General features: G+C 37.6%; 1 protein-coding gene across 1 annotated transcript; it reads right to left on the reverse strand.

Annotated features, from left to right (window-relative positions):
• Nucleotides 1-69,861: 69,861 nt before the first annotated feature.
• On the reverse strand, nt 69,862-228,240 carry CCDC171 (coiled-coil domain containing 171). Its single transcript, XM_065745478.1, is given in 26 exon segments — nt 69,862-70,101; nt 90,200-90,352; nt 113,098-113,229; nt 124,478-124,532; nt 128,150-128,295; nt 152,241-152,426; nt 155,094-155,276; nt 155,872-156,098; nt 160,756-160,872; nt 161,503-162,007; nt 167,999-168,187; nt 170,087-170,254; nt 172,221-172,421; nt 173,946-174,035; nt 176,724-176,827; nt 182,070-182,172; nt 192,244-192,382; nt 198,293-198,453; nt 201,937-202,029; nt 212,329-212,475; nt 218,236-218,417; nt 223,267-223,441; nt 225,123-225,261; nt 226,769-226,875; nt 227,654-228,008; nt 228,113-228,240. Coding segments are annotated over 26 exon segments (4,425 nt in total).
• Between the last annotated feature and the right edge of the window lie 18,104 nt (nt 228,241-246,344).

Raw genomic sequence — 246,344 nt, forward strand, 5'->3', positions numbered from 1 at the left:
TTCCTTAGAGATGGCATAAAAAATAAATTGTTCCATCACCTTCTCAGGGGTAGAGGTGAGGCTCACTGGCCTGCTGTTTACCAGATCCTCCTTCTTGCCTTTTTTTAAGTGACCAGTGGAGTGACATTGGCTTTCCTCCAGTCTTCAAGCAGCTCTCCCATTCCCCATGGCTTTTGAAGGATGATAGAGAATAGAACCATGCTAACATTTTTGCCAGGTCCATCAGCACTTATGGTTGTATCCCATCAGGGCCCAATGGACTTGTAGACATCACATTTCCCTAAATGATCTTCACTGACCAAGGGGAAGTCTTTTCTCTAAATTCTCTCTCTCACCTCCAGGGTCTGCCATTCCTGAATGTCAGTCTTAGCAGTAAACACTGAAACATTCAGTAACATGGCCTCCTCGGTGTCCTCGATTACCAGGGCACCCATCTCATTCAGCAGAGGGCTTGCATTTTCTAGTCTACCTTTTGATATTGATGTACTTAAAAAATAACTTCTTGACCTACACCTCCCTTACTAGATTTAATTTCAAGTGGACCTTAGCCTTCCCTCTTGTATCCCTGCATGTTCTGAGAATGTTCCTACGTTCCCTTCAAGTTATCCTTTTTCCACGTTCCATAAACTTCCTTCTTCCATTTGAGTTTTTCCAGTAGCAAATTGCTCATTAGTACTGTTCTCTTGCCACTTTTACCTGACTTTTCATTCACAGGGTTATACCAGTTTTGAACTTGGAGGAAGTGGTACTTGAATTTTAGCCATATCGCTCAGGCTCCCTTACCTTCCATACCTTTATCTCATGAGATTCCTCCAAGTAGGTCTCCAAGAAGGTCTAAATTAGCTCTCCTAAAGTACAGGCTTGCAATCTCATTTACTGTCCTACTTTCTCGGTGCAAGATCCTGAGCTCTATCATCTCATGGTCCCTGCAACCAAGACTGTCCCCAGCCTTCACATCCCCAATCAGTCCTTTTTGGTTTGTAAGAAGAAGGTCCAGCAGCATAACTCTCCTTGTTGTTGCCTTCAGCTGGGTCAGAAAGTTAATCACTGATGTTCTGCAGAATCCTCTTGAACTGTGTGTGCCCAACTGTTGCTTTTCTATCAAATATCAGGGTGGTTGAAGTCCCACATGAGAGCTGGTGCATATGATCATGAGTTTACTTTCAGTTTTCTTTAGAAGACCTTTAAATCCAATTTAGAGATAAAGATGTGGTGTGGGACAGTGTCTAAGGTCCTCTTGTACTTTCTGTTTATTCCCCATGCTGTGTGCATTAGTATACAAGCACTTCAGAGAATAAACAAGAGAAGAAGCTGCAGGTTTTTCTAGTGGAATGCAGAAGGACCTGCCATAGATATACATACCTCTGATGTGGCCTTTCTGTTCTTGTCCTGAGAGGCAAGTAGGAATATTCGTCACTCTTCTGGCAAGACCCCAACAGGTGAGACACCACCTGGAGTACTGAATCCAGTTCTGTGGCCCCCAGTACAAGAAGGACATCAAACTGTTGGATCAGGTCCAGAGGAGGGCCACAAAGATGGTCAGAGGGCTGGAGCACCTCCCCTATGAAGACAGGCTGAGAAAGTTGGGGCTTGTCAGCTTGGAGAAGAGAAGACTCCAGTGGGACCTTATAGCAGCCTTCCAGTACCCAAAGGGGACCTACTAAAAAGCTGGGGAGGGACTTTTTATATGAGCATTTAGCAGCGGGACAAGGAGAAATGGCTTTAAACTGATAGAAAGATTTAGACTAGATACTAGAAAGAAATTCTTTACTGTAAGGATGGTGAGACAGTGGAACAGTTTGCCAGGTTGTGGACGCCCCTCCCTGAAGGCATTCAAGACCAAGCTAGATGGGGATTTGAGTAACCTAGTCTAGTGGGAGGTGTCCCTGCCTATAGCACGAGGTTGGAACTAGATGATCTTAAAGGTCTCTTCCAACCCAAACCATTCTATGATTCTAAGTTCCAGCTTGCAGCATCATTCATGGCCACATAAAAGAGAAAAAGGGAATATTAATTCATGCTGTTAATGAGCTGTTAGACCCTCACAGCAGTGTTCCAGATCTTGGCTCCTAGTAGGCAGCAAACCTCTCGAGACTCCAGATCAGGCCAGCAGGGATGTGCTTCTATACTATATAACAAGAAGTCATGCACTTCAAGCACATGGCATTTCTTTTCACAGTATCCAAAGCAGGCTGCTGGTATCGTTTCTCCTTGCAGACACTGGTCATGGGTGTCTGTAACTGCTGGAGCTTCATAACTGTTCTTGGTTATTAAGCTGGAGGGTGAGGACTGAAGAAGAGCCCTTTTGAGGGTCACCAGGGACCAATGTGCCTCATTCTCAGTGGTGTCTGATACTGGAGTATGACTACTAAACTGTCTATGCTTCTCTGTCTTGGTCTCTAAAACTATGCAGCCTTTTGATTTCTTCCTGAATATCAGCTTCTTGCTAAGAAAAGATCACCCACCTTTGTCCACCTTGTGCAGGTACTTACCTTATCATCAGAAGAAGGTTCAAGTTGTAATCAACTGCCAGCACCAAAGGTCTACTTTTTCACTAGTTATGCCTGGATGTATCAGACATGTCTGGGGATTTCCCTGAGGGACACCAGTTTGAGCTCTCAGGCATGTACCCCCCACCATTCCAGCTAAGATCAAGAGTGCTTCCACTTCCACCAAGAGTGCTTGTTATAAACCTACAAGCAAGTTACAGCAGTCTGCTTGCACAAACTGGTGCAATAGAGTGTTGCTCCTAGTAGAGTGAGAGAGAGTAAAATGGTTGCTATTGCTAACACAAGAAGTATCTTGGAATCTTTTTTCCATTTCTACATGAACAAATTTCTACTGAAAATGTGAAAAAAAGTGGATGTAAAGTCAATGAAGACTTCCTTCCATCTTCTGGAATACTGTGATTCAAAGAGAAAATACCATACTGAGATTTCAGCAGATGGACTCAGAAAAACAACAGCCTTCTACAACTGTAGAATAAGTAGTGGTAGTTCAATGACTACGGGGAAAATCCATATTTTCTTTGAAATATAACTCCAATATCTGATAAAGATGAAGTTTTGGCAAGATAATAGTGAAAAGGATATGTCTTCATACATGTAACCTTCTATATGATAAGAAATTTATCAAAAGAGTATTCTGGTTGAAGTTACAAACTCCAGACTTAACAATTGTCAGTGTAAAGATTGCTAGTTATCTTAATCTTGTTTTAATCTGTAGTGTTTTTTTCCACTGAGTGTTTGGAGTGGGCTAAGTACTCCGCTGTTTCTTGTCGCTAAGGTTTCCCTCATGAAGACAGGTATCCTGAAACTTCCTAGAGGTGCACAAGGACTATGCAAACACCACATCAGGAGCTCATTAAAGAGCAAATAGAGGCTGGAGTTGCTACACATGAAGGTGGTATGATGTATGACATAAAAAGAAAGCTCAGACAAAATGAGAGAAAGTCTACCAGTGAATACAAAAGAAGAATGCGTAAAGAAGGGTGATATTTAGCTCAAAGAAGAGGGCAATTTTATGAATTGATCACAACACTGGAAATCACATTTTTCTCATGTAAATTTTTCTGTCTTTGTCTTCTAAGAACACTTAACTTTCAGAATCTTTTGTGACTAGTCTTAGTGCAGGCTTCATTCCCATTCCACTTCTGAACACAGTCCATACATGGCTATGGAGTCCAAACAACTCTACAAGTGAATGTGGTTTTGCTCATACTGTAATTAATAGAAAAACTTTTACTTTCTACTTTCCTGATACTGCTTCCTTTCTTTATTCATAAAAAGTTCCTATATTTTTAATTTATCTGGGCTAGAAAAATCAGTTCTGAATCTGAATAGGTTTTCCTAAAGGAGATTCCAGCCACATATAACAGCTTTGTTTTCATTTTCTCTGTGTGTGCAGTGAAGACAGAAACTTAAAGGATGACAGAGAAATATAATCCTATAACATTTGTCATCAGTTATTGAAAGGTTATTGAATGGCTTACAAAATATACAACAAGAACCAGTTTTCATAAGGTAGTAATTTCTGTGATCTCACTAAAACGCATTTTTAAAATAAGCTATGCAACTTGTGTTACCCAGTGCATTCTGGGACAGGTACCTATATTTATCGCTATTACGTTGATTAAATATTGCTTGCAATAAATAATATATTTTCCTCATTGCCCTCCTCAGTTGTCTAAATTGTAGTAAATTTGGTCTAAACCAAGTATAAGGTATACATTTTTAGGTCCTAGAGAACTGATGCAAGACCAAAATCGATCTGGTGAAGGTGTCAACCTACTGCTCCTTTGGAGATTGTGCCAAATCTGCATTTATTCTCACAGACAATACTCTGGAGTATTACTGCAAATTTTCAAACTGGCCAACTGGTGAAAGCATCTGGAGTGTGGACTGTACCACTCAGTGGCAAGTGAGTGAAGAGAATGGCTGTGTCCTAACAGCTTGTCAGAAATAGAAGACCTACAAGGTTGACATGAATGCTTTAATTCCTAGTAGAAATTACTTCAATTTGTGCTTTATGGATTTCAGGATCAAACAACTTTCAATTCAAAGCACCTCAAGCCTATCAACAACCCACATTCTTGCCAGCCAAATCTTTGGAATTTCATGTAGCTCTAGCTTTTATCCCTGATCACACTTGGCTTTCACCTGACTTGTCATGCCTTTCTGCTGTTATCTCACTCAAGTGTTTCTGAGTTGTTGTTTTCATGTTCTTTTCCCTGTGGATCCCAGCTTTTTTCAAACAAATGATACATTTGAATTGCTCAAACAGAATTGTTTCTTTCCTCTTCAGGCTCATTGGCAGAGGCAGAACAGGACATAATGTCTTGCCTCCTGTTTGTGCAGATGTTTTCTCTTGTCCTCTGTGATTTTAATCCTCACTTGTCTCTCTTAAAAAAAATAGATATCTTTTCTTTGAGTCCCCAAAATACTACTTTTTCTCACAACCTTTCAGTCCTTCATTGCTACTAAATCATCGAAACCACTGGATTAATTTAACAGTTGTACTAACAAACAGCATAGGGCAGGGAAATTCCTTCTTCTGCCACTTTGACTGTTACTGCAGTAACCTAAAAGAAGAAAACTTCAGCAACTCTATTTTAAATTGAAGAAAAACCCTCTAGCCAATATTTTCAGTTTACAGATAATTGAATGGGATTTCTATAAGAATTTTTTTTATATTCTCATAAGCAAATTCACTTCTGCATTTGTATGACAGTTAACAACTGTAAGTGTTAACATTTCATTCTTTTCAATTTTTTTTTCCCAGTCCTCAGCAACAGGAAAGGATCTGTGACTGTAGCCATTTTACCTCTTCAGTGAAGGTCTGGCACCTAATGGATACAATGGATACAGCTTCTCTTTTCCCTAGTTAAACTCATTATATGCTTAGTTTTCACATAACCACTGATTTTTTCTGTTTGTTTGTTTTAGTTTTTTGGTTTGGTTGGTTGTTTTTTGTTTGTTTGTTTGTTTGTTTCCATCTTTACTTGTGTTTTCCTGAAGAGATATGAGAGGTAGCAGCAGGCAACACTTTCATGAACATCAAATAGACACTTTCAGATATCAGTGTTTTACCTCTACTATTTCACTTATCTTAGGCTTTTTGTCAGATCTCCAGAGCAAGATCAGTCTGCATCACCATTCTCAATATTATTAACATGATGTTTTCTCAAGTTGTAGTCTGGATACATCACAAGTCAAAGAAGATGAATCTTTGCCCCAAAGATTTTGCAACCAACAGTCACCATACTGCAGGTGTTTAGGTTTAGACGTATGTTATTATTTTCAATTACACTGAGGTGAGTTAAGCAAGTTCCTTGGGAATTAAGGCCCACACATTCGAAAGTAAGAGAGAAGGAGATATAGATATGGAAGGCCTGAAGGAAACCCCTGATTCACGAGCCTTGACCCACTGTATTCACAGAATCACAGAATTATACAGTTTAAAAAGGACCTCTGGAGATCATCTAGTCCAATCCCATGTTAAAGCAGTTTCCTCAGTATGTTGCATTGGAAAGGTCCAGGTGAGTTGACTATCTCCAGAGAAGGAGACTCCTCAACCTCTGGGCAGCCTGTTCCAGTGCTCTGTCATCCTCAATATAAAGACTTTTTTTAATGTTTAGATGGAACTTCCTGTGTTCGAGTTTGCACCCACTGCCCCTTGCCATTCCAGTTTGTACCCACTGCCCCTTGCCCTGTCCCTAGACACCACTGAAAAAAGTCTGGCCCCATCCTCTTAAAAGGCACTCTTTAGATATTAATAAGTGTTCATAAAATTTTTCAGTCTTTTCCAGGCACTCTCAACTTTTCTTCATAAGGAAATGCAATAAGATGTTTGGCCCCAAAAAATCACCAAACACCTGCTCTGTATACCAGCAGCAAAATATGCCCCAGCACATCATAACAAAATTCTGAGGTATCAAATGGACAAAAAGCTAAGTTGTGTCACAGGAAGACAATAGAAGGGGTCAGAGGCACTGCAAAACCTTTACAGTCATGGGCAATTCACTGAACAAAATCAACAACAACAACAACAAAACCAATGTTTTTAGGCTGTGGGCTACATCTACTTTTCACACTGTGAGTAGGGAGAATTCTTCCTGAGGCTGATATAGAAAATAAGCATCTCCTTTGATTCTAAACCTAGAAGGTAATGAACCTGAAAGATGAGGCAAGACACTTCCCTGGAGCGTGATACCCTAATAGAAGCAGTAGTAAAACTCAAAAGTAAAAGTAAAAATAATATATTTACTTTGTCTTTACTTAGTGTCATTATTTACTTTTAATTTGCTTCATGAAAACTATCAAGTATGCAAACTACATTACTTGTTATTTGACATGTTCAAGAGACATTGTAAAATTATTTAAAAGTCTAAATACAAAAATTAATACTATATTTCTGATTTTGTGGTCATGAAATTAATTGTAATTTAAATACTTTTTTAGTAAAATAGTCATTAATATATGTATGAAGGGACACCTTTCTGAGGTCATGTTCACCTTCTAAAAATAATAGCCTCTGTCATGAATGGAGACCTTTTGTGAATTTTAGATAAAAAGAAAGATTTAATCTACCTCTTTATTTCCACTGAGCTTTTTTTCTAAACCCACCCATACAGTAAACTTACATATTTGCATAACTTCTCTGCACATATGCTTAAAATAGTATGAAATTGGCCATGGTTCAAATGAGTCAAAATAAATGATAGCACCAGCAATAAAATGATATTAATATGTCTAAATAGTGCCTTTCCCCAAGCCCTGCAATCTGTGAGATCAAGCCAACAGACCACCACCCATCTCTGCTGCACGATATGCTGAGATCAAACTCTTCACTGCGATGCTTGAAAGGCTCCTGATCCCCAAGGAAAATCATAGAAACTGTGTGCTAAGTTCAGAAACTATTTCAGATGCACTGTACTCTTCTTGAAAAGAAAGAAAACTTATTACTCACAGCTGCATTGCAACAAATTTGGAGATGAAGCCATTGAGAGCCCCTTTGTATTTTCTTTGGCCTCCACACAAATAGTTGACATCATTTCAGTCTTCACCATTCATCTACTGTTGCTCTGAGTTTAAGGCAGCATTTCGAAGTTGGGGAAAATACTGGTCAGTCAGTGGGGGGATTCCTCTGTGAACTCCTGCATCTTTCACTATTGCCTGAAGCAGCTGATCGTGCAAAAAGGATATCCAGTAGGCAAGTATACCTTTAAAATTTTTCAATTGTTGAATTTAGAACTCCAAAAATTCAAATAAATCAACTTTAAAAATAAATAAATAAACCCTTAAGTAGAAACAGAATTACACAATAACTGCAAGTATATTTGTACTCTTTGTGTTGCTTCATAAAATCAGAGAATGGCTGAGGGTGGAAGGGACCTCTGGAGGTCATCTGGACCAAACCCATTGCTCAGGCAGGACCACCCAGAGCCAGTTGTTCAGGACTATGTCCAGACAGCATTTGAAGATCACCAAGGAGGAGACTTCACAATGTCTCTGGACAATTTGTGTCAGTGCTCACTCATCCACACAGGAAAGTGTTCCCTGATGTTCTGATATAACTTTCTATGCTCTACTTTGTGTTCATCATCCTAACTTAATTTCTAAAATTTGCACTATTGAGATTTCATGGGTGAAATTCTAGGTGAACCGAAACACAATTACTCACACTAACATTCATAATACACCAGAGATTAGAGATTTATCTAATGCACCAGCGTTAGATAAAAGGAGAAAAAACATTTGAATTTATGCCTGTGACACTGTTTTTCAGAAACCATTTGCCACAAACTGTTGCGCAAGCTCTGTGAAAAAAACAGGGCTCAGATATAAAAAATGCTATGTCTTGCCCTAGCATAAATTTAACTGCGGGAGTGCAAGTGTTTTGCCCAGGATTACACAAACTGTAGTCAAAAAAAGTAGAAGTTGCTCACCAGTCTACACAAATACAGATTTCAGTCACAGTGAAATGGTAGCAGCATCAGAAATATCTCTCTTATCTCCTGCATTGTCATTTCCAATCTTCTACCCAAAACTCTTTTCCATCTGGACCACACAAATTTTCTGAGGTGCTGCCTTTTGCAAGGTCTCTTTTTCATTCAAATGTAGCCTTTTTCTAATAGGTGTATGGTATGTGTTTGCAGTAATTACAGAAGATGTTGTCCTTTTCATTTATGCCTGTGTGATACAGTTTGACATCATGTCATAAAAGTTTATGTGCTGTGTTCTCTGAGCTCCTTACTAATATCCCTGGCATTCTCCTTGGCTATCCAAAATCAATATCATTGCTCCTCTCTCTGTAAAAAATGGAGTGTTGAACAGAGTCCAAATGTGCACACTGACAATTTGCAGCAATTAGACTCTGCACTAACAAATGGCCATTCTTTGGGTGATAAAGTGGGATGAAAAGGATCACTGACATCTTTCATATGGGCACCTCCGTATAGCTGGGACATTTAATAAGCAGACTCACTCTTTATCCCTGTCTCTCTCATTGGGTAGTCACAGAAACAGTGAAATTAGGACAGTGAGGCATTCAAATTAGGAACCTGACAATCAATTTTTACTTGCAGATGGTAGATTGTAATCAATGTTAATTAACCAGATTCCTTTTCAGACCAGGCTACATCAAGACAGTAACTGCACATATTTTTGACCAAGACAACTGATTTTGCTGGTCTTTAGAAAGGGACAGAGTGATGTCTTTGTGAGCTGCAATGGAATACAAAATTGGTGGAAAAAAAACCTGAATGACTTTGATTCCTTTAAGAATCAAAATGGCAGTGTGATGGTGCAATACTGGCCTTGCTTTTCCTGGTTCACATTTAGCCCTAGCTCTCAAGATGAAAAATTATTTCTGTTTATAAAATAAGCTATGTAAAGTAGATCTTAGTCCTCAGGTCAAGCTTAAAAAAAAAGTGTTGAATAAAAAATGACAACTTCAGTATTAAAGTTTTCTTAGATTTCTCTTGTGGATTTGACATTGTTCATAAAACCTGATTTATTTTAAGGATGTAATTAAGAGAGACTTATCAATTTCAGCATATAAAAAACGTTTAAATTTTTATTTCTTCAGGTAGTGGAAAATGGAACTAAAATGTATTCCATAAGCTTAGAAAGCAGAACCACATAATCAGAATCCTAGGGGTTGGAAGGGACCTCTGGAGATCATCTGATCCAGGCTCCCTACAAATACTAAGCACTCTAGGCAAATTTTTAGTGTGTCCAGAGAAGGAGGATTCACAGTCTCTGTATATATACATTAAGTATATCACAGAATTGTGTAAGCATAAAATGATAGAATTGCTTGAGTTGGAAAGGACTTAAAAATCACCCAGTTCCAAACCCCTGTCACGAGCAGAGGACACTGTGCATTAGACCAGGTTTCCCAAAGCCCCATCCAACTCAACCTTTAACATCTCCATGGAGGGAGCATCCACAGCTTTTCCAGGCAACCTGTTTCAAGTGTCTCTCCAACCTCATAGTGAATAATTTCTTCCTAATGTGTAATCTAAATCTACCCTCTTTTAGCTTAAAACCATTACCCCTGTCCTATCACTACTCTCCCCAACAAAGAGTCCCTTGTCATCTTTCCTGTAGTTCTCCTTTAGGCAAAAGAGAGTCACAATGAAGTCTCCCCAAAGTTTTCTCCTTTCTAGGTAGAACGAGTCCAGATCTCCAATAGCTTCATGTCTGCCCCAGACCTGGATATGATACTCCATATGGAATCCCACAAGGGTGGAGGGGGATGATTACCTCCCTCATCCTGATGGTCATGCTTCTTTTGATGCAGCCCAGGATAATGTTGTGTTTTGTGGCTGCAAGTGCACATATTCCACTATCTAATTGGATGGAGAATGGTAGGAGAAGGGCTGAATCCATGTATTTCAGCCCTGGGTTGGCAACAGTGCACTCGAACAAACAAACAAGCTGAGCTGTCTTCTCTCTTCCTGAAATGCTTGCTGCCAGATGAGTGGGCACAGTCAGAGAAGCTGCCCACTCTGCTCTTTGTAGGCTATCCTTGTCCTCTAGATAAACAAAGGAGTTCATTTTCTAGTGCTGTCAGACTATTGCCTCTTCCTCACACAAGACTCTTTAAAAATTCACAGTGCAGAAGAAGGAAAAATATACTGCAAAGAAGGATTTATATACTTGTCTTTATGTAAATTTTGCTGCATTGATCTGTGAATTTAGAGAATAAAGCTGTCTTTCCATGGATCTTTGACTGGAATAAAAATTGAGGTTTTCAATGAACTCTGAATGGCACAAGAATGAACTCTAGATAGCACCAGAAAATATTGCTATTCCTCAGGCTTAGGAGGGGCTTGATTGCAAACTCACTGTGACAGAGACCTTTTCTATTCTGCTCTGTTCTCTGGAAACAAGCAGAACGTGTTTTCTAATTAATTCTTCTAAGCATGGCAGTGATACATAAGCATTAATACAAAATCAGTATGAATGACTTGGGCAAAGAAAAGGCAAAAATGCTAATAAAATATGCTGTTCTATATGAAAAGTAGTAAAGCTTGATTGTAGGTGAGACGCTTAATGATGGTTACCCAGTTCCCTCTATGTGCAGTTGATATAAAATTAATTCCTTCGTTCAGTCCTTCCTTTTGTCACTTAATACATCATCTTGCAGAAAAAAAAAGTATTATTACATATTTGTACAGCATCACAACTGATGGTTTATAGGGGAGGAGGTGTCTTGCCTCCAGGTGTTTATTTGGATTGTTTAGGTATTAATTGTAGAAAAAATGATGACTCGTATATGAAGTTTTATACAATACAGAACTTCTTACTCAAGATTTAGACATTTGTGGGTAATCTTTTGCTATGGCATATAAAGGAATATGTAGACCACTTGCCAGGACTGTAATCTACTACAGTTTTGATACAGACATGGCCTGCTACTGCCATAAGAAAAGGGTAGTCTTTGTCTAATGTTCCTGTTACAGGAGGTAGCAGAGATAACTCCCTGTGTTTTATGGAACATAGCTAACTAAATTAATTGTGGGGCAAATCATTGCAGAATTCAGAAGTACAAGAGAAACAGTGAGTGCAGATAGCCTTTCAGGGCAAAGTTCTAGAAGCCATTCCTACTTAAATAGAAGGAAAAAAATAATAATCACATATTCCAAGCTTACATATACCGACAATATACGCGCTCCAGCCATTCCTGTATTAGGCAGTATGCAAATCATATAAAAGAAAGAAAGTTCGCTTTTTTCTTTTTTTTTTTTTTTTTTTTTGGAAGAGCTGATTTCCAGCTTTCCCTAAAACAGAAACTTCTGTCCTAAATGACAATTCAGATCATAAACTGTGGTAAAATGTATATAACCATGAGACACACATTTTACTATGGAGAAAATATAAACATCATTTATCTACACTACAGATCATTTAATTTCAATTCTTCAATACACAACAAAACTGGTTATGAAGAATATTTTACTATAAAAGCCTTGCATATTATTGAACATACACTCAGTCCTGGACCTTAAACAGATGGTTTCTAATAGGCCTAAGCTTAGCACGAGGGCAACAGTGAAACTTTCAGGTTAAGAAAAACGTTTCCAGCTTTTCTATCTGGTTTGCTTCTTACTGAGAGATTTTTTAAGCACTTAAAAACCCTAAACAACCGAACTGCATTTCTGGAAGCTTCTCAGTTGAGAATGCCCTCAATGTTCTCTGCATTACAATAGACTTCTCTCAGTCACATTTTTTTTTTTTGTCAAATAGCACCATAGCTGAAAAGCAATATTTGAATCATCTATGTAGAATGGTGCCAAGACAGAATGTCCTAGTCCAAGCAGGAGGTCTTGTGCCTGGTGTAAAGGACTGATATCATGGCTCTTAAGACTCATGGAAAAAAGTCTGCTAACAATAAAATTTGAAAATGCATCTGGTTTGTTTCAAGGTCAACAGTGAACCCATGTTCTTCTGATAAGTTTGAATCTTAATTTATTAAAAAAAAAAATTAAAACAGCTTCTACTTCTAATACTAGGTTCAAGACCAGACATTCAGATCCTCCAGTCAGGATTTGCTTTGAGATTTTGAATACCTTAGAAAAGTGGACAGAGAATGTCAAACTCTCACAATTCTGAATTAAAGGTGGTCTCACAGAGGGACAGTTTCACATCATGTAACCCATCCAACGTCATGTGATTCCAGGAGTCAGATAAGCAGAAAAGAGGACTAGAAACACCATGAACTTCCTTCAGTGCAACAGGGATTTCTCCCATGCTGATCCATGATCTACAACATATTTTCCATTGTTTCTTTTCGTAAAAGGGTAAAAACCAAATATTTCATGTTCAACCAATGTCTAGAGAGAAGAAACAGTCACTAAGGACTTCATTTCTTACAAATTTTGAATTGGTTACCTAGTAATGATGACCTTGAGTTGAATTCATTTATCTTGATCTTATAACACTTCAATTTTTACTAACTTAAGAGTGCTAAAATTTAGAGTTTCAAGCTAGTGAAGATCATGTGCATTCCTATGTATTTCAGACTTATGAGCACTCCAAGTTCTCATCATTTTCTTGTTTCTCCACAGAAACTCAGCAGTGAAGTGGATAAAAACTTTCCTCAATTCTGCAGTCACCTCACCTAAAAGACTTCACTGATGGAACATTTCACTGAAATGAGCTCAGGAAACTACTACCCAGCAGCCACCCTTCTCCTCCCTCCCCCCTCCCCCCTCCCCCACACACACACATACCCTAACACTCCATTAGTGCTCACACAGCTGAAACCTATACTCAAATATTAGCAAAGGATTAAGAAACTCTACCATGAAACATGCATTCAGACCTGTCATGGAATAATATGTCAAGCATTTAGAGACACTTGCGAAAAATCCACTTTTCTTATTCACCAAAGTCAGAACATTCAGGACCTTGTAAGATTGAGACCTTTCAGTGAGTAACATTCTGCTACTTCATAAACACCACTGTATAGCATCCCAACAATTCAGCTTCTACTGAAGACTATGTTGAGCAAGCAACTGATATGTTTCCTTTTCCCTCAAGTGGTTCCTTAAGATATTTGTGTAAAGGGATCATTTTATCCAGCCCTGAAATACAGCCTCCCCTGTGATATAACTTGGCAACTATTAATGGCATAGAGCAATACAGTATGAGAGGTTTAACATGAAAAGTGAAGACCATGAGAAAACAACTCTCCCTTAACAGCAAGTGGCCTAGATACTTTCAGGCTTGTACTAGAAAGCATTCATTTTAAATGGAGTATAGCTGAACATCATGTTGGGTCAGACACCACAGTTTTCCTGATTGAATTAATATTAAAACACAAGGAATACCTGAGGATTGCTTATACACATACAATATTTAGCATTTGTTTTTCCTATTTTCTTGGCATAAAATATTTTTAGACTTTGTCACACACAAGATGTACTCTGCAGTGTAGACCTGGAAGCCAGGAACTGTTTTTTTTTTGAGAGGATACCAACAGGTAGACTAAGCACACATTTATTTATTTATTTTCATGAAAGTGGACTGCCCTATTTTCTTTTCAGCACAGTCTTAATATTCTAGTGCTTTCACTAGAAAAAATCCCATAGGCACAAATGACTTTTACATTTGTTATTGAATGAACTCATTGACAAGCAGTATTCCAGTGATATTTTCAAAAACGTGAAAGAGTGATGGTGAGTTTTTACCTTGCTGACACAGTGTTTGGTATAATCTGCAGGTTCTCTGGAATTGAGATCTTATTTAAACGTCAAAAATACTACTTGCTTGGGTTCACATGAGACTTACACAAAAATTATTTTCTTCTAGCATACTCATTTATCATTGGCTGGAGTAAAATGGGATGTCAGAGATAGACTTTCTCCTCCATTTTCATTCTCTTTATTGTTCCTGTTTCCTGTGTCTCCGTCAGTGAAAGATCCTGATGGTCATTTTGGGATCTATACCCTGTTATCAACCATCTCACTTTCAGGGGAAGTCAGAGAATTCAGATAAGACATGATAATAACTGATAAAATGAATTGGATATTTTCAAGTATAATTGAAATCTGACAATAGCTCAGCTATCCTCCCTGTAAAAACATCAACCTGTGATGAGAAAGCCCCTAAATCAGATGCTTCAAGACAGGTGTCTGAAAGTGGGTAGGATGAACATGGTCCAAGATGTAGATAACCACTTTAGAAAGCACGTTTGACTTCCAGTCACTCAGAAGTTCGCTTTCCAGTATACACCTGAGAAAAAATTTATTATCAACTACTGCAAAGCAGTTTCCCAACACAAACAACAGCTCATTAAAGTACGTATTCATTACAGTATTGCTATTGTATTATGTTGAACATTTAAAAAATGTCAAAGCTGATGGGGAAATATATTCAGATGTAGTTTCATCCATAGCACATAAATGATGGAATAATATTCCGTAGTGACAGAGATAGCTGAACAAAGTACAGAACTGAACATCAGCTCCAATGCATTGAAAATGATTGTGAGAACACTGAAATATTTGAATGTGCACAGATGAGTCCCACAAATGCTCATTCAGTAACAGGAAGTGCACTGTATACAGGTCAGGAACTATTAAGTAATCCAATACAAGGCTGTAGGTGACAGTTCCCTGCATGGCATCATTACTGGCTATGTGATGTGGTATTACCACTATGAACCAGATTCAGTCCATGCAATGCCAGCATGTGAATTTCCCATCTAAGAAAAAGTTCAAGATACAGCCCTTGGTGGGTAAAGTGATGCACAATATTGGCACGTGAAAGTGCTAATCCTTCTGGATTTTCAGACAAACCATCAATTCTGAACACTACATCATGATGCTGATTAAGCTGAAGGTTTGAAGTTCTGGAGTCAGACTAGAGAAGACAAACTTTCTCTTGCAACACAGCTCTAGGTTCCATACCTATTTGAAAACCATGGAATACACTGCCAGTCTTGGCTGTATGGTCCTATCACATCCCTGTATAGCCTTATGACTTTCCATCATTTGGACTGATGAAAGATGAATTGTGTGGGCAACATTTTCCAAGCAACTATACCATCATAGCAACTGTGAAACAGTGTTCACCTCCACTGATGCAAATTTTTAGTGGGTGCAGCTCACAGGTTCATCACTGGTGAAAATGTATAGCTAGTGCTGGTGACTATGTTAACCAACAATGTCTTGTAGCTGCAAATTTAATAATGTTCTGTAGCTGCAAATTTAATGTTTTGGGGCTGCAAATTTATCAGATAGTTTTACTGTGCTCTTTGTAGATGTTGTTTTTCCATGGAAACTAATAGTAGGCCTTATTCTCAGTATGACCTACTTAGTTTACAGTCATTATCCCTTGTCCTACTACTACCCTCCCTGATAAAGAGTCCATTTCCAGCTTTCTTGTAGGTCATCCCTGGGGCCCTCTTTGCTCCATATCGAATGGCACAACCCCCTTAAAAAAAATGAAAAATGAAAAAAATAGAGGAGAGGGAAAGAAGGAAGAAAGGACGAGATAGAGAAAGGGAAAAGAAAGAAACATCTTAACAAAGCCAAGGAAAGTATGAGGCTTTAAAAAAAAATAAGGAAAGAAAAGAAAAGAAAGAAAAGGAAAGGAAAGAAAGAAAAAGAAAGAAAGAAAGAAAGAAAGAAAGAAAGAAAGAAAGAAAGAAAGAAAGAAAGAAAGAAAGAAAGAAAGAAAGAAAGAAAGAAAGAAAGAAAGAAAGAAAGAAAGAAAGAAAGAAAGAAAGAAAGAAAGAAAGAAAGAAAGAAAGAAAGAAAGAAAGAAAGAAAGAAAGAAAGAAAGAGAGAAAGAAAGAGAGAAAGAGAGAAAGAGAGAAAGAAAGAAAGAAAGAAAGAAAGAAAGAAAGAAAGAAAGAAAGAAAGAAAGAAAGAAAGAAAGAAAGAAAGAAAGAAAGAAAGAAAGAAAGAAAGAAAGAAAGAAAGAAAAGTAGAAAGAAAGGAGAAAAACAAACTCAAAACCTAAAGAGGCCATTCAAATAATAATATCACTAATGAAATTGCTTTTTTTTTTTTTTTTTTGTGATCAAAAACAGCTATGTACTTGTGTAATTTAAGTGTTTTGGGAAAACTGAGCTTTGTATAATGTGGCTTATGTTGGAAAAGAGTAAAAATCAGAAGTAAATGCTGAAAGAGGCATTGCAAAATTTGATACAAAAACCTTATTTATTTGCACGTTTATAGAATATTTAGAAAAAAAGAATCCAAAGTGTCTATTAATAGAAAAGATGTTATCAAATTTTCCTGAAAACAGAATAAAAATTCAAAGCCATGTCAACTTTGAACCTCATTTAACAGGAATGAACAATTAAATATTCTTTGTGTCCAAGGAGTTCAGGTCAGACCTCTAAGCTGTTAGTAATATAGATTGCAAATATCACAAGAAAACTCAGATTGGAAACATGTTTAGCCAGCATAACTTGAGAAAAATAACTTGAAAACAATAGGGGGCACTTTGGCACAAAACTGTGTCTACCAATGTGGCTTACCTGTGTTAGCTAAAGGCTTGTTGCTTCTAGCTACTGAACAGAGGTACAAATGCTGCTGTTCACAGTCTGTATTCATCGATTCTTTTCAGGTTAGTGCATCATTTATTTATTTATTTCAAGTTCTAAAGAAAGAAAAAATGAAGTTATTTTCAAACCAGCATGGTTGTTTTGTTTTTTTTTTCAATATGAGATCAATTTCTGGATAAATAATTTGCTGTTTTTAAAAGGAATTCATAGGGGCTTGGAATATTCATGTTTGATAATGTTAGGTATGAGACATGCAGCAGAAAACAGGAAGAAGATATTTTCAGGTTTTGCAAACTCCAACACCAGCTTCTTTGGTTTATTTCTTGTTCACAGAAACTTGTTGCAACCACGGGGTTTCTCCAGACATGCGTTTTGGGAAGCATTTGTCATGGGTTTGCCATTGACTGACCTCACTCCTGGAAATCTGTTTGTAATGGGTAATAATAACAACGAAGATGTCATCAAGCTGTAAAATTCTCTGGAGAACTGGAGTCTGTTCTCAGCTCACACTGTATGTAAACATTACAAGTATATGTAGCGTTGCAATATCCTATGATCCTGCCTGCAAAAATAGAGAAAGATAGGGCTTCTTCCCTACAAAGCCACACTAAATTGTGACGAAAGAGGTATGCTTAAAATTCTGTTACCCTCTGCTATCTTCTGAACTTGAAATATTGGGCTAATATCTAATCGTTCAGATTAGTTCAGTGTCCCTTGCCTATTTCAACACCAGGACATGATCTCTTCAGAAGTGTCTGTGATGGCTGCAAGTCAAAACCACTGATGAAAGCAAAGTTTCCTGTCCGTCGTGTGTTAAGCACTAGTCTTGCTCCCTTTTATCTGTCTTTCTGTAGAATGTACAACCCCTGCAAAGGAACAATTTGTAAATTTTCATTCTTCCTCAGCCTTAATTTCACAGCATGTGTATTTTCTGCATATAGACCTGGCTATAGAAACAAATATAAACAAATTTCCTGAACACCCATATCATCTAACTTTGGAAGGAGCTCTGTGACTAGAACCATGGTGTACTCAGATTAGCTATTGTCTGAAGGATGTTAGTGGGCTGTGATATAACAGGTCAAGGAAGACTTCTGCACACTCTTTTCCATGTAGAAAGTCGATAGAAGTTTGCCAGTTATAAAAAAATTTGAGGTCTTGCATCAGCTGCTGACATAAAGCAGAGATGGCAGCATACAGTTCTGCAGGCTAGTAATCCCCTCTCTACTAGGGAAACAAAGGGTCTGTGAGTGGTGCCAACAAGGTGGAGAGGGTCAGGAAAGTCAGCAGTTGAGACACCTGGGCCTCTAGGAACAAAGTGACTACGCTGATTGTTTACCAACATGTCATGCTAGTTCCCCAACTAGGCAGTCACACACTTGAGGGTCTCATTTCTGAGTCCAAGTCCAGCAGAGTGCAATACCTCACCTTGGGCAAAGTTCACCACCCTCCTTGTGTGGAATCTCTTCCTCCTTTCACTGCTTCCTTGACTCACTAATCTTTGTTTCTTATATGAGCTGATACAGCAAAAGCAGTGACAGTAACTATACTGGCAGTCCAGGAAAGACAAAGAGAAGGACCTGTCAAGGGTTCTAGAAAGGTTTCCTCTTGTTGTGCAATGCAGCCTAAGCCAAGAGACTGCAAATTATGTTTAGATCCTTCCAAGACTGAACACCTGACGTATGGGCAGAGCTACTGATGATAGGCAGTGACAGGCAACAATTATAATATTATTTAATTAAATATTTAATATTTAATCATATGAATTTAATTATCAATATCAATTTAATATTAAATCATATGAAAAAAATCAGACATCCAGCTTCTGCAGCCTATTGTATTTTTCTAAATACTTTATCTAAAACCAGCAGGAAATTCCTCAAAGCCGATGTACATCTACCTATCCCCTTTGCTACCCTTTCCAAGATGTCAGGAAGGATAAACTACCAGACCAAGTCAGGTATGCGACAATATTTTTTAGGAATTTTCTCCGTCACACCTGAATATTCACTGACACTTACTGTGTACAGTTCTAAATTATAGCAAAAATGTTCAGGCCAAGTGTGAAGAAAATGAGAACATCTGACACAGACTGTATTTATCTGTTGGGGTTTTTTTGTATAAGAAAAAGAATTATATTATATATTATATATTATATATTATATTATATAGAATTTCATGTAAGCATTCTTAAAGAAACACTGTTATGAGTGCACAGCACAGTGGGCTTTGAGAAGAACGCAGAAATACCTTCCCTCCATGATTGTGTCAAAAAAACAACAACCAGTGACTACTTCACACAACCTCATTAGTTATTCTTCACAGAAATACTTCAGTGATTTCCAGGTCATCTCTGATGAAGAATATGAAAGAGAAGGGAATTATGAAAGAACCCACACTAAAGAGGGGAGAGAGTTTTCTTGAAATGTAAGACCAGAATTTAATAAAGAAACTGTAGTAGCCCTTGGATTGTTTCAGCGCAGGTACATAAAATGAGAATGTTGATCATAGTGGTGAAAAATCTGCTATCGTACATAAACTTCATGGAGTGCTTATGCTTAAGAGGAAGATGCAAGACATCTAACCTAGGGTAACCTGACCTCCAGTGATGCTTGCTCCTGCTCTCCCTCTTGCCTCCTTAATTAGCGAGTGATTTTTTGCTCAAGAGCATTAGGGTTTATAACATGCATTTGTTTTTGCTTTCCTAATAAAGATGGATCTTCTAATTATCCATGTGCTGTCTGATGCTTTAATAGAGCTCGTTATGCTCTTAATCTCATGTTTTACAGAGTGGAAATAAGAATTCCACCTCCCTGTGCACCCCTGTAAAGGTTATACTAACAGCACAAACCCTGCCATTTTTTTCCAGCACAGTGTTGAAGCTGGCTCTCAGCACTGCTGCTTGCCAGGCCCCAAGGGCTCTCCCATCTTCCCTGTGGGCATGGACTTAACATGTGACAGACCCTAGCGCTCCAAGCAGCCTGTGTGCCTTATAGGCCCCAGGGCCCTGGCTTGCTCCCCAACCAGAAGGTTTCTTTGAAATGGCCAAATAAGTCCCCAGCATGGTCTGGGGGAATGAGGAGAATCTTTTCAAGAACTCCTGCCCTGGAAGAAGAAAGAAAACCAACCTGAACAAATAACAGCAATTGTTAAGCAGAGGCTGACAATATAGGTCTATCTTTCACCAAGTAAAAAGATATTTCCTTTCATAGCTGTCTTGCTTCTCAGCTTCTCTGAAACATCCCTTTTCTTTAAAGGAGAACAATAAGCAGAAACTGACAATTTTCTTTCTCTGCTCCTAATTTTAAGATTTTGCTTTTATTCTTGCACTGTAGAATACTTTGAGGCCCTGCCTTGGCCTTCTGCTGCCTTTCACAAAGCAGATATTTTTATGCAAGTTGGCAAGTGTTATCCACACACTTTGCTGACAACGTGCAGATCACATAGAACTGTTTTAATTCCTTGCTTTCAGCTGTTTGGTTGTGTTAAACAGTAGAAGGTATACTTCTGAATACTCATTGCCCATGTAAGAAAATGCTGTGGTTGCTGCAAGGATCTGCTGCAGCTCAAGAACGGAAAGTAAATACACTATTTAAACTGTGATACATCATATATTTATAGTCATTGGCTCTATTGAATAAAATGAAAATTAAGAGATTTTCTTTTCTGCTTTCATTTAATGTTTCCTAGTTTGTAAATGGCTAAGTTTTTCCCACCTTTATTTTCTAGGAAGATAGAGTGTTTAAAGTAGTTCAGAACCAGCATATCTATTATAGGAAGACTTATGAAACATTCTGAGATCACGTATGCCTGACTGCTACCTCACCAGAAAAGTATCTTCAGCTCATCAAATTCTTAGTAGTGATCACAAATGCTGCTGACAGGACAAAACTTCCTTTTGAAACAAGGGGTGCAGAATCAGGACCTCAAAGAAGACATACATTAACAATCTGACAGCAAGTAAAGTGGCAGGTTGTGGGGAAACTATTTTAACTCCCTTGGCACAATCTCAGAGTTCATTGAGTGTTGCCATAATAATGCAATTGACTTAGGATCAAAAATCTTATCATTGGAGCTGGCACCCTCAACATTCTGTTGACCCATAAGAGGTATCAGCAATACCTCTTTTTCATCAAGCCATGAAAACTTTAAAAATATCTACCAGTCTATAAATGTGTTATGATCTTACAAAGAATTAGGACTGCTTGCAACTCTGTTTTTGAATCCAGACATACCATCATCAGATATAAGGTTAACATTTTCATCCTTCTTCTATTCATTTATTTTGTTGATTTTGGCACCTTTTTTTTTGTTTTGTTTTATTTTGTTTTGCATTAGTTCACACTGCACTGCTCTAAAACAATTTTTAGTTTTAGTCCACACTGTATGTTTTACTGCCATTTCCTGGGAACGATCAATGACCTTTCTTAATAATGTATCTCTTTTCTGAATGTTATATGTAATTAAAAAATGAGCACATGCTATGTTTATATTTGGTAGTAAAAATTCCTTCTCAAATAATGCTGCTATCAACACAATCATATAAACAGACACTGCTATTAATAAACAAGCTTGAACTAAACCACAAATGTAGAGATTTAGAGGAATTAGCCTCTCAGTAGTGCAATCATAACATATCACACATTCAGTTTTCTAGTTGATATGCTCCTCCTTGCAATAGTTTTTACTGCTTTGCAAACAACCCATTCCATTCACCTGGCTCCACTGATTTCAGCTGAATGTTGTCTGTCTGAAAATGGCAAGGATGTTAAGAACAAAGAGCCACTAGTCAGTCAGCTTGTATATTGTTACGGAATTTGGAAAGTGGTGGGGAATCTCTTGTGATCATAACAATACTGTAGACAAAGTAGAAACATCCATTTATGTATGCAGGAATACAGTTTCCTTACCAAGACTGAAGCTGCCCCAAGTTCCTTTCATATTTTTGACACAGCCTATTTTAGCATTTGTGAGGATATTCTGGCTAATATTAGCCCATGATTGATTGTCATCACTCTTTCCTAAAGTTTATTTCCCTATTATGGTCAATTTTCCCTAAAGTTATTTCCAGAAGTAGACTACAGAAGTCCACAATAAATGGTTTTCCTTTACTTCTAGCATGTCTCCAGATCAGTTTGCAGCTGATTATATAATCCATACTGCCCAGCTTCCTTTTGTTTAACAAGACCCCCACACCGAAGCCCGTTTCACATCACTGTGAGTGCACTTGGCTAGTTTACCTGACTTTACTGGGTAAATTGTTTGTGGCTAGACACCTTCTGCTGTAAACTACGGACTTGGAAACTTGTTCTATCTCTCTTTCAACAAAGCCTCACTGTCTTCCATGGTAGAGGATAAGGGACTGTCTGGAAAGGTTTGGTAGCTAACTTTTTTTTTTCCATATTTTATAGATGCATTAGTGTCTTAAAATATTTGGCACTTTAGGTAGACATTGGATATATTGCAGTAAAATGTGAAAGGAAAGGAAGAAAGATTGTCCTTGCCTTTGCAGCTTTGGTTTCTTTTTATGATTCTTTTGAGGGTCATTCCAAAAGTAATGACTTCTATTTAATTATGTTGGCCCACAACATCAGAGGCTGATGATGGCATGGCACCAAAGGTTGGATTTTCCCAACATAATTCCATTACATGTTGTTGCCATGTGACAGAGGGCAGCAGAGTGGCAGCCTAAAAGAATGGAGTCTGACATGAAAATGCATATGAGGCAAAGGTGTGTAATTGAATTTTTCCATGTGGAAAGAATTTCAGTGACATTCATCAATGCTTCCTGAAAGTAAATGGAGACCCAACAGTGGAAGTGAGCACAGTGAGGGCTGGGTGGTGTGTTTCTGCAGTAGAAACAGCAACATGAAAGACAAGCCATGTTCCAGATTGCCATGCACAGCTGTCATATCACAGAATAATGGGTGTCTCGATCAGCTCATCTGCATGAATCAGCTAATGGTGGTGACTATGCTGAAAAATAATATTTTGTAGCTGAGAATCTGTTCTACCAAATAATCTTATTGTGCCTTTTGAAGCTCTTGTAGTTTCCTTGGAAATTAATAGGAGGCATTACTTTCACGGTGACCCTCATATAATGTTTAATGAGAAGAAACTGGATTATATTCTTGTTAATTTAAGGGGTCTTTTATCTTCCATTGTTTATTAGCAATGCATAAATTCTTAAATGGCAGGATAGCCTTTCTAAGTCAGGAATTCACGTAGTCCCTCTTTGCATATAAATATGACTTTAGCCTTCAAACTCCAGCACATGCTAATTCATGCTATAAGTAGTGTTTGTTTCCTTTCTGCAGGCATTCTGTTTTTGACTGTGATGTCCAAGTTTACATTTTAGAAACAGCAAGCTTTATCCCCTGCTTAGTGTAGGAAAGGACTTATGAAAGCAACAAAGCAGACTGAATTAAGAACATAATTAGACCTTTTTGATAGGTAGCCTTCATTTTCTACAATTCCTTTGCAGTGTTGTTTGTTCCAAGTTACAAAGCAAGCTGAAAGCTGTTTCTTGAGCAGAAAGAAGTGTCCAGAGCAGTATGGATGACTGCATGCTACTCGATTCACCCAAGGATCCCTGATGTCTTCTGAATCATCTAGAGATATGGGGGTTGTTACACCTAGCAGTAATCAGCCTTTCTCTGTGACATGTATCTTGCATGCAGAGATGCCATGCACCACTGGAACACTAAATCTGAACAGAGGCTTGAGGTATCCTCAAATTACCAGCTCCTATGACCCTCGTGTCTACATCCTCTTTTTTTTCTTCTCTGGCATAACACTCAACTCTGGTAGGTTGAGAGGGTGCATCTCATTCTAGATACAAACAAACATAATATAATGAAGAGACCATGTAAAATTCTGAAATTGCTTTCATCTTTTCTGGCCGCTGAATGTCTTTAGTTGAAGGTTCATGATACTGAATTGTATTTTCTTAGTGCAATATATAAGTGCATTGATCTAGTCAGGTGAGATGCAGTGCAAAGGAAATCTAAGAGCAGTATGCAGGGGTTGACTGAGTACTCTAATAGGCCGGAACAGCATTTAGAACTTTCTATGTTAGCCTTTGTAAGAATTTCCTATTTTTATTTTTTTTGTTGTTCAGATGGAGGGTTATTTTTTTTGCAAATAGACATCAACTTGCAATGACAGTTAGTACTTTACAATAATATTATTTACCTTCTGTTTGATGCCCTTCCAGGATTCCCCTCTCTTTGGTGCCTCTGCCATTGATTGTGTGCTCTGTAACACCAAGAACTGTGGCAGGGCACAGTTTCTAATACATGATAATAAAAGATATTTTCAGATCATAAGAACACTCTCAAGCTGATATGTGAGAGCATTATTTCTTCTTCCCTTTAACTTTTTGCAGGTTGGAGTGATACATTGTCTCTAAAATCAAACTGCCCTTTGCAGTTGAATTCCTGCTGACATTAGGAGCAGGCAGTGATTTTGCTTCCAGATGAAACTAGAGGAGAACAAACATCTGTGAAGAAGAGAGGATGGTGGCAGCCCAGTGAACTGCCTGAGAGCAAAGTGTTCAACATGCTCACTAATAAGTGTCAGCTTGATTTGAATCACTTGCTTAAGTGCAGCCTAGCTGATGCCAAAAGAACATACCTTTCTTCAATGAAATGGAATCCCAACGCATAAATAAAAGATTTCACCTGAGAAGAGTGATTTATTATCTCCATTCCAAGCAAGATGCCTATGATTTACCACAGCTCCTTGCTTTAAAGCAAAAGCAAAAACAGTCACTCTCCCAGCAAAATAACCTCAAAGCAGAGACCACCATCACTATCTCCATTAGCTGGCAGAGAAGTCTGAGATACTTCTATACCAGTGATTTAGCTGAAGTCAACAAAGTCATATAGATGAGCAAATGAGAGACAAACTGGGTTCCTGGTTCCAAACATCATGTGGAATTCACTGATATTCATTAAAATGAAGAAAAAAATTGTATCATAGTGGGCTTCTATCCAATCTAAAACTCTGATCCCGTATCCCACTGAAGGAGCCAGCTAATTTATTCCTTACCATATGGATGTTGTAAAGCTGTAGAGATCAAAACCTTCCCTGACAGAACCTTGGATCAACCAAAGAAAACATTTCTGTTCCCCCCTGAGCAGCCATTTCGGGATTTATGAAGAGCCTGATCCATGTTGGGACAACACTTTGGACAGCTTAGTCAATGCTAAAGAACATTTACGCAGCAGACACAATCAATAAAGCTTATAATTTATTTACTTCATTCCTGAGTCTATGAGGTTTGATTTAAGGAGCTGACATGGGATGTCAAAGTGAGAAGGGACTTTCAGATGTGAATGGCAGGATTTAAATACTGTCTAGGTCTGAGGTAGATTCTCCAGAATCTCTTGCTCAGAATTACACTGAAAACAAGACAGTATTCATAGACACTCTCAGCAGATTACTACACTACATCTGCTGCTAGCTGTTGCCATAAATTACATACACCATATTCAAAACCACTAGACTGTGATGACTGTCTCTCTCTGACTCTGCTCACTCATGTAGTCTGAACTTCTGCAGGCTGTGGGAAATGCATGAAGGATAGAACATGCAGTCCTAATACTGCTTGAGGTTGGGAAAAGAAAGAATTATAACGAATCTAGAGTGAACTAAAGTCAGGAAAAACTGAGTGCACAAGTCTCTTTTTTGCCTGAGCACCCACTATTTGTCCCATCCAGAAAATTTCAGGCAACATGCTAAGAAAATGGCTGTCAAGGTCAACATACTTCTCTTGCGGAGACAAGTCCACTTCATTTCCCAGTAACTTCTTTCTTTCCATTAAGAAGTAAATAGTCTGAGGTTCCTGCAGTGTTGCTTGAAAAGCAGAGTACTCGCTGAGACAATATAATAATTTCAGGTGAAACAGTCTCTTACTGGAAAAACTTCACCAAGCAATTTACTCAAGCTTTAAGCTGAAAATTGTAAGCTACTGCTGAACTGCTTAGTATATTCTTTCTCTTCAGTTCTCAGCACAGTGTCAGCCAGATTTAGTGCAAAATGTTCACCAGTAGGGACAGCTCTGAAAGCATGACCAGCCTTGAAAATTTTTATGTGGCAGTGAGTAGTTGAAGACACTGCATGAAAAGATCATTGAGTGACTTGCCCCTTCTCTCCTTCCAGGGTTTTACGGTATCTAACAAAGCTGAAAAAAATGATGTGAGCGTGACATGCCTATATGTTTTTATTTACAAGATATAAACTATTGCCTAAATCTTTAGTCCCATTTACATCATGAAATATAAATAAACATAAATCCAGGGAGATAAAGAAATGTGAGCTTTTACAAGCACTGTAATTGTACCAGTTCTGCCTAAACTTAATTTCTTGGGATTTCCTTCTTATGAAAGATCACAGGGCCATAATGTAAAAGGAATGGAAACCTCCTTGGAGGTGGAAACCAGCAGTAGAGTACAAGGTACTGGCACAGACTGTTTCCTTCAGCCCAGTGTCAGCATCCTCTTAGACCAGAGCACACAGCTGGCACTTAGTGGTGGCCTGCACATGGGGAACTACAGTAGAAAGACAAAGATTGAATAGTAAATCAGTCTTTTTGCCCCCTTTATTATTATTATTATTATTATTATTATTTTATTTATTTATTTTAACTTTATTTTTTGTCAAAAGCACAGCAAGAATGTGAACCTTAGCCTTCTCTGGGATCTCGTCTAGGTTTCCTCAGGAACAATATTCATCAGGTTTTTTCCGTGTCTAGAGGGTACCCATTCCCCCACAGTGTTCCTGTCACTCCTTGTGCTGCACAACAGTGTCTGCTAATGGTAGACATGGAGGCACTACCGAATCTGAAGTTTATTATGAGACTTCATTGGCCTCCAAATATAAGCTTTGAAGCTACGTCATTAACACTGCAGAGAGATTTTCCCTCCTCGGTTTGAACAAGTGGAATTTTCATCTTCATATTCTCAGAAAGTACAGTGACCACTCCAAGAACATGGCAAACACTGTACAGTAGAATACAGGTATATAAAAAATGTAAGCAACTTACTCCTTCAGGAAGAAATATTAGCACTAGCTAAAAAGAAACTACAGAAAGACAGAGGAGCAGAGACTACCTATTTCTAGTATTCAGAAATACAAATGGCAGGACTAAGATATGCAAAACATGCATCTACCTCCTCTTTTCATGTTCACAAAACTAAGGATAACAGTTGCATATTTTTTTGTTTCACAGCTCAAGCACACGTCAGCAAAACTCCCAACACTTAGTCATCTCCATATATAATGTGCTGCTTTTCTTTGCCCAAGTGAGAAAAAGAATGATTTTTTGTCATTCAGAGAATGTTCTGGAAAATAAACTTCGCAATTCCAGTTTTTCTCCTTGGGAACTAGGAAAAATATGCCTCTTTCAGCTAAAGTATCGGTGTACCACATGATAACCAACAGTCATTTCCACCTGTTCTTGCATTCAACATCAAAGCTACTGATATTTCTGAAGGAAGCGGAAAACGATAATGAATTTCTAATTTCTGGTACCAATATATAAGAAGAATGATAGTATCAGTCTGCATTCCCTTGTGCTTGTTCTGTCTGTAAGTGTTATTGTTGGTTTTAACAACAAATCTTGTACTTCATAAGAATATCTCTGACTGCTTAAGTGGTCTAAGTAGAAAGAATGTTGTTTTGTTCTTGAGTGAGATTTATTTCACTCGTGGCAAGATGTCACTTGTTTATTTGGAGGGGTTTAAACTTCTGCTTGCTGCAAAGTGAGAAGGGAAAAATCTCTCCTTTGTGCTCAGACTCAGTTTTTAGATCTTTAGTTTTTTACATTGGAGAGAAATTCTAGAAATCTCATCTCCATGTATTCTGATGTACTAGTATAACACATGGCTACTTGCTTTTACTCATCATGTTGCCTGTCAGCTTTATTATTGCTGAATTACTTTCAAAAAATTATAATTAAAATAAAAATAAAATAAAAAATTGTTTGGAAGATATTTATCCAAATATCTAAACCATTTTTTGAGGAACAAATCCATACTAAGCAGAGATATCATTTGCAGCAATAATGTCTGGAAGAAAAGAAAATGAAAATTGCCAGTCAAGGTAAACAGATTCTATATTGCAGCACCCAGGAGGCCGTGCTACTGTATATAATCTATTCAGTTGCTCACACCTAGTCCTATTTTCAAAGTCATAGACTGGGGTGGATTTGTCAGAGTTTCAACAATATAATTGTTTAGCTGTAAATTTTCCTGCTGGCAAGTTCCAGAGTTTTCAGATAATCCCAGGCAGGGATTTAGGCTAGCAGTCACATACGCAATAAATAGTTCACAGGTAGCATGTGGAGCTTGCAAACCATGCTACCACAGAAGTTTTCAGGGGATCATGAGCTCCCTAAAGCACACAATGTAATTTGAATATATCATACACTGGTACTTTCATCACAGTGAACAAAAAGAGTGACGTTGTGGATTGTGTATGATTAATGGTAGATGTGCAGTATAAGTTTAGAAGTGTGTAAATCACTCAAATTTTTTGCATCTTGAGCAATAAGATGCATTCCCACTTGAAGCCATGTGGAGAGGGCTTGGCTCAGGCCTCATTTCAAAACAGTCAAGGGAAACACCTGTGTCTCTGTTAGCACAAGGCATGGCCCACAGCTTCTTACTTTGGCTATTTTTCTCCTGACTGCACAACTTATGTCCTGGCAGCAAAATCTCCGGAGGTTTTTTGTTTTATTTGAATGCTTATTTAGCTTCCATCTAAGTTATACAGCAGGGCTTGAAGTGTTTATAGAAAAAGCTACAAAGATAGCAGTCATACTGAAACCACTTCGCAGGTAAACATGATGAGAAGTGATGCACATAAGCTAATGAAGAGGAAAGGAGAGAGAAGAGCATTTCCATTTCTCAGTGGATTAGTAAGCCAAAGACTATTTCCCTGACTGAGCTGGAGTTTTCTCTCTCGAAGCACCACAAAAAGAGACATTTACTTATCCTTAGATTGAAGCAAAACAATTCTGGAAGACTCCAAAGCACAGTACCATGTCCCATCTCTCACATACCCTTCCTCTTCTGTTTCGTGAAGAGTAACACAGATCTTGTCAACAGAACTCCTCTCCTGAAACTCACTGCAAATAACCTTCACCCCTTAGCTCTTCAAAACAAAACAAAAGCAACACAGAATAATTATTACAATAACTGCTCCTTTCCAAGTCCCTGAAATTGCATGAGAGCAGGAGAGAGACTATTCCATGGTATTCAACCCATCAAAAAGGGCCTCACTCATAGTGCAAATTCTGCAGATACTGTGGTGGGACTAACCTTTGCATCTTGAAGGGTTACCTGCTTCAACAGTTGGCCCCACTGTACTGTAACACATTTCCCAGACCCTCTGTACTCATAACTCTTCTCTTTATCATAACTACAGCTCTCTGGAGCTTAAAAGACATAGCTGGCAGGAGCTCACCTAGGACATCCAGGTGAGCCCTTCTTTCTGAAATCATTAACTGCAAGTCCATCTCTATTTTACTGCAAATAAATAAAAATAAAAATTATTATTTTTTTAATCCCAGTTCATTGAATAGAAAATCTGTGTTGAGATAGTATTCTCAAAAATTTGTGATAGGGCAGTAAGCAGAATTTAGAAAAAAAAACAAAGAAGATTAGGTAGGTCAGAGGGACAAAACAGACCTAGAGTAGGACAAAACAGCAAGCATTTTCCTCAGTGGTCCACAGTTTCCAGAATTTTGTGGTTGTTCTTGTTGGTGACCTCAGTGGTGCATGGAGACACAGAAACACCAGCCACAGACATCCAGAGCCTAGAGTGATCTTTATATTGCCTTTTGCAGTTTCTCTCTTGTTTAGGTGCAGCAAGGCAGTTTTCAAACTCCTTACAGATCGCTGTAGTTCAAACTTCAGAATTTAGTGGGGAGAGTGGGCAAAATATCGACTGTATTCAGGTCTTTTCCTGAAAAGCTATATGCTCTTCAAAGACAATTTGGAGTACAATTTTAGAGCATAAAACTTAGTGCCAGAGGAAAAAAGAAAAGCTCTAAGTACTTTCTGCCTTCTTTTCTTCCTTTATTTTCTTCTTTCTTTTATTGAAAACACACAGAAAGAATTGCCTTATCACCATCTTCCTTGAATACCCCTGAAGATCAAGCAGCTTATAATCAAAGGTATTTTAAATTCCTCTGTAACACAGTTCTCTGGCTGGTATCTGTAACTGTGTCCTCGCCTCAAGCTTTATCCAATAATTAATCAAATTGCCTTGGTCACACATACTTGGACTGTAAAATTCCTCTGCAAGAGACACTCACTCCATACATGTCCTGACTCCATACACACAGGAGTCTGATTTATTCATCAATTTGGCCTGACTAGAAGCAGAGCTATTGTTTTTCACCTGGGGTCTGATCCAGCACTCATTGATGTCAAAGGCAGTGCTCCTATTGACTTCCATGGGACACAGGATCAAGGTTTTCGCCCACCAGCAATAGACAGTAAGTCATGCTGGTAGCAAGGGCAAGAGTCCCAAAGGCAATTTAGAGTGCAACAAATTTACCATTGTTTGCTAGGTTACTGGAGATGCTCCTTATAATCAAACCATCTATCCTCAGTGTTTAGGCACTTATGCTGAGCAGCATTGCCACAGTAGCTAAGCTTCCAAACATCTACTTCAGCCTTTGTCAAATTCAGTATAAATCCCTGAGGCCATTTCCAATTTTTATTTCTCTTTATTTCTGTCACTGTATTTTTCTGTTTTCTCTCTTTTTCTTTCTTTTGCTTTTATAGAACCATAGAATCATAGAGTGGGTTGATTTGGAAGGAACCTCAAGCATTATCAAGCTCCATCCTCCTGTCACAGGCAGGGTTGCCAACCACTAGATCAAGTATTAGATCAGGTTTTTCAGGGCCCCATCCAACCTCTGAACACCTCTAGAGACAAGGAACCCACAAACTCTCTGGGCTACCTGTTCAGCACCTCATCACCCTCTCAGTGAAAAATTTCCCCTGACATCTAATCTAAATCTCTCCTCCTTTAGTTTAAAACCATCCTGCTTTGTCCTATATCTATATACCTGTGTAAAAAGTTGATTTCCCTCCTATTTATAGTCTGCCTATAAATACTGGAAGGCGGCAATGCGGTCTCCCCGCAACCTTCTCTTTTCCAGGCTGAACAAGTCCAGCTCTCTCAGCCTTTCTTCACAGGAGAGATACTCCAGCCCTCTGAATATCCTTCCGGCCCTCCTCTGGACCCACTCCATAAACTCCACCTGGGTCTAGATGAGGGCAGAGTAGAGGGAGACAAGCACCGCCCTTGTACTGCTGGCCACCCCTCTTTTGATGAAACCCAGGATACTGTTAAGTTTTTCATCTATCAGGCCCTCTAAATCCTCATCAGGGCTGCTCTCAGTGAGTTCTCCTCCCACTTTTTACATATTTCTGGGATTATCCCAAACCAAGTGCAACCCATTAGGTTCATATGGGCCTACCTTTCAAATTTATCAAGGTCCCTCTGTATGGTCTCCCTTCCTTCTGCCATATTGACTGCACTACTTTGCCTGATTTCATCAGCAAACTTGAGGAGGGTGCAATCTATGTCATTGATAAAGATGTTAAAGATTACTGGTCCCAGGACAGACCCCTGGGAGACACCACTCATTACTGATCTCCACCTGGACATAAAGCCATTGACCACAATCCTCTGGCTGTGACCTTCCAACCAATTCCTTGCCCACCAAATAGTCCACAACTCTCCAATTTAGATTTAAGAATGCTCATCTCTCATGTGCCTTAGCAGCTTTTCCAGGACTATCTATTACATGATTATCTCAGGCACAGAGTAGAGGTTCACCAGCTTGTAGTACCCCAGGTCTTTTTTCCTCCCTTTCTTATAAATGGGATTGATATTTCCCTTTTTCCAGTAATTGAGCACTTCATCTGCCAACCTTGACTTTTTCAAATATGATGGTAGGTGGCTTGGAAACCACTTTAGACAGCTCCTTCAGGATCTTAGAATACATTTTTTTCAGCCCCATAGACTTGCACATATTCAGTCTCATGAACTGGTTTCAGGCTTGCTCTGCCCTTACAATGGGGTGAGAATTTTCTCCCCCAGCTCCCTTCAAGGGGTTCAGCCTGTCCTAACAGGGGAGATGCTCCAGTCCTCTGATCATTTTGTGGCTCTCCTCTAGACCAGTTCCAATAGCTTGATGTCCTTCTTGTGCTGGGGGCCCCCAAATTGGATACAGTACGCCAGGTGGGGTCTCTTAAGAGGGGTAGAATCACTTTCCTTGACTTGATGATCATGATTCTCTTGATGCAATCTAGTATACAGCTGAAATTCTAGGCTGCAAGCACACACTGATGACTCATGTTAAGTCTTTCATCGACCATCAACTCCAAGTTTTTCTCAGGGCTCTTCCATCCTTTCTTTCACATTCCTTCTTTCCCTTCTTCCTTCCTTCTTTCCTTTTCTCCTTTCTTCTTCTCTTTTTAAATAGATCTTTTTCTCATTTCTTCTGCACAGCTTTTTTTCCTGTCACTCTCACTGCTGTATGTATAATGCCTTCGTTCTGATGCCTGTATCCTGAATTCGTTCTTGGTTTTGCATAAAAATGCAAGCTAGCAATTCAGAAAACATCTGTCCAGGACTTTAAATGGCATCCAGGCTAATCTGACTATGATGTAGTAAAAAAAAATGTGTTTACAAATCAAGACACAGAATAGAGACTGATTCCTTCAGTCTGTTTCCCTTGATATAGTTCCTTGCTTTCCAAAGTCTACAGGTGACTGTAGAGGGAGAGACGGTCTTCCAGTTAGGGAAGCACATTCCTGGCATTACACACTGGTTTACCTTAAAAAGATAAATTTTTATAGTCAACATTGAAGGTTTACAGTGACTAATTGAGAGCAAATTTAGTCCTTACATGTATGAAGATAGCATTTTCTCAACCCCAATTATTTTAAAGTTGTCTCTTCAACTTTCATTATCCATCAAATACCTTTTCTTTAGCCAGAATGTGATATGCTTTCTTCTATGTCTTCATACGCTACTATTACTGTAGTTTATTTCTGCTTTTCCCTACCTTTGCTATGCCCCAAATGTACTAAATTGTCCCATCTCCCACCATTTGAAGGTTAGAGGTGACTGGTTTATCTAGAGTTCACTTCAGTTATATTGACGCACACACACTGAAACTGGCATGCTCAGGCCTCCAGGCTCCAGCTCTGAAAGCCGTTTCCATACTGAAAGAGGAGCGGAGATAGGCTGTGACCCATCAGTAGACTGCCTATACACTAAAATAATGGAGAATGTGATAAACTGTCACCAGAAGACAGTCTCAGTTCCCTGACTCTTAATGGTAGAATAACACAATAGGGTCAGACTAAAAAGGTTTCCTTATGAAAATTTTATCAGCAACTTTGGTAAATTGCTGTGGGAAAGGTGCTTTTCTCTCAGGCAGACCTGGAACCTGTTTTTACAAGGTACAGCTCGCATGCATTGCCTCACCCCCGCAAGATATTAAGGGCACTCAAATTGAATTAACACCAAATCAGGCCGGTGCACTTAACAATACAAATGCACTTAAGGGATGCCTCAGAATGATTTGTGACTAAAGAAAGCAAAGAAGAAATCAGCCTTCAAGACCACAGGGGTGGTGTTGTGTGTCATATACAGGAAAAGCCATAAGCAGAACTTAGAATACCGGAAAACCATGAACTTCAAGGGCTCTCAGATACCTTAGACCCAGCCATAAAGTAGATGGTCTCTTTTGTGGTACATGGAAACAATTGATAAATAAATTACAGACAATTTTCATAGTGGCACAGTCTCCATTACCTCTGACAGCAGCATAACTGCTTAGCTAAAATGATAAGAGATGAATAATGGTGTATCAGGTAGCAGCAAAGGAAATTCTCTTAGTTGCCTGTTCTCTCCATGAAAGCAATGACACAATGCAAAAGTGAATGAGATGGGATTTTGGCAGCTGACAGGAAGTCCCATGTAAACTGCTGTTAAAGCCAAAGCAGACAAACTACAATTTTAATAAGCGAGTGGAAATAGCAGTGTTTTGCTGAAGTGCCATACTCAATTTTTTCAGGATGTCATCTCTGCTTGCCACCTTTTTCATGAAATTATTTGTTTGTGTCTCTGGGATTACAGGCCCTTAAGTTAGGGCACAAGCCCACAAAGTTTAGACTACAACCAAGCATAAAGGAAGGTGAAAGTCTCCAGCTACATTTCTTAGGCCAGAATCTCTGCCTCATGAAGTAAATGTCACCCAGAATGCACTCAACCAAGAAAAGTTTCAGGCTGGAAAACATGTTTGCAAACAAAATATTCTGCCTAAAACAACAGTGCTTCAGAAGGGGAAGGAATCAGGTTAGGCAGGAGTTCAGCCTCCACACTACACCTTTTGTCTTTCCACTCTTCTACCTTATAGGAATTCTACATAAAAAAAACATGATGTGGCTGCTGAATTGGATGACCCACTAGATGTCCTTCTGAACAAATATTTTTATTAAATTTAAAAAAGAGCTGTGAAGCAGCTTCACATTAAATCAGACCTAGTTTCAGCTTGTACTCGAAGTATGCTTATTAACACCTCTTAGAATACTTACCAAATGTCTGCTACATTTTTTTTTTAACACTCAAGAGGTATTCCACTTAACATCTAAAAGAAAAGGATCAAAAAGGGATTTTCACTTGCATTTTTGTTCCTGGAAAGAATTCCTTTCTTGCTTTCTAAAACTGGGGTTTTGAACGATTTCTGAGGGCAGTCTTAGTTGAATGAGTTGACAGACTAAAAGGCCTGAAAAGTACACATAATAAATATCTGCCTGAGTTAAAACTAATCAAACAGTTACAACATAGAAAGCTTAAGGTACAAAAAATAATCATTAATCTCGATGTATTCATATATGTGTCAGATTCCAATGATCTCCCTTTACTTCAGCTTCTTTATTCTCACTTGAGGCACATTTTATATCAAATAAAACCAGTGAATGGAAGGTTACTAAATTATTAATAAAATAAATGATTAATAGGTGTTGTAATAAATAAATGTTTTAAAATCAAGTTAGTCAATAGGTTGCTAACAATTATTAAAAACCACGCATTACACCACCTCCTGACATAACCTTCCTATCACTGATTTCTACAAGACTTACACCTCTTGTTCATCTCTAGTAAACATTTCTTAACTCTAAATGAAACCATGTTGAATGCAACAGGAATGCTTAGTGATTGAGTTTGAAGGCAGTCAATCTAATTTCTCTAGTGGTATAAGAAATAAAAGTACAGAAATCTGGACTGTACACATGTAAAAGAAACACAGAACGGCTGAGGTTGACAGAGACTTCTTGGTCCATTTGGTCCAAACTCTGGAGGAAACAAGTAGAATAGGTTACCCAGGACCACATCCAGATAGCTTTTGGAGATATCTAGAAAGGGAGGCTGCACAATCTCTGGGCAAACTGTGAAAGTGCATGGTCAGCTGCAAACTGTAGAAGTGTTTCCTGATTTTCAGATGGGACCTGCAGTGTCCTAGTTTGTGCCATTCCTCTTGTCCTGGCTCTCAGCAGCGCTGAAAAGAGCCTGGGTCTGTCCCCTTTGCACCTTCCTTTCAGTTACTTATTCAGTTACTCCAGTAGCTGCATCTCTCTCTTGTACTGAGAGTCCAGAACAGGGCATAGTACTGCAGGTGTGGCCTCAGCAGTGCTGAGCAGATGAGAAGGCATACAAAACACAGATCAAGATACCATCCACTTTTCCAGAAAGGGCACACAGGCTTCCCATGTTCGGTTTGCTATCTTTCTGGACCTACAGGTCCTTTTCTGTAAAGCTGATCAACACACAGGTTTATCAAACATCTGACCCAAGTTATATACAATATCACACTTTAGATTAACTCAAATTAACGATGTTAAAGCATCTACCAAATTCAGAATGTTCAAAATTTAATCAAGGGAAAGCTAATGAGAACATCAGGATTCTTCTCAAACCCTTTGGAACATTCTCTTAAATCAGAATTGCTGAAATTTATGACTAAACATGTATTTTTATTATTATACTAAATATTCAGTGGGTTATTAGTAAATGAGAATAGGTCCCAGCAACTTTTTCCTCCAGGACCAATTTAAATAAACTCAACTGAGGTGGAGGATGCTCCTGCTAAGAGTTAAGAAAAGTTAGTAATACTGAAGTTAATAATTGCCAAACAAGGAGACAAAACGTTATTTGGTTTGGAATCAGTCCTTTCACATATCCCCTGACACTTTAAATGAGTTCATTGTATTTTATGAGCATAAAAGCTTCCCTCTCCATCAGTCAATCCCTTCTCTTGGTTTAATTTTAATACATGCTGTGAAGTTATATCCCTTGAAATCATTAGCTTGTCTGAAGGTCCCCAGACACTCGCTCCTCAGTTCTCTCTCACAGTCCCATTTGCTCTTCTCCACACCCCTCTGAAGTTTTTACTCAGCTGCTTCAGCTTCCAGAAAATTATCAGTCACAACAGGAGAGTTTTCTCTCTCACATTCATGCTCTGCAGGATAATATAGTATACATATCCTGCATATGTGCTTGTGTGTTCATGCATTTAACTTGCACACTTCAGTGACTTTAGCAGCCTACCACAGGATTTATAACTGGAGGTGAGATTTGTTTGTTTGTTTGATTGTTTTTATTATTGCTGCAAGTGCTCACTCCAGACAAGAAATGGGGAATACAGCTTTTCTACCATCTCTGATCACAAAGCTGGGCAAGAGTTTCATGCTACATTTATTACATTACATATGGAGTTAGGTTTCACATTACACCCATAATGTGATCAACAACTGGGTAGACTTACATATTCTGCTACAGTCTCATAAAGCCAAATAATATTAAAATATAAATATCTGTGTCACTGAAAATTCTTGTGGTTGCAACAATCACTGTCAAAGGGTTAAATTGTGGTAGTAAGTGTGTCTGTCAAAAATTCTACTGTGCCAAGAAAAAAGACACATTCAGCTTTCTGTCATAAAGTTTCTGATAGCACATGCCAATAGGGAGCTGTGGGTTATGTTTAATTACCTAGTTCTCTTGTCATAAAATCGTATACTCCTTTGAGCTGGAACAAACCCTTAAAGGTCATCTAGTCCAACTCTTCTGAATCAAACAGGAAGTTGTACAGCTAGATCAGGTTGCTCAGAGCCTGGTCCAGTCTGACCTCGAATATCTCCAGGGATGGAGCATCTACAACCTCTCTGGGCAACCTGTTCCAGTACCTCACTACCTTTTATCAAGAAAACTTTTTTTCTCATATTCAGCCTAAATCTCCCATCTATTATTTTGAATCCATTTCTTCTTGTCCTATCTCAACAGACTCTGCTATGGAGTCTCTCCTGCTTTTATATCTTCCCCTTAGATACTGTAAGACTGCTATCAGATGTCCCTAGAGCCTTATTCTTTAAGCTGAACAGCCTCAGCTCTCTCTTTCTGTCTTCACAAGGGATATGTTCCATCCCTCAGATTTTTTGCAGCCCTCCTCTGGATGCACTCTAACAAGTCCATGTTTCTCCTGTCTTGTCCACATCTGGATGCAGTACTCCAGGTAAGGTCTCGTCAGCACAGAGTAGAGGGGTGGGATCACTTCCCTCGACCTGCTGACCACACTTTTGACACAGCCCAGGATACGGTTGGCTTTCTGGGCTGTGAAAGTAAATTACTGGCTTATGTCCAGCTTGCCATCCACCAGCATCCCCAAGTTCTTTTCAGCAGGGCTGTGCTCAATCCTTTTGTCTCTCAGCTTGTACTGATAATGAGAGTTGCCATAGCCCATGTGCAGGACCTCAGACTTGGTTTTGTTGAAGTTCATCTGATTCTTCTTGGCCTACTGCTCAAGCCTGTCTAGATCAATCTGTATATCCCTCATGTGTGGGGATCACACAGTTTGGTGTCATCTGCAAACTTGCTGGGGTTGCGCTCAACCCCACTGGCAATATGATGAAGATGTAAAGGAACACAGGTCCCAGTACAGAACCATGAGGGGTAACTGCTTCTCGCTGATCTCCATTCAAACACTGATCAACTGACCTGCACTCTCTGAGTATGTCCATAAAGAGACCATCCACCAAACCAATAGCCATCCTAGGAGGACGATGTTATGGGGTACTGTTTCAAAGGCCTTACTGAAGTCCAGATAGTTGGCATCACTGACTCTTCCCTTGTACAGTAATGCAGTTACATCATCATAGAAGGCTATTATGTTTGTCAGACAGGATTTGTTCTTGATGAAGCCATGCTGATTGTCTTGCTTCACCTCCCCGTCTCCCATTTGCCCTACCATTGCTTCCAGGAGGATCAGTTCTGTGATATTCCCTGGCACAGAGATGAGGCTGACAGGTCATTAGTTCTCTGGGTTGTCCTTACTAACCCATTTTAAAAATAGGTGCTATATTGCTTTTTTTCCAGGCACCAGGAACTTAATCTGATTGCCACGGCTTTTCAAACATCATTGAGAGTGAATTGGTGTCTACATCAGCCAGTTCCCTGATAAATGTGGGAGGTATCTCATCAGGATGCATAGACTTATGTATGCTCAGGTGGTTGTGAAGCTTTGGAGGAATCTTTGCTTTCAGTCAGAGACTTTCTTCCCTGAGATCCCACCTTTAAAACCACATGCTCAAGTTGTGCGTGAAGATCTTTCTTGCCAGATGGAGATAGCACGTGTGCACAAAACTATTGGAAAGATGTGATTTCCAATTCAATTTCAGAAAATAAAGTATTTGAATATTCTTCTCTTTTCAGGCTGGGGAGGAAAATTAAAGAATAAAAGCCATGGAAAAAAAAAACAACAAAAAAAAACAAGCCATTGGTAGTGCTACATTTTTTTTTTTGTCATTCATTTTGTCATTGTTCCTGAGAAATTCGTGGTTTCCAGAAAATTATTCATGAATGCTAACACTCTGGGGCTTTTTCCATGTGGGTGGGTGGCTGCAATGTTAACTAGTTGAATCAATTTCAGAGAAAACCTTTTGCTGCTGTTAAGTTCCAGTTTGCAATTGAGTATGAGAAAGAGCATGTACGCGGCAACATCAGCTGACAAGGTGTCCTGGAACAGTGAAGTCTCCCTGAAAGTGCCTGGAGCAATGAGCTTTCTTCCTTTCATAAAGAAAACAAAAGGTCTTTTCTTCTTTTTTTTCCTCCCTTTCTTTTCCAGATTTAGAACCATACTTCATTCAAAGGTTAGTTCTGGCATGGTGGCCAATGCAATTTCCATATGGTATTTATTTATTTATTCTTTGTCTAAATTGCTTCTGGCACAACGTATTTGCATTGGTTAGATCTTGTTTGTAGAAAACCTAAGTACTAGAGTTCTTAGAAAAGATCATTGGCTCATTATTTCTCATCTTTTAATTTGAAGTTTTCTCTGTATTTTTTCTGCTTTTTTATTTGTTTTATAGATATTTATTTCTTTTCTGGATCTGTTTTATGAGGAGGTGTTGCTATTTGTTTTGCATTTTATTTTGCATTTGTGTTTGCTTGTTTGATTTTTTTGGTATAACCAGTCCTGAATTCTCTATAAAATATCAGGCAATCTTATCATAAAAAATGAGGAGTGTGGTTTAGCTTATAGACATGTCTCGTGGAGGTAGAGCTCATTCCTTCTCTGGGTACAATATTATTCAGCCTCTGAAACAGGAAATTTGATTCTGCTTGAGTTTTCTCGTGAAACACAACACCACCAGAAGCTGCATATCATACTCACAGTCTTAAACACCCTATTTGCAAACGCTTGCAAACAAAGGTGCTGAAAATATTCTCACTTTGCCTACTTGCAGTGTTTGTGGAAAATCCCAGTTAATATCTTCCAGTTCAACAGGGCTATGGCAAACTTCTAATTCAGAAGGCTCACAGCTTCTTCCCTAATGACATCCTATCTTAAGTACTGTAGGAAGTCTTTCATCGTCATTGTTTCTAAAATATGCCAAATGACACTAAGGTCATTTAGCTCTACAGTTTTATTTTCTATGTCCTCAGAAGAGTTATGAGATGATTTTTACTAGTTTTCTTTTAGTTGGTAAAAGTCTAGCAAAGAAGTTATCTTTCATGTAGGCTTCTTTGCCTGTCTCTGTATATATATGTGTGTGTGTACTTATATAATATTTATATCCTGTTTCATATTCTTGATGGTTAGTCATAGAATGGTTCAAGTTGTAAGAAAACTTAAAAATCATCTAGTTCCAACCTCTTGCTATAGCAAGAGATAGCAATACTTTTTACTAAATAGACCTCTATCAGATTGCCCTGGGTCCCATTCAGCCTGGCTTTGAACACTTTCAGGGATGCAGCATTTACAGCATCTCTGGGCATATTCCAGTGTTCCAGTTTATTCCATATTTCAGTCACTATCCTCACATGGAAGATCTTCTTCCTAATATCTAATGTAAACCTATTCTCTTTTAATTGAAAATTATTATGTGTCAGATGAGAATTTCCCCCAATTACACAATCATTTTTTTTCAGCTGCATTCAGATGCTTCAGAATTATCCTAAGACTGCAAGTACACCATGAAAAGTTCCAAGATAAAGCAGATCTTGATGTTTTAAACCACAGAATTACTTAACCTCTTTAAAATCTGACTTTCTGAATTTTTATTTTTCCTTTGTAGTAACAAAAGGTCGTATGAGACCAATATGGCCACCTTGACTGGATGAAAGAAAAAACGTGTCGTCCTTAATATGAATGCTATACACTGGCAACATAACTACTCATGTCCTTAATTTATCTGACCATAAATTTCAGCAACAATCTTTCAATTTCTAAATTGTTAATTTCAGTGCTAATAATTCACGTCAGAAAGGATGTGTTCTTTCTTAGCATCAGAAATCCCAGATCACTGGCTGTGAAGCATTACTCATAACATGAAAAGTTGTACAAATAAAATGGAAGGACCACTGTATGTAGCTCTTCTTCTTAAATCCTGAGCAAATGCCCTATTTATGGAAAACGAAACTTTTGTAGTATTTTGGGGAATAGATTTGTTGCATCTGTTCTACTGCAATAAAGTACTTAGCCACTCAAATTGCAGTCATTTCTCAACCTGGCTAAATTTTGTCCTACTTTTGGCTAGCACAAAGAATGCTGCCTGTCATGGAGACTTCCAGTACATAACAGTGTACTATATGACTGAAAGAATCTTAATGTTTCTGAACTTGTTTTAAAAGAAATAATAAGTTGGAATCTACCACCAAAGCTTGTATCACTTGCAGAGAGTTTCTCCCATATCTTGCTTTAATATTTGTTTATTTATATCTGTACATACTCATATTCCAGATTTCATTTTTGCTTCCATATTTCTGTTTTCTTCAGCAGTCATTGTTACAATGTTTAGAAATGATCTTTAATTACAAAGACTAGAAAATTAAAAGGTAATAACTGTGCATTGTATGGAAAAATCCTTTAGTGTGATATTCTGTACAAGGAAATGAAAGACATTCTTTATTTTTTGGATATTTTGTCCCATTTTATTCATTTGTTTGTTTGTTTGTTTGTTGTTTAGAATAAAAAAGACAACATGAAAAGAAGCCTGAAATGAAAGCAGAGTTAACCTCTTTGCTTAGAAAATGTAGTGTAGGATTCATGGGAAAAATGAGTAATTCATTGGTTAATAAAAAGTCACTGGGAAGGGACACAGCCTCAGCAGGCCAAATCTTCAGCTGACAGAAAGCAATGTAACACTTCCATTTTCATCTGAGTGAACATTAGAATTGCATTCAAAATACAACTTTATGTTTCCCTTTTGCATACATCAAGCTTGAAAAAAGACATACTTTTCAATCCTATGTTAAAGAATTCTGTATCTTTATGACAAATAATATTTATTTAGTAAACAAAATCACTGATTCCTCCTCTTTTTAAAATATATTTATAAGAAATCAATCAGATTTAATATAACAAACAGAAGTTGAGGTTAACAAAATAAAATGAAGAATTTTGAAAAGTCAAACTACTATTGATACATCTAAATACTGACCTTAGTTTCTACAAAAAGATCATTAGGGTTTAATGTCAGAATAGACTTACCATAGTAGAAGACAATGAACTTCCCTTATGAAATCTACTTCTGATGAATGCATTCTCTGTAATTACAGAACAGTACAGAAAAACTTATAGGAAAAGATGTATATGCTTATTAAAATTATTGACTGTGTAATTCTCACTGTGTTGAAATCATGGATTCTGTTGCTTCAATGACTATCACTTCTAAGAACTGATTTCATCTTAGGTAGAGTCTAACTTCCATTTCCATCTTTAAAACCTGCTAGGTGTTTGGCTAATAGAGAGAATGGTCCTCAGAGTAATTTGCACACTATTACACATTGCAGCTCACCTTCAGAGATCAGCATAACTGTGGTACCTTGCCCTGACCCATCTCCATTCATCAATAGCCTCTTAGACCGAGACACAGTAGTGGGCAGCACTACAGCAGGCTGAGTATAGGACTTGTGAGTGGTGAGCATAGATAGCACACCTCTCTTTGCTCATGACAACAGCAACTCACTATTTTTTTTTCCTTTAATTGTGAGACCAACATTAACTCAAAAAGTCACAGAAATGGATATTTTTTTCCTGCATCCTAACTATAACAAACAACAAACTCTGCTCCTTGTTCCTCCATTTCAGCAGAATAAGCATTTTTCAACAACTGTAATGATCAGTGGTTGGAGAAACAGCATAAAGCCAGGTCAAACATCTGCAGCCTGAGAAAATGATGCATTTACGATTAACATTCTGAGACCTGCCCCTTGTATGTTACCTGAGTTCATTCAGTGTTAGACTTTCAACCAAATAGCATGTTCATACAAAATAAAATGCAGCAGAGACTTCCAAGCTTACAGAATCAACATGTCCTGTTAAGGAAACAGTATTTTTATGTCACATATACTTGCTTCCCCACAGGCACTCCCACAACCCATGGTGACTGCTGTTAACAAAACCACCACACTTTTATTTAGGGCCTATGCTGATTTTCCATTATTTTATGTGGCACTGATATTCAAAACAGTAGGTTTTACCCCTTTGTATTCTGGCCCAGTATTTGTTTTACTCAAGTTTCTTGGAATGGTTATGAGATGTGTTAGAGAAAGACATCTGTTAGTCCCTCAGAGAACATCTCATGCATTTTGTTCAAGATTTTCTAGAATAAGTTCTCTTGGGTGATTAAACAGTTTTATTTTCAAAAGCATTTCTTAATATCATCTTTCATTGCCACTGGAACTAAACAGAATTTAACTTCACATGGTACAAGTTCAGATTTCTATGAGATCTCTAACAAAGGTAATTACTGAACAGTTATGACTTCTTCACTATAAATCCTAACTGTACTAACTGCTAATGTGTCATTGTTGACTCATTTTGTTTCTCCAGAGGGTTTATCTATGAAACTCCCTTTGTAAATTTTTCCTTCTCTCATCAAGTGTCTGCCTTTCCTATATTTTAACTCAGTCACTACTGCCGTTTTCTGTATTTCTCCTAATTTTTATGTCTTTGGAAAAATAAATATTTGTTTTCATCTCAGTGTCTAATGAATAAGAAACAAAGTAATAATTTAAAAAATCTAAAACAAAATGGCTCTTTAACTGCAAGTTTGTTGGGCAGCTAATCAAATGTGTTATAACAAATTCCAATTATCACCAGTTTTTTTGGTTATTTTTTTTTCCAAGATGATTTCACTCAAAATTATTTCAGCTTTATGAAAATGACCCTTTAACATCTTTTTCTTCACGCATTATTGGTTCAGACATTATCACATTTACACCTGACAAATATGATGATGTTAAGACTATTCACACTTTAAAAAATGACTAGTTATAATTCTAAGACCAGATTTTCTTCTCTGAGGTGAATGGTAAAGCTCATAGTGGCTGGATATAGCACGCACCATGTTAGAAAAAAAACTTTCAGAAATTCCAAAGGCAGGACATCGGCAACTTGTGTCACCTGGACTAAAGTCCTGCACAACCATATACTGAAAACTCTGGGGGACTCTGCTGAGGTAAATTTTCAGGTGCTTGTCTAGCTGGTGGTTGTGGTGTGGCATGGTAACTGCAGAACATGGCAAGAATAGGTAAGAAAACTTAAGCTTTAAAAATAAAGGGAAACTGACAAAAAAATTAAAATATGTAATAAGAAAAATATTTTATTACAAATTTCATGAAAGAGTGTTTTTCCATAATGTCTACTGGAGAATAGATACCAAAATATTTTTAAAATTCTACCTAGAAGCATCATTCACCTGAGACTGCATCATTCATCTGCTCTGAGATGCAAATAATATACGTACCACTCTTCAGCCACTCAGAGAACAGAAAAATTTCAGCATATTTTCTGGGGGTTGAAGGGCCAAGGGGGAGGTGGATTTTCAAATGCAGAGCATACTGTATTGGTAACGTACTCAAGAAGAGCTGCCAACTGCTGAGAAAATCTGGTTGGTTTTGTTACTGGGGAAAAAGAAGAGTGTTCATCCTGATTCATGGGACTAGGCACTATGAAAACATTATTTGGAATAATGGAATTGCTGGGAACTGACAGTGATGACACTCATGGTTGGCAGTGAAGTAAGCAAAAATTTAAGCTCCTAATTAAAATACCTTAACTTAGTGTTGGAAATCAAATGAAACATCAGAAGTACATTGTAATCAAGTCTGTCAAGTAAAAGCCTAATGAATCATAGAATCACTGAATCATGGAATTGTAGGGGTTGAAAAAGACCTCTGGAGACTGAGTTCCATCCCCTGATAAAGCAGAGGTCAGTGTAGACCTAGAGAAGAGGGTCAGTGGAGTCTTCTGTTGTTCAGTCTGGTTTATCATTTTTTGTAGCAAAGAAACAGGTATGTTAGCTTTAAGTGTTAGATCATAGAATCATAGAATCACGGAATCATAGGGGTTGGAAGGGACCTCAAGAGATCATTGAGTCCAACCCCCTGCCAAAGCAGGTTCCCTACACCAGGTCGCACAGGTAGACATCCAGGTGGGTCTTGAATATCTCCAGAGAAGGAGACTCCACAACCCCCCTGTGCAGCTCTGCCAGTGCTCCGTCACCCTCACCGTAAAGAAGTTCTTGTGCACATTCGTGCAGAACCTCCTGTGCTGCAGTTTCTGTCCGTTCCCCCTTGTCCTGTCTCCACACACTGCTGAAAAGAGTCTGGCCTCGCCACTTTGTCCCCCACACCTCAGATATTTATAAATATAAACATCCTGGTCCCCTCTCAGTCTTCTTTTCTCAAGGCTACACACACCCAGTTCACTCAGCCTTTCTTCGTAGGGGAGATCCTCCAGGCCCTTCACCATCTTTGTGGACCTGAGCTGGACCCTTTCCAAGAGATCCCTGTCTTTTTTACGCTGGGGAGCCCAGATGTTCCACATTCATGTACATGTGCAAGGCTCTTTCGAAACTGCTCTTTTTCAAAGCAAAAATTATTGTAAAAGGGTTGATTGGAGTGATAAAATTACATGACAGATACGTAAGTTAAAAAAATTAAAAAGTTAATGAGGACAAACTAGGTACAGTTAAATTAAATTACTGCCTCACAGTGACACACAAAGCTGACAATAGGTCAGGATTTTAATGTGGTTCCTTGTAGAATGAATGGCAAGCTTATTGGTGTAATTCATACTGCAGACTGAGTTTGTAATTTTTTAAGTGCATACTTGCGTGCCATGCTTAACCAAAGATCCTTTTTCACATTCAGAATGTGTCATCTAATTTAATTGTAATTAGTACTCTCTTATTAGAAATGTACTTACTTAGTGGTGTTGTTGGAGCCCATGGGATGCACAAAAAGAGAAAGATACATCCTCACATCACTCAAAACAACTATACATGTGTGAGCAATCGAAGAGGTTCTGTTTTCCCCTTGTGACTGAATGCAGTGTACCTGCTAGTTTAGCTCAGCAGCCATGAGTAGCTTAATTTGCAAAGACCCTTTTCAAGTCATCAAGCTGAACAAAACAAGAATTATGAACATACACAATTCGTCCAATTTCCTGAATTCATTGGTGTTTTTCCTAGCTATTGACATGGTGCCAATGGTGAATGGCAGATTCAAGACTTTAGGTAGCCATGCCTCAGACATAGCCCTGCTGCATGAAAATCACTGGAATAATGTACACACAGGCTAGGTAATCACTTTTCCAAGACTCTTTCCATATTTTTTTTAAGTAGAAATGACAAAGAGAATTCTTTATTTATAACATAAAAGTCAGAGCCAGACAAAGAAGGATTTTAGAGAGATGAAATCCATCTTGCGTAAGCTACAGGTATATGAGTAGTAGTGCACTGGTGAGGTTAAAAAGGGCTTTCACTCACCAGGCACTCTGATGTACTTAATTGCTTCTGCTTCAGAAATAGCTTCACGATGATAAGGCATGATGATATTATGGTTTGCTAGCAATGTTGCCAATGTAGGCTTCAAGCTAGTTCTCCTGCCAAATACACTTCCTTTCACTGTGGTTGTTCACAAGAGAATACATGTTTCACAGAACAAATAGAGAAATTACCCTAAAGAGAATATGGGATGACCACATGTCAGTAAGCCACCACCACCACCAAGTCTTTGCTCAGAAGTGGGGAATGCTTCAAAACCAGAAGGCTACAGGGGCCTGCAACAGATACCAGATCAACAAGGAAGAGGTTGAGTACCCACAACTTCACATGAAGAAACTTCACGTTGATGTTTCTAGCATCAGGTGTGGGCCTAGAGCTGCTGAGCTTGCTTGAAGATCCAGTCTATGTGGAGATCCCCATCCTCAAAAACCTTAAGACACCCTGGGTTTAGATCAAGGGAGAGACTTTTCTGAGGTTCTGGCTTAGCTTATTCACTGTTTTAAAATATATTGTATTATATAATAATTATTATGTTAAATAATTATTATAATGAATTTTCTATCAAAGCTATCACTTGCTGCCTGTCTTAAGATAAATATGGAAGAGGTGTTGCTATAGAAAACACCTAACTTATATACCATTTCAAGGCAGGTATTATTTGAGCTATAATATTTAAATCATCCTGCATTGTCCCTCATGAGATAAGAACTTTTAACAAAACAAGTGAACAGCAATTTCTTATCTGCTTAAGTAACTGAGGGTTAAAATTTTGTTATGGCAAAAAGGGGCAGCACAATTTATATGGGAAACTAAGAATTTCTGGTTAGTAACAACAAATAGTTTTGAGTAGTCTAGCTAGATCAGTACTCCCACAGCAGCACCTGTGTAACAGACCTCTACAGTTTGCTACCAGCTTCTTTACTGGCCTGAAACTGTTATGCCCTAATTTGCTCAATAGGCTGTATTTTACACTTGATTGATACTTGTGGCTTATTACCCCTATAGCTAGTTGTGCTCAGGTCTCTGATGAGTGTACTTTAATGTGGCGGTCGTATGGTGCTTAAAGCCCTGTGGTCTCCACTGCCAACCTGCTTCCTATCCCACATAATCCCGGGTCTGTACACATCTGTGCTCCGTACTGTCCCCATTTGCAAGGCTCCTGTTGTCACACTAGGCCTGCATTTCTCTGTATGACATCATCATAATAAAGTCATAAATTTTGCATTCTGCACAGAATTACTATACTGTCTGAATAAAATAATGACTATTCTGTGATTGTGCAATGGCAAGCAAAAATAAAACAAATCAGACAAGAGTCACATGATCGCTGGAAAAATTGCTGTTACCGCTAAATTAACTAAAACAGAGCTACAGGCAGGCCAAGAAGACCCCACACAAAACCTGGCAAGCCTCAGTCCTGAAACCATGCACAGTTATTACTAAGTCTACAGACTTTACTGGGCTTACACATTACTACTGCGAGTACCTTGTAAAGAAAGGAAAAAACATATCCCAGAAGAAGAGGAATTATTCCAACAAAATGTTCCATGTTAGTGTAATGGGAAAAGTAAACACATGAATACATTATCAGGAAAATAAAAGCTGTCCATTCATGCTCTCCATGATGTGAGCAAGCTTATTTGTAATAGACACCCCCCACTCACTCCAAGACACACATTCACACCCCATACTTCAGACTTTACTGCTGTGTTTCCTTTGGAATATTAATGAGCAAAGTCAGAAATGCCTACAAACACATTTCTGAAATAGTGTTTATAGTGTAAGGGCATTGAGTTTCTAATGTACTAACCTATTATGAAATAGATATATCTTGAATGTGCTGCACATCCATCTGGAAGTGATGAAAATATTTAGTGCCTTTACAAAAGCCTCCTTTGGCTTAGAGGAGAAAGCAGCCCTTGTTAACCCCTTGGTCTTATTTTGTAATGGCATTTGTCTTTTTTGGGGTCAAACAGACTGTCATTTGGCTTTAGCAGAATTTGTACAGCTTCACAAATCTCTGGTAGATATGTATTTGCATCACCATATCTTACATATGCATACATTGTTAATTTTCTTTCAATTTTTCATAAAATTACATTTTAGCCCCAAATAAATTACTGTACTCAGGTTTAAAAGCCTAAAGAATTGAAGATTTTAATGAAAACAGTGTAAAAGAACACCCAATAGCAGCACTGCCAGTAGTCCTCTGAGCAGAAAAAGAAGCAGTCAAGAGAGACCACAGTGCTGCAGCAGTACTCCACAACCCCTCGTTCAAGCTTTTAACACCAGTTTTGCAGTGAAAAATGAAAACAGTAAACAGCAGCTCAAAATTTCTACCCACAGTATTAATATCAATGATGCTTATAAAACCAATAGCATAAATCTTGCTCTTAGCACAGTAGCACATGTTTAATTAATCAGGCCTACCATCCTCATTTGCCCTTCACTGGGTTTCATTGATGATTACCCAGTGGAAAATTCAGCCCCTTAATGCAAACAATATCCTCTTTAACACTTTCTTTCCAGGGACCAGCTGTGAGGTGGTAGAGGCATCACTGAGACAGGGCCTGCGCTCAAATCCAACACCAGCCACCCTTCCAACACTTAACCCTTCTTATGGGTTACAAACCAGCTTTCAAGGGCCTAATTTCCTTCCTCTTCTACAACAGTTTTTCTCTGAGACTTCTTTTATTTTCTTTTTAGCTTTGACAAGAGATTTGCAGCCAAATATTTGTGCATTCTGTGAATGTGAGGCAAGAGAGGTATTAAGTGCTAAGTTATTCTAATTTATTCTGCAAAAGAAATTGTATGAAGTAGCACAGAGCTTGCCCTAGCTTTGAATTTTAGGCCAGACACAAGTTTTACTTTTAAAGGCCATCAGAATTTTATTTTCTTGTTGGTAGTCCTACCCAGGAACGAGAGAGAAAAATCGCCTAAGAAATGAAGCCCTTGTAAATAAAATATAATTCACAGACAGGAGCAGAATTTTCCTTTGGGTCATTATTAGTGAAATCCAGTGAGGGGATAACAAGGACACGAGACCTGATTAATTAAACATTTGCACTTATTGTGCGTAATTACAGTTTCGTGAATCATCCCATGGACATCTGCTTGCACGGAGCTGGAGGACCTACCACACTGGGCTTTGCAGGCACCTCAGGCAGAGCTCTACGTCAGACCTCCCCAGCTCCTTCACCATGCCAAGCAGCCTCAGCCTGCCCCAGCATTTGTCCCCACAAGAGACACCAGGTGGGCCTGGGGAAATGCTCCCAGCATTGCCATCATGGGGTGACACCTGTGTTTCCACATCCGGGTTCCCGTGGCACACAGAGGGTATATCCACATATCCGACATGCCAATCTACCTCCCAGCCCTGCACAGCTCACCGGATTTATTAAGCAGGGGCTTTTATATTTGAAACAGTTTTAGAACCATCTCAGACACACTGTATTTGCAATTTAAAGTTGTTGTTTTTTGTTTTTTTTTTAACTGCTTTTGTGTTACTAATTAACTTATCTTGGGTTTTGCAACATTCTGAAATAATAATAATAATAATAATAATAAGCCTTGAATTCCTGAACCATAGTCAAAACCTTGGTGTCAGCACTATCAGCTGTATGATGTGGAGTTGCTAATAGAGACTGTGTCAGCCTGCTTAAAATTTACTGCATTAGAAACATTAAACTGTCATAGCTCACATGCAGCTCTACAAAATTAAGTTGCAACACACTTCCTCCTTGGAAAATGATGGCATAAAACACATTTTGCATGTCTGCTTCTTGAAAAGGGCTGGGACCAACTGTGCTCCAAGCTGCCCTGTCACTAAAACACGATTTCTGCTTCTGAAGAGGCTGAGAAGGGTTTTGCCTCTTGGAGAGGTTGCATCTAGCTCACCTGGGATGAGAAGGAGTACCTATTGCAGAAGGTCATTTCTCAAGCACCTCTGGAGAAATGTGTGCATTCATGAGAGAAAGCTTAAAATTTTGGTTTATGCCTTGGATTCCACTTACTGAGGTGTTTGAGGTATCTGGGAATACTCTGTGTTACTAGCTGCAGCTTGAGGGAGGAGAAGAAACTCTGTAAGTAAAATGGAAAAAGAAAATATAATATGTTTTTATAGTTTGTTTTTTTTTTCCTATTCTGAGTATGCAAGTGTTATTTATCTTTTTAATTTATTACAGCACTTGTAGTTCTCCTTGCTCTCCATGTGTAAGAACAGATACTAAATCAGAAAATTTCTGAAAAGAAAGCAATTTATACATTAAGAATACTCTGGTTAAGCAGGCTACTTCTTACGTGATAATTGAAAGGCACAACAGACATTACAGCAACAGAGGCTTAGATGTACGTGACCAGAAGGGAAACAGAGAGAAAGAACTGTACAGTTGAAAACTTCTGCTGTGTTTTCTGTTGTAAAAGAAATGGGTTTAAAACCCTCTTAGCAAAGCCCTGCCAGGCACTGTGGGAGTCAGCATCTTGTGTATGCAAACAGATAGCTGGGTTGAGTTCAGTGCTGCAGAAATCTAGCTGTCACAAGTCAAAAAGATATGCTGAGTTAGCTCAAAATAATTTTAGAAACTCATTCTTGTTGACTTTCCTCGTAGAAAAATACTTTCTGCCCCAACATCACCTCACTCCAGTGTTAAATTATAATGCTTGTAGCAGGTTAGTAACTGGTTTCCTTTAGGGATATCTTCTTCAGCCCATAATCCACACGGCCAGCTGTGGCATTCTGCCAGAAAAACAACATGCTTTGAATGCCCATCAGGTTTGCCCACCGATATGGTTGGTTTCTGTGTGGGAATAATAGATAGCAAAATGTATCTTTCAACCCTTAGAAACGGAAATATGCTGGACTGACAGTCTAGCACTGAAAAGCAAAAATAGAGCTGGATACCTGAGTCAAGTCTTCAGACAGACAATCAATAAATGTACTGTATATCTGCAGGGACACATAGCATATCTGAGCACACCTGCAGGTCTTCTTTCCTTCCTCCCACTGACAATGGGATCTACTGCTAGGTGTCCAAAAAGAAAATAAGCCAATTGTAAACTTTGTTTTTGTTTGGTTGCTTTATTTCTGTTTCTGTCTCTTTTTAAACCTCTTGTTCGGTTTCAGTGATTTGCTAGATTTCATTCTAAGTACATGCATTATTCATTGGATTAATTTGATGTGCTGCAGGTATATATCTTCAACAAAAGTTATATTTGAATAATATTTGAATACATCTGAACATCTCAAAAGGAACAAGCTAAATGTGTTTTCAGATAGGAGGGGGTGGGAGTGTTGTCAGATACTATCAGCACGGCTATTTCTTAATATGGCAGATTGAGGAAAATAAAAAGGAGAACTGGTGCCAATTCTGTAAGTGAACGTAAAGGGGAAATAAATGCACTTTACTCATTTTCAAAAATATATTTAGTTATCACTTTAAAGCAGTTAATCATAAAAGTCAGATTACACATGTGTAACCCACCCATGCTTCCTAACTGCCTTCATAACTAACTCAACAGATGCACTAGGACAAACACAACACCAATGATCCTAATACTCTTCTTTATAAAACTACTTTTTAAAAAAGGAGGAGAATTAACACATCTTACAAAATCTAACAAGGTTATACCATGAATAGACTTTCTGTACATGGCAGCACTAAAAAAAAGGGACTGTTCTCACAAACAGGCTCTCCAGAACTAAGTTTGGCAATTAATTTAGTTTTCAGGTTGGAATAGGCGTCTCTAAGGGAAGTTGCAACTCATTTTTGATTAAAACAATCTTGGAAGAAAATCTTGAAATTCCTGAGTCTGAAAGTCTCAACCAAATATTATTTCTGAAGTTGGTGTTGTGGTTTTGTTTTTATTTTTAATGGATGGAATGGACAAGGAAAGAAAACACCAAAAAAATTAATTTGGTGTTTTGACAGGCAGGTTAAGAATTTGGGTCCTATAATTTTATCTTAAAATTTGCTCTTGACAAGTATTTGAGGCCAATCTCTCTGATCCTCAGCTTCTTTCTGTAAATTATGAATTTTAATATTTCACTGTTTCTACTGAAATAGTAGGCTCTTCAGATGAAGAGTAGATGGAACAAAAGTCGCTACAATAGAGCAATGCAGTAAACTACCCAGTTGTCTTATCTGATGAGGTTGTTAGTTTGTTAAAAGGTGCCATTGGAAATATATATTTGAACAGTGACCTCCCCCGTCTGATACAACTTGAAATAATACAGAGCAGTGCTAACTACTGAAAACAGAGTGATAATCGACTTCCACACTTTTTGAATGAGGCTGGGCAAGAGAAACAGAAAGAAATCTTCATAGTGATCTTATCATAGTAGCTTTGCTATTGAGATCATTGGGTTTGCTAGAAACTGTGTGGAATCTTGTATGAAAACAAACAGCAGGGAATCCTGAACAACTTATAGGCAAACCATGTAGTAATCACAGCAGCATTTTTTTTCCTTGGATCCTGCACTGCATAGTGTTACAATTGACTGCGTGATGCAGTAGCAGAAATCAATTGAAGGCTCTAATAAGGGCACCAGATAGGAATGAAGCAAAGCAAGTGAAAAAGATTGTAGATGACATAGCAGTGCTGTCTGAATATGTGATAGGAATGTAAAAAAAAGCTAGCAGTCCTCAGTGGTGTCAGTGTGTTTCAGCTTCATCAGTACCAGAGCAATAACATGCTGCATAGGAGAGTCAGCACTTCAGAATAATCAGAGAATCACAGAACAAATTGGGTTGGAAGGGACTTTAAATAACATCTAGCTCCAACACCCCTACACTGGGAAGGACTGTCAGTCAGGCTGCCCAGGATTTATGGTCCATTAAACTTAGCCTTGAACACCTCCAGGGATGGGGTACAACTTCTCTGGGGAACCAGTTCAAGTGCTTCACCAACCCATAAGTTAAAAATTTCCTTCAAACATAAAATCTAAATCTCACCTCTTTTTGTTTAAAAACATGCCTCCTTGACTTATCAAACCATGTGGAAAGTCCACCTTCCTCCTGTTTGTAAGTTCCCTTTAAACACTGAAAAGCAACAATGAAGTCTTCTCTGAGCCTTCTCTTCTCCAGACTGAACAGGCCCAGCTCCCTCAGGCTGTCTTCAAATGAGAGAAGCTCCAACCCTCTGACCATCTTCATGGCCATCCTTTGAACACGTTCCAACAGCTCCACATACTTCCTATGCTGGCTGCCACAGTCCTGGATTTGGTGAGCCACAATCAGCCCTTGATGAAACCACTCTGGATACCTTGAATCACCTTCTCTACTTGAGTATGCCTTGACCTAGTTTTCAGGAGGGTCTGTTCCATGATCTTCCCAGGCACCAAAGTGAGGCTCACAGGTCTGAAGTTTCCTGGGTCTTCCGTTTTTATGTTTCTTAAAAATGGGAGTGATGCTTTCCTTTTTCCAGTCACTGGGGACTTAATCTGACAGCCATGACTTTTCAAATATATAATGGAGAGCAGTTTGCAAACCACATCAGAACGTAACTTCAAGACCTGAGATGTGTGCTATTAGGCTCCATAAACTGAACATATTCAGTTTCATCAGGTAGTCTCAGACTTGCTCTTTGCTTACAGTGGGAGGGAGTTAAATTCCCTGGACTCCTTCTAGATGTTTAGGGATTTGAGAGATATGGGAAACCTGACTGCCAGTAAGGACTGAGACAAAGATCTTGTTGAGTACCTCAGCCTTCTCCGTGTGTGTTTTTGTCAGTAGAAAAGTTTCTGTGCTTTCAGAAGATGTCAAGAATTGACCCACTTTCTCCTACTTTCTTTGTTATTTGTGCTACAGATCTTTTCTGATTGTGCAACCACTTTATGACAGGACAGTCTTTTAATGTCAGTACAAGTTAAGTACATAAAAGACATAAAAAGGAAAATGGGGAAATCTATGTGTTTATCTATCTATAAACTTAATGTAAGCAGGTGACACCATGTGGTCATGAGACAGACACTTTCTTCTAAACTTTAAAATTTACTTAAATATTTGACAGAACAACTGATTATGGAAATGAGACCCATAGAAGTTAAGGAGTCTGAATGTTTGAATCTAGCTCACATTCTTTGGGCAGTGTTTTCAACAATCATAAAATGGGTTTCAAGTACTTACTTTCAACATCTTTGAGACAAGAGAAGGAATAGTGAGTATTACTATTTGTACCAACAAAAAGATCTACAGCACCTACTTAACCCAGAAGAGAAACACTGAAAATCTCATTTCCTCATTAACATTCCTTAAAGCACTGAGCATCTTTGCAGTTTCTTATGTGTCCATCTTGGATGTAATATTGGTATAATCCCAGATATGTATACAAATTGAGAGAGGAAATCCTTGACAGTAGAACACCGAGAAGGACTTAGGGGTCCTGGTAAATGAAAAACTTAACATGAGCCAGCAGTGTGTGCTTGCAGCCTGAAAGGTATCTTGGGTTACATCAGAAGAGGAGTGGTCAGCAGGGAAAGGGAGGTGATTGTCCCCCTCTATTTTGCCCTTGTAAGGCCCCAGCTGGAATACTGCATCTAGGTCTGGGGCCCTCAGTACAGGAAAGATGTGGAGTTTATGGATGTGAGAGGAGGGATGTGAGGATAATCAGAGGGTTGGAGTACCTCCCCTATGAAAAAAGTCTGAGAGAGCTGGACTTTTTCAATCTGGAAAAAAAAGAAGGTTGCAGGGAGACCTCATTTTGGCCTTCCAGTATTTAAAGGCAGACTATAAAGAGGACAGAAATAAATTTTTTTACACAGGTAGACAGAGATATGACAACATAGAATGGTTTTAAACTAAAGGAGCAGAGATTTAGATTAGATGCTGGAGGAAGTTTTTACTGATATAGTGGTGAGGTGCTGAAACAGGTTGCCTAGAGAAGTTGTGGTTGCCCTGTCCCTAGAGGTGCTCTAGACCAGGTTGGATGGGCCCTGAACAACCTGATCTAGTATTTGATTGAGTAGTTGGCAACCCTGCCTGTGGGAAAGCACTGGAATTCGATGATTTGATGAAGTCTTCTAACCTAAGCCATTCTATGATTCTATTGGTGAAATAAAAGGCCAGAATTTCCTCTTGACTTTAGTAGTCAGGATTTCACACAGAAGATATACTACCTTCGTTTCTGTATAGTTTTAGTCCTCCTGACAAAGTACCACTCCTACTTTCCATTCATAATATGACCAGGCTGACTCCATCTATAATAGTTTCACACCTGGTTATTGACAGCTGATTAAATTGATGCACTTCTTTGACTACTTATTAGTGATTGTTTCTGTTTTGGGGCCTGTTTTATCAGTTCATCTATCAAAAGTTGCTTACTAAATCAGTAGGAGAATAGAGTGAAAATTATGCAGCAGAAAACGTTTCTTGCAGAACATCTGCTGCAGGAAAAAAACCTTCTGAAGATGATTTCTAGTTTACAAGACATCAGATCTTTGAAGTGCCCTCAATCTAGAATCAATTCAGGAATTTACAGAATATGGGGTATCAACCTTTGTTTATTCAAAGTGATGAGTTTAATTATATGTATATTATACCAACATATAATGTATATTGGTCAATTCTTTGCTTTTAAACCTTACCATTTGCTCATCAACCAATCAGTAAGAATTTTAATCCCCTCCTGTATTCAGATATGGTTTTAACATCTTACAGAACAGAGTAGCAGACTTCAGAGTCATTAATTGCTATTACCAACCCTTTCATTTTCTGATCATCAGCAATATCTATTTATTCCACTTATATCCATATGTTGTATTATCTATTCTTTACTCACCACCTATTTCTGTATTCATTAAAAAAAATGTATATATCTGCACAGAGGTTCTATTATCCAATTGTAAGAAATAAATGTTTTAAACAATTTCCTTACTATTGTTAGAATTTCTCCCATTTGACATGGAAAGCAATAAGAACAAATTTTATCCGTAGAAATAATTCCATACCTATTTGCAAAACCTGAAGTATGGATGAGGAAAGTATAGCAACTTTCTTTGCTACAAATACCATTAAACAATTTATTTTGAGATACAGACTAACTTTTTAGCCTGGATAGGTCTATGCAATAATTAAGTCCATCAAAATTAAAGTGTTTGAAAGTCTCAAGTTTACAACATGTCAAGATGCAGCTGTATTTCTGTTGATATTTGGCCACGAGGTAATAGCCAATATGTCTTTGTAATTGTGTACTCTACTCCTGCTTATTATCAACTATAGAATTGATAGTTCTAGGTAGGCATGAAAGAACAGCTCCCACCTAAATCTCATTTCCATTTTATTCATGTAAATAGTTTTCAGATGGGCAAGAAGAGTTGGCATGATTACCGGCTGTGTTTTCATCATTTCATTAATTGAAGAGGGAAACAGCTGAAGATCACCACTTCCAAGTTCTATCACAACAAGGAGAAATCCAGCAAGGGTAGAAGGATGCATGCATGGATGAGCAAGGACCACCTAACCAAACTCATACTTAAAAGTGAAGTGTACATAACATTGATACATGGAGCATGTTACCCAGAAATACAGAGTTGTCTTCAATCATGCAGGGATAGTATTAGGAATGCCAAGGTTTTACCTGGGTTGGAATCTAGCAAAGCACATTACGTGTTCTGCATAAGTGTTGAGTGAATTGATTGATTTTGATTATCTTCATTTTGCTATCAGTCTTACACTTCTCTAAGTTTCTATCTTCAAAACTTTTTGTTATCATGAATATTACATAACTTATTTATTTTAAGAAAAGGAGAATTACTAAGGGTAAAATAATGTTTTCCTTCTGGACAGGATACATTTTTTTGGGGGGGGTTAATCTCTCACCATATGAATAACCAAAGCAAATAAAACATGTTAAAATATCTTTTACAATTTATTTATGTTGGTATTCAGAACAAAACTATAGTACAGAGTTTACAACTCAGTTCAGCAAGCTTGTATTTCTGTTAGAATAATTAAGCTCTTCTCTAACACAAGACTGTACTAGAAACATTCGAAGTTTCACTACTTGGAACTACTCTCCTTCTTTCTTCATTCTTAGAGAACTGTTTCACTCCAGAAAAAAAATACTTTTCTTTGTGGGGAAAATATTAGATATACAGTCAAACATAATGAGAGAAATAAAGCAGACAAAGAGGAAAAAAATAAAAAAGTAGAATTTAAAAGGCAGGGAAGAAAAAAATTAAAAAGACCAGTTCTTATTACTATTACAGTGAAGTTTTGGTCACCTTCCTCAGGAATAAAGCTTCACAGATTAACTCAGATAGCTCTAAACCTTTCAACTTCATGTCCCTAAGATTTATATCCTTCTTAGAGCCTCAGATTTACAGTTGCTAAATTGGGTGTGAATTAGACAACAATGAACAAAGATGACTAGCAGCTGTACAAAGGAATAACTTTGTGCTCGACTATCTTACACGGTGAACTGTAACTACACTGTGAACTTTGTAAGAGGTTCTTGCAGACTCGGACAGAGGTAGAAACCATTTCAGTTATTAAAAGAAACCAAGGCTTTTTGTGCTGCACCAAAAAGAGGAAACTCCTCCCTTTCAAATTATAAATCTTTATAGTGCAATTCTTTCTGGCTAGAAGGAGGACTTCAGACACTTTTTCAAATAACCCCAACTGTTTAATCTGTACCCTTCAGGAAGTCAAGCTGTGTGTGTACGTGAGACAGAAACATTTTTGCTGAAATGGGAAATACGCTCCTGCTCAGCTCACTGTTAAACTGCTTGCTTCTGATAGGGAAAGAAACCTTATTTTCTTTTGCAGAGAATGGTATTATTTGCCTTGTGAATGTAACTTTTGCAGTCAGGTCAGGTCCTGTGCCCACAGAAGACTACTACAGGCAGATTTCTCCTCAAAAGTAAATGAATGGAGGATTCTTTAGCATAGAAATTTAATTTTATTTGTGTAGAAAACAGGCTGCATTTGATCTTAGGTTACTGAAAAAGAGATCTCAGACTTTCATAATTGACTCTATTTATCAATTCTTACATTTACTCTTTCCCTGTGCAGTGATCAGCCAATCAACCAAGTATGGAAGTGCAAATACAAACAACATAAGTATTTCACAAATGCTTAGCGAAGACTTAGTAAATGTTACAATTGTAGAAGAATATTTCACATAAGAAAATGTACACTTTCAGTAAAGTAGAATACCTTCACAAACTTCAGGATATTAGTATAGTAGAGATAGCCATGAAACAACTTTGTTGATAGGTAACAGTTCTCATCTGAGGATTTTTTTAATGTACTGCAGCAAAAATGAATAGAAATGTTTATTTAGGAAAATGTACATTCAAGCTCACAGACAAAGGGATTACATGATGAAGGGATATCTGAGGTTATGTTTATTTGTTCCTCTGTCTTCTTTTAAGGAGAAGTTGGCATGAAAGATGATGGGTTTTTGTTCTGACAGAGGGACACTGCCAGCATCTTCTGCCCATATCACAGAATCACAGAATTGATTGGGTTGGAAGTGACCTCAAAGATGACCTAGTTTCAACACCCTTGCCTTGTGCTGGATTGCCAGCCACTAAATCAAGTACTAGATCAAGCTGACCAGGGTCCTAATCCAATCAGATGCTGAATAGCTCCAAGGATGGATCACCTACTCTCTGAGCAACCTTTTCCAGCATATCACCACCCTCTCAGTGAAAAATTCTCCCTGTCATCTAATCCAAATCTCCTCTCTTTTAGTTTAAAACTGTTCCCCCTTGTGCTATCACTATTTACCTGAGTCAAAAGCAGATTTCCCTGCTACACTGAAAGGCCACAATGTCTTCCCCCTCCAGCCTTCTCTTCTCTAAGCTGAACACTCCCAGCTCCCTTAGTCTGTCTTCATAAGGGAAGTGCTCCAACCATCTGAAATATTAATTAATTAGTAAAATCACACAAACCCCTTCTTTGCTGCAGTACAAGACTACAAGTTACTTCATGTCCTCCAAAGACTCAGAGATGCAAAAATCCTTTCTGTCTGGTCTTTCGCAGTTTAAGCTTTGTATAGCTGGTCTCCATTTTTAACTTATTTTCCTAAAGTAGAAAAATATTGGGAAAATATTATTACAGTATTCTTAATTGGTCATTTTTACATGCCTTCCTCTTCGGAGCATTTTGACCAACTGACTAGAATTAAAGCTATTCATGAACAAAAACACTTCATGAACAATTTTACTTCAGCTACACTAGGTTCCCACAAGTCTACATACAGCTTCATCACTCTGTATTGGTCAGTGCAATCTGCAGAAAAGTTTTGAGTTTCTAGAAGCTGGAAGGGTTCTTTTTTTATTATGATTATGATTTATTTATTTTTTTACTCCTCTTGAACCAGTGGCAAGATACAAGAATTGGGTCCTAAGGATCAAATTCCTACAGGCCCTGCTCACTAAACCATACAGCTCTCCACCATATACCAAGGGGCTCAGGGCAGAGCTTGGAAGAAGCCAATTATTTGTACTGTGAAGTTGTTGATCTGGTTCCAAAAACTTTCATAGTGTCTTCAACACCATAAGAAAGCTGAATATATTTATTTAAATCCATAAAAACAGACACTTAAATGAGTTGCTGTTCCTAAGAAACACTATTACAGCTGTCTATGGAAAATCTGTGAGTAATTTAACACTCACAAAAGATTCAAGCACTTAATTACACTTTTTCCTCTCACATAATACTAAAATTCTTAGTTGAACTTCTAAGAACCAAAGTGTGCTATCCTAATGTCACCAAATAAGGTAGAATCAGAAGTTCAGACAATATATCAAAAGATCCATACAAACTGAGCCCATTTTCAGTTGCAGACTTCAACCAGGCTGCCTGACATTAAGTTAAAAAATTACATTGACTTGCAAAAAATAAAAAATTTGTGAGTCATGAGCAAACTCATTTCCAGGACACAGAATTCTAATGACTTCCAGAAAATATCCTGCAGTCATGAGAAAAATTCTCAAAAGCACAGAGACCAAATACATGACAAAACCCTATGGGACTAGAAAAGTTTGCTGGCTACATCAGACAAAATAAAGAAACTTCTAGCAGCTGTCCATAAGAGGAGGTTATTTTGGAACAGTTATTCTACCTCACAGAAGCACAGTATGAAATAAACCCTACCTATTGTGCACTCAAGGTTTTGTAGGAAAACCAATGTACACTATTTCTCACATTTCACTTCAAGAGCTCTTGTTTGTTTCTGAGTACACAATTTACAGTTTTCTGTATCTTACATGCTATGTCTGTGCCTATTTCCCCTTGATGTTTTTAGATCAGCGTGGAGATTTAACATTAAGAAATATATGGAGAAAGAACATAATGTTATTTTTTCTAACCTTAGACAAAGACACGAGGAAAAGCTTCTCATATCCTATGGAAGCTTACAAGCTATCAGAAAGTACTCACACCACAAATGTTTCTGAAGTTGGCTTTGCACTTTTCAAGGTGCATTTGCTAGCTTATGTAACACACCCATCAAAAAAAAAATTGAGATTTATCTAGAGATCCAACAGGTCTGTCTTATCAGTCCTCTCAAAAGGTAGCACGAAAACATATACAAGAAAAAAATCTAGTTCACATTTCCTGTCAGCGTATAATGAAAATTGCCACCATTTAGACAGTATAGGATTCCTACTCCAGCAGGGTAAGAATATTCTGCCTTCCACTCTACCCTTCTACCAGCATGATATGTCAGCGTATACTTTGCTGAAGAGAAATTTCTGTCAACAATCAGTGTTTCATTGGCATTAATGTGCAGTAAAAGACAACGAAGCATGACTCAATTAAACCACCAAATACTGCATTTAAATAACATTAACACCTGACATTTTAAAAGAACTGTGCAGGATTTTAGCTGCATGACTCTCGTTAAGGTCAGTGCTTTAATAATACAGCTTCCCAACCCAAATGTCTGACATAAACTTGTATCAGTAAGCCAATTGAGAATAAAGCCTGAAACTAGAATGCATATTCTCCAACAAATACATTGCCGGAAAGATTTCTCCCATGTTATTGTTTGCCTTCACATAGCACAGAAGTAGGAAAGGACTTCATATTTAATTCTTAATTCTCTTGCTTTTGAATAACTACAGTGTGAACAAGAGATTTTTGAATTATTTTAAACCATTTTTTATTAATTTAAAGTCTCAAATGTCATTGGGATGTTATGGAATAAATATAGCATGGGTGTCAGCCAGTGTGCCTGCAGATCCGTATGCATTGAAGAGATTTTATGTGTGGAGTCATTAAGGGATGGCAAATCAACAAACTTAGCATATACTGAAGGTACTGAAAATATTGCCTGATTCATACAAATGTACTACTACCATACACATATGCCATGTTCTTCCATCTAATTGTATTATCCCTGTAAAGTGTAAAAGATGTATGATTAATTACTTAACAGAATATTGTTCACTACAGTCTATAATATTTGTTGCCAGAACATTCAGAACCAAGATATTCCTGTAAATTAAGCCATTCAAGAGCTTACAAGTGAACAGTTACTGAGGCTGTTATATATCAGCTATCTTATGTATCATGCAAAAAAAACCTGTTTATGTATTGAATATAATTTGCTTTCATTTTTAAAATCCTGCACTAGGAGACTATACATTTGTTCATCATGAAAATAGTGAAAATTAAACAGTAATGTTCACAGCATTTATACTTAGAATGAATTCAGTGTTATTTATTTTTTAATTAATGACTTTTATTCAATAAGTCATAACAAAATCTAGCAACTTCAGAAGTTTCAATCAGGCATAGTAAAGCCATGAAAAGACAATCTAGGATCAACAATGATCATTTAATAGTGTCATCTTACTAAGAGAAATGAAGTAGGAGTACTGAACAAGGATGTGAAGAAAAATTGTTTGGTGGGCTCTACCTACTACTGAGCATTCACAGGAAACAACTTAGTTTTCAGACAATTCATCCTTTTCTTTGAAGTTGCTCAATATAATGCATCCTGCCACTGGACACCAGAAATGGCAGACAAAGACCCATTTAATTCTGCACTGCTGAATGCCTGGTTTGTAAAGAAACATTTTTTATTAATATTAGCAATATATAAAATTGTATTTACTGCACAAAATTCCTACTCAGCGCTCCTAATGACTGTAAAAAAAGATCTATATTAGCATGACAAAGAGCATATCACCTTCCATCTCCCATTGATATGGAAGATCTATTTGCAGAGACCTAATTAAAAATCAAGTCTACATCTGTAAAATAAAAATGATGGTAAAGGTACATAATCTGAAAGAGCATGTATTTATACCACTTTTAATCCAAAACCATCATTCATAAAGGAGACAAACACTTGTAATGTATGATAAGATCACTTTAAATTCCATTGTTTTGGTATTCAGTATTTAGCATGGAGGAAAAAAGACACTATAAAAGGTAAATTTTTGGGTTATAACAAAGAGCATAATGTGAAATGATTGATTAAAAAGGACCAGTTTATGAAGCTGAATCAAGCAAAGTTTACTAATATTATACTAGGCAAGATGATAACTGCAAAGACAGGGAAGAATGTTCTGGCAGATCCACACTGTGAGTTTAAATTTCAAGTATATAGAATTTCAGTGCTGATCAAAAATTGAGAGAAAAACATTGTGGTCAAGCTCCAACAATGGAAGAAAGATACTCTTCCAATAAAGATTTGTATCTAACTTGTTGTCATGGTTTTGTGTTTTTTGTTGTGTTGTTGATATGCCACACTATGGCATCATGCGGTGTGTTGGGAGTTGGAAGAGTTAATGCTCCAGCTGCATTCTGGGTATTCCCGTCCGGGAATCGAACCTGAGGCGCGGCAGTGAGAAGGCTTAATATAAGGCACTGGTGGATACTGCTGCGCAGTGTACTCTAATGCCTTTGAGTTATAAAGGGAGAGAACTGATCTGTATCTCTGGAGTTCAGCTCCCAACATACCACACTGATGTCATGATGTGGAATATCAACACAACAAAAACCACAAAACCATGACATTTGTACTGAACAAGGTTTACTGGTCTTTCATTAAACAACAGCAAACATCAAGAGAAAAATTATTCTGATGCAATTTTGTATTTTAAAAGAGAGTTTAAATAGCTTTTAGGTCACAGATGATACCACCAAATATGCAGACTTGGATAACAATAAATACTGACAACTCTTCAAGTACAGAAATGACTAGTATGATCAAATGCTGCTCTCATTGATAAAATTATTCAACTGATCAAAATACCAAGTAACAAAAATAATAATTTAGAACAACAACAAAAAATCACTTAACACAGCACTTTCACAGTGTCTGACAGTCTTAATACCACTTTATGCAGCAAAATGACCTGCCACCGAATAAGAAAATAAGAACTAGGTATATGACAAACAAGAAGAATTCGAATCTCTTCGTACAGCTAGGGTCAGAGGGTTGTGATCAGTGGCACAAGATCCACCTGTACATCTGTAATTAGCTGTGTAGCACAAGCATTAGTACTGGGGTCAGTACTGCCTAAGAATTTCATTAGTGAGATGCAGTCACATTCCAGAAGTTTGCTGTTGAGAAAAAGCTGAGAGGAGTGTCTGAGATAGGGATCTAAGACAGGCTGGGGACAAACTGAATAGGGAAAAACACAGCAGAAAAGACTCTGGAAGACCTCATTGACTCCAAATTGACCATAAGACAAGAATGTGCTCTTGCCCAAATCGTTGATAGAATGATAGAATCATAGAAACACAGACTCACTGATCAGCTTGGGTTGGAAAGGATCTTAAGCATCATACAATCTTGCTGCTATGGGCAGGGTTTCCACCAATCAGATAAGGTTTTCCAGGGTTCCTTCCAGCCTGGCCTTGAACACTTCCAGGGTGGTGCATCCTCCAAACATCTAACCCAAATATCACCTCCTTAGTTTAAAAACATGCCCCTTAGTCTTATTAAAACATGTAAAAAGTCCATCTTTCTTCTGTTAATAAGCTCCTTGCTAATGAATTCACTCCTAAGCTATCTCTTCTCCAGACCAAATATGCCCAGCCCCTTTAGGTAGTCTTCAAATGAGAGGTGCTCCAGCTCTCTAATCATCTTCATGGCCATCCTTTGAACACGTTCCAACAGCTCCACATACCTTTTGTGCTGGCAGCCTCAGACCTGGACTCAGTACTTCAGATAGACCTCATGAGAGTAGAGCAGAGAACAGTCACCTCCTTCACTCTGATGAACATCCCTCTTCTGATGCAGCCCAGGATGCAGTTGACCTTCCCAGATACAGGCATATGCTGCTGGGTGGCTAATGACAAGTCCACCAGAAACTGAAGCCTTTCTCCACAGGGCTGCTCTCAAGTTCTTCTCTCAGCCTGTACACATATCTGGGATTGCCTGGATTCTGGTGCAGTACCTTGCAATTGACCCTTATGAACATTACTGCTCTCATGTGGGCCTACTTCCCAAACCTATCCACATCCCTTTGGATGACACCTCTTCCGTCAGTTGTATCCACTGTACCACCCAGCTTGGTGTCATCAGCAAACACACTGAGAATGCACTCAGTCTCACTGTCAAGGTCATGGATAAAGATGCCGAAGAGCAATGGTCCCAGGACAGACCCCAGAAGTATACCACTCATCACCAGCCTCCTCCTTGACATAGACTCATCAACCACAACCCTCTACTGCAATTGTCCAACCAATTCTTTAATCACTAAATAGTCTACTTTTCAAATCCGTATCTCACCCATTTAGGGATAAAACTGTGCTGTGAGACCATATCAAAGACCTTGCACAAGTCTAGATGGAAGATATCAGTTGCTCTTTCTTTTCCAACTGAGGCTGTCACTCTATTGCAGAAGCCATCAGAGGCACGATCAGCTCTGGATATCTTGAATCACCTTCTCAACTTGAGGATACCTTGACCTAGTTTTCAGGAGGGTCTGTTCCATGATCTTCCCAGGCACCAAAGTGAGGCTCACAAGTCTGAAGTTTCCTGAGTCATCCGTTTTTACGTTTCTTAAAAATGGGAGTGATGCTTTCCTTTTTCCAGTCACTGGGGACTTAATCTGACAGCCATGACTTTTCAAATATATAATGGAGAGCAGTTTGCAAACCATATCAGAACGTAATTTCAAGACCTAGAATAAGTGTCATCAGGCTCCATAGGATTGTATGCATTCAGTCTGAACTGATCTCAGACTTGCTATTCTCTGTAGTAGGAGGGATTTTGCTCACCAGCCCTCATCTAGAGATTCAGGGATGTGAGTTTCAGGAATGTCAGAGGCAGAAGAAGCCTAGCTGCCAGGAAGGACTGAGGCAAAGAACTTGTTCAGGGTCCTAATTCTGCTCTTTGCCAGGACCATATTCCCTGAGATCATGAACACCACTAAACATCACTACAACCCATACACAGACAGTCATTCACCTGCTGTGTTCTCCTCTTACTTCCCTGGTCTCAGTCTCTAGCTGCGAGGATAGAGGCAAAAATAAAAAAGGATGTCAACAGCCTCATGTGGCAACTTCAGGAGAAGTGCTGAATGAAGTCTGAGGGGTGTGACCTTTTCCCTCTATGCCGTGATTTCAGCATTCCTGGAGTGCTAGTTGACTTCCTGAGTCTCTGTAAGGAAGACATGAACATGCTGGAATGAGTCCAGTGAAGGTCCACAAAGTTGACTGCTTGAAGGCCTGAAGTATTTAATCTACATGGAAGAGCTAAGACAGCTGTGATCCTTTTAGCTTGCAGAAGATAAGGTTCAGGTGTACAAATACCTGCGAAGTAAAGAAGATGTGGATAGTCTCCATGCAGTGCTTAGTGACAGGACAAGCAGCAATGGGTAAAATAATAGAAATACACAACATTTACTTAAGAGAAGAAGCATTTTTACTTTCACAGTGAATTCACACTGGAATAGACTGTCAATCTATAGGAGAGATTGTATATAGTCTCCATTATTGCAGATTCACAGTCCCAGCTGAAGGACATGACCCTCAGTGACTTCAGTTGACCGTGTTCTGAGAATGTGACCTGGACTACTTGATCTTTAAAGGTACCTTCCAACCCCAACTGTCCTTTATTTACTTTGTACAGAAATAAATTTTTTTTTTCCAGCAGAGAAGGCTCCTGTAATTAACTGTAGGTCAAACTTATGTAAACTAATGTAAAGCTTGTACTGAATTTGGAAATACGTGTGGGTAAAAAGGATAGTTAGAAGGCCCTTCTCTGAGACTGCTGAAGTATTACTGTTTACAATATGTGGAGTGATAATACAGTTAGCCCAATAAACACTTTGTTGAGAAGTGCATGCAAACACATACTCACAGTTTGTATTAAAAACCATAAAACTTCCTATTCAGACGAAGCCATATAATTCACAATTTCTTTCTAGAGATGAGTTGTTTGTCAGGAAAATAAATTAATTTTATTTAGGCCTACCAGAAGGCAGATCTGTAATCAATTATTTCTTGTGCAATCTTCCAAAAATTCTGGAGAATATTCTAATCCTACCAAAAACAGGCTTCCTTCTAAGGAAAACTTGGTTGTTCTCACAGAACAATAGAGATGGCAGAATTGGGATTCCCTAAGTAGAAGCAGTCCTTCTGACATCCCAGGTCCAAACTATGCACAGCTTTGGAAGTAAAGGTCAAGATCTCAAACTTTGTAACTTCTGAAGCAAGACAGAGAGCAGAGGATATAGAACAGTCATGGATGCTCTTTTGGCAGCTACTGGTACCAAACTGCATTGCCACATTTTACACAAGCATGATTTTTATTGTGTCCCCCCAAAATGGAAAGAAATGCCTTGGTGGGATCATCATTAAACTACTAGTGGAAGATCTTGCCAGCTGGATTTCTTCTATTTGCTTGGAATTTATCACAAACTCCAATTTATCAGACAACTGTATAAGCAATGCTGGAGTATTTAATGATAATCCAGTTTATTACTCAACAGCTTCTTTACAATATGTGAAAGAGGAGCTTCCCTTTACAAATGAGACATCTGACATCCAAACAACACGTATTTCAAAGATTCTTCAAAGCGCTTTATGAAAAAGTCTGTAACTTTCAGCTGGTCAGTATCTAAGCAGATTGAATGAGGTATAGGACCTGTTTCACTGAAAGTGTATAAATCAGTTTATTTGAGAAATCATAGCTTGCTAGATTAATTCTATTAACTACAGTCAGTTTGCCATAGCTGTGACCTCTATACAATCTTAATGCTTGGGGCAGTTGAAGTAACTAGAGGATGTCAGTCCTAGTGACAGCTAGATGTGGATTTCAGTAAGAAAAACAGATTTCATAAATAAATAACTTCTCTGTATCAACATACACAATATCACACATATTGGCAATGACAGGGAAGGGACAAGTATGTCGCAAAATTTCTTCAATAGGTTGAGATAATATAGCAAGGAAATAAGCACTGTCTTGCTGAAACTATGGAGTACCATGAGAATATATTTTAAAAATGAAACACACAAACACTTCTATATGCAGTATTGAGAAAACTGCTCAATATATTATGAAATATATTATTCTATTCTAACATAACATAACAGATCATTGCAATTATATTTGTCAAGGAAGAATACCATACTTACTGCACTTTTACCAGGATCGGTCTCTTTCAGGAAGCAGAAGAGCCAGCACTTTGGAGGGAAGCAAAGCCTCTGTCTTCAGTGTTCAAGACTAAATTCATCAGCATAAAGAAAAGGAGTGTTCTTCCTGTATGAGATAACTTTTATTGTGAGTTTATTTTTTGAGAATTTATTTGTTTTTGCATGGCTGTGTACACATGCACATCATGATTTTCAGCAAATGGCTTATACAAAAGGCAACCTGAAAACATGAAAGTATTTGGTTGAAGTTCTTTTGTCAGGTATTTGAGACCGATGTCAGCCTTTCAGGTGCCTGAGAACAAGGGCATTAGGAAGACTTTGATCATCAAAGCCGTATATTATCTACACAAATATTGTTTTCCAGAAAAAATGGAATTTCAGTAGTCTGGACTTTAAAATCAAATCGTGTCTTTGACATATTAGAAGAAACTACCAATTCCATAATGCATAATATTATTTTTCTAATGTATCACTGGTCCATAATAAGAAACAATCTATTATATAGATTTTGCATTCAATCTTTTTGTCAAAAACTACATAGTACATCAAAAGTTAATAGCATTGGGGAGTTCAGTGATTAATATGGAAACAAGTGGTATATTACAAATTTTCTTTTGTTCCTCATTCACAACGATGAAACTGCTAGAATTTAACCTTTAAGGGTTAAAGAGTTTAATCAATGTCAATGTCTGATCTTCTGAAGGCGATAAAGAACAGTCTGTCTAGCGATACCCAACAGAACATCACTTTGTCAAGCCACAAAGCGTCCAATAGCTTGTCAAGTAAGTTACCAGAAACCTCTTTGTGGTTAGAACTCAGCTCCTTCCTGCTTGACCTATTATTTGATATTTGACCACTTGGTTGCAAGACACTTGCTCTTTCCAGCTGAAATGTCACTGGGGCATCTTGTCAGCTCCCCGACATCTCGGCCTGACATACAATTTTACTTTTGTGTGCTACAAGGCAGAAAATGCAGGGCAATGGCCTTGCTTTAAATTCTGTCAGCATCAAAGATGGGCGTCACTCTTGGGTCCTACCAAGAACAACAAAAAAGAAGTCTATTTGAAGGTCAAAACAGCCATTACTTCAAAGTCTTTCAGCTTAAACTAAATATATTACCTGCAACATTGGTTTGGGAACTGTCCTTATAAAGTACATAAACATATCATCAGAAATCCTCCCTGCACAATTGTTCTTCTTTCTTATGAAATGCAGACTTGATAAAAGGGTGAGTTTTCAATGCCTGCAGGGACCAGATTCAGCAGTTAACTTAACTTGTTCAAATAGGCAAGTGGTATCATGTAGCTTTACAAGGAGCAACCTGACCTTCTCACATTGACCAGCAGTGACATTATTGTGCAGGAAGAGAAGCAGTCACATCATTTCTGTTTTGCACAACCTGCTTAAAGTTTGCAACTAAATGCTTGTCTTCAGTTGAGCTGACAAGAGAAAAGAGGGGGCTCAGTGAACCATGGCAGGGCTGCCATGAAATGACAGGAATCATTGGCATACATTTCAAATAGCTCTCTCAATCCTATTAAAGTATTGCAGTCCTGCTTTAAAATAGACAAGTATGAAACAACTTTGATAGATAGAGACTAAAATGGCTTATTGATTTTTTTTTTAAGACTGAGGAAAATTACCCAAAATGTGTCATTCTTTAACATTTAAAAATATATTACATAAAAAATGAGCAACCACAATAAATAAAAGTTTAAAAAATAACTGCTTTGATATGCAAAGAACTAGAAGCATAGAAATGTGAACATATGAATGCATATTCTCATAAAGCCATAAAATTAATGTCAAAAAATAAAAACGCTGAACTACAATCCAAAGGTAGCAACAAAATTGCACTTTAATTGCATCATTTTACATTAATGCAATTTTTTTCCTTCTAGAAGATTATTGATACAAAATCCATTTTCCATTGTTCTTTTGGGACTGGATGTGACATTCAGGCTGAAGGAATAGACTGAAGACTGAGAATTGGCTCTATTGTGCATAAAACTGCTGTAGGATGTGTCAAGATCAGCTTGCAATGCCAAAAAATCTGGGATTCAATGCTGGTCAGGCTGAATTTCTAGCTTGAAGTCATGGTGATGTATGAACTCCCTCTTGATTCCTGAAGTAAAATGAAGTAATATAAAAAACTCAAATCCTGAAAGATTCTACATTCAATGTTGAGCAAGCAAGAAAAATTGTATATATATTATTATTATACCTTCGATACTTATGTAATATTATACCTTCTGCAAGTGTTCATTTTTTGTTTCAAGCATTTCTTTAAAATACATGATACCTATGTATATATTTAGGTTATTATATATATTTGTATACATAAACCTTGAATAAGCAGTAACAAAGAATATCACCCACAGTATTCTGTACCAGTAAGTGTTATAAAACTATAGCCCATATTATTTGAAGTGTTCAAAGTATGCACAGAAAGCATTTACTCCTCTTCATCATCATTCCTAAATTCTGATTTTCTTAAGCAAGTAAACAAACTTATCTCTGTCATTGTTATTAGGAAGAATGTCCTTTGTTACCAATTGAAGTTATTACTTTAAAATATCTTTTGCCATAATTTGGGAGCAAACAATATTCACTGAGCATAGCTTGTTGAGAATTGTTGAGATTGTAGAGAATATCCACTGAATGTACTTTGCTGGGGAACACAGCCCTTCTTTCAACGAGTCAGATATTCGGTCAAATAGTTACAAAGGTTAGACCAGCTAAACTTCAACATTAAGAAACTTGTAGAACCAAAACATTGTGCATTCTACTTTGAAAGATTATGAATACCACTATATTGACATTGATATAAACAGTACACAGAGACACTGCATATTGATTTAAATATCTATTAAAACATACAAAATACAATGTCATATTACTTTTCTGCCCTTTATCAAGGTATTTTTAGCCAACATACTTCATAGTTGTGAAAAATATAATCATTTGTTTCATTAAGCCAGACAGTGTGTGAAAACTTTACATGCAAAGCATAACTATGGATAAGACATAAAGTAAGGCTGTTATGGCGTATCTTATTTTTTAAACATCCTCTTCACAGAATTTGAGAAGGAATGCATGAGCATACACATAGACAAATACACACTGAGGCAGAAATACACATACATGCAGGCACAGAGGTTCCAAAATACACAGACTCACAGATATAGAGAGAGAGAGGCAGCAGGGTGTATGTATATTCATATTTCAACAAATCCAGGCTCAACAATATGTTTAGAGACATGTTCATGAAAGATCCCCCTTTCCTCTCTTACTATTGCTGGAGAAAAATCAATGGTTGCTTCTAACACCTATTTCAATAGTTCTCTTTGATATGGACTCTTTTGATTTCCTGGCTCATCACAAGCCATAGTGCAACTCCTGTAAACAGCTGGGTTGTGCTCCACCTTCATTAAGAACGCATATAGTAGCTAATTTGATGACTGGTTCAAGGAAATAGTTAAAATGAGGTAATGGCTTTAGTTTTTCTAAAGTACAGTGGTTATGAGGATGAGACAACCAGATTTGTAGTACACTGCCTATTAATTCCTGCTCGGTATTATCCAGAATGGAAATCACTGCAGAGCAAAAGCACAGAGAAGCCTCATTGGGTTTGTAGCAACATATATAAAATGAGACCTCAGTGAAGGTATCCACCTCTTGCACTGATTAGTATTTTGTTATTTGTATGCTTTTATTAACTGGTGCAAATTGTCTCTTAAAAAAAAAGACTCATTTATAGGAAAATATTAAGAAGATATTGAAATAAACTGTGACATTTCAGAAATACTTCTGTGCATAAGTATGAAGACACTAAGACATAAATTAAAAACAGGTTTCATTCTGGATAATAAATACTGAATATAAATGTAAACATAGAAATTTGTACTTCTTTCACAATCATAATTTATCAGCATATCTTAAGGACTAAAAATCACACGCTACTATTGCTACTCATAATTTTTTTTTTATTTTATATATAGCAATGTTACTTTTTGAGGAAGATGGCATCAAAATCCCAGTAAAGAGATGAGAAATGAGATTTCCTTCGAGAATAGCAAAAAAAAAAAAAAAAAAAAAAGTATGAAACTTAATGATTGGCAGCAAGTCAATAGACTATGTTACTGTAAAAGCTTCACTGTTGGGGGAAAAAAGCTCAGCCTTAGTTATCCTGATCCTGTGCTGTACTTCTTACAAGGAGAAGAATACTATTTATTGAGTGGAAGGGAAATCAGATCAAATAACTATGTGATTGATGAAAAAATATCTTGCTTGTTACTTATAAGAACTATTTTGATGCAATATCATTATATACACTCATGAAGAAGAAGAAAACTGTGTTCTTGAGGTTAGTAGAAGAAAAAAAAAGTAGAACTGTTACAGTACACATTGTTTGAACACATACCCATGCAATAGAATTTTAAAGACAGTTATAATTTCCCCAACAGAACCCTTTGAACATTATATTTAGAGGCCTTTCAAAAATATGTATTAAACTGACAAACTGAGATGGCTGTGCCAGGACTGTGATGATTATCCATTATATAAATATGCATTTAGGTAATTTTTAAAAGAGGAATTGCATATCTTAAATAAGGTGTCTGATCAGGTAAATCTTTAACATAGCACTTTTATTTACCTGATAACCAATAAATGATTCCATCTAAAGTGTTACACTTCATTGGGTAAATAGGTATTTAGGACACAGCAAGTCTAGCAAAAATAGGCTTTCATAATGTTTATGGAACATAGTAATTGGTCATGTCCTATGATCATTTTTCAAAATTTGATAGTCTAACTTTATGAAACACACTTTCCCAAAAGAAAAAAAATGATTAGTCTATATGATGAAATAGATGCGTTCTACACTATAGTTAATTCAAGCTATTTTTTAATTGTTATATATGGAAAAAGATTTCTAAAGCAACAGTTCTCTACTGTTCTTTTGTGACTAACCTACGTTCACATTTGTGATCTAGATAGGTTGTCTTCTGATACACATGCTGTTTTACAAAAGTTATAACTGATTCATAATGATTTGCTTTATAATGTATGACACTGCGAGGGAATATTACACTACTATCAGTATTATGTTGGTATGTATGTACCAACCTATTCAAAAGCATCATGTTGGAATCAAAGATACCCTATTTTACTTTTACATATCAATACTTGTGAAGAAATACACACAGTTAGACACCTGGAAGTAGAACACTATGCATCTGTTTTGTCAGTGGTGCAAACAACTACATAAAGAAATCCACTGTAAGAAATATATTGTTTATCTTCAACAGTAGGAATAAGAACTATAACCAGAATGGAAGCCACAAATCAGTCAGAATGGTTTCAGCCTTCAGAGTCAACACAAAGATAATTTTACTGGACCACAATTTTCACTATAATACCACAACTTTTCAAGTGCCCTTTATTATTTGTATGTTACAATGACTACATCCAATTCAGCAATTTCCCACCACTAATTTTAGCCACTTTAAACTCCTTCCAATATTCAATTTCAAAACAAAGTAGCACAAATTTTCCTTCTGCCCTTTTGTAATGTACATGAGATTGTTTTATATATACATTATATATACATATTCTGATATATATATCAGAACAGTAAACATAGTAGTATGCTTTGCAAGTTAACAACAAACTTGTGGGTACCACTTTGACTGAGGTAAGGAAGTAATGAAGCTACTTAGAACGGAAAATGATCATGAATGGGGTGAAATGAAAGGACAGAAAGAATACTGAAGTTGCAATGCAACACAAAGACTCAGTTATAGAGGTTCTCTGTAACTCATTCTTTTATCACATGGAAAATTAAAGATAACTATTGAATTACAAGGACAAAGTTCTTCTACTGGAAGTCACCACACTACAAGCTACCTAGATAGTGAGGATGCCCGGCAGAAAATAGAAGTGCAGAGGGAGAAGCAAGCTGTAGTTTCTCCCAACAATTTCTAAATTCTCTGAAAAGGCAGTTGTACAGCCACTCAAGAGTAGAAAGAAATGTGAGTTAAGGACAGAAGCTGAGAGCAATAGGGGAAAATGGGGAAACAATATATTTCTTCACAGTTGATTTCTTGTACTGATTCTTTCCCTTCTCTCCCCCTCTCCCCTAATCTAGAACATGTAAGCAGCAAACCAAATGGACAGTAATATCTTTCCATTTTCTTCCATCTGTGCTATCGCTGTGTCCCATCACTTCACTGCAGTGATAGCTATCTCAGTAAGTGTTAAATAAACAAGTGTTGTCTTTGATTCCATTTTGCAGCACTTATGTGGAAAACCTGTTTCCCTGTAAAAATATGCAGTTTTTCAGATCATTCATAATCTCCTTCTCAGACTGCTACTATGAAAACTGAGTTGGGTTTTGGCATGCAATGCAGATGGATTCCAGTATGCTGCTCATTCAGTTGCTGTTAGAATTAGCTCAAACAGCCATTTCTCTCTTGTAGTGAAACAAATAAAACACAAGACTGATGGAAACATTAAAAGTGGCTGCTTAAAATGGAAAGTATTATTACTGACATCAGTTATACACTGCTAGTTAACAAACTTCTTCAAAGCAAGAATGTATGCTGGCCAAAACTAGAAAGTTTGCTTCCTGAGTCAATGATTTTGCAATTCTGTATTCTGAGGCTGTAAGACTAAATTTCTGCTCTGACACAAAGCACGAAAATTGTAACATTCAGTATAAATATTAATTGTCAGCACTTCTGCCTGGATTCTGGGAACAATTTACCATCAGAGAATAATTCAATGGACTGCCAACTCATTACATATTAAGTCAGAAAGGTAGATACACAACACACTTTTTTCCTTGGATGCTGCTAGCCAACAATACTAATGGCTTTTTTCATTTTCAAAGAATTCTCCCTTCAATTTTCAGAAGTTATTAAACAAACATGATTATAAAATATCTGGAAATCATTTTTTTCCTGCTTTTATAGTGCTTTTGTATTTAATGCATTCAGTGAAATCACACTAATTGAGGCTCACTTAAGAACAATTAAAGAAAGATTTTGTAATATCTTGCTTGTTTTCTAAAAGAAAATCTTGTTTTATTCAAACATACTTAAACCTGTTCCATCTGAAGAATGGAAGATGGCTTACCATATCGGAGCACTTCATCTTCAATGTCTTGTTTACTTAGAGAAATTGTTAATTTTAATGATTTCCAAATATTTTGGCCAAAAACCTATCTTACAGCCTACATAGTCTTTTTCCAGACACTGCATTGGAATACACATAGCAGTCTCCCATTTTCAGGTCAAGCTGTCTGCACTGCCCTGTAACAATTCCAAAACACTATGTAAAAAATAAAAAATATAAATAAATAAAAAAATCACTATTTTCATGGTGAAATGCTCAGTCACTATGGACTTGAAACCAAGTTTCCAAATTCTTTAGCATAGGACCATGATCTCATGAGAGAGATTTTTTGCCTATACTGCCTACCAGAGACTTTTCACTTTCTCAAGAATAGAAGCAACATTTTTTTCATTTATTTTTAGTCTCAATACTCAATCTGAATGGCTATTGGTTTATTTTGTGCTGTGCAACCAATACTTAACACAACCAATACAACACTGTACTCTAAGCCACTGTGACAGCTCTCCATCAGTGTATTTATTGTAAGACACTCCTTTTGCTTCCAATAAGCCTTTCTTAGCCTATGTGAGTTTTACTACAGTTTTTTATTGCTTCTGAACAGTATTTCTCTCTGATGGTCACCTTTGCTACTCTTTCCTTTTTTTCCAGAAAAAAGATGAGATGATGACTACAACTGGAGACTAAAGTACACATGACCCTACGGAGAGGAACAAGTGGCCCTTTGTAAAGCAGTCCTCACCACTCACTGCTTAGACTTCTCTTCTGTCAGTGCTCATGGAAAAGCAGTTCCCATCCAACAAGTTAAAGTGTCAAACTTCATATTCTCTTGAGAAATGTATTCAGTCATCAGCTAAATTCCTAGGCAGTGTGACTGTCTGACGTAAGCCTTCAAAGTTTCTTCTGAGTTGCTTGCATACTGCCACTCTAGCATAAAAAGGAAAGAAGTGTATTTACATTCATTTTGCCAAACATTAGCATCTTCTGTCCAATCATTTGAATGCAGAAGTGTTAGGAGAAAACAGCTTAGAGAACAAGAGTTGACACGTACAGTGTGAAATCTTAAGGTGCTTGAATGCAATGAGGGAGAAAGTGAGACAGAACCACATTTCATCTCCCTAACTGTGCGATAGTCCACATGAACTTTGTGACAGGTCTCTGTCTCTCAGCCACACTTGACTAGCTCCTGCTGACATTCAGCTGTCAGACAGCAACCCTTTACCATGCCCCTAACATGCTCTACAGCTTCACCCAATTAACTCGCTTTCACTTGACATTGCAGCAAAAAGCTTCATAATAGGTGGTCAAGGTGCACGGTGTCTGCTTGCCCTCTAACTGCTCACGCACAGCAAAATGCTTAGCTACCTTCCTTTTTGTCTGCTTGCTCAGAAAGGGTGCAACCACCATCTAGGCATTTCATTACTGAACAGACAAGGAAAGCTGAGCTTTGCCAGTAGCGCATTAATCCATTAAAACACTAATTTTAATGCAGAATCATAGAGCTTATCATCACAGAGATTTTGGCAAAAATGAAATCACACTGATTTGATAAAGCACTTTAATCACTTTATAATTAATGAAGATATACCAGCAGCAGCACAGGTAAAAGGGGAAAAGACAGAAAAGATAATTTTTTCTAACAGTAACATTTAATGACATAAAGGAGGAAGGTTTATGAGCACTGGAAGTGTCATTATGATTCAGTTTTCTGGCATTAAAAATATTCAGGCATTCAGAATATTATTTTTTGCTGTGTATTTCTGCCAAACCTGCGGTATTTTAAGGAATAAGGATCAGAACAATGAATCTATGTAGCTAACAAAAAACAAACAAAAAACTAAAAAAAGAACTACTTACAATTGAAAAAAATACATTTTAGGATTCTCCTGATAGCTCATTTTAAAATGAGAACAAACACGGAACTTACTCTCAAGACAGATGCTTTGAGAATATTCTTTTGCTCACCACTTCTCTCAAAAGTATTTGAGTAAATATGTAGACTAAGTCAGAAAATGCCCTCAAGAAGTCAATACTCAGCATGTACTGATGATGTTCAAGTGCCCTTTGATGGAGAGGCTTGTTAACCAAAGCTGGAACAGACTGGATGAGTGTCTGGACAGTGGAATTATGAGAACAGCTGCAGTGAATGCCTAGAGGTAGACTTATCGGTTTCAACTACAGGAAAGACAGCAAGGCAAGACTGAAAAGACTATCCACTGAGGTGGTGCACACTCAGTTGTTAGCTAAACTATAGTAAATTCAGAAGATTATGTTACCTATTTGTTTCCCCAGCATATCTATAGGGACTAGTCCCCTTGAAGGTCCCTCTAAAAATCATTGATAGAGCATTGGTTGTATAAGAGATTTCTTTTTAATAAAGAGAAGCAAGCAACCAGCTTGCAGAAACTCAAAACTCAAGAGAAGCTGTAAGCACTAAGGAAGGAAACCAAAACAGAAACACATCAATTGTGCTATAAAGCACACACCTCTTTCAAGAGTAATTTATGTCAAGGACATAGAACCATATTTATGAAAGGTGGTAAAAAGAAGCATGTCATAAGGACATAGCATGCCTGCTTTAGCAGGGGTGTTGGACTCGATGATCTCTTGAGGTCCCTTCTTACCCCTGCAATTCTGTGGCTTGGAGCTGGCACACCTCTGGCAGAAGTTGCTAATGCTAAAATGAGTAATTTTCAGCAATGAAAAAAGAATGTAATGAGCATCTCACTCATATTTCAAGTAGGAAAATGGTATTTCTCAGGTTTACAAAGAAGTGTCAGGAAAAGACAAAGCCTTTTAGTGAAGCAAACAACTGCAGATCCTGAAACATGAAGAGAGATTCTGATCTAATGAATTTTACAGCCCTTAGCATTCCAAAACAAATGCTGGATTGTAGGTAGCTCATAGGAGACAGAACTGGGATGATATGCTGGATAACTAATACAGCTTGTCTGCACCTATTCGAAAAACAGACATTTTTCTGTTGCTTTTTGTTTGTTTGTTTTAGCACAGATTGTTATACAGACCAACTCTTGCATGTTGAGTAAGAACAGCTGCATTTGCAATGGACTATGGGCCTGTAACTCAGCTTGTCTAAATAACATTAAACCAAGAGGCCTCTTTATAAGATCCTCAAATGACAGAGCGAAAAATGATAGCACTATGCCATGCTTAGAAGTGAGCTGTTATTGCTTTCAGCTTTATTTTCTGAACAGGAATGTTTATTATTAAAAACATCAATTTACTAGGACAAAGGGTTCCACCCTCCTAACTTTGGTTAGTGGAAAGGCATTTTCCTGGTCTTCCATTGAAGTTGTATAGACTATCAAATCTCAGTCAAAATCATGATAAGGGCTTCATCCCTTGCCCCTTAGAAAGCTCAGAGAAAGATTCAACTTTGGCTCCCTGTAGCTTTGAAGTATTTTTCAAACTTTTGTTTGCTTATTCAAACCAAACATTTTAATGTTCATTCATCCCTGGTAAAACCTAGTTCACTTAACTTCAGGAAGAAATCACTCTTTCTTCTGTAAATTAGATGTAATATCTCCTATGTTCAGTGTGTGATCTGTAGGGTAGTTCTAAAGGGTAGCATTATAACAGCAATGGTTAGGGAACACAGTTGGCATTCCTGCAGTATTGCTTATAAACTAACTGTTGATATCTGAATGGGCTAAAAACATATTTTAGGTTCAGTTTCAGTTGACAGCTAACATGTAGGTCTTTTGTAAATGTATGATCCAAATTACACTAACTGGGCAAGGAATCAAGCTTATCAGTTATAAACAACTTGAGTGTGGGTGAGCTAGGGTTACTATATCTATTGGTTTTGGCCCAATTTACATATACACTTTACTTCAGACTGAGATTAAACAACACTCTAACAATTGCTTCAACAGAACTTTTTATACTTATTAGATTCAAGAGTGCAATCAGCCTCTTGGAACTGTTTTTTAGTCAGGTACTAGACTATCTGTGAGGCTGACATGTAGTTTGAGTGCGGCAAATGGAACTAATATTTCCTGCATACCAATCATATTTTATGCGAATCAACATTAAAAAAATGCTAATGGAATTTCATCCTTCAGTATACATATGGCAAATGTGTGTTCTGAAAGCACAGAAGAGTGTTTTTTTTTAAAAAAGCCACCACATACAACACTGAAAACATTCATCCGGCACACAACATTTTAATCGATATTTAATGAGAAGCATAGAAGGAGATTTGGAGAGAAGTTCCTTCAGCTTTTTGGCTTGTATAGGAAGAAAGCTGTAGCATAACTTTAAAAATCATTTTAAACAGGGATAATTCTGGTAATTTGGCGTGCTTCCTACGTTTCAGAATGATACCTTAAAATTCCTTTACTTAGAGCTCCTGATTAGATTATACTCTTCCAGAAAATCGTATAGCATAGTAGACTTCAGAAAGTAATTAAATTCAACTAAAAATTTCTAAAACTATAAGATGTTTTGACATGAACAGATTTAAATGAAATGGGACGACTGTTAGTGTCAAGCAGTCCTAGTTAAGCTGCAGGATCAGCTCAGGCTCCCGGAAGAGTGCAGTACAGTTACAAGACCCTGTGGAAAAACCTTGGTGTTGCAGAGTCTGAAAGACTGCAAGGGATCCTAACAAGTATTATACTTCTGTAATCACCATATGAGCCAATCATTCTGTGATCAAGTGACACACACACAGATACTCAAAAGAACATGAGAAACGAGTGAGCTATTCCATGACTGTGGTTAATTACCTGTAATATCTAAATAGGACAGAAGGCTTCTCAAAACATTGATGAACATACAAATTTAGCAAAAGGCAAGTATTGCAGTGTCAGTGACATTTCTTTAGTGAACCACACATTAACTGAAGTCCAGGCACAGATTCAGAAGTGTGGGGTCTTTAACTGGCTCTAAAGGTTCCAGGGATCCCTTTCCAAAAAGCAGGAAGAACTGAAGCTATTACACTATCTGAAAATGATGAAAAGGAATAATTGAACCATCATCATGCCACTTTGCTTTCTTAATATCATCAAATGTAACAGGGAAACTGTTGTTTTTCCACACTATCCTTGCCCACCTTAATACTTAAATGTTAATATACCTTATTACTTTGTATTTTAAAGGTACCCAAACTTACATTAAAAAAAAAAAAATAATAATAATAATAAAAACTTTGAATTGATTGCTTAATGAAAAGAGGCTCATCCCTTTCCAAAACCCTTTGGAAAGAAGTAAACAAAACATATTTATTTTGTAAAATATCTATCTTCGAAAAATACATCTTAAGGACCACATCATGTTTTTAAATCTCTTTAATTGTACTGAACTATTACACAAACTAAAGGAAACAAAAATATTTGAATAGGTTTTTATCATGATAATATCCTCGCAGTTGACAGTGAGGTTCTTTACCCTACCAAGTACACATTTCATATATTAAAAAATTCTTCAAGTACTAGTTTATTCAACAGGCCAAATTGCTTCAGGGAGCCAGGTCTCTTGAGAAAATAGGTCCTTTCTGTGATTAACTGGAAAAACTAAGCCTTTGCTACATAATACAGGATTTCACAGACTTCCATGAAAGGTTTATACGTAATTTAAAGATGACAACAATAAATAAATAAGTATATGCTGGTTAAATATTAAGCACTGTGACTTAAATATGTAAAACCCAATAAAAATAAACATTAAGATGTAATTTGCTGACTGTATGCTCCTAAATCGTGACTACATTACAGGAACAGACGTGAGTTAAGAACTGCGTTACGCTTTATGCCCTAACACTGAATTTCCTGACTTTTTATCTGTGCAAGTCAGATTCTATATTTTATAGAGCACATTTTTTTATTTCATGCATTAACTTTATCTTTAAAGCATGAAATGCAAATGAGACAATGGAAATAGTTAAGCAGAAGTATTTCTACAAAAAACCTGTTACTCTACAGTGAAAATGGCACAGAAAAGAACGCAAAGGTTGCTCATTTTTCCACAAGTGAAAAGGATATAAACATGAACAACACACAAGAAGGTAGGAGAAAAGAGCATGAGCAAAAAACTTGATTCTATAAATTCCAGAAATGCACAAGTTAAAGGAAACTGCTGTGGTTTACAGCACCCTTCTTCGCCATCATCATTATCTTCCTTTGGCCTGAAAAGGATCTTCTGAATGGCCTAGTCTGACAGTTGAGAAATCTGCTGTGGGACCAAGAGTAGAAATGGTGCGTGGCCCTTCCAAGGTAGTGCACCAGGAGCAAACAAAGAGTCATTGGAGGTAGTTGTTTCCTTTGAGGGAAGGTTTGCCTCTAGCTGACACTGAATTCTCTAGAGCTGGGCATTGCCTCCCTACCATTCAGAGGGAAATACAAACAGAAAAAAATAGGTTTTGCTTAACAAGAACTTGAAATACATTTGTTGAGGGGAACACTTACTTCCACACTGTAGATTCTCCAGCCCCATCCAATTACATTCCAAGAGTTTGGTGGTTGTTTTTTTTTTTTTTTTTTTTTTTAATGAGTGAATGTAGCATTATGCTTGCCACACTGAGGGCACGCTGCACATACAGGCATTTCTGAGGCAAGAAACAAGATCCTCTTGCTATGCAGCGAACAGTAAGGTATTATTGCAAAATAAGAAGAAACGCCATGAAAGAGAACAAAAATCCTTCTACCTATTGTACCAATTGATCTTAACTCCCAGCTAGCGTCTAAGCACCTTGCACTATTCATCAAAACTAATGAATGAAGATCAGCCCAGAATTTTCTTCTTAAACTCTGCGTTGCATAATTAGCTTGAGATACACAAAAAAAAAAAAAAATGCAAAATTAAGCAGGAGTCAGAACAAGAAAATCATTATTCCCAACAGCATGCTTTATGTGATTTAAATTTAAAATGATATGAAAATATCAGGAAGATGACAATTTGGATTCCGTGGATTCGCACACCATTTAAGTTTCTGAGCTAGACTCATTCAGGCACAGCTATGCTTTAATCCCCTCCAAAAATTTCTCAGTGAATTTACAGTCACAGAAAAGACAGACATTCTCTTTATGTTTAACCCACAGTTTAACAGGGAATAATAGAAGCTTCCCAGCTCCCTTTCTTGAAATAACTTCTTCAAAAGGGAGGAGGAAGCACCTTCTGGCCTGAGTAAAAGTTCTTGAGTCTGGTAAGAAGTGAATTTGTCTGCCTTTGTAGAGAATATTCCTTTTCTTCTATAAAGCCAGTAAAACTGTGTCCTTGGCTCTGTTCTTTTATCAAAATTTTTTCTCAGGGTTAAATGTCCTGGTCTATAATATCAAGTTCTCAAAATAACAGCCTGTCTAGCACTCCCAATACTTTTATTTCTACTATAGCATTAGCAGTACATGCAATCATATTAAAAAGTTTCTCTTATTTTGATGTTCTGAAAATTTCACTTTGTGAGGTGTGGGAATAAACAAAGGCATGTAGCAAACAAGAAGCAAACATATGCAGCTGGCAGATAAAAAGCACTGTATATTACCAATGAAACACATTCTGAAGGACTGCTGCATAGACATCTGACAAGGAAAATAGTATCACACAGCTGTCTCTTGACTCAACGTTGTCCTCCTCAGCCACTGGGGCCTCTATGAAATGTTCAGTTCCTCAAAGTCTCACAAATCATTTTGCAAATAAAATAAAAGACTGGCTCGCTTCTATCTTTTTCCTTCAAAACCAAACAAAATGAAAAATAGGCATTCAGTTCCTTTCCCCTGTTAATCTGGTGCAGACAGAGAATGAATGGGCAGTGTTCCTCTACGAGGCAAACTTGAATCTATGCTTTGGAGTTGTTTCCTTGTCCAAATCTTTAGTCTCTCTGAACTAATTTCCAATTAGTTACTCTAGGAAGTACAATTGTTGCCCTGGCCTGAGCACTTAGGGTAGGAGATGAATACAGTGCTAGTTTCCAAGTGTCTTGTTTTCAACCCTGGGAACTGAGGACCCTTGCTTGTGAGCTGGTAGTTCCAGTACCTCACTAGAAACACATTTTTAATGCCATAGAAATGCAAACCATGAATGAAAAAGGGAAAGGAGCTTAGCTTCCTGAAAACATGACCCTCCTTTTCTGCAACACAGCCAATGACTTGAAAGATTTGTTTTGTGCTTAACATCGGAATAAACTTGTGGTCATTTAGGAGCTTCATGGTTTCCATTAAACCGCACAGCATGGACATTTGGAATTTCATGACAACTGTGAAGTGAGAATGTAGACCTTGCTTTTCCAAAGCACAGGCAACTGCCGAGACACACATTCACTCCTATTCACTCACATTCCTTAGCCATTTCTTATCATTAAGGAGGCTTTCAAAACAGACAAAACACAGCAAAAAACAGCTAAACAAACCACTTTAATCTCCTTCTTGAGCACTTGAAAGCAGAATACTGCCAGTAGAAACGTAGTGCTTAAATGCAGCAAATGCATGGTGTCTATCGATAGTATTCACGGCATTAACTCTGAAACTACACTGAAAAGCTGAAGTATTGGAAACCACCTAATTACCCAAACATTTACCTCTCTGCAGGTGTAAATACATGGGCCTAATAAGCTTTCCCACTGTGAAAGCAGTTACTTAAATTATATTAAAATATTAAAAACTATTTAATGAGTTTTTTTCCCCTAAAGTAAATTGAGTGTGTGCCTTAACCTGCTTCAGGCAAAGGAAGTTTCAAACATATTGGTTTTGAAACTAGCCATTATTTCCCATGTTGCAAAAATGGCAATTTTATTTCCCAACAGCAAATGAAACTGTCAGGAAAATTTAGATGCAATAAAATTGGGTGGTTAAACCAACATGCTGGATTTGGAATAAAACTGAATTAAAGGAATTAAAATTAAGCATTATGTCAGTCAAACTTTATAAGAACAATTTTAAACAGGGTGGGTTTTCTTCTTCTTTTTTTTTTTTTTTTTTTCCAGAAGTTAGGATTTGGACTCGGTGAAGTCCAGCCGTAACTACCCCATTTTATGTCCATCAACAGTGTCACATTTGAAATTTGCGCAATGAAAAATATTTTGCATAAAATGTGTTGCTTCTGGCAACATTTCTGCCTAAATAAAAAGTTGTCAGGCAGTGTGTGACTTTAGTGGTACAGAGTTTTAAAATGGTGGCTTCAGTCCAAGGCTAGCTAATAACGGCTGACATGCACTGGAATCTTGAGGCCTAAATCAACATTGTTTTCACAGCTGTAATTAAGCCACCTAATCAGAAGCACATTTTGACGGGACAGTTTCTGGAAGCCAGACATTACAATTTCTTATGCCTGGAGCGCAGTGGCTCATGAGAGGTCCTCATTTAATTTCAGGTTAAAAAAAAAAAAAAAAAAAAAAGGCTGTAAAATGAAAAGACTATAAAAAAGCAGTGTACGACTGTTGAAATGAAGCAGGCCTATGTGTTCATGCCTTGACCAACACTGTATCCCACCCTCCTTCGGCTCTCTGCCGAGTCCCCAGCTCTCAAGTGGCAGCTGCACACAGTGAGATTAAGGGCTTCTGCCAAAGTCAACAGATGAGCTGGTCTGAACTGGCTCTCTGTGTGTTCTGATTGTAAATTGTGCTGGTGATGATTAGAGAACTCTAACACAGGATGTCGACTCTTAAAACTGTCCAGAGAAAATATTATTTTTTTTTAAGTTCAGGAAATTTTTTTAAACTTCTTTTGTGGGCTGGTACATAGTGTTGTGTCTATAACTTTCACATGATTCAAAGGTGAATTCACACAAAGTAACTAGATTCCTGAAAAAAAGCACATCTGTACACACTCACAGCAAGATCCTTCATTTAGGGATGTTTACACAACAGTGTTGATGCTGAATGCAATTCTCAGACTAGTAAATTCAAGCAGCATTGTGCTTCTACCACCTGCCAGCGGAAGATACCCCTAATATTCAGAGTATCAACATTTTGTACTGCGCGACGATTGCTTCAGCATGTTGTCATACTTGAAATGGCTAGAATGTCTTGCTCATTTTCTGGAACACAGCTACATTAGTAACTTTAACATAAACTTTCAACCCCAGAGGCCATTGTAAAACTATCAATATGAAGGAACCAGTCACTGGGGTCTGATTACATTTAGTTCTGCATTTTAATTACATATGGATTCTATTAACTGAACCTCTTACCTTATAGGCAACATTTTAATCAAATTACTATAATTTTCAAATATGTTACAATAGTCTGACAAGTTAAAAGTTCACATACCTAGAATATTGAGTATCAAAATTTTTTTGCAAAGAAAAGGAAGTATTCTTTACCAAACAGCAAATGTGTTTTTGGATTACTGTAACTGTTTTTGAACACCTTGCCTCAAGTCACATAATGTGATTTATAATGTTGGTTTCATATTATTATACTTTTATTGGTACTACATAATAACCAGATAGTTTAAACTACATGATTTATACAGCTTGGTTACAACTGCTACTTATGTAAGCAATACCACATAACAAGGTGAGCATTTATACCAGGATACCTGCATTCCTTGACTATGCAGTAAAGTTGTCAGCTGATGGCCAGTTGCTTCCAGTCAGGTAAGAAATGCAAATACTTCTGTAAAAACTTGCTCCCTGGTAGATATTCCTGCTTTCCAGCGTCATCCTAATAAAGACTTCAAGCTTAGAAAACAGAATCATTTTAATTTTTTGCTTGTACTGGTGCTTCCACTCTTTCATGTCTATTATTATCTCAATAGTTGGGAAATTCTCCTTGAGGGCCTGTTATATTTTCCTTTACTCAGTAATACTTAAAGAACATTCAGACGTTTCACAGTAAATAATCCATGCACCGCTAATTAACAATACAGTGCAATGTTGCAAATATTTGAGGTTTACATCTTACTGAGTTCTGTCCTAGACTATTGCCAAGAAAATGATGCAAGATAAAGGTAACAATGAAAATATTAAGTCTGCTCTATTTTTTTGGCATGGCAAATTAAAAATAAGTGTTTCCAAATCTTTCAAAAACACAGTTCAATTCCAAATCTTTAAAAAAATGTTTTTGGTTCAACTGTGCACCAGGCTAGCATGAAGTAGTGGAAAAGCCAAGCAGGGTTTTCATCAAGGACCCATCTGCTTCATGCAACATCTGGCAAGAATTCCCCCAGCTGCATCAGTCATTCTATGTTCTAACACAAGAGATATGGCTCCGGCCCACGAAACACGTTCTCTGTCACATAACATCACACTGACGGAGTGCGAGCCTTTCTCCTGTGCAGCAAGTGAAAAATCAAATAGTATATTTCTTCTTTTCCAGTACCCTTCTCGTCATTCTACGTGTAAGACACTGCATCCTGCTTAGATGCAACCCTCAGCCTTCAAATGGTGATAGAAGCAGTGACATGGAAACAAAAACAAGGGGGAAAGATATGTACTGCCCTGAGCAGTCCAGCTAAGTAGAAAGAGACTGTCAGAGGTGTCACTAGCTTGTAAGTCTGAGTTTACAGCATTTATTGTCTCTCTTTGTACCATGGATGAGGTGCAAGTAGAGAATGAGAACTGATAGCTGACTGCTCTGAGTAGGAAGTAAACTTTCTGCTTAATGCTGCTCTTCAATAAAAAATAAGAAAGCGTATGTATTTCTCACACCCAGCATTACTTTACTCACTTCTCTCACTTAACCAAAACTTGTAATATTTGCATTTCCACTACTGCGTGATGTATCACTAGAAATTTTTAGACAAAAGGCAGACCTAGCCACAACTGTAGGGGTTAAAAAGTAAGGATGATGCAAAACCACATAAAGCAATGAGTGATTTGATTTTCAACCCCAGTTAGGAGAAGCATCCAAAGACAACAGTTGTTTCATGGCTCATTTCATGAGAACTCTGCTCCTCTTGGAGTCTCTCACTGAACCCCTCTCAACCATCTGAAACCTTCTCACCTTTTACAGTTAAAGTCATCCTGTTGGCTCCCCAGATTTCCAGAATAGCAAAGAAAGCTTTTCTCTCCTCATCTGCTTAATAAAGTTACTCTCTTTTCCCCTTCATTTTCTACTTTCCTTTGATTCTGATGTGAAAGAAAAAAAAAAAGGAAAAAAAATGAAGGGAGTATAATAAGATAAGCTGCATACTTAAGGCCACAGAAATGCAGTACTCTCCAGGTCAGAGAAACACCTGACCACTTAGCATAAGGCAGGTTTCTTTTGTTTGTCAAAATGGGTACCAGAAGACTTGATATTCTTAAAATTCTGTCAAGAGTACTGACACCAGGAACAAACTCTCAGGTCTGAAAGCTATGTAAACGCTTTCTGGACCACTACCATAATGAACTGAATTCTGTTAGTAACTCAAACGTGTCAGAGCACACTGAAAAATACAGCGTCACTGCATCTGCTTCCCACAACACTGCAGTTGTGGCCACAAACTCCCTTAGGCAGGGACTCACATGCTTGCTGTGTGACTAACTTCATGCCACATCTTACCCCACAGCACCCACAAAGTAATCGCTTATGACTGCACTATTTCACAGTACAGCATTTAAAAGCTTGCAGTTCAAAGCCTACTTGCTCCTACAACTCTGAATGAAAGTGCAAGCATGGTAATAAGTTAATATATTTGAAGACATAACACGGATCAAAGTATTAGAGTCCAGTATTGCTGAAATATTGGTGAGTGTTCGTTTAAAAGGAAACCCTGAAGCACAGTCCAGTTTGTGATGTTTACATTACTAGCTGCTGCTGAATAACAACAAAAAAGAGTAAAAAAGAAATGTGGGAGCATTTTCAGCTGGTATCTTCTCTTCTTTTGAGTACAGTTCCTACTGTTGAAATACTTCCACTAAGGACCACCTTCTAAGCACATCAGGCTTTCCTTAGGCAAATCATAAGAGGGTATAACGTCAGAGACATGTGAAGGGAAGACCACTGACAAGTTTTTAACTGGAATAGAGTTTCTTAAACTTCGTGGACCAAATGACAGTGCCAGTACAGTACTGAGTTCAGTGCTCAGTGAAATTCTCCATTTCAATTCTTATTAGAGACACACTTCTGTCTTCTCTGTTCCTCCTCTGACAACCCAAACCAGAAAATAACCCAAATACAGCAGATAACCCAAATGCAGCAAATTCTAGAGAACAGAACTGTGACTATAGCAGTTGCACTTCAGAGAATGTAAATTTTTAAGAAAAAAGTAAGGAAATACACAGAAAATATACTGTTCTGGTTGCAAAAAAACACCCACAGTGCTACTTTTAGAGAGGAAAACTTAGTGCAAAATTTCCTTAAAATAGGAACAGGACACTGTCTACTGAACATTTAAAATGTAAGCTATGCTGGAAACCCATGACACCTGAAGTTACTAAAAGTCATACTGATGAAACATTTGCACATATTATGGTCTAATTCCACAGGAAGAACATATATTACAAAATATCCTATAAACACAGTTTTTTTCAAGGAAGGAGGTGAAAATACTATTTGGAATATTTGGAATTTTGAGTGCGGGCCTTTATACTACAGTTTTAAAATACTTTCAATTAATACTTACTCTAAGGTTCAATTGAAACTGTTACTCAAGGAGGAATTATTTTTCTCCACCGTGAGCTATGCAGAAGAGCCCACAGACAGTACTGCAGTGCAAACAGTATGATTTGTACGTCTATACTGTATGCAGACACAAATTACTTACTAAAGGTTTGCTTTTAATCACAGGCACTGGAGAGCTGGGGGTGCAATTTGTTTGTTTTCATTGTAACAAATCAAGCCACTGCACAGCCCTTCACAGGCTGGACTAGTGTAATCTTCTCTAAAAGCTCTCTCAATCAGAACGAAAGCAAAAGCTCACTGCAGCAAGTTTGGCAGACTTCCGAATCCTTAGTATACAAGTGGTCATCTTGATCTAAACAACAAAAACAATCGTAACAGGCAAAGGAGAGACACAATTACACTGGGGACAGGCTCAGCAGGATGCATGTAAACCTAGAGGAAATACAGGGAAGGGCTGCTTGGAGGAGAAAGTAAGTAATTTCATTGAGTGTCTTAGAAAGGCTGCACATCTACAAATAATGCAATGCATTCATTCAACAGTAATCATCCTGAGTGCTTAAAAGTGAAGTTCAACACTAATATATTTTCTATTTGTGCTTATTTTCCATCATACTGATCCAATTTTGAAGCATGTTAATAAATTAATGCAAATGTTTTAGAATCAATCAAAATCTGGAAGTCACAGCCACAATCTTTGGATATATATTTGGTCATGTGTTCTTGCCATTTGCTTTGACATCTCTCCCCTTGAGGATCTTCTCTTTCAAAAAGAAAAGAAAACAATCCTCATTTTCTTCATGGTTCTTTGCAACACAAGAGTCAAAAATAGGAGGAAGTAGAGAAACAAAACAAAAAAAAATGCCTTTAAAGATTTAAGATTTCCTCTTAATCTTGTATCAAAAAGTAAAGAAATATGGAGAAAAAACACATCAAGTCTGCAAATGGCACAACTTAGCCTCATTCTAGACATATCTGGCTACAAATTTACACCGTTTATTTATTTACATGTCTAGCCACCTGCATGTGTGGCACAAATATATCTGCATTCAATAATCACCTTAGAAACAGTCCCCAGTTCTGAAGAAGCACCTTTATAGCCTTAAACAAGATCAAGTATCCTTGTGGACAACATTTTAGAAATTAATGATTTATTTATCCGTGTAACTGGATCACAGTATTTTCCTTTACTGAGATGCATAATTTATCACAATTGTCTACAAAAAATCATGTATACTAATTAATATTGAACTTATACGAACCATTAACAACATTATGTTTTCCTAAGGTACTATATCTTTCGACAGTTTAATTCTTCAGGTTCAAAATTCAAATGTGTACTTTCCAGCGACAGTGGCAAGATCAGGTCCTTGAAGAAGATACAGTAGTATCTTCAGTAAGATACTACTGATTCTTATGTTAAATATTTCTCTTCTGAAAAAGTCTCTGAATGTTTATGTTGCCACTGTTTTTACTGATCTAGTGTCTTTATAATGAAAAGCTACTGCACCCTGTAGAAACTATGCAGTATGGTCAGGAAATACAAATGACCAAAAAAAGTAGTTTAAAGGAAGACTTACCAGTTCTAAACCACCACTTTCATGAAGGCAAGCTGTGGGAAGCTTGGACATTGAGGCTGCAGCGAGAAGCTGATGAGGTGCTGTCTCTTTCACTAACAGGTCAACTCTGGAACTTGCAAGTTGGTAGACATCTACAAAACTTTTAATCATGGCCTTTAAAAAATAAAATAAATAATCAGTAACAGGCAGGTTATACAAAAAAGGCCAAATAGCATACATCCAAATCTATTACATAAGAGCTAAACTTTATTAATCAAAAACAAACGAACAAAAGAAAAAAAGATGGAAGGCAGGCAGAATTTCAGTCTCAGGACCTAAAGATCTTACATGGGTCCTTGTTTTCCTTCTATCATCTTATGGACTACTAGCATTAAATGAAAGTAAACGGTAGTGCACCCTAATTAAAAGGTGAGGATGAACTGTTTTCAAATACCTGGTACAGCACTGAGCAGTTGACACTACTTTTAAATATAAGAAAGCACTATATCAATTTATTTCCACAAAGACCACTACACAGTTTCAAGTTAATGTTCCTACTATCAAAATGAGTTTAATTACTAACCCTCCCATTCCATGTTAAAAAAGAAAATTAATTTAACAGAATCAAAAGAAAAAGAGTAAACATACAGATCTGTAAAAGTAAATAATCTGATTACAATATAGCTGGGAAAATATAATTGTTTTCATGTATACAGCAGAAGAATATCCCAACCATGTAATATTGATCAGACTGATAATAAAGTTAGCAGCACATGAGAGTACAAATGATTTGGCAGTACTGGTAAACTCATATCTGTCCTAAATAGTGTAACACTGTTGAGATTATTGGACTTCTTAACAACTGGTTAATCATATTTTACAGGTTACAGTTTTCCCTTCTGAAATGAGTTGTAGTCAGTTTCTACTGTATGAACATATTTCAGGTGATATGAAATTGCTCTTTTGAATGTAATTCGGTAAGATAGGCAAAAATAAACAGTATCACAAGCATGTATTCGCAAAGATTTTTACTGTTTTCCTTTATTTTCAAACACACTACTGCTTTTGAGAAAAAAAGCATAGCTGAAGTCAATCAAATTACTTTGTTGTCAAATTTAGAAAACAGCAGTGGTAAATTAATGCCATGATATATTTTCTCTTTAGAAAGAATATCCAAAATATTTTACATACTGTAGTGCTAGTCCTGGAAGAAGATGCACACAGTTCTATAAATCTGCTTCTGTGAGCTCAGATCCTGAAGTTTAAAACTGTTTCATTTATATTTAACTTCACTAAAATGCTGCAGCTCTTCACAAACAATAATAAGCAAGAATGTGGATACAACTCACACACCATATAAAACTGCACGAGAGCTTTCATATAGCAATTGCCCATATGTTAAATATCAGACATATGTTGAAATACCTCTGTGGAGTGGGTCTGTGACTCATAAGGAAGGATTATACCAATATGTCACAACAAGCTGTGTCTTACAGAAAAAAATCTATATGTTCCTTTGATTATTTCCGTCATGATATTTGAAAGTATCACTAAATTGGAATACATCAAGAGGGTTCCTTACCCTCTTCCCTTCATCTCCACTCCAACAAAGTTAGTGAAGCTGCTAATCTACACAGATTCATTCTACACTTGTAAAGGAACAATAAGCTCATGCAGTTATCTGAAATAGCAGTATAAATTCCTTGCTGCTTAACTCAGCTATTTCATTTGCTCTCTTCTTTAACAAGTCCAAAAATTTTCAATCTAGGGAAAACATATTCATTCTCCAGCTTTTATTTTCAGGTATGGCAAACTTTCTTCTACTACATGTAGATTTTTTTTTAGTCCAGAAGGAAGCAATTTCTCAGTTATTTACAATTCTTTAACAATGTGGAAAGCAGCTTTTATGCACCCTGGGTATGCATTCTTTACAATATATTGCAGCTCCCTAGCAAAGAGTCAGGGTCAGCTTGGATTTCTCTCATTCAGGGTCAGGTTAGGGAAAACAATGTTTTTGGGTCTTCCAATGGGTGACATGGAATCCTTGATAATGAGTGTGCAGAACGTTTGTTTTAAATGTCACTGGGAGAATGGCATATACACTGGGATTTTAGGTGTGCCATTGGAAGGCATTAATTTACATATGATTTTCTGTAACTCATGTCAGTCACATTCTGAGTCACAAATCTGTTTTTTGCGGTGCAAGTTTAACTGGCTAGAAAGCTTGATACACATAGAATGGGAAGAGAACCCAGTCACCTGCATGTTATAAGATCTATCAAATAACAATTAAACACATCTCTACTAGAGCCCAGCAGTTTAGTTTAGATTTCTATTAGTGGCTTACAGATACAAACAGATCTGCAGCTCTGAAAACTGTTCAACGATCAACAATGTCTGTTAACAGAATTTCAGAGAAGGGATGTCTTGCTATGAAGAAATCTGTTGTTCTCCTGCTAAGGAGAACTTCTTTTATTCTTATGTATACAGAGCAATAAGATGTAAGATACTTCAGCAACTCTCCTGATGAATTTTTATAGCACAAAATTTGACATTCAGATATATCTGCAGGATTTGTATTTAAGCAAGGACTTCCTGTTTTAAGTGCAATGGAAATGTAGTGACATGCAAACTGGGAATAGAACATCTGAAATAATACAAATTTGTCTTCTATTATAAATAAAAACTGTTTTTGAAAATACATCAGAAAATTATTCAAAAAGGCCAAATGTAGTGATCCCTGAACCTTATAACATCCAGTATTAATGCAACTCAGACCACTTTAAAAGTTAAAACCTTTTCAGACAGTTGAGTAGTGGGACGACTTAACAAAGGAGGATATAGCAATCGTAAGGCTGGAGAATATTATTTTTAAATATTACTGACTGCTAGCCCTGTCTGAGCAGAAGGGCTGGGCTGGGTGACTTCCAGATGTCCCTTCCAACTCCGACCATTCTGTAATTCTGTGATTACAAAGCCATCTGAAGGATGGAACATGGGATGTGACTTAACTGTGGTTAACATTTACAAAAGTTTGCCTCTTTTAACAATACTAATTTTAATGAATTACTCTGCAAAGAAGAAGTAGTCCATTAAACTGTTCTTTTTTTAGCGATATCTTCTCTTTTCTTTTATTCCACCTAATCTTCCATTTTATAATGATTTCAATATTAATTAAAGTTCTACATCATACGTTACTGAAATAGTACAAGAAAGTTATAATGGCAGAAGTCTTTACACTGTCGGACGTGTCTTGGTGTTTGTCACAAAGAAAACAGACATCATGAAACCATGAGAGTGCTCTAAATCCAAGTCAGGAGATAAGCATCTTTATGTAAACAGTAGCATGATTTTCCCAAACAACTAGCTGCAATTCACAGGATAAAAATATATTCATAACATTGAAGGAAGCATCAGTCTAGTGTCAAACTGCGCCTGCAGATGCTGAGGGAAATGGTAGATGTCGTTGTGAGGCCACTCTCAATAATCTGTCATTACTCATGGTGACTGGGAAAAGTGCCTGAATATTGAAGGAAAGTTAACACCATTATTATCTTCAAGAAGGGCAAGAAGAAGGACCAAGTGAACTACAGGATTCTCATTTCAGTCCCTGGGAAGGCGATGGACTATCTAATCCTGGAAACTATTTCCAGGGTCAAAAAAGAAAAGAAAATCAGCGAGAGTACTCAGCATGAATCTGCAAAGGGAAGTCACACTTGACTTTTTACCCCAAGAGGCAATACTGGGCCCAGTCCTCTTTAACGTTTTCATTAGTATTGAGGACAATGGGGCTGAGTAAGTTTACTTATGACAAAAAGCTTGGATATATACCAGAAAGTTATGCCACCAAACAGTGGGACTGTGGCAGGTTGGAGAAGTGTTGACAAGAACCTCAGGAAGTACTACTAGGAAAAGTGCAAAGTCCTGCATGTGGAGAGGAAATCCCATGAACAAATGCTTTTCTGATGAAGGTGCTGGGCTGGGTATATAATTTGCAACAGCGCCAGAGTCTCTTTTTCAAATGTTTTTAATGGGCAAGTTATTTTAAACCTAAGTACACATCTAAGGATTTTGTTTGTTTGTTTAAGACAGTGTTTTGGTCTAGAAATCCCAATAAACAATGAAGCTATCTTTGAAATGAAACAGAAAATTTAAAAAAATGTTTAAAAAAATGATATTTGTGTGATAAATGAACTAATTATTTTGTATTTCAGATCTTGTTTTGTTAGGAAATAGGAATAGGAAATATACTCTGAAGATTCTGAATATTTCACACCTCATACTTTTACTTGCCTCTCCAGTTTCTTGAAAGAAGGCCACAAGACAAGGCAAAACAATGTGCACAGCCACCTACAGGTGATGCGGTAATACTCTGAAGATAGGTGATGCAAATAGATAGAAAGAGAACATACATGAAATTTAACAAAAATCTAACATGCTTTAAGTGAAATTAGCAGATGAGGTTTATTTCAATGCAGACATAACAAAGAAGGCATAACAAAGAGTACTTTACTTGAAGAGCAAAAAGGCATTGTACTAAGCAGTACTAGTTTACTAAATTGAATAGCAATTTTTAAGGAACATGAAACATGAGAAGAAATTCAAGCCTTATTTTATTTATTAATTTATGAAATTCAGCAGCTATTCAAACTACAGTTGTTCTGAATTCAGTTACAACAGAAATGTTGCAGGAAATATACAGAACAGTATATGCAAATGAGCAGATCTCTCATCAAAGTTGTAATGTTTATTATACATTACAAAAACGGAATTTTCATACCAGATGAAAACACTGTATGTATTGTCTTGCTCATCCTTAGTACTCTTCTGAGAATGAACACAGTTTGAAACAAAGCATTTTAATTTGGATTATGAATTCTAAATAACTTCAAATTGAAGTAACCACATAAAGTCTTAGACCACTTTGAAGTTACAAATAAAATACGTAGTGATTAAGAACCAGTTTCTTTATTTTAACATCCATAATATATGAGTCCAGTGATCTTACTGGGCCTACTGTTGTCCTAGAACTGTATCTCCTGGTTAAAAAGTGACCTGGTGTGAAATGCTGATAATAAAAAGGTATCAAACAGACTAACAGCCCGACAATGTAAGCACTGCATTTACTACAGCATATACGGCAGCCAGGAAAATAAAATTATCTACTTCACACAATTTGTTAAAAAAATAAAAAAGATAATAAAATTTTAATAAAATGTATTAATAAAAAGTCAAAATTAACATTTGCCTGTTAGGTTCTCCCTTCAGGAAATTCTTTCCTTCAGGAAATTCAGAACTAAAAAGAATGTTAGCAGGTAGTAAATTTACCTGAGGGCAACATAAACAAAAAGATGAAAAAGAACAAGAGAAGGAATGATGAATAAACTTCAGAAGAATGAAAGATTAACTTTAGTATAACAAGGTGCTTAGATGGGAATCTGAAAAGACTGGGAATTTTATTTATGGTACAGAATTTGGCTGAAGTGCAATGCAGGCAAAGGCAACTTGTGTGAAAACAGCTCCTCAGATTAGAGTTCTACACATTTAATGGATCACTTACAGAGTGCCTGTCATTACTGCATTGATTCAAAGTGGTATAAATAAGATCAGTTTAAAAAGTCCACAAAACAAAACATATTCCAATTAATTTTGTTTTCCAGAGGCCAAAATTCAGACCATTTATTACAGATTTAGAAGATCTAGATTTAGAGAAGAAAGGATTAGAACTTATTTCCCCCAGATATTTTAGCATTTGAAATCCCATTCTGGCTGCCCTGGCTACCCTGGCCAAAATATCTAGTGGCAACATCAGTGGAGGATGTAAATACAGCAGCTTCTAAGACATCAGAAAAAAAACCTCAAGGGAAAAAGCATTCAGCAAAAATTGAACTTTTGCAGCTGTTTGGCACTTCTTTAATGATCTATTCTCCTTGTATTTCATTTCAACACTAAACTTTTTGTTGAGTTCCATTCAAGCGTGGCAGGCACAATTTAAATGTGCCAAAAAGCAGGTCAGTTCTGTTACAACTATTTTTTTCCCCCAACCAAAGCTGACTCAGTGCCACACACAGGGCCTAACTCTATCTCCTTTGCTTCAATAACAATTACTTTACCCCAAAGGTCTCAGGAGGGTTGCCCAAGGGAATGAAGCTCTAAATAAAAGGCTAGATTCTCTGCAAGAGGTAATGACATGACTTCCTACAAGAAAATTGAAAAGGGAGCTTTGAAATGGAGACTGAAGGGAAAGCGCTTCTACTGGAAACCACAGTGGATGGGCATAACAACAATTGCCAAGAAAATTATTACAAAGTGTAGTAGTTTCAAAAGTAACATTGATCTGGAAAGTGATAGATTAAGACCATTAGGCAATGAGTCTGTTGGTATGAGCACACAGAAAGGATCCTTAAAATTTTTATAGCAAATCAGCTTCCTGTACCCTTCAATACGCAGTAATAGATTATGTAAGCAAATCAGAAGATCAAGGAATATAGGCAGGTATAGGCTGGTAATACATGTGGAAGATTGTTCTCACTATCTATAGCACTAAGCCAAGTGTACTTGCATGACAGACATAACGAAAAAATGATTGCTTCCCAAAAGAACACACAGTTTAAACTGCAGCTAAAGGAAACACTATGAATACAGTGTACACCTTCTCGTCTTCTGCACAGTGCAAGTACAAAAAGAATATTTTATTCTGTGGGGGGAAAGGTAATTTCAAGACGATAGTTCTGGCAAGAAAGAAATGGCAACTGAAAGAAGTGTACTGTTGGCCAGTGTATTTCCTTCAAGTTTCTCTTGCTGCATATATATTCTAGGCAGGGATGAAAGAAAGAGGGACAGCTAGTCACTGAAAATGAGACTCAGTGTGAAAAGTACCTCAAATAAAAGCATGAAAATCTCCCTAAAGCGAGCACAACCTACTGCCACTAATAAAAGGAACTAACCAGTAGTAGTTGTAATAGAAATGTCAGGATGCAGTTTTATTCAAAAACCTGCACTGTCCTATCAGGTATTCAGTCTTGAGGTGATGTGAGATTAAAACTTCATCAAAATCCATGTGAAATGTCAAGTGGAAGTAGAAGTTGTTGTAACTGGATCATATTGCTATTGGTATATTGCAATGACATCTTAGAACCAGAAAAGATGTAAAAAAGCTGAAGTAAAAAATTCCATTTCACAATCAAGTCTATAGAAACAGAATCAATAAACATATTCATCCTCACTCTTATGACACTAGTCTCTATAGACAGGATATCCTACATAAGCAAAACTGTAACATTTTTATAAATAAATGATACCTAAACAAAAAGACATAACTTTCTGAAATTTAATGGATTAATTGTATTTGTATGCATATGAGAATTCAATGATGAGAATAATTTAAAGTGTGGACAAAAGCACACATTAATCTATGAAATTATTAAACAGGAAAGTCTGAGATAACAAAAGAACTTCAGATGGAAGGTAAAATGCTAGATCTTAAAATTTCTGAAATGCCGTGTACGAACTATCTAAACAAAGTAACTAATATAAGACTATTTGTTAACATATTAGTAGCAATTAATTTATTGAAAATGAAAATACAGTTCTTTCACTGGTTTTAAAGGACACTTCATTTTTTAAGACAAATTTCTATTCGTTTTAGTAAGGAAAATGTTCTACAGGGAAATACATGCTACTGAGATTTTTTATAAATCTCTTTAAATACTCATTAAAAAATCAGTTTTAACAACAATTTCGTGTTAATCACTGCAGAGGTCTGTCACTGACCCCAACAGATGAAAATCATCATCTCAGAAAATCTAGGTTCAGTACAGAGATTTTCTTAAACATTTTGACTAGAGCTATTTCCCTTCCTTCCTGGACACAGGAAAGCAGTTTGTCAGTCATAGAAGTTCATAAGTTCATAAGTTCATAAGGTTGGAAAGGAACTATAAGATCATCTAGTCCAACCATCCTCCTATCACTATCTCTACCCAACTACTAAATTAAGTCCTTTAGCACCTCATCTAAACGCTTCTTGAACAGCGCTAGGGATGGTGCCTCAACCACCTCCCTAGGCAGGCCATTCCAGTGCCTGACCACTCTTTCAGAAAAGAAATGCTTCCTGAGGAAATGGGAGAGCCCGTAAGCCATCAAGTCCAATTCCTAATTTTAGTTTAAAACATCTTCAGACTGAATTAGATAAAGCATCTTACAAAAGCAGAGGGAAATCTTGTCCACTTTGTACTTTTAATGCAAAAACATGAAGACAATCCATGTTGCAGTTAGGATTAGTTAGGAGTGACAAGGTTCCCTTCTGGTAGGCTGAACAGACATGAGAACTGTTATTTCTTTTGGAGAACCTCCTGTTGTGAATTTGCTGAGGGTTAAAGAGCAGCATGTATTGACTGCTATATCACAGCGGTGCACCAGTGGCAATATCACAACGACTGAGATTCCCTGATCCCAATCCATAAATTGTTTTATCAACTGAAGAGCCAAGGAGTAATCAGAAAAACTTGCTCACCTTTAATAGTCCCATATAACCAGTGTGAATGTCCAATGGAGAATGGAGGCTAGTAGTGAACTATCAAGGTCTAAATTAAGACACACCATCTGGAACTGACTGCCCCAGAACTGAAAACACAGCGCTACTATTTGCCATGGATTGATCCAGATTATAATGGAAGAATGGGAAATACCTGAACACCTGCAGTACCCTGATGATATCATCATGAGGGGCAACATAGCATAAGAAGTTTTTGAAGAAGGGAAGAAAATAGTCCAAATCCTTCTGAAAGTCAATTTTGTCATAAAGTAAGTCAAGGGTCTGCACAGGAGATCCAGTTTTTAGGAATGAAAAGACAAGATGGGTATTCTCAGCTTCTGAAGAGAATGATCAACAAAATAACAACTATGTCGTCACTAACTAGCAAAAAAGAAACATAAACTTTCTTAGGTGCTGTGGGTTTTTGAAGGATATATAATACCAAATTAAAGCCCAATTGTAAGCCCTTGCTATCAACTGACTTGGAAGAACAAGAATTCCCACTAAGGCCCTGGGCAAAAACAACCCTTTGTACACATTAAATGGGAGCTAGTTTGCCTACATCGATGGTATTAGTCATACAGAAGATGGATTACTTAAACTCAGGGGGGTAAATTCTTATCAACATATGCTGAAAACTAGACTGGGTTTAAAGCCACTTCTGTGAAAAAGTCAACAAGCTAAGAGAGAAAGTTGCTTACTCAGAACTACTTAAAAGACAAAGAGAAGAGAATAACTCTTTCACTGGCAGAACTCAGGTTGTCCACATTCAGATCAACCAGTCAAAGAAGTGCTATCTGAATATCTTGCTTTTTTACATAATCTTTTGGAAGATGTTGATCTTTTACTTTCTTCTGTAAATTCACTAAGTGTTTTTGTATTAAATGGAAAAGTATCATCAGACCACAGACAGTAATTAAAATAATTTGCCTAGAAGTCAAGTTATTAAGGTCCATTCTCCTATCTGGCCAGCAACTAGTCAGCAACTGGATCCAATTCTTAAGAAGCCTAAGAAAAGAAGACATCGTGACTATTTGAATTATTGGATGTTTTTAGGAACACTGGAGGTACAAAACTATGTCAGATAGGCACTTGTGAGATGAATTGGCCAAGAGAGCATAAAGTATTATTTAGCAGAAGGATTAGAAGTAACATATCCTAGAGCAAAGTATGATAAATAGATAGAGAAAATCCTTTTTAGTCTGTTTTTTTTCTTTGTTGTTGTTTTTTTTTTTTTCCATCAGATTTGCTAATGGCTGCAGGCACCTCAACATCATGTGTTTTTGCAGCAACCTTGAAGGAAGACAAACCAGGGGGACTACTTGCAATCCACATATTTCAGGTTATACTAACTTGTAAACACCCTAAAGGAAAGCATTCTATGAACTACCTCCGACATCAACTGTTTCAAGAAGCTCACTACTTACTTGCTCATTTTTCAGAGCTGGACCACTACAGATCATTGATGAGTGACTGTTCCTATGGATAATGGTAGCACAAAAAAAATTCCTTCTACTACTAACTAAATCTAGAAACTATAGATGATTTCTAATGTTTTTCACCTTCTAATTTGAAAACTGTGAAACTTACCTGAAAAGAGGTGACGGGTAAAGGAGTGAGAGATTATGACAGATGATGTCAAAGCACAAGTAGCATAAAGGAGGTGAAGTAGGAATAATTATGCACTTTCTTTATTACAAAAATGAGAGAACATTAAAAGAAGTAACAGAAACAATTTTCAAAACAAACACTGAACATATTTTTCAGAAAGTATGTAGTTAAGCTTTGGAAGCTCTTTCTAGTTAACTTCAGGTGAATTCAAAGAACAATGAAACAGTAAATTCAAGAAAGAAACACAGAAAGCCACTGAATAGGAAAGTATGACCTTTGTTTCAAGAGGTACTTGAACTGAAATGTTGGAGAGTGGGAGAGATTTTGGAGACATTTAAGTCTTGTTTCTTGTACTTTTTCCTTTGTTTACTTCCCCCTCTTTAACATGTTTATAAGCTGGGACAATGAGATTTACTGCCAGCCTATGTGCCCTCCAGGCATTAAATGTTTACTCAGTCCCACAGTCTATTTCCCAAAGGAGTAGAATGTGAAGCAAGTCTCACACGGAATAAATGCAGAACAAATCAAGCATCTAGAGTAGTGACCTTTGCCAAGGTACAGACAAACATCACATTTTGACATGTAGGAGACTCAGTGCTCAAAATCCAGTCTTGTGGTCACTGCAAGCAGTTGAAGAAAATTCAGAACTTAAACTTCAGCTTGTAATCTGTCTCAACATGGAATTTATTTTTAAAAGGAATTCACTTCAGAACAGGAAGCTAAGGGAAAATCTGGGACTAAAGGAAGTAGTGAGGGCATTATGTTTTTCTCTCTTACCTCTCCTTTTAGTTTTTGTCAACTGTGCTAGGATCAGGAAGAGGGGAATGTTTAAACAGGTACTGGTACTGGAACAGATTGCACAATCTGCCTCTCAACAGGAAGAAGTCAGAACTAAATTACAATCTTCAAGCATTAAGTGGGCATTGAGAGTTGGCTTTACAGATGGAATGGGTGATTGCTTCCTCTTGGTCTTTATTTTAGAAGTGTATTTTGAAAAAACAGATTATAATGTGGAATCCATTCAAAGGAATCTGAATACGAGTTCTATCAAGGTTCCAGGATGATAAATTAATGATAGTCTTTCCATTTACATTATTTTTTCAGAAGCCAGAAGATATTCAGTCCTTTGCAGGTAAGAATGGCAATGTACAGGCTGTATATATCCTTATGATTCAAGTTTACAAAATAGTTCCACACTCCTCTTTCCATTAATTTAGCACTCTCTAGCCTTCTCCCTTTTCTCGTTAGACACTGTGTTCTTAATACTGTTTTGCTTCTAACAGGAAGAAACCAAAACAAAGGAAGAGTTAAGGAAGATTATAATAAAGTTGGATACTGCATTGTACAAGAATTTTTCAAGCTTTTTTTATTTTATTTTATTATTATTATTATTATTTTGCTTTTCGAAGTCTAATAAAGGTGACGGAAATTTTGACCTTAGAATTCTAGGAGTACACATCACTAGACCATCAAACAATTCAGTAACTGAAAAATCGAGATAATAGTTTCTAAGTACTTTGTTACAATTTTTGCAAGGTAATTGTCTGAAAGAGAAAACTCTTAAGTAAAAAGATGTGAATTTATAAGCCACAATTTACCAATGCACACACACAAGTTCTTTATGCATAGGCAATAAATCTGTGACAAATTAGTCAAATTTGAGGGAAAAATTTAACTTCAAATCTTTTCAAAACTCATCCCCTGAGTTTCACTTCAGTAGTACACATATGTATATAAGCACATGTAGGTACATATGCATATATACAAATATATACATATATATATATGCACACACATATATACATATATACACATATATAGGATGTTACTCTAGCCTATTTCTTAGATAAAGAACAACTGTGAAACTATCAGAACAGCCATTTTTTAATGCTTAGTTTTATATTCTGAAAGGTTTACCGTGTTTTACTTAATCCTTAAGTTGCATATTCATTGCTGTATTTTCCTCTAATGCTGTCACTTATATTGTCATGCAGAAGGGCAAATCAGGGTCAGTTTCTGTAAGCGGCATCAATCTGAAGAACTTTATCAGTCTTTATTTCAAGGCATTATGCAAAGAAAACTGACATTAAGAAAGCCTTAACTGACAGCAAATGAAATCAATCAGCAAATCACTAAGCCATAATAAACTCACTCAAGTTGTAGATAACCCTTCCTTTTCCAAGTCTTTAACTATCAGGCCCACTAAATGCAGTATCTGGGCAGAAATGTCTCCCTTGATTCCAATACAAAATGACAGCACTAATATAGTGCATTTTTCTTTAGAAGTTCATTCTGTAAACTATCAGTAAGAAAAACAAATGTGTTAGGATATGTTCTATAAAGATGGAATACTAAGTAGTTAATTGAAAAAGACTAGACAAATATTCAGCATCTGAAGAATTGTTTTTTGTTTTTTTTTTGTTGTTTAAGTGTAATTAATGTAAAAAGTTTTGATTGTGTTCCCGTAACTAAGATACATATGTAATAAAATCTATTGCTTTATTAAATCCTATTGCATGGGCTCACAGTGATAAAACCTGATAAAATCTTTCCCTTTCTGAAGATACTGTGCATAGATAATTCCGCAAATTTCTGAGAAGTACTTGCTAAGAAAGAAAGTGCTATGGTAAATGTATTTCTTATTTTCCGTTACTGGATGCTGTTTCATTTTTTGTAGTTCTGGCATTTAGAGTCTTCTCTCATTCAGAGAGGCAGCTTTGGACACATAGTGACCTCACCACATCTACTGAGTGAACTTTCTTACATATCCGCGCAGATCATTCTTAAGGGATTACCCACATGCCACAGATATGAATGTATGAAAAATTTGAAGTGGACAAGGGCATAATTGCTTCAAAGGGTCAAGAAGGAAATTTCTCCATTAAGAAAGGTTACTGAAAGGTTAAATGGTTATATTCTAACCTCAGAATTCAGAATAATCAGCAGCAGATCTTGACTAAAAAGATTTTATGGAATTTATGTTTACAAAAAAGGAGGGAAAAAGCTTCATAGGCAAAAAGAGGCAGTTTTCAGTATTTAATTAGTTGATTACAGACACTGACTTCAATATTTGCTCTCACTAAGATTCAACAAGATACAATCATTGTCACCTACTATGAGGATTTCCGATGAGGATCCTTCATATAGACTCTATTCATGGCTTAGAATGAAGGTGAGAAATAAAAAAGTGAAACTCTGATGAGAAAGTGAGGGAAATAGGCTAATGATAAGGAGAGGAAAACATGTAGAAGAGGGAGAGGGGGATTAAATGCACATTGAGGGTAGAAAGTGAAAGACCACACAAAGAATTGCTGTGGAGAGAGGAGGAAAGCAGGAACATGGATAATCAGCAAAAAGAAGTGGTGTGAAAATCAAATTACAAAAGCCAGATTTTCAGCATCATTAGTACTTTGAAGAAGCCTTTCCTATTTATGCTTTAAGCTGTATTGGGCTAACACACATTAATGTTACACTTTATCAACAAACAGTAATATAAACAATAATAAATACAGACTTTCAAATCCTGAAACCTTCAAGCCTGCTTAATTGGTTAGAAAATGTAAGAAAAGGCTCTCATTTTGAGGGAAATTTCAACCACTCAAATGTCTGCTAGGAAAACAATATGCCAGACCATAAGCAATCCTGGAGACTCCTGGAACACATTGAGGATAACTTCTGATCAAGGTATTAGACATAGCAATCAGAAGAGATGTGCAACCTGGTCTAGGGAGCCTGCTTTGGCAGGGGGGTTAAACTTGATGATCTCTAGAGGTCCCTTCCAACTCCTACAGCTCTGCGATTCTGTGATTACTGAACCTAGTGCTCACCAGCACAGTGGAGCTCATTCAAGAGGTTGAGATAGGAGGCAGTCTGGGTTGTAGCGACCATACACCATTAAAATTTGTGACCCTAAGGAAGATGGGCCTGACAAAAACTGAAGTCGGGATCCTGAAGTTCAGAGGAGTGAACTTCTGGCTGTTTAAGGAATTGTTGCATGAAATCCCTCAGGAAGCTCTCCCTAGGGACACAGGAATGGAACAGAGCTGGCAGCTCTATACGGACACCTTTCAGAGAGGACAAGAGCTCTTCATCCATCAGTATAATAAAACATGCAGAGGCAGGAAACTGTCATAGCTAACAAGCATCTGCTGGGCTAACTGAAGGAAGGAAAGCAAGGAAATGTACATGCAGAAGAGGAAGCAGAAGTATGCAGCCAAAGAATAATGCAGGGATGCTGCCTGGGTGTGCAGAGAGGGGATTGAGAAAGATTCTACAGGTACAATGGTCAGAAGAAAAAGGCCAAGGAGAGTGTACCTTGTCTGATCAATGAGAAGAGTGAACTGGTTTCCACAGGCATGGGAAGTCTGAGGTATTCAATAAGATCTTTGCCTCAGTCTTTCCTGGTGGCCAGGCTTCTTCTGCCTCTGACATCCCTGAAACTCACATCCCTGAATCTCTAGGTGAAGGCTGGGAAGCAAAATCCCTCCTACTACAGAGAATAGCAAGACTGAGACCAACTCAGACTGAATGCATACAATTCTGTGGGGCCTGATGACAGACATCCCAGGTTACCTTCCAGAAGTTACCTTCTGATGTGGTTTTTAAACTGTTCTCCATTATATTTGAAAAGTCATGGGTGTCAGATTAAGTCCCCAGTGACTGGAAAAAAGCTCCATTCCATCACTCCCATTTTTAAGAGAGAAGGAAACACTTAGAAAATAAACCAGACCAATGAGACTTACTTGAAGCCTGGGAGGATCATGGAACAGATCCTTCTAGAAACTATGTTAAGGCGCACACAAAACAAGGAGGTGATCTGGTGATCTGAGACAGCCAGTATGGTTTCACCAAGTGCAGATTGTGCCTGACTAATCTAGTGGCCTTCTACTCGGGAGTAACAGCATCAGTGGGTAAAGGAAGAATAAATGGTATTATCTACCTAGACTCGTGCAGAGCCTTTGACACATCCTTAGATAAGAGATATGGATTTGAAGGCAGACTATCACTGTGGTCAATGAGTCTGTGTCCAGGTGGAGGCTGGTGAGAGGTCATTTCCCCAGGGCTCTATCTTGGGGGTGGTATATTTAATATCTTTTAAAAAGACACAGATGATGGGATTGAATGTACCCTCTGCAACTTTGCAGATGACACCAATCTGCGCAGTGCAGTTGATACAACTCAAAGAAGAGATGCCGCCCAAAGACACATTGAACACAAGGTTGAAATGTGTGATGATAATGAGGTTCAACAAAGCCAAGTGGAAGCTATTGCACTTTGGTTGGGGCAATCCCAGAAATATATATAGACTTGGAGAAGAACTCCTTGAACATAGCCCTGCTGAGAAGGACTTGGAGTCCTGATACATGAAACACTTAACACAAGCCAGCAGTGTGCATTTATATCCTGAAAGGTCAACTGTATCCTGAGCTGCATCAAAAAAGGGTAAATTAGATGACTGTTTCTCTTTCCTCTGCCTTCATGATGCCCCATCTGAAGTAAAGCATCCAGGTATGGGAACCCAAGCACAAGAAAAATGTGGAACTTTTGGAGCAGATCCTGAGGAGGGCCATGAGAATGTTCAGAGGACTGGAGTACCTCTCCTATGAAGACAGGCTGAAGGAGCTCGATTTTTCAGTGTGGAGAAGACAAGGTTCCAGGGACACCTAATTGCAGTCTTCCAATGCTTACAGGGAGCTTATAAGCAGGAGGAGAATCAGCTTTTCACACAGTCTGATTTTCAGATTGTTCCAGGACAAGGGGGAATGTGTTTAAATAAAAAGAAGGGAGATTAAGATTAGACAGGGAAATTTTTCACTGAGAAGCTGACGTGATGCTTGAACACCCCTGGAGGTATCCAAGGGCAGGCCAGAGGAGGCCCTGGGTAACCTGATTGAGTGGCTGGCAATCCTGTTTGTGGCAGGGGGTTGGAAACAGATGATCTTTTTAGTCCTTCCCAAGCCAACCCATTCCAGGATTCTACAGTTCTGTATGATTGCCCTCGTTCTTCATCCTTCAGCAACTCAAGGGAGATTTTGGGCACCTATACTTAAGTTATGCTAATAAGAAACTACTCTGTAAGGTGGTTTATCCTTATGCCAGAAGCAATCTATCTTGTAATGCAGTATGGATCCATGGAACATGCATTTCACTTGAATACCACAGAATACAACGCAGGGTTATTACAATCCAAGACCATCTCCACCACTACCTTAATAATCCAAGTAAGTTTATGAGTACTCTATGAAGAGCACTTTCTGTCAGATCACATGCAAAATATATAACTATACAGTCTATTATACATGCTCACAAGGAATATTATCTTTAAAGGAGTTCTAGTTAAAATTAATTATGGTAAAATAGCTTCTAAATATTTATCATCATGTTGCAAACTATCTGAAGACATGACTTCAGATACTAATTGAACACATTCAAGAAGATTGTTACAACACTTCAGTCTAGTCATTCCAATTTAATTTAGATGTTAATTATGGAATTTTAAACCCTGCATCAACTTTATTTTTGGTAAAAGAAAAAAGGCTTCCAAAAGGTAGAAGTTGCAGGAGATGTAATCCCACTCTAATGAGTTTATAGCACTTATTTATGAGCATTTCAACTCAAGGTGCAAGTACGAAGTATCATTGCATTATTTTAAAAAATTTTTTTTATCTTTAAATGGTGTATATGAAGGCAGACTGGTGGGCAGTCCAGAAGCAGAACACATTGACAGTAGGCAGGAAATTAGTTATTTTGGAGAAGAAAAGAATCAGGTGCAGTTGATAGTAGATATTCAGTTTGAAGAGAACAAATACTCAGTTTTACATAGTAATAAGCAAAGTAGTCAGATTCCACAAAAGGCACCATTCTGGCCTCTGTAATAAAGAGGATAGTTACTTCTGTGACTGAAATGGTGGAAACAAAAAAGAAAGCAATAGAAGTGGTTGCATTGTAGTTTGGGTGCAGATACATACAAATACACTACCTTCAAGACTGTTGAAAAGTTATTTTCTGCAAAGTATTGAGCTAAAAAAAAAAAAGAGAGATAAAAAAAGAAGAGGGAAAAACGCTCCAAAACAGAATTACAGGATTTAAAATACAAACAATTGTTTTCAAGTCATTGCACAATTAATTCATGCCATTAAGCCCTCAGACCAGAGCTATATTTAATGTTTGAAAGATTTGCTTCATGCAGATGATAAAATCTGATGACAGAATTATAATGATACCTTTGAAACCATTTGCTTCCTCAATTTGGCAAGAAACATTCTATTGACAAGAAGTAAACATAAGAATGAAGAAGTGCTTTTTATTTTGGAAAAAAAATACCAGCAGAATTATGTATTATCTTTTACCTTTTAATCTATCAGGCATAAATCTAAAATTAATGAACAAGTGAAAACCTTACAAATTGAAATGTTCCTAACACTTAAAACAACATTTACGTTTGCCCAAATAATTAAAGACCTATAACCCAGTCAGACAAGGCATGACTAAATCATATATGAATATAACATTTACATATAATAAATGGAAAGAATACATCCTTCATAAATTTATAATGACTATATGCTAATATCGAAGATAGATTGGTGTTTGATAGGTGTCACCCCTATAAGCCTTGTGTTATTACTACACTTTTCATTTTGACATACTTCCAAACACTTGAGGAACTGAAAGAAGAAATCCCATGTAGACTTCCTCAGCCCATGTGTACAGACTAACACATGCTGAAGGCAGAGGGAAAGGACAGAGAGAGAGAGGAGACTCAGGGAAGGGGCAGAGACAGACAGAGGGAAATGGAGGGATGGGGCTGGGTACCAAAGGGATGGCAAGCAAGACAAAGGGAGTAGAAGGAAGGTATGGGGAAGAGAGACAGGCAGAGGCTGAGGCAGGGACCTAGTGGGGTAACAGGCAGGAGCAGAGGGAGGCAGCAAGGAGAGAGGAAGGGAGTGTGGAACAGATGAGGGAATGGTGAGGTGGGTTGAGAACTGGCTGACTGACAGAGCTCAGAGCTCTGTACTTAGCAGTGTTCTTCATGGGTCGGTGCTGGGTCTGGTCCAGATCAACATCTTCATCAGTGACCTTGATGAGGGGATACAGTCCACCCTCAGCAAGTTTGCTGATGATATGAAGCAGGAAGGAATTGCTGACACACCAGAATGCTGTGCTGCCATTCAGTGAGACCTGGACATGCTGCAGAGTTGGGCAGAAAGGAACCAGATGAGGTTTAACAAGAGCAAGTGTGGAGTCTAGCACCTAGGGAGGAATAACCACATGCACCAGTACATGCTGGGGGATGACTTGCTGGAGAGGAGCTCTGAGGAGAGGGACCAGGGTGTCTTGGTGGATGACAGGCTGGCCATGAGCCTGGTGGACATGAAGGCCAATGGGAACCTGGGGTTCATTAAAAGAGCACAGCCAGCAGGTCAAGGGAGGTGATCCTCCCCCTCTACTCTGCCCTGGTGAGGCCTCACCTGGAGTACTGCATCCAGTTCTGGGCTCCCCAGTACAAAAAAGACAGGGATCTTCTGGAAAGAGTCCAGCAGAGGGCTACGAAGATGATAAATGGCGTGGAACATCTCCCTTATAAGAAAAAGCTGAGAGATCTGGGCCTGTTCAGCCTTGAAAAATGAAGACCTAGAGGGTGTCTGATCCACATGTACAAATATCTAAGGGATGATGCTAGATGCTTCTAGGCAATATGTGGAGATAGGACGAGGGGAAATAGCCACAAACTGAAGCAATAGGAGGTTCCTCACAAACATGCATGGGAACTTCTTCACAGTGCAGTGACGGAGCACTGGAACTCCCAGAGAGGTGGTGGAGTCTCCTTTCTGGAGATGTTCAAGACCCCCCTGGATGCCTACCTGTGCAACCTGGGCTAGGGAGCTGCTTTGGCAGGGGGTTGGACTCCATGATCTCTAGAGGTCCCTTCTAACCCCTACAATTCTGCGATTCTGTGACTTCCAACAGTCAGGTAAATTGTCAGTCTCACAACTCAGGTGAAGGGCAACACACAGAGAAATGTTTTCTCATAGAAGTTATAAATGCTGACAAATACAGCCATAGGTATCTGCATCCCTTTTATACCATAAGCCTGCTTGTAGTCTCATCCTCATACCTGCTTTTTTAATACACGACATAGATGCACCAAAAGTGCAAATTCTCATTAAACTCAGAAAACTCACCTATTTGGAGTTTCTAATTAATGTGAATCCTGCAAAATGACAACAGGCATTAATTCTCTTCTAAAGCAACATTCAGAAGTCATATTACATCCTTCTACAACCAGGTATTAGAGGAAGAACAAGACCTCCATCCCAAATACTGACCAAAAACAACCACCACAAATTAGAAGGGTCAATAAATAAACTGTGCAAATGGAGACTTCCAAGGTAGAGGTCAAGATAGTTCCCATGATACAGAAAACGATTACTCTTTCTGTAATTGTACTTTTGCAGGCAACAACCACTTTTGAACATTTTTGAACAGCTGTTTGATTGCACAGCCATCCTCTCACTGTTAATGGCATCTTTTGGACAAGTGGTGGATGGGATTCTAATACACACAGGTAGTTTCTAGTTGTCACTGATTTTAATTGCCAGTGTCTGGATACATTTTAAGTTTCATATACAATTTCATTTTCTGTCATCATGGAAATACTCAGGCACAGCCAGAACTGACCAATTCCTCCTTTTGTGTGTTTTAGTAGCTCAAAGAGAACTCTTTACTTTGCACTTTCAAACTTAGCTAACTAATGAAGAGTATCAGATGAGAGTATTTAAATACTATAGCCATTACATCTCTTTATTCCTGAAGATACTGCACCTTCTCCATTACTTATCCATCTCTAGCCAAACTATCAAACTATTATAGTAACTCTTGTAACAGCTTCCAAGAATTTAACAAATACCTATAATTTAAATCAGACTTATTACCAGCCATGCATTTCAGCCTTTGTGTGGGGTTTTAGAAGACATTCAGTGCAAGGACATTATTGTTGAATAACTTACATTTTGATTAATTATCTAATTCTGCAGTTTAATAAAGTGCATGCTTTGGAGAAGATTCAGAGTTTTGTTTCCCACGTGTTTCACTACTCAAAGGTCTATCACTGGAGTGCATGACACATTCTTTACAAGACATGAGCCACTTCCTATGCAGGGATTTCTTTTGTCTGTGTCTTTGATCAGCCCTGTGAGTAGTAATGGTATTTGGAATGCTACATTCATTGAATAGGGAAAGAAAAAAAAAAAAAGAAAAAGCAGCTTTCTGATAATTAATTATGCCAGAAGAAAAAACAAGCCTGATAGCTTGGTTCATAGTCAAGCAACTTGGTTCATTGTGCCAGTTTTCTTTGTACTTGTTTAGTCTAAAGAAAGCATACCTTTCCCAAGAAACACGTACACAGAGATAATAGCAACTCACTCAAAAATTCTAAGACTTTCCACTTCCCACTGACAAGGAATACTGATCTCTAATGCTATGCCCAGGAAGTAAATTAAGGATAGCAGATTTCATCCTGTCAAACGCCTTTAAGTGCCACTTGCTTTCTGAAAATTTTGGAAGAAAGATAATCTCATAGATGTGTATGTATACAGAAGCTTTTTATCTTCCTCTCTTGTGAGGAAAAGGTGAAACTCACCGAAACACTGGATATAAAACAAAGATCAGTTACTGATTCCAGCTACTTTCTATGAATTGGATGCAGGAAAAATAAAAATAAAAATAAAATAATGTGTTTTTCTATGAGTATTCAAAAGCAAATGCTTCATCCCCATCATAATGTATAATTTAGGATTTTCATTTCTCTGCAGTTTTTTTAAAGAAAGTGTGAAATAGCAATATATTTATACTTGGTAAATAACTTCCTATATCTAACACTCACTTAAAGGATAAAGCCTTTAAGTTAAATGTGCTCGTCCTATAATAACTATAAAATACACATAGAGAAATCAAGCATGCAAACAATTGCACTGATTTCAATCAGTGGTGTTCACAAGTTGCTTACTAACTCCTTACATCATACAAGATTTTAGGATTGTTTTAAATACAATTTTGCATGCAGAAGTGAAACTAAAGCAAATTAGCTGACTGCCAGCTATATAAAATAAGTAAATAAAAACTCTATAATATACCTAGAAAGCTGTCAAACAGGCTTTCAGTCACCAGAATCAGGAAAAGGAAAAGCAAAAAACAGAAGAAAAGAACAATGAAATAGACTGTGTATCACTGATGCTGCTTGTGTACCTACAGTGTAACCATGTGTAATTGGAGCTGTCAGGTGAACACAAAGTACGTTTACACTGCTGCACCACCAGTACACTAGCCAGAGCACACTGTGCTATGTTCCTACCACAAGCACTATGTACTAATGTGAATAGCTTATGTTTTTGAGTTTTCAGTTTTTGAGACTCCTATTGCTCTTTATCTTTTCAGATAGGAAGAAGGAATGGGTTGCTTTCCAAAAGCCTCCACAACACTCCTGAGATCTAAAAAGAACAGGGATTGGAGTAGAAGGCAGCAAACACAGAATGAGATCTGAATAAGAACAGCAATATTTTAACATGCTGATTATTTCTCCAATGTCTTATTTGAAAATACATCACTTGTAGGAACCTTTTGCATATCCATAGAAGTGCTCATCACTGTCTGAAAACATTTCAGCTCTACTCTCTGGCAGAGGCATATAGCTGTGTTAACTGAAGTTCATGGGAATTCCAGGTGTTACACTTTATTACATTATTATGAACGTATGATAATAAAGACATAATTTAAAACTATATGATACTGAAATGCATGCATCCAAGAGGAAAGTGGCAGATGTACGAAGCTCAAAATACACCTCTCTAGTTTGTTTGATTTTGTGACCCTGCTCCTGCAATTATATACTCCATCTAGAACTGAAAACCTATAATAAATTAGCAAGGGTTATTACAGGAATGTAACATTTGCAGTGTCTGACTTCCTTGCTCTTTTTATGACTAGCTTTCCTCTCTCAGATTCACATAGGAGGGCACAATGAGGAGGTATGTACTCACCGCACTTTTCATTCTCTCATTGAGAAAACTAAATGATCTGCCTTTAGCAATGAAGTATTACAAGAATGAAGTCATTCTGCACAGCTCTGAAGTCTAAGGGACAGTTCAGATTTAAGAAGACACAACAAACTTTTAAAAAAGATACAGAATCAGTACTTCATTTTCAGAGCTGCAAATACATACATTTTTAGTTCATTTCTCTTTTTTGCCTCATTCTTCCTCTCACCAAATTATCATTATTAATCAATCATACAGATCTTTAAACCTACATGAACAAAATATTGAGTATTCTAAGTAGTAGTTTATTTTAAGTAAGAAATGATCAAAAATCACTACTACTACTGAAACTGTAACTTCAAAATTATAATACTGATCACATAAGCAATAAAATGCTGTGAGTCTTCTTCCTGCTTTGCCTGGCTTAAATCAAGGGGGGGGTGGGGTGCGATGAAAAGTAGAATACTCTGATATTAATTTTTAAATAAAATATTTTCATGATCATTTTCAATGGCCATATTCCTGTCAGTTATTTAACATTATAATTGTACAATTAAAAGTTCACATCCCCTCCAAAATACAAAATTTAGGAGCACTTATGGAAATTATTTCTCTTTCAGTTGTTGACTGCAATAGTTTTGAAGCTTTTTGTTCTCCACACATTCAGAGCAGTGCAGCTACTCATTCTATCTCAGATGCAAAAAAAGGAAGGAAGAAACAGGATTGTTTCAGACTCTCACCTGAAATGCTACAACCTCTGGCCCGCCCTTCAGCCCTTCTACTGCAAAGGTCTCTAGGTGCAGTTTGGGTAGCTGCAGGGTGAAGTCATTCCTGGTTGCCGCAGTCCATGACAGCAAGGTCTGATCTCTGACCTAAAGGGAAAAAAACAGCATCAATGGTAATTCCCCTTCAGACACATTAACTGGGATGAACTGGGTCCCCTTGAGCCCACTGAGTGGACTTGCATTGATCGCTGGACCTGAAATCCATGAATAAATTTAGGACTAATTGATTTTTCGTTGCAAATAAATCTCTAATTCAGAGTGCTGGGAGAGAATGTTAAGAAGAAAAAGCATCTTCCCCTAGACTGAAATGAGGAGGAAAGAAGAGACGCTAAGGGCTTACAAGTCCACCTGATATATGCATTTTACAGATCTGTGCCCTGTAAAAACACTGTAAGAAAATAAATAGTAATTGTACTTCTGACTCAAAAACCCACCAGCTATAAAATTTAAAAGTTTGTGTGATCATACAAACAAGAAACTGTTATGTGAGTTCTCTCTGCTGTATGGAGATTGTATCAGCCCTTCACAATTAGGTTCATTTAATACCAGTTCAGTTAGAGCTCTGACTAAAATGAATAATCCTCAAACAAAGTCAAAAAGACCCCCAACCTGTAGCATGGCAATTAACAGGAGGTGAAAAAAATCTGCTACTAGTTTTCATATTGTGGATTCATATATAAGAAATAATGCTCTAGCTGGTATTAATCAACTTTTACAGTTTATGACAGTTTGGAGTGGGAAATGCTACAGTTTGAACAAAATTCAAACTGTTTGATATTTATTTATTTAGTGTTGCAGGCGATCTGAAAAAAAAAAAAGGGTAAAAAAAAAAACAGGATAAAACAAAACCCTCAAATGCTTTCAATGAGATTTCTGCGTAAGGCCACAACAACCAAATGCAGTTGGTGTCACAGTGCCACCTGCTGACTACGAGAGAAACTGGTTTTTATTTAGAATCCTGACGCTTTCAGCGTGATAAAAACACGTAGGTAAAAACTGTTAGCCATGTAAATTGATTAATGCTTTTTTCTTTAAACACAACCAGACTTGTAAGTCTTGCACAAGGGATAAATATTTTTTCATTACTTAGTTTCACATTTTTCCATATTACCATAAAATATAATTAATCTATTAGCATGGATTTGAAGGGTTACATATTAAGCACATAACTTCAATGGACACATCACTCATAGTATATACCGCCATACACACATTTTTCATTCTGTTTAATATAAAAATTATCATGAGCATCTCCAAAATATCCCAATAGTCAGATAAGATTCTACTACAGAAAGTATAAGCACAGACAAATATATATAATGAACAGACGAAATACATTTATGTGGCACATACTTTCTCTGCTAAGAAGGAATAGCTAGTACCACAAAAATAATCAACTCTTTCAAAAATATATACACTCTGTTATACTAAATGAGCCCAAAATGCATACATATTTGTATACATATATAATTTATAAAATGCTATTTAAAATAAGTTTCAGTCACCTAGAGCTTTCCTTGCTCCAAAGAACTCACCATTCATGAATTAAGATATACTCTCGTTCATTTTAAATCCCAGATTACTTTTTTGTAGTAGCTTACAAAATTAATTTTTTTGTAAAATGTTGATGAGTGAACATATTTCAAATAATAGCACAGGCTTTGAAATGTGTTCTGATTGAAAGAAGCGTGCACGTGTAAATCTACTGATAGAAAGAAGAAAAGATTTTATTTTATTCGTTGCTCTCTTCTGTGGGAATAGGGAGCCCTACATTTCCCAAGTTGACCTAAAGAATTCCTGTCAATACCTGTGGCTGCCAAACATATGCACTATGATGCAATTTTTATAACAGGAAAGGTCCTCTACGCATTTTTTGCACACACAGTGCAGTAGGTTCAGCATATACAGTCCTGTGGAACAAACATAGTCTCTGGAGTGTTCTGTCAGCATGTGTAATTCCAGTCAGATGTTAACCTTGCTGAATATGACAAAACACGTTACTTTAAATACATATATATATATATATACCTACTTATATACACTCACACATACGTACACTTGATTTACATTTTTACAGCTTATATATCACAACATTTCAGTGTCTTTCCTGCCAGTATGCACACAGATAAAAGAAAACATTAATGTGGATTAAGGTACTAAGAATTTATCAACATCAAACCACCAGTGTTTTGCCTTCTACCCTTCTGAACCGTAGTCAATAGATCTAAATATTTTACTGCACCCTGGCCAATTCATTGTTTGATGTTTAAAAACTCACCCAGAATCAAAGAAAATTTATTAAATTTGAGCCCCCAAATGAGATACTATTAGCTTTGAAAGTCAAGTTTAACTGCGATATTGATGATTCTCTTTTTTCTGTGACAATATTCACAAGGGAAATCCCTATGTCAAAGTACAAAAGCAGATTGCTAATACTACAGGGAAAAAAACAATGTATAAGCAATGGAGGTATAATACACACACAATACAGACAGTGGAAGTCTTTTAACCCTATTAGTTTCAAACTCTCCATTTTAGTATCGGGGCCTGGCAATAAACAATAAAATACAAAAGCTTTTTTTTCAAATGGATGACTTAAGGTAAGAATAAGCCATTATTAAAACTGAAGCATCAGAAAAGTACTTACTAGCTTCCTAATATGCATGATTTTTGATATGAATCTTCACAACTTAAAAACAAAACAAAACACCAAGCCCAAACTTTTTGTGTATGTAAGTAGGTAGTGAGGAGCAATTCTTGTTATCCACATGCAAACTCAGAAACAAAAAATGAAGCTCAAGCTTTCCTTTGAAAATCATTCACAAAGGTTCAGGTTCAGAGAAAATACTATGAAAATACTAAGAACAAAAGACATGGGACAGGATATGCAAAAATCATTGTACTGCTTCAGTAAAGGGGAAAACTGTCATCCATTTGGCTACTAATTCAATGAATGGAAAGACTTTATAGCCATTCCTACCCTGAATCACACTGGCTATGCCATATCTATATTTTATCTTCATTAAGAACTGGAAAGATGAAGATCAGAGGTGGGAGATTGTTATTATCTCCTTAATCTCTAAGGAAGAAAACATGGTACTTACATGTTTTACAGAACTATCAGAAAAACATAAAACTGCTAGGGCAAGGTAATTTTAATTAAAAAAAAAAAGTGTTTTTTTTCTGTAGATTATCAGGAAGATGTAGTTGGGCAATACAAAGCAAGTTTCAGAGGTTTTTTGTTTTTTTTTTTCTTTTTGAATTTATTTACTCTCTGTTGTTTTTTTTTTTTCCTGCACATAATATCTAAAGCAAGGATATTTTGTCTGAAAATGTTCCACTGGCTAGAAACTTAATGTTACAAACTAAAAAAAAATCAGGCCTATTGCAACAATTAAATATTTATAGAACCAGTTTCTCTTCCCAATAGTCAAAAACTGGATACACAGAAAACATATATAAATTTATCTACACACAATGTTTACACAGGTTTTGATCCATCCTAGCTTTGTTTAATATTATTTGTCTGGGACAGTGAGAATTTGCAGAAGTTGTTTGATATGAAGCATGGTAAGTACTGTGGCAGTGAGCTGCTTAGTAGGACCACTAGATTTTTCAGTTTGAACTTGCATAGATACTGATTAGAAACGGGAAAATCACAAGTGGATTCACAAATGTCTACAACAGTATTCAAAACGTTTTAAAACAAATGAGCAAAGTGACTTATGACTGCATTTAACTTTTTAATTAATTAAGAGAACAACACAGAATACAACACCATGGCCACTCAATTTAAAATCAATAACATACTGATGAATTCAGATCAAAGCTGAAATTGAATAATAAACCAAAGTTACATTATTGACTGAATCAAAGGTGTAGAATTTGATGGACTAATTCTACATGTGCAAAAATGATGCTAAAAATTCTCTGCTGATCGGAGATTTATTTATTTATTTATTTTCTGCACACCTCTTCTGTGTCCACTGCTTTGTTATCCTCATGCACAATTTGAGCTGTAATGTCCAGTTATGCCAATAGAGACATAGTACAAACATGAGCAAGTGGTAGATTGTATTAATATCTGCTTACACTTTGTTTGCTGTCTGACCAGTACAATAAATCATTGGCTCTAGTCCCTCATTTTGGGCCTAATTCAATGCTTTCTCATGTTGAACAGAAAATATCTGGATATAAATTTCACTACATAAGCAGTACAGCAGAACCTTTTCTAAGCCCTAAGTTCATCAGTTATAAATAAAAATGAGTTAATAGAAAGTAAAATACTTTGGGCTTATAATGGTTTCATTTCCTATTACCACTTTAAATGCATACTATCTGACTGTAAACTGTTGACAAATGTAAATACTAGAGCAAAAATCTAGAATGGTGCAGTGATACAGGGATAGTGAATGGCAAACAATGCTTCCATCTGCTTGGCATTGAGATGACAATATTGCTGAGATAACAGAAGCTAGAAATATGTTTTGCAAATCATTCTAAAGGAGTGCCAGCAAAATGGTTTTTACCACACTGTTAGCTACACTGCATGTGATATATAAATAACACAAAGGTTTTTAGAATTTTTTTTTAAAAAGCAAGGAGGCAGTTAGAAAGCAAACCACATCTTAGTCTTAACCACAGTCTTTGAAATACATAGCTAGTTTAGTCACATAGTGTCTGACCTCCTGGGCAACATAAAACTGCACAAAACACAGTAAGTAATAGTAACATAATAAGTTACTACTGCACATGGTTAAACGTACAAAATTAATATATTTTTAACATATATAAAAGTATTTTTATTTTTATAGTATGCATAAGGACATGAAAACATTTCAGGTCACTCCAGAAGCCAAGATGCTGCCAGTGACAAGACTGCACTGCTCAAATTCAAGGCACTTTAAATCAAACACATGAGAACTGTAAAATCACAGCTCAATCTGCAAGTAAAGGGCATGAATCAGATGAGAAATGATGCTGGAAACTAACAATTAATCGAACTTTAAAAAAAAGCAACCTCTACAATTTCTTTTAAGAAGGCCAAAATACAACAAATCACAACAAATCTGAGACAGAAAAGTGCCATGTAAAAGATAAAGGGGAAAAAAGGGTACACAGGACAGTTGAAGGGGCATTATTTGAATGTCCAACATGGATAGATTTAAGCACTTATTATAGATCAGCAGGTAGTTGCCTACTGTTTCATCAAAAAGAAGAAATATATCCCCTATTCCAAGTGTCCACCGTAACACTGGCAGAATTGGACAGCATCTGTACATAGTCTGATACAGGTAGCCATATATGAATTATATCTAATTAGATAAGCCATAATTAAAAATTTACTAAAAAAAATCTGTATTAACGCACAGATTTAGTGATTCTTCTTTTCAATTCCTGCCATGCAAATCTCTATTTTATTACAATTCAGTCCATTTCATCGGTGGTTTTTTAATGAGCACTAATTACCACAAAAACGTATAAAGAGGTATGCATATCATAAAGAAAATCATTTGGATATGCCAGTTTCTCCTCTGCTTTTCTTCCCTGTAAGTCCAGTCAAGACTCTGGAAATTAATCTTCACAGTAGAAGAATACCTTCCAAAGCTTTCCTAGAAGCACAATTTGAGCTTTTTTTGTTACAAAAAACAGACACTACATGCTCTGTTGAGTAAGATGTTAATTTGACCCAGAGACATTTTTGCAAACATTGACCACTGCACCTAAGCCTCACTACAGTTGAAGGATGTGCATTATAATACATCCCCTATGAATGGATTTGCAATGACCTTGGGCTGAAAACGAATCTATGTTTGGAGAAAATAACAGTTGATATATTCAGTAATTCCACAATTCTCCAAACAAGGATTTTTCCTTACTAAAGGCATACTACAGAAGACTGTTCAGCCAATTCGGCATACAAAAGAAAAAAAGAAGAAAAAAAAAAAAGATGATAAATGTGCTCTGGATTTAGTTATTTAGATATGTTGAGAGTCAAAACAGCTAAGCACATGGATATGACATTCGGCAATGTCTTATCTTTAGTTTGTCAAGGATTTTAAATCCCTCTTGAGCTGGAGTACCATTTTTAGCTTGGCTAGGTCAGAATGACACTGAACAATATGAGTGATGACACACTAGACAGCTATATGGACAGAGTTGTCATCAGCAAGCCAGCTGTGCTAACACCTGTATGTCCTGCACAACTGATCTTTGCGAACAAAGATCGAGGAAGTCAGATTTTTTTGTTTCCCCATCAGGAGGGGAAACAAAAGTAATGCATAAAACGTTTAAATGAAAAGGTGCTAAATGGAGATGATGGAGAAAAACTGATCCTTTTATTGCTTTTTTTTTTCCTTGTCACAGGGAAATACCTTTTTTCCTACTATAAACGCTTAAGAGTAGTCATTCAGAATTTTAATTGCAGGAAAACATGCCACTGCTTCAAAAGTTTTGTGATGCAGGCTGTTCAGGACAGCTGAGGACCACAGTGATAAACAGACCCTGAACATACACGTACAAATACAAGCAGGCTTCATTCAACACATGCAAAAACACCAGAACAAACAGATCTGCAAATGAAATTAAGCCAAGGGAAAAAAATCGTATTTAATTCTATCAAAAAATATTTTTTGCATCTTTATTGAGATACCTAAATAATTATATGGTTCACAGTTAGAAACCTTGGTTAACTCAGGAAAAAAAAAAGGGGGGGGGTTACTAATTCTCAAGTGTTCCAACATCTCACCTCATTTCCAAACAACTCTGTGTCTTATATTTTTTAATACACTGTATTTCTGGATAAAGAAATACAATTTTGTTTTGTTTTGTTTTGTTTTCCCAATTGTTTGCACTGAGAGGCCCAAGTCTCATGCCTGGCCATTTTATGACTATTTCAGAGAAGATAACAGGCACAAGAGGGGAGCAGCAGTGAGGCAATGTAACACAATGACTGCATGTAAGCAGTTCTGCCAACTGGCATACAAACTTTCCAACCAGCAGAAATGAAGTGCACCGCAAAACTGAAATGAAAAGGAGTTTACTAACCAAGCGCAAAAAGGAAAAGAAAACACTGGATAGGTGCTTTGATCACAGAGTTGTGCCAGAATGTCAGAATGAGTGGGCTGCTAGCAGGTATAGGGAAAAAGATTTTTTGAGAGGATTTTGTTGACTCATTATCACAGTTCATCAACCTCACACAGAATAGTGGGTAAAAGTCCAAGCTGAGAAGACATGGTATTTTATTATCTGTCAAAAAAGCCCAATACTAAGCAACTGGTGTTCTAGGCAGACTGAAAACTTTGCCAGCCCATAAAGCTCATCAAGACTTTAACAGTTAAGAGAACAAGGAGAAACACAAACAATTCCCTGGCTCTGTACAGGCTGACGCACTGGGATGACTTCCCAAGACAGTGTTTTGCACAGGCAGAAGTTCAGAGAAGAGGGACTTAGGGAGGCTGAAGACAAGGGAGCTACAGCAATGTGTAGTCAAGAAGCCAGCAGCAGTGGGGAGGGTGAGGGGGGAGCTTCATAGAAGAGTTTGGGGCTGTCCCATGCCAGACACAGACATATCTGGCTCATGGCAACTGCTCCACTGCAGGGAATGGCAGAGTGCATCAGCCAAAATGGTGAATCCTCAGTTAAACTCTGTGTGTAAAAAAAAAAAAAAAAAAGCATATGGGGATGCAAGGGAAGGAGTAAGAAGCAGCAGTGCAGCCCCCAAAGACACTGAAGACCAGTGAGCATGTGCTCTGTGCACAAGGACAGATTCCCTAGCAGTTCACTGAGATGATCTTTTGGGTTATTCCCCTGCAGCCCAATGGGGAACCACACCCCGAAGGACTGCAGATCATGGAGAAGACTCACACTGGACCAGGGGATAAATGTGAAGGGGAAGGAGAAGCAGAGAAGTATGGAGGTCTTAGCGCAGTTTTCAGCCTCAGAGTAAAGACAGAGGAGTTGCGAGTGAAGGAGTGAAGATGAACATAAAGATTTCAAAAAGAACGGGGGCTTGGGGTAGATGTAGTGCTGCTTTAATTCATTTTGTCTTCCTTTTCCACTATCCAGACCTTCCTTTTTCACTACCAAAATCTATTTTAATCTATTTTAATTAATAAATTAACTACCTCAAGTCAGGTCTTTCACTCGTGATGGCAAGCAATCTCTCTGCCTTTATCTCAACCCACATGATTTCTTGCCCCGTTCTCTCCCCATCCTGTTCAGGGGGACAGAAGGCACATGGCTGGCTGTTATGTATGTTATGTTACGTTTGTATGTTATGTATGGCTGCTAACTAAGACCAGTCCACCAGAAACACTCAAACTTGGAAACAAAGCAAGGGGAAGGCTGAAGATTTTAGCACAGAGAGCATTAAATGATTTTTAATACGGACTGGATTACCATGACTAGTAAGTCATTAAGTACACATGTTAAAAAATCTAATTGTATACAATTAACAGATTTAATGTCCATGACTTTGTTTTAAGAAAAAAATGATACTGATAGGAGCAAGCACAGAAGAAGCTAATAATGAAATAGTTCAACCAAAAAAATCAGAGAGGAAAGCGTCAAGAAACCATTTGCTTTCCATACATATAAAAGACTGTAGTTAATTTATAAATAAGACATTTTTTTTTGTCTTGATGAGAACTCTTTAAGTAAAATCTATGTGTTAGAATTTCAAACAGGTGGAATTTCTGCCAGAAGAACTCTTTCAGTAAAATTCATTTATTGTCATTTGGCTTTCTTATTGTTTTTTGCTTTTTTTGTTTTTCAAATGAACGTGTTAGTTATAGGAACAATTTCTCTAAGCAGTCAATTTTTAATCTATTTTGCAAAGTTTTTCAGTTTAAGGCAATGTAATAAATTCTATGTAAAAAAAAAAATCTGTTTTTCTAAACATAACTTTTCAAAAATTAAGCTAGTATCTTTTAGTTACAAAAACAGAATTGAATCAAAACAAAATTAAATTAGAGGATTAAGGTCATTTGTTTGCTCCTGGTGTTTTCTGTAAATTTGTTAAAATATTCACTTACTACTTGACTTTTTAAAAGTATATTTTAGATGGCATAAAACAACAACAAAAAGGTACTCTTATTTTAATGGCATCATGAGAATTCTTGTGCAAATAATCCAGCTCCCAGTGTCAGAAGCATTTGCTGAGTCAAATATACGATACTAGATTTTCCATCCAGTCACAGGGGGGCAGTAAATAATGTAAACGATCCATTGTCTAGAGCTGTATTAGAACCACGCACAGAGATCCCTAAGCCCTACTACTTTCTGCTTTGTTTGCTGAAGATTACATCCAAGTATATCCACCTACATTGAATCTGGCACCTATAGTGCTGCCTTCTGCAACTCTTTCAGTGACAGAGTACAATAAAGAATGAGTTTGTCTGAATGGATATCGGTGTATGCCTTCTTACCCTGAGACTAAGTAAGATTACTACAGATGTCTGTAAAATCCCTCTGAGCTCTATAAGCAAAAATTTAGTATTATGCATTGATAACACAGATCCTGCAGGTGATGCAGTGGAATTTTGTGGATATTTTCTCATGAATACATAAATGTAGAAATACCACAACGTTCAGTGTCAAATTCCCATAAAGGTATTTGCAGCTAATACTGATACTTCCTCAGCTCCAGATGATTCAGAAACTGATATCCTTTTTCTTTTGATTAATTTTTGAAAACAAACGTAATCCCCAGAATTTCAGGAGGGAAAAAAAAGAATGTCCCCTTTACTAATATTTCATCTCCTTCATCACGTTTTCATTTTTCACTCAGTGTGCGAAAACATTTAAGAACAGCAATGTAAGCTTGATAGGCTACACGTAAGTCATGCTCATTAGTGTTAGATAATTAGATACCATTATGATGTCAGGTCTAAGTTTCAAATATTTGCCAAACAAAGATCAATAATTTCCCTTTGTTCTTGTAGGAGAAATAATACATCAAATTACAACTGATTTACAATCAATTGTTTTATTTCTTCCTGAAAAGATCATCCTGACATTTCTAATTCTTATGTTTTCGTCATTCTTTGACAACCAGAAAAGATAAATTGCTCTGCTATTTGATAATTAGTTATTCAGACCTAACAACTATGCATAATTCTAACAAACATCAAGAAATGAAAAACACACGTTAACTAAATTTCTCAAAGAAAAATGACAGTTCTTTTTTTAATAATATATTCACTGCATTAGGAAGAACAGTACTACGTACAGGACCTGCCTATAATGCTGCCCCAAACATTTCAGTCTTTGTGTATACACTGCCCTATCTTCTAAAGCAAAATGTAAACTTTTAATTTAGATTAATAAATAGAATAATAATAGAATAATTTAGAATAATAAATCTCTAGGCCAAGGACATGTATACATCAGTGCATTATGTTGATTTCCAAAACTTAAGAGAAGCATGAATGAGATGGTGACACAAAAGAAAAAAATTGCCTACCAGCACTGTCTGGTGAAGCTCAAACACAAAAGCAGTTTAGGTACTGTCACTTTTTGTGAACATTAAAGGAAAGAAAATCTTGAAAAGGGTATCTGAAAATTAAATTAACAACAGTTTTGGTGGACACAGAAACTAAAATAAAGAATAGATTCCCACGTTGCTGGGAATTCAAGATGTGATAAGGGAAATGAACACTCCAAGGTAATAAAAACTCTTTTTTTGTTATGTGTTGTTCTGGACTAAAAACAATTATAAAACAACCAGCCACCAGAGCTACAGTTAAAAACAGTTCTGTCTCCCAAATAATTACACATTCAGCTTTGTTGGACCTTCAAAGAACACTGTATCAGAGTTAAAAAATATATATATCAGCCAAAGAGAAAACTTTAGATTAGTAGGATTTAAAAGAAAATATTACTTATGATTTTACACATAGGTTAATTTTTGCCTTCTTTTCCTTACGATACCTACTATGCATCAAAGATTGAGCAGCATAACAAATCCAAATATCTTATGAGCACCATGTTCATAACCACACACCTCAGCAGTGAAGTAATTCAGCAACTCAGAATCAATAGCCAACAGAAATATTGCTCAGTAATAGAGAAAAGGAAGATGAATTTCATTATATTAACACGTACATAATAGTAAGTTCTACGTTAAAACAGAGTAAAAAAGTCTGTATATGACAAAGTTGTATTTTAACTTGCTAAATCTGAATACTGTTTGGAGCCAAAACAAGCTGAAGGTGGAAACCCGAAAGGAAGCTGCTGTTCAACTTCTGCATCCCTGCTTCCCTGAGAATAAGCAGTTTTAAAAGCTTGATGTGACTGGAAATACAAATACAGACAGAATACTTCAAATTCTTACCGTATGAAGAGTGGTTTCCACAGATTTCATTTGATTAATAATCAATTCTTTGTCTCTATTGTAAGAAAAATAAAATAAAAAAAGAGTAGTTAATGAAACTGACGCTGATGTGTAGATTCGTTTTCTGCTACTTTATAACAAAAATGTCTAGAAAAATATTTTTTACATCGTACAAACTATTATATTAGTCTCTCTCCTCCTTTTAACTTTGATACAAACCTTACAAAAATAGTTCATGGATCAATATCCAACACATTTCTATATGGAATATGCCTATACTGTATGCAAGGCATTTATTTATATATTATTCATTTATATACCTTTAAATATGTATTTTACATACCGTATTTATAGAAATATCAATTAATATTCATTGTGCTGTTGGAGAGGAAATCTGCAACCCTGGAAAAAAAGGGCATGTTGAAGGACTCCAGGCTCTAGTGGGATGAGATTACGTTCTTATACTGGAGAATACTGTCAGATTACATTTTTCATCAAGTACTCTTGTAGACAAGAAAAACCTGTTCATCCCTTTACACATTCCACTAATCTTTTCTAGTCTAGTCAAAGATACTACCTTTAAGAAACAGAAGTTCAGGTAATGAAATATATCTCATGCCTTTTTGTAGACTGGGGCTTAGGTAAGAAAGATGGTTTTTAATAGTTACACTGACAAAATAAACTTTATCTCACCTAATGTACTTAGAAAAACATAGTTGCAGTTCCATAATATTAAGGAGAATGGGCCACAGTGTCCAACAAAACACAAAAAGAAATCAAATAGAATTTACACCAAATAAGTTAATACCCTACTATTCCAGGACAGTCTTGTCAGCTAAGTGAGTATTTTGCAGTAACTCTTGGGAGTTCCTGAAGCTGAAATCAAAACCACGATGCTGTTCTGCCTAGAATTATGACTGCTTCCTCATTTTACTGACTCATACTATCCTAAACAGCAAAAATAATAAGGCATCCACAGAAATAACACTGGTTATTACAATCTCAGTAAAGCTGTCACACAGATTTTTGCCTTTTCAAGATCTTACCTTTCTTCAGATTGGATATACAAAGACATGCTGGTTCTTATAAATTTGCCTCACTTGTGTAGTGGTGCTTTGTCTGGGTAAAATCACTTCTAGAAAGCCAGTCCAACAGAATTAGTGTTTAAGCTAGTTAATGATATGGAAGTCAAACTATTCCTTGCACATTCTCAGGTGTTCACTGTTTTGTGAAGAAAATCCCTAAAACTGCCATTGATTTACTATTTTACTTCTTTGGAATAGTTAAACAACATTTTTAAGTAAAACTCTGATAATATTTGTTTACATCGTTTAGAAAAAAGTTGAATAAAATAAGTATTTTTGCTACCCTCCATGACAGAATCAAAATGTCATTCATATATTTTTCAGTGCCTACAAGTGTAATGGAAACTGGAATTGGACCACAGAACTTGCATTTAGGGTTACTGTATTTAAATGTAATTCTGTCATGGTTTTATGATTTTTTGGTATTGACCACATCATAACATCATGTAGTGCATTTAGAGTTAAAGAGTTAATGCTCCAGCTCCATGGATCATCAATAGTTCCAGGTATACCTGTCTCAGAAGAGAAGAAGAACTACATTCGCCAAAGGACTGTGTGATGCTTTGCATTTTAAGTGTTTCTGTTCAGAGGGAAAGATAAAAACTGTCTGCAGTCACGGGACACTCTCTTTCCTTTGGGATGGACTCAGCAGTGGGTGCTCGCTGCCGTCCGCCTTCAGCGTTAGCGTAAGGCCTTCGGTTTATCGGACACTCTCTCTTGCTCATTTTATTTGATTTATTTTATTTGATAAAAAAAAAAAGCTACTGTATTTCTGTTGGGCTTGATGCTTTTAGGCTCTCTTTTTATTAATTGCTACTTCCTACTCCATAAACAGAATTTGCAGCCACCACTGCAAGAAAACCAAAGAAAGCATTCTCAGAATGAGCTAGTCATCTTCCTACCCCTTATGGCTGTATAAATAAATAAGAAAAAAGTTGAAAGACACCCAGGAACATGGAAATAGTGATGTATTGCTTACAGACAATCAGGTTCTAGAAAATATATTAAAGAAAGATTTTTCTGGACCAACGTGAAGTCTTTTTCATCTCTTCTGGTGGTATGTTCCAAAGTTAAAAAAAAAAAAAAACAATTAATGGCATGGGGACATTTTTGTATTTTATAACATAAAACTACTATATACAGAGATACACAGAGCTGTTGAAACTGGTACAGAGGAGGGCCGCTAAAATGATCAGAGGGCTGAAGCACCTTCCCTATGAGGAAAGGTTGAGAGAACTGGGCTTGTTCAGCTTCGAGAAAAAAAGGCTCCAGGGACACCTCATTGTGGCCTTTCAATACTTGAAGGGAGCATATAAACAGGAGGGGGAACAATTGTTTACAGGGGTTGATAGTGATACGACAAGGGGGAATGGTTTTAAACAAAGACAGGAGATTTAGGTTAGATGTTAGGAGGAAGTTTTTCACTCAGGCAGTGGTGACACACTGGAACAGGTTGCCCAGAGAGGTTGTGGATGCCCCGTCCTTGGAGGCATTCAAGGCAAGGTTGGATAGGGCTCTGGGCAGCCTGCTCTAATGGTTGGCAACCCTCCACATGGCAGAGGGGTTGAAACTACATATCTTTGAGGTCCTTTTCAACCCAGGCCATTCTATGATTCTGTGAAATAAAATACTTTCTAAATTGGCTTTATGTTCAAAAAAATTACTGAATTTAAGAAATGCCACAGGGAATGTGCTATACTAGAGCAAGTAAGATAGGTTGTGGCAGGTGAAAATGGTTTGAGTTTTCAATACCAAATCCTTCTTCAAGTCTAATCTACTTTAATAGACTCATACTAAATATCACCCAGAATTTTCATTAGCTTGTTGAGTATTTCACCAAAAAACATAGCAATTACAAGATTTTATTCACACATAAAACACTTCAACCTTCTAAGCTATTGTTTTTAAGAGGTCAAATACTTACATCTTGGGTAAAATGAGAAATTTAAAAAATTTAAATATTATCTTCTTATCTGATTATGTGACTCTAGGAGGTTAGTAATAATCATATTAATATAAATGGTCAGTCCCTTCGCATTCCTTCTACTCTGTTGTAATATAAAAAGGCACAGGTTTTACATCTTAATCCAAAACTCCATGAAATTAGCTGAAAGATCTGCCCTGTTCCACAGATATGATCAGGCCCAAAATGGATTTCAGTTCCTTTGACAGCTAAGACCTGACACCTAGTTGATGCTTTTGTATGTATTATAAGTTAATTGTATCACTCTATAAAAAGCTGATCTGAAAATGCAGAGAACTAGCAGTCACTTCCTAATTAAACGATGTGGTAGGGCTCTACCAAAGAGACACTGTCAAATCAGTAACATCATTGGCAACCCCAAGTGCCCATGCTACTCCAGGACTTAGAAATCAGAATACTTTTATGAGCTCACTACAGAAAACATAAATCTAGCATGTTGAACTAATAGTTCTCTCTTTAGAAAACTATCACTGAATTTCAAAGAAAGACAGATGTACTTTTGTTTTCCAGCATTACATTAGCCAGAGTTAAAACCCTCTGCATGAAAGTAAAAATTGATCTTTTGTCTGTTTTAAGTGATCTCCCCAAGGTCCCAGCACTCACTTCGCTGCCATGCAGAGGGCACTCTCTGCATCATGGATGCTCTCTCTCAGTCGACGCTTGTCCTGCTCCAGCTGGGTAAGAAGTCTATTGAGCTGACGCAGAGATTGATCTTTTCTTCTCAGCTCCATCTTTGCCTCGGAGAGTCTCTGCAAGCAGACAGAAAGCAGAGTTACTTGTCAGGCCAAATAATTAACTTCAATTTATGCCATAGGCTATTAAACAAAGTGGAAAACAGACTGACTGTGAAGTATATGTGGACCACCAGATACTAAGATTTTACAGATTCTATAGTAAAAACATTGCTAGCTCACAGCATCCCAAATTTTAGTGCATTGTCTGTGTACAAATGTATTTCATACAATAATTTGTTGATCAAATGGGTACATATATTATGCTACAAGTATTGTATTTACAAATACCAGATCTATACAGAGTGGAAAGAATCCAGAGCACTGCATTAAAAAAACAGAATATTCACAAATCTGAATTTAAAGCAAACGTTGAATAGAAGAATTCACAAAAATGCCATTTTGATTTATTTCATTTAAATATTCTACATGATTTAGATAATTCAAAGTTCTCTGTTAGTGCACAGTGTACAGTTTTCCAGCAGTTCTTAAGACAAAATCACTTCTTTATGGTACATTTCTTGTTTAATGTGAGTTTTCCAAATGCAAAATATTGTTTGTTGTTGTTTTGGTTGTTGTTTTCCTTTTTTTTTTCCTCTCTGGCTTAGAATTAACATAATGTGTTTTAAATCAATTCAGATTAATCCAACAGATGACAAATAGCACACAGAACTAATTAATACAGAGCCTGGCTAGTTGCAACTTATTTCAGCTAGGATAAATCAATGCGTTTTGAGACAGCAGTATTAATAACATGATTTTGTATTTTGCTAAATGTCATCGTTTATATATAGTGGTTTACTGGTTTTTTGTTGTTTTTTTTTAGAAAGAAACTACGAGAGCTGCTCTGAAAGTAATGCCTCCTATTTTATTACATTGTCCCACAATATCAGAGGCAGATGATGATACAGCAGTAGAAGTTGAACCTTCCCACCAATATTCTATTACATTTTGCAGTCACATTGCAGATGGCAGCAGGGGAGACAGCCTGATAAAATGGTATCTCACATGGAAGTGCATACAAAGCAAAGGTGTGCCACTGAATTTCTTCATGACAAAAAAATGGCACTCACTGACATTCATCAACACATGTGAACATTTATGGAGACCAAACAGTGGATGTAAGCACAGTAAAGCAGTGGGTGGGGTGTTTCAGCAGTGGTAAAAAAAACAAACATGGAAGACAGGCTGTATTCAGGACAGCCATGCATAGCCTGGAATGAAGAGAATCTCAATTGTCTTATCCACATGAATCAATGGATTATGAACAGGGAACTGCACACAGAGCTAAATACCAGCTTTAATGCATTGAAAGCAAAGGTAGCAACACTGGAATATCACAAAGTTTGCTCCATGTGGGTCCCACTAATGCTCACACAGGAACACAAAGAACACCATATGCAAGTTTGTCAGAATCTACTGAATCAATACAGTGCTGAAGGTGACAAGTTTTCTCAATCATAATGTCAGTAGTGAGACAAGATGCGGTTTAATCACTATGAGCTGGCAAAACAGCCGGCCATGTAGTGGTAACACATGAATTCCCCAACAAAGAAAAAGTTTGAGAAAGTCCTTGGTGGGTAAGGTGATGTGTACTGTCTTTTGGAATAGGAAAAGTATGAGCTTTCTGGATTTCCTGAAACCTGGACAAACTATTAACTTATTAAATTATTATGACTGCTATTGATGCTGGCTAATTTGAATGCTTGATCTCCCAGAAACAGACCAGAGAAGACAATCTTTCTCTTGCAACACGATAACGCAAGGCCCCATATCAGTTTGAAGATTGTGGGCACATTGCCACTCTTGGCTGGACTCTCCCACTACACACACCACATAATCTAGATGTGCTGCCTTCTGACTTCCATCTATTTGGGATGATACAAGATGGACAGAATAGCCAATGTTTTGCTACCAGTAACACCAACATAGAAGCTTTGAAACTTCACCTTTGCTGGTGCAGATTTTTATATGAATGGTATGCAAGCTCTAGGTCATTGCTGGTGAAAATGCATAGCTAATGGAGGTGACTGTTGAAAAACAGTGTTTTGTAGATGAGAATTCACTCTGTCAAACATCACTGTTGAGCTGTTTGTATCTGTTGTAGTTCCTATGGAAATAAATAGGAGACATTACTTTTGGAGATACCTGAGTAGAATAGGGGCCTCTAAACATTTGTTTAAGAATGCAAGATTCCTCACAGGTTCTAAAGAATTACAGAAAAATAGAAGAACCTGCGTAATTGCAATACTGAGTTCTTGCACCTTGCTTCCCAAATTTAAGGATATGTTTTCTGCTGAAGTTTTAAGAACACACTGCATAATTTGTACTCAAGGGTATTTGATTTGGACTGTTGAACACTGAAAATATGCTGGGAGTAAGTATGAAGAGAAGTATATAAAAAAGGCTGATAAAAAATTTGTGGGATGCTGATGTATTATTTGAAAAAGCTTCAGATCTAGCCAAGAAAATGTGTGAGCCAAAAAAATATAGCACTAAATAGTATAATCCTGAAAAGCAAACTGAAATCTATGAATTAATATATATATATGGGTTTTTTTTTCAAACATTTCTTACGATAATAAAAAGAACCTGATATTTTAACAGTATAGTACAAAGTATGATACCGCTACCACAATCCTCTCTTTAGCAATTTATAAAACCCAGGCTGAGACTGATATCAATCACTGATGTGAGAAAACTCCAATCAGGAATTTAAGAAATTCTAAAGCATGGAGATGTCTTCCTCAAGTTAATGCTGGTTGAATGCGTCTACTATGCTTCTTACTTCACTGATTTTGACTAAATATGCTATTTTTCATCAAAAAAAAAAAAAAAAAAAAAAAGATGAGCACACAGATCTCATACTTCCATTGTATTATTAGCATAAACATATCCAAAACCATAAACACTTCCAGAAACAATACTCTGATGCTCCCACTGACTATGAAAGCCTTGTCTGAATGTTTGAATATAGAATTTTAGAATAGTACCTTCTCCCATTTATTGTGCTTACTGTTGGTTTATTTTTAGGGAAAATCAGCATTGAAGAAATACAGCTATGAATGCAGACTCATGTCCCTCCTACTCATATTCCCATTTTTTGACCAACAAGCATAGAACATCTCTGGTACAAAAGCCCCACTTTCCCAGACAGAGCCTGGTTCCAAGATTCTAGTGATCTAAATGATTGAAAAAATACAGGCTAATAAGAGAGGATGTATATTAATTTTAGTTATTCTCCTACAGCTACTGAAGAGTGGGCTGTTCCAGCACACAGCTTACATCGCTGACCACAGAAAGAGACTTACTATGTTTTTCAGTACTTTTCAGCTTGTGTGAGCTGCTAACAAACACTGCTTACCAATTCCAAACACAAGATTATTAATGAAGCAATAATATGAAGCACAACTCTTGTGAAGCATGGACGAGCTGATGACAAAGTTGTTCAGAAATTATTAAATCAAAAATCTTACTGTTTATTTTGATAACTTTCAACATTATTTGGAGAAATATCCAAAGGATTCCAATTCTACCTGTCTTTGATACTGCAATATGAAAGCAAAGCGTAGACAGAACAGTTCCCTGAAAACAATTCCAGTATTCACTTGAAGCTCCTTGATACTGTGAGTAAAGTCACAATTGCTCATAACAATTGCTGAAATACAGAATGGAATGTTCTCAAGTAACGGCTTCTAAGCCTCCCTTTTTTTCCTTCTTCAGATTGATCTAATTAAAACCCTTGATAAACTTTATGGACTCTAATATTTCCAGCTGAGTGACTGAAACCAAGAGGGTGTGCCTCAAGGCAGCAAGGCAACAATGATAAGCAGCAGGTTAGCCACTAATTTCTCAGCCAGGGTAGATTGTGAAAGTGCGATGTTCTGATATCCAAGAAAGTGTTCAGGAGAGAATAGGATAAATCAAGTTTAATAACTCTGCTCCTAATTGTTCCCTCAATGCTCCACTCTAATTACTTGGAGAACTCTCCTGACTGTCACCTGATATTAAGTTGTTGGAGGCTGAGTGTGGAGCAGTGAGATAATCAATAAACATTTAGTGGGGAGAAGAATGAAGATCCCGTTAAGCAGTGGGAACCAGCAGCACCCAAAGCCCTTCTGCTCATGAGAAAACCTATGGGAGAGACATAGTGATTGCAAAGCAATAATCCGAAGCACTGTTTTTAGTACGTGAGGCCTTTAGGCAACAGTACATTTGAGAAAAAAAGGTTAACACGGTCACCCTAATTACAGCCCATTTTCACATACTTCATATATAAGCGAAGACAAGCCAATTAGGTAGAAAGGAAGATAAGGGAAGTTTTATTTGTATACTAATTAAACCCCTGATGAAATTAAAGGAAAAACATACAGCTCTGTAATTGTGTCTGAGAAAGGTCACTTCAGGTTCAGTTATCAGAAAAGCACAGCCTTGAGATATTTCACTTAATCCACAATATAGCCCTTATTTTGCTCCCCAGGTTTTAGTATTTACAAAAATAAGAAAATTTCAAAACCTGATAGTGCATTTATCTTGAAATGTTTTCTTTGGACAATTACAATTGTTAGAAAGTTAAGGCTGAATATGATAACAAGGACGGAGGTTTTAAAAACCTACTTTAAAAACCTACTGTGCACGTAGTTTTGTGAAGATGCTGAGCTTTCACTTTCAAGCATAAGCGATTCCAAACCAACTTAGAAGACAAACTCCAATTCACCTCCAATTTACTGACATTTCATAAAATGTCTGTTACTCATAGCTCAGATGTTTAGACATTCAGGTGCTCATTCAGATATCACTGCATTTCCTTTACAGCCCAACTCAGCTCTAATATATATCAGTTGATCCTTCTGGAAATATATAATATTTGAGTTTCTTTTTCTCCATAAACAGAGAATGTAAAAAACACTTGTTGATGAGAACAGCAAATAACTGGTAGCAGTGAAGAAAAATCTCATAGGGTGGAGCTGGAACTTCCACAAATAATTTTAATAATCTTTGGCTTTTCTTCAAAACCGGTTACAAAAAGAAATGAGTGCTTAACACTGTCATTCTTTACAAAAACAAACAAATACCCACAAACCTCTATTCTAGAGTTAACAGACAGACAATTTTTCCATTGGAATGATAACAGCCATACAGCTTAAATTCATGCAAATTTTATGTGACATATTTACACCGAGCATATTTTCCAAGACCAAATGTTAAGTATATTAGATTTAAATTGCACAGACACAACACAGCACTACAAGATATGAAAATATACTCCAGTATATATGTTATGAACTGATTTGTGAAACGAAAGATTTTCTCTTCAGGATAAAATTTTCTATGTTTTTTGTTCGTTTGTTTGTTTTTAATCTAGATACAATATACTATTTTCTTAAAGACTTGTACATCGAATATCCTTTGTAAAACAGACCTATATGCATAATAAATAATGGTCCACAGAAAAAGAACACAAAGTTAAGCCAGCATCCATTTGCCTACTAGTATAAATATACTTTAGCACTACCCTATTTTTCATAAAACGTAAGTCATACAAAGCATAACTTCTGACTGTCATGTTTTACCCCTCATTTCTACAGCAAATCAATCATCTCTTTTTCAAATGCAGAAGTTAAAACTGAGTTTACACTTTGTGAATGAGAAAGAGTAGGCTGGTAAAAGCACATGGGAAAAAATACAAACACAGCCTTACTGATAAGAAGGCATGAATATAGCATCTGAAAATGAACTCTGAAAAAATAAATATTTGTCCTCTCATTTTTTCAATTTGCACTTGGATATAAAACGTTTAACAGAATGCATCATGACTACACAAGCATTGACTTTTCTGGAGTCCAAAATGCTTATTTAATGTCTGATCCAGAAATGAAACTATAAGGGAGTACAAGAATCTTCCTACCATGGAAAAGATTTGGCATCTACAGGACATATCTTCCTATCACAATGTACAGAAATAACAGAGCCGATCAGAAAACTGATTGCTATACTAAGTTTGAGTACCCATGTTTTGGTTTTTTTTTGTTTTTTTTTTTTTCTGTCTGTGATTTTTTGCATCTGCTTTCAGTTCTTTAGTTGCTTTTTGAACATTAGTGATAAAGAGTAATCAAACTGACACAGTATGGGTTGGATAAACAGACAAATGGGTCAAAAAAATGTCTGAATGTCTGGGTCCAGAGTATGATGATCATTGGAATGATTTTGGAGGTCAGGAATTAGCAGCGTACCCCATGGATTACTACTGAATCCAGTCATGTTTAATATCTTAATAATTACATGGTGCAATATGTAATATCTACATAATTACATGGTTACGGGGTGCGCATTCAGCGCGTCTGTAGAAGACACAAGACTGAAAGGAACAACTGATACACCAATGTTTCATGCTCTCACACAGAAGGACCTCAATACACTGGAGAAATTGGCTGACACAAATACAGTGAAGTTCAGCAAGGTACCACAGGAAACTGAACTATCCTGGAGTCAGGCACCAGAACAGGCTGGGGCCACCAAGCTGAACATGAGTCAGTGAGGGGCCCTTGCTGCTGACAATGCTACTGACACCCATGGTGATCCTCTCTTCTCGGCACTGTCAAGATCATACCTGGAGTTCTGTGCTCCTCAGTACAAAAGAGAGAAGAAATTTCCAGAGAAAGTCCACAAAAATGATGAATGGACTGGAGATTCTTAATTACAAGGAAAGACAGAGAGATCTGGGACAGTTCAGCTTTCAGTGCTACCAAAAGCAAGAGTGGATTGGTACATTTAAGTGTTAAAAAGAGCAGAAAAGGATTTAAGAAGGATAGGAGGAAGGAAGTTGGAGAAGAGAGAGAAGGAGAGGGAGAGAGAGGGAGAGAGAAAGAAAGAGAGAAAGAGAGAAAGAGAGAAAGAGAGAAAGAGAGAAAGAGAGAAAGAAAGAGAGAAAGAAAGAAAGAAAGAGAGAAAGAGAGAAAGAGAGAAAGAGAGAAAGAGAGAAAGAAAGAAAGAAAGAAAGAAAGAAAGAAAGAAAGAAAGAAAGAAAGAAAGAAAGAAAGAAAGAAAGAAAGAAAGAAAGAAAGAAAGAAAGAAAGAAAGAAAGAAAGAAAGAAAGAAAGAAAGAAAGAAAGAAAGAAAGAAAGAAAGAAAGAAAGAAGTAGAAAGAAAGAAAGAAAAAGTAGAAAGAAGTAAAAATATGCAAGGACTGTCTACTTCCATCTTCCAAAAACTTCCCAAGAGATCAGGGTAAGAAGTAACTCAAAGTAAAAGTCAGAAAAGTAAAAAAATAAAAGATGGAAGCATACAAAAATTTCTAGCCTGGAGAGGTACAAATATTAGTGTGTGGCAAAAGATCAATATGCCATTCTCTAACAGAAAGTTTAACCTAGCCTAACTTGGCTTTATACTGGCATTGGATGGATACATTACTGACTCAAAATAAATGTTTTTAAGTGTCTTTCTTTCAGTGCATTGTTTTGTTTTACACATTCTACTAATACAATCAGTCACTATTCTAACTATTATATGATACTTTTTGTTCTCTGTATCTTATTTTATTTATGAGAATGTCTTACTGTTCTGTAACAGATAAGAAGACATCTTTAGGAATAACTCTATATGTTTTTTTTTTAACCCACTATAAGCAAATATTATTACATAGTTATGACTTTTGGAGAACAATATCCCTTTCAAGAAAAAATTGAGAACTATTTTTATATGTCTATCTTTTGTTCGACACAGGAATTGCAATCTCCACTATTCCTTTGGCTTATAGTCACGCAAGAGCAATCTGGGTCATTTTTTTTTTTTTTCAAATAGGCAGTCCATTCAAGATGCCTAGTGGGTCTTCCTAACGCAGTGGATATCACTCTGCTTATGACCATTCTTGCAAATTCAGTGCCTGTTGGCAAATAAAATCTTCAGGGTAGTCTGTGTCTCCTCAAAGTCTACAGATAACCTAGAGAAATCTGGGATCTTTGGAAAATCAAAACACAAAATGGACAAATGTAACAAAACTTACATCAGTGCCCAGTGTCAAACATTTTTTCGGTGTGCATAACTGCCAGACAAACCAAATAACATTAATTCAAACAACCTAGCTGAAGCTCGAATCAAAACGAAATTTCTATCAAAACCGCTGTTTAATTAAAATATTTGGAAAAAAAAGTCTGTAGCAAATGAAAAAGAATACATGAAAAAGAACAGATAAGACATTTAGAAATACAAAGGTTGATCTGAAAGTAATGCCTCCTATTTTATTATGTTAGTTCACCTGATCAGAGGAGGATGTTGGTGGCATGGCAGTAGAGGCTGAACCTTCCTGCCAATATTCCATTACATTATATTGCTGTGTGGCAGATGGTAAAAGAGGGGAAGTTTGACAAGATGGCATCTGATATAGAATGAAGGTGTAGCATAGTAGATGCTCACATTCTGAAACTCAATCTCATTACCTAGGTATGTCTAGGCCGTAGTCCACTTACTAACTGAAGCACAGCTCAGACGTCTGAGCAGGTTAAGTTAGCAAAAGCACAGTACTTGAAATAGCTCAGGATGGATACTGTATCTCAAAGTGTAAGTAAGGTCTAATATTTCTGTGCTAGAATGCAGACATTTCTCAAGAGAGTATCTTTTCTGATCATTTTACAATTGCATTAGCTCAAAATGTTTAGCACAGCATGACTGAAAATGTTTTTTGAAGTCAGTGAGCTGTATATGCATTAAAGTTATCATGAATTAAAAGAGCTTATTAATTTAAATACCACAGCTATTCCTGAATAATTTCACATAATGACACTTATTCCAGAAGTGTATGCTCAGAAGTTACTCAGTTTCAAAGTAAATGAAACTAAATAAAACTTCAGAAGTTTTTATATGAATAAATTGCAGAAGTCAAAATGGCCATACATAGAATCACTGAATGGTTCAGATTGTAAGGGACTGAGCTAGATTTTCATTGGTTGTTCATACTAGCAAGCAGAAGCACCAGTTTTAAAATGTGTTAAGCTTGTTACAGTAATGCATTTGAAAAAAATCTAAGCTGGAAAACCATCTCAAACGAGGGACAACCTTTTGAATATCAATATTCACTTAGCAAGCCAGACATAACCTAATCCAATCAAAGATAACAATGAAATTCCACTTATAAACGTTTTGGAAAATGCTAATATGCAAATCAAAATTTATGCACATGACAATTCACAATTTCATTTTGTCTTCTGAGCTAAGTGAATTATGTTATTGTTAGTAGAAAGCTGCAGAGCAAGATTATAGCATCTCAACACAACCTAATCAAAGACACCTGTAGAAAAGCTTCAGCTTAACCAATCCAAGTCCATGTGATTTTTTTTAATGGATGTTAGGTGACTATGAATTTTTGGAATTACTTGGTTGATGATATGACTACATGATACTACATGATCATTCATTCCTCATTCACCTCTGACACGCTGCCTCCCCACTGGCAACTGATTCACTTGCACAATTTGAACAACTTTCTACGTTTTTGTTTCTGTTTTTACATTCTAGAAAGCTGGGTAAATAAAATGTTTGTTGTTTTTGTTTGTTTTTTATTTTTGTTTTAAGAAAACAATGTTTTTCCATTGCTAGATATAGCCCTGCAGCAGCAGCAGCAACTTCTCTTTGTTTTAGCAATATCAAGCTTAAGCATGTGTATCACAGAAAAGACAATCCTATTTTGTCCGACTGTTACACTTTTTACTCTGATAGAACATAAGTCTTATCATTCCTACAATGTAAGATTTTTAGAAGATGGTACATACTTGATTCTGTAAAAGAGGACTTCCCATAACTTTCTCTCATGTCCCTGTATACAAGTATGTATCTTTACATATGAAACTGTCATGCACCTCTTCAGCACTGCACACTACTTTGTACAAGCAACCGCAACATGAGCTAATTGTGCACGTTTCCACACAGTTTGGGATATAGGGTACAAATGACCCTTATCCTTTATCTTTATTATGGTTTTAAAATTCTACTGTATCAAATGTACCTACACAGAAATACCTAGTTGGATATCTGTGGTGACACAAAGTACTCCATCAACTTCTTGAACATGTGAACAATCAATCAATCTCTCTCTATTAAGTCCTACCAGTCTTATTAAATCTTCTGTTACTAGTGACATTTCCTCAAGTCCAGGAACAAAATATTTGGGGTTCTCAAAAACAACTATTATTCCATTGGATCTCTGGTTTTTAATTTGTTTGCAATATTTCTAAATCATATCAACTACCTAATAATCCAGGAGCAAGAAGAAACAAAATTAACAAAACAATAATCAGTGACAAAGGAATACTGCCTACAATTTAAATAATCACAATTACATTCCAATTGTTTATTTAAAAGGGAATATCATTTGAAATCGGTAGGAATGTGGACACAGGTTAAGAAGGTACTGGGGAAAGACAAAATCACACAGCATTCTGCTTCAGACCTATGTGAAGAAACAAGTATTACAGAACATCAGGTCTACCGCAGTCTTCATTTCAGACATTGGTTCAAAATTGGGAATCCCAAAAATGTTGATAATAAGAAATCATCCTAACAGAGCTTAATGTTTAGTTCTAAGTAGGAAATCACACTTCCTGTGATAAATTCAACACACTGGATGTTGTCTCTGTTAAACTACTTTACTTTTCCTTCTACAAGAGGCTGCTACCAATTCCACCAGATGGTGACGTATTAGCATGGGCTATCACAGTAGGCACTTACTGACAACACCAAGTACACCGATTTACATCAGCTGAAATTTTGATATCGTATCAGTAAGAACTTTCCTTTCTCTTTAAGTAATGGATTTGACTTGAAACAAACAAAAAACCATAGCACTAACATCAAGGCAGACTTAGGCAGATGTAGCAGTTTACATTCAAACACTGCATTCTCTTTCAGTAGAAGAGTTCTGACCATGACGCACATTTGTTTTTGAGTATATGTGTTGCCAGAAACTGTTCCAAATGCTGTTAGTATATGCATATTTAATTTCAATATTATGCCAACCACATCATACTATATGAAGTATCTGCAGGAGGAAAATTATGATTCACTGTATCCCTTTTACTCTTTAAACATCAATAAAATAAGAATGAATTTACAAATATATCATTTCATTCTAAAAGGTTGCTCCTTCATTTAAAACTGGAAAATAGTCCTCTCCACAGAAAGAACAGACAGAGTAAAGTGGAACTAACACAAAAAGCAACTTCTAAATTGTTCTTCTGAGAAAGCATGGAAGATATATTATGTCCCAATATCCAACAGGAAGATCAAAGTGCTATAAGGGCATATTGATCGGGTGTCTCCCTTCCCTCTGGATATGCTTTGTGTCATACCAAGTGCCAACAGAACATAAACTGTAAATGAGGAATACATTTTTCTGAATATGGTGTTCATAAATCCTGATGCAGACATGGCTAACACTGACAGCAATAATTCACTACAACTATTAAATTGAATCACTAGTCACATTCTTCGCTTTTGGTATATTTCATAAATAAGATAAAATGACATCAAAAAAGTACAAAATTTGGAAAAAATTCCAAATTTACTCACCTATCAAAGTAACTCCTGGAACATAATATTGGAATTGAGAAACTGAAATTTTCAGTTTTAAATCACATAACTACTTAATTTATAGTCTACAGATTAAAAAAAAATAAGGTAGGCTTAACTTTGGCTTGAAAGTTTTAAAAATTGCTTAACTAAGGCAGTAATAAGATTCATGCGACAACCTTGAAGAACTTCAGGCTTTTTGCAAACATACACTGTAAACTGCTTTGATATAGTTATGGTTTTACAAGTAGATAAACCAAGAAATTTACACAGTTATCTTCTCAAAAATAGCAAGGGAAATATGACTAAGGTGAAAAAGTAAAAGAATCCAAGAATAAGCCTAGTTAAATAGCAATAAGAAGCAAATGACTACTTGTATGCCAAGAACCTGGGGAGCAGGAAGTAATACACATTGATATATAAATGACTTGCAAAAATTAGGTTTAGAACATAAATATATCTATCTATATATATATATCAAGTACTATTTTAAAGATGTATTGGTTTCCTTTGTAAATCCCAAGATAACAAAGTTACTCTGTAGTTGAGCCAATAAAATAACAGAGATCTCCCAGGAACTGGATTTTATGAAACCTTTCTTTATTCTTCTATGAAAGCTGAAAAACTGTTGAAGGTCTTCAAATAACAGGGATAAGTGTTATGTAGGTACATACACTTAATAACCACAAGCTGTAATTATGTAATAATCCCATTTTTCTTCCAAACTACATGTCAATAAATCTTTCTCACTGTACTATAAATTCCAAGGTCATGGACAGAGGTGTTTATTAGTATAATTGCAATGCAGCGATAAAACCATTAAGCCTTTAGATCCTGAATTATTCCATTTATTTTCCCTACCGTGAAGGAAGGAAAATAGTCCCTGCAGATGGAATACTTGGAAAATGCAGGAAGTTACTTTTAAAACATTTTAAAATACTCTGCTTCATGCAATTACTTTCTTAAAGTTCAGTCGTTTGTTCTTTTTTATTTAAGATTTGACAGAATGTCTGAATTATATTTTTCTAAGTAACTGTAGCAAACAGAACTGAAGACACAGTACTTTCTGAAATGAGCAACATTACTACATGTAAACATATAAATTCTGCATTCTAGATTTTCACTGTGCAGCACTCAGTAAGGAGTTTGACCCCAAGAAAAGAAAGGTCCCAGTCACCTGTTCAGAAATAACTTGTGAACATCTCATTTCATTTGCAGTCCCCATCTCCACATTAGTTGCATTACTCCTAGGCACAATTCTATTTGCCTTGATCCCTTGCTTTACTGGAAGGGGACCCAAGTTTACGATTAGTAAAGTGGCTGTTGAAATCGGAATATCAAATTAGACAACAAAAAATACTGTTTTCCTTTCTACAGAAGGAAAAACCTATTCTTAGTTGGAAATTAACTCCCAATCATTATTAGCTCCTTAAAAATTAACTAAGTGATCATTAGTAAATTAGATCATTAGTTTTTCCTCAGTGTCTACATTACACAGCAATTGTCACAGTGCTGAGAACAGCCACCTGTTATCTTTAAACCTCTGACACACCAAAAAACAAAATATGATACAGATATGCCCTTCTCTTTAATAGAAAAATAATCTTTACACCTGATTAGATTTATCGTAAATGTCACAAACTAGCAATTCTTTTCACTCTTCTCTCACTGTAAAATAGATATAATTTTGGAGATTATTTTCTTTTGAGGTAGCACAGAATTTGTCAGAATTTGCCTCAGTAATTTTCTCAACGGTAACCAATATATCATTCTAAAATAGAACAATTTAAAAAATAACAAAAAATAGAATTCATTTTATATGAAATAAGCATTCAAATTGCAATATGAAGTCTTGAAATTCCTCGAATTACAACAAATTATTTCTGGTATTATCAACTCACAAAACTGGACAAAAGAGGAACTGATGAAACATAAAACCATAATGAAATGGTAGTGTCAGTATCCTCACAAAATAAAACTTCTAACTGAACTATGTTTAACTCAAACACAAATTTTTAACTGTTGTACTGAACTTCATGTTTGGTTACACACATACTACCTCATCACTCCAAACTTTATTCTTTCTCCTGTTCTGCTCAACAGTTACAGAAATCTTAATTCTCATAAAGCTTAATTCAGAAAAGTTAAGGCAGTCTGCCAGCTTCTTACTTGCTCAGTTACTTCACTGACAACTACAGAGCAAGCATGATACTTTTCCAAAGGCCATGTCAGTCCCTCCAGACAACACTGACAAACGCTCTAGATGTAGAAGAAAGTAAAGCTAGTTCAGTGAGGAAATGCAAGGGATCAATATTCATAATGAAGTGATTCCCAAAACGGAAAAATAACAGAGCAGTCCTTGGAGCTGGAACGTTACAAGCTAACCAGAGAAGAAACATGAATAAACATTCTACCAGACTTATTGGAAATGTAGACCAAAAAGCAGACATTAGGCCTCAATACAGTTCATATCATTTTCCTTCTGTGAAGGGAAGCTCTCAGGTTCCATTTAGAACAAGATGCTCTCTATTTGACTCACTTGTTATGTAAAGAAAATGGCTACTAGGAAGATGCATGGGAAGAGTTCTCACATTCCAAAGTTCCATGTACAATGAAGGAAAATTTCCAAACAAGAAAGCACAAAGGACCAGCTGTAGGACAGAATGTCAGATGACCTAACTCCTTTGAAGACTGTTTATCCTAGAAGTTATCAGCAGTGGAAGTTATGTAATGGGGATGGGGAATTAGTAGGCTCATGTATTTTACAGAGTGTTAATGAAAATTGAAATACATGACAAAGCTATTTAACCTGTAATTTGTTATAATAAGAAAACAAACGACCTCTTTTGACTAGAAGAACAGGGCAGATGGCAATGCTAATCTACTCCTAGCTACCTTATAAATTATTTAATGTTCAGAACGCAGTGTTAAACTAAAAAAATAAATAAATAATGAATTATGAGTTTTAGTTTCTAATTCATTCAGAACAGAGCTCACTTGTCTTCAACATGCTAATTTGATTAATTTAGAGTTTCCAGTAAGCTAGATACTAATAATCACTGTTTTCTTTAAAGAATAACAAGGCACAGAAATATGCTTTCTTGATAAAGAAACAACTTTCTGGGAATCGAAAGTACCTGTAAGTGCAGCCGAATCTTAACAGCTTTTAAAATTAAGACAACAGACAAGTTAAAAAAATAAAAAAATCATCAAAAAGCAATTACTCTTTTTACAGTTACTGAAATCTCTGCAGCTCATATCTGAGAAGCAAGAAAATCACTTGGACTAGAGCCGCTGTTCACATCTGCCAGGAGAAAACAAGTAAAGCTTGAGTTGACACTGGCCATTATTGTGTCTGACCACAAAAAAAGGCTTCTTCAAGCACATCAACAGCAAAAGAAGGTCAAAGGAAGAGACTGGACTAATATGAGAAGTAGATGTCACCTAACAAGAAAGAGGGAAGAAAAGGGAGAGGCATTTAATGCCTTTCACCCCGGTAACTGTAACAGTAGATCTTGGTCTGCCTGGACCTCAGAGATGGAGGACCTTGACTTGGGGAGCAGTGACTTTTCGTATGTGGTAACCAAAATTGCAAGGGAACAGCTATATCAGCACCAGAGCAAATGGGATATTTAAAGGTAGTTTAAACACATGAGGGAAACCAACCTTTGTATACAAGTAGATAGTAACAGAACAAGGGAAATGGTTATAAATTAAAGGAAGGGAAATTTGATTATATGTCGGAGAGAAGTTCTTTACTGAGTGGTGAGGTGCTAGGACAAGTTGCCCAAGAGGTTGTGGATGTACTGAACCTGGAGGTGTTTAAGGCCAGATTGAATGGGGCCCTGGGCAATCTGATTTAGCAGTCTCTGGCGGTACGGTAGAAACCTAATGATCCTTGAAGTTTCTTCCAATCCGTGACATTCTATGACTGAGAGTGCTGAAAGAGTTATCCAGCCCCTTCTCAACAATTTACCAAAAGCCTTGGGAGTCTGGGAATGCCCTGCTGACTAAAAGCTAGCCAATGTTATATTAAACTGCAGAACGAACTAGAGAGAAGAACTGGAAAACTGTAGGTCTACTAGTACAAGCTCAGTTCTGCAAAAAGTTATGGAAAACATTATCCCGGGGGATACTGAAAAGCATTGAAAGAACAAAGCTTTTATCAGGCATAGTCAACATGGTTTCATCTGATTCTCCCCTGACGCACGTTTGTGCCATTCCTGTCCTGCTGTCAAGGAAAGCAGTCCTAGTAATTTGACCTCCTTCTACAAGAAGGTCATCCACTTGGTGGATGAAGGGAAGGCAGCAGATATAACCTTTCTGAATTCCAGAAAGGCCTTTAATACTGTCCTTCATAGCACGCTCCTGGTCAAATTTTCCAACTGTAACATAGATAGGTTACAGTTATGCTGGGTGATGAACTTGCTCAACAGTAGAGCTCAAAGGGTCGTAGTGAATGGGCTGGCTGACAAGCATTACCAGTGTTCCTCAGGGCTCAGCTCTAGGACTTGCTCATTATTTTTGTTAATGATCTGAATGGAGGTGTAAAATGCATCCTCAGCAATTTTGCTGATTATACTAAAATGGGAGATGCTGTTGACACCCTGACAGGACAAGAGGCCTTGCAGATTGATGTAGACAGATCATAACACTGGGTGATCAACAATGGCATGAAGTTCAAGGAAGGAAAATGCCAAGTTCTGCACCCGGGATGGAGTAGTGCCAGACAGACAGACTGAGAGATGAGTGGTTCGAGAATAGCTCAGCAGAAAGGGTCTGAGAGTGTTCATGACAGCAGACTTAGCAACAGCCAGTAGCAAACCTAATTTTGGGGTGCATTAGATATAGCACAACCAGCTGGTCACATGCTATATCTAGTGTTGGTGCAGACTCAACTTTAATATCGTGTGCAGTTCTGGTCTCCATGATATAAAAAAAGGTTTTATGCTCCTTGAAAACCTCCAGAGGAGGGCACCAAAGCTGGTACCAGGGCAGGAAAGCAGGTCCAATGCGGGGAGGCTGAGTGCATTTGGGTGACTCAGTCTGGACAAGAGAAGGCTAAGAGGCAATCTCACGGCTCTATGCAGTTCCTGGAAGAAGAAGGAGGAGCCAGGCTGTGCTCCTGGGAAATGGTGGCAGGATGGCAATAGCACAGAGCTGCACGAAGGGAGTGTCAGACTGGGTGTTCTTTATGACAATGGTGTTCGAATATGAGAACAGGCTTCCTAGTGAGGTAACTGATGCCCTGCACTTGCCAGCATTCAAGAGGAATGTGGGTTACACTCTCAGTCATAAGAATGACTGGATGATTAGTGTTGGGAAAGACTTTAAAGATCTTACAGTTCCAACAACCCTGCCATTAGAAGGGCTGCCACTCACCAGCTCAGGCTGCCCTGGGTCCCTTCCAACTCAGACTTGAACACCTCCAGGTATGGAGCATCCACAGCTTCTCTGGACAGCACATGCCTCACCATGCTCTGAGTAAAAAAACTTCCTCCTCACACCTAACCCAAATATCCCCCTCTTTTAAACAATTTCCACTTTACTCATCACTATCTGTCTGCCTTTGGAAAAAGTCTCTCTCTATCTTGTTTATAAGCTCTCCTGAAGTACTGTAATGCTGCAGTGAGGTCTTTTCACAGTCTTCTCCAGGCTCTCAGCCTTTCTTCATAGGAGAGGTGCTCCAGCCCTCTGATTATCCATCTTTGTGTTCTCCTTTGGATCCACTCCAAACAATTCCATGTCCTTCTTGTGCTGGGGGTCCCTGACCTGGATAATATGCTCACTAATATGCTTGAACTTCTGGTTAACCTGGCCAGGTTGGACTACATGATAAAGGAGAAAATATTCACTCTAAGCACTCTAGAAATCCCATTCACCATCAGAAACTAATTTATCTGGATGACTCTGTTCAGCAAGGGATTCTATACCCTCTGAACACAGAATATGGTTAAAATCATTTAAATGAAATAGCTACTAAAAAAAAAAAAAAACACTTCAAACCTTCCCATCAGAAAATGTTCTTCTGTGGTGATATCAAAGTCCTTGGATAAGATTATTTTCTCACGCTATCATCAATCAGCAGCAGCTTCACTAAATTCAGAAGGGTAAATGAAAATAAAATTCAGCCAGGGTAAAATCTTCTTCTAAAACATGTAGTTCAGTTTGAAGGTTGATCAGTTGCAAGGTACATGATTTAATATATAATGCACTCGCAACCTTAAATACACGCAGAGTTATTAATTAAGAATCTACAAGATGTTCTATAAATTAAAGCTTAATATTTCATGGTTTTATTACCTGCATTAATGTCTAAATACAAAAACAATGACTATCAACAGGGAGAAAAACAATCTGACTGGACCTAAGACATGCTTGTATATGGAGTAAAAAACTACGCTTGTTTTAGATGCCTATTTAGCATTTTGTAAGTCTCTCTTGAAAGAAGAGGGAATTGGAGCTAGCAATTTATTTCACCTAATAAAAAAAAGAAGTGGTGTAAGGGAGTTATTTAGTTCCAGCTGACCTTGAAATGTAATTGGCTATCTCAGATGTCTCTATGGTATATGCCATTAAGAAGATAAAAATATACAGGATTAAAATCTGAACCGATAAAGCTAAGAAATTAAGCATTACTCCTTTAATAAGACTACTTTATGAAAGTATATGAATACCAAAATATTTTGTTACTGATTGTGACTGAAGTGAGGATATACTTCATAATAAGGTATGAAATGGAGAAGTGTCAAATATTTCATTTTTTCCTTTTTTACTGCTTTATAAACTATGAATTAAGACTTCAAGGCTACAAATTTTTATATGTGCTTTGTCTAAATTGATGATTATTTCATATATCATATAGGAAAGCATGGTTTGCTATCATATGTTTTCAGAGTAGAACCAGTGTTTTCTATACTTCTGCACTATAAAAAAAATTAAATTGTCAAATTTTACAATTTACAATTGCCAAATTTTACAGGACCAATTTTATAAGCTCTCATTAGTAGAGATAAAATAATTCCTCTTTACTGTAGAATAAGAGCTACAGAAATCTATTTTAAGTCTAAAAATTATCTATTAGCCAAGAGAAGAGGTCTGCCAGTTAAAACATCAGGGCAGAGGCAGAGATTGTTTCTGCCAGTCATGAATAAAACCACAAAGAAAGTGGGACTGCGGTAAACAGTGATAAAAGGCTTATAGACATTTTCTTAAATTAAACAGCAAAGACAAGACGAAACAAACAGTGTGGTACTGCTCTGTCTTGGTTTGGGTCAGGCTATAGTTTATTTTCTTCACTGTAGCTTGTATAGTGATATAGTTTGGATTTGTGACAAGAAAAGTTTCATTACACACTAATGGTTTTTCTGTTGCTGAGAACTGCTTGCATAGTCGGACTCCTGCTTCTCACACGGCTCTGCCAGAAAGGAATACGATGGTGCTCAAGAAGCTGGGAGAAGACAAGATCAGCATAGCTGACTGAAATGATGATATGCTCAGCAAATAAACTGAAGAAAAGTAGGAGGGGACATTGCAAGTTTTGATGTTTGTAGGTAACCAACTATTTTTGATGGAGGCTGCTTTCTGAGAAATGTCTGAGCATCTGTCTGCCAGTGAGAATGAATTCCTCACTTTGCTTTACTGTCATGCATAGCTGCTGCTGTTCATTAAGCTGACTTAATTCACAAATTTTCACACTTTTGCCCTTCCAAGTCTTTTCCCTTTGCTACAGAGGAGTGAGACAGTTGCTGCATAGGACTTAGCAGCCTACTGAGATTAAGCTAAAAAAGGCAAAATAAAAAGAACTGTCAAGAAACACTACATTATTAATTTTTATTGCTATGCTACTATAACTGCTCATTTCCTTTTTTTGATACAGTTACAGGTAAAGGTTCTTACAACTGAAATACAATTTTACGCTAACTAGGCTAGGGATTATGAATGAATTAAGAGACTTATTCTCCAAAGCACCTGTGTAACAGTGCACACAGAATGGTGAATAAACAGGAAGAATTAGAGATCTGTGTGTGCTCATAGGACCATGATCTCACTGAGGTCACACAGATATGGTGGGACTGCTTGCATAACTAGAATGCTGTCATGGACAGCAAGCACCTTTTAGGAAAGACAAATCAACAAACCATGGTGATGGAGTTGCTCTTTTTGTGAGAGTGCAAGTGGAATGTATCAAGCTACGCCGAGGGATGAATGATGAATGAGTGGAGAGCTCAAGGGTAAGAATTAAGGAGCAGACTAACAAGGGTGATGCTGTTCAGGGTGTTTACTACAGCCACCTATTCAGGAAGAGGAAGTTGATGACATCTCTGACAGTTGGCTGGAAGTAGCCTCACGATCACAGGACCTTGTTCTTATGAGGGACTTCAATCATGCCGGTATTTGCTGGAAAAGCAATACTGGCAGGCTGACATAGTCCAGGAGGTTCCTGCATTGCATGGATGATAATCTTCTGAGACAGGTGGTGGAGGAGCCAATAATAAGAGGTGTGTTGTTGGATCTTGCTCTTACTGACAAGAAGGACTGGATAGGAATGTGAAGGGGCAGTCATGGATTCAGTGACCATGAGATCACAGAGTTCAGGATCTTACACAAAAGAAACAAGGCAATAAGTATGAAGACTTTGGTCTTCAAGACTGCCAACTCTGATCTCTTTCAGGACCTACCTGAAGGTATCCAGCAGGTTATAGCACTGGAAGGTAAGAGGATCCAAGAGAGCTGACATTCAAGCACCACTTCTTTTGAACACAAGTGAAATGAAATCAAGTGAAGGTAGCAGAAGACCCACATGGATAAGAAATGAACTCATGGAAAAACACAAATGGACAAAGAAAGTCTTCCAAAGAATGGAAGAAGGAGTCTGGCCACATGTGAGGAATACAGAAACACTGTGAAGGCATGCAGGGACGCAGTGAGGAAGGCTAAGGCATACTTGGAATTAATTCCAGCAAGGAAGGTCAAGGACAACAAGAAAGACTTATTTACCTATGTCAGTAGCAAAAGGAAGACTTGGGGCAATACAGGCCTGAGGAATGAGATAGATAACCTCCCTGGTAACAAGGACACTATGGGGAATTACTGAATGCCTTCTTTTCTTCAGTCTTTAATGCTAAGACTGCCCCTCAAAAATCCTAGACCCTGGTGGTAAGAGAGTGGAACACTTCCATTTAGTGGTGGAGGATCTGATCAGAGGTCATCTTCGCAAACTCGCTGCACACAAACCCATGTGCCTCAAGAGGATGCATCCATGAGTGCTAATGGAGCTGCCAAACCACTCTCTATCATCTTTGAAATGCCATAGAGAACAGGAGAGGTGCCTGAGGACTGGAGGAAAGCAAGTGTCACTCCAAACTTCAAAAAGGGCTTCAAACTTCAAGAAGAAGGACCTGGGAAACTATAGGCCATTCAGCCTCACCTCTGTCCCTTAGAACAACTTATTCTGGATATCATCTCAAAGCAAGTGGAATAAAAGGAAGTTCCCGTAACAATCTCAAAGGTAAGCTTAGGAAGCATAGCACAGATGAGCAAACAGTGAGGTGGACTGAGAACTGGCTGAGTGGCATTGAAAGTTGTAATTAGCAGTGCAGAATCCATTTGGAAGCCTGCAGATAGTGGTGTTCCCCAGCGATTAGTACTAGATCCAGTCTTGTTCAACATCTTCATCAGTGACCTGAATTAAGGGGTAGAGTTCATCCTCATCAAGTTTGCTGATGATACAAAGCTAGGAGAAGTGACTGACATACCAGAAGGCAGTGCTGCTATTCAGCAAGACCTGGACAGACTGGTGAGCAGGGCAGAAAGGAACCTGATTTCAACAAGGAAAAATGTAGAGTCCTAGACACAGGGAGGAAAAACTGCCTGAGTCAGTACAGGTTAGGGGCTGACCTGTTGGAGGGAAGCTCTACGGAGGACACAGATGTCCTGTTGGACAAAAGGATGGCCAAGAGCCAGCATTGTGCCCTTGTGGCCAGGAAGGCCAATTATACCCTGGGGTGTTTTATAAAGAGCATGGACAGATGGTAAGGGAGGTTATTCTAACTCTCTACTCTGCCCTGGTGAGGCTACATCCAGAGTACTTTGATCAGTTCCAGGCTCTTCATTTCACGAAAGACAGGTCATTTCTAAACAAAGTCCAGCAGAGAGCCGCAGAGATTAGGAACCTGGAAAAACTTTGGTATAAGTAAAGGTTGAGAGAGTTGTGACTGTTCAGCCTGGAGAAAAGAAGGCTGAGGGAATACCTTAACCATGTTTATTGATACTTAATAGGTGGAAGTCAAGTGGATGCGGCCACTCTTTTTAGCAGTACTTTGACAGGACAAGGGGCAGTGGACAGAACTTGAATACAGGAAGTTCCATACCAACACAATGAAAAACTTTATTCTGGGAGTGACAGAGCAATGTAACAAGATACTCAGAGAGGTTGTGGAGTCTCCTTCTCTGGAAAAATTCAAAACCAACTTGGATGCCTTCCTGTATAATCTACTGGAGGGAACCTGCTTTAGCAGAGGAGAGCTAGATCATCTCCAGAAACCCCTTCCAGCCCCTACAATTCTATGATATCAATTAACCTTCCAATACTCAAAAACAGAAATTAATAACAGATTTACTTTATTTGCTGCAGTTATCACGGGCAAATATACAGCAACAAGTTTTCAACTATGTTTCGTTCCAACTCATCCATGGAAAGAATTGAGAGAACTAAAGAGCAATGCATGCAAAAACAAATAAATATAACTGAAAGTGGTAGAAGTTGTAGCTTTAAAACTTATTTTGTTCTGCTTTTGTAGCCTTTATCCTATCACAACATCTAGGCTAATAGCTACTGTATCTTCACAAGCTTCAGTAAGTTATAATCAAGCATTTTACAGTAAAGCACATTGTTCTAGTAGCCAATGACTATTAGGGGTTGCAGAAATGAAATGCACTTCAGGACCATCTCAAAAATATATGTTCTAGATTTCATTAACTCTTTCTCTTCTCAATGTTCTAATATCCATTTACATTAAAAAAAAATCAAAAATTTCCAAATCAATCAAACAAGCCTATGGATTATAGATACTTCATTTTATCCCAAATAAACAAACAAACGAAAAAAAGCAATAGCACTAGCAAACTAACTTAAACAGACAATTTTAACCTACACTAACATAGAAATGAAACATTCACAGCTAGTGACATGAGAGAGAAAAAAACATAAAAAACAACTATTAAATTGCATTATCTTTCTCCCTTAGTGAGATACAGTTCATACAGTAAATAATACTTCTAATGAAAACACTCTTACTAAATTTAACAATATCCTTCAGTGTTCTCCACTGCACAACATTTCAAACTGTAGCACTTTGCTACCATCATCCTTGAGATCCATTTTCACTGTTGTGAAAATTTTCAACGTTTTCTGACATTTATACTAGGTTTGCAGTTTGCATCATTTAGGTTCTTATTCTGTCTCTTGACTTTTCTTATCACTTCCTCTCTAAATCTTCCTCAGAACTGTAAATTATTTAATTTCTCCAAATACTAGTGAAGTAGTCTTTTCTCTCAACTATCATTTCACAGCAAAACACCAGGAGGCGAAAAAATAATAGTTGTGCTGAAGAAGAGACAGAAGCAGCAGTTTGCTTTAAATATAAAATAAATAAAAGCTGCAGAGCTAAGATCACCACACTATTATTAGACAGTCAAAGCAATGTTTCTGCTGTCTCCATGTTACCCATCTCATTTTAAAGCTCCTAGTACATCTCTGCTCCTTTATTTGTTATCAAAGTTGCTGATAATTAGTTCTTTTTCTTCACTACTCATTATGTCTGGGGAATCATAGAATCATAGGGATTGGAAGGGACCTTAGGAGATCATTGAGTCTAACCCCCCTGCCAAAGCAGGTTCCTTACATCAAGGAAAATTTAATTTCTGATGAAAAAAGGACCTCTTTCTCTATTCTCACCTAACAACTTGGCAAACATATTACTTGCACTAGGATTATATCAGGTAATAGTTAATCAAGATTTCAAAATATTCTAATGATCTCCATAAAAGAAACTTTTTTATTTATTTATTTCCTCTTTTTTCTTACTTTTTTATTTATTTCCTCCTTTTACTTTAGCCTGCAAACACCTCATGGTAGCTAAAACTCCCATCGCTTACCTATAATGTCAGCTCAAAATACTTCACAGATTATTGACTCTGCTGTACACTGGCCAATCCCAAAAACAGAAGAGGAAAATTATACCTTAATATTTCATCTTGAAAGTCTTGTCTGAGTACTACAGAACTCAATAGATTGAGCAGGATGAATTAAACTACTCCCAACATTTCATGAAAAGAAAGATTTTGTTTATTTACAAAAAGATATACTTCAGGTGTCTGTTTTGTAAGAATAGTCATCTTACCTTCACAGTTTCACTTAAGACTTGGTTTTTATCTGCCTCGTCACTGGAGTGCAATTCTAGTTTATTATTTAACTCTTGTAGTTGTTGGGCCTGTTCTTTCAACAGAACTTGTGCCTGATGCTCCCGATGTAATGCATTATTTAATTCTTCACATGCACTTTCAAACCTCTCGTGAGCGATCAATTTCTGATAAGGGAAATAAATTATGTTTGATTGCATCACTATATTCATTTGTTTACATGCTTGACTTCTAGGATTCTATTTGGTAGCATATAAAATGCTAAAATAAAAGCATGCTCAAGATGAACACTTTGGTTTTTAAACATGAAGGCAGATCATAACGTACTAAACAGCAGGCAATTGTATTTGGTATTTTTTATTGAAAAAAGTATTCAGGATATTGTAAACAGTATGCATTAATTATTTTATCCAAATTAACATAGGTTGTAAAAAAAATCAGTATTAAAAAAGAAATAATGCAGATCAACATCATGCATTTCAGTTTGTTCCATATTAGCCCTTGTAAATGTCTCCCTAGATCATTTCTCCTCTGCTCAATATGACTCAGAAGAAAGAAATAAAGCGTCTATATCTAAATGTAAGGTAAAATGTGCTAACTTCATTTATGCGACCCAGAACTGTAAAAGAAGATAAACCCATTAAGAAAAAAATTGAAAATGATTAGATAGCCTTATTCGTTTAATAAAAAAAATATTTTTACTTCCTAAGAGCAAGAAGTGAAATCATCTATTAAATATTTTCTGTTTGGAAGTGTTTTGATTCGTTTACACCAACAGGTCTACCAGCTACGCCTCAAGGTCAACTTCGGGCACAGCAACAGCTAATGCTGCTCATTCTGAGACATGACTATTTTTGCTGTACTCAGGGCACCTGTAAAGTATATATAGGGACACTCATCCAACAAGTTTCTCAAACTTCTAAAACATGAGATCAATTTTGAATTTAAGCAATAGAGGAGTAAGCACAGGAAGAAAGCTATCCAGTTAACTTCCAGCATTTCTCCCTGAAATAAGGACTTAAGGCACAGAATAATGAGGATGATGAGGAGCACAGCAACAATCTACAGAAGGACACAATGGGGACAGAGAATTCAAGTTCCAGGGTAGTGAGGCTCAAAGAAGAGTAATTTGTCACAGAACATTCCTGTTACTTTTTATATAATGGCTTTAAGTGCTTAAGGAATCTTTTTCTCATTTCTTCACATTCCAGCCAGACAGTAGAAGTTAGTAGACATGTAGTGCTTAGGAAAATCCTCCAGCTGCTTCGAAGAGTCAGAGGAATTTGTTGCATAGATGCTTTTCAGAGTGTAGAAGCCTTTTTAATTTTTTCCTTCCTACAAACTTACTTCTCCAAGGAAACACTGAAATTTGCACTAACTAGCTCACAATACAACTCATACTCAAAGATACAGTAATATTCTTCCTTAATATTCAATAATCATAGAATCATAGTATGGCTTATGTAGGAAGGGATCCAATCACCCTGCCATGGGTTTGCCACCTACTAGATCAAGTTCCCAGGGCCAGCATATCCTTGAACACCCCCAGGGATGGAGCATCCACAGCTTCTCTGGATAATCTGTTCCCTTACCAATCCACTGAGTAACTTCTAACTTACTTTTCCCCTCTTTTAGTTCAAAATGTTCAACCCCTTGCCTTACTACTATGAGACTGTGTGAAAAACTAAACCGCACTCCTCTTTCAAGTTCCTTTCAAGAACTGGAAGGCCACTATCTAGTATCCCAAGAGTCTTCTCTTCTCCAAGCCAAACAAGCTCAACCCCCTCAAACTTTCTTCACAGGAGAGCTGCTCCAGCCATCTGATCATCTTCATGGTCCGACTCTGACCCTTTCCAACAGCTCCACATGCTTCTAGTGCTGAGAACCTGAATCCTAGACACCATGTCTACTCCAGATGGGGCCTCATGAGGGCACAGTAAAGGTGGACAGTCATCTCTCTTGCTACGCTGGCCACCCCTCCTCTGATGCAGCCCAGGATACAGTTGGTCTTCAAGGCCGTGAGCGCACAATGCTGCTTAATATCACAATTTTTGTTCACCAGAACTCCTAAGTCCTTCTCTATGGTGTTGCTCTCAGAGGGTTCTCGCTGAGGGTATACTTGATGACACTGTCTAGGTCATTGATAAAGATGCCAAAGAGCATGGATGTTAAGACAGATCCCTGGCAGACATCACTGGCCACCCCCCAGAAATAGATGAATTGACTAGAACTCTCTGACTGTGACCATCCAACAAATTCCTTATCCACCAAACAGTCCAGCCTTCAAATGTTTATCTTGTCAGCTTAGAGATAAGAATGTAGTGTAGCACAACAGAGGTCTTACACAAGTGGAGGCAGACAACATCAGTTCCTTTGCTTTGCCTTCCAAAACTGTCACTCTAGCAATCCAAGGCTATCATACCGGTGAGGCACAATCTGCACTTAAGGAAGTGGGCTGGCTGTCTTGGTTATTTAGTATCCTCATTCTAGCCAAATTTACTCTTTTGATGTGAAATCTAGAAATCCTTTTAGGGCATACAAATAACATCAAGATTTTCAATATATGGAACAAAACTTAAACAGATGAAATCTAAATGTGTAATTTACATAAATCACCTTATTCTGCAAACCAAAGCAAAACTCTTTGGATAGAAAATACTTCTAAATACATTTAGCTTATTGTTTAATGACATTTACAAGATAAGTTTTCTGGAAAAAATCTTTTAATAGTAGATCGGCTGCATACTTATTTTTCAAAAGAATACAAATTAAAAAAAATGTATAAAAGGGAGGTCTCTCTTGTAAGCAATCTCCTCAAAATCAAATATACTTACAGATTGCTTAAACAAATTCAATTGCTCTTTCAGGCTCTGGGCTTTGTCAGCCTCTTTTTTCATCTTACTGAAATTCCATTTGACTTCTGCAAGTTCTAGGCGCAGTGAGCGGCGTTCCACCTCTACTGTATGAAGTCTTTGTGTAAATTCAAATATTTGCTTCTGCAAGGATGCTATGCTCTTCTGTTGGTAAAAGGAAAGAATTTCATGTGCTATAGAAGTGTGCCATTTTATATTCATACATTATTTATAAAATCAATAACAGTTAATATCCAAGAAAATTATGCAAAACTATCATCTTGTCCTCCATCTCTAGAAGAAGCAATAGTGCAAAAACATGAGCCCATTTCACCTACCTCTGAGGGTTATTGAAAATTTTGTTTTCAGGGAAGTATCTTGTTTTCATGAAAGACTCACAATGAAAGACAGACTCTGCAAGAGAGACCTTAACCTTTCATTTTTATAAGAGGGGAAAAGAATCTTAACATTTTGTAGCTGAAAAGCAAGTCTATTCCTATAAATCAAATATAATTTTGATCGAACTTCAACTTTTTCTTGAGTATACCAAATCCCTCCTTAAAATTCTTAGGCTTTACAAGAAAAGATCTATTCGGGGCATGATGTTTTAGGGTGCTGCAAATCAAATTCTGATCCCCTATATAGTGTAAATGACTCGTATGTCTGAAACAAAATTAATGGTGCTATGAAGAGAGTTTCACAATAACACTTATGCTGTGAACATACTGTTTACATGAAGTAGCGCTATAAGCATGCATACCATAATGGGTAGTCTGTCATTCAATCCAGCTTCCAGGGTTCGTGCATTTATTTTATGGAGTCCATGAGCCAGCCTCTGTATCAATGAGTTTTTCTCCACGTAAGTAACACTCCTCCTGCTATCTAATGGAACAGTCTCCATTATTACATTAAGCTTGTCCATAAGTTTTGAAAAGGAGTTCCTGGCTGCAGTTACAAGGAAGTGTCCAGAAAGACAAGACTTTGAATCTTTAGGAAATAACAACAAAACATCAAAGAGGTTATAATTCTCATTTTTTACAGAAGGAAAACAAGTAACAAAAATAGCATCTATCAGCAGGAAATTTGCCTCAGATAATGGAAGACTGAGGAGAGGGAATGTATCAGAGCAAATTTAGCACAAATTCTGTGTTTAGCAGTAAACAGTCTACTTCTATCAATATTTGGATAGAAAGGGTAAGACTGGATAGGACCAAAAAGAATAGGATTTGTTTTACAAATAACTATTTTCTGTACCTTTTTTAATGTTCTCCTCCAACTCTACACACTCTTAAGTCTTTCTTGCATGTTTAAATTCTGTGATTTATAAAAAACGTAAGACTGATGCAAGCAAAATGCAAACCAGGTCAAATATATCAGGTGTTGTAGCATATGGTATATCACTTCATCACAATATTTACCATGTAAAATTTCTGAGCATTTTCTGATTCCTCTTCCCTCCCCTCCATAGATGTCTAAATCATTTGCTGTTCAAAATTAGTGAGCCTTGGTACCTTAATGCCATAGTATTTATATTCTGAGACAAGAGAATATAATTTACCTTATTCCAAGGCAATTAAAATTTTACAGCTACAATTACTTATTTCCCCACAGGATTTTGGTAATCATCCTTCTCATATAATGGACTTAAGGCCCCAGCACACCCAACATGTCCTGCTTACTGCTAGATTCGTCAGGTCTGTAATTAATAATTGTGTTTAATGTTGATAAATAAAATTGTCAGTGCTCCTTCCACTAATTGGTATTCCAGATAAGAGTTAATAGGTTTATTTATGCCTTAATAAAAGTCTTGTAATTTAGTTTTCCCTCTGCTAGGCAGGTCTTAATCTGTCATTACTTGTCTTATGATACTATCAGTGTAAGATGACAAGCATGGAAGAGCTTATTTACATTCAGTAGTACAGCAGATCTCCTGTTGCCGTAGTGAATTAAAATATTTACTTAAAAGTGTAAACAGAGAAAATAATAATTATAGCTTTTAATAAGTGAAATAATTTCTTCTTATTATAAATTACAAGAATAAAGTCAACGGTTCAAAGCAAATAAAACACAATTATTGCTTTTTTAGAGTTCAATTCTCACCATAAAGAATATATCATTTACACATATAAAAACCAATTTGTCTGTAAGCAAACAAATCAAATAGTGCATGATAAAGTCAGATACTGTTTTTCCATAGCCATCTTCTACTTTTATTTCAAAATATCACCACTTCAATGATGTCAGTGATTAAAATTGAATATCATTTTTGAGTTCATGCTCTCCATCACTCCTACTAATAGCAAAACTGCCTTTTCTTAATTTCCTTAGATAGGTCTCCTTCTACTAATCTTTAAAGCTAAAAACTTTGTCCAACATTTTTATATTTTACCTCAGTTAACCAAGCACCATTTAAACAGGAAGAATTATCCTTATCTTACCGAGAAGAAATCGGTATTGCAGTGCTGTGCCCCCTTCTGACAAGGCTTCTCCCTTATCCTTATGTTAGTTCTCTATTACTGATCACATCCAAGATCAGCTATACTTATCATTTTAACTCACAAAATTTGGTCTCATCCTACTTTTCAGTTTCAAAGACCACCTCTTCAGTTGTAATGACAACAATTAGCTGGAATGTTTAGTGCGATCAACCTAAAACTGAAACTATGCTTATTAACTAACAGATAAGACAACATAAAAAATCTTCCAAAATCCTCTCCTTCCATGTGATTTTTGATACATACGAAAACACTGATATATCAACCACCTCTTTTTGCTGTATTTTCCATAGTATTTCCATCTACATCTTTTTACATGAGATAGTTTGCCTATCAGAAAACATAGTATTCCCAATGTATTCAGTATGAGTGACAGTCCACTGTTTCGTCTATGTTTAGAATCACCAGTTTAACTATGTTAAAAATAAACTAATAATATTTTGGGGGAATTATGTTGTATCTATTTATTATCCTATTTCAAAATCAGGATTCCAGTTGCTAAGTACACCATAGCCTAAGAACTTTCTTGGGATGAGGAAAAAAAAAGCACTATCTCTGGTTTATTTTCATCGAAGAGTGGTTTAGAGGAAACATGCAGAGATAAGTTGATATAAGTTAGTGTTTTGAAAGATAAAAAAAGAATATAATGGAGTTCCACAAGGAACTGTATCTACAGTCATTGGGAAGACTATATGCTTTAAGCATCCACATTTTAAGAATATACCCACAAAGGATTAAAGATAATATAAAAAAAATAAAGCAATGTACATTGTGATGCACAAAATACATGATTTACATATATGCAGGTATATCACAAAGAGCATTTAATTCTTACATAAGTAAATAAAGAAAAAGATAATAGATAGTGACATATCTTGCACTGAAAGGTGAAAATATAATTCTCATTTTCTTTGTTCTTGTAAAATAAAATAGTCAACAGAATGAATTCAGTAGTACTACACAAGATTAAAGTCAACTGAAAGAATAAATTTCAAAACCTTTAAGTATGTTACAATTGATATTTGTATTCAAAATACTTGAACTATACATTTCTGATTTACTGTTGTACAGATTCTCTTCAAAGTAACCTATAAAATTAACCTTACAGAAAAACAACAACAACAGAAAAGACACTTAAACTTCTAATCAAGTTGAACATAAGAGATCATTCCAAGATATCCTGGAGTGAGGACCAAGTGAATAAACAATGTGAAGGGAAACAATTATGAATGTTAAAGCAAAAACTTTTTTTTTTTTTTAATTAAAAGCACAATAAGAGCACCTCTAAGCACAAGTCCCAAAGTTCCAGTGAGATAAATAAATTCTCTGAACTGCCTCAAATACCTCCTCAGAGCCTGGTCATCTTTAAAAGCCCAAGACACTAAACCATTTCATACTGTAGATCTACACAGCACTTTATTCCTTTTCTTACTCTCTCCTGTGATGGAAAGTCTAATCTGGAAGTGCTAGAATGTCAAGATCTGAAGACAGTAAATGCCTCTCAGATGGCCTATTTACATCCAAATATTTTTCAAAATCAATTGAGTCAGTTTGCAGCTTTAAATCCTATCTGAAATACGGCTTACAGAAAATAAAAGCAAAAGTATGCAAGCCTTTCTTTCAAATATATTCCTACACAGCCTTATCATGTCAGTACAGTTCTGGAAATCTCATGTTCAACTTTAAATTACTTATTAGTATTTTTTGAACCAAAAGTTCTTCAGAGACTTTTGATCCCATGAGTAATAGAATCTCAAGTAATACTCAAGCAGTAAGAACTTGAGGTTCTCAAAAAGATGACTTAACATTGTTTGTAGTTATTCTCAGTATGGTTCTTGCTAATTCTAAACACCAAAAATCGATGTTGTGTAAACCTAGAGTTTATCAAAATTGTCATCTACTGCAATACAGGTGAAAGACAATTAGGGCATTATAACTAGTCAATTTAACATTTTGTTGCAGAAGTAGAGTTTATCTTTCGTATTTGTAGATCTTATTAAGCAGTCAATACACAGGAATACTAGCAGTATGAACCCTGTGAATGTCTTCAAGAACAGTTCAAACTTTGTTTTGTATGGATACAGATTTAAGTTGCTGTAAACAACATGAGACATGAAAGAGCATGTGAAACTCAATCAAAATATTTTTGATTAAACAGCTGACTTCTGGTACCAGTGTGCCTTTACTTTTTAAATTATCCTTCTTTTAATATCCCTTATATATACTTTAATATCCATTATTCTGTTACAGTATTTTGGGACACTGAAATTGCCAGGTACCAAAGAGCAAGTAAGGATAACAGCAATGCAGAGGATCCAAGTGAGATTTTATGCTAGTCCTCTTAGCAAAGAAATTAACAGTTAACAGACTGGAATCAAGAGATTATATTTCCAAAGACTGGCATTAAAATTTTTTCATAGGCAAAGTACAATACATATGTGAGGGGAAGCTAAGAATATTAATTAACTGAGATAAAAGCATCTGCCTTAAGAAAGACCACAGTAGGGAAACAAGATGAAGACTTCTATATAGTGTGTAATTTGACAAAACTTAGCTCTGTCAGAACTAGCAAAATAGTAAATAAAACAGATGAAAATAGTATGAAAATGCTAGTAATTTTGGAAATTCTAAATTCACAACTGGAATTCTAAACACATATCCTATAAAACATAATAAAAATTACATTCACACAGACAATGGTAGAAATATCCCAAGTTAAATATATCCCAACTTTAGCATTCACATTTAAATCAGAAATGCTATACACATTATACAAAAAAATCAGGGAGGTTTGGTTCTCGGTAACATATTTTTTGAATGTTAGAGAAGTGGAACAGAATAACTATGAAGCTTTTAAATACTTTGTTAAGTATTCTTTAAATAAAAAGAAGCTTTTAAATATTTAAAAACTTAACTAGAAATTTTTAAGAACAAATTAGCCATGTATATATTGGTATGTTTTAGGTGTATTACAAAAAATACTAAAAACACTCTTGAGCCTTCTATTTCCATGACTATATGTACTGAAAAAACTTCATACAAACTAGTTTATATTAAATAGTAAGAATTTCAACCATGTAAACTTAAATAATAATAATGCATGGAATGTGTTTGTTTGTTTGAATTTACTACAATATTTTTAAATTTACCTGTTTTGCTAATAGCATCCTGTAATTCTGTGACAGAACTGATTATTGCAGCAAGAAGATCAGAACTAGTAAACCAGCTGAGCGCTTCAACACAATGAATTCCTTCCTCATTGTGTCCTGTGAAAGAGAATTGTAGGTAGCAATAAAACTGAGTAACACATATGAGACACACTACCATCTCTAACTCTTTCAGAAATTGACCAAAACTAAATGTATAAATCACAAACTAATTCCTCTTTTAGCATATTCTGGAATACATTAAGCATTTTTCTACAGATGATAAAACAGGAAAGTACAATTTGGTAACAGACAGGAACAGAAAGACTGTAAAATCTCTGGAGAGAAAAAAAAAATTCAGACCTTCTATACTTCACCTCAATCAAAATGCAACTTTTTTTTGCATTTTGAGTTGGAAAAAAATTGTGACACTGATTGGTAAAATAAATTACCTTATCTCATATAGATAAAACAAAATATATGGTAGTGTCTAATTCCAAAACACGTTAAGTGTCAGAGATTTCAAACGCACTGAAGCACTGAAAGATAAGTTGCAGCTATACAGACTAGGTAGTTTCTTTTGAGGAGAAATTACATTTGTCAAGAAATCTCAGAAGCCTCAAATCCAGAAATTCAATTTGTTAAGATGTTAATATATCAGACTCTACAATTTGCAATAATTAACATTTGTTATTCACTAACCATGTAATTTGACATAACAGTTATAAAACAATAAAATAATTAGCTTACTTGACACATTATGCTTGCCTTTGGAGTCCCCTACACAAACTAGAACTCCAGTGCCTTCTTTGAAGCCATTTATCAATGAGAAGAGAGAACGAGAAGACCGGGCTAGAACTTTAAGTCTGTGAGCAGCCAAAACTGCAATCACAACTCTTCGGAACACACGTATCAGGCCTTTGAATTTTTGTTTCTTAATTTTTGCATCATCTTCTTTCTCTTCCTCTACACCAGAGAGAATATGAACTAGAGTCCTAATTTCCTGGTTGACTAATTCATAAATGTTGACCTGATCCTGAAGAAGGTTTCTTTGTATAGACATAGCACATGATCGGCCATAGAGAGGATATAGGGCACCTGCCAATAGTGCACATGCTGCCAGGAGAGATGAATGCTCCTTCTGAACCTGTGTTAATGTATTTTTCACATAGAGATTTTCAAGGGCTAATTTCTCCTGTCTTTTTTCAAGGACACAGATTTTTTCTTTGTTTCTCTCTGTTCTTTCTTGGTATTCCTGGTATAAAGGAAGAGGAAAACAAAATAGAAGAAATATTAACTGAAGGTTATTGTTTAAATTAGAAAAATAATAAAAATAATAATAAAAAACATTTTACATTAAAAAAAATAATTTAAAAAAAAGCTAAAAGGAAATTCCTAACCGTATAGTCAAAACACATCTCCCCCAAAAAAGCTGTACAAACACATATGCAAACTAAGCATTGGTATGAGTAAAAAATTTGCACAATGTTCTGCTAATTGTAACTGGACTTCAGATTTCTGAAGCTAAACCACTTTTACAACAACAGAGCACAGAGCCTAAAAGTACCTGGCCATCCACAGCACAGTTTGATGAGTTTGCTTAACAATGTACAACTACATGTTCCAGTTTCAGAAAGAAAATTGTTCTTCAAAGCAGAGAAGAAAGTTAGTGTGAGAGGAAAAAAGTAAGGAAAACTCTGAACGATAAAACTAGACAGATTGGTAGCAGCTGGGAAAGGGGAAGTAAAGGTGATCTCTTAATTACTTTGTAATCAACCCCCTACTTATAAATTCACAGATTAATTAGGTCTCATACAGAACAGAGTTTTGAAGAGAACAGTGCAATACAGATATTTTTGTTTTAACTAGATCCAGCATGGATTTTTTCAACTTGCATCTTTTCTTTTTTTTTTTTTTTCCCTTTCTAAGCCTTTAAATAAGGAAAGAGGGCTAGGAGCTAAGTAGCAAAATGACAACATCAAAAAGCTACAGAATACCAGGACTGCAGTTAGTCCATGGAGTTTGGTTGTTGCTGATGACATGCATGGTCTTGTACCAGAATCAAGACACTACACTGTGGCCTCAGAGGCGCAGACTGGCTTCCTGATTGGCTTCCTGCATGAGAGTCCTCTGCATTTGGACCACTTGAGTCAATGTTTAAACAAGATCCAGTGATAAAAAGAAGTACTAATTTTTATACACTTCATAAAGAATCCATAAGCTCAAGTTAAACCTTTTTTTAAGCTCAAATTACAATACGTGAACTCAAAAAAAGTGGAACGACAAGTCAATACGATGAACAAAAGAAAGGACTATATTAAGCTTCAGCTCCCCCTCTTGGAGTCCTAAACAGTTGTGTTAAAAATGGGGGCAGAGAATATTCCTGTGGGAGAACGTGGGCAAAAAAGAACTAAAATGACATCTACTAGCCACATTACTATGCATCAACTTTGCCACCAGCCTCAGGCAAAGGGAAGCACCCTAACTTATTCTGCCTCTTCTGATAAACACAAAAGGGGAAAACATACATTAGCTATTTCTAGGACTGAAACAAAGTTTGCAGATTTCTGTAAAAACGCTAACTAGACAGCTCAGAATGTCTTTAACCAAATAAATATTTAATTATCTTTTGGACATAGGAAGAAGAATTTTGACTTGACTAGGAAGACAAACAGAATGACATTCTCTCATGACCAAACTGACACACATTCCTCTTCAAGAGGAAGAAATGAAACAACAGAAGGCAGACTTTTCAGATGTTTCAGATGTTTTGACAATATAGACGTTGAGAACACAGCATTCATAAAACCTGGTACGTAAAACAATGTAGTTTAATTAAAATAGTTGCTGTAATTGAGACATAGAATAGATAAATGAACAATTTAATTACAAAATGCAATTTAGGGCCTCATACGTCACTTGAACACCCTAAAATTAAGTACAAATGTGCAATATTTTCAGAGCTACTGTATTATTTAGAGTGTTTGATTTTTACAGGGAAAAAAAAGGCTAGTAGCATGAGTTTCCACTGAACTGAAAAGGTAAGCTGAATTTCGAAAACAACTTATGGTTTCTGGCCATTACAGGTGAAAGGCCAATATGTAAGTAAACAAACTTAAAATATGATCCCTACAAGGCTGTCAGGCAGCTATGCTAACATTCAGTGCTCTAGCTAATTAAAGCTTACTTCATTTTTTTTTTTTAATAAAGGTTAGCATTTAAATGCTTATAGTTACATGAGAATAAACAAAAGTGAGCAACACAATGCCTAACTAAAGATCTTTAAAAAGAAAAAGAAGTACTGTTAATGTCTGATAATTAATTAAAACTTACACTTCATTATTTCTACGGCTTTCTTTGAAACTCAAATGCACAATTTTGAAAGAGATATAGAATATTTCTCCTAAATATTGGCAAGTCAGATTGCTTGAGTGCTTCAGTTCTGAGGGACTCCCCAGTGTCTTACATAACTGGTGAATTTTAAGAATCATTTACAAAAAACTCAGACACTACTAACACCACAGTTTTATTCTACTTGTCTCTGTGTCCTTACACTTTAGTTTGGCAAGAAAACAGAACTGAAAGCTAGAAATATAATGAAACTGATTTCAGAACCTCTTCATGTATTTCAGTTGCTTCATTTTTCTGGGTTAAAACAATGAATTTTGATATAATTGCAAAATACCACAGGCTTTCTCTAATTCACATAACTCGCCATAAAAGCAAATTTCCTTAACTACCAAAAAAACAAAATACAAAAAACATACTTCTCTCTTTTTACCCATAGAGGATTTTCCCCCTTTCCTCTTCAGCAAATATTTTATTTATCTATTGAAATTAAAATTTTGAAGTAGAGGGCTGCTCTAAAAGTAATGCCTCCTATTTTATTATCTTGGCCTATGATGTCAGAGGCAGATGTTGTTGATAATGACAAGAGAGGTTGAACGTTCCCAACACAATTTCATTACATGCTGCTGTCCAGAAACAGCTGGCAGCAGAAGGGAACTCTGACACAATGGCATCAGACATGGAAGTGCAGATGAAATGTAAGTGCATCACTGAATTCCTCCATACAGAAAAAATTGCACACTTTGACGTTCATCAATGCTTGCTGAACATTTATTGAGACCAAAGAATGGATGTGAGCACAGTGAGGCAGTGGGTGGTGCTTTTCAGCAGTGGTATAAACAACATGAAAGACAAACCACGTTCTGGATGGCCATGCACAGTCGTCACATCACAGAATGAAGAGTGTCTTCATCACCTCATCCAGCCAAATCATCAAATTACAACCAGGGAACTGTACATGGAAATATCTGCTTCAGTGCCTTGGGAATGATGGTGACAACACAATTTGTGCCAGGTGGGTCCTACAATGCTTATTCAGGAATAGAACAAACACCAAATACAAGTTTGACAGGACCAACTGAATGAATATGGCACTGAAAATGACACTATCCCAGGTGATGACTCCCAACTTCCAGAGTCAGGGCAAATAGGACACTTCTCTTGCAACATGATAATGACAGGCCCTAGACTGTGGAGCACATTGCCAGTCTTGGCTGGACTGTCCTATCACACACACTAGCCTAGATTTGGAGCCTTTTGACTTCCATCTGTTTGGGACAATGTAAGATGGACTGCTCCTAACACCACCACCATCAGAGCAGATGTCAACCAGTGAGTCACTTTCAATGATGCAGATTTTTACAAGTGTACTATACAGGCTCTTGTTTATCACTGGCAAAAATCCATAGCTAATGATGGTGTCTACGTTGAAAACTAGTGTTTTGTAGCTGAGAATTTGGTCTTTCAAATAGTGTTATTTTGCTCTTTGTACCTGCTGTGGTTTCCACAGAAATAAATAGGAGAAATTACTTTTGGAGCAACCTACACAGTTACAGGATTTTTCTCTTACAACATGTTTTTCTATACAAAAACAAAACCCTCTTATTTTAAGCGTCTACCACAAGAAATGGGGACAGATTAATAAATGCCTATATAATAAAAAATAGCTGCTAGTTAAAATTCAGAGGACATTTCCTATGAGACTGCGCATAGGCTAAATAAATAATTTGTGTGAGGCTAAGGAACAGGCATAGTAACATTTTCAAATTGGCATACTACCAGTGGACTGCTTTTTCTACATAAGGCAGGGAAAAAGGATATTTGTTTTAAGCACCACTGACCAAATATGAAAACCAGTAACAAAGTAGGGCACCATCTATAAGGAAGTTTGTTTATTACTGATTAGCGTTAAGGCAACTCCGGGAATTTCTGCCTTACTGAAGAACAGTGAAACTGCTTTCTGCTTACATCAGTCACTTGATCAACAATTACAGCTGTGAAGTAGAATCTAACAGTATCCATAGCTCCTAACTTGATGTCAGGGACCCTGAACAGTACTAGCTGGAGGCAGAAGCACTGGCAGGTGTTACTGTCTCCATATTGCCACATTCCATTTTAATCAAAAAGAAACCTTTCAGAAAAGTCACATTTCTCCACTTCAGTTCCAAGAAACCAAAACAACAGCCTCCAAGATATTTTACTTATGTTGCTGTGCAGTTACAGCTCTCAGATAAATTGATAGTCATGAAAACATATCTAAGACACGTCTGAATTTACAGTTTTGTATTCACCTTCATATATGATTCCTCTAGTAATAAGGCTACATTAGTGTATTTATATAACTGATCTAGCACAGCAGCAATCTTCCAGACTATCAGGACCAAAATGTAATAATGAAAAGACAATCAAGTCTCTCAAGAAGCAGACAGTCAGGACTAGAACAGTACTAATTGCAGATATCCATGAAGCCTATGGACCTCAGCAAGGTGGAAGCTCAATCAGTATTCCAAAGTTGAAAGGCAGAAATTCAGAGGAAATTAGACTGCCTTGTTCCAAGACTGAAACGAAATGTTAAGACATGCAAACTGGAACTTTAGGAAGAATTAAGATGCAACAAAGTTCTGTTGAGTAGAATGCATACAAATGCTGCACTGCCAAGATTCCAAACCTATCAGTTTGTATGCCTACTTGCTTTAGAAAATGAGCACAGCTATTTCTAAGGGAAAGCATTTCCACTTTAGAAACACATATGTTCTTTACAGCAAAAGTTGACAGACAAAGCATTTTCCAGAAGGCGTGCTTAATGCATATCCCACAACAGGCAGAGAGCCATGCTTTCAGTACACGGTTTTGCTATCTATACAAATCAGCTGGGAAGAATGGATTGTTTAAACACCATCCCAAGGTGTGGTATGATACTTCACAATCTACTACAGTTCTGAAACAGATTACACAGATCTTTGCTTTATGGAACATCCATAGCAGGTTGAAATCTGAACTGTATCATGGAATCACTTCTTCTCTAAAAAGAAATTTTCAAAAATAATCTCATTTCATAATTTTTTTTCTTGTTAGTGAACTCATAACATTAAACTGCAAGATACCAAGGGAATTCAGTATGAGTCTAGATGCTGCTTGTTCTGCTTATATAGATATTTTAAGTATTGTCAATATCCAACAAGAAATCTCAAACTGTAGCAACTTCGTATCTGAGATTTTCATCCATTCCCAAGAAATCACAACTGCTTTGCCTAAAGAATGCTTCATAAACATATTTTTCAAAGTGTAGACTTCCAAATCTAAAATCTGAGACAAACACATTATTCCTTTGACAGAGCAAGTTTATGACAGTCGCAAATACCAAGCTGTATCTTACCTGTATTTCACAACAACTTTAACTGAAACACGTCTAAAGGGACATGACTGTAAGGACAATTAATTCTGGTTTCAGTCCTTTAATACTGCAGAAATCTGCCACTGTAATGTTTGTAAAGCTCAGAACATGTACACCTCAATTTATCCCCACATGACACCATATGTTACTCTATAATAGTCTTTACAAAGCATGACACTGAAGAAGTAACTCCTGTAATACATAATTTCTAATACAAGCAATTTAAATCTTACAGCCTTAGAATTCACAAAGAAAAAAAAAAAAAACACTAGCAAATGCTAGATCAAAATAAACATTTTCTGGAACATTTTAATAGTCATTTGTTTCCTATTCTAGGTAAAATTAAAACTAGCACAGTTTCTGTAGTGATCAGTATTTTATTATTATTACTTTAAAAATACACTAAAACTCCAAAATAATCTGAAATTGGTTAGAAGCTGAAACTACTGAAATAGTACATTAAATATTCACAAAGAAAAAAATCAGAAGTTCACAGCATCATACCTGTGCCCTTGCATGAACTTCCCCAAGGAGATCTGAGTACTGCTGTTCCAGATACTTTTTTTGTTTATGCCAACAGCTTTCTTGTGCCTTCATCTGTTCAGCCATTTTGCTAATAGCATCTTCCTGGCTCTTCTGAAGCTCCTTCATAGTATCAGACTTGTTCTTACAAATACATTCTAGGTGAGATATCTGTATGACATGCATTTAAAACATTTGTCTTCCAAAATGCACACCTTTTGACTTTAATTGTACATATTAATTTAAGCATGGACTCTTCCAGCATAAAATCTAAATTTCATTTTCTCCAACATAGTTATTAGAAGTACAAAGTCTTTCACGACAGAACACTTTATTGAATCTTGCAAGTCGTATTTCAGAATAGTGGCTTATTTTTTATCTCAGTTTAGCCATCTTTATATTTTCTTGAAGATATCTGCTGCCTTCTTTCTTAGAAATCTGAACTGGGCATCTTTTGCTTATTTTATAAAAAAGAGCATTAAATCTTGTACTTGCATTGTAACCCAATCATACTAGTCCCCTAGTAGCTTGCAAGTATCAATGAAAAGAACAGCTCCTAATTTTATTTTTTGTTTCCTTAGAAAGCCAGTGCTTTCCACACATTGAGCATGAAAATAACTATAAGAAGAGTACAGAAGATTTTTCTCAAAAGTTGCTCATTATATTATCATGTGATTCCAACAGCATGAAGAGATTCACTCTGTGATTTAACTTTGCAGCTCCCATTTGAACTAAAAGAAGGAATTAATCATTAGTAATAATCTCGAAATACATGCACATCTATTTTGTTATGAAAGAGAATCAGCAAGGTATTGTTCATATTGACCACATGGCAGTGTGAAAGAAAAATTTTGTTCTCAGAAAGCAGGTAGACCACAGGTAGCAACACTGTCCTAAATCCTTGAAAACCAGAGAAGTACATGACAAGAGCACTACTGCCCTCTTAATTGCAATGAGTGTACTAAATTAAAAAGATGAAAGAACAAAAATATACCCAAAGTCATCATCAATAATGTTCACTCTCTTCTCTTCCCTTCTGTTTTATTTCCTCCTCAATTTTGAAATGAAAATAGAAACGTTGCCTGTACAGTCAGTCTGCACAGTCCAGAATTTATTCTAAACTATGTTTCTTTAGTAATTTTGTTTGACTGCTGAGGTATTTACTGAATGATGGGAAGAGTCAGAATAATTCACTGTTAACTAGCCCCATCTCTTACTGGAGTCAGAAGAGTGGTTACAATTCCAGCATATGAAAAAGTTCTGAAAGAGCCTTTCCCTTCTGATGCTTCAATAACATGTCCAGAGCAATCAGGACCTGGAAGCATTCTACTAGATTATGTCAATCTAGGACTGACCTGATCAGAGAAGTCAGAACATGAACTGAAACTAAACAGCAGCATGTGTAGTCAGCAGAGCCAGTTTAAGTCATTTTAAAATGATTTTTCTTGCCATGAAGAAGGGCCACGTAAACTTAGTAATATTAAAGTCACTCAGAAAAGTACAGTTTCTTCCTTGAACAAATATTAGCATACACTGACATGCTCTACAAAAAATAACAATTTTCTTTTGTATTTCTGAATACAAATCTCATGATCAAGAAGTTATAATTAAACAAAAAATACACTGGTATTTCTTCAAGTAGTATATCTGAATCTTAAACACATAATTTAAAGATGATGTTCCTAAAGTAAGTGCATTTTGTTTCTGTTTTATGCTAAAATAAAGACTTGCTTTATTAGTGTAAATGACTAAGTTCTTTGAATTGCTTCATCAGTAAGATTAATTTATTTTCTTTTAATTAGGTCCCTGTGGCTAATATTGGCTAGTACTATTAGCATGTCCTGCACAGAAAGCGGAGCTTAGAGACTTCATACAGACTTCAGTCACATTTACATGCCCACAGCAATGGCATCAAACTGAGTTGTAGACAAGCCATAATTAATGGTATTGAATTATTAACGTCCAAATTCTTTTTGAAATAAGATGAATGTCAGTCCTTTTTAATGATACTGTGATGTGGACAAATGTCACTGAATTTAATAGAGGTAGCTGGTGCCTAAGGACACTTACCTTCTCATTAGCCCTGTTGAGGTCTAAGATCAGGGCATCAACATTCTCCTGCAAGACTGCACAAAGCTCAGACCAAGAGAATCTGTCTAGGATGCCTTCTGGTTGTTTTATAAGCACACAGCCAGCTACCAAATGCTGGTACAAGCCATGGAGGAAGGTTAGCTTCTCCTGAGACAAAAAGAAAAATTAACTGTTACCTATGAACTGTGTTAGAATCCAAAGAGATATATCACACTTGTAGTAACACAGATTTAAAAAAAAATACCAAACAAATAAAAGCTCATTCTGAAACCTTCTCAAAGGCAAAGCTGTTAATATCTGCAGTCCAACATATTAAAGTTAGAATATGAACAGAGTTTGTACAACACTTGTATGATTAGAAATACCATATAAATATAGAAAGCCCAGTTTTGCAGTGCTTATAACCAATACAACCTGACACTATTAAAAATTTCAGTGCTATTAGTAACATGAATTATGAAATTGCTTTTTTAAAAATTTCAGTGCTATTAGTAACATGAATTATGAAATTGCTTTTAACACTTCCAGGTACATTCAAGCCATACTCACCTCCAGGATCTGCGTATCACACAGAAAGCAGCCTCATGGCTGAGCAGCACGAAACAATGTTCAAACAACTGAGACTACATTCCTTCAAAAATGTCTTTTGTGTAGAACATGTACGATCAAATAGTTAAGACAAAGCAGACTCACAGCTTCATCAGTTAAATTTCACAACCCACATCTCCCTCATTTATACTGATTTTAGTCAGTGGCATAACAAATTGATATGTTATATATCCTCATTGGAAACAAAAACAGGCAACGGAAATTCCAGACTTCATCCTTTTAGTACATATATTCAACTTAGCAGCCTTCATTAAGAAAACGATAGAAAGCTGGACCTCAATAACCACAAGAAACAGTCTTTATTCAAAGTCAATAAACCAGCGGAAAGCTTCCCATTGTTTTCCAGGGGCCCTGGATGAGGCTTTAAATAAAGGAATTGTGGACAACTGAGTTGAGGGACAATGTTTTTTCTGACTCTTTTCCATTGCTTTTTAGTGCATTTTCTCACAGTTATTTCTTGGTCTTTTCGGCCAAAAGGGAAGAAAAAAAAAAAAAAAAGAGCTTAGTTTGTTTTAACTTCATTTCTGGCAGATCTTTTAACTCCCCAAGGAAACTGCAGTGTGCCACCATCGTTGCATTTTTCCTAGAGCTGTGATAAACCAAGGATGATAATTACACATTTGGCATGAAAGTATGGGATCCCTAGACCTCAAATCAATTCACACATGCTGAATGCAACCACACTGCAGTAGACATGCTGACTTTACAATATAACCAGTCTTCTAGTTTCCTTCACTTTAATCATTATCTGATGTGTATAACAATTCCAGCTGCTTCATGTGGACACTATTTAAATACCAGACTGCTAGAGAGGTGGAAAGAATGTTTCCTTTTTACCCAATTGGCATGCACATTTAAATTTGTGGAAGTAATGAGCTCAATATGCACAACAATGATAATCACTGCTATTGCTAGCATCAGAACTACTTTCTGAGTAGCAGAAAAGCAAGAAAATTAACATCTGTAAACAAATACAAGGAAATGGAGAAAAAAAGTTCTGAAATAATTTTTTTTTTAAGTAATTCCCACTTACAGTAAACCACAACAAGCTAATAGGTCGCAAATAAGAATTTTGAGACTTTCTGTCAGGCAGGCAAAATTATCTCAATTTTGCATTTCCTATGAATTGCTATGTGAATCAGTAATTAACAACATGTGAAGACAACACTACTGTATGTTCCACTATACAGAATATTTTTGCTAACTTTCAAGCTGAAAGGAAGAAAAAAAATGTTCATCAGGTATAGCTGTTTAAATAAACTCAGTTGTTCAAAAATTCAAAATACTGGAAGAGTTAAGATATTAGTTCCAATACAGACGGACGGAGAATGAACATATCCTAAGATCTTGTAGATATTAAATACATATTTCAGAATACGTATCTTAAAATCATACTTTTGGGATAAATCTGTTAAGTCTAAAGGTAACCATCTGATGTATGTAAATGTATAAAGTTGAGATTAAATAAAGATTCTTTTGACAGTCATCTTGTCTCTGGTAATACCTCTGTATCCTTCTGGTAAGCCCTGGTAAGCTTCTGGATTTCATTTTCAGATTCTGTGGCACGTACTTTCTCCTCCTCCCAGCATTGCTGCACATTCTTGAGTTCCATTTGTAAAGTTCCTATTAAAGTCACTCTGTCTGCACACTCAGTATGCAGATGATTTAACTCTTTATTGGCATAAGCCAGCTTATCCTGAGTTTCCTGTAGAACAGAGGCACAGAACAGAAAGTCTAGTAAGAACTTTGCCCTGTGAAATGTTACGTTACTCCAGAGCTCTGCAGCTGAAGATTCCAGACTGATCTACATCTTGCTAACAACAGATTTTCAAAGTTGACAGAACTTTGAACTAGACAACATCAGAAATGCATCTCTGAAAGTTAAAAGCATCACAGTATGATGGCTTTTCCTTTTGAATTCAGAATCCAGTTTAACTCTCCAAATGAGAATGAAAAAAATCATGAATATAAATTATCCTCTGCATAGTGGATTGCTCTTAAAGACACTGAAAAGATACATTATTTTCATAAGTAAATCTCTGATCTATTACAGCCAGGTTGGTGAACAGCGTGAACAGCTACGGTGAACAACTATATTCTTCATTGTATGGAAAAAATAATAGTAATTTGAGGAGTTCCTTTGGAGATGTTACCATGAAAGCAAAACGTTTAATAGAAATGGTTATAAGTATCTGCATGTGACCAATACCAAAACTCATAAACAAAGAATTTATTAAATTATGCCTTTAAAAAGATTGCTGACATGCAACAAATAAACGCATGTGTTTGTCATTCCTACAAGCACTGGACTCCTAGAACTACTACAGGTTGTTAAAACATTGTTTCTCTTAAAAGAAATGAAAGCACTGTTTATTTTCTGTAAGAATAAGAAAGAACCAATTAGGAGAAAAGAGATCATATTCAAGTATAAGCTAATATGAAGATTCAAAGTATGTTGCAGAAATACCTGCAACTAAACTGATGTGATAAAACATAATATCCCCAGCAAAACAATCTGAGAAACACTAGGAGGAAAGACATTTTATTTTGGTAGTAATATAATATATTGTCAACTGTGAGATTAAGTATAAGCACAACCTCAGGACTTTCTCAGTTCCTTGGCCACTGATGTAACCAGACAAGATATTACAGAAGTGATAAGTCAGCCAAGAAAAGAAACAAAAAACAAGCAAACAAACAAACCATCTCCTTATTCAGAAAGTAAAGAATTCTAAAATGAGTTCTGAAGTGTTTTTAGCAGTTTCCAGCTACATCTTAGCATAACCAATTTTGGACTGCACATGGACTTGTTACATATTTTAACATGTTTGATAAACAAAAATCAGGGAAGGTTATCCTTAATAAAATGTTCTTTCATATGAACAGAGGTAATTCAATAATTTCTTTCCTAACCTTAAGTTTTCTTGAGAAAAGTAGATTTTTTTTTTAATCTAACATTCATTTCAATATAAAACAATAATTTATAAATTGAGAAATAAGATTTCAAACTATTTCAGAAGTGAAATCATTGAAATGCTCAGATACGTAGACTCAGGTGAAAACCAGGATAAGGCAGAATGATTTCACAGTAGCTTGCAAGGTAATTAGTTTGCTTAACAGAACACAGTGATACAGAGACTTATTCTAATAAAATAAAAAGATAACTTAAATCTTGAAGGATACTAATTGCAGAAGTTTCAAATTCAATATTACATCAATTAAACCATACCTTAAGGTCTTGACTTAAAACATACGTTTTGTCTTTGGATATCTCAAGCTCTTTTGTTGTGTTTTCACACAAAGTATTCATTTTCTGAAGCTGTGAAAAACATGAAAGTCAAAGAGACTTTTAGAGAAAAGCTATGGAATATAAAGGAAGAATTCTTTATAATAAATTTGTTTTCAATTGCTTGACAATATTGCTAGAACCTAAATAATGTGCCATTAAAAAAGAACTGAAAGCTCTTTTACAGTGATTTAGGATAAATAGTAGTGGCTAAAATCCCAAACTAAGCCCATTATTAACTTTCCCATCTCAAAACATCTGACAAAAAACAAGTTTGAAATGTAATAAATTCATACTATGATTTAGGGAGTGGTTTCAGAAAACAAGTTTTCTGAGTCAGTGGCCTTCTGCAGAAGGTATAGAGTAGTCTCCATTTTTACTAAGGGCAGCGTAGTACTCACATAACCAGAAGCAGTAGCAGTGTTCTCAAAGAGGCATGATAACTAGTCATCAGTTTGGGGTATTAGGAGCAACCTGCCTTAGAGGTAGGTTGTGAACAGTACATATGCTAGCCTCTTTTTTCACTTTCAAAAAAATCACTATAATTAGTGTTACAACATGGTTACTAATGCATATGTCTGAAATTAAGCATCAAATATATACATACTATAGTAAAGGTTACTGCTCACATCTGAGCACTGAGAAGCAACTCAAACATCTCATTTACAAAACTCACAAATTATTCTGGAACCTGTATTTTTCTTCAATCTCAGATAAGGAGACTAAGAAATAACTACAGCAAATTACAGAATGCAGTAATTTTATTAGTTTAGTAGCCTCTTCTCTCTTCTCAAACCCATTCTAGCCTCTGCATTATACATAAAGTCAAAAGCTTATTTTCTGTCAAAACGAAAACTTGTACAACTTTCAGTCACACAAACAAAGTAGATCACTTAATCTATGTTTAACACATTAAGATAAAGTTGATAAATGCTGTCACTCGGCACATTTCACATATAAACACAGGTGTAAATGCATATTAATAATTTCATTAATATATGGAAATTTCACTATAAAAATAACAGCTACATAATTATTCAAAACTAAACCCCAAGTGATGTGCGTTAAAACATCCTATTTTATTGCAAAATGCCCTCTATAGCCCCTCTTTGTTTTATTGTATTGTAGGGAAAGGTTTATTTCTAAACATATCCAACATAGAAAAAGCCAAAAGCATTGTTATCAATGGGGGCAGGAACAGTGAAAAAGGACAGAGCACTGCCCTTTCTGTGCACAGTGAAGGTGCTCAGTGATCTCTGGCTCCGTATGACAACTTCAGGGTCAGTCACATGCAGTCCTACTGGGAAGTCTTGTGGCAGGTCATCAGTTGGTCCCGCTCTGCTTGCGATTTATTTTCCTTGACAGTTCATTCTTCTTTCTGTCAGATTACTCACTTTGCTTTCTTAGCAGCCACCCCCTTGGTCTCCCCACTGCTGTCTCTGGCACAGTTTCACAACAAAGCACATCACTAAGCCAAAGCCTGCTGAGTCGACTTTTCAACTGTGCTGAATATCACGTGACATTCCTCCTCCCAAATAACAATTCGCTGTGGGTAATATGTTCCTAGTTACTTTGCAGCTCCCAGACTTGGGTCTCAGAAGAGTTTCATAATGACTATACACGTCAGTTCTCTTATCTCACTGGAAGAGACCTAACTGTGCTTGCTGTTTACAAAAGTATAATTGTTTCCATAGTTACTCATTTTTGCACCCACTGTACAAACTCAAAGGTATTTGAGGATCACGGGCTTTTTCCAATAAGAGGGGCAAAAATGATACAGTTTTGTTTTTAACAGTGACTGCACAGAAAGACTATGAATGTGTTAAAACAAAAGAAAAAACTTAGGAATGAAGTATCACTGCTGGCATTTTTACAATCTTATTGCACCTTCGTATTCTGTATTTGACAACTTAATTTAAAGATAAGCTAATTAGAATTTTGTACAAAAAAGCCTTAACAGAGAGTATTCAACCTCTCTCTACAGCCTTTAAAGCCACAAACTCATAAAACATTTAAACCCAAGAGGATTAATTTAATCACATTAGCAATACAAATGAGAAAATAAATGCAAGATTGTGACTTTTCAGATTGTGAAATAACAGGTCAGCAGAATTCCACAAAAAGCATTCTTTTTTTTTTTCAAGGGTAAGACTCACAAAAATAAAATGTACCAATTGCCATCTTAGATATCTTAATGAAAGTACTATCAAGGTACCAGTTAACTTGAAATGACTGCAGGAAGTCACCAAAAACTAGAGAACTCATAATAAAATCAATAATCTCAGCAAATTATACTACTTCCAAAATGCACAACAGGGTGCGTATTTGCATATCTGATATTAAACCTCAAATTGTATTCAGGAGTATTGTGGTAGGCACTGCCCATCAAACTCTTTTAACCGAAATAATGGATATTTAAGAACTATTTCCTGAATGTCCATTAAAAATAATAAGCCCAACAGAGTAAAAATTAATAATAATAATAAAAAACAACTAGAAAAAAGGAACAAAAAAAAAGAGACCTTCTTCCTTTTCCTCACAAACATAAGTGAAACTTTACTGTAAGACAAGCTTAGAGAAATACTAGTGACAGAGACTATTTCTTTTAGTATATGTGAAGCTGTCAACATTCCCTCTCTTCTGACCTTTGTTACAAGCAAAGCACATGTACTGCTGCAGGCCGAAGGCAATACATATAGAGCCAAACAGTGCAAGTGTTACCTCATTAGACGTGTCTTCCAGCTTGTTCTGGTAAGCTGTCAAGGTACACCTCAAAGTCTCAAGGACAGAGAGGCTTGAAGGTTTATCTCTGTCCTTACAAGTGCCTAAAGAAAAATATAAAATGAAAACTAAGCTCGTAAAGCCACACAGAAAAAGCCACTCACACTAGATGAGAAGTATTAAAATTAGGGCATCAATGACAATAAAAACACTGAACAGCAGCCTTGTTGTCCACAGGAAATAATGCAGGATAGCTGTACCTTCATAATAAACACAGCCAAAAGACATTTGTACCAAAGCCTTAATCAAAGGAACAGGACTGTAAATTCTAAGTTACATTTTTACATAATGTATTTGGTATGCAGTCTCACATACAAGTTCTACAGTGGTCAAATCTCTATTATTCAGTCACACTAGCCAACATTAAAATCACACAGTAACACACTTTGAAAAACATGTTGCCTGAAAGTTAAGTACATTACACTTTTCTTGACATTATTCCACTGTTGTGACTAAGCATGTAAATTATAATGTAGTACTTCATTTACTCAAAGATTTACTGAGCCAAAGATCACATGACTGTTATGCTTGGACAAGTCTTAAAAACCTTTTTAATGATCTTGAAATTCATTCCAAAGGAAAGAATAAAAAAACATATATTATCTGTCTGCAGAGTCCTTTATAATGTTTCAATTATAAATCTTCAAGTTGATGTATCCATTATACATACACACTAACACTTACTTATTAAACCTTTAGTCAGACTTCTGATCTGGTGGCCTTTGTTAGGGACTTGCGAACAAGCCTGAACATTCCAAAGCCTGTTCAGTGTGTTAGGAAAGCAAAACAACACCGCAGTGATCAAGAGGTCACAAGACGTCAGCTGATACTAAACTTCCATGAATAAACTCCCTCATTTTTTCTGGTGCTACAGCAAAATAGCAGATTATTGACAAATTCCTCTTCTTAGATTTTTTTTATATTAGTATGCAACACTTATGAACCTATTTTGTAACAGATAGTAATATATTTTCCTCAAGCGTTAAAGTTAAGGATGTACAGTATTTATCCCTGTTATCCATTGTAGGAACATTTTGCAGTGATCCCACTGCACAGAAAAAAAGACTATTCTTCCATACTTTCTAGCTCCAATTAGGCTGTAATGTACAATTATCATCAATTTAAAATAATCCCTGTTAAGTCAATCCAGGGGTTGCATTCCACTGTTTTTCACTAAGCTCTTCAAATTGCAGGACCACAGAATCACAGAATAGAGATCACTGAGTCCAGACCCCTGCCACAGCAGCTCCCTAGCCCAGGTTGCACAGGTAGGAGTCCAGGCGGGTCCTGAATGTTTCCAGAGAAGGAGACTCCACCACCTCTCTGTGCAGCTGTGCCACTGCTCCGTCACTGCACTGGGAAGAAGTTCCCATTCACGTTTGTGAAGAACTTCCTATGCTGCAGTTTGTGGTCATTTCCCCTTTTCCTGTCACCACACGGTGCTGAGAAGAGTCTGGCCTTGTACCTTTACCTCTGGCTCCTTAGATAAGTACAGACATGGATCTGAGTCCTCTTTTTCCAGTTAACAGTTCCAGGTCTCAGCCTTTCCTCATAAAGGAGGTGTTCCACACCCTTCACCATCTTTGTGCCCTCTGCTGTACTCTTTCCAGGAGATCTCTGTCTTTTTTGTACAGGAGAGCCCAGAACTGGACACAGTACTCAAGGTGAGGTCTCACCAGGGCAGAGTAGAGGAGGAAGATCACCTCCCTCAACCTTCTGGCCACACTCTTCTTAATGCACCCCAGGATCCTATTGGCCTTCTTAGCCACCAGTACACACTACTGGCTCATGGCTCACCAGGTAACAAAAGAACATATCTAAAGTCCAAACCTGTAACACTATACTTGAAGCATACATTTCCACTGTCTTAATTTATCCAGGGTGGCTCAGAAAGTCAAATCAGGCACTAAATTCTAAGTCAGTCACAGTCCTGGTTCAGTCACAGCCTTCACAAAATTCTGCCAGTCAGTGAAGGTGTCCTTACAGATTTGGAAGTTGTTGGAATTTGTGGTTTTGTTTTTGTATTTGTTTCAATTTTAAGAACACTATGGCTAATGGTTCCAAAAGATATACTACTCCCAAGTATTATACAAAAATGATTTATTCTGTAAACTACACATAACCCACCACTGCAACCATATATATACACATATATGGAAATAAGAAAGCCAATGGCCTTTCTGGAATTTTAAGTTTTAGATTAATTACTGACTTATTTCCCAGCACTTTAACACCAAGCATAGAACATGGCTGTGTACTATCCAGACTGGACATTAACATTTTTCATCAGCTGGCTAGCCAGCTATTAGAGTAAAATTCACAGCCTTTTTTGTTGTTGTTGTTGCTGTTGTTGCCAGAGCTAATGCAAGAGATACCCAGGACTCCAGTCCTGAGTTCTCAAGACTCCTCTCTATTACCCACTGAAGGAACATTTTGAACTGATTCTATTGCACATTAAAAAAAAAAAAAAAAAAGAGGTATTATTCTTCGATATTTCTCACTCCAAAGAAACGATAATACTCAATTATCATCAATTTAAAATAATACTCATTAAGTCAGTCTGGAGGTTGTCTTCCATAACGTATTTTTCAATGAGCTTTCCAAATAATTTATCTTCATTTCTGAAACCCAAACCTAAAATGCTGTCCCTGAAATATGCCTCTGAACTTCTTAATTTCCACCATGGCTGCCAAGAACAGACTTTTGCCAGTAAACTTTTAATCCTGACATTCCTTGACTTTACTGAAACCCTATTTTCTAGGCAGCCCAGCCTGCCAACAGAAATACCAGATTCCACCTTCCTCCATTAGCTGAAAACAAGCCTACACCTCCAATACTAGCCAAAAATTGTCTGTTTCTATACAACTTCGCAGGAGACAAGCAACATAATCCAAATGGCATTATCTCACTGGCCCCTCTTCAGCAATGAGGGATTAAAAAACAATTCATGAAGCACTTGCCCAGTGTCATCTAAGTTTCAGAGAAGAATTTTGAGAAGATGCCAGGTTCTACATGACTCTGACATACGGTAAATAGGTGAGTGAACTCTTTTAAAACCACTCCATCAGACTTCCTACTGACTCAAGAAGCTAACACTCCTACCCTGTTATAGTGAATTCACTTTCTTGTTTTCCCCACATTAATAAGGCCACAATGTTTTTTACTTTTTTATTTTTTATTTTTTGCCTGAAATTTTTCAGGCAAAATAAGACAAAAAAAAAAAAAAGACAAACTTCACCAAGCACAAGTCCTAAAGCTGTATAATAATGAAATGTAACAACTGAACTGGGACAAACTGGCCAGCAATAGTAACAACCTTAAAGAATGCTTATTAAGTTCACTTAAAAAGACAAAGATGTAGGCTTATGCTTCTTCTTTAGGGATGTATAAAGTAAAAATAACTTTCAAAAATATTTTTTTCTTAATCTAACAAACATAAAGTCTTTTTTTTCCTGCATAGCTCAGAAAGCATTACAACAATCAGCACTTAAACGGCAGATCTGAATTCTAAATATTGACAGAATTTTAAGTAAAACATTCAACCAATTGAGATGGAATTTTAAAAAAGACAACAGAAAGACAGACTTCCCAACAAACTGTAGCTCATGTAGCACTAATTTCACGCTTCTGCCAACTGGAGTACAACAATTTATTGAAGATTTTCACTTTTACTGACATCAAGGCATTTCCATCAAACATAAAACTTTTTAATGTAATAAATTGTTGCATAATAAATTCGTAAGTGCAACTCATTAGGGTGATAGCATTAAAAATGTTAAGTTTCACACCCTGAAGCACAGTGAACATGTAGAAAAATATTCTAGTCAACACCCATTTCTCTTTAAATAAGCTTTTTCACAGTTTACTTAAAAAAAAAAAAACAACAACAAAGCAAATGAATATTGAAATCACCAAATCCCTGTTAAGAAAGAAACAGATTGAAGTCATTTGCTGGTTTTCCACATGGGTGAGCAGAAAACCTACCCAGAAGACTACTGCTTTGGAACTACACTTTGGCAGCAGCACCCAGCTCCCTCCAGAATTTCAGAATCCCTTTTAGGCTTGTGGAACTGTACAAGAATGAGGAAAACAAAGTTTTGAAGAGCTTTTCAGTCTAACATATCTACAGTAAACATACAGGTGTTACTCATAAGAATTACCTTTGTAATTACAGAACAAACCTGTATCCAGTTTCCAAATGAAAGTAACATAACCCATATGATGAAAGCAATTTATCACAAACGCAAGGATAAGTTTTTGAGGCCTACAAGAACTCTTAGGTTTCTTTATTCCATTTTAACAGTACCAACTGCTTAAAAAATAACTTTACACATACAGACACATATGTAAATATATGTGTATATATATTTTTTACACATACATATATATACACACACACATATGTAAATATATGTGTATATATATTTTTTTCATATACATATACACACACATACACACACACACACATCTTAGAAGTGTTATACCACCTTTTACATCTATTGCTGCTCAACAGTGCAGAAACCTATCATGAAAATTTAGGTATAATAAATTTGTTTGCCCTTTAAGCAACCTTTTATCTGTTGGTATTGTTTTCAGTTTATTTGCTCTGGAAGATGGAAGATTTTCCTGTCTAACAGGAACTGTATACAGAAAATTAAAATAGAAAGATTGTTTTCCCTTAAAAAGAAATAAATACCTTTCACATTACAACACAATTTCTTAGCCATCATTTTGAATGTTTAACAACATGGCAGTTTGCTGAGTGACAAACATTAACTTACAATTCATTCAATGAGAACAAAAAAATATTTGTTTTGTATTAGATCAAATGAATGCAAGACAACACTAGTGTAGAATCAACAGTAAAAAGTATTCTGTTATATCATGTGTCCTACACAACCTTTTTGAATATATGACCTTTATGTTGCTGAAGGTTGCCTCAGAATTTGGCTCAGTTCAGGCAAAACATCTGTTCCCTTTGCAGGTATACTGTAAGGACTTTTTTCTCAGTTGGATTTAGAGCACAGCAAGTGAGCCCTTTTCTGACCGATCATATACACCCCAGCATTTGTAAATCAAGCTCTGGGCTGACAACAGCAGGTCCACATTCCGTCACCCCTTCTCAGCTAGCAAGGCCATTTGACTGCTGTGAGAACTGCTCTTATCATGTCATCAAATCAAAGCATGTTGAGAAGAGGGAATGCAAGAGGCATCTGCAGAATTCCCACAATGTAGTGACTTTGGAACATTGACAGATGCATCTGTCATTTTATACCTTCAACTAACCTGCTGTCCGCTGGCCTGACATAGCAAAGCTGTCCAAGAGTAACTCCAGCTCTATCATGTTGTTTTCGTACGTCTCTGTTATAAAGACCTGGTGTTTCTTGGCCTTTATTTGACAGGAGATGCAAACAAGAGAGGAAAAAAAAATCCATTAAAATAGCAAACGTAAGCAGTACAGATCACAATATTTTTGTTGCCAGTGCAATTTAAGTTCATGTTATATTTGTCACTCTTTTCCTTGAGTCAAGAGAGCTAACAACACCACGAACAATTAACATAACACTTTTATGGAACTTTATAATGTATTTAAAATACAAGTACAGGCTCCAGGTAGTCAGAGCAAAAATAAAAATTGATTGTATTTAAACTTAGTCTTACTCTTCTTCTGCTTTAAAAATATCTTAATGAATGCTAATAAACCACTGTCCAACAGTGCAAGCAATGAAATCTACAGTTATAACTCACAAGGACATCCAGAAAGACTCGAAACTACCAACAGACAGGCTAGAAATTCATTATTTGGCATTCTGTCAAATTCCACATCTATTCTCATTGCAAATGTGCCTACTTCAGTTGTTAGTATTTTTCATGCTTGATAGTGATTTCTTCAATCTCAAATTTCTTATGGATGGAATATGAAGCAGCAGAAGTGATCAGCTTGTAGCACTGAATTTTCTTAAAGAAAGCTGTTCATTAATTGAAGCTTGTTGTTCAAACTAAGATACTGGTTTTCCATTAAGTATAACTGCACTATAGAGGGCTTCTTAGGCAATGTAATTTAAAAACTAAGACATCATTTAATTTATATCTGATATTGAAACTTGCAGCTTTCAGACTGCTATTACAGATGCATCCACAGTTCTAAACAAGATTAACATCCTGATAGACATAGACTGTTTTGCTTTCTCAATGAAATGCATAATTTTAGAAGACCACAGGCAAAATGTGATATATCTAAGGAGATTCAAAAACGAAAAAAGAAATTGAATTTAAATAATGATGTGTCACCATTCCTAGTTACTATTTTTATCCTAAATTCTAACACTAATTATAGTAACTTCTACATGATTACAAAGATTATCCTCTTTGTAGTGAGAAAAATCCTACTGTTTTCCATAATATCTATAAACCATTGCTTTAGTTCTGCAGTGAAGTATATGTAAAGATGCCATCAGTTTCTTAAGTATGGGAAACATCCTTCCTGAGAGAACTGCTACACACTGGTAGAATATAACTGGCAGGCAAAAAAAAAAAAAAAAAAAAAAAAGACATGTATTTAATTCTCTCCAGTGTTCTTCACTACTCAGTTTAAATATTTTATAAATTTGCTTTACTCTTTCAATTTTAATTATATGTACTGTATATCAACTAATATATTATTCATATGTGTATTTCAATGTTAGGTTCCCTGTAGCATTTACACGCTTTTCCTTATGTGAGAATTTGTACTACACTTCATAAAAAATTTCCAAACCACTTCTATATCTTTAAAAAGTGAGGCTTTAATTCTTACTCTAAAGAATCCTGTATGTAGATAGAGCTTGTATTTGCTGAAAATAGTTTATAGAATGTTAATATATTAAATCAAGTTACTCTCATGCACTAATAACATCTCAAAGACCTCACATGTTACAAATAAGATAATGTAACAACATGGTAAGAATTAATAACAAAATACTCTTTTTATATAAACCACCACAGCACACGTAAGGTCAAACTCAGTCTTTCCAGAAAAAAACCATTTCCCATGGAATCCCAAATGTGAGAATTCTTGTTCTATTTCTTCATCTTGTATTTATTTGCCATTTGTTTTAGTTAATTTACCATAATTTATGCAGTATATTGCAGTTTATTTAGCCATCACTGCTTCTCTGTGCTTTATTTGTTAACAGCATTTATACTGTGCATGCCAATTTTAGTCTCTCTTTTACAACAGCAATAAAGATCAAAGGGAAGACTAGCCAGTTTCTCCACGCTTCAGCTGCAAAGAATTTAGTATACTTCCTAAATCTCATTTTCACTCTCTTCCATTATTAGAAATGAAGAAAAATACTGTGGACTACAGTATTAGAAATCCAGTCACTGGTTAGGAGTCCAAAAGGGTCTGAACATATTGATCTAATTTCTTAAGTCTCACTGACAGGAATCTAATAAGAATGTATAGAGTCATAAAATCATGAAATAATTCAAGCTGACAGGATCTCTGGAGGTCATCCAGTCCCTCTCCCCACTCAAAGCAGGGTCACGCTTGAAGTAAGGTTATGCTATTCAGAGCACTGTCCAGGCAAGTTTTGAGTGTCCTCAAGGATGGAGATTCGACAACCCCTGCAGGCAATCTGTTCAAGTATATCACAGTCCTCTGTGAAGTTGTTTTTTGACTCCTCAAAGGTAATTAGAATTTCCCTTTCTAAAACTTCTGCTTCCTCTCATACTTGGCACAGCCAACTCCTAGAGAGAGTGGAGTTCACTATTCTACATAAGCTTCCATGTGATAGTGTCCATGGCAGTAGCTGTATCTCCCTTAGTTTTCCTTTATTCGAGCAAAACAAACAGTAAGGTGTCATGGTTTTACGATTTTTGTTATCAGTATTCCACATCATACCATCATGTGAAGCACTGAAGTTAAAAAGTTAATGCTCTAAGTCTGCGGACTGCTGACTTTCCAGATACCTGGTTCTCAGAAGAGAAGAACTACATACCCCAGAGGACTTTGCATTCCCATTTTCCATCCAGAGGGAAAGATAAAACTGCATGCAAGTCCCCGAGACTTCCTCTTCTGCTTTTCATCTCGGCAGTGGAGTTTCCCTAGTCATCTCCAGCTTTTAGCGTAAGGCCTTCAGTTTCAGACACTCTCTCATTTTATTTTATTTATTAGCTTCAATTCCAATTATATTGTATTATACTATTTTATTTTGCATTCCAATATCTTATTTAGTCAATTAATTTTCCTCCTCAGATCGTTGCTGCTGTTTTGTTTTTAGGCTCATCTTCCTACCCTCTCTCCTTTCACCCCTTCCCCTTTCCCGGGGCGTAGGTCCCCCACCCAACTAGTCACAGAACCAGACTGAACCTGCCCACAAACCACTGACATAACTCTATTTTGAAAAGGAAAATGAATTCCACTGGAGTATAGAAATCAACCACATTAAATTGAATAAAATGGCAGATCCAATTCCAGGAGACGAGATTCTGCCAGATTCAGTTCCAGGAGATGAGATTACTTCTGTCCTAGAACCTCCATCCATCATCATAGTTATGTTACAGGATGTCATTTCTGCCTGAATGTTTCCTAAAATACCTCAATAGGTAAATCAGGTGACAGTTTGTTTCCCAGCCCACTTTAACAGAAAGAGGTAAAAGAGCACTCACAAAATGTATGCCTTTTGCTGACTATGCTTGACTATTTGATAACTTAGATCAACTGTTCTTGAGGCTGGAGGTGATCTTTCAAAATTATCTTTTTAAAATCAGAGGCAACAGAAGACCTGTAAGGATAAACAAGGACCTCCTGACTACATTTAGGCATATAAAGAAAGCATACAGGAGATGTAAAGAAAGATAGATGACCTGGAAGGAAGACAGAGACACTGTCAAAGCATAGAGAGATAAACTTAGGAAAGCCAAAATCTACCTAGAATTGGTTCTAGCAAGGGCAACAGTAAATGCACCTTCAAGTACATCACCAGTAAAGGAAGAATAGGCAAAATGTGGACCCACTGCTTAAGTGGGAAAGGGATTCAGTGATGTGGAAACAGAAAAGGCCTTCTTAATACCATGTTTACCTCAGTCTTTAGTGGTAAGTCTTTCCAGATTCCTGAGACCAGTGGTGAAGCCTGGACCCTTAGAGGTGGAAGAAATGGTTAGGGAACATTTGAACAAACTGAACACAGACCCATCGGAACTGATGGGATGCTCTCACAGCTGCTGAGCTATTAGGCCAATATCATTGTCAAGCTACTCTAAATTCTTCAGAACACCATAGTGATTCCAAGGTCTTCAAAAAAGCAAAGGACGAGAAAGAGGATGTGAGTAACTTGTGTTGGCCTCACTCTGATTCTTGAGAAAGTGATGGAATATATAATCCTGGAAACCACTTTTGAATGCACAAAGGACAAAAAGGTGATCAGGAATAGCAGAAAGAAGAAATCTCACTTAAGTAACATGACAACCTTCGACAATGAGCCATCTGTCTTGAAGGGAGAAGGCAGAGAGCAATTAAAGTTGTTTATCTTGACTTTCATAAGTCTTTAGACACTGCCCCCCATAACAGCCTTATAGGCAAACTGAAATATGTGCTTGGTAAGTGGAGAGTGAGGTAGATTTTTAAAAGGCTGAACTGTGGGACCTGGAAGGTTGTAAGCAGCAGCACAAAGCCATTGGATGTTTAACATCTTCACTGATGACTGGGGTAAAGGTCAGAGAGAACTCTCATTCACTTTTCAGGTAGAAAACCAGAAGGACTGACTGATTCGCCAGATAAGTTGTACTATCCTTCAGAAAGACCTGAAAATATTTGAGGAATGGACCAGCAGGATCTTCAGGAAGTTGAAAACCAAAAAGTATGAAGTCTTGTACCTGAGAAAGAACACATGTAGCATTTCAACATGGGGAGTAACTTGTAAGAAAAGGAACTAAAATGACATCAAACTGACAGTGAAACAGCAATGTATGTTTAAGGACAGAAAGTCAGTGATATCGTGGGCTATATTAACTGCAGGTCAAGGATAGTGATTCTGCTCCGCACTGGTAAGACACATCTACAGTGCAGGGTCCAGTTCTGGGCTCATCAGAGGAAGAGAGACATGGATTTATTGAAGAAAGTCTAACAAAGGGTCAAAGTTTGTTGAAGGGATGATAAATCTGTTATACGAGGAGAGGCTGAGAAAGCTGGGACTATTTAGCTTGAGAAAAAAAAGACACAGGGGAATACTAGTAATGTTAGTAAGTACCTAAAAAGAGGAAGTGAAGAGGAAGGCAGACTCTTCTTTGAGGTGTTTGGTCACAGGACAAGAAGCAATGAACACAAAATACAACTAACTTCCCTTAAAACAAGAATAAAACATTTTCACTGTGACAATGGTCAAACACTAGAACAGGTTGCCCAAAGGTATTGTGGAGTTTTTATTCTTGGAGATATTCAAAATCACTTGAACATGGTCCTGAGCAACCTGATTTACCTGACCCTGATCTGAATATTGAGTGCATTAGACAGTCTCCAAAGGTGCCAGCCAGCATCAGTGAATCTGCAATTGTGTGTGATTATTCTGGAAGGAAGGTACTCTCAGGAAGAGATAAAAAGGTAGTCTAGTTAGAGAAAATACCACTTCCTCTATCATTTGTGATTTAAATAGCCTAATTACACCCATTAAAAATCCTTAGAATTTCAAATTCTCCAAACATATAATAATTTTCTATTCCTCACAAAAATAATTCTCTGCCTCAGAAAATATTCAGATTGGAAGGCTAGAAACCAAACAACATGGTAGTAAAGTCCTAATTTCAAAACCCAGAACGATTCTGGATCGTAGTCCTTTCTCCAAGTCAGAAGGCTCTTAGTATTAGTAAACATCCCTTCAGAGCAGAAGAGATTCTGGTAGAAGAATGTGTTTCACCATATATTTACATAACCATTGATCTGAAAACACAACTGCATTTTTCATGAGGTTAAACAGAAATCAAATATTTTTTATTACCATTGGAAAAAATATCCAAATGCCAGTTATTCTTACCTAAAGATAACTGCAAGCACTAAGTAAGTAGTAGGAAAACCTACTACTTATAAATTATTCACTCACTAACAGAATTACACAAATATTTCAGAAGCATTTGCATTTATCTGGACAATACCCTATTACCATGATTGTAGAAGTATTCTAATTACTAGTCTTCTATCTTAGTATGATAACATAACCAGCTCCAGGACAGAAGCCAAGTTAATTGATTTACTCAGTACCAGAGTCAACAATGATGTTGAATAAAGAAAATATAAACCCTACTATATGCACTTCAGAAATAGTCCCTTGACTTGATTCTGAAAATGTGCACATCTTAGTCACAATACCATTTAAGAATAAACATGTAGGCAGGAGTTTACGGTTCTTTGTAAATTAGCTTAACAAAACTCCAGATCTATCATACAGGGAACTGGGATCCTGTCCTGGCAGTCTCTGGACATTATTCCAAGAGTGATATTCTCAGCAGTATTGTCTGCTTTATTTGCAGTTAGTTACAGGGATTTGCTATGTGACTCTACTGCACATAGACCAATTCAGTCACTAAGTGAGCTGTCCAAGTCTTATCTGTTGACATCAGAGCATGTGTCAAAAGCCAGACATATTCACATAGACACTAAGCAGCAGCATGTCCAGCTACTCCTTGAAAAGAAAGGGGGTAAACTATCGAATGACAAAAGTTAGAAAAGATCTCTAAGATCATCTAGTTCCTTCATCAACCCATGCCTACTAAGAGATACCACTCAGTGCCACATCTACCCTTGTCTTTAAAACCTTCACAGACGGTGACTATATCACTTCCCTGATCAGCCTATTTCAATACTTCACCAATGTTTCTTAGAAGATATTTTTCCTAATATCCAACCTGAACCTCTCCTGGAGCTGCCTGAAGCCATTACCTCTCATCCTATCACTAGTTACCAGGGAAGAGACACTGACTCCCACCTCGCTACAACCTTCTTTCAGGCAGCTGTAGAAAGCAAAAAGGTCTCCCTCAAGCCTCCTCTTCTCCAAGCTTTACAAAATCATCAGAATATTTACCAAGCATGATCCTAAGGGAACCAAAGCAAGGCATCTATAGAAATAGCTCCAAAAGACTGTTTCACAATAACAAAATTTGGTTTTACTACAGTGACAATGCTGTTACTGCAACATAGTTTAGGAATCAAGCATGACCTATAGCATTAAAACAATCCCCAGTAACAATCTTGCTCCTTTTTGCTAATTTTTCTTCAAGTTGTCAACCTATTAGATTCTTCCTCCATTTTCTTTATTTTCTTATGTTAGCAAGAATTTTTGAAAGTCTATAGAGGAATCCTTAAGATGTGCCTGGACTTGGGTAAATTAAACCTGATTTCTCAAGAAATAATGCCTCCAGTGTTAACAACTTTAATAGAAATCATCAGAAGTGTGTAAGTTTTAAATGGAACTATTCTAGTTTCCTACAAAGAACTTTGCAACAAGTTTTGGTGGAAGACATTTTTCTGGTTGCTTAAATCAGAAAAAAATTATCAAGAATTAACAACTTTAGAAGCACTTCTTAGGTGCCTGTCTTCAAACATTGGGACATCAGTATGATTTGTTAAAATGATTGGTCATCTTAAATAAGGATAACAGAAGTAGGAACACTCACCCTGATTTCTCACAAGCGAAACAAGAATGTCAAACAAGGTAATACAACACTAAAAATAGAGTAATATAACATTAAAAAATCACTAGCACAAAATTAGCAAAGACTGTACCTCTTCAGGTGTTTGGTTTGGTTTTGAGTTGTTTTTTTGTTTTGTTTTGATTTTTGTTTTTGTTTAACTTGAAACAAAAATCTCTATTCACAGTAAATTATCTTGATGAAATTCCATCTTTGCCATTGAGTACCAGATTCTACTCTATAGAATTTCTAGTACAATCATAATTTTCAAGGTGATCTGCTATCTATTCAATCAGTACTTAAGAAACTGCTATTAAAGAATTGCTTCTGTCTATGTATATGAAATAAGTTCTCTAACACTCCATTCCTGACTTCCAGCTTCAGCTTATAATAACCTACAAGGCTATTACAGACAGCCTAAATATATATATCATATGGTTGCACACATGACCAAAAGAGAAAGATTTATATGTTACAAGGCAAAAAAAATCCTCTGGATATAATCTATTGCAATCAATGTGATCTATGTAATCTGTTACAACTATATAATTAGCTAATTGTATAATTATTCCACTCCTGATAGTATCTATACAAGGGGGAGTAAATGAATGCACAATGCATCCACATTAAAGAAGTTTACTCTAAAAACCACTATTCTTCATGCCTGCAAATTCCCAATATGCATTCCTGTGAATTGCCAAGTTCCTCAAATTTCAATATACATTTCACATAAAATAATGGTTCAACATCTCCCTCTTGTCTGGTACTAAGTATTAATATTCATCTACTACTAGGTGCCAGAAATGTAAATACCTCAAGTAAATTTAAAACCTATTCAAGACACCACTTATTCCTTCAATGGGGCAGGAATACAGCTGAGACTGTTTCAATTTAAAACCAGCTCTGAATCACAATGGCCATTCTTCCAAATTCCTGTTCTTCAAGCTAAAATTTCTAAAAACCCTAGCTGGAAATAATGACAAGCTTGAGACCAATTTCCTCAGTAAAAACACAATGGAAATCTTGAAACCCTGCTCATGCTGAACATTCAAAAGCAGTTTTGCTTGATACCAATAGATTCTGCCACATTTAATCCATGCAAATATCTGGCAAACTTCTGCCACATGCTAATATTTAAAATTAAAAGCATTGTAACTACTTTACTATACATTCAACTGAGCCATTAAAAGAAACTTCTTTTTGATACAAAAGAGTTTCCAAAGAATGTACTTGATTCACGTGCAAGTCTGTCCAAAACCAAACAGCCTTCACTAATTGATTGCATTGTCCAAAACATTTTACAAACAAAAACATTAACTTGCATTACAGCAGTATAGTGAGAAACCAATATAAGACTATGAGCATGAAGTAGAAAGTACATATTCAGGATGTCAAACAGCAGTATAAAATACAGGAAAGTAATAAATAGATCAAGGAAGCAGAAGGGGAAATGAAGACAGAGAACACATTGGCATTTTCACTCAAGTTTAGTATGTGTCTGATAATGGTATGTGACATGCTATATATACCTAGGTTTTGCCAGTGCTCTGCTTTTTCATTTTGGGGGAAAAAAAAAAAAAACCTGTCCAGACTGAATAAACAAGACCACACACACAGCCACTCCTGCTTCCTCAAAAAATACCTAGTCTCAGGAAAAATACAAAGCCATCTCAGGCGGTATAAACCTAATCTCATAGGGCATCTCTAATACAACTCCACAAAAATAATGATTATTTTTACTACCTGTTCAAGAGACTTCTGGTTTTAAATCATTCCAGTGCAAGAACTAATACAACTAGCTCTTTGCACGATACTTCTTTAAATTGAGACAAATTATCCTGTTTTTTATCTATCTATAATGTAATGTTCATTTCAAAAGCATTATTTAAACGCTTCAGTCATTTCCAGAAACCTAGACCAGGCACAGAATTTTCTCCTATTTTTTGTCAGATACAGAGTCACATTACTAATGGACACAAAACAAAACAAATTGCAGTCTAGTATTAAAAAAAAACAGTTTATTTTTACAAAGTAGAGAAATACTGAAAATGCTACTGCACAGTTGAAGATTTTATGCAGAATACCTAAGATCACAACATCACAGAATCACAGAATTGTGGGGGCTGGAAGGGACCTTTCGAGATCATGTAGTCCAACCCCCAAAGATCTTTGATTTGTCCCTAATGCTATGCAAAAGAAAAACATTATTCAGTCTTAGGGTGAGCAGAGACAGAGGGAAGCTTTCAGTTTGTCATGCAAACAAAGAAAAAAGATTCCAGAAAACAATTCAGTAGAATATATCCAAATCTCCTCTGCATTGTCACCTTCCAACTAGTTATTTATTAAAGTCAAGGATTTGCAGTAAAAAACAATACACTGTGTGAAATAACTATGCATACAATGGCAGCTAACAAAGCTTGTAGATTAAAAATCGCATGGTAGTATAACATTCACTACAAGGAATCGTAATCCATTTCTAAACATCACTGCCTTCTCTAGGAATGTAAAGACAAGTTACTCTTTGCCTTGTAGGCACACTTTCAAATTAGTTGTTTTCTGAAAAAAAAAAAGAAAAAAGAAAAAAAAACCTCTTCAGTTAAATACAGGGAGTGTCACTTACCGTACACTTTCAAATTCACTTCTCTAGTGTATTAGCAAAACCTATTAACATTTTACAAAATAAAAAAGCAACAAGTAAGACTAGAGTAACACAATGATTGAGTTCGTCCATAAATGCATTTTATGTACATAATACATTGAAAAAACCCTAAGAAGCATCACTGGCCTTTTGTCTTACCGTTGCAAGTTTATCTTGTAATTCTCTGTGAGTTTTTTCATTATCCTGTAGCCTCTCAGAGAGATCATTAATTACCTTCTTCTTTTCCTCAATCTTCTCATTCATTTGCTTGTTTGCGGAGATATACACTCTTTCCAATCTGTAAAGTTCCAGCATTAAAACATTCATTCATTTATTAATCAAATATACTTATGACAGCTGTACTACATACTTTTAAATATAACCAATAGATGTGGCTGACATTTGCACATCATTAGGGTTCTAAATTTGCATATTATATATTTCAACTATAAGAAGTTTTATTTTCCTTTCAAGAAGAGCTTTTCACCAAGTGGTATGTTTTCCAGTTCCTGACGCTTCTACTAGCCAGAAATTAATTTGTTGGGTTTTTTTTAACATAACCTCTAAATTATATGTAATAAACAGAATTCATTACATTTTAATTAACGAAGTAGCTCTCTTCAGAAACACTATGACAAGTCTTATGTAATCTATCCTGTTTTCAGATACAAAGCTTCCTCCTAATATTTCCACACAGTTGACTATATTCTACTCACAACGGCATGCCTTTAGAGTTTTCCACCAGCAGACTCTCTCAAAACTTACACAGTTAACCAGCACTCTCTCTCCCCACTGGTATCCAGGAAAACAAACATATATAAAGAGACTGGTTTAGCTAAGCAGGAAACTTACAAAAGCTGCAGGACCAAATAGTGCGTAGGAGACAGAAGTGGCAAGACAAATCCTAGGAGGAATTTGGAAAGACTAGCAGGCACATTTGTAAGGTGTCAGAAAAGCCAAAATTCACTTTGAATTGATGTTATTAAAGGATGACCAGGACAAGAAGAGATTTTACCACATGTTGTGGTAAGAAAAAGAAACATGGGCTCGTTTCTGTACTGGTCAGGTGATTTATCAGCACACTCAATGCCTTCCTTGCCTCAGTCTTCACCAATAAGTTATCCTAAGCCTCTGTGATTAAGAAAGAGAACAACTGCTAAAAGCAAACAAGAATTGAGTGAGGAATTACCTGTGAGAATGGAACCCACAGAAACAGAAAAGAGATGGGCTTATCTACATTCAAAAGTGCTGACAGAGATAGACAATCATAGAAACGCTTCCTTGCTATCACCTTTGAAATACTGAGATCAGAGAGGTCCCTGGCTACTAGAGAAGAACAGATGTCACACCTATAGTCAGAGGAAAATAAAAGAACAAACCACAGAACTAATGGCCAGTTATTCTCACTTGTCTTAGGAAGATCATGGAGCAAGTCCTCCTGGAACAAGTTTCTGGGCTCATGAAATAGAGACAGATGACTCAGGAAAGATCACTGAGGATTTATCAAGATTAAATCATGTCTAAACAACACAGCTACCCATAACAGAACAACATTTAATTCAACTTTAGCAAAGCTTTCGACACTGTCACACAGCATTATTACATGCTAATGCCCTTGTTCTCATAGGAAATTTCAGTTTACCAGGTATCTGCTGGAGATACAATACTGCAGAGATGAAATGGTCTAGGAGGTTCCTGAAGAGCATGGAAGATAATTTTCTAACACAGCTGATAGAAGAGCTGGCCAGGGAAGTTGCTTTGCTAGTTCTGCTGTTTATAGAAAGGGTCTGGTGGGAGACATAGTAATCTGAAGCTGCTTCTGACATAGAGACCACAAAACACTAAAGTTCTCAATTCTTGGTGAAGTCAGGAGAGGCATCAGAAAAACTGCTACCTTGGACTTCCAGAGGGCAGATCTTGGGGTTTTTTAGGACACTGGTAGGCACAGTGATGTGGTAGACAGTTCTGAAGGACAAAGTGTCCAGGAAGGATAGATGTTTCTCACTACAGAAATCTTGAAGTTGCAGAGGGAAAATTAGAAAGGCAAGAGCCCAGCAAGAAATTAATCTGGTCACCATTCTTAAAGTTAATAAAAACTGTTTTTACAAATACATTAATAACTAAAGGGAACCCAGAAGAATGTACAGTCGTTCTGTCAGCAGTCAGCCAGCTGAACATGAGCCAGCAGTGTGCTCAAGAGGCCAAGAAGGCCAGTTGCTGTCCTGGCTTGTGTCAGAAATAGTGTAGCCAGCAAGATGAGGGAAGTGATTGCATCCCCGTCCTTGTACTGATGAGGCTGCACCTTGAGCACAGTGTTCAGTTTGGGGCCCTCACTGCAGGAACAACACTGAGGCCCAAAGAGCTACTGAAGAACGGCAACAAAGCTGGTAAAGGGTCTGGAACTCAGGATTTATGAGGAGCAGCTGAGGGAACTGGGAGAAGAGGAGGCACAGGTGAGACCTTATCATTTTCTACAACTTGCTGAAAGGATGTTGTAGCAACATGAGGTTGGTTTCTTCTCTGACATAACTAGTGGTAGGACAAAAGGCAGTGGCCTCAGATTATGCCAGGGAAGGTTCAGGTTGAATACTAGAAAAGATTTATTCTCAGAAACAGCGGTGAGGTAGGGAAACAGACTCAGGAAAGTGGTAGAGTCATCGTCCCTATAGGCATTCAAAGTACCTGGTTTGGCTGCAATTATATTGATGGTGTGAAGGATGGACTAGATGATCTTAGAGGTCTCTTCCAATCTTAATGATTTTATGAGTTTATAAATCATTAGCATGTTATTTTATAAGGGAACTAATAGCAACACAAAAAGAAAAAAAGTAAATAAACTACAGTAAGCTCATAGGAATACCACCAGACTAGTCAGGGGCTATAGTACAGGCCATATATATGATGTGAGGGAACTTGGTGTGTTCAGCCTTGAGAAGAGTGAATAACAGACCCTTCAGTAGCTTCAGGTCATCAAGAGCCAGGCTCTTCACAGCGAAGTATAGGACAAGAGAGAACAATCACAAATTGAATCAGAAAAGATTCAGACTATCAGAAGCTTTCTAACACCACAACAGTCAAGAAGAGGAGCAGGCTCCCAGAAAGCTTGTGCAGTCATCATTCTTGGAGATCTTGAAGACTTACTGGACAAAGCCCTCAGTAACCCGATCTCATACCTGATCAAGCATTAGTAGAATGTTGAAATAAAGAACTACGATCCAGTCCTTTCCAGCTTGAATTATTCTATGGCATAAATCTTAACAGTGGCAACATCCAGGTGTCTCTTCTCCTTTTATTTTCTCTTTTCACTTTTCTCTCATTACAACTGATAGTAATCCAAAAGGCTCTAAGTTTTCCCAACTTTTAAATCAATATTGTCACTTCCTGGCTTTTAACTTTCCTTTTAACTTTCCTTTACTTCTTATTCTTAAAGAAAGGATTTGCTTGTTTTAGTCCTCAAACATCACTCCTTCTCTCACAGCTTTCAGAAACACAGTAAGAGAAGTACCAATTTATTCTAAATCATGCCCTCACTCCTCAAGAAAAGTAAATTCACATGAAAAGCCAGATCTCTTGTTGCTTCCAATTTATATAGTGCTACTGGGTTCAGAGCTAATTAATAAATTATGCAACCCAGAAAAGTCCGTATGCTTGGAATCAGTTACTGATCTTTTTCTCAGAAAATCAGTTTTCACATCTTTGGATACCTTCCACTTATTCCACATCAAGTCCAGCTAAAAAGATATACAAATATTTTAGCACAATAAATGAAAGTCCCCAGCAATTTCCAAAAAAATAAAAGACAATCCTGGAAGACTACTCCAGGAAAAGCAAAAATAGATTAGGACGCTAAATCATGGCTTAAAAGAAAATATCAAGCTCCTGGAATTGTCTTAAATTCAAGGACCACACCCTTCAAAAGGATCAAAGGTTCTCCTGTTCTATCTGAACAGATCCATTGAAAGCAATCACTGATACTCACCAGTATAACTGATAATTGTATGCTTCAATGCATAAAAAGGGCAGGGTAGAAGAGACAGTTCACGCCCATTACATGCAAGTGTCTAAAACGAACTGAGTATACTAACAGTCCATCTGAGGTAAATTTCGACATTCATTACCTATCTTTACAGACAAGTTCAGAGAGATAGTATTATAGGAGTAGGCAGTTTTTGTTCCTTTAGTCTGTATTAAAACAACTACCAACTAATAAACTGTGTTAACTTTCACAAAAAGGTTAGCATTCTCTCATGTAGAAATGAACTGCTCATACAGTACAAAGGTAAGTTTTTGAGCTTGGACAGAAACAACAAGGGGTCTAATTCCTGAAGTTTCTCTAAGAAATGAGTAAATGGTACCTTTAGACTGTTGGAAAGCTATCGGTTCTCTGATAGATAACAGAAAGTTATGATATGTGGCCATGCTGAAAAGTTTAAGTTTTTCTAGACTGAAAACTACTCCAGCTTAATCGACCTTAGCCAAAAAAACTCAAAAAAACATGTTACATTTGATGATGCTGAATTTAACTGGTCAAGCCTTACATACAGAGATGGACCTAGGAATGTTTGACTTTGGAATCACACAGAATCACAGAGTGCCAAAGATTGCAAGGGATCTCCAAAGATCACCTAGTCCAATCCCCCTGCCAGAGCAGGAACACCTACATTAGATCACACAGGAACACATCCAGGTGGTGTTTCAATGTCTCCAGAAAAGGAAACATTCAGCCTTTCTGGGTAGCCCGTTCCACTGTTCTGTTACACTAACGGTGAAATTTTTTCTTGTATTTATGTGGAACCTTCTGTGTTGCAGCTTGCAACCACTGCCCCTTGTCCTGTCATTGCTTATCACTGAGAAGTGCCTGACTCCATCCTCCTGACTCTCACTCTTCACATACTTATAAACATTAATGTGGTCACCCGTCAGACTCCTCCAGGCTAAAGAGACCCAGCTCTCTCAGCCTTTCCTCACAAGGGAGATGATCCACACCCTTAATCATTCTGTGGCTCTGTGCTGGACTCTCTTCAAGCTGTTCCCTATCCTTCTTGATCTGAGGAGCCCAGAACTGGACCTTGGATGGAAGAAATAGTCCAGGAATTAGCAACTGGGGGAAGAGAAATTTTTGTGCAAGAATAAGAAATTAGAAGTTACATACATGATGAACACGTGCAATGCAGGTCATAAGTTGGACTGGAAAAGCTACCGATCCAACAGACTTCCAACAAAGCTGCACTGAATATGAAGCAGTTTTTCAAATTTATTTAAAAAAAATCATATTACTGGCACAGGCTTTCTTTGCTTTCAGACTTCTTTTGGCGTGATTTTGATGAAGAGTTCCACTGTGCTAATAACAGCAGATGCTTCAAACTAAAGACATCTCTGAAACTACACATATAGAAAGGCTGAAATCAGTGCTCTATAGCCCACAGAATTCTTTACCCATTCCACCATAGTAAGCCATCAACTTTGAGTTCTAAACTCTTCCTTCCCTAAATCTATCCTTCATTTTACCTATTGCTTAGCTACCTGTTTTACAACACCACTCTATTTGATATTTTCTTATTCCAGTATCTACTTGATTCAGACGAGGAAGAAGACACAGTACTGTGCCATCCTCCTGTCTGCATGGGAAGTATAATACAGCCATTCTTCCAAGAACCATCTGCTACCACAGATAAAGCAGATTTACTGAGTGGGAAAGGAATTCCAGTTGATTTTGTCTACTTCACACCTTTTCCTTGTCTTTTCTTATCAAGTCAAAACTTTCCATGTTTATGCAAAAGCAGAAAATTAAGATTATTCACCACAAATAATAAACAATTCCTAGATAAAATCTTGAAGATCCACCTAGTTCCATGAAAAGTTCTCATTATAATGTTGCATTTGTACAGAGAAAAAAATATTTTATAAACCTATCATGTATGTTTTCCTATACTTCTTCCAAATGTTACAGTACCCTATCATAACTATCATTTTCAATATTTTTCTTAGACAAATAACCTACATAATAGATTAGTTATTTTCTCCACCTCCCCATAATGAGTATGTTTAATAGTTTGAATCTGTTATTTATGGAATGCCAAGTTCTAAACTTTGTTTTGGTTTGCAAATATATGTAGGATGGTACTGTTTTCTACTGGTAGAAAGCTACAGAACTGTGCTACTCAAGCTGCCTACTGCCAATTTGTAATGAACATAAAAGATAACTTACCTATTGACTTTCTCCAAATTCTCTTGGGCATTCTGCTTTTCTCTCTCATATGACTTCTCCATCTCTTTGAACTCCTTCTTGATCACCTCTAAATCTGACAGAGCTGCTGCTTGGCTGACTTTTTCCATTTGCAAAGCTCTTTCAAGTTCTCGAATTCTCATCTATTAGAAAACAATGAAAGTAAATTAGAAAAAAGTATCGCAGTGTTTAATGTTGTTCCATTTTCTGTTTTAAGGACAATTATATTGTTAAAATCTACCTTAATGCATTTACAGAAAAAGCACTGAACATAGGCAGAAATATATAAATCCAAACAGTTCAGAGACAAATAGATAAGTTGAAAACAAAATGCCTTTTATCGTCCTTCAGTGGTGTATGAATTTTTCATTTTTTAGGTTTTAGGCACAGTTTTTCAGGGAAATTCTGTTGTTTAAGTTTGGTATGTGGTCACAAAGGCTACAATTATTACTTCTGCTAAGGGAAATCCTACTTGAAAAGTCCATGTATTCAGACAGAGAAGAAAACTTTACCAGCTGCTGATTTATAAAAGAGAAGTCTCTGATTTTATGGAATACTTCCTTCTCAGTTCCACTGAAAATGATAAAGTAGATAAAGAAAATGAAGAAAACCAAATCTCTACTTTCTACTACTTTAATGTTAATCTTAAAGTAAGTAAAAGCTTGTTCACAGATAATAAGAATAAAACCTAACTCAAGCTTGTTCACAGAGAAAATAATGAGAACAAGAATAAAACCTAATTCAAGCATGGCTGCATTTATTTTTGTTGCCCAGAAAACTATATCTATATATATATATATAGATATATAATTGATTGACTATTATTTTGTAAAATTTACATTGTAAAGTTACAATATAATATTCAAGAACAGTCCTTTAACTATTTTCTTGCTTGCCTTTTAAAGAAAGCCGTAATCGCCTTATTTGGTCAAATATCATGTGATCATAGACTCATAAAATGCCTTGGGTTGGAAAGAATCTTAAATATTATCTAGATCCAATTCCCTGCCATGGGCAAGGGCACCCCCAAGATCAGGTTGCCCACAGCCTTATCTTCTTCAGGCTGAACAAGGTGAAGAGGTTCAGCCCTCTCATCAATTTTGTGGCCCTTCTCTGGACACGTTCCAACAGCCCTGTATGAACACAGCCAGTGGCCACAATCCTAGGGCTGCAACAATCCAACCAATTCTTTATCCACTGAATAATCCACCCTTCCAATCCTTCTCTCTCCAATTTAGAGCTAAGTCTGTAGTATGGGACTACATCAAAAGCCTTGCACAAGTCCAGGTAGATGGCATCAGTTGCCCTTCCTGTGTCCATCATCACCATCACTCCATTGTAGAAAGTCACCAGATTAGTAAGGCCCTTGGTGAATCTATGCTGGTCTCTCAGACCACCTCATCTTTCATGTGCCTTAACATAAAACCACAATCACCCCAGGGATAGAAGTGAGAGGCCTTGGATTCCTCAGGTCTTCCTTTTCTCAGCTCTCACAGGGGACTTCTGACTGCCACAACTTGATGACTTCTGACTGCCACGACACAAATATGATTAAGACTGGCTTCACAACTACATCAAATAGTTTCTTCAGGAACTGGGATGCATGTTGTCAGGTTCCATAGACTTATACACATTCATTTTCATCAGGTAGCTTCAGACTTGCCCTTTGTTTACACTGGGTGGGGTTTTGCTTCTCAAACCCCTGTTCAAAGAAAAGAGATATATACAGGAAGCCTGACTGCCGGTGGAGACTGAGGTAAATAATAAGTTGAGTTGCTTAGTTCCCTCCATGTTTGTTGAAGCCAGTTCTTCCTTCTTATTTATCAGAGGGGATACACTCCTTGGCCTATCTTTTATGACCAATGTATCAGCAGAATCCCTTGTTAGTTTTTACATGACCCCATCTTTGCACATTTGGATGGCATCTCTGTATTATTCCCAGGCCACATGCATCTGCTGCAGCCCGCCCATCTTTTCCCTCAGCTTGATCAGCAGGTTTCCTGCATCCTGTGCCTATTTTCCTATACTGGGGGACAGAGAACTCTTGCGCTCCCATAAAGGCATCCTTGAAGAGCTGCCAGCTCTGCTCAACTCCTTCATCCCTAAGGACAGTTTCCCAGGGAACCTCATCCAGTAGTTACTTAAAGAGCCAGAAGTTCACTCTCCTGAAGTTCAAGATCCCAGCTAAGCTTTTTAAAAGGCTCCATATTCCTGGAACTCACAAATTCAATCATGATATTGTGGCTACAGACCAGACAGCCTCCAATCTTAACCTCTAATGAATTCCACTGCACTGGTGAGCACCAGGCCCAGTAAAATTTCTACTCTGGTCAGTTTTACTAATGTACCAGGAAGTTACCCTCATGCACTTCAGACGTCTTGAGGATTTCTCTCCCAGCAACATCCGGATGGTTGAAAACCCCATCAGGATGAAAGCCTGCAAGTGCAACATTTCTTTTAGCTGAAGCAAGAAGGCAGTAGCAGCAGCTCCATTTGATCAGGTGGCCTGCAGCGAATCACAACCACCAGGTGTCCTTTATTGGTCTGAACTCTAATTTTTCCCCACAGGCTGTCACCCTATTTCTCAGAGGCAACATGCCTGCCCATCCTTCCCTGCCTATCTCCCTGGCCTGCCCAAGGAGGTGGTGGAGCTGCCGTCCCTGGCAGTGGTCAACAGTTGTCTGGATGAGGAGCTACAAGATATGGTTTAGTAACTTGCGGTAGCAATGGTAATGGGTGGATGGTTGGACTAGATGATCTTGTAGGTCCTTTCCAACCCTGTGATTCCATGAGAAGTTTGTAGACTTTTAACTGTCGTGCTCCAGTCATGCAATTCATACCATCGCATTTCTGTAATAGCAATTAAGTCAAAGTTCTATAACTGCACTGTGGCTTCCAATTCTGCTTATTGACATGCTGCCTGCATTGGTGTTGAGACACTTCAGCTGGTCAGTCAGCCTTGTTACCTTCTTCAAAGAACTGTCCCAAGCTCCTCTAGGACAAATCTGAGGTGTTACCCTGCTGCTTCCTAAATTGACAGCATTGCCCAGCTCTTCTCAGTTGTTTAGATATCTATTGTTAAATAATGAAAAGAATTAATATTAAAGTACATATATAATATTTTCTCATATAATTATCTTTACTGGTAATTGTTGTCACTGTAATGTTGTTTGAAGCTGAAATCTACTCTGAACAATCGTATTTGGAACAGCAGTTTCAGGGTGCATTTATTAAGTACACACTCCTACAGAAGTCAGATGTATTTACTGCATCTCTAAAAAGTCTTTATAAATGTCCATTCAAAAGGCACAGAACAGGATGTTTACACAGTACTATGGTGTTTAACTCCTAAGAAATATTTATTTCCCCCACACTGTTTAAATACTAGAAGTTACTCTCTCCATCTTACAAATCCAAGTAAATCATTAGTATTAAAAAAAAATTAAAAATAATATTCCATGAGAAACAGGTACTTTTCCAGTTTTCTCTTCATGTCTTACAGTTTTGAAACTTAAATGCAAAAAAAAAAAAAAAATCCACTCTGCAGCATCTAGAAGATCACATCTTTACAACTTCATCAACCCCTTTACTGTAAACTTCCACAAAACATTTAACAAAATGTTTACCTGGGCAATTTCCAAATTGAATTTGGATTTCAAATGTGCTGCTCTCTCTACTTCAATGTTTTCTTCCAGTTGTTTTATTCTATCTGTAGCTGCCTAGAAGTACATTTTGAAGAAATTTAAGTTCAGACAGGTAGTAAAGATGACATATAGACTCCTCTTTTTATTCTGTATTTTAGGATTCCATATACCAACCCAAAATATCTGAATTGTACATGAAACTGTATGATTATCCAAGAAATGATGCAAGAAACATCAAAATAATTTTTACAGACCTAAATTTACATTATTATTTTCTAATCTGTTAAATAAATTGATGTAGCATTACGTTATTGCTGCATTGTTTTAGAACTAAGAAAACTCTGGCTGGAATCAGAAAGTAAAAAGAATGAGTTTAGATATTCTACTGATTACCTTAATATTTGCCAAGGTTGTAACCTGAGGCAACATAACCCCATCTTACATTTTCCAAAAAACAATGAAATAGCAATAGAGTATCTATAACTTCAGTGAGACAACAAAGAACTGGGAAGATTGAGAATTCTGTAAAAACATATTGGTTTTAGCATGTAATTTCCAAATAAAGTGCCAATAACGCACTGCTTTGCAGGCCTAAACCAGTGAGATTCTCTACACCAAAAATCTTTAAAAATATTTTTTAAAGTGCTAACACAGTACCTGTACTGACTTCTTTCTATCCTTTTTTTTTTTTCCATAAAATGTCAGGATGTGTATGATCTTTCAACAAATATCCTGACTAATCAAATCAGTCACATTTCATTACAGAACAGAATATCTGTACATACAAGCACAGTTTAAGCAACATGGGATTGTCTGAATTAGGCTGCTGAATCTCTGTTGTCCACTCTTCCAGCACTTAGAGAACCCAAATGATTACGCTAAAAATCTACTCTACAATTTGGACTGGCCACAAAATGTCCAAAAGAAAGACTATTCCCTTACTTAATTTTTTAGGGTGCAGCAGGGTTTTTGTTTGTTTGTTGCTGTTGTTGTTTTTTAAGGGTTTTAAGCTGACTTCCAAGTTACATTAAACACAAAAGCAATAACTAGACACATACATCCAGATAAAGGCCTGGACACTGCATTTCATCTGAAAAAAATGCTTTTAGCTAAAGCAGTAACAAAAGATCAAATATCATACAAACTCACATGTGAATTTAACTACCCTGTTTTATATTAATAAAATATTTTCACTATGATGGATGATAGAACTGATAAGAAAAATACAATCCAAACTGTCTCAGCATTTCAGTTGAAATTAGACACACCAATAAAAATGAATAAATATCAGAAAGTTGTTTAACATAAGCACAATTCAGGTTGCACAAATACAATAAAAATTACTGATTTTGGAAATGTAAAGTAATTTGGTGAGACTGCATCTTGATTCCAAACGTTTCAGAGAAGAGAGAGAAACTTTAACAGATGTTAGAACAAAGGTTCTTGGCAATAAATTTAGTGTTTGTTTGTATAATCTTTCTCTCACATACACACACACAAAAAAAGAAAGATTTTCAATACAGATGTTGGAGGCATACCAAAGAGAAAAGCAGCAAAGGCACAGAGCTTACCAAACCTACCCTATAGTAAGATGTGTCAGAAGGCCCAAACTTTTTCTCTTCTCAGAAGTTTAATATGTTTAATATTTTTAAGTAAAAACAAAAAAACACCTATCTTGCACAAACTCTCTGCCAATACTTGAATATTTCTAAGACCATCCTAAAAAAAAAAGTCTTGATTTAGTCCTAACAGTCTTATTCCTTCCAATCATCAGTTTTAATGCAGAACTAACAAACTATCTCTGGGATCAGTTCATAATGACCGCCTTAGCATCCTCTAACACATTAACAACTGCCGACAGCATGGTTTTAAAAATTAATACTGCCCTGACACCCTACTAAAAGTAGCCTGTGAACAAAAAATCTTAACAAGATAGATTTCATTCTTTTTGTAGTAACACTAAAAAATGTCAGCTTTACTATAACTCTATTTAAGCTTTATTAGACAATTAAAGGAAAAAGTGAGAAAGGTACTTATCACAAGTTTTACATTTAGAATACTTGAAAAAAATAGAACTGAAAAGCTCACCAGGAACTGGAGTAAACTGGAGTTTACTGAAACTTCAGAAAACAGAGACCAATGGAGAGAACTAGATATATGCTCTTTCAACATATGTCACTGTCAGGGACCAGGCAAGAACTACTGCTAATTTACTGGATTGCTTGTAGCCAAAGTTTGAACTATATTATCCTCTCATCTTGAGAAATTCTTCAAGTATACCTCAACCTCAGTATAAGCAATTCTCTTGCACAGAATGGATTCAGAAATTTAAAAGAGCTTGCAGAAAAAAATACACCAGTAAATTGCGGAAGTAATAAAGATGTCATCTAGTTTATCGTACAGCAATGAATATTTATTTAATTTCCAAGGTTCTTTCATTTGCATGCTGCAGCTTCTGGTTTACCATATAGGCCAGATGTGAGGTGTGCCTGACCATGGCAGGAGGACTGCAACTAGATGACCTTTAGGGTATCTTCCAACTCAGGCCATTCTATGATAGAACTCCTGCAGAGCATTGAAAAGAGAGCTACAAGGATGGTGGAGGGCCTTGAGAGCAAGATGTACGAGGAGCAGCTGAGATCCCTTGGTTTGTTCAGCCTAGAGGAGACTAAGTGGGGACTTCATCACGACCTACAGCTCCCTACAAGGAGAGGGAAAGGGCAGTGTTGATCTCTGCTTTCTGGTGACAGTGACAGGATCTAAGAGAGCAGCACAGAGCTGCGTCACGAGGAGGGTCAGGCTGGATGTCAGGGAAAGGCTCTTCACCAAGATGGTGGTCTGGCACAGGAACAGGCTCCCCAGGACAGCGGTCACAGCAATGAACCTGATGGAGTTCAAGGTTTTGGAAAATGCTCTCAGACAGAGGGTTTGTTTTCTTAGGTAGGTAGTCCTGTTTTAGCCAGTATTTGGACTTGATGATCACTGTGGGTCCCTTCCAACTTGGGATATTCTATGATTCTATATATTTAGTAAATTTAAACAAAGTCAGATGTCAGTAAATTAGAGGAAAAATTGTGAAAAAAAAACCCCACTTAATCAGAAATTAGCATATAAGGCTTGTTAAACAACAGAAGGATTTATCATGTATGGAGAAAAAAATCACATTTCACTTAGAATTATCTAGGATTATAGATAGAATTATCTAGAACTATCTAGGATTGCTCTTTATCTAAGTATACATCAGCCACAGAAGTTGGACCTAAATTCCAAACTGTGACTAAAGCAGAGGGAATTAAAAAAAACAAAAAACCTCAAACACTCTATAGAAAATTTTGTCTGTTTTCCTAGCGAAGTCTCAAACAGGCTCTGCTAATCCTTACAAGCACTACTCTCTATAGTATATACTGTTGTCATGCCATTGCAGAGATAATGACCCACAGCGAATTCTGTGAGAGAAAGAAATGCCAGGGATAAGTCTAATCTGTAACACTACATTAAAGACTCCAGAACAAGAACTGGGATGAAGAGAGGAGTTTCAAATACCTTTCTGACAAACAGAAAGATGCAAAACTCATTTGAATCATGCAGAAGATAACAGCCAGTCTTCCTATGTGTTCAAAAACTTTACACAAAGCCTGTATACAAAGTATATATAGATATCCAAGACTACCGTTTCTCAGTTGAAAGTTAACTAGGAATATTTTCCATTTTAGCATAGCATATTTCTTTCTAGTGATATATCACTAAGATGGATTGAAATAAGCGGGTTCTCTGATGAAAGTTTTTTTCTTAAACAGCACCGATAACACTGGTTATTCAGTAAGATTCAGCAGTGACAGAGATAAGACCAAGTTCATCTGATCTGCAGTATATCTGAAGACAGACAGGGTACTACATAGAACTCATGAAATTTCCAGTTGTCTCAGATACTCAAGCTGAACAAATCTAAGTCTCAATTTAACACAGATCTCACGTCTGTTTTCATGACAGCACAGACAGAATTCCATCTTTTAAGAAAGAGCAAAGAAAAATGGATAAAGAAACTTCAGTGCAAGCTTTAACTTGTAGGTAACCATGCTATATGTTAGACTAAGCCTATGATGTTCAGCCACTTTTTCCACTGTCCTTTTCTATGTAAATGCCAATGAAGTATTTAGGAGATATTTTCCATATGCTAACAGTCTGCAGTACCATTTTTCAAAGTGTCTGCGTGGCTTCCATGTTTCTCAGTTCCTCACTGCAATAACACGTGAAACTGAATTACTCATTTAGAATGTATTGCCCAGTATCCTACACGTGTGCAATGCCACTAAACTGAATCCTTTGACATTTGCACATAGATCAAAACTCAGCAAGCAACAAAGAAAACAAAAGGGGGGGAAAAAAGCACATTTCCAACAGTTAGCAACTTCAGACATGGCAGTAAAAGTCCTTTTTCCCTCCTTCACTTCTAATAACTTCTACAAGAATTTTCACTAACAAATTGTCAGAATTCTTAGACACCTCTAAGTCTATGAGTACACAGCCCCTTACATGCAATGCTCAGCCTGGATACAATTTTCAGGGAAGAAAATATGCATCAGTTCAGAACCATCATTCCATTTGTTTGCTTCCACATTCAAATTAATTTTACTTCTTCCAACTTATTAGCACTTCCCTACAAATTCTAACTCAAATTAAGAGGTCAGGTCTAAGCACATCTTTAGGAACTGTGCTGGACACTTCTATCTACTGTTAGAAATACTACTGCCTCTTGATCATGGTAAGGTGGAGCCATCTCCTGTCCAGATAATAAACAACTTATTATTAACTATAAAAGTACTTAACTAATGCAATTCTTAACCACTGAGGTAAATGTTCTTTCAGCTTTACAGAGTTCAGTCTACACTCACTATCAATATTTCCTATAATGAAGTCCTATAAATGAAGAGTAACGTATCTCATTGACAAAAGAGTTGTATTTGACCAGTGTAACACTGATGCGGGGGCTATAAAATAATATGCTCATCTCTAGGAAAAATGTCAAAACAACCAGGAACGTTAAACTGCTTTCAGATGAAGTGCAAACCTATCCCAATTCACAACTGATTTGCAGTTGGCAAACCCATCTTAATTGCTCTGCCTTCCTACAGTACTTTGAGGGGAAAAGGATATCTCTTCTGGGTCTTATGCTCCATAGCTGCTAAAATTCTTAAAAGCCCTATCATTGACACTGTTACTTTATACATGCACACAGACAAAATTAAAATGTGACTTACTGCTTAATCCTTACAAGGACTACAGAACCTTCAGCTTTGGTCTGACAGTGAGTTAAGAGTGACAAGTCTTCAACCATTATTTGAATAACACAATAAAAAGTTAGCTGATAATGAGGAAGGTCCTCTCTAAAGTCCATTACATTAGTAAGCACATCACTGAAGTAACCCAGACTTTGAAGCCACCAAAATCCAGTGCTTAGAGGGCATATAAGACCTGGTAGCTCACACTCCTAGGTATGTGTTGTGAGAGAGTATGGAGACACTAGGAAGTGGAGGCTTCAGAAAGAGCAAGGCATGAAGGAGAGTGAAGGCAGGGAAGACAAAAGGACTTAAAATTTTAACAAGTGGCACTGTTAACTGGCTGTGGGATGTGTCATTTTTCATACTGTTTGAAGCCCTATCAACTCTGTCCTGTGAGACCTATATAACTTACCCAATACCACAATTCACAGTGAATTTACTAATAACAAAGAAAAATAATTAGTCTGGTTTAGTTTCGTCTGCTTACAATTTTGTTTTCATCTGAGATTCAATTTCTTGATTCCTGACTTATATACAGTAAGAAATCTAGTACATTCACAACCTTATTATTATGTGTACTTCATTATTACATAGACTTTCTGTAAATACAGAGTTGGACCATCACTCAAAAAAGTTTCTTCACAGCCTTTTTCCCATCATAGCAGCATTTCGAAAGTAATGCAAGACTACCTGTTCAGCAGGCTATTAAAATATCTGTATACTTAAAGACAGGGGACATAGAAAGATCATCTGAAAGCTAAGGAACTGGTCTTAAAATGGCAATATACTCAAAGTCTCAGAAATAAAATGAATGGACTTATGGGACATTTTTCAGGACTCAAGAAAAAGGCTTAAAAACCTTGACAAACCTTGAACTCCAACATACTGAGATTTGGCAACCTCAAAAACATATAAAAGAAAATAGAAAACCACCACATTGCCGTGAACAAGACAGAGTTTGAAATTTATGAAATACTAATTCTGCTTTTCATGATAAAAATCCACATTTCCCTCTCACTCACTGTTCATCAAATAGCTTTCCCACCCAGCTTCTGGCAACCAGACATGCCACAAGAAACACTGTTTCACTATTTATATACAAACTGCTTTATATTTCCCAAGAAATCATCCTTCCAGAACAGTGGAACAAAGGGCAAAAATAAAAGACACTGGTTCCAGAAAACTAACATGTATAAATAGTAGGACCTTGATGAGGTCAATACAAATACAAAAAGAACTTAACTACTGAACCTTGGGCTAAAGAGACAGAGTAATAACAGGGTTTCAACTTCAGGGCTTTTTTCTGATTATGTGTTCAGGACTCCAGGCTCATGCAGTAATACACCACATTTGGTACTGCTGCATGTTAGACAGCTAGCAGGTTACATATCAATAGCTATCTTGCAACAGAATAATGGTAATTGTCCACAGACTAATAATTCCCATCAATTCTGGAAATGTGTTCATTTAGATTAATTTCATAATAATAATTGATGGAGAAAACCTGAGTAATATTTTTTTAAAAAGAAAGGATAAGGAAGAGCTAAGAAGTTTCTTTCTTTCTATTACAATCTATTAGATACAATCCCTTGTAAGAGTGACAAAGAAAGATTCTAAATTTTTCACTTTCATTCATTACAGCAACAAGATTTTTTGGGGGGCTTTTTTTTTTTTTTCATGGACTTCTCTCTTATGTCCAGCAGAGGGTAGTGAACAACTTTGTGAGCTCCAAGAAACTTCATCCTGTCTGCATACGAAGAGGCAGGTATAGCAAAAATTGAAGGATCACCTTTTAATTCAAACTACCCTGTTCTCCATACAAACCACCCTAAGATGATCTCTGTCATCAGAAAAACTGAAGTACACATTTGCTATTCAATGCCCGTATATATTAGGTAGTCTGCATGGGTATTAAAATAATGATAATTTCTAATACCATTTTCCCATTTAAAGAAAGAAGGAAAATAAACAGCAACTCATAAGCTAACAAACACAGAACTACTACATGAAAAAAAATACTATTTTCTGTTTGAGGTGTACTATTTTAAGGCTTCTGAATGGAAATCCACCTCAACTGCCAACATTATAGGTAAAAATAACATCTGTAATTAAACCACAGCTTTAAATACAGGTTGGTTATCAGAACTTTAACAGAACTATTGGTATTTCTAATAGGTAATACTTATTCCCATATATTGAGAAGTTTTTAATTGACACAGAACTATGTGAGAGTAATACAGAACTGCAAGGAAACAAACATATTGTCACACAGAAGCTAGACTTTACCACCCTTCTTTAATGTCTCCTCTACTATACAAAAGAAGAATGTGGCAACTGAGAATGTGATGCACAGAAACCATCATGCTAGCAAGGCAGCTGCTTAAGGTAAAGAGGAAGAAGGGCTATACATAGCAATAAGCTTAAATCTCAACAATCTCCAGGCTTCACAGAAGCCTTTTAAAAGGGTACGGTCTGGTCCTATCCTTTCATCCATTAGGAGGGAAGGTGGTGCTCGCTTCCCCTTCCTTTATCCAACAGATCCATCCTTGAATAGCTCTGCATTACTTCCTTCACAATTTTCAAGGAGAAAGCTCCAGAAGCCACACTATAGTTGAAGAAGAGCATGTCTGGCTTTTCTTACTGAGGTCCCTCCACTCTGTTCCTGCATGAAGAAAAGATAATACCTCTACCTGACTGCGCTTCAGAATGGAAGAAAGTAGAATGACAAATGTACAAATCAAGGAAATGTTTCAAACAAGAAAGGCTGCAAATCAGACTTCAAACTCTGGTAAAACTAAACTGCTTCACATATATTTAAATTTTTAGAGAGAGAATTACGGGTGATAGGGCAACTTAAAATAGGTTTTATCATTCTCGATTCTAAAATTCAGAAACGTGGAGTTAGCAGCCTTTCATGATCACAGAAGAGGCAAAACAAACCAATCCTAGGATTTTGAGTCCAACACCCAGCATCAAGTCCCCAGGTGGCAATAAGCTAAGTAAAATAACCAATAAACTCAAAATACCTAGTGCTTCTGCTCTTTAAAGAATAAAGGTGTTTCGTTTGGTTTTTCAAAAAAATTCTTATTAGTCTGATTTCAAGCACAGAATAGTAGGTCCTTTCAGACATTTACACATTTGAAATCTAACTTTGTAATGGTGAGCTGCAAGCTGACCAGAGCATATGCAGTGCAGTTTATTTTACTTTTCACTATTACTATACACACAGACGTGCTCACTTGCTTAAACCTTTCTATGTAAGAGCACATACCTTCCTTTATGACTGCTTAAACACCTACCCTTGGAAGTATCACAATAATATTTTTTCTGTAGTGTATGTTGTTTTCTCACTAAACTATTAAGAGATCAATACATTAATTCTAACAAAAATTTAACAATATTTGAGTTATCTTAGCTGATTCTGGTTAATAGATAGCATTACATGATAAAGCCACCTCCAGCACACCATTACACGTTCTGAGCACTTTCCTTTTGAATTTACAGATGGTAAATACACACAAACAAATTACTTAAAGAGAGAAACCATTGCTTGCCTTATTCTTCCTTTCAGATCATGATTTCTAAGTTAATGTTATATGTCACGAAGTCACACCAAAAAAAAAAGGTCTTCATGAAAGTCCTTTGAAGCAAAAATCTTTGTCTTAAAAGGGCTATTCAAATTTCATAGTACTTTCCTTCTGAAGGAAATTCTGCTTGGGCCAATATATGCACCCTGCCGTAGCTAACAATAGACTTCCTACAGATCTCTGAGCGTAAAAACGTCTGTCTACCTTTGTCTACCTTAATGTCTGTCAATCAATGCTTTTAACTGATGAGCTTTGATGTTCACTGTAGTAATTTTCTTTTGTACTTCACCTTTACTGCAGTGTTCTAACTTTCTAGCGACCAATTCTTTGAATATTTTCTTTGCTTTTAAAGGGAAAAATAAAGAATAAACACAGCTAAAACCTGCATGTTACATTATCTTTAAGGACTCCTAATGTTCCACAAGTACCTATTTTCTAAACTTGGTCGTACAAAAGATCTAGAACTATCTTTGGTAGGAATCTTAGATCAGGACAAAGCATTATCTGGTTACTATGCTTTATAGTAACAAACCTTTTGTCAAGAATGTCTTGGTTCAGATCACACATTCAGACAGCAGTTACTATAAAACCACTCAGTAGATGAACAAAACAGTAAAACTTTGAAGAAAATTGCAAATAACATTTGAGTAAAAGAAATACATTTAGAAGACACTAGTTCAAAAAGCTTGAGACCTCTCAGTAACAGGTATCACACAACACACAAACTAGAACTACCTTTAGCATTTAGATACAGACAGGAGTGCTGCAAAACACCATTGTGATCTCCTAGTATGTTATTTTCTCTACAAAATACACCATCTGGCACCTTTCTCAGCTCTACTATATTTCCCATTTCAAGTTTTCTTGTAGAAAAAAAGAAAAAAAACTAAGCAAAAAAGAACAGATGATTAATAAAAAAAAAGACATTTCATAGGTAGGGACAATATAGAGAAATAAAAGTTTCCTACTCTTAGACTTATTTTCATGCTCATTTAACCCTTTTTCCATCTGCTCTTCAAACACCAGCCTCAAGAGAGACACTGTATGGGAACTGTTGACTCATGGCCTGAAGCACTGATTGATCCCTAAGGCGAGCACTGAATCAGTCACAGGAGCACAGATGAAGGCAATACATCTGTGTGACCAGAAGGGGTGGAGTCTGGCTCCACCTCTCCCAGACCCCAATTAAGGGCTGACCACCACTAGGGAAGGATCTCCAAGAGATCCCTCCCCTGTGGAGTTCCGGGCAAGCCTTAACCTTCAGTGACAGGTGAGCCCTTCCTATCTATTGGGTGCCTTTATACCATCTGGATAAGCCATCCAAAAATATACTGTCGATCTTCATTATATTGTGCTACTTGTTCAGGGTATTCACCCTATAGACACACACAGTAAGCATGTCAGTAAACTGAAATCACCAGCTAACTGAGAGGTTTTATCTCACAAAAATAAATTACTCAGAGTTTCAGCATTACTTGAGACTAATGCCAGTAACCAAAAAGCATTACTTCGAGTTCCTTTTTAAGTCGCTCCTCTCGTTCAGCACTGTATTCAAGCTCATGTACTTGGCGAGTTAGCAGTTCAGAACAGTCGAGATGTTCTAGTTCCGTATCTTTTATTTTTTTGCATAAGTTTTGCAATGCGCTATTCTGCTTCTAGAGGAAAAGAGAAAGAAGAAAAAGCAGGGAACGAAATAACATTAATTAAAGTATAATAATAAAGAGCTTAAAAAAGGAATACTTTGTGAACAGTGACTGAATTAGAACCATTTACTAATATCCAACCTGTCAACAGAACCACCTGCCCAAGACCACATATGTTCTTAACTCACCACCAGGAAAAACGTGTTGGTTCAAAAATCAACACGAATGTGACCTGTGACTGTATTAAAAACAGAGACAATTCACCACAGGAAATTTTAAATAGTAAAGGGCTACTCTTCCAACCTCTTCTCTCATCCTACCAAATGGAGGAGATGGAGGAGGAAAGCCTGCAATTGCACTGGACAAAATGATACATAGGGACAGGAAGTTTTATTTTGCTTTGGTTTTAATTAATAGAATTTGAAATCAAATGAAATGTTCTTAGAATTGGCCACTTCGATAAACTTACAATGTTCATTTTTGCTAATCTTTGAAATTTTGCTAATCTTAGTCCAGAAATTGAATGACTTTCAACAATTATATACAGGATCTACTAAGTAGCTCTCAGTATTAAAATAATAAATACGCTGTTCCCATTTAAATTTCTGCATTCAGAAGATGAGAAAAGGTACAGAGTGGGATAATTAATAGCACTACTGGACTCCACAACTCTGGGGAGTCTCTGCTACAAAATCCACTTTTACACCACAGCTAGCTAGCAGAAAAGTAGCCAAATAATTAACTCCTAGTAGTCTAACACATACTTAAACTGGAGATCACAGAAGTCTCAGAATTAATAGCCTTAGTCTAGTGGACAGAAATAAGCTTTCCCATAACCAGGATAAAGAACAAGCTATAAATCCAGTGATTTAGTTGAAGAACCTTTGGAGACCTAATTTGATAAAATGGCTTTCTGTGCAAAACACAGAAAGATTACATTAAGTCCTCTTGCTCATTTAATCCTATTCAAAATCACGGCAAGAGACATTTTGTGAAAATAAACCAGAGCTATTCAGTTGGTCTGCAAACTCTGCTATTATTCCTACATCACATATTCTTGTTCCTAGAAATTACTAATCATAAAGCATATCCCTATCAGGGAGAAAGAAGGACAAAATGAATTATTCATATAGAATGATTTTTTGGAAGACTGAAGTCTGACAGAACCATATTTATACATGAAGATCAAATAAATACAAGCTGTTTCCAAAGTCTGGAAAAGGATTTTAGATATTCTTCTGTATTGAAGGTAGAAAGTTTTGACCATTCAAACAAGACAGTAAGGGTATCAAGACCACCTGTCAATGGTTTATGGGCCAATTCAGCCCAGTTTCATGACCTATGGACCCACAACCCAGGAAAGGGAAAAGGGCGAAAGGGGAAACGGAGAAGGGAGATGGGCCTAAAAGCAAAACAGTGGCAATGATCTGAAGAGGAAAGCTAATTTACTAAATAAGATATTGGAATGCAAGATAACACAATATCATACAATGTAATTGGAACTGAAGCTAATAAATCAAATAAAATGAGAGTGACCAAAAACCAAAGGTCTTACTCTAACACTGAAGTCAAAATGGCTAGGAGCACACATACTGCTGTGATGAGCAGAAAGGAAAAGAGAGTACATCTTGTGACTTGCCAACAGTTTTATCTTTCCCTCTGAATAGAAAACAGAAAAAAGGAAACTCCTCTGGGGTACACAGTTGTTCTTCTCTTCTGACAGGTATATCCAGAACTACTGATGATCCACAGAAACACAGCATTAACTCTTACTCCCAGTAGACTACATAATGTTATGATGTGGAATACTGATAAATCATAAAACCACTCTAAGATGCTAAGTTTTACAAACTGCTAATTAAAATAAGTTTATTTTGTCTCTACATTCATGTGCAAGCACTATCATATTACTTTTTCGGATCCTCTGAAAAGGTAACAAGGAACATCTGTGTGAAATATGAATTAAGAATAGGAACATTAAGTAAATTCAATATTGCAAAAATAACAGTCCTATAAAGAAACCAAACTAATCCTCTAACATCTCCTCGTACTGTATCAAGCCAATATGCAGGTTTCCTCCCACCACAGAGCAAAATAGGGAAGTTTAATACACAATTACTCACACTCTCTCCACACTAAAAGGTATCTATATCTCTTCAGGTATACCTTCCAGACATCAACAAAAATAAGTTGGTCAAAATATGTATTAAATAAGTAATGCATAGTTTACTGGAAAAATACTGTGTCAAGATTTAGAAATATTTTTTTACTGGAAACGTAGTTAACATTAATCAGACTTCAGTTAACAGGAAATACATCAAGCTAGTTATACAAGTCGATATGAGTTGCAGTAAGTCAGAACCTTTAAAAAGACTCAGAGATTTTCTGACTCCTTCCAAGTACAAAACTGTACAACATTAACCTCATCAGACATCTGCCCTTAGAAAGTACAAAGAGAAACATCTGACTATGTAAAAATTATACACATATGCTTGCACAGCATGTACATGCTTACTATAAATGCACTTATAAAAATACTGTTGACTATTTTTAATGCGTATATAAACAATGTGACTGCATAAGTAATTTAAGAAAAAACTCTGGAATGCTTCTGGAAAATAACATTATCTTCTGGCCAACCACAAGGTGATGCTATTGCACTTATTACCGAACTCGAGAGCTTTCTTATGTTGTGAAGCAGAGGGGCTGTTAAGTACAATCAACAGAGCACATCAAAGAACCTGCAATATCACATTGGAGGGGATTAATTTCCCTTAAGTCAGTGTAACCTCTATGAATTTCAGCAACACTTTTGATACTGTTTTGAAACTGATCCTTTAGGACAAAATGTCCAGCTAAACACAATGATTGAATTGACTTCTCAGGCTCAAAGGGTTTGAGTGAATGGGTAGTGACCATCAAGCTGGTGGCCAGTAAACAGTGGGGTTCTACAGGGCTCCACTTTGGGGTCAGTTCTCTTAAATCTTTTCTTAAATGACTAGGATGTAGGAGTTGAAGGTACTTTATGCCAAGTAAGTTAGTGGATGACTCTAGATTAGTAGGCAACATTGACTCCCTTGAGGGTAGAAAGGTCTTGAAGAAAAATCCTGACAACTTCAAAGGCTAGGCAATCACCAATTACATGGAGTTCAACAAGAATAAATCCTGGATTCTGCATGTGGGATGGGACAAACCTGAATGCATGTACTGTCTAGGTGACAAGAGGCTGGAGAGCTGCTCCACAGAAAGGGATCTGGGAGCTCTGGTTGACAGTAAGTTGAAGAGGAGTGAGCAGTGACTCCTGGCAGCCATTTCTGGGTGCTCCAGTTCCATGGATTGCCAACAGCTCCAGGTAACGTTCTCAGAAGAGAAAGAACTACATATCCCAGAAGAGTTTCACTGTTCCATTTCCATTTTCCATTTAAAGGGAAAGATAAAACTGCTCACAAGTCATGAGACTACCCCTTCTTTAACTGCTCATCTCTGCAGTGTATGCTCCCTAGCCGACTTGCCTTCAGTTTTAGAGTATTAGAGTAAGGTTTTGGACACCCTCTCGTTTTATTTGATTTACACAATTCAAATTATATTGTATTTCTCCTTTAGTTCATTGCTGCTGTTTTGTTTCCAGGCCCATCCCCCACCGTTTTCCTACCCACCATCCCCCTATCTTGGGGCAGGGGTCTGCAGGCCCCTCTGCCCCATTAGTCATGGAATTGGCCCAAAACCGGGCTGAACTGCAGACATAGTGCAACTCCTGCAATTACAAGGACAAATATATTATACAGCCACACTACTTGATTTCTAAATTACTTCTAATTGCACTTTTCTTACTACATTCTGCTTTCAAAGGGTTGAAAAGAAAGTTCACAGTACCAGTGGAATAGATGTAAATCAGTAATTCTCTCTGCTCTTTTTTTTTTTTTTAATAGATGCTCCTATGGGTACAGTATAGAATCTGATAGACAGCATCATAATGTAGCATAAGAGATAACTTTGCTGTCAGAACATAGCTTCCAAGCTGCCAAGCAAGAGTTGTTTTGTGTCACCTGGGAGGACTGTTTGGCACTGCCCCAGGACTGGAACTGAGTGTGGGAAGAAAGCAGAGCTAATCTTCCATGGCTTTACAAGTACCCAGTCCAAATGAGTCAAGCTTCTCATATATTAAAGGAAGTTTTAAATAATAAGATGAAAAATATTAAAATAAAAACCTGAGTTGAATAACAGAAATTCTAAGATAAGAATCTCTAAGTAGACTTAACTTGTTCTCTACATACGTCACTCTTAACGGCTTTAAACCCTACTACAGCCTTTGCTCTACACTTCTTTTAAAGTATGAATATTAGACTTCCTTGAACTCTTAGGAGACAAACCCATAGGGATCCATCAAGTTCAACTCCTGGCTCCATCCAGGATCACCCAAAATTTCAACTCTTATTTTTAAGACCTCTGTCCAAACACCTCTTAAATTTCATTAGGCTTAGAGCCATTACCACCACCCTGGGAACCCATTCCAGTGCCCAACCACTGTCTTGGTGTAAAACTTTTCTCTAATCCCCAACCTGACCCTCTCTCAAGGCAGCTTCACATGTTTCCCTTAGGTCCTGCTACCATCATAAGAGACCAGCACCTGCCTCTCCATTCTGTGTGAGATGGGGCCCTACAGCTCTAAGGTCTACCGAGTCTCCTCTAGGCTGAAACAAACCAAGGGATACTAGTCACTCCTCACTCATCTTACCCTCTAGACCCTTCACCGTCTTCATAGACCTCTCTTAGATGCTCTCCAACAGTAAATACCTCTTCACTCTTCCTCAAATGGTGTTATTATATCACTGAGGCATAAGGGGATTAAATTTTCCATTACAGAGGTTAAAATTATTGAATTATAATTATGTAACTGTTAGTATCCCAGTGACACAAGTTAAAGGTTGGCCATATTAACTTAACACTTCCACAGCTTAATATTACTGTATTTATTTGAAATATAATTGTTCTGAATTGCTTGATTGTGAAAAAAGTATAAAAACCTATTAGAATTATAAACATATTTAGCATCTATGGATTTATGCATGCCAGTGCAGCCCAACTTAGAAAGTGACTTTCCAGAAATATACTGTGAATTTTTATTCTTCAGATAATTAATTTATATGAATGATATGTCACCTTTAAACGCTAAATGAATTATTTTTTTCTATCTGAATTTCCAGCAGCAGAAGTACTTTCTATCAATGCTAGGGTTACAGAAATTTTAAAACTTCACTGACATTTATCACATCCTTCTTATGTCGTACAGAGCAAATAACATACAACACACAATTGGAAATCCCATTATCACAGTCTGGGTTTCGTGAGTCTGTTATCTCCATATTGTACAAGTGATTTTTCTGCTTGGAGGCAAAAGAATACATATCAAACTAAGGGAGGTAAGACAAATACTGAGTTGGAACCTAGGTCTTAGGCTTCCTTGGTTCTACTAACTCAGCTCTGAACTATATACAGTGTAAGCGTGCCTCACCACCACTGTGCACTGTTAAATAAGTTTAGTCATTTAACATGACACCTGCTATATCACATTCCAACAAAGCAAGGAAGTCTGCAAAACAACAACTTTATAAAGTTACATTCTTCAGAAAAAATACTGCAATATTAATCTATTTGGGAGATTTCTTTCTCATACCAGAAAAAATCTGAATTGACTACTCAACTTTTTGCACCAAAAAATGCTCCAGGCATTATCACATGCAATTCATCTTTAAAACTATTAATAGATCATACCTGCAAAACACTTTCTAGTTCACTTCTTTCCTTAAGAAGCAAATCATATTCCTCCCTGTGTGTTCGGAGAATATCATCCTTTTCACTTGCAAGTCTTCGCTGTTGTTCTTTCCACTTCTTTTTAGCAATATCAAATGTCTTCTCAGTCTCTATCATTTTCTGCTGAAGCTTTTCATTAAATACTATTGATTAAAAAATGAGAAAGAAAGAAGACAAATACTACTGCTAAGCATGTTCAGAAAAAAAAGTATAAGTGTTGGTATTGTGATATACTCTGGACATAAATATTAGCACAGGAGGGCAACACATCTATAAAAAGGTAAAATTTTGAGGTTTGAGCACCATCTTTCACATAAGGTCATAAGAAAGCTTTTAAGGATTTTTATAAATTCATTTTCTTTTCTTGGAAAAGACTAAAAACTTGAGATAACTTTTTCAAGTGAAGTCCCTATAGCATGGAGGACTTAATTTCAGATTTCCACAACATTTAGTCAGTGTATTTCTAAATTTCTAACTGATTTGAGTTTCTACTATTTAACTCTGAGTTCAGTTAAACATGGTTAAAGACTATAAAGATATGCACAGACCTAATGAAATGACCCTCCACTCTGCCCTGGTGAGGCTACATTTAGAATACTGTGCCCAGTTCTGGGTCCTGCAGTTCAAAAAAGACAGAGATCTCCTAGAAGGAGTCCAGCAGAGGGAGAAAAAGATGATGAAAGGCCTGGAACACCTCCCATATGAGGAAAGGCTGAGTAACATGGGTCTGTTCAGCCTGGGCGAAAGAAGAGAGGGGATCTCACAGAATTACAGAATCATAGAATCATTGGGGTTGGAAGGGACCTCAAGAGACCATCGAGTCCAACACCCCTACCAAAGCAGCTCCCTAGCCCAGGTTGTACAGGTAGGCATCCAGGTGGGTCTGGAACGTCTCCAGAGAAGGAGACTCCACCACCTCCCTGGGCAGCCTGTGCCAGTGCTCTGTCACTGCACTGTGGTGAAGATAAATGTTATAAATATCTAAAAGGAGGTGGGAAGCAAATGGATAAGATCAGGCTATTCTCAGTGACGTGTAGCAATAGAACAGGAGTAACGGCCTAAAACTTGTATGAAGGAAGTTCCATACTAACATGGGGAACTTATGATAACGGTGACAGAGTGCTATAAAGAGAGGTTGTAGAGTCTCCTATGGAGATATTCAAGACCTGTTTGAATGCCTACCTGTGCAACTTCTCATAGGGCACCTGCTTTAGCCAGGAGGTTAATGATTTCTTGAGGTCCCTTCCAAATCCTGCAATTCTGTGACTAAAGGAAAAGCCTGCTGAGTGATGCTACTCAGCAGAGGGAAGGGATGCCATCCACAGAGACCTGGGTGGGCTTGCATGGTGGACCTATGAAGTTCAAAAAGATTAAGCACATGGTCCTGCATCTGAGTCATGCCAATCCCAAGTACAAATACAGGCAGCGCAATGAGCAGATGAGAGCAGCTTGGCAAAGAAAGACTCAAGGCTAGTGGATGACCAAAAAAATGAACGTGAAACAACAATGTGCAGTTGCAGCCCAAAAACCCAGACATATCTTGGGCTGCATCAAAAGAAGCACAGCTAGCAGATCAAGATTGATCAACAATTGTGATCAATGGTTCTGTCTGGGTGGAGGCTGGTTACAAGTGGTGTCCCCCAAGGATCAGTCTTGAGACACATGCTCTTCAACATCTTCATCGATGTCATAGACAATGGAATTGAGTGAACGTTCAGCAAGTTTGTGGATGACACCAAGCTGAGCACTACAGTAGACAGACTGGAGGGAAGGGAAGCTATTCAGAGGGACCTGGACAGGCTGCAGAAGTGAGCCCATGTGAACCAAATGAGGTTCAACAAGGCCAAGTGCAATGTGTTGCACTTGGGCTAGGGTAATCCCAGGTATTTATACAGACTGGGGGAAGAAACCCTTGAAAGCAGTTCTGTGGATAAGGACTTGGGGATCCTGGTGGACAAGAAGCTGGACAAGAGCCAGCAGTGTGTGCTTGGATCCTGGAGTGTCAACTATTATCTTGGGCTGCATTAAAACAAGGGTAGCCAGCAGGGAGAGGGAGGGATTGCTCCCTTCTACTCAGCTCTTTTGAGGCCCCATCTGTAGTACTGTGTCCAGGCCTGGGGGTGCCAGCACAAGAAAGACAGAGCTCTTGGAACAGGTCCAGAGGATCACTAAAATGATTAGAGGGCTGAAGCGCCTCTCCTGTGAAGAAAGGTTGAGCAAACTGTGTTTGTTAAGCTTGGAAAAGAGAATGCTCCAGGGAAACCTCATTGTGGCCTTCCAGTACTTGAAGGGAACATATAAACAGGAGGGATAACATGGCTTGATAGTGATAGGACAAGGGGGAATGGTTTTAAACTAACATAAGGGAGATTTAGGTTAGATGTTAGGAAGAAGTTTTTCACTCAGAGGGTAATGACACACTGGAACAGGTTGCCCAGAGAGGTTGTGGATGCCCCATCCCTGGAGGCATTCAAGGCAAGGCTGGATGTGGCTCAGGGCAGCCTGGTCTAGTGGCTGGTGACTCTGTTCATGGCAAGGGGGCTGAAACGCAATGATCTTTGAGGTCTTTTTCAACCCAGGCCACTCTGATTCTAAAATAAGATTCCTCTTCTGCACTCTCTCAGAAAACCTTCCTTGCAGTACTGTGTTCAGCTCTGGGGCCCCCAGCATAAGAATGAAATAGATCTGTTGAAAGAGGTACATAAGAGCCACAGTGATAATCAAAGGGCTGGAGCATCTCCTCTCTTGAAAAGAGAATGAGCTGGTCTTTTCCAGCATGAAGAAGAGAAGGCTTTGAGAAGACTTCACTGTAGCCTTCCAGTATCCAAAGGGGACTTAAAGGAAAGGTGGAGGTGGACTCTTCATCAGTAAGTGTAGTGACAAGACAAGTTATAAATTAAAAGAGGATAGATTTAACATTATATATTAGGAAGAAATTCTTCACTACTGGGGTGGTGAAGCAGTGGAATAAGTTGCCTAGAGAAGTTGCACATGCTGCATTCCTTGTGGTGCTCAAGGCCAGACTGGATGAGCCTTTGGGCAACCTGAAAGAAGTCCCTATCCATTGCAGGGCAGCTGAAACAAGGTGATCTTTGAAGTCCCTTCCAACTCAAGCCATTCTGTGATTCTATGATTCTACAACCCAAGGCAAGATAGGCCAGAGAAGATGCTTACCCTTTACAAGGAATCTGTTGCTGGCAGCCCAGCAAGTGTCTGAGGTAGCAAAACAATGTATACACCCTTTTTAAGGGATTTGATTTAGTATTTCAGTGGGTAGGGATAGTGATAGGAGGATGGTTGGACTAGATGATCTTGTAGGTCCTTTCAAACCTAATGAACCTATGAACCTACTTCTTAGACAACAATTGAAAAAATCTGTGGAACTTCAAACAATTCAAACAGGCTATTAAGTTCAACATACTGACATGTGGAAAAAAAAATCCTGCAAAATCTCATCTCCCTTTTTGCTCTCCAGTTCCCCTGTCACAAAACAAACTTAGTCTGTTTGGTGAGGGCAGTGTAGGAGACCAGGGTGAGTACAACATGATTCCTTCAGTGACGGAAGCTCCTATGGAGTCCTATCTCCCAGACCCTGCTGGGAGATCACTACTTTGATCACTCAGACTTACTCCATTCCTGCCTCTCTTCTCTTCTTCAATTCCACCCAGTTTCCTTGCACACCTCTCTCCTCCTGCTTTGGCATTTTTTTTTCATTTGTTTGTTTGTTTGCTTTCTCTTACAATTTTCTGTGCTATGTTTCCAGAAGTGCCACAGGTTCACTGGTGGGTGAGTAGGTTCATCTGCTGTAGGGCCAATTAGTACAGATCTCCTGAAAGTTCAGTCATGGCCTCACACCCACTACCCGCTACGTGAAAGAGTTGCCAACAAATACAGCTTTTTCTTAATCACAGGATATTATAAAATGAGATTTTAATTATGTTAAAGTGTACAAACATCTACTACTCATATCTGAATCAGAACAGACTCAAAACTGGCACATAATCCAGCAAAATGAGCATCCAAAGATAGTGTCCTCTAAGAAAACAACTGTTCAGGCTTGAAATTCCCAAAGAATGTTTTCTATGTCTTTTATTCTCTAAAGGATTTAAAAATTCAGTTTTCTAATTATCTTAGAAACACCTGGCACTTTTAATTATTTCCAAGTTTTTAAGTCTCCTTCAGCACTTGGAAGACCAGCTCTAAATGAGCACTCTGAACTCTTCAATGAAAAAAAGCTAAGGTTCAAACTCAAATACACCTCCTTTACTAGACTTAAGAGGCATTATACTTACTTAAATAATTAGAAATGGACTTCTAAGTGAAGTAAGAATGAGAAATTTCACATACACTGTAGAGAATAATCAAGGAAATCTGAATTTCTGGATATAAAACTAGTAGGAAAAAAAACGTCGTGATAAAAATCAACCACTTACTACTGTCATATTCCCACAGAATAGAGTAACTTTGCAACATATCTGCTTCATTACCTGTGAAAAGTGAAACAAGGAGGAAGGATGGGAACTGCATAAGAATGGTGAAAACATGATGCTTTTGAAGAGGTGAAAAATGCTAGAAAAATAAGTTGTTAGAAATAATACAAACAAATGAACAGGAATGTTTTGGGGTTTTTTTCAAAAAGGGAAGGAAAAAATGCACTATACTATTATATATTAAGAGTTAAATGTGGATTAACCATGCATACAATTCTGTACGAGAACAGCAACTAAAAAGGGAAAAACTGAATGCATGGAAAGAAAAAAAATAAGAAAACAAAATGACAGGCTTAGTAGTTTAATTTTAACTCATGCATGAACCAGCAAGCATAAGAGTTTACAAAAATAGATTGTTAAGAGATAAGAAAGATAAAAGAAATTTAAAAAACAAAACAAAAACACAGCCATAAGTAGGAAACTTTACTTGCTGGAATTCAGTTCCTTTCTTGACCTGGAACAGACTTCACCATTATTCAGCATTTGCTCTTTTGATACTTACCTTGCAGCTCTGCAAGCTTGTTTCTTGCATCACTTAACTCTTTTTCAACAGTACATATTCTCAAACGAGCATCTTTTCTGGCAATTGCTAATTCGTACTCCAGACTTTGTCGAATTGTCTCTCCTTTCTCAAATTCAGACTGTAATTTTACAATCTGGATTTCATAGTTACGTAGCTACAAAATAAATCTGTTTCAGAAAACTGGCAGGAATGCTCTTTTAAAGAAACTTACTACAGAAATGCAACTAAAGAATATTTTAAAAAGAGAATTTAAATTGTGTTTACAGATACCTACTCATTATACTTGAACTTCAAATCCACTCTTGCAAAAGACAAAATCTGTGTAAATGAGTACTGATTATCCCCGTTGTTTTTTATAGCCAAACTATTCATATTGCTATATTGAGTTCAGGTACTCCAAAATCAATTTTCCGAAACTATTCTACCATAAGAAAATAACAGCTATAATATCATCTTCCTGCACCTTAAAAGAAAAAACTGCACCAATCAGAACATTCTGTTTAACTGGCAAATTTAGATTAATCTTCTCCAAATTTAACACCTGAAAGACAATTGTGAAGGGATATTAGATTATTAGATATCTAATAACTCACAGGTGTGCATATAAACGAAGTTTAGTCCAATATAGTAATTCAGTAGTCAAGCAGAATGCAGCTAAATTTAATAAAGAATGGAAAATCCATTAAAAAGTAATTTCATCTAGATCGAGGAATGCACTCCAGTCATTGCTACTAAAACCTTTGTCTAGAAAATAAAATTCAAGCTACTTTATAATAAGAAGGTGAAGAGTAAATATAGATTTCTTCAGAAAAATCTACAGTTTGACTAATTGCATTGTAGCTAACTTGAGCACTTCCATTATCTGTAAGCACTTGACACAAAACAGTGCCCCAAGTAGTTCAACTGCTTGAAAAGTAATCCAACTTTGTGGTTGTAGTACAGCATTGATCATTGTGAATTTTGATGTGCACAGTAAGCTTACAAATTTTCAATTTGAAAGGTTTCTCTTCAAATTTAGATAACTCTTGGGACATATTTCCACAGAACAAACACACAGCCAATGGAATAGTGGGAGAATAATGCAGCACAAGACCAACTTAAGTGGTAGAGATAGCAATCTCTTAATTTGCATCCAGACTCCAATAATGAATGGATATGAAAAAGCAAGTTCAGTCTAATGACTAGATTTAGCACCAAAAAAAAAAAAAAAAGAATGAGTAACTGCACCAACCACCCCTAGCAAACTGGTAAGAGTAGAACTGCTATTCAGAGTGGGAATTCCTCTACACAAGCACAGTCTAAAGCAGCACATCTTCTGTCATACTGGCTTTAGCAAAAGTAGTAAACTAAGTTAAGACACTGCAAGATGATTAAAAGATATCCCATCTGGATGTGATGTACATACACAAAAACGCTGCACTAGATTTATGAACTCTGAGGAATTACAACCATACCCTAATATCCTGACAAAAAAATATACATACATACATACTCATATATAAAACTAAGTACAAGCCTTTTATCAGGATACATTCAATTATTACTTGTACCTATTTGTGTCACTGGGCAATTCTATCTAACAAGCTGCTGGTAGAGGTGACAAGTTCTTTCCTTGCAGCAAATGTGCACAAGGAGTGACTTTCATTACCAGCAATGACAGTAGAGCTGCTATCAGTCCCTATGAATAGGTGTAAGAGGTCTGTACAGTGATAACTTTGATGCTGTTTTTCAGCTAATGACAGCATTTTTGACACACTGTGTAAGAAAATTATCTTAAAGAAACATGTTTACATCTCTTATAGGAGTAAAATAAAAGAGAACAAAAAACAACTTACTTCTTCATTGTGTTTAATTATTATGTCTACTTTTTCTTCTTTGGCTTGACAGAGTTTCCTTCTCAGATCTTCAGCAACATCCAACTCTGATGCACTGCTATTTTGTAGTAACTGTGACCCACTCTCAGCATTATATAAGCTGCAAAGTATGAATATTTTCAAAGTATGTGAATAGTACTTATAAATTTTAACACCCTCTTCTTTAAATGACTAGATTATGAGGAAAAAATGCAAAGCATTCACTTACATAAAATTATGCCATGTATTTGTTACCCTACAACAGCTCTTTGAAACAAGAGTTAAATGTAACTGCTCATTATGCAAGATCCGAGATGTATCTGTAGGCATCTAGAAGAGATGCACCAGCTGCATTTCCCAAAGCTGATGTTAAAATAACCATTATTGTGTTATTGTTCATTTTCTTATTTCAGTTCAGTAAACTTTGCTTTTTCCAGAACCTGCTTTGGCAGGGGGGTTGGACTCAATGATCTCTTGAGGTCCCTTCCAACCACTATGATTCTATGATTCTACGAAACTTTCAGGAAGGTTTTCAATAAATCTTTACATACAGGAGGCTGTGGAGTCTCCACCTCTGGAGATATCCTAGACCTGTCTGGACACTTTCCTGTGTGACCTGCTGTAAAGAACCTGCTTTCAGCAGGGGAAGGGTTGGACACAACAGTCTCTAGAGGACCTTTCCAACCTCTGTGATTCTCTGAGATTCTTCCTTCCATATTCACATGAAATGAAATGTGTTACAATATAAAGCTGAGGGAAGCTTAAATCAAATACAAAAATCACACAAAATCCCTGGCAAATGTTACAGTATACACGATTTGCATGATTTGCTTTCCTTCCAGCAAGAATTCCAAGAAAGCTCTTTCTTTACATTGTCTTCTCTTAATAGCTCCTTGGCAACTGCTATTCAACAAAAACCTATGCATTTTATCAACTATAACTTTTATCAATGGCACTGTCTTCAGAAGTACTTTGAAGCTTCTTAATAAGAAGTGAAACAGCTTTTGAGTTCTACCCTGCAAAATGCTTCTCTGACTCAAAAGCTTTAAGCTCCCATTAACTTACTAAGCCAGCTTGTTATAGTGTACAAAGAATACAACAGAAAAAGGTTTTTCACTATCTTTCCTTCTCTGCCTAGCAGAAAGCATATAGGAACTTGAACAGGGAGAATTTGTTTTGTGTTCCATCTACCAACGCAATCCTCAAAATTCCCCTATCAGAAGTAGTGGTTCGTAGTCTGATTGCCTAACTCAAAGTTATATTCAAGGGTTTTTTCATGTTCCTGCCTATGTGTGAGCAAGACTTAAAGCCAACCCCTACAACCTCAACTAATAAAGAATCATTCTGGCACTACAAGTCAGGGATCCCTAACTGGAGACAGGAACTCCCTCTGTATGAAAATTATGTCTTCTGCAATGACATATAAGAACTCTTGCACATCAGATGGTCATTACACATCTGTTTAGACAAATAAACCTCTTCATATGATGACTGTAATGACATGATACAGCTTTAATGCACCATATGTGCCTCTTCTTTATTCTGAATTACAGTTTCAGGGATCTAGAAAGTTAACCACTGAAAGATGAACCATAGTATAGACTATAAAACACTGAAATAAAGCTCACCGTTTAGTTTCATGAACAGCATGGCTGATTGGAGAAGACAAATTCATTATGTCAACCATGTTGCTTTTTAAGTCTATGAACTCAGTGGAATGAACATCACGTAAAACCTGTAATGAAGACATGATTTGGTTTACTTAGTAACATAAATTGTCAAAACTAACAAATACTTTACTGAACAGCATTACTGCATTGCCATCTGAACAATTACAATCAACTGTAATTTGACAACTGTTTCGTTCAGCAATTATCAGCACTGTTAGTACTCTGAGCCTCAACAGTGTAGAAAAAAAAAACCATTTTGTAAAAGATCCGCTATCAGTTTTCAGATTGATTCAACACAAAATCCAGTGTCTGCATGGACTGTATCCGCCAATACAGCCTTCACTCTTAAGAGGATGGCAAACTTCATTTGTCTTCAAAACAAGCCTAAGGGTGATCAGCACTGTATTTTGTTGGGCTTTGTTTTTTGGGCCATTCTGTTTTACAACTTTTTTTTTTTCTTTAAGTAAGTCAATAACCAAACTTCAGTGCATAGAGCAACATAACCAGTCTTCTGTTGTATAGATTGGTACCTTCTACTCAACAGTATTTCTCTTGTATGAGACACATCAGCAATCACTGAGGTCTTAAAGGAAGATTAGCAAAATGCAGCCCAGCACATCTTTACTACAAAGTCCATAATTCAGTATTAGTGATAGAAAAATTAGTATTGATTCCATATTTATGACACAGACTTTGCATACATATGTCTGTCTACACATATATTTTTATATATGTACACATTTACTTCAGGTTGAGTAGCATTTATGAGTTCTTTAAATCTATTAAGGCGAAATAACAAGACGAACACACAACATTCTGCACTCAGGTAACGAGGCAAGGAACTCTGCTGCTCAGCTCCGCAGCAGAGTGCCTCAGTGCCGCCCCGTTCCGGACACCGCCAGTACCGCCCCTGGCTCCTAAGCCACGTTCCCTGGGGCTGCCCACGCTCAAGAGCACGTAGCGTTTTCCTGCTGACACGCGTGCCCGTGCATCTCCAGCACGGCATGTCCGACTGACCCTAACCGCAACAAGTGCCACAAAGGAGCGACAGCTCGGCCGAGCGTGACCGCCATGCGAGGTGCCCCGGGAGCGTGGCCGCCGCCGCCCGCTCGCCCGCCTGCCTCCAGGCCGGCCGACAACCAAGCTGACCGCCAGCCCGGAGCGGCGCCGCACCGCCGGGAAGCGCAGCTTCGCCGTACTCGATCCGGTCCGGCGCATCTTATCTCATCCCATACCCCCGCACCTCTCCGGGCCGCCGCGCCGCTCGGCCGCTACGGCCCAGCAAGAAGAACACAACCGCACGCCTCGCGCGCGCCGGGCTCCTCCGATTGCCTCTTCCTGTTGCAGCAGCTCCGCTCGCGTCTGCAACGCGGTGCGTGAGAACGCAGGGCCCGGGCAACGCCGGCGCAAGGCGGGAGGGAGCTGCGCATGCGCGGTCTGGAGTTCTGCTCCCGCTTCAGGCTCGCGCGGCTGCCGCCCTTAGGCGGGCTGGGTGCTGGACGCCGCGGGCTGGCGGTGCTTGCTTCCAGCCGCGGCGGTGGAACATGAAATGGCAAAGTAAAATATATCTAAAGCACTTTTCCAATTACGTGCTACCAAAGTCTTCATGCATATCCACTTACAAGTAACAAGTTATTGGAAAGATGCTTTGGATGTATGTTGTTTGTGACTTTAATTCCGCAGACTGGGGGAAGTCAGGGTCCTGCTGAGCAGGATTGTATCACAGCTCTCCCATACCGCACTTGGAAAAACATTCCTCAGTTCTTTAAGAGAACGTTGATCTGCATCTGAAGAAAACATAAATTCTATGAAAAATGTATCACGATGTCCACAGATTATAAGACAATCTAAAAGAAGTACATAATCCACAGAAGACCGTGTCAATGTCAGAAACCAGATAGTCCAAATTTGGGCAGGTTATTTCAGAATAGCCAATGCAAGCTGTCACAGTTGCAATTTTCCTCATGTTTTATGGAACTTCCTGTGCTGCATGTATGTTGTCCCTGGTCCTGCCCCTAGAAGAGCCTGGCCCCACCATATTAAAACCTTCCCTTCAGATATTTGTATGTGTTGATGAGATCTACTCAGTCTTCTCCAGAATTTAGAATCACAGAATCACTAAGGTTGAAAAAGTCCTCTTAAGCTCATCCCGCCCAGCCATCAACCCATAACCACCACTCCCACTAAACCATATTACTGGGTGCTGATACAGGTTGGAGCTTGATAAGACCCTTTATCATATAATCATAGAATCACAAGGTTGGAAACGACCTATAAGATCATCTAGTCCAACTGTCTTCTCACTACCAGTGCTACCACAGGCTACTAAACCATATCTGGCTGACTGGCAGAGCACAGAGGGTTGTCGTTGGCGGTGCAGAGTCCAGTTGGAGCCCTGTAACCAGTGGTGTCCCTCAGGGGTCTGTGCTGGGTCCAGTCTTTTTCAACATCTTCATCAATGACCTTGATGAGGGGACAGTGGCCACCCTCAGCAAGTTTGCTGATGATACGAAGTTGGGAGGGTTGGCTGACACGCCTGAAGGCTGTGCTGCCATTCAGCAAGACTTGGACAGGCTGGAGAGCTGGGCAGTCAGAAGCTGGATGAAATTTAACAAGAGCAAGTGTAGAGTCTTGCACCTAGGGAGGAATAACCACATGCACCAGTACAGGCTGGGGGATGACCTGCTGGAGAGGAGCTCTGTAGAGAGGGACCTGGGTGTCCTGGTGGATGACAGGTTGACCATGAGCCAGCAGTGTGCCCTCGTGGCCAAGAGGGCCAATGGCATTCTGGGATGCATTAAAAAGAGTGTGGCCAGCAGGTCAAGGGAGGTGATCCTCCCCCTATACTCTGCCCCGGTGAGGCCTCATCTGGAGTGCTGTATCCAGTATAAAAAAGACAGGGATCTCTTGGAAAGAGTCCAGCGCAGGGCCACAAAGGTGGTGAAGGGCCTGGAGGATCTCCCCTATGAAGAAAGGCTGAGTGAACTGGGTGTGTTTAGCCTTGAGAAAAGAAGACTGAGAGGGGACCTGATCCAGGTTTATAAATATCTGAGGTGTGGGGGACAAAGTGGCGAGGCCAGACTCTTTTCAGCAGTGTGTGGAGACAGGACAAGGGGGAACGGACAGAAACTGCAGCACAGGAGGTTCTGCACGAATGTGCACAAGAACTTCTTTACGGTGAGGGTGACGGAGCACTGGCACAGCTGCACAGGGGGGTTGTGGAGTCTCCTTCTCTGGAGATATTCAAGACCCACCTGGACACCTACCTGTGCAACCTGGTGTAGGGAACCTGCTTTGGCAGAGGGGTTGGACTCGATAATCTCTTGAGGTCCCTTCTGTCAGTGGTTTGCGGGACAGTTTGACCCAGTACTGTGACAATTGAGGCAGGGGACCCACGGGCCCACACCCCGCGGAAGGGGAAAGGGGAAAGGGAAAAAGGAGAAGGGAGATGGGCCTAGGAACAAAACAGCGGCAACGATCTGAGGAGGAAAGCTAATTTACTAAATAGATATCAGAAAGGAAAATAACACAATATAATATAATATAATTGGAGTTGAGGCAAATGGATCAAATAAAATGAGCAAGAGAGAGAGTGTCCGATAAACCGAAGGCCTTACGCTAACGTTGAAGGCGGACAGCTGCAACAAACACCCACTGCCGAGCTCGGTCCCGAAGGGAAGAGAGAGTCCTGTGACTGCAGACAGTTTTTATCTTTCCCTCTGGGCGGAAATATGTAAAAATGAAAAGCATCGCAAAGTCCTCTGGGGAATGTGGTTCTTCTCTTCTGAGACAGGTACACCCAGAACTATCGACGATCCACAGAGCTGGAGCATTAACTCTTTAACTCCCAATACTCCACATGATGTTATGATGTGGAATATTAATAATACAACAAAAATCATAGAACCACATCATGCTTAGTATATATATATTATATATATATATATTATATATACATAAAAAACACAATGATTAACAAGCATTAAATACAAACACATACAATATACATATATACATATATACATATATACATATATACATATATACATCGTATATACATATATACATAGTAATAGAATTACTGAGGGCGCTCTCCCCACATCAAATTCCCTTGTGGTACACACTGAACATCCCCATTCTTCTGCATCACCCACCAAGTGGACCCAGGTCCCTGAGGAAAAACAGTTCCACGGAGAGGTTTGCCCTCTCCAGAAGCTGGAAGAACCCAAACCGCTTTTCCCAGCATGTTCTTCTCATGTACTACAGGGACCTTATCTCCCTCTACAGTAGGTAGAGAGCTGGATTGGGCAGGACCATCGCGATTGATGGATCCTCTAGTGTTGACCAACCAGGTGGCTTCTGACAAATTCTTCTCCCAGTGCTTAAATGTTCTGCCACCCATTGCTTTCAACATTGTTTTTAACAACCCATTGTACCTTTCAATTTTACCAGAAGCTGGTGCATGATAGGGGATATGATAAATCCACTCGATGCCATGATCTTTGGCCCAAGTATTTACAAGAGAATTTTTTAAATGAGTTCCATTATCAGACTCAATTCTCTCTGGAGTGCCATGTCGCCATAGGACTTGTTTCTCGAGCCCTAAGATGGTGTTTCGGGCGGTAGCATGGGGTACTGCATATGTTTCAAGCCACCCAGTAGTTGCCTCTACCATGGTGAGCACATAACGCTCACCATCGTGAGATCGTGGCAAGGTGATAGAATCAACCTGCCACGCCTCCCCATATTTATACTTTTGCCATCGCCCTTCCTCCCAAAGAGGTTTCATCCTCTTGGCCTGTTTAATTGTGCCACGTGTTACAGTCATGGATAACCTGTGCAATAACATCCATAGTTAAGTCCACCCCTTGGTCTCTAGCCCACTTATATGTTGCATCTCTTCCTTGATGGCCCGAGGTCTCATGGGCCCACCGAGCTAGAAATAATTCACTTTTGTGTTGCCAGTCCAAGTCTACTTGAGCCACCTTAACTTTGGCAGCTCGATCTACCTGATGGCTATTTTGCTGCTCTTCAGTTGCCTGGCTCTTAGGAACATGAGAGGAGAACCTGGACACCCATTCAAATATTGTTTGGTTTGTTAACATGGTATCATTTGTTACATTAGTCGGGGTGCCCAGGTATTTGGTAGGTGCCTCAATCACTGCTTTTAGTTTGTCATATAGGGACCAGGCTCCATAGATCAGACTGGCAAGCTTAACCAAGTTCCAATACGTTTTGAGCATTAAAAGGGAAAAAGCAATGAAATACAATCCCTGTAAGGGCAGTTTTAACAGAAACAGTAAAAACTTTTTTTTTTTCTTTTACTCAAACAAGCTGGCAGCACCCAAAAAGTTTACAAATATTCCAGAAGAACTGGCAGTACGCCTGGACTTCAAGGTTGTGTTTTGCCGTACAGGACCTGCAGTACAGATAAGCTTCCTAACAAAAGACAGAGATTCACTCTAAAAGTATGTCTCTGTCCGGCTAAGGCAGCTAGTTTTGCCCCACGTTGGGCGCCAAAAATGTCAGCGGTTTGCGGGACAGTTTGACCCAGTACCGTGACAATTGAGGCAGGGGACCCACGGGCCCACACCCCGTGGAAGGGGAAAGGGGAAAGGGAAAAAGGAGAAGGGAGATGGGCCTAGGAACAAAACAGTGGCAACGATCTGAGGAGGAAAGCTAATTTACTAAATAGATATCAGAAAGGAAAATAACACAATATAATATAATATAATTGGAGTTGAGGCAAATGGATCAAATAAAATGAGCAAGAGAGAGAGTGTCTGATAAACCGAAGGCCTTACGCTAATGCTGAAGGCGGACGGCTGCAACAAACACCCACTGCCGAGCTCGGTCCCGAAGGGAAGAGAGAGTCCTTTGACCGCAGACAGTTTTTATCTTTCCCTCTGGGTGGAAATATGTAAAAATGAAAAGCATTGTAAAGTCCTCTGGGGAATGCAGTTCTTCTTCTCTTCTGAGACAGGTACACCCAGAACTGTCAATGATCCACAGAGCTGGAGCATTAACTCTTTAACTCCCAATACTCCACATAATGTTATGATGTGGAATATTAATAATACAACAAAAATCATAGAACCATAACACCTTCCAACCCCTATGATTCTATGGTTCTATATTTCCAAGCTCCTCATCCAGACGCCTCTTGAACACTTCCAGGGACAGCGACTCCACGACCTCCCTGGGCAGGCCATTCCAGTGCCTGACCACTCTTGCAGAGAAAAAGTTTTTCCTTGTGTCCAACCTAAACCTCCTGTGGTACAACTTGCAGCCATTTCCCCAGGTCCTGTCCGTTTCCTGGGAGAAGAGGCTGAAACCCTCTTCACCCCAGCCTCCCTTCAGGAGGTGGTAGAGTGCAATAAGGTCTCCTCTGAGCCTCCTCTTCTCCAGACTAAACAATCCCAGCTCCCTCAGCCGCTCCTCATAAGACTCGTGCTCCAGACCCCTCACCAGTTTTGTTGCCCTTCTCTGAACACGCTCCAGGGCCTCAACATCTTTCCTGTTGTGAGGGGCCGAAAACTGAACACAGTACTCAAGGTGCAGCCTCACCAGAGCTGAGTACAGGGGGATGATCACCTCCCTGCTCCTGCTGCCTACACTATTTCTAATACAGGCCAGGATGCTGTTGGCCTTCTTGGCCACCTGGGCACACTGCCGGCTCATGTTAAGCCAAGCATCAACCAACACCCCCAGGTCCTTTTCCTCTCTACATTCTTCAAGCCATTCTGCCCCAAGCCTATAGCATTGCATGGGGTTATTGTGGCCAAAGTGCAGGACCCGGCACTTGGCCTTATTGAACCTCATCCCATTCATCTCAGCCCAGCGATCCAACCTATCCAGATCCCTCTGATGGGCCTCCGTACTCTCAGGCAGTTTGACACATCCTCCCAACTTGATGTCATCTGCAAACTTACTGAGGGTGCACTCAATCCCCTCATCTAGGTCATCAATAAAGATATTAAACAAGATGGGTCCCAGTACCGACCCCTGGGGGACATCACTTGTTACGGGTCACCAGCTGGACTTAACTCCATTAACCACTACCTGCTGGGCACAGCCCTCTAGCCAGTTCCTTATCCAAAGAAGTGTATACTTGTCCAGACCATGGGCAGCCAGTTTCCCCAGAAGAAGCCTGTGAGAGACCATGTCAAAGGCTTTGCTGAAGTCTAGGTAGACTACATCTACAGCCCTTCCCTTATGGATAACCTTGTCATTTGTTTAGGTAAAGGGAAATGTCTGTGTCTTTGCATTGAATGGATATGGGAGATTCCTAAGACTGTATAGATAAGGAAGTATGTGCATGATATATATACATTTCTACAGGAAGACCTCTGAATATGTGTAAACTGTTGGCCATTTTGTGCAAGACATGCATGACAGCAGGAAAGTATCCTCCATGCATCCAGCGCTACCTTCTAACACTCCAGCTTGGAACTTAGGGAGTTTGTTGATCAGTCACTTTGCACTAATAGCACAACATCTATGTTTCTTGAAAACCTTCAAGAATAGTAACTCCACCATTTCCCTGTGCAGTGTATTTCAATACATTGCCTCTATTTCTGAGAATAAATTTTTCTTAACACCCAACCTGAACCTCCCCTGATTGTAACTGAAAGCCATTATTTCTCATCCCAACACTAGTTAACTGGGAAAATATGCCAACCTTGCTGCTACCTCCCTTCAGGGAGCTGTAGAGAGCTACAGAGTCTCTCCTGAGTCTCCTCCAGACTATACAATCCCGGTTCCCTCAGCCACTCCTCATAAGACTTGTGTTCCAGATTCTCTAACAGTTTTGTTTCCCTTCTCTGGACATACTCAGGGCTTCAATGTCTTTCTTCTAGTGTGAGGCCCAAAACTGAACACAGTACTCAAGGTACAACCTCACCAGTGCCAAGTTCAGAGGGACACTCACCTTTCTGCTCCTACTGGTTACACTATTCCTAATATAAGCCAGGATGCCATTCTCAGCCACCTGGGAATGATGCTGGCTCATGTTCAGTTGCCTGTCAGCTAAAATGTCCAAATCCTTTGCTACCATGCAGCTTAGCAGCCACTCTGCTCACAGCTTATAGGAATGCATGGAGTTTTTATAACCAAAGTGAAGGACTTGGCACTTGTTCTTGTTAAAGCTCATATAAATGGTCTCAACACACTGATGCAGCCTATCCAGATTCCTCTGAAGAGCCTTCCTACCCACAGGCAAATCAACATTTCCTCCCAGCTTGGTGTCAACTTACTGAGTCTCTTTGTTCAGATTGTCAATAAAGATACTAAACAGGACTTGCCCCCAGTACTAACCTCTGAGGATCACTGCTGGTAACCAGCTGCCATCTGTATTTATCTCAGTTCACTGGGCCCAGCCATTGCAGCCAGTTTTTCACCAGCAAAGAGTACATACACTTGTGAAAGCCATGAGCTGCCAGATTCTCCAAGAGAATGTTGCCGGAGACAGAGGTTGAACAGACGCAGGTCTCTCAGCCTTTCCTCAGAAGAGTAATGATCCAGGACCCTGATCATCTTTGTGGTCCTTTGCTGAACTGTCTTCTCTGTCTTGAATGTATGAGCCCAGAAACAGACACTGTACTCCCAATGTGGCCTCACCAGAGCAGAGTCCAGAGCAAGACATTGAAAAGGCTACATAGACCAGAGGATAAGGCATAGAATGGGCTCCCTCACCCTTCTGGACAAACTCTTTTTAATGCATTCCAAGATACCACTGAGTCTTCTTGGACACCAGAGCAAACAGATCACTCATGGTCAACCTGTGTCCTCCAAGAGAACTGGAACTGCACAGAACTCTATTTACTAACATTGTAAAAAACTACCAATTGAACAAGTATGATTTCTTCTCAGTGAATACATGATGGCTACAACTGATTCCCAGGTCCTCCTTGCCTTTTTGAATATTGGACTAACAGTGGCTTTCTTCCAGTCCTCAGGCACCTCTCCTGTTCCCCATGACCTTTCAGAGATGATAGAGTGGACTCCATCAGTATTCATGGGTGCATCCCATTAAGGCCCATGGAGTGAATCCAGTTTGCCTAGATGATCTCTGATCAGATCTTCCTCCATCAAAGGGAATTCTTCCTTTCCCCAAACTTTCTCTCTTATCTCCAGAGTCTGGGATTCCTGAGGGGCAGACTTAGCAGTAAACACTGAAGAAAAGAAGGCTTTCAGTAGCTCCACCTTCTTGAAATCATTCATTACCAGTACACCCAACTCATTCAGTGGCAGGCCCACATTTTCTCTAGTCCTTGTTTTGTTGTTGATATATTTAAAGAAGTCTTTCTTGTTGCCCTTGATCTCCCTTACCAGGTTTAATTCCATGTGGGCTGAAGCCTTCCTTGCTGCATCCCAGGAAGTCTTGACTGTGCTCCTGTATTTCTTCCAAGGGGACAGACTCTTTCCACAGTCCATAAACTTCTTTATTCCACAGTCACAGTCCAGAACCAGTCACTGAAGACCCCAATGGATAGAACACAGAATGGGCTTATAAACTCAGTTATCCTCATTACAATTCTTATAGAAGGGGTTCCACCACTTTAGTGTAGGTTAATTGAAGTACCAGTGTAGATATCCATTAATATAAACTGTACAAGGTGCCAGACATCTCTGCAGCGTTGTGTGGGTGCCACGTTTCTTCAGTACTGGATACAGAGGATTAATGAGTCCCATCACCTGTTATTGTGTGCTCTCTCAGCACTACAGGGACTGCATTGCATCATCTATTCTGAGGATTTGGGTTACATTTGGTCTGGTAACCCATTCTCCAGATTTGGTATGACTGTTCAAGGTGGTCACAATAGCTGGAAGAGAACAGAATCAAGTTTTAATCAAATCTTTCTTTAGCTCAGTCTTTTTGATCTAAGTGCTTGAAGGAAAGGCACTCCAGAAAAGGAGGAGAATAAATACATCAGTATAGTTCTGCCCTTACCGGAACAGGCAGCACCTACCTGCTTTACTTGCAGATCGGATGACAGCCTGCTGCTTTGCAAAGCAGCAAATGGACACCTGCTGGAAATCAGTTGGAAATTAATCTTCAAACAGACAAGCTCCAGAAATGCAACTGTTGATGAGAAGAACTGTTTTTCACCTCCACAGTTTATTCATAGCTTGTCGTAACTTATCACCTACCAACGTACTCTTACTCTAGCAGGCAGCAGGTCTGGCAGAAAAGCCACAGATTCTATCTTTGAAAATGAAACCATTTGCTAAAAATTGGTGATCTGCTCTTCTTAAAGTTTAATAACATCAGTATGGTATACTACTGTCTTCCAACAGAGTATCTTCATTGCAAAATACACATATTGTGTCTGTATTTTGGTTTGGTTTGGTTTGTTGGTTTTGTTGTTGTTGTTGTTAGTCAATTGTTTTGAACAATTTGCAGTCTTCTGTTTACTCAACACATTGGTCTGTAGTTGAAGATTAGCTTCAGTCTATGTTTACTTAACCGTGTACTAATGAGCCTCATCACATGCAAAATATTGTGGAAATTTTTTTCACTCTTAACATTGTATTTATTTTCTCTTTTATCTTTTCATGCAATAGTCTCATTAGTCTCTTTTGAAGAACACCCTACTTATAGATGAAGCTAGAATCAGAGAATCCTAGGGTTTGGGAGAGATTTCTGGAGACCATCTAGTCCACCCCTGCTAAAGCAGGTTCCAAAGACAGGTTTTGGGTATCTCCAAAGAAGACTCTGCACAGCTTGTTTCGGTCTTCTGATTCCTCAGAATTGATAGGTTCAAAAGACTGCTTCCAAAGGCTTAGAAAACTAGAATGTCTCAAGCAAATTCCAAAAGCATTGCCTGAAAACTAAAATATGAACTTGTTTCATCTGATGTGGAAGACGGATATAATTAATTACATGACTAAACAGAACAACTTAGCCAAGGGAATTTCTGCAGATTGTCAGTTCCTGTGCAGTAGAATACTAATATATGCGTTTATTTTTAATTTTGTAGCCCACATGTTATAACCTAGGAAAAAATATAAACTTAAACTACTGCTAAAATATGAATGAGTTGAAGCATCAAACCAAACAATATTACTGCAAATGTAGTTTTTTGTCTGTACTTGTACCTTCAGCTAAACAATTCCCGATCTATAGCCTACCTTGTTTGTAAACGACTGCTGTCCCAAGTGATCATCCATTTTCACAGAGGAGGAGAGTTTTCCTGTCAGATGTGTTGATTACCTTCTATTTTATGATAAACCAGTTCTGTGGGAACTTTGTATTTAGGTCAAAGATAGAAACATTCAAGAAAATCAACCAGATTTGACTCCTATAAACCATTGGAAAAACAGCAGTTTCTATCTGTTCAACGGAGTAGGAGTGAAGTTTTGTCATTAACAATTGACCTTTTTGAATAAAGCAGGAGAGCTTAGAACACAGCAGGACTTCCTCAGAAGCAACTGCAGTTGTTTTGGGTAGGTTTTTTTGTTTGTTTGTTTTTAATTTTTTGGGGGGTGAGGGTCTGAATTGAGTTTCAGTAACAAAACTAAAAGCAGGATGACAGTTCTTCTCACGAGCACTTCCCCTCCTGCACCAGCACAATGAGGCAACAGCCAGCAGAAACCCAGCCTGTACAGCTGTGCCTCAGGCCTTGTATCAAGGGTGGCTGCTCTAGCACAGAATGGTTATGTCCACTAGTGTCAGATAACATAATCATGGAAAGACTTAAAAGTAATGACATGTGCTACCTGTTCCTTGCAACCCCCATCCTCCCCTCCCAACTCTGGTAGCCCATCAGTACCAGTGTGCTGAACTGTGACTTGCTGTGTGTGACCACCAGGTGAGAGTCAAATGCATGTGTGGGCTTACAGGCCTCATAACGCTAATGACAGAGAAAGACCTAATTAAATTAGAGAGATAGTGAGGAAGAATCTGTTTAACTAGCTGATTCAGCAGCATGAGTGGAGTGAGTTTGATGCTGATGGGTGAACTGTGAGAAGAACTTGAGCAGACATAAGCTGAAGGACAGGAGGCCTGTGTGAATGCAAGCTCAAGAACAAAATGTGGAGGCTGCAAAACTTGTTGTCAAGTGAAGGAAGTAGAACAGATGCCATAGATATCCTGTTTTTGAAGATAAAATGGCAAAGCAGATGCCTCAGCTCAACAGAACGGCAGTGGGAGCCAGTTTGGACTACCCCCTGTATGGGAACTGTTTGAATCACGGCCTGAACCACTGATTGGTCACCTGAGGTGAGCACGGAGTCAGCCATGGGGGCACAGGTGGAGGTGATGTACCTGTGTGATTGGAAGGGGTGGAGCCTGGCTCCACCTCTCCCAGACCCCATTTAAGGGCTGACCACCACCAGGGAAGGATCCATGACCCAGAAGTAGCAGACCTAGGTACTTCAAGAAATAAGATTTCTAAGGCGGATCTCAAAACTCCGTCTATGATGGATCCATTTGAGATCCAACTAATTATAACTCAGAAAACAAAGAAGACACAAGGTAGACCAGCAGGGGTGCCTCCTGACCAATGGCCCCCTGCTGAAACCTGCCTCCTTGTGACAGCACGTCCATATACGGCTAATGAGTTGATGGACCTAGTACAGCGGTTCCATCAAAAACCGAAAGAAAGCTCCTAAGGTTATGGGATGTATAAAGTATATAAAGCGTATAAAGTATATAAAGTACAAAAGTATACTAGTTAATGGGATGGAGATGTTGAAATTAGCATCCATAACTATATACCCAGCCTTGAGGCAAAGGTTATACGCAGCTGTCCACTATAATGATGAAAACCATTCTATTAAGAGATTGGTTGATGGCAGCATGCTGCCTAACATGGCCTAATAAGGCTGACATTCCTCTCAATACTGGTTTATGGTCCTCTATGGAGGACCTCCAGACATACATCCAGGAATTAGGTATGAGGGAGGCTGTGTATTCAGAAACATTTGAAAGCCCTGATACAGAAAAATTTACAGCAGGCATGCGAGACCTAATATTGCAGCAGGCCCCTTCCCTCCTATATGGGATGTTAGTTTCCATACTAAACCCGTTGGTAGCTTCAGAGGCCATCATACAGCAGGCAGCCCAGTTGGTGGCAGATTTAGGAGAAAGGGAGTGCATAAGAACCAAGCACAATGTTTGCATAGTGGAAGAAGCTGTGGCCTTCCCTATTAAAACTAGAAAGCCTGCTCCACAGATACCCTGATCAGGCCCTGTATGGGTATCCCGAACGACTATGTTCAACGACCTCATGTGGACTGGGGTTGCATTTGTCAAAATCGATGGGCAGCCCAACCATGTTTTATTACAGCTGTGGAAACGGCTTAAAAATGATCAAAAATTTCACAGTGCTCCTAGAAAATTGGGATTATGAATAATACAAGAAACACAGACAACAACCTGGAATCTGGCTGACTTCATAAAACCAAACAGAAGAAAAAAACATCCGCAGGTGTCATGGGCTACAGTGCCCACGAGATCTGGATCTAGCAAAGTTCATGGATTAATGAAAAACACTGGTCTCCGTAGTGCCTCCAGATGTGACCAGAGGCCCTATGTAGAATTGACAATATTTTGGTTTAAGACTAATGCGCAGAAAGCGATGGCTCTAGTGGATACCGGTGCGGAAACATCAATTATATATGGAGATACAACAAAATTTAAGGGTAATAGAGTGATGATTGGTGGGTTTAGGGAACAGACCATTCCAGTCACCCAAACATGGTTGAAACTGGGGGTTGGGCGTCTCCCGCCCCAGGAGTATAAAGTGTTGATTGCCCCAATCCCAGAATACATCCTGGGCATAGACATTTTATGAGATCTGGCTCAGACTACAGCAGAGGTACATTAGTATCCGGGCAATACGGGCAACATTGAAGGGCCATGTGAAACATGAGCCCATTTGTTTGCCAGAACCATGCCAGATTACTAATGTAAGACAGTATAGACTCCAGGGGGGGCAAGAAGAAATATAAAAGACGGTGCAGGAATTAGAGAAAGTACTTATTATAAGACCTGCACACAGCCCATATAATTCCCCCATGTGGCCAGTACAGAAGTTGGATGGAACATGGAGAATGACGGTGATTATAGGGAACTAAATAAGGTCACACTGCCCATCCATGTGACCATACCCAATATTGCTTCCTTAATGGACACTCTCAGTAGTGAAATCAAAACCTACCATTGTGTCCTCGATTTAGCAAATGTGTTTTTTAGTATACCTATTGCTAAAGAATCACAAGATCAATTTGCATTTACATGGGGAGGCAGGCAGTGGACCTTTCATGCCCTGCCACAGGGGTACGTGCACTCACCAACATATTGTCATAATTTGGTGGCACATGACCTGGCTAATTGGAGAAAACTGAATAATGTGAATCGATACCACTATACTGATGATCTCCCGTTAACATCCGACTCACTGGAAGCAGTAGGGGAGGCAGCAAATTCATTAACTGCCTACCTAAGTGAAAGGGGATGGGCTATCAATCCTCAAAAGGTGCAAGGTCCAGGCCTGTCCGTAAAATTTCTGGGGGTAGTCTGGTCAGGAAAGACCAGTGTTACCTAGCGCCATTGTAGATAAGGTTCAGGCATTTTCAGTCCCTACAACACCAAATTCCTGCAGCTGCAAGAATTCCTAGGTATATTTTATACTGGCATTCCTTTATACCTCATTTGGCACAGCTGCTGAGACCTTTATATAGACTTACAAAAAAGGGCCAATTATGGGATTGGGGAGAACGGCACAGGATGCTTTCCAACAGGCAAAACAAGTGGTTAAACAAGCCCAGACATTGGGTATATTTGATCCTACCCTCCCAGCTGAATTGGATGTTCATGTGACTCAAGATGGCTTTGGCTGGGGCCTGTGGCAACGTCAGAGTTCTGTTCAGACCCCCATTGGATTTTGGTCTCAGCTCTGGCATGGAGCAGAGGAAAGATATAGTATGATTGAAAAACAGTTATTGGCTGCCTATTCTGCATTACAGGCAGTAGAGCCAATAACCCAAACGGCCGAAGTCATAGTTAAGACTACGTTGCCAATTCAGGGGTGGGTAAGAGATCTGACCCCCCTTCCTAAGACAGGGGTGGCCCAGGCACAGGCGGTGGCATGATGGGTCGCCTGTCTCAGTCAGAGGAGTCTGTCTTCCTCACCATTGAAAGAAGAGCTTCAGAAGATTCTAGGTCCAGTAACGTATTACAGTGATGCACCGAAACAAACTTTGGTTGCTCCGCCACAAAAGAGTCCCATCCAGGAAGGAAAATATCCCATTCCTGAAGACTCCTGGTACATGGATGGGTCCAGCAAGGGCAACCCAAGTAAGTGGAGAGCAATAGCATACCATCCTGCCGCAGACACAATATGGTTCGAAGACAGGGGTGGTCAAAGCAGCCAGTGGGCAGAGCTGTGGGCAGTGTGGATGGTTATAACCAAAGAACCTGGTGATGGTATCCTGCATATTTGCACAGATAGTTGGGCTGTGTATCGGGGGCTCACTCTTTGGATCGCACAGTGGGCCACCCAGGACTGGACTATCCACACCCGACCGATCTGGGGCAAAGATATGTGGTTAAACATATGGAATACAGTTAAACACAGAACTATACATGTCTACCATGTTTCTGGTCATCAACCCCTACAGTCACCAGGAAATGATGAAGCCGACACACTGGCCTGAGTTAGATGGGTTGAGAACTCGCCATCTGAGAATATCATTTACTGGCTACATCAAAAGCTGCGGCATGCTGGGCAGAAGACCATGTGGGCAGCCGCTAAAGCGTGGGGACTGCCTGTACAACTATCAGACATCGCTCAAGCATGCCGAGACTGTGACGCTTGCTCTAAGATAAGACCAAGGTCGTTGCCTGAAACTACAGCCCATCTTGCTAGAGGACACAATCCTCTACAGAGGTGGCAGGTTGATTACATAAGGCCTCTCCCTCAGTCTGAGGGGGCGAGATATGCCCTAACCTGTGTCAACACCACAAGTGGGCTAATGCAGGCCTATCCAGTACCAAAAGCCAACCAGGCATAAGTTCATAAGTTCATAAGTTCATAAGGTTGGAAAGGACCTATAAGATCATCTAGTCCAACCATCCTCCTATCACTATCTCTACCCAACTACTAAATTAAATCCTTTAGCACCTCATCTAAACGCTTCTTGAACAGCGCTAGGGATGGTGCCTCAACCACCTCCCTAGGCAGGCCATTCCAGTGCCTGACCACTCTTTCAGAAAAGAAATGCTTCCTCAGGTCTAATCTAAATCTTCCCCGGCGCAACTTGTGGCCATTCCCTCTCGTCCTGTCGTTATTTATCAGGGAGAAGAGGCCCACCCCCTCCTCACCACAACCCCCCTTCAGGAAGTGGTAGAGTGCAATAAGGTCTCCTCTGAGCCTCCTCTTCTCCAGACTAAACAATCCCAGCTCCCTCAGCCGCTCCTCATAAGACTTGTGCTCCAGACCCCTCACCAGTTTTGTTGCCCTTCTCTGAACACGCTCCAGGGCCTCAATGTCCTTCTTGTAGTGAGGGGCCCAAAACTGAACACAGTACTCGAGGTGCGGCTGTACCAGAGCTGAGTACAGGGGGATGATCACCTCCCTGCTCCTGCTGCCTACACTATTTCAAATACAGGCCAGGATGCCGTTGGCCTTCTTGGCCACCTGGGCACACTGCCGGCTCATGTTGAGCCGAGCATCAACCAACACCCCCAGGTCCTTTTCCTCTCTACATTCTTCAAGCCATTCTGCCCCAAGCCTATAGCATTGCATGGGATTATTGTGGCCAAAGTGCAGGACCCGGCACTTGGTCTTATTGAACCTCATCCCATTTTGCTCAGCCCAGCTATTCAGCCTATCCAAATCCCTCTGAAGGGCCTCCCTACCCTCAGGCAGTTTGACACATCCTCCCAACTTTGTGTCATCTGCAAACTTACTGAGGGTACACTCAATTCCCTCGTCTAGGTCATCAATAAAGATATTAAACAAGATGGGCCCCAAAACTGACCCTTGGGGGACACCACTCATAACAGGACGCCAGCTGGACTTAACTCCATTAACCACTACCCTCTGGGCACGGCCCTCCAGCCAGTTCTCCACCCAGAGAAGAGTGAACCTGTCCACACCACGGGCTGCCAGTTTCCTTAGGAGAATACTGTGGGAGACTCTGTCAAAGGCCTTGCTGAAGTCCAGGTAGACTACATCAACAGCCTTTCCCTCATCTACCTGTCTGGTCACCCAGTCATAGAAGGAGATGAGGTTGGACAAGCACGACCTGCCCCTGGTAAACCCGTGCTGGCTGGGTCTGATCCCTTTATTGCCATGCACGTGTCGTGTGATTTCCCTCAAGATCATCTGTTCCATAACTTTCCGTGATACCGAGGTCAGGCTGACAGGCCTGTAGTTCCCCGGGTCTTCCTTACGGCCTTTCTTGTAAATGGGAGTCACATCGGCAAGCCTCCAATCTTGTGGGACCTCTCCAGATAACCAGGAATGCTGATAGATGGCAGAAAGTGGCTCAGCAATCACCTCTGCTAGCTCCCTCAGCACCCTTGGGTGGATCCCATCTGGCCCCATGGACTTGTGGCAGTTCAGATGGAGGAGTAGATCTCTGACTGTCTCTGCTTGGATCACAGGGGGTGCATTATGCGCCCCGTCCCGGACTTCCAGGTCAGGGCAAGTACTGTGTGGAAATATGTGGCATATACTATCAAGGTGCTCACGAGGTTGATGGCTGCCTACGGGACACCGCAAGTCATCGACAGCGACTAAGGGAGTCACTTCACAGGTGCAATGATACAACACTGGGCAGAAGAGAATAATATTGAATGGCGATTCCACCTGCCATATAATCCAACGGGGGCAGGCCTTATCGAACATTACAATGGTATTCTCAAGGCTGCCCTGAAGACAGACTCTGTCTCTGCAGGGGTGGACAAAGAGACTCCATGAAACCCTGAGGGACCTGAATGAAAGACCTAGAGATGGCAGACCCAGTGCCTTGAAAATGTTACAGACAACATGGGCCTCCCCACTTAGGATCCAAGTTACGGGCACTGAAAATGAGGTGAGACCTCAGATTGGTCCTGAGAACAATCTTCTGCTCCCTGCCCCTGAGAACCTAAAACCAGGCGCTAATAAAATAAGATGGCCTTGGAAGGTGCAGGTAGGACCACAATGGTGTTGCCTACTTGCACCTTGGGGGAGATTATTGGAGGTGGGGGGTTTGGTAGCCCCTCCGGTAATTCGTACATGACCTACTGAAATCATGATCAATGCTCCAGCCTTTATTGCTAAAGAGGACCCCTATCATGTCTCTGTGGCAGATCAGGACACCCCCTCTGGTGCCTGATATAGTCGTGCAGCCACAGACATCGGGTCAAAGGGTTTGGTAAAGGCAGCCAGGGCATGCCCCTGTACAAGCTGAAGTGTTGACCCAAGACAGGAATACAGCCTGTATCTTACCCTGGAGGGCAGATCTTCCCCTCTTGGTACCTTTGAAACACTTTGAAACACTCCCCATGAGTCTATAAGTCGCCAGAAGGAACCAAATAATGCTGAAGTGTTTGTCATGGTTTTATGATTTTTAGTACTGGTATTCCACATCATAATATCATGTAGTGCATTTGGAGTTAAAGAGTTAATGCTCCAGCTCCGTGGATCATCGGTAGTTCCAGGTATACCTGTCTCAGAAGAGAAGAAGAACTACATTCCCCAGAGGACTGTGCCATGCTTTGCGTTCTTACGTGTTTACGCTCAAAAACTGTCTGCGGTCACGGGACACTCTCTTTCCTTTGGGATGGACTCAGCAGTGGGTGCTCGCTGCCGTCCGCCTTCAGTGTTAGCGTAAGGCCTTCGGTTTATCGGACACTCTCTCTTGCTCATTTTATTAGCTTTAATTCCAATTATATTGTATTATATTGTGTTATTTTGCTTTCCGATATCTATTTAGTAAATTAGCTTTCCTCCTCAGATCGTTGCCACTGTTTTGTTCCTAGGCCCATCTCCCTTTTCCCTCTTCCCTTTCCCCCTTCCCCTTTCCTGAGGCAGAGGTCCATGGCTCCCCTGCACCAATCGTCACAGAACCGGATCGAACCTGCCCGTAAACCATTGACAGTGTTCCAGAGTTGCTATAAGATCATGTGCAGCATCTGATGATGGTCTAACCGGGACTGATGGAGCAGAAGATGGACCTGCACTGTGTGACTGCATGCTTCCAGTAGACACCTCTGAGCACTGGCCCAAAGGAGAGTACAACTTATATGTCAATCATCACTCATCTTGGATTACATCGATATGCATTGCAACAGGCAATTATGTAAGCGTCGCGATGTATTGGGTCTCTGTATCAAGGGGGGCTCACCCTATAGTTACTTGATCAGTGGTTCACGTCGTGAAAGGGTGGAGTGTATGGGAACTGTTGAATCATGGCCTGAACCACTGACTGGTCACCTGAGGTGAGCACGGAGTCAGCCATGGGGGCACAGGTGAAGGTGATACACCTGTGTGATTGGAAGGGGTGGAGCCTGGCTCCACCTCTCCCAAACCTCATT

This window comes from Cyrtonyx montezumae, unplaced genomic scaffold (genome assembly GCF_038088225.1).
Source record: "Cyrtonyx montezumae isolate F1298 unplaced genomic scaffold, pur_monq_1.0 scaffold_36, whole genome shotgun sequence".
NCBI lineage: Eukaryota > Metazoa > Chordata > Aves > Galliformes > Odontophoridae > Cyrtonyx > Cyrtonyx montezumae.